Below are 288,358 nucleotides of genomic sequence, written 5' to 3' on the forward strand. Positions count from 1 at the left end.
AGCCATGCAGTCATTCCACAGCAAAATTAACCACAAGCTTGGATTTCTACTGCTGATTTTTCCATGTGCCTTAGAGCCATTAAAAGAGCCCTTAAAGATGACAAAGTGGAGAAGTTCTCCTGTGCTAGCCCCTGTGGAGCATCTGCTGGAGAATTTCCTTGAGGATTGTTTCCCCATATTAACTATGGGGAGAATTAGAATATGTTTCCTTCATGTCTTGGGCCTTCAAGCCCCCCCCCCCCCCACTTCTTCTTTTTAACTGCTAGAAGCCTCCAGAATTTTAAAGTGACAGCAAGACAAATAATTCATTATTACCTATGGGGACAAAGGAATGTTCTGAATGCCTGTACTAAGATCCAATAATCTTTTTGCTCCCAAAATAAATAGTAAATCAAGAAGTCTCTGCTTTGAATCTTGCCTTTCCCATTAAATGCTTATCTGGAGGCCTCAGACAAGCTTCCAATCAGACCTCTGAGAACAATGCTGGCCTACCTTATACGGCTGTTGTAAGCCAAAGCAATTCAAATATTCTCAGGAAAATGAGCACACAGTTCCAGAATAGGGTGCTCAGTCTCTAAAATGGCATTTCTTTCCATCCACCTCCTTTGCTCTAGCGGTGCTGCCCTGCATGTGGGGAAGGTTGCCTGGCTCAAAGGCTGGCATGCTGCACGTGCTGAAAATGAACCTTTGCCTTGGAGATGGACCGCATGCCAGACGGCTCACGATCAGCGGTGGAGAAGGCCCTCTGCGCGTGCCTAGAAGCCATCATTACACTTCATGGGAACTATTTCTCAAGGAAGGGCATAACTGGAATAAAACTTTAGCGTAACTGAAAATAGGTCCCCCAGCTAATCCCGGGCCAAGTCCAACCTTGGCGGTACCGCTGAAGAAAATCTGAAACGTGTGTAAGCGTTTCTTTCTTACCCGATTTTCTTGCTCTATTTTCCCTACGCCTTGCAGCCCGTTTCGCCGTGTTGGATGGCAGCAACCGCAAATTAAAAACACGCCTGCACGTAACTTCAGCCGTATAGACCCCTTAGAAGCCGTTTGTTCGGATCCCGCAGCAAGTGCCCGGTTTTCGGAAGGAGGTGAGCGAGAGAAACGAGAATCTCTGCAAGATGTCCAGGGCCCAGGGCAGCCAACCAACCTTGTGCAGCCTGAGTGTTTTGCTCCGGTCGGTGATGCGGTTTGGTCCAACCAGCGCGGCTGACTTCCTCTGAATCTCAACGATTACTCCACCCCACCCCCCAGCCCCGATTCAGTCTGTTTCTTTGCTTCCGTCACCAAGAAAAAAAGAGAACCGCCGTCGCTGCTATCGCAGCAGGAGCGACGAAGTACTGGGTCGCCTCCATCTGCAGCGGGGGAGAGAGCGAGCGGATGGACCCTCCAGCAGCTGGCTGACAACCTTGCTCGATTGCTACAGCTAACTTTGCAACGACGGGAGCGACTTTTTATTTTCTTAAGATCCCCGAGAAAGAGGGCAGAGGAAGGAAGAATGGACGATGGAGGAGATGAAAGGATGGCTGAGTTCCTCCCGGCGGCCACCCACTCCTTGCTCGAAGAGCCTCGAACCAAGGCCCCCAACGCCGCCGTCGCTGCTGACTCTGCCTTCTCGGATGCTTGGCGGCTGCCAGTCCCCACCCCAGCTGCACGTGGTGGCTGTGTACAGCCGGGAGCCCCGCCCAGCGGACTCCTCATTGGTTGGACTGGGCTTCTGCGAGAGGCGGAGTGTTTCCGTGCGCGCGCACGAGGGGAATCTGGTGCTTTCTGCAGCTGCGAGGGCGAAGGGCGGGAAGTGGGCTTTAGGCGGTGCCTTTGGGTGGCGGGGAGGGGTCCTTCGCCGGCAGCCTCGGCTTGAGGTCCTTGGGCGTTCATAGGCGAAAGTGGCCCTCCACCCACATCAGGTCCAGGTCACCGCTGCAAGAGCCGGGTGGCTTAATTCAGAAGAACGGTCTCGAAGTCCTGCGTTCCCAGTGCAGAGTAAAGCGCTTTGCGAGATGGGAGGTAGAGCGACATTCCCCAACCTGGTGCCCCCTCGATGCGCAGGACCACAGTTCCCATGATCACGGCCAGCGTGGAGGGGGACGATGGGGGTTGCACTCCAGCCTCTCGGCAAACAGCGGAGGAGGGGGCGTAATAAGGGAATCCCTTGAAATAGGCTCACCGGTTTAGATCAACAGGGCTTACGTGGGGCAATTTCCTGTTGGACTTTTACACGCAATTTAAAACATAGGGGTGAAAAGGCCAGGGCTGTTGCTCAGTTTGGTTTATTCTGGAAGGTGTTATATTTATTAACAAATATAAAGGGTGAGAACGAGATATACTCTGGAATGTGCTTGGTGTGGAGGCAGTAAGCCCCTAGATACTTGCAACCCTCTCAGATCTTATCAGCCCGACACCCTCCCATTTGGATCTTGGGTCTTCTGCTTCTACACAGCCTTATTTCCCTCAGCGGGGCAGAGGCTTCTCATTCAGTACTGGCAACCGATGAGAACAGCCGCCAGCTATCTCCATAACAGGCTAAATTAGGCCAGCCAGTTTGGCTGTTTTAGTGGTGTCTTCTTACAATTGCAGCAACACTATGCCACAAGAGATCTCAAGAATGCATCCAGTTCTTAGAAGATTTATATGCCACACTGTATCAAAGATGAATTTCATGTTTCTGGGCCACTTTGTACAACAGCAGTGTGCAGATACAGTAAAGTAAAAATAAAACTTTTTTTTTCAAAAGCCTGTATGGGTCACCCTTAATTGCATCCAAAATAACAAGCTGCCTCTGTCTCTTGGAATGGATTCACAGGATCACCCAGGCAACAATCCTATATGCATTTACTTTAGAGTAAAACTAAAGATCACGCTTGACTCCTGGTGACTTCCCGGGCACATCCAAGGAATTTTCTAGGCAACAGGACAGAAGTAATTTGCCAGGGCCTGCCATGGGGATTTTTTCCTTAACTTCCCAATGTATCCCTACAGTCCTGATATTTCCTGGTGGCCTCCCATCCAAATACTAACCATGTTCAACTCTGTCTAGTCAAGTATTGCTGAATACATTGGAGCTTATTCCAGATAAGATCAAATGGCAAGGGTGGTTTAGACAGGAAAGATACACGTGATACAGGGCTTTAGCTCCTGACAAAAACTGAAAGTTGCTTTGGCCATGGTTTCTCGGGTGCAGATTTTCTTTTTTCTTTTCAATGAAAATCTTAACTTCCAGTGAACTTAGAGTGCATACCCAATTCAATATTAGATCAAACACACCCAAAAGGTTTATAACTGAATGACTTTAGGCTGTTCCCTCTCTTTGGATTAATCAATCCTGTAAAATAATGGAATCTGCCTGAGCTAAACCTCTGGTGGTACTTAGGAGGGGCTCCCTAAAAGTAGATCCCATGACCTGGATCTAGCCTCCCACTGCTATCCAAATGGTAGAAAAGCCAGTCTGCAGGCAGATGAGGGTCAGGAGGACAGATTAAAGTAGGTGGATGTGAAATGACTCAGGCAAGTGGGTTGCACTGTATAAGAGCACCTCAGATAATCAAGAAGTGTCTAATTTAACCCTTGGCTTACCTACTTGATGGTATTCTTCCTTTCTCCCATAACTTTCTGCTACGGGCAGCCCAATGCTTTCCTCTAAAACACCTTTGCTACTGCCTCAAGACCTTGATCTGTGCAACAGCCAGATCATCTCCATCGTTCCTCCCTTTGCTCACTTCCCCATAAATTGGCTCTGTGGCTAGGTTTACACCGCCCTACAGTGGTTGGTCTATGGGATTTGCATGTTGTATGGATGTAGCCAGTAGAGGCTTGTAAATACACTGTGTTAAGGAAGCCACACCTTAGCAAGGTGTGAGACCTGAGCCAATCTCTCAACTGACCTTCCTATGGCTCTGCCATGTTTCTGTGCTCCAAGTGTAGCCCATTTTAGCACAAGCTTATACCTCCAGTTCTATAGATTTGGCGGTGGCTTGATTAGGGAATGCTAATATTTATTTGATTTATATGCTGCTTTTGTGTTCAAGAAGAACACACAAGATAGTTTATAATAATTTATGGTAACACAGAAAATGCAAAGGAGAAAATACAGAATAAGATGAAGGCAAGTAAATTAAAGCATGAATGATGAAATCATGGAAAGCATGGCGAAAGCAAAGTGTCGTTACAGATTTCCTAAAGGCAGAGCTATATGTCACTGTGCATGAAAAGCAATGCTTTTAGCCTTCCTATCTTTTCCACTTGTTTCAACCGGATATCAGAACAAAGGCATCAACAACTTGATTTTTGTCATGGAGAATCCCATCTTCCCTCCAACCTGGGTAGGAGTGTTATCTATGATTCACAGCAAAAAACCTAGGTGAAGCAAATTTCCAAAAATAGTTTATGAAAGCACAGTACACACAGAGAGAGGCACAGCCTCCTTTTACAGTTCTAATCACCTTGGCAACATACCCATTTTCATCTTCTAGGGAAGGTTAGACAGAAAAGGAGTTTCCCCCTTCCTATGATGAGTGGGTGATTTTCTCTATTAATAATTATTTAAGTCATGTTTATCACCAAGGTACTGCTTTGCCCAACCCAGATAGAATCAATGGAACAACTTGTCTGAAGTCAAACTTTCCCTTCAGGAATGAGAATCCTGCCAAAAAGATGTTTTGTGAAGCCATCAGGGTGCAATGAGGAGGATGAGGACAATCCAGAAGTCACAAAAGTTTTGTGCAGGAAGTCATACTTCTAAGATTGCCCTTGGTGTAACAGCATCACTTAACAACAATAATTGGGCCCAGAATTTCTATTGCTAAACAAAGTGGTTGTAAAGTGTGATGCCATGTGATTGTGCTGCTTAGCAACGGAAATTCTGGCACTTCCAGTTGCTGTTGTTAAGCAAATCACTGTGGGCTGTTAAGCAAGGACATCATGTGGTTGCCATTTGTGACCTCCTGCCAGCTTCCCCATTGACTTTGCTTGTAGGAAGCTGGCAAAGAAGGTCGCAAATGGCGATCATGTGACTGTGGGGGTGCTGTGACCTACATAAGTATGAGGACTAGTCATAACTACCACTTGTTCAGCACTGTCATGAGTTCTTAGGATGAACTTAGTTAATTAGGAAGACTTACGGGGTAACACGCCAAGGACTATCTCAACAATCAGGTTTCTGGTATGCTGGATAACACAGGGACCATGGAGGTCCTGGAGGCCACTGAGGGAAGCTGGGGGAAAATGCTCCCCAGTAGTGATTGACTGCAGACCCAGTGATCCCAAGATGAAGGCCAAAGGCCCTAATTTAAGTAACCTTGAGAGAAGGAATGATGGTTTCAAAATTAGCCCTTGTTGATTACCAATTCACAATCTCCTCCTATGTAGAGGGCACAGGGAATGGCCTTGAAGGACTAGAAGAGCTGTAGCTGTTCGAATAAAAGTAGTTTTAGACCTATATGGCATTGGTTTATTTGTCTGGCCTACCTTAAAGGGCTGACATACTATGATACAGCCTCTTGCATCACTTCAGTGCTCTTATTGGAGTAGAAGCTTCAAACTGGGGAAGCTAAGGGAACTGAGATGCCTGATCAGGCTAAGAAAGTCCCATCAATAGATTAAAGGCAAATGCTATCTTTTCTTCTTGCCTGGTATGGGGTCAGGTGGGGCTGACCTTTTGGGAGATCGTGGCTGTTTACCCATTGATCTCCAGGCATTGATGTCAATGGGGCCATCACCTAATGGTTCCCAACAGGAGCTACTGATCTTGAACAGTCTCAAAAAAGGACATGGGGAATTCCAGGGTGTTTTTGAGACATGGTGAGAACTTCAGGGTGACAGAACACCACAGGTGCAGTAGAGGAGGAGGCAGTTGTAGCCTTGGAGGCTGTGACCTTCTAGGCATGCTCCCAGGTGCCTGTACCTATGATAAGTGCTTGTGGAGGAGCTTATTAAATGCCTTCAGTTCTCAGCAGATTCCATCATGTGTCCCTCCCCAGGGCACAAAAGCCAAAGGCTACGGCCCTCCAAAGGTCCTTTCCTGTGGTCCTTTCCTGTTCCACCCAGCATCACCTGGGTGTGATGGACCACAGGGAATCCAATTGCTGCCCTGAAAGTGTCACACATTTCACAATTATATAAAGGCAGCCACACTGCCTGGCATTGTAGCTCAGAAGTGGTAAAGGTTGAGTTTTAATGGCAGCGCAAGTTATGTCAATATACTTTCCTCCCAGCGAAAAGACAGGATGAAAGCACAGTAACAGGGCTGTGAGGAGGAGCCCCAGGCATGGGCCCTTTAATCCCCTCATTTTATTTTTGGTCACCACAATGGTAAGCACTGATTCAGATTAATTCTTATTCCTCACATTTTTTATTAAAAAAATATCAGAAAATGTTAAAGAAAACACACAAGATTTCACAATTACATGAAGCTGAACATGTAGTTGGGATGAGTTGGGGATTCAAACCTTGATTGGCTTTATTTATTTAGCACCCACCACCCCACTTTTTCCCTTATGTACTTATGCCTCTTCTGACAGGACTCTTGATCTCCCAGCAGACTGATAGTCCTAACAATGAAACCTACGAAACTGATTCATGGGACTGTGAAGCTGCTGGAGGATCAGTAGGCTTGCCAGAGAAATAGAAGATCAATATACCCACATCAAATAACCCCATCCCCCACCCCCGAAGTCTGTCTGAGTGATCAGAAGAGGTGATTTGAAATAGAAATCAGAGACATGGGAACCAGAGTGCTCTCAATGATGTTGTGGCTCTGGAACTTTCTTTCCTTACTCTCTCCTGAAGTCAATTTCTCCCACATATCATCAGGCAACAAGCTCCTTCTCTTGGCTACATTTACACTGTAGAGCTGCCTTAAATATTTTTCAGAAACTTCAGCGAGAGGATGCTTCAATATCTAGAATAACTTTGTATCTTAAAAGCAAATCTGACCCAGAATTTAATTCAAATTGGAAACCATCCCTAGACTATAACTCAATACATGGATTTACACCACATCCAAAATCTGGGTTCCTCTCTATACAAAGTCTATACTTCAATTTTATAGGGTTTTAGTAGCGTGAAGTGGTTAAGGCACCAGGCTAGAAACCGGGAGACCCTGAGTTCTAGTCATGCTGTGGGCATGAAGCCAGCTGGGTGACCTTGGGCCAGTCACTCTCCCTCAGCACTAGGAAGCAGGCAATGGCAAACCACTTCTGAAATCTTGCCAAGAAAATTGCAGGGACTTGTCCAGGCAGTCGCCAGGAGTCAACACTGACTTTAAGGCATTAAAAAAAAAAAGGCGTGGACAGAATTTAGTGTAGCTCCTAAGTTCATTCTGTGACTCATATTGTGCTGACCCTGGTTCTTGATATTTATGCTCTGCTGGTGCTTAATAGCAATTCTCAGGCTTTTAAAACAATATAATACATTCAGTTATTCACAGTCAGTTAATGATTTACTGGAAAATTGTAATTTCTATGATATTTGTAAATCCCTTGTTTATTCATTTGTACCCTAGCCTTTTATCCCTTTCTTTTGCTCCTTTTCCTTTCCTGTTTTTATATTTTCTCTACAATGTCTACTATATACATATACGTGACTATTCAGACACTTCAATTAGCTTGTAATATGAAAGCAAGAGTGCTGACTGAAATATGGATTATGGTCATCTTCATTGGCTTCCAGTTCATTTCTGGTCCATATTCAAGATGCTTGTATTAAATTAAAAAATCCTTCACAGCTTGGGACTATGGTATCTGAAGAAATGCTTCTTCTTGATATGTTTGTGTTGGGCTTGGAGATTTACAGTCCAGGAATGTGCAGAATGTAAATAGGCAACTGCCACTTAGAAATAATAAAGCAAGTTAATTTGTTAAAAAAGCAGGAAGGGAGGGAGATGGGCAGTGATAAAGTTTGATAGATAAACAAACAGATAAATTTGTGGATATATGCTAGGGCATCTGCAGTAACTATCAGAGGCTAACACCTGTTGGAAATGGCATTGGCTCTAATGTTCTAGCATGTAGTGTAGAGTTTCTGGGAAGCTGAACCAAATTGGAGCCAAAGGAAGTCTGACCGTTTGTATAGACAATTTAAGGTGATCTCAGAGGCCTTCTTCTGGTTGTCTCTACTTTTGGAGGTACAGTAATGAGACCAATCCTTTTCAGTGGCAGTCTCCCAATTTTGAAATCCTCTACCCACCGAAGCGCACCTGGTGCCTTTTTATGGCACCCCTCCCCCCTTATTATTCTCCCATATTTCATTTAATTTGGGGATTTACAATATTAATATGTTAATTTTTAGGCTGCAGTGGAACTTTCAAGTGACTTCATCCCAGATGTTTTGACTTACTTACTTATTTATTTATTTATTCGTTCATTCAATTTTTATAGCCGCCCATCTCAGCAAGTGACACTGGGCAGCTTACAACGATAAAAACCATAAAACGATAAAACAATTACAATTAAAACAGTTACAACACAAAATAAATATACATGGCTGCCAAGTAAACAATGTAAGATGTTAATACAACCAAGAAACGGGACCATTACCACACTCAGGGCCCCTTTTGCTGTCTGTATGTGGTATATTTTTACCTGCTGTTCTTACTTTAATATTTTAACTGCAGGTTTGAAGGGTCACTAAGCCACCTTGGGAAAACTTTTTTTTGAAGGTCAGGATATATCCATTTTCAAAATAAACATAGAAGCAATTGTGAGCATCCCACAGACCACTGTGGGAAACAGGATGCTGAACTGGTCTGAACCACCAGGGCTCTTCTTATGCGGGTCAATAGCTACTACCCCTCTTCCTCCCCATGCATTCTTCTGTGGTCAGTGGACCATTCCCTCCATTGAAATGCTGCTGGTCCCTTTGAGGCTACCTCTCTAATGACATCATCTCTTTTGAAAGGGAAAGATCTGCCAGGAGCACATCAGCCTTACACACAAAGGAGCAGAGTGGCAGCAAGAATCATTCTGACAAACAAAGGGCTGGTTTCATCAGCCCTTAAAAGCCTCCCTCCCCTACTCGTCAGTTTAATGGAAGAAGCAGTATGTAAAAACAGATGATCTCATCTCTTGGCTGGATCATTGGGTTTCTCCATTACTTGCTTAGAGATGCCAGTGTGTGATTCCCGTATCCTCCACAAAGCTGGGCCAGAGGGTGGAATCAGGCAGTAATGGAGACCTCAAGAGCACCAGAGTGAATGCTGGCAGAAGAGAAGCAAGCATGGTTTATTGTATGGGTTTGGGTTAGGCCCCAAGTCATTCATTACAAACTGGTCTGCTTGTTGCCAAGGCCCTGCTCCAGAGACACTGGTTGTCTAGAGTGATGTTCCCCAATTTATTTATATTTACTTATGTATAGATTTATAAACCATTTCTTTTCCATGGGGCTCTAAGCAGCACAGGAAATAAATATAACAATGCAGTACAGTCATAATGCAAGATGTAAAACCACAACATGAAAGCAACTTCTCCATACTTGGTGCCAATCTCCTGGAAGACCCTGGTCTTAGGTAATCTCCAAAAGGCCATGAGAGTGGGAGCAACTCTTGCTTTGGGGGCAAACTGTGCCACTGGGAATGCCTACCATTGTGCCCCTCTTATCATATGCCACAATAGCTGGGGACCTCCAGCAGCTAGCTTCAGATTAGGCAGGCAGAATTTACCCACGATAGGCAGCCTCAAAAATATTCAGGCCCTGAGCTATATAGGGTTTTCTAGGTGATAACCAGCACCTTTAATTGCACTCAGAAACAAACTAGTAGCCAATGTAGGTCCCAGCAGTGTTATCTGGCAATATTGTGATTGCCCAATAAACACATGGGTGGCTAAATTTAGCACCAGTCGAAGTTTCTGGGTAGTTTTCAAGGACAGCCCCATATAGAATTGCAATAATCCAGACAAGATTGTGAGTGATCATCCTCAGCGTGTCCTGTTCTAGTTAAGGCTGCAGTTGGCACACCAGCTGAAGCTGGACAAAGGCCCTCTTGGCCATAGCTTTTCCCTGCTGTTCCAGCAGGGACCATGAATCCAGAAGAATACTCAGATTGCAGATCTGCTCTTTCAGGGGGTTGGGAGTTGAAGTTGATATGATCCCAGAACCAGTCAACTTGTGAAATAACAGTCACGCCATCTTGGTTGCATTGAGTCTGAACCTGTTTTTCCTCATTCAGGCACTGATGGCCTCCCAGCACCAGGTGAGGACTTCTTCCGCATCTCTCATTTGGCACAGGGTGGAGATGTATGTCTGGGTATCATCAGTATATTGATGTTACTTCACCCTGAACCAATGGATGACTTCATGTAGATATTAAACATACTGGAGTGTAAATGGGCTTAATATCTCTGTTCCTGCAACTACCACCTGGACCTGTCTGCTCAGAAAGGAGTGTGGAGCCACCACAATATGCCATCTCCCACTCCCAGCCATAGCAGACAGTCCAGAAGGATACTGTGGTCAACATTGTTGAAGGCCACTGAGAAGTCCAGGAGATAGAATAGTTATGCACCTTTAATCCAAGTCCTACCCTAAGTCATCAATGAGAATGAATCCAGCCAGTTTCTGTCCTATGTCCAGGATGGAACCATCCAGTTTCTGTCCTATGCCCAGGTCTCAATCCAAATCTTCCAGAGCCCATTGTACTTGCTGTCCTAGCACTTTCTCATCAATCTTCCCCAAGAAGAGGAGGTTGGATATAGGATGAGAGATGTGCATCACTATTGAATCCAGCGGGGAGGTCTCTTTTAAGTCCCTTGGAACCTCCTCCTCCCACAAGCAGGCATTGATTACTGCTCAGCTTCAGATCCACTTTCACCACTTTTAGCCAGGAGGGACAGGAATCAAGACCACAAGAGATGGAGCTCACATCACAAACAACTCTATTTCCTTGAGATCCACAGGCTCAAACCCCTCTCCCCCAGATAACATCACTAGACATTTCCTCTTTCACCTCATCAGATCTTGGAGTGAATAAGACCAATTTTGCCCATGAAATTACTGGCTAGAAAATCATACTCAACACTTGGTGCATCTTCTAGCCCATCCTTTCCTATTTTGAAGGCAGGTTATTTTGAATAGTTTAGTTGGTTGGCATGTTGCAGATGCAGTAATGAAGGCAAAGTAATTCCACTCCATGTCTTCCTTATTGCCACAGAAAAAGCTTGAACTGGAGCTTGTACATGTATATGGCCATACTTCTTATTTTCCAACAGTATTGCTCCAGGAATCTTTTCATCCACTTCATTTCACAGAACTCCTTGGAGAACCAAGAGACCTCTCGGGATGGCAAGAGGGCTGCTCAGGAGCATTCCTGTTGAGTGACCCAGTAAGGGTCAGTTCTCAGGCTGATGAAGGTTCAGGAGATGGTTTGGTAAATAGACACCAGCAGACTCTTCCATTATGAACAAAAATATTGGCTTCCTTGCCAGTTGCAAGTAAAACTGTTAGAACAAAATTACAAAAAGCTGCACCCTAATAGGAGAAAAGTTAGTCCTAATTGGAAATAGTTCAGTGATGGCGAACCTTTGGAGCCCGGCGTGTCAAAAGTTTGGAAAATGCCTAACTTGACTCTGCTGGCGTGTCACCTCCCCCCGCACCAAACAAAAGAGAAACAATTATTTACATATTCATGTGTTTTAAAAAAAAACAATCCAATTTTTGGCGGCCAAATGGGCAGAGATGGGGGGGGTGGGGAGAAAGGTGGGTGGGGGGAATTGCAGTGCCGCTTGTTCGTTCAGTGTCTTTGGTAACTCCAACAGAGAGAATAGTTGTTATTGGGTTTTGGTGAATGCTGGCGTGTCACCCAAAATGTCACGGCTTGTCACGTTTGACATACGTGTCGTAGGTTCGCCATCTCTGAAATAGCTTAATTGTGGACATTCTTGTAATCCTATCCTTTTCATTTCAGTAACACTTCTTAAGCAGATTCTATATGATTTGTGCTGAGAAAAGTATTACTGCCAATATTTATTTATTTCTTCAATTTATATAGCTGCCCATATTGCAGATGCGATTCTGGGTGGTTCGCAACACCTTAACAAACGATAAAAAGAACAGTATCCATGAAACATAAGGAACCTGCGATGGGTGTCAAGAATGAGCCCAAAACAATCAGCAAAACAATGACAATACACTGATGGCCTCACTCTTATCCCGAGGTTAACAAAGCAAGAAGAAAGGGCAATTCAGCAACACTGTTTGGCCTCTTCATAGGTTAGTGGTAAAGGGAAAAGTAAGTAATTCTGGGTATTGATTTTTAAGTAAGATTTCATTCCTATCACAGAAGAAAAGACAATGACATCATTTTCAGTTCAGTGATACAGGGCCTGTATTAGTCACTGGACCAAATATACCATGAATGACATGCTACTTCTTCAAGAAGACATACTACCAAAATGCAAAGAAGAACCAAAATGCTTTTTAAAAATAAATACAGTGTGAGTCTTGGGAAGCCAGAGACAACCGTATGGGAAACAAGTAAAGCTTACATGAGAGGAATTCTTATAAGTCTCACAGTGAACCAGAAGAAAGCATATAACAGACAGAAATCACCTCTGGAAGAAAATAATAAAAGGACTAGAAGAGTTTCACAAAACTAACTCAAGATGGCAAAGTGCAGAAAGAGGATGGACAAATTTCAGCATTGTAGGACCTGTTTTGTTTTTGAATTCCAACTGAAGAAAAGTACAGAATAGTGGTAGCAGAGAAGGCAATGGAGTGAGGATCTAGACTTCAGATAAAAACACCGGATGCCTTTCTATTTTAATTCCCAGAGTGAGCCAGTTTAGGGAGAAAATCTAAAATCTCAGCCTAAACTTAAAATCTGAAGTCTTAAGATTTCTGTAAATTTTGCTATCTAAGTAGTTGCCTAGGGCACTGATCCTGAAAATCCAGCAAAACCTGAAAGAGATGGCCATGGTGCAGATCTTTCCTCTACCAATTGGTTTGTCTGCCATGTGATGCATCCAGATTCATTCAGAAAAGATTAAAGATGAAATAGGGAAGATGGGAGGTTGTGGCAATGGGGGCTGCCAAGTTTATGCCAGTTTAGTTTCCTGCTGACCCAAGGATGGTTGGAGAGCACTTTAATTCAATTGAGGGGCGTTCGGTGACCAAGACCTGATAGGAACAGGAATCTGTGGAGTGGCAATGCTATAGAATAATCTTATGCTTCTTCCGTGGTTCTGGTGTATGGATAACACAACTCTCTCAAGGGTGGTGTAGTGTAATGTCATTCCATTGCTATGGACCTCTAGCAACAAACTGGATGAAAACATTTGCACTCTGGGCTGCAACATTTATTATTATTAGTAGTAGTAGTGACCATAGTAATACTACGAATAATTTTGCAGCTATCAGTTACACAGTATCTGATAGCATTTCCTTGGAAGTGTCCTTTTTGCTCAGCCTGATCCTCTTTTCTTCCAGGATCTCTCCTGGCTGTACTTTCTCAGGGAGAGACAGCCTGGCCTGGTTTTGCTGGAGTCTGTGACTGCTGGAAGAGCTTTGACACTGAGTGAACTGGCTATAAATAGAAAAAGGGGAAAAATCAATAACTCTGAAGCCAGACAGAATGCAATTTAAACCACCCTTTCATCGCCTATTGCTGGCACTCCTCTTCATCTTGGGTCTTGGCTGCTTTGCTTATATTTTGCTTGGCTTTCCATTGGCTTCTGGCTCAAGATGGCACTCTTCTTGAAAGCAGAGTATTTGCAGTCCCTGGGATGGTGTTTAAATACCAACAAGCATGATTTTCTTTTTTGAGAATGCAACAGGCCAAAGGCTCTAATTTCAGTTAGAAAAAGTTGTTCTTTTGAGAAATTCTCAGATAAGCATGTCCCCAAATAACCCCTAAAACACTGGCAGGTGAGGCGGTTCCATTTCAAAACTTTGGTATTTTTGACTTACCAGTATTTTCTCTGACAGGGAACATTCAGTTCATAGCATAAAAATGGGGATAGCGGTGGGAGGGTGGATAGTCAATCATGGGGGTCGTTGGCGGTGTGATGTGGCCTCAAGGAATTTATATCTTATATACATTTTAAATATTTTTATATTTTATATTTATATTTTTATGATGTACTTGTTTTTATGATTTTAATCTCTTTAATTTTTTATCTCTTTAATCTGTTATTTTAATTGAATTGTAAACTGCCCAGAGTCGCTTGCGAGATGGGTAGTGCAGAAATGTGAGAAATAAATAAATGAATAAAAATATTGTGTTGTGTTGTGTTATATGCAGTAAGTGTCTTGCCTGGGCTGGGTGATCATATTTTATTTATTTATTTATTTATCATATTTCTTCACTGCACATCTCATGTTGCAATGACTCTGGGTGGTTTACAAATGAATAAAAGAATAAAAGGTGCATTATAAAATATAAACACACAAAAATATAACACATAACACATAACACATAAAATCCAAGATTGTCCTAACAGCCAGGAAACAGACTAAGACAAGGAACTGGTCTCTAATATTTATTGCTAGTACTTAACAGGAATCCTAACAAACTGAAGAAGCGTGGGAAAACCCAGACATATAAACCCCAAAGGTTAAGGCGGTCCCGATCTGTGTCTCTTTGAATGGCTGACCAATTCCTCAGTGCTACGCATGCGCTTGACAGTCTGGATGGGAGTCCCCTGCTCGCCATCCTTACTCATGACAAAGATGGTCTTAATAAAATTTCCAGGGCCACATCAAGGAACCAACCACCCCCATGATTAACTATCCCCCTTCTCACCCCAAGCGAGGTGGCATTTCTGAAGGCTGGGAGAGTGGGGGCCTGCCTCACCCCTGGGGGCAAATCATTCCAAAGGGTGGGGGCCATGGCAAAGAAGGCCCTTTTTCTGGACCCTGCCAATTGACAATCTCTCATGGACAGGGTCCATAACATGCCCTCTCTGCCTAACCGGGTGGGACAGGTCGATGTAATGGGGGTGAGGCGGTCCCTCAGGGCTTTAAAGATGTTAACCAACACCTTGAATTGGACCCGGAAGCAGACTGGCACCCAATGCAGCTTGAGCAGCAAAGGTGTTATATGTGCCCTCTTTGGGGTTCCTAAAACTGGTCACGCAGCCACATTCTGAACCAGCTGTAGCTTCCAGATACTCTTCAAGGGTAGCCCCATGTAGAGCTCATTGCAGTAGTCTATGCAGGAGATGACTAGGGCATGAGTGACTGTTTGGAGGGGCATAGCTGGTGCACAACACGAAGTTGTGCAAAGGCTCCCCTGGCCATGGCTGCCACCTGCTCTTCAAGCAGGAGTCATGAGTCCAGGAGGACCCCCAGGTTCCGCACTGGATCTGTCTGGGGCAGTGCAACCCCATCCATAACCACAGATGGTAAGTTCCTAGATGCTGAGGAGCCCCCAACCCATAGCCACTCTCTTACCAGGGTTCAGCTGAAGCCTGTTGTTCCCCATCCAGGCCCTCACAGCCTTCGGGTACCGAGAGAGGGTGGCCACAGCTTCACTTAAGTCACCTGGGATGGAGTTGTATAACTGAGTATCATCAGCATATTGATGATACCTCATCCCGTGGTGATGGATGATCTCACCCAGTGGTTTCACGTAGATGTTAAAATGGAGCGGAGAGAGTACCGAACCCTGTGGTACTCCACAAAGGAGGGGCCGCAGGCTGGATCTCCTGTTCCCTATCACCATAAATTGGGACTGGCCCTGGAGGAAGGAGGTGAACCAGCGCAAGACCACGCTGCCCACACCCAACTCCCTGAGCCGACCCAAAGGGATATCATGGTCAATGGTATTGAAAGCCGCTGAGAGGTCAAGAAGAGCCAGGATGGATGCACTGCCCCCATCCTGCTCCCGCCAGAGATCATCCAAAAGTGCGACCGAAGGCGTTTCCGTCCCATATCTGGGCCTGAAACTTGACTGAAAAGGGTCCAGATAATCCATTTCATCCAGGATCCTCTGGAGCTGCAGTGACACCACTTTCTTAATCACCTTCCCTAAAATGGGGAGGTGGGAGACTGGACAAAAATTGTCCAGCACGGTGGGATCCAGTGGTTTCTTGAGTAGGGGTGCACCTGTGACTCCTTAAAGGCAGCTGGAAACACTCCCTCCCTCAAGGATGAATTCACCATCACCTGGACCCACGCATAGGTCACCTCCCAAGCTGCCTTCACCAGCCAGGAGGGACAAGGATCTAATTGACAAGTGGTGGCGTTTACAGTCTGGAGAACCCTGTCCATTTCCTTGGGCCCAACAGGATCAAACTGTTCCCAGATAACCCAGTAAGCACACTCCCCAGGCATCTCCACAGACCCTGCCACACACTTGGCATCCAACTTGGAACAGATCTGAGCACTTTTATCCTCCAGATGCCCAGAAAACTCCTCTGCGCGGCCCTGTAGATAACGCTTTTCAGAGGTCAATCCTCTGTGAAAAAGACTGTCAGGGAAAAATGGTTTTCTGTTTGAAAGACAGACCAAGTCCAGTTTAGGGCTAAAGAATCATAAACAGAAAGTGCAAGGAGGGTCTTTGCCCATCAGTATTTAGTACCTGGGGTAGCAGATCAAACAAGTTACATATTGTAAGTTGCTTGGTCCACTGTATTAAGATGCAATGCATTGCTATTGCTATTGCTATTGCTATTGCTATTGCTATTGCTATTGCTATTGCTATTGCTATTGCTATTGCTATTGCTATTGCTATTTCTTTCTACCTTCGAGTCAGTATTTTTCACTCCTGGCAACTGCCTGGGCAAATCCCTGTAGTTTTCTTGGCAAGGATTTTCAGAAGTGATTTGCCCTTGCCTGCTTCCTAGGGCTGAGACAGAGTGACTGGCCCAAGGCCACCCAGCTGGTTTTGTGCCTAAGGCAGGACTAGCACTCATGGTCTCCCAGTTTCTACCCTGATGCCTTAACTACTACACCAAACTGGCTCTAATGCCTTTTGATTTCAATTATAATAAGCATCTCTAAATTTGCACACACATGACATTTAAATCCACATTTTGTTTTGACCTCTTTTATTTGGTGATGCAAATCTTCCCTGTTTTGGGAACATGTCTACGTGTTCACCCATATTGGCTGTATTGTATTAACAGACATGGAATCTTTATAGCTATAAGAGTTTATTTCTGAAATATATTTTATGTGGGTGGCTGGCTTTGAAAAATGTTCAGATACTTTACTGAGTATGTCTTCAGTTCACCACTTTTTCCCCAGAAGTCCTAGCTGTGCAGTGCTTTTGGATTAGATCTTCAAAAGTGCTTTGAAGTGTATGGGAATGGGAATGTAACACCTGTCTGGAATGTGTTAAAGCATCCCAGGAAAAAGTGCAGATGTTTTGAAGTACCATATTGTAGAAGATGCGATGTCAGTGTTTTCATAGCCCTTTTTAGAGATCCATTCCAAGGCATTCATGGATTTTCTTGGCAACAGTTCAGAAATGGGTTGCTATTGCCTTCCTTCAGGATGTTTTTTCAATTCACAGTTTAGCCTTAGAATTCCCTGGTAATTACGATACCTGCTGATGTTTAATTTCTAGGCCGGACAAGGCCTGTTACATGTTGCCACTTAGCTGTCTCTCTAGAAGCACTTCAGGTTTTCAAATCTTTGGCCAGTGACACATTTTCTTGAAAAATGTTAACAACAGAAGTTTCTTACTACAGTAGTGACCAGAGGGCTGTGCTCATCATTTCTTGGCTGCCACTGCTCTGGGCTGGCCCATGATATTTATGCCTGAGATGCAGCAATATCTTGTTGTTTACTCTGCATGGTTAAAAGCTGGGAAGAGTTGTGGAAGGTGGATGAAAACCAAAAGGCTATCCACACAATGACCCATATTGCAGAAGAGCAGTTAAGGTGGCCTGGCCCATAGGATATGGTCAGTTACTTATGATAGCCAGTGAAGTTGGGGATAGCACAGCACTCTTCCTTGGATATGGTATCAGGGAGCCGGTTATTGCACAGATGGACAAAATCCTCCCTTTCTGTATATAGAAACTGACAGGATTGGCACTTGTCATTTATAATATGATTATTAATTTATCAGTTAAAAATGTTGAGCAATGTACCCCAATGTATGTTTGTATGTACGTATGTTTATTTATTTACTTATTCATTCTATAGATGTACCACTATACTAATATATCTGCATATCATAAAACATACCCCCCAAATAAAAACTGAAAAAGGAAGAGAGAAAGGATGTGATATATAAATATAAATAGACCTTCTACTAACATAGAGAGTAAAAATATGACCTTGATGGAAATAAGCCAGGTCCGTTCCCAGAGCGATGAGGTGAGAAACGTAACTTGAACCCCAAAAATCTGAAGGGAGGAGAAAATGGCTGAGACAGACACCTTAGTTCACAGGAGTATAAGGTGTGTGTGTGTGTGTGTGTGTGTGTGTGTAATGCCCAATCAGACTTGCAGATTCAGTTGCTATAGCTGATAAAATAAAGTATTTTTAACCGTTCTTTGGAGTTACTTTCTTGGACTGGTATTCATCATCGGGATGACAACTATTTTCTTCCTGTTCCCCAACAGAGTGTCTTGCATACCCCCTGAAGTGCACATTCTCCACTTCGGAGACCACTGGGCTTGATTGAGGAGGGCAGGCCTCAATATGGGGTTACTATTGCTCACCTCACTGTCCACCATCTAAGGCAAACATCTCACTCTGCCTAATAGGAGAGCAAGCCCTTTATGGGATCACGATCAAACAGCAGAATGGCCAGAATTAGGTGGCTGTGATGGTGGCAAAAATGCAAGTTTTCAGCACCTTTGCTCAGAAAATTTATCTTCATCATCTCCTTCTTCTTTCTTCTCCTTTTCCCTCTCTCCCCCCTCATGACCTGCAATGTTTTCTTCTCCATTCCTCCCCTGGAGGAATTTGGTGTACAGTTAGCATTCTGCCCACTTTCCTATGATCTGTGGTGACTTCAAGGAGACTTGATACCTGAGATGTTTAAAAGGCGAGCTACTTGATGTAGCCCTAATGGGTCTGATTGATTCTTAGGCTGTGGATCCCTCCCTCCCTCCCTGGCCCAATCTCCAGAAGGATGCTGAACATCAACATCATTTCTAGCTAAGTGGTATCATCTCTCAGGCGAAGCTGTTCTCTTCTCCTTTCTCCATCCTAAGAAGAAAAAGGGGAAAAAGCCTTTTTAGTGGCAAACTGGCACATATGGGAATGGAAACCATGGTAACAGGAAATGTGGGAGCTTGTTTATTGTGCAACTCTATGGCTTTTGCTCTTTCTCCTTAGATGTACAGATGATTTCGTGCTTCTTCAGATGATATATTGTGAGAATGTCCGTGTTTGAGGAAAAAGGGTTTGATATATAACCTTGGTTGCTTTCACCAGATGGAACAAAGGTTGGGCAACATGCTTTCCCATCCAGACCCGTTCCCACCTACATCTCCATCTGCTATTGAAGCTCCAGATGCCTTTGCAGCCACAATAATATTGAGAACCATTACAGGAGAGATTAGCAAGCTTTTGGCCGAGTTCACACATCACACTAAGTCATAATTTGATTTGATTTTAGCTATGATTGTTGTGTGAGACCAGTAATTGCAGTTTGTCATCCTTGTTTTATGTTTTAACAAGAGGTATGATCCCAATCTCAGAATGATGTTCAAGCCCAAGACAGATGGAAACTTGGGGGTCTTAATTGGGTCACTTTTCCATGATATCGACTGAGATTCACATGGCTAGCCAACCACTTTCACAAAAATCTGCGATCTAGGAAACCTCTGGTAGAAAGGGGCTGAAAAGGGCTTTTGGGTAACTGTCTGCAAATATGCCCCTTTGTACTTAATATATAATTAAGATGGACTTTTAGTGTAAAGGCTCACTTCTGATATTGTCCTATATACAGTAGATTGTCCCTAAGGCTGAGATTCTTAATCAAATCCTCAGCAGGGACATTTATGTCAGCTCACTACTTCTCAGCTTAACCTACCTCACAGAAATATTGGGGGGGGGGGGCTTGAGTTGCTTCCAAGGTAAGATGGAATAGTTAAAAAACTACTTCTCAGCAGGTGGTAGCATCTGGAGAACTTTGCGTGGGCTCATAAGCAGAGTTGGGCCTAGTTAATAGATGGATGGGAGACTGCCAGAGAAAACCACAGTTATAGGGCTAGACTGAAAAATGAGAGGAAAAAAAAAAGAAGACAGCAATGGCAAAGGATTTCTGTTTGCTGCCAAGAAAACTATATAGGTGTGTCTATAAAGGAGCCAAGGAGACCTTAATAAAGCAATGGATTCATTTCCATAATAAACTTTTATTAGATCTCTGTAAAGGTTTGCAGTTATTAACAGATGTGCATACCACCCTCTCCTCTGTAGACTTTAGGTATTTTATTCTATTTGTAAAAAGATGAAAAACACATAAATGTTCAGGGAGGGCTTTCAAAGAACTGAATGAATGTTGTGCTAAAGCTATCACCAACTTTCGTGGAGAGAAGTGGGAAGAACTTTATTTTATAGATTTACAAGTAGAATCTGCAACAAAATCTTGCAATCAGCTAGTTACACCCTTGTCCATTCTATTATTTCCCCCCCCTTACTTTTCTGTGTCTGTCAACAGTCAGTGGATGGCTTGATCCTGCAATGCGATGGATGTGCCAATGAGCACGAGGGAGATGTCATCAGGCGGATAGAAGAAAGGAACAAGAGCCAAGGGTAAACTTTTATCTCCAATTCAGCTGTTCTGGAACTTAAGTTGGCTGCTAGGATTGATAAAGCACCAAAGATAGTTTGGAATCCTGCTGGTGGTCTGTATATTGACCATGCTTTCACCCCAGGGTAAACAGGTTGGCTAGTTTCGCTATTGTTTCAAAAACACTTCACAATAGAGACAACAGAACAAAAGAAATACCTCAGTACACCATAGAAAATAAACCCTTTCTCCTTTGGCATATTCAGCTACAGTATTTTAAAAACTATTACCTGTCTCCCACCTTGTATTACGCACCCAATGTATTTCTGCTAACATACAAAGAGAGCTTGCAGTCTGTTGGCACTCTGCTCCTCCAATTCTCAGCACTCTGATGTAAGCAAAACCTCTTCGTGAATCTCATAGTATGAAGAGGGGACAATTCATTCTCATAACAGCTTGCTACAACCAGCCATTAAAAAAAACCCTCTGAGTTCTTTTCCTGAGCTTAGTGCTTATCCCAGTCTCTTGCCGGAACTGAATGTGGGCTAAACTTGGCCAGTTTGGAAATACCTCCTCCTCTCTTCTGGCCCAAATGGCTTGTTTGCATACCCCTGCACAATGTATTCCAGGAGTGAGCAATGTTTGAGAGGCTGGATGTCACAGCGTATCCTTCTGCCCTTCTGAGGTGCTTTAAGCCATCCAAGTGATGCCATGACATCACTGGGAGGGGCACAGATGACATTTCTCTGCCTCTGAGAGTGGATTAAGGTTAGGGAAAGGAGCATGAGGCCTCCCAGGCACTACTTCCATTCCCACACTTAGAACCATCTTAAAACCTGAAAATGGGTTGAAATTGCACTATCAAATCTCAATGACATTCTCTTGGGGGGTCTGGGGGTACATGTGGTCCATTGATTATCCACCCCTGACCTAGGATCTGACTGGGGTGCTAAGGAACATTTTAAATGTCCCTCTCAGAGATTTTCATGTGGGGCAAGGAAAATGAACACACTCTATAGGATAAACGCTTTTTCATTGCATTTTTATTATTTCTTCCTTGGCAACGACTAGGCTCCCTGCCCTACCTGAGAGAGAGAGAAAGAGAGAAAGAGGAAAAGAAGGAAGCTGGCATACTGCAAATGGACCCCAGAAGGTTTTTTTAGAAGTTAACTTCAAGGCTTTGCTTGGATATATGCACAGTTGCCCAGAAAAGGGGTAAAATAGTATAGTGCATTGGTAGTATTTTGCTATATCAATACCCTGTGACTGTTTATGTCTGCTGTGGAAGCCATGTTGTGAATGACTGAGCAATCTCACAACACCCATGTGAACAAAATATGCTCACATGCTCTCAACTTCCCAAATGTTCCTACTAGCCTCCAAACATTTGACCCTTGACCCAAACCGTTAAACTACAATGGCTGTGTTCACAGAACATGCTAAGCCAAAGCAAACAACATTTTCACTTAATGGAATGCCCTGATTCACAAAACATGCAGACATCATGTGATTGGTTTGCTTTTGGTTTCACCAGGTTTTATAAAGCATGGCTTAATACATTCTGTGAATAGAGCTGCTGTGTATCTATTATAGAATCAGAGCTGGTAGTGGCCCTTTAGGCCCCTGGCTCCTTGCTTAATGCACCAATCCAACTGTTTAGTCTACTGTGAGAGATGGTGGGGTTGACATCTACCCCTGAACTCATCCAAAAACGGGGAGGCCACTACCCCTTTGGGCAATTGGTTCCCCTATCAAAATGTTCTTACTGTAAGGAATTTTTTTTCCAACCAACATTCAGTTGGAACCTGGGATTTAAATCTTTGATTCCATGTCCTACAGATGCATTCTTTGGCTGTGTTTCTATCAGTCCCAGGTTTCAATCCCTGCCCCTTCATGATGTTCATAATTACCTGGTAATAATACATTGTTTTTTTGTTGAAGACTGAGCTAAAGTAGGGTTGGTTGAAATCACTTAGTTCCCACGTGTACAGCACAATCTTCCTGTTTACTCAGAAGTTAATCCAACTGCTTTCAATCAATGGATTTTACTTCTGGAAAATTTGTTTACATCTACATTGAAAAAGCTGAAATTGCACTGCAAATGAAATCATTCATTTGTAAGTGAATTTTGGACAGCACCCTCTAGTGATGAACCATTTTGACAATTGCTTTTAGTTTATGATCTATAGTACTTATTTACTTAGCTGTGGTTTTTTTAATTCAGTGGTTCTCAACCTTTCACATTCTCCTTCCCACCAATCATGGATCCCACCAGAAAGGAAATGTTTTTCTGATAACATGTATACATTTACAAGCATTTTCTTGCTTTAATCCTCCAGAAACAACAATAACACTGCTATAAATAATAAGGTGGTGGCACAGTAAAGCTTTAGATTTGTACACAGGAATACACAGGGGATGTTAAGTCCCACTAAACTTCGTGGGGATTACTTTTGAGAAGGCTCAGGCTAAAACCTGGCTGGTTTCTAAGGTGTTTTAAGGCTCTTTCTGAGACGTAATTTGCAGAGCAGTAACTTGATGCCCTTTTGCCTGAAGAAAACTCCTTAAACAGATAGCAGGCTGTTACTAATGTCAAGCAACAGAGATGCCGTCATATCTGTGAGTTTGAAAAAAGTGAGCTCATTCTAGATATCAGGCCATGGCTATTGCCTCTTTTCCCTTCAGTTGAACTGATTATGTGCCATCAAGTTGGTGTCAGCTCTTAGCAATCTCATAGATAGACTTCCTCAGGATGATCAGTCCCCAAACTTCTGATTCTGAAAGATTACACTGGGTTCCTATTCCCTACTGAGCTCAGTTCAGTGTGCTAGATTTATATGCCTGATGACATCTTGTCTCTAACATGCTTTGATGACATCTTTCTTTCTGTCATGTCCTCCTGGCATTGCCTTCATTTTATTCCCAGCCCATGAGCAAGACAGTCTTAAGTTATTCTTAGTTGTATCAATGTTAAAGTCATGTTTTCCCCTTATTCCAACATCATCCAAGGGCAGTCTTGGCAAATCATCAGTTTTCATTCATACCAGATCAATGACATTGTTGAAGGGAGGCTGGATTGGAAGAAGGTGGGCATGAGGAAGAAACTTCAGTAATCTGTGCTATGCTAAGTAAAAACTCTTAGGCTGTGATCTTTTGGTTAAATATTATCAGGTAGGGGTTGACCCTTAGCAATCATGCAGCTAAACCTTCTCCAGGGTGACCTATCCCCAACCTGGCCTTTTTTTTTTAATTGTATGGCATATGAAGGGACGCGGTGGTGCTGCGGGTTAAACCGCTGAGCTGCTGATCGGAAGGTCGGCGGTTCGAAACCGCGTGGCGGGGTGAGCTCCCGTTGCTAGTCCCAGCTCCTGCTCACCTAGCAGTTCGAAAACATGCAAATGTGAGTAGATTAATAGGTACCGCTTCGGCGGGAAGGTAACAGCGTTCCGTGTCGTCATGCCGGCCACATGACCCGGAAGTGTCTATGACAACGCCGGCTCTAAGGCTTAGAAACGGAGATGAGCACCGCCCCCTAGAGTTGGACACGATTGGACTTTACGTCAAGGGAAACCTTTACCTTTACCTTTATGGCATAGCAGTTTGGTGTTCATGCTGCTTTTTCTTGCTGGGAAATCCTTGTGAGGTCCAGCAGCCAGATGTGTAGACTATTTAGCCGTGACAAGTCACGTTGCCTGGGGTGCACCATGAGGAGGCTAGTCTACATTGCACTGAGTTGGGCTGAGAGCAAGTGACTGGCCCAAAGTCATCCATCCAGCCTAAGGTGGGACTAGAATTCACAGACTCCTGGTTTCTAGCCCAGAACCTTAATCACTAGACCAAACTGGCTCTCAACCTGGCCCTTCAGGTCTTCTAACAATGCCCATCACTACTGTAATTGAGTTCATACACTTTCCTGTTGATCCTCCTCTTCTTCTCTTTCCTTCTACCTTTCCCAGTATTATGGACTTCTCAAGGAGGTTGGGTCATCGTATAATTTGTCCAAAAGATGGTAATTTCAACCTGGTTGTCTTTGCCTTGAGTGAGAATTCTGGATTGATTTGTTCAATGATCCATTTCTTTGTTTTCTTGGCTATCTATGGTATTCTCAGGAGTCTTCTCCAACACTAAAGTTCAAAAGTGTCAATACGCTTTCTATCCAGCTTCTTCAAAGTCCAACTTTCACTTTCATGAAGTGTCACAGAAACACCATTGTCTGCACAATTCTGATCTTTGTAGGTATAGACATATCCCAGCATCTGAATAAATTTTCCAAGGCCTTCAAGGCTGCTCTACCAAGTGCTAGTCTGCAGCATATTTCTTGACGGCTGCTTCCTTTACTGTTGATAGTTGATTGTAAAAGGCAGAAACTACCCACCATTTCAATATCTTCATTGCCAATTCTAAGGCTGGCTGCTATACCTATTGTCATTAGTTTGGTCTTCTTTGTATTTAATCTTAGTTCCATTTTTTTCACTGTGCTCACTGACTACCATTACTAGAGCTTGCAGATCATCTGCATTTTAGGCTATTAGAGCAGGGACATTGGCATAGCACAGATTATTGAAGTTTCTTCCTCATGCCCATCTTCTTCCAATTCAGCCTCCCTTCAACAATGTCACTGATCTGATATTGGAAACTGATGGCTTGCCAAGGCAGACCTTGGCTGCCATCTCTACTTCCTGAGATGCTGCATGCAAACGCCAAAGAAGGACTGGAAATGTGTTGGAGGAGGCAAGGTGGATGGAAAGCAAAAGCAGAAAGCTGGCTCAGTGACTCCTCACAGACCCAAAACATCTGCAGGATACCAGCGGAAAGATAGTAGGCTGGTGCCGGTGAGAGGGAGGTTATCTTATTACATGCTTTCAGGAATGCAGCCAAGCAGGAAAATTTTAAGGTCCGCCTTTTGTCTTATGTATATTGTTTTGGTGTACCACCAGTGGTATGTGTATTATTAATTTGGAAACCTTTTCCTGAGGTGGTAGACTACTATACTTCAATCAATGAATGAGTGCTCACAAAAATGTCCCTCTCTATAAATTATTTGCAATCAGAAAAGGATAGCATGTTCAGAAGGCTAGGCTAGAAACTTTCTGTCTGGCTTATTGTATCACACCTTGTACAAACAGCATGCTGTAACAAGCAGGACTATTGATTCAGACGGCCCTTTGGTTGGTTCCCTTTAGAAAATTGGTAATGTTATTTGGACATAACCAACATTTTGTTGTAGAAAATGATTATTTGTACAATGTATATTCTGCCTGTCTGTCCATAGGTCACTCAAGGCGGATACCAATAAGAGAAATAAAAACATTACCACTCAAAAAAGTTAACCATTAAAGCTAATTCAAACTGAGTTGGAAGAGGAAGGTCTTGACAGATGGCTAAGTGTAACTCACTAAAGAGTGCAATCCACAGCTTGGTAACTATATATTTAACATTTTAAAAAAATCCTTTATTAGTCTCCAGGTGGGTATATCCAAACTATAAAATACTTTTCAAGTTAAGGATCATCAGCCTGAGAATTAATGTTTTTCTGCTATTTCTAGCATCACCTACTACTTTCCAGTGGTCATCTTCATGTGGGATTCAGGGCCTTGCACTTTGGTGAAAACCAGTCTCTGCTGAATTCCTGAGAGTTTACCAATTTCCAAACAGGTGACCATTTTAACTTTTTTGCAGCAACAACTGACATAGTGCACTTTAAATACTAACAAAAATTATCAGAGAAAAATGCATTACTGAGGCTGTATTCACATGTAACACTCTAGGTTGGTTTAAACAAGGTTGACTGGATAAGCATAGCTGGCTGGATTTCCCCAACATCACAGATTTAAGCCATAACATTGACTGTGTAAGCACAGTAAGCATGACACACTAAACACAAACAAGCAATGGTTTTTGGTTCAACACGTTGTGTGAAAGCAGCCAGTTTTTACAATGTTATTTGTAATGTAATGTTTTTACAATGCTATTCACAATGCTATTTCCAATGTGTACACTGCGAGAAGAACAGCGAAAAGGAAAGAAAACGTCCCGGGAAACAAAACGCCGACACCGACTTTCTCCTTTGCTTGACTGCGCAAGCATTACGCACACGAGAGCAGCGCGCCGAACGCAGCAATCCGCACAAAGGGGCAGAGCTGGCTGCAGCGCGCGCTCTCCCAGGCCTTCTTCACGTGATGGCCCACGTGGGCGCACGGCGCGCTCGGCCGCCGCTTCTCTGTTTCCGCGGGGAGGGAGGCTCGCCTTTGCGCTGCGTCCCGGGCGCTTCAGGGTGGCCGCCACTGGCCGGAAGACGGCCCTGTGCGACTACCGGGAGGGACGCCCTGGGCTGGTTCTCTCGAGCGAGTCAGAGGGTAGTCGCGGCGGGGGCGGGCGAACAAGCGGCGGGGGGGGGGGCATGCCCGAGGGTGGTCCGGGAGAAGCTGGCGACTGGGCACGAGGCGCCGAGCTGCCAGGCGACGACCGGGAGACCGACTGAGCAGGGAGCGGCTTGGCGCCTGCTCTGGGTCTCTCCCCTGCTCGTGCCCGGTGGCGGAGCGTAGGTGCGATCAGACGCTGTCATCTCCTGCAGGGGGAGGTGGTTGCAGCCAACCTCATAACGTCACGGAGGTTTCGGCTTCTGGCCGGTCCTGAATAGAGCCCCCCCCAGCTTTGGAAAGATGAGCTGTTGGGAAGGTGGTCGCTCTAGGATGCTGTCCAAATGTTGGGGGTGGCAACGCTGACCTGGACAAACTGACTGCTGTTCATTCTGGCTAGGAATTATGGTGGTTGATTTCAAAGGCAGTTTGGTCCAGTGGTTAAGGTGCTGGGCTAGAAACCAGGAGACTGAGTTCTAGTCCCACTTTAGGCATGAAAGCCGGCTGAGTGACCTTGGCCAGTCCCTCTCTCTCAGCCCAACTCACCTCACACTGTTGCTGTTGTGGGGAAAATAGGAGGAAGGAGTATTAGGTATGTTCACTGCCTTGAGTTATTTATAAAAATAATAAAGGCGGGATAGAAAATAAGTAAATAAATGTGGAGGACACCAGATTAGAGAATACCATAGGGTCTTTTACAACTAGGCATGATCTGCCCTCCCCACTTGATAATTCATTCTCAGGATTTTGTAAATAATTAAAACACAATTACTTTTGTAATATAATATCTTTATTGGTCCTGAGTATGCCTGCTAGAAGAGAAGCTTACTGTAATCTGTTGTTCATGTATTGTGTATAATGCCTACAGTACTGAGAGCCCATTTGATGTATTTACTACATGTGAAACAACCATTAAATGTTTTGTTTTTTGTCTCTCTTCCCCCCTCTCTTTTCAACTTCCTCAACTTCTTTTTGTTGGTGACCTGTCCCTTTAAAAATTAATACAGGTAGTCTTTGCTTAACAACCATTCATTTAGTGATGGTTCAGACTTACAACAGTGCTGAGAAAACTGACTTATGACCAGTCCTCACACAACCGTCGCAGCATCCCCTGGTCACGTGATCACAGTTTGGGCACTTGGGCAACTGGTTTGCATTTATGACTGTTGCAGTGTCCCATGGTCATGTGATCTCCATTTCCGACCTTCCTGGATGCTTCTGGCAAGCCAAAACAATCGCGAGCTGCATGATTCTCTTAACGGCCATATGTTTCGCTTAATGCCTGCAGTGATTCACTTAACGACTGCTGCAAACAAGGTCTTAAATCAGGTTGGATTTGCTTAATGACCGCTTCACTTAGCAACCAAAATTCTGGTCCCAATTGTCATTAAGCGAGGACCACCTGTTTTGCTATTTCTGTGTGTGGAACTAGTAGCACAGTTGCATTAGCCTTTAAGTAAATAAATAAATTACATTGTACCATCAGGCTGCAGTTCGGCCATGATGCCCTGCAAAAACCCCGATGGACTGAAAAAATAGACTAAAGCTCCATTGGTAGACTGCAGTCTGCCTTTGCCTCACTTCTGCCAAAGATCTCTGTGTGCATAAAATGTATTGCTGTACCATACACAGTTTCCCTTAAGTGTAGATTCAAAGGAACATTGGGACGCTTTCAGAGTCAGGATCTAAGTTTTGGTATTCCACAGCCACAACAGGGTTGAGAAGGCAACTACACAGTCCTTCCTCCTAGCAGGAGTTCTAATAGTGCTCCTGCTCTCCAGCGGGTTATATAAGGAGATGGAAAGCTCTGATCCTTCCTGTACAAGTGTCCTTCAATATACTGTGAATATGCAGCTCTCCCTAGATTGCTTTGACCTTGGAGTAGAAAACATGGGTCACTGGTGTTTGAGTTTCAGTTAAAGAATGAAACCAAACAGAATATGGTTAATAGCAACTTGTGAGAAGAGCTTTGTTTGTACAGGGAATAATGGAATTCCTGTAAAGGGAGAGTGTCTCCTAAATGGACTACCTGTTCCTCTCCCTTGTGCAGATCCTTTGAGGCCACCCGACATTCATGAATCCCATTAGATTGCAGGAGGCCAGCCAGGGATCTGCAAACGTCAGGATTCACTTCAAAGTCTGTAGGTTCATCATGGAAGCAGGTGAGTGAACAGTTGCTACTGCTGATTAAAGTATCTGCCTTCCTTGTTAGTAAAGCCCAGTTCCCGTGAAACAGGAGTTGCTGTATTGGGAGGAAATGCTGATCTGTGAGTCACTTGGAGTTAGGAGGCCTTACTGGATAGGCCTGGAGTCAAAGACAGCAGAAGACATTAAATTTGTGGGCCTCATGAAGTAGTGTGAATAGGTATGACTTAACTTTATTTCTTACTTAGTTTTAATCATGTCTTATACTTGAGTAGATACATGAAGACATTTCCAGTGTGTTTGCACTTATTTGTGAGAATTCTAGAAAGCGGGAGCAGGTTTACTTCTGAGGGAGGAACTGGATAAAAGTACTTGGATATTGATCCTATGGCCTCTACAACTCCCATTTTCCCTGAATCTTGGCTGTGCTGTCTGGATATGTTGTTTCACATCCCAGTAGGCCTCAAGTCCCCTATTCCTGAACTGCTTTACAATGAGAGCTCTGCAAGTAGGACAGACCTTCTTGGCAGCCTCCATTCATTTCAGGAAGGTTTGCATAGGTGAACCTCCTGATGGGCTTTGCATTGCGTTCTCTGCTTGTGGTCAGGTCATCTCTGAGTCAAGAGGCGGTGTTTTGCTTCTCTCCTTATTCTTTCATGGGGGATCTAGAAACTCCTTGCTGAATCCCTTTTCTGCTGACAGGTGTGAAGTTAGGCCTGCGCTCTGTCCCTATCGCTACAGCGTGCACCATTTATCACCGATTTTTTATGGAGGTGCCTCTGGAGCCGTATGATCCTTATTTAGTAGCTATGGCTGCACTGTACCTGGCTGGGAAGGTAGAAGAACAGCATTTGCGGACAAGGGACATCATCAATGTGAGCCACAGGTAATAAGCGTTGGGAGCAGGGTATGTAGCTATGAATGGCTGGCTGGAGGTATGAGGAGTAAGTAGCTGCTTGGAACTAGTGAAACCCAACTTCCTGCAGCTTGGCATTCCCCGTTGCAAAGGGAGCCTCCGCTACAGTAAAAGTAGTTGCTTAATCAAGGGATGTGTATAGCTAGATGGACGTGGTGCTCTCCAAATGTGATGGGACTGGAATGCCCAGAATTTGGACATACTAGTTAGGAATTCTCGCTGTGGCAGCTCCCACATACTTGGAGGGAGAGCAGATTGGAGAAGATTGACTTAGGTCATAGGTCCATTTGCTTTAAATTATAATGCACTTCATCCCTTTTGCACATGTGATTCTTTAGCTACAACTGGGCTAAGTCACCTTAATTCACAAGACTTCCTTGTAAGATTCAGGAACCCAGAAAGAACTTTGTGGATCAGAAAAAGACCTCATCCATTCTTGTATTGGTCAGCTGGATGCTCCCAGGAAGTCCATAAGTAGAACATGAAGACAACACTAGGTTTTTGGCTATGAGTGCTCCTGAGAATTGTTATTCATTGCCTCTTGAGTCTGGGAGATCTAAACTTCCAACATCATGTAAGCCAGTTGTCTTTTCTGCATCTTGTGATAGTGAATTCCATAAGCTGTTTCGGGCTGTGAGAAGACGTATGAGTGCACATTATGCTCATTGGGTAAACCAGAGTTTTAATATAGAGCTTAGTGGGATTTGGCAGAATCTCCTGGTAAACTTGCAGAGAGCTCAGATTCCTACTGGAAAAGAAGGTTAGGCTTGGACTGCCAAGTTTGTCTTCATGGAGTGTGATGCAGGCATAACTTCAGTTGAACTTTCAAATAACAGTATCCTGGAAAAAAACTGAAATTCTGCAAAGACCCTGAACCTCTCCTCCCAATTAAGTTTCCTCATCCAGGTTCTAGATGAAGAAAGAACAGAATTGGGCAAACATTCTACATCACAGGGCCAGCTTCAGACCTCTACTCAGTCATAATAATGTTGGGGAACTTTGAGCCCGTTGCTTTATCTAACAGTGTTCAGGGGAGGATAAAATGTGAGGAGAGGATTACTGTGTATGCTATATCTTTTTCCTGGAGAAGAGGTGGGATCTGAACCAAATGATTATGTTTGTAAATAGCTTCTCAGCCCTTTATGCAGCAGCTGAATAACTTTGTATTCAGCCCCCAGTGAACCCTTCCGAGTGCCTGGGGGCTGTGAGGGCCTGGATGGGGGACGACAGGTTCTGGCTGAACCCGGGGAAGATGGAGTGGCTGTGGATTAATGGCTCCTCGATTTCTGGGAAATTGTCATCTTTAGTTCTGGATGGCGTTGCACTGCCCCAGACAGACCTGGTGTGTAACTTGGGGGTCCTCCTGGACTCACGGCTCCTGCTCGAAGAGCAGGTGGCAGCCGTGGCTAGGAGGGCCTTTGTGCAACTTTGTGTTGTGCACCAGTTACGCCCCTTCCTGGAGCGAGAGGCCCTTCAAATGGTCACTCATGCCCTGGTTACCTCCCATATAGACTACTGCAATGCACTCTACATGGGGCTACCCTTGAAGAGTATCCGGAAGCTACAGCTGGTGCAAAATGCAGCTGTGCTGGTGATCTTGGGTTTCCTAAGATCAGCACACGTCACCCCTTCGCTCCGTGAGCTGCATTGGTTGCCAGTATGCTTCTGGGTCCAATTCAAGGTGTTGGTTATCACCTTTAAAGCCCCACATGGCACAGGTCCAGGTTACCTAAGGGACCGTCTTCTCCCCATCACATCAACCCGTCCCACCCGGTCGTGCAGAGAGGGCATGCTACGGACCCCGTCTGTAAGAGAATTCATTCTGATGGGGTCCAGGAGGCGGGCCTTCTCTGCAATAGCCCTTGCCCTTTGGAATATCCTTCACCCGGAAGTGAGATTAGCTCCCTCCCTCCTGGACTTTAGGAAGCAGCTAAAGACCTGGTTCTGTAATTATATCTGGGGCAGGAGAGAGAGTAGCCATTCCTGGGGATGGTTAGTTTCTTAGAAGGACCCTGCTCTGCCTGCAAATCATAAAGAATTTCCAGCCATCAAGGTTTTTATTATATTTCTTTTATTATGTATTATAGGGTTTTACAGTTTTATATTTTTATTTATGTTTTATTGTAAACTGCCCAGAGTCCCTTTTGGGAGATGGGCGGTGATAAATTTGATTAATAAATTAAATAAATAAACTGTAAGGTGGTGTGGAAAAGATGTTTCTTCCCTAGTGATTAGCAAAGCTGACCTGAAGGGAAATTCTTTCCTGGCTTTATGGCAATATTGTTCTGCTTTCTAATGATTATTTTTTACAGCAGCAACTTTAGAGCCATGATAGCCCTGAAGAATAAATACGTCTGCTCTATCAAATGAAATTTATTCTTTCTACTAAAAATGTCCTTCATAAATGAACCAACCTATCAGGAAGCCATAGAAGACTGTGAGGTCACCATTGACCTGGGATCTCAGAGGAAGGGTCAAATCAGCTTGCTTGCAAACTGTAAGAAGGAGCCAGAAACTCTTCAGCATTTTTCTTTACTCCTCTCAGGTACTTGCACCCTCGGAGTGACCCCCCGGAGCTGGACACACATTTCTGGGAGCTGAGAGACAGCATTGTCCAGTGTGAGCTGCTCGTGCTGCGGGTGCTGTGCTTCCGTGTCTCCTTCCAGCACCCCCATAAGGTCCAGGCTACATAGCATGGGACCCAGGGTGGAAGTGGGGTGCATGAGGGACATGGGAGGCAGGGGCGAAGCCCCTTCTCTGCCTTTGGGCACTGAGCAAATACTCCTTTTGCAAGAGAGGCTGATACCGAGTTCTTTCCCTCTCCTCCCCCGTGTTTTCAGTTATCCCTGACAGATATCCTCCTCTTTATGCAGTACCTTCTCCACTATTTGCTGTCCCTGAAGCACTGGATGAACCGGCACAGTTGGGAGCGGATCCCGGTGGCAGCAGCGGCTTGGGCTCTGTTGCGGGACAGTTACCACGGACCCCTGTGCCTCCAGCACCCTCCGCAGCATATTGCTGTGGCCGTCCTTTACCTTGCTCTGCAGTGTTACGGGGTGGAAGTACCTGCTGACGCTGAGGCAGAGCGGCCCTGGTGGCAGGTAAGGAAGAAGTGATGGGAAGCAAGCAGCTCAAATGCGTTATGCGTTCTTCAGCTCAAACTGGATCAGGTTTTGGAGCATGTCCACATGGGATTTCGTTTATAGGGTTGTTCGCTTATTTATTTAGCATCCTTGTTTCACAGCCTCTGCACTTTAAACTGAAATGCAGGCAGCGCAGTTTCTTAGATGTTAAGCCACTGCTATCACCTGACCTGCACCAGAAGTGGAAAACCTCCCTCTGACCTTCCAGTTGTTTCTTTAATCAGTTTATGTACAACTTCCCATATTGAGAGAACATCTTGAAGCAGCATACAGTAATATATCAAAACCAAAGCAAATATTAAACTACATAAAATCTTTATCACACATATTTTTAAATCGGATCACTCAATCAGAAAACTACTGTATGATGCTGCATGGTATCTATCAGCCCAAGCCAGCTTTATGCATTTTTTAGGAAAATCACACACGGAAGGATTCAGATTCCTCAGTCCTGGTCTATGCATTCTGGCTGAGTTCATACATCACTCTGAACCATGGGTTGTTTTAAACAGGTTAGATTGAACAAACCCTAGGTTGCACCTAACATGTATGACTGTGACGTGGTTAGGTGAGAATGGAGAGTAGACCCATCTGAGAGTTGTCCACCAGGGTTTCAGGAGCCACACATTCAAGGTCTGGGAGCAGTAGAGCTGATTTTGCATGGACTGTTCCTAGATGCCCTACTCCACAGTGGATGGCTCTGAGTGTTTTCTGAAACTGGGTTCTGGTGACAAGCTAGGGATTCTGCTGCCTTCCCAGACACCCTGCTGCCCAGCAATCTCCTTTCCTGAACTTCTAGATCTCATTGTTGATCTTCTTGTGGCTCTTAATGCAGGGGAATTTGACCTCCATGCTCTGGGGATGGGATCTGGAATAACTTGGGAGTTCATGGCCTCCATGACAATGATGTAATTAGTACTTTGTCATGCTCGGTAGCTAGTTGCCTTTAGGGACCTCAGCAAGGGAGGAGGATTGTTTAAAATGATCTATCCCTGGACACATTATTGGTCTGCTCTGTTTCCATCTCATACTTGAGAATTTTGTCAGCATTGTGTTGGGCAGTTCTGCTGCAAGTCTTGTCTGTCTTTGAAATGTGAAGATAATGAGGGCTTTGGACATGAATCCCAGCAAGACAGAATTGCTATTTGTAGATAAACATTCAGTGGCTCTGGATAGGGTTGTATTCCTTCTGAAGAAGTAGGTCTGCAACTTGGGAGTTCTCCTGGATTCATGGTTCCTCCTGGATCATCAGGAAGAGCCTGTGGCCAGGGGAGCCTTCGCCCAGCTCTGGCTGTTCTGCCAGTTAAAGCCTGGCCCTTTTTAGAGTGGGAAACATTAGCATCTGTTACTCATGCCCTCGTTATGTCAACATGGATTACTGGAACCTTCCTCTATTTGGGGCTGTCTTTGAAGACTACCTGGAAACTGCAGCTGGTACAGAATGCAGCAGCTCACATGCTGGCAAGTGAGAGGTGCTTCAGCAGAGTTGAATCCATATTGTCGATGCTGTGTTGGTTGCCAGTATGGTTTTGAGGACCTTCAAGAAGCTCACCTTAGCCTACAAAGCAACTCTGTGGCTTGGGCCCAGATCACAGGTAGAATCTGCCTGTCCTGTTTGATCAGTCTGCAGGGGATGTTCTGGTCCCTGCTGCTTGGGAGGCTGGAGAGAGAGGTTCTTGGAACTAAGCAGGGTTTCTTGGTGGTTTTCCCCCAGGTCTAGATGGGCCCCCACAATTTTAGTATTTCACAAAGCAGTGAAAATCTGGCTTTTCTGTTGAGCATTTGGGACCTGAAATGTTAGCTGATGATGCTGTTGTTATTTCTGATTATGTTTTGAAACATGGAGCTTTTAACTTTATGTGAACCAACCAGAGTTGTTGAAGTATGCAAATTATAAATTATATAAGTAAATAACCATAAGTCAATTAAGACATAACCTGTAGCTTACAGATCATAGTGGCTAGGTGTGCATATCACGCTAAGTCAAAACCAAACAGAGAGTGACTTAGCCAAAACGTACTCCTCCCTACTTCGCAGGGGGCACATTAGGATACCTATGTAGGAAGAAATTCCAGGTCTACCCTCAGTGCTCATTAGATCCATACTCACAGTTGGGCATGCTCGTAAATGAATAATAAAATTTGAGTTATGAAATGAGATGAGGTACGGCAGATCCATAGCTGGGTTACATCTTATTGTTTTTAAGTGACTAATACAGCCATAGCTCCTTTGAACTGAATTAAAACATACACGTACCCCATGGAGCAAATAATATCTACAGTATATCATACAGAGAGCAATTTCAGCTAGATAAATATCATCAGGCAGGAAAGCTAATCTTCACCCACTTCGATGGTCCTAATCCATTCATTTGCAAAAACATGGGAGAGTCAAGCACAGGTCTGCTATAATTCACTTTAGACAATTAGGCCATATCCATGCTTAGACTCAAGCTTGCCCCTATCAAAACTGTGGAATCTCACAGGTACAGAAGATGATGAATGTTAAGATGTAAACCATTGGGAATTTCTGGGGATTACGGTGATATAAAAATAAAACAAATAAAGAAAATGTACTTGCATATATACGCTTTAGCTTTGCAGAGCCACCTTCTAGTTCAGACATTGGAGTTTCTTTGCAGGATAAGGACAAAAGCCAGTACTATGGTGGTCAACAGGGAAGTTGGAAGCAGAATGCAATTTTTAGTGAAATAGGCATTAATTGAGAGAAGCATTGCTTTATGTGGAGTGTTTACACCCATTTCTTCTGTCCCTCTGCCAGCTGTGGTCAAATGGAATTTCTGAATTCTGCAAACCTCTCTTAGAGAAAGTAGGTGAATTATAAGCGCCACAACTGGCTGTATGGCACTTCCGTTTCAGGAATAATATTTTACTCACTTGCTCCTACCACTATTAGTTTTTTTTCCTGCTTTGCTAAGACTTTTTCCTCATTTTAATTTACTTTCTAGGTGTTCAGTGAAGATCTTTCCAAGCCTGTCATTGACCAGATAGTCTTGGAACTGATACGGATCTACACTTTGGATGCAGAGATCTAAGTGCGCTGTGAAGAGAAAGACTTCCAGCCCAGGGCCTCTAGTGAATTGGCGTGTTTCAAGCTGGGATAGTGGTGGAAGTATTACCTGCACTTGAAGGGACTGGCACCAGAAGTGCATCCTGTTCTTTTGAGACATCCCATTGAACAGCAGTGGAGCTGAACAAGCGAAGCGCCTTGATAGTGCTGGGAATCTCCTGATAGAATCACTTTCCAGCGTGGAGTTAATCTGGAACTAATCTTCCATCTCCCACAAAAGAAGGATGTTCTGAGTTGAAGTTTGTGGAATGATGAAATGAGTGAAAAAGATTCTTTTCTTCACCTATTTCAAGTAAAACATGTTGGCAGGATATTTAACTTGTTTCTGGAGTAGTTTCCCAAGCCTCAGTGCAATCACTGCTTTGTGCTGATCTTGTTATGAAATTAGTTGGGTGTATGGCATATCAGAACAAATAGGTAAATCTTTTGTGTGGTGCAGTGGTATCTGAAGGGCAGTCTGACTCCAATGTTGCATTTTCTTGAGTTCTAGAGTAAAAAAGGAAGCTGCATTTTTGTGTTTCTAGGTAAAATGGTACTACATGTCCAGAAGAAGTCTATACAATGATAATCTTCCTGAATTTGTGTTCCTTCTGATAATAGAAACATTTATTAAAAGAAGGAGTTAGAGTGGGGAGCTGAAGACAAGATTCTAGCTAGTCATTCTCATTTTCCTATCTAATTGTGCAGAGGAGGTATGATCAATTCCAACTCTGTCTCCCTTTTGGGTCCTCAAATTTTCTGATTTGTGTTAAAGGCCCTGCCCTTTCTGGTTATAAATTCATTCCTGTTTTTAGGTAGTGTGATTGGAATATATTTGGCCAAGATGCCTTATAAAGAATATTTATTATCTCCAGGAAGGTAAGACTTATGAAAGTCTATTAAAAGTCCTATCTCCTAATTTACAGAAAGTCTGATAATGCCATCTGGTGTTTCTGAAGTGTTGAGCAGAAATTGTCATGTCCTTTTATGCTTTTCTCTATAATGATGAGGCCTAGAAACCTTCCTCCCACTAGCTACACATGTTTTTATGGGAGCTACTCTATAGAAAATCCTACAGAATTAACATAGTGCTGTGATTGGAAGAATTACGAATATATCTCCCCAAACTTGTACTTTATTTTACTTGCATTCTTTAATCTGAAGCTGTGTTTTAGACAGATGGGAGTTCAGACAAAACTTGGAATTCTGTAGTTGTCCATCTCTGAGGGACCAAAACAGAAATATGCAAGAAAGGCTTTCAGCCCCTGGCATAAGAACAAGGGGAGATTTGGGAAGATTTTCTGCCTAAGATAATTTTGTACTTCCAGGGAAGGCCATTGCAGTCGTTTAGGGCCACAAATTGGGTACCTTTGTTCTATTAATTGAAAGCCATGCCAGAACTATCAGTACAACATCTGGGGGAATTCCACATTCATGTTTTTTAAACATATCTAAAATACAGTGTATTACTGTGCAAGTGTGTTGCACAGATAGGCAAATATCGGTTTATATGGACAGCTGATTGCATCTCTCAGTATAAATACATACTAGCTGTATGTGTACAACATGCTTGATTGAATCATGGGGGACATAGTATATCACTGTGCTTCCCAAATTGTGTGCTGTGGTGCCCTGGGGTGCCACAGCAAACTCAAAGAGGGCTGTGGGATAGTTTAAATTTTTGAGGGAAACACAGTGATATTCCACATTTGTTGGACACTGCAAACTAGTAGCTTGAGATAGTTCACGGTTTTGGCTTAGAGGCACCCTGAAAAAATTACTGAGACACTAAAGGCACCATAAAGTACAATTTTGGCCTAGGGGCATTGAGAAAGTTTGGAAACCTCTGGCATTTCGTATCAACAGGACATTTTGTTCAACTGACCCAATCATTTTAATGCCAGGGGCTTAGATTTAGCACCAGACAGGCTGGGTTTGTTTGGAGTAGAATAACTCCTGCCAGTCAGCTGTGAAGTAGCATCTTACAGAGACTCCACAAAAATGGAGTTTATTTAGAAACACTAACTCTGATTCCAGTTTTCACTTATAGTAGTATCTAGTAGCAGTAGTAGTTTTATTTGTCATGTGTGTGAATGATTTACTTGCTGCAGGTAAGGAACATGGATCTCTCATGGGGACACCAACTCCAATCATCATGAATTAAAAATATATCCTCAACCCAAGAGAAAAAAGAACAGGTCAGGAAGTAGGAGGTAGCTGGCAACCCCTCAACCTTTTTTTGAAGTACCTGGGAGGAGAGTGTAAAAAATTGCTGGTGGATTTGCTGCCGGTGCATAAAAGCGACTGGGAGAAGGGATGATGGAACTGTGTTGGGTGAATGCAGTTACTTAGTGGTAAAATTAGACCTGGTCTTGCCCTTTTACACACTTGGCCTTGGGTTTAACCAGGAACTTCCAAATAGTGTCTAAGGTCTATAATCATGAGAGGGTGAAATGTAAAACAAATCTCTCTAACTTCAGTATTCCTGGAATAGTGGACAAAATGTGAGCTAGGTTTCCCATACAATACACTACTCCCCAGGTTGTTTGTACTCCATGCTACAGAGACAAAGGGTTCAGATTCTATGCCAAGGGAAAAAAGTGCCCTTTTGAAATTGGTGTTTTATATATATATATATTTATATATTTTCCCTCTTATTTTCTCACATTTTGGCTATTATGGGAAAAGAGCAATGTCTTAAATGGAGCTCTGAACCCACCTTGTTATTTTATTCAGCCACTCTCCTTGCTTCTAAAAATTCAGCAGGCATTGCTTTTGCCGTTAAACATATCTTCTTAACCACAAGGACTGAAACTTGTGTTGTTCTAAATCAATGCTGGGATTTTCAGGAACTGAAATCCAGTGCCTATTTTCTCTATATTCTCTAAACTGCAAGCAGTTTTCTGCACCAGCCGACTGAGTTGCAGGGATTTTGGCAGAAAACTTGGTTCATGGCCTACTTTTCTAATCTTTGTACAAAGGATGTGGTAGAGTATAAAAAGAGGTGAACAGCATGGCAAAATATGGCTTCTGGAATTCTTTCCAACTACATAGGAGTACTCTTGTTTCTTCTGTGTCACTTAGTAACATGGGCCTGTGTAGTTTGTGTTTCTCCTGTCCCCACTCTCTCTGTTCATATGTGTGGATGGGGAAGCACATGCCATTCTGGGTCATGTGATTGGGGGAGCGTCGGAATTAAACTTTGCATGCACCGGCATTCTGTACTAATAAATGTATTGATTACTAGGGACAATAGTTTATCTATATTGAGAGAGAGAAGGATGCTGCAATTTTGATGTCTTTTTCTTGTCAAAAATACTTCTACATGTTCCTATGTGACGTGCCTCCTGTGGTCAGACCATGATACTTTTCCATCACTTCCCTTCTCACTCAGCTCAGCACTTTCTTCTAACTGAGGAATGGGCAGTTCAAAGCAGTTCCAGATTTGCTCTCTTAATGGAACAGAGCACATTATGGGCTCTTTCCTGCAGCTAGATTTAAGGAATTCGGGCTTTCCTGAATAAAGCATATCTTTTTTTTTTTTTAACTTGAGAGTCAGTTCAAGAATGTGTTCCTAACTTTAGAATTTCTCTGTTTATACTTTCTTTCCACTGTGTAAGCTATGCCTTTCAAGTTATTCTGGATGGCCTGTAATGAGTGATAGGACACTCAGTTTGATTGTTTTTGTTATGTTTACAGTTTTGGGGTTTTAGAATTTTACATATTTTAGTTCCTGCCATGGACACTTTATTTAAATGATTGGGTTGCTTGAAATTACTGTAAACTGCAGTGAGTCTAGCTATTGTGGCAGGAATAGAAATAAAAAAACTTTATCTGTATCCAACAGGGAGGAGAGAGAGAAGCTTAGTCAGCAAATTCTGAATCGCTGCCCAACTCCCTCTCCCATAGGGATCCATTGGTGTTTTTTTTCCCCCTGGGATGTTTTTCCCCATACCCCCCGGCCAGATTCAGTCTATTTTCAAACTCAAGTCTTTTTGCTGGCTTTCTCTGCCATGCCAGATTTGGTTCCCTTCTGTTTGATTTTCAGAGAATCTGCTGATGGACAGAGAGACATATGAACAGAGTCCTGAGGCCCTTTTCATAATTTCTCCTCTCGAGTTGGAAAGAAAAAAGGCCTTTACAGTGATAAGTTTCTACAGAAGTTTAAGAATTTAGCATTTTTATAGTGCAATCTTGTATGTGTTTATTCAGTCCAACATTCAGTGGGATGGATTTCAGAGATTTGTTTAGGATTGTACTGTTAGTTTAGAAAAAAATACTAGCAGGATTAGAAAAACTAGGGAAGGATTAAATAGAGAAAAAAGTGGGTAGTAGTTTTGAAACACTGTGAAGCTCAGCTGGATCCAGTAACACTGAATAGTGGTGGATTTAGGATAAAGAAAGCCTAAGTTATGATGTCTAATAGTTATCACACATTCCAATGGAAGACAATGCAACATTTAAAAAAGGCTGTCAATTCTTAGAAGCTAGTTGTATTAATTATTAGTAATGATAGCAAAACTTCCACAATCAGGTGTCCATTTGAGCATTATTTCTTGGGGACAGCCGATGGGCTGTCTGTCTCATGTCCTATTGTGAGATTCCCTTAATTTTTTGCCTTTGTGTTGGGAGACAGAATATTGAAGGAGACTGTTACTGAATGTGTCTCTGAAGGGGGAGGTGATGTGGATTTCAGTAATGCTGCTGGTTCTCAGGAAGGAGGGAGCACATTCCAAGGAGGAGGACAAGATAAGGGGAGACACAGTCCAAAAAGCGAATGTGGAAAAACTAAGAGGTTAGAATAGCCCCTCCCTAGAGCCTTCCCAGTTTATTTCCCCTTAGGTTAGGTAAAGTAGCTTTAGTCTGGCAAGATTCTGTCTATATGGTGTAAGCAAAGAAAGAACTCAGGTTTGGCTGGACTGGTTCTCTGAAGTTCTTGGGCTGGGCCTGACATAGACACATCTTCAGTCAGATCCTGCAAGGCAGTTCTTGGGTCCACCTCATTGTTGCCTTTCTGCCCAGTCCTCTTAACATCCTTCCATCTGTGTTTATAGAGCCACAGATCTTGTCCCTCGTGTAATTCAGTTGCTGCATGATTCTTCTCCTAACAGAGTAGCCAAATCTAATTACCACAAACCCTATTCTATTGCAAGGAAGCAGAGAATTTTGTGTTGGCAGTCTGAGTAAAGTTGGCTCAACTTGTAAAGAAAATATGCTACGAGTCAGCTACTCTTTAATTTTACCTTCTCTCTAGGACACTTTCTTACCTAGTCAGCATGCTGGCTGGGGGATTCTGGGAATGAAGTCCACCGTCTTCAAGTTGCCAAGGTTGAGAAACACTGCTCTAGGAAATGGGTAACAGTACAGTAAAGATAGATGTAGATAGATAGATATTAGTGCAATCCTAATTGGGTTGCAGCTAGTCTCCCTGGAGCCTCAGCTGTTACTTAGACATGGCCCACTGTTTCCAGTGTTTGCTTGTCTGTGCCAGTTGGCCATTCATGAACTCCAAGGCCCTTTGTTCCAGCCATTTCTAAACTGGCTGATGTTTCCCAGGCATTTGCAATATATGAGCACATGCACAAATGCAAACACATCATATACATAAACCAGTGGAAACCACCAAATAGAATGTGGTATGGAAGACAACAACTGAGCTGGGAATTTGTTTCAGATACAGGACAACCTAAATGGAACTTTTCAAGTCTTTCCATGCAAAAATCTATTGCCTCAGATTCTGTAGTGGGTGATGGAGAATCATTTTGTGGCTGCTGCTCTTCAGCATTTGGAAATCAGAAATGTTTAGTGATCTACTTTGGATTATCCAGAGATCTACCAGCAGATCCTTATCTGTCTGCTTTCTGGCTCTGAGGAGCTGTACATAAAATATGTCATGCATTGAAGGGAGGGAAGAGTGCCAAAGGGGCGTTGTAGAGAACAGGTAATCAGTTCAAGTGTGTTGTAACACCTACTAGTTCATTATACTCCAGAATTTCTGGTAGTTGATCTTCCCCAGTCCTAAATATTGATGCCAAGGACTGAGCCTGAGATTTTTGGCCTCTAAAGCTTTGCTCCACTATCAAATTACAGATACTCTGGATAAGGATTGCTACAAGGAAATAAGTATAGAATAGAGCTAAGTACAACAAAAAGGTGTTTTAAAAACTATCACTTCTTAAAAATAAGAACCTATCACTTCTTAAAAAAATGAAGTGATAGGTTTTGCTCATGTGAGGCGGTTTTACTTAAAGAGGCTCATGTACCACTGATACTCTGATGGCTTTTGTGCTAACCAAGTCAACTTTAATAAAGCCATTTAGCTGGCTACTTCCAGCTTTACGCTTGTGGATTTTTGCATGATCCCTTCCATTAGGACAAATATACAAGCACTTTTTTTTAAACTTATTTATTATTACTTTTTTTAAAAAACCCTTCATCCTCTTCCCATTAGAATATGGTTTAGAAAAGAAATGTCCCAACAAGAATGGATTCTTCTCCCCTCTTCCCCCTTGGAGTGAATGTCCTTTCCCTTCCCCAGTTGTGAACAAACTCACTTGTAAATGGCTGGCAAATTTACAGCGACAAAGTGACCTTTCCTTTGTTTGAATAATTTTTAAATATTTATAATTGTTTCTATCAATAATATCTACAATATTGAATGAAAAGAAGCCCAGGTTGAGACAAAAGTCTTCCTCGGCTCCATTCCCCTTCCCTGAAAACTAAATTATTTAAGATTTTGGATTTATTTTTTTAAAAACACTCAGATGACAAAAAAGAAAAAATTGGTTTTTGTTGTTTTGTTCTTTGAAAGAAAAAATGGCAACAAAAAGATTTACAGATGGGTTTGGCTTTGCCCTTCCGAAGGAGGGATGGCTTTTCTGACAGTGCTGCAGCTGGTATTTTCAAGCAGGCTTGCCCTAGGAAATACAAAACATGTAACATACTGAATAACGATGGATGCTCAGCTGAAATGTCATGTGTGGAGGAAAATGACACTGCCAGAGTTCTAGAGGGACTCATCTCTGCAGCCTAAGTCAAAACAGTCTTGAATAGGTATAGCACCTCCCTCCCCCCCCCCCACCTGATTTCTGCCCAATCCACTTTTAACCACTAAGTACTCCTTGGCCATCTTACTTGACTGAGAACCAGGAATAGCTTTTACCTGGCTGCTGGTGCCACCCCACATTTGAAAACTATTGGTCCTGAAGCTTTCAGAGAGATTTCCTGTTGAAAGGATTTGGATCATCATATTCATTTAAGCCCATGCCTAATTATTGTCCCTGGCTAGGGCAACATCTACCCCTTGTGCAGCATTGTATCACCCACCATGACATCACCTTTTTTTAATGTCGGTTAGATATCTTAGATTTGTACTGTTTGGGGGGAAAAGGCTGAAAATATGTTTAACCCAGTGCCCTTCTCCTTTTTTTGTGGTAAAAAGAATTTTATAGTCATATGTGACAAAATCCAGTATACTGATACTCCCTTGGAATTTTTATCAGCACATGGTATCTCATGTCCTAGTTGATGCTGTGTGATAATTTTTAGTACGTCCTTCTTAACTAACTAACTTTACTGAACCTCTTAAACATGCTGGTCTTCACTCAGCCACAAAGCTTATTGGATGGCCTTAGACAACTTGCTCATTTTCTCTCCGCCAGCACAGGATTATTGTAAAGATAGCATGGAATAATCAGAGCTCCTTGGAGGATATAAGTGAAGGGTTACGCTTAGTAGTCTACTCAGTATAGATTACAGTATCTATCACAGTAGTCTACTCAGAAGATTAGTATAACATACAAGTCAAGAATACACAGGAGCTATTTCTGTTCCCTTCGAAGTTTTCTTGAGCATTTGATACAAGAGATATAAAGTACTGTACTAATCATATGCCCTTCTCTTCCGCAAATTAGTATGGGAACTGGAAGTTTTCCGAGGCAGCTCCACATGAGGCTTGTATAGAAGGGCACACCAGAAAGTTGCCTATGGACTAGCTACATCTATCACCCATAATGGCCCTCCAAACCCTCCGTGAACGTTGACTATCCCATTTTATATTATTGGCAGGGTCTCTTTTTTTCCCTCCAAGATGCAATTGGAATTGGCTTGATTGAGAGAGTTGCTAACGTTGAGCTCGATTCCTCATGTACCATTACAAGAAGAGGAAATACTTCAGCTGGTCAAGAGTTAAGCCCAAGGCAAATCTTCTCAAGAAACTTTGGAATACGTATGGATCTTTGTTGCTTCCAGCTCAGAGTTTGCACATATTGGCTGAAGAGAAATATCCTCTCAGTCTGTGCAAAGAGGGCATTTTGAAGTCATGGTAACGTAACTAATCTCTGGAATAAGATGGAATATAAAGGTAATTTTCAAGTGGTAAGTTCAAGCTGCAGTGTGGCCGTAAGGGGCTGTGCAGTCTTGTGCAGTCACTGCGTGTATGTTTTTCTAGGTTTCCTCACAACCATGAGGGTAGAAATCTTTGTTGCAGTTGTGTTTTGAAAATTAAACGATTCTCAGAAATAGAATTTTCTGATGAATCTATCAAATAATATAGAGAGCCCTGATGAATGCTCTAATTTAGTGACCTTATGCAACAGGAAAGATGTTCTGTTCTTTCACAATGGGTCACAAAGAAGTGCGAGTTTTACCTTCTTTTTCCACCCTAAATTCTCTGTACTGTTCAGCTATTGGATATTTGGTTAAATCACTACCTATAGGAAGCATATGGATTGTGAGCACTTGCAGGGGGAGGGAGAGAAGTGCCCCACTGAAATGGGACCCTACTTTTGGTCACTTTTTCAGTAATTACCTGAAAAGGCCCAAATTTGTGTCACTGCAACCACACCCTATTTTCAGTCACACTATATCTGCACTATCCAACCCAAAAAAACATTTCCATTTCTTTTACCCAATAATTGTTCAGTCAATTCCCCTCCTAATAGAAAGGAATCTTTTTTTTTCCTGGCAAATCCTGATATAAAATACAAGCTCCAGCAAACAATGTTTTTTTTTCTTTTTTTTTAAAAAGCAAAATTGCCCCAGACTGAAATTCCACTGGGGGAGGGGGAAGAAGAAAGGAGAGTTTGATAACAGGCATGCGTTATGGTCAGAAGATCCGTAAATACATCTGTCAGTTGGTATCATATATATATATATATATGTATATTTTTTAGGATAATAGTTGTCTAGATTATTCCTCTTTCTCCTTTTTTGTTTTGTTTTGTTTTGTTTTTGTTCCTTTTTCTGGTGCAAATATAGTTTCTTTTTTTAAACATTGGGGGGAAAAAAAAGAAAAAAGAGGTCCCACAAGAATATCAAAGCAACCCCCAGTTGCAGGATCATTGTGGGTTTGGTGAGTGTGTTTGTGTCCAAAAAAAACCCCAAAGAACAGATTAGAGAAATGGGTGGTTTTCCTGTACACTCTCTGGGACTCAGCCCAAACCCCTCGAGTGATTGAAGAAAACATCTCTCCCCCTCTACAGTATGCTTTCATTGCATCAATGCAGTACGTCTTCGGTTGTCTGAGCCATCCAATGGCAGAAACCTTGTCCTTTTCCACCCCACTGAGAGAAAATACCTCCGGCATCAAGAGGTGAAGTGCCATCTCCTGTCGGCTTTCCGTCCTTCCTTAGCTAGCCTATCTCCCAGGAGGAACTGGACACCTCTGTTGTGAACAAAGTCAATTCAACTGGTTGCATGGTAGGGTTGTGTTAGAGGGAGGTTTCCATGCTGTGGAGTGGGCTAACTGGGCTGGATGAGGAGGTAGGTGTCTTGCTGACATCGGTGCTAAGGTAGATGCCGCTGTCAATGGCGTTGTTGTTCTTGTTGGGAGATGGTGGGGGACTGGCCCTGAAGTGCTGTCTTAGGGGACCCTCGCTCTCCTCCACGTCTGTATCATCAATGAGAGGAATGTTGTGGATGTAGTCGTTGATCAAGAACTCGGGCGTTGTCATGAAGTTATGGATGGAGGTCTTGGTGTCTGGCTTCTCCAGCCCTTCATAGAGTGAACTACGGAACGCTTTCACTACGCGGATCTGCAGAGAGGGCCAAAAGGAAGGAGAAGAGAGTGAATGAAAGGCTGACAGAGCTGCTGAACCCAATGCCAGGCCACATTTGTGGATCTTGCTAATTGTTCATCCTTTGCCATCTCAGCTTGGTCTAGGAGAAGGCTGGAGAGATGGGATGGGAATCATTAATCCTAAATTTAATTTTCCCCTAATTCCAGCCACTAGACATAAGGCAGTGCTGACCAAGTGTTATCGGTGGTTCTCCCCTTTTTTGCAAATAGTAAAGGGGCTCCCAGCCCTGTCAACAAACTGAGGGCAAGTTGACACCACAAATATGTATTAATCCTGCATAATTTTAACTGTCATGACTTCCCTGATACAATCCTACGGGAATGTAGTTTAGTGATGGGACTAAAAAATTTGTTAGAATTGCCTTCCTCATTTAAACTATTGCAATTCCCTAGGGATAAGGAATGACTATTAAGCCAGTATAAGTATTATGTCAGTGTGTGTGAAAAGCTTTTCACTGGGGATGGCAGCAACTGAAAGGTCCTCCTCCATGTCAGTCTTGTATGTTAGGCTACCTGAAAGCTCTATGGTTACGTACCTTCCAAGGATTATTATGAGCAGAAGCTAAAACTACTAAGACAGGCTTGTGAAACAGTGGCTGGGCCATGGGTGACACAACAGCTTTATGCTGCCATGCCAGATGTAACTGTGTTACTCTCCAGCCCTTCTGCATCCTCTCCCTATTCACGATGTTTGTCCAGTGTCCCTCTTTTTTACTGACCATAGTTGGACTGTCTTGGGGTAATCTTATTTGCTCCTGGGATAAATTGCTTAACATGTAGCTGAGGAAAGAGGAGCCTTCATTGGCAACAAGGAACGAAACAAAAAGGGATGTAGAACCATCAGTTAAATGAATGAGACATGAATGGTTAAAACATGAATAGGAAATGGGGTTGATACGTGGGCAACCAAATATGCTTAGTGCCACAATCTAGCTGTTGTAGGGAATCGTGTTTGTGTATGTGGTGGTGGTGGTAGTGGACATGAGTTTAATCTAAATAAAGCAATGGGAATGGAAAATGAAGGATTTAAAACCTCGCTCAGGAAATATCCACGTTTATTTTGGCTCTGGCAGAATGGGAAGGATGTTTCCTACTTGCTTGTGGCTTATTGTATGCTGACCTCACTTTGTCCATGCTGCTTTCTCCCTGTGACCTGCTCCTTACTTCTAAAATGGATGCCAGCATTTCAAAACATTATGGAGAAAATCTAACCATGTCACTAAGAGTTAATGCTGACTTGATGGCACATAATCAATTTCGAATTCAGCTGAGATCCTCCTATTTCCGTCACAATTGAAAATGTTATGGTATCAAAAGGGGGGATACACAGCTTCAGGGAAAATGTAAAATATTCTCTGGCTTGTTTCAGCAACAGAAATGTATCTGCTGCTTCTTTTAAGGAATCACTGTGGAAATTACACCCCCCACCTCAGTGAACTGTGCTGCCACCTTGCATCTTGATCCATTTTAAGACACTGTGGCTGTAGTGCTTTGTGAGTAAACATCTCAGGATACTTTGCGTATAGCATGGATGTCAGTGTCTTATAATTTATGGTGGATTTTGGTGTGGAAGAAGGAGGGACTTCTCTCATGCTTCTTGGATAGGAGTAGCCCATCTTGATGAATGCCCAGAAGGTTGGTGATGGAGAGGTTGGTGATGGAGAGGAGGTACATAAATGTTGATAGGGTTGCATGCTCAGGGAGAAGAAAGACTGAGGCAGTCCTAGGCAATTGCATGCATTTGACTGTCTTCTTGCCACATCATGCTTTGGGGACCCAGCATCCAGCTCCTTTATCAAAAGGATGATTTGGAGAGGATCAACCTGAGAAGGCCTAAAAGAGAAAGGCAAACCCCTCCAAAAATAGGAAAACAAATTACAAGCAAAACCAAATGAAAAACAAACAAAAACTCCCAAACCCGAGCTATTTGGAAGCATGCAGTAATGGCAGAAATGTGGGGTCAGATTCCCAAAGGCAATTTATAGGATAAATACGGAGAAGGAACATGATGTTTGGGAAATCCCTTGATTATCTTGGAGAGAGAGCTGTGTATGAATGCGTGTCTGTAAGAGTAAGAGAGAGACATGAGAGAAGACAAGGGAAAAAGTAGGACATTTAATTCTAAAATTAGTCAATTGATTGGCATGTCTATATGTATGTGTGTGGGGAAGGATTGCGGGGTGGGGGGAGGCAAATTCCTGTGCAATCCTGTAAACCAGAGAGACATTACCTTCAAGCTGGAATTCAACAGAGGCTCTGGATCTCAGAGCTAAATTTCCCTCAGCATCAGCCAAAAAATCTGAGGAAATGGGAAGATGTTCAGTTTACCTTGCACCATATTTGGAATGACCTAGTTTGGCCTTTAGAGCCAGTTTGGTGTAGTGGTTAAGGCCCTGGGCTAGAAACTGGGGGACCCTGAGTTCTAGTTCCACCTTAGGCACGAACCTTGGGCCAGTCCCTTTCTCTCAGCCCTGGGAAGCAGGCAATGGCAAACCACTCCTGAATAACCTTGCCAAGAAAACTGCAGGGACTAGTCCAGGCAGTCACCAGGAGTCAACCCTGACTTGAAGGCACCAATAAATAAATAAATAAATGGCCTTTAGCCGAAGCCTCAATTTAATCACAGAGAATTATTGATACCAAAATCATGTCAGTTGTTAATCCTAGGTGTCTTGCTAACTGCATTAACTCCTTAGTAGAGATTGCTGCCTCTGACAGTATCTGTTAAACCCTATCGGCTTTAATTCAGTTCAGTGCCTTGACCGGGTTGATTTTATGTTCCGTATTGTGAAGTTGGAAATATGGTCCCCAGTTTCCTACACAAGATATCATTAAAATAAATTAGGACACTGTGATTAGTAAGATTGTTCATTTCAACAGGACTGGTATAGGAGAACAGCCCACAGTTAATTTCTGGAAGGGGAGCCATTTTGGTTTTCTGCCTAAGTTCAGAATGGCTTGTATCAATCTTATTTGCCCTAAATAATATTGTTTTGGGTTCCTTGATATTCCTGGCTTTCAGAACCGCTGACAGTTCCATGGGTCCTACCACCACTTGGAGGATGGTGGGTAGCATTTTAGGAAGGGGATAATTTTGAGTACAAAAGAAGATAAAAAAGCTACATGTGACTTGATATGTGTAGTTTGGATCTACAACTCAGAGGGCAGAGGAGAGAGAAGCACCTGTCAGTTATTAGTGATACATTTCAGTTCTTCATTTGCAAAATGGGAATGAGAGTTGCACCCTATTTACTTTGCAGAAGGTTGCAGAGACAAATTAAATTAGAGGTATATTGATCCACCAACCTGCATCTATGCAACCTCTTGTCATACAGGCTGGCCACCATTTGGGAGTGGCTTCTGCATGCTCTTGTTGTATATACCTCACCAAACCCAATAGATGGTTGATAGGCTACCCATTTGGGCTACTGCATACATTTCAGCAGATAGGCTAGAAGTTATGCTGAACTGAAGGAAAAATGAAATCATGCCTTTTTCACCCTTAAAATGGCTGGAAACATGAAAGAACTGTTATTTGTTTTCAGGGGGAGGAAGGAGAAACCATTTAAAAAGAGCATTCCCCAAGTATCTGTTTAGGGTTTTTTTTTTTTTTTAAAGTTGTTGGCGCCATCAGACTTGACCTCTAATCAAGCCCTGGACCCTGTGGGCAAGCTGACCTCTTGGAAAGAAGCACACGGTGCTGTGCAAATGGAAGTGCATGATGGTTGGCAGCTGCTGACACATACAGCAAAAAGCCCTGAGGGAGACTTCAAGGTGCATGTGGCAAAAGCAGAGATGGGGGGAAAGGCTGCTTTCATGCTGCAAGAAAGTCGGGGCAGGAAGCCCCAGAAAGACTTCAGAAAAGCAGAACGGCACAGACACACAGTGAAAACGCCTCCAGTCACAGCCGCGGGAGAGGAAGAGAAGAGAAAGACCCATGCATTGTTGCAACAGTACAGTAAACGTTCGAGTATTGAGGCCCATCCTTGCTGTTTGGGGGAGGAGACGAGGGAAGAGGGGATAATGAGTTCATGCCGTGCCATCAGGCCCCTCTGTCCATGCCTCGCAGGCTTCCCTCCTGCCCCTGCTGTGGCCAGAAGCGAGTGGTAGGACACAAGTGAAAAGATGAGCCAGCAAGTTGAGGTGGAAAAGCACGGGGTGTTGGTGGTGGGGAACCCTTCCAGGTCTTCCGATCTTTAGACGCTCTCTACAATTGACCTTCAATTCTTCACTAATGCGTCAGGAAAGCTTAGAAAAACAAAGGGGAAGTGTTGCCTTCTCTTAAAGTTTATGTCTCCACTACAGAGGTAAACTGGTTTAATAGGCATTCCTTCCTAGGAAAACTTCAGTTTGGTGATGCCAGCTCTGCTTAATATTATTATTAATATTCCCAAGGGGAAAATAGTGTGGCCAAGAGGTCTATCTGTGTCTGCACTCCTAACTGGCTGAAATTATAGATCTGGGTTCAAACCATTATGGGACTCTTGCATCGAGTTATGGTCCTTTTCCTAACCAGGGAAAACATCTGCGTCCCACTTCTCATTAAAAGCCAAAGATCCATCTGCCACACTTTAGCTGCTAGGATCTAACATGATCCAGAAGTAGAACTGTGGGCAGATTAAAGAGCAGGATGGTTGCAAGTAGAGGTTGATTGGTTTTGAGTTCTTGAACCTAGAGTGCAATTTTTTGCCTCTCTCCAATGGCATGAATGCATGCTTCTCCTTTGCTCAGGTTAGAAAATAGGTGCCACTCCTTCTCAGGAATAAAGCAAAACCTGCCTGCATCCAGCTCTTCCTTAGAATCCCTAAACTCTGGCAAAGAATCCCTAAACGATACAGCTTGTCACTATTTTGAAGTGATAACTAGACTTTGATGACTGGACCTAGCAAATCTCCGGAATGGTGATAAGCTGAACATGCATTTTTAGGAGTAGTCACAAGGTAATTCCTCCACCACTGAGCCAAACTTTACAGGAAGTATATAGGACATAGAGTTGAGAAAACAAACACACGTCTCTTGTTTAATGTTAACGGTGCTGCACTATGTGTGTCTTTCAACACTTGAAAAATGAAATCCACACAGACTATCTATAGGTAAAACTAAGTATGGGAATCTGGCCTATTATTGCTTAGTTTCTGGTTGGGGTTTTATTACCACACTCATAACATTATCAGTGGATAATTATCAGTGGTTAATAAAATTATAAAAGATGGGGTGGGCAATCTTTCACTGACAGAGGCTATACTTCAAAAACATCAAGACAGTGAGAATAGGATTTCCAAGTGGTGGTTCATAGGTTTTTTTTTTTTTTTTGGAGGGGTGTTCTTTTTGGGGGCATATATTAAGCCAAAATAAAAACTCGAACACCGTTTTCATTGTGTTGCTAGAAACCACTAGCCAGTTATATCACAATTTCTTAGCCGTCTGCCACTGAAATTTCTGAAGCTTCTGGAACTGCAAAAAAAAGGGGGCGAGCAAGGGAGATAAATTAGATCACTCTTTTTAGTAGGTGACCCCCAAATGAATGTCTGCTATGGAAAAATGGGGCCTTGTGTAGAGAGATTTCACATATTCAAGTAAATTAGGGGTTCTGCTCTTGATGGCAAGGAATTTGGGGAAGCTCTGCCAAGGCTAGATCCTGTCAGTGCATGTAATGCCCAAAGTCCCCATGAATAAGCAAAAAGCAGCAGTGATGGGATGAAGGTAGGTGAAGAAAAAAATAAAGGAGTTGTGGGAGGAGGGGGTGTTTTGTTTTGTTTTTTTATTAAACACTAAAGGAAATTCCCAGCTGGTATAGAAGTGGTTCCATCCATGACATCTTGGAAGCTGAAAAGCAAAAAGGAAGGGGAACTTTGTAAGCGGAGGATACCTGGGACAGGGACTAAGACAGGAGATTCATTTCAGGCTCCAGAGGGAAAAGATTTTGAAAAATCTGGTTGCTGTAGGACAGCAGCTGATCTGCCAAGCCAAAGTGGTACCTGAGTTAGACAAGGCTGTGAGCCAAGTCAATAGCTCTTATGGCTGCTGTCTTTGTTTCTTTTAGTATGTATATGTCTGCAGTTTATATATTGCAACTGTGGTCTTACAGACTCTGAATGCTGCTAGAGAAATTGTGAGCTTTCCCCTAACTTTCCTATGTAGCTCCTTCAATTCACAATACCTTGATACTCCATTCAAATTAAATGAAAATGAACCATTGTTCTCTGATCACAAGCTCATAAACAAATTAGAACTCCCCCTTTTTTTCCTCCAAAACGTTGAAATAGCGGGGGGATTTATGTTTGAACTGTTCTTTGATCTCGCTGGCAGAGTAAATGCAGTGGGAGAGCTAAGTTATTCTACCTATGTACTCAAAATGTGTCATAACTCAGTTAACAAATGAAATGTCTCTAATCAAAGACATATGTATGTACAGTATGTATGTATGTATTTGGATGATTTATATGGCTGCCCCTCACACAACAGTGATTTTGTTCACTATGTCGGTGTGACTCCTGTTACAATCCATGGTCTATAGGATTCAAAAGAGGGACCCACTCCGTCTGCAATGTATAGACACATGCTGCCACTGCCCCTCAAAATAATGATTCCCTACATTCTTAGGTTCCCGGCTGATACAATTCAGGCTTGTATATTAAAATCTATAAAGGCTGTGGAAGAAACAAAGTCTAAAATATGCTAGATTCTAGTATAACTCAACCCTACCAAAAACTGTAGGGTTATCAAGAATAAGGCTATTTGCAAAATAGTACAGTACTGATTTGAGAAGCATTGCCTGGTTCTTTCGGCAATGAATATCATATCAATTCGTCTGTACTCTCCGCTGGCTCTCAAAGAACCCTCTGACTTTAAAGAGCGCATTAAATAAAATTTCAGCAGAAACTGAGGAAACATTACTTCACTGAATTATTATCAGTGTGTAAAGCACTAGGAACATATCAGGGAAAGATGCGGGGGTGGGGGGGGAAGGAAGGGAGATAGCTGGAAATTCCACTTAGACCAGATTCCACTTAGCCTGTAAGAGTTCACTTTCCCCTCAGTTTTAAAAAGGGACTGAAATATTCCCAGATCTGCTAAATGAACCTGTTTCTTTCTAGCCTGGTTTAAGTAGCATAACAGTATATGAGATAGAGATAGATGATAGATGATTGATAGATAGATAGATAGATAGATAGATAGATAGATAGATAGATAGATAGATAGATATAGTAGAGATCCAGCACCTACACTGTCACATTATGGACAGGAAATTTGTGTGTGAGACTGTTATGCTTTAGCCTCAGAGGCAAAATGAGATCTTGGGTGCCAATTAGTGTTACAAGAGAGGTGCACTGGAAAGCTCATTTTTGCTGACACTGCACTGAAATAAAGCATCATGCAGGGCCGTTAACCTCAGAGGGCTTTCTCGGGAGAATGTCTTAATAGAGGGCATTCGGATGGTGGAAGCTGCTAATCGGACTTTCTGTTTCACAGACCAAAAATGTTTCAAGTTATTCTGTGAGCCTGAAATGACAAGATTCCCCTGTGGAAATTTTAGGGAGGAGAAACCCATTTGCCATCCATAACATGGTTCCTAAAAAAAGAAATATAATCATCAGAAACAAAAAGAAAAAGAAACAAAAACAGACACAGCATTTCCAAGATGCAGAAGGTGGGAAAAGATTCCCAAGGACATTAATGGATATCAATTGTCCAAAGAGAGACAGCAGCTCGCTGGAAGGGAGGAAAAGAGTTTAATATAAAGGCAGCATTTAGAGAGAGAGACAGAGAAAAAGAAAGAGAGAGAGCTGCTAAAAGTGCAGCAAAGATGACAAGGCCATACTCGAAGGTTTACATTGTAGGTTATGCCCCCATTAAAAAGCAAGATCAGTGCATGTCATACCAAAAGGCACCATGAATCTACCACACCACACCACAATGCCGGCATGACCACCAGCATGGCTTTGATTGGTTAAAAAAAACAAAACAAAAGAAATCGTTGAAATATTCTAAACAAACCAACTTGCCAAGAATACCTGGGACCGGCAGCTGGAGAACAGGCGGCTTACCTTTGTGGATCTTTCATTGTTGTGCCAAAATAATGAGAAATAACAAGAGGATTCTTTTCAAGTAGGCAAGGAAGAGTTGGTACAGTTTCTGAGGAGGGATGGGGTGGGTGAGGGGATAGAGAAGGGAACTGAGGAGCAGGGGAACCATTTCTTTTTCACCGACACACAGAGGAACTGGTCCAGGACATCACAGGAGTGCCTTCAAGAAACATGTTCTTGTCTTTCACTTCTTAGGAGGTCCACTTTCCTGATACATCCCACCCCCAGGATTCTTCCCTGCACTTATGTCAAGATTCCAGTCTGTTCCATGGACACCTTTTAAAACACTTGGATGTCCCACCCAAGGCAGCATCTCCACCTATAGAGCAGGCATTCTCTTTCTTAGAACCATTCTCCTCCAATGTGATTTTTTTGCTCATTTGTTCAAAAACTTCCTACAGTTAACCCATTTTGTTAGTGATAGATGAATAGGATCTCCCCTGCAATTTCTTCCACCCTATCTGCAATCTAGATTACAAATTTGAACCATTTTGAATCCATTTCACTGTCATGGCACCCATCAAGGACCTTGGGACATATTCTCACCCTAAGGTTCTATTAATGGTATTTGAATTGTCATGGCTTCAGACCAGAATGCTTTTAGAGATCTGCCCTTCTTCTACTACTAACCTTCATTACTTTAGTTCACCTGGTCCATCGGAATGTGGGAGAATGCTGTATCAGTTGTCTCTAGTGAAGATGTGCCCAGAATCATAGATTTATGACAGCTCTCCTATTACCCTTTTCTCCCGAAAAACATTTGGAGCAAAATTATACAACGCCCAAGATTCTTTGGAGGCAAGCATACCTCTAAACCTATTTTTTATGGTAATTTAATGTGAGGTGTGGGCAGCAGACTATATTTGAACTCATGGAACTCCATGAGAATCTCTTTTGGAGCAACTTCTGTTTATTCTAATGTGTGTCCTGGTTCCCTCCTGATTTAATCCAGACCAGAATTGCCTTGACCTACCCCATAGTCATCAGATGATTTCAGATTGAGGTAGGAATATAAGAATCTACTCCAAATGTTTTGTGCCCTGAGCTGGAATTTGCCCTTTTGCACTCATCTGTACCTCCTTCCCCATCTCTTACATGCAACAGCAAGTGACACACACCAAACAACACAATAAACACCAATCACTGTCAAAATGCGTGGCTAGATCAAGAAATGAGGCTGGATCCCCAGCTGGTATCCTTCTCCCTTGCTCTGGCTCATCGGACCGCTTGACCCTCCCCAAGCCCAGCCCCACCTCACCAGCTGGGGATCTGACTCCAGTCCATTAAAACCAGCAGCCACGGAGAAGAAAGTGAACAAGGTGAGCAAACCAAGGAGAGAAGGGGTGCAGGTGGTTAAAGAAGGAGAGGCAAAGCGCAGAAATTGTATGGCTTTATAGAGGTTGGAAATCCGGCATGGCTGAGACCGGACAGAGTAAAAACTGAAATAAATAATATTGCAACAGTGGCTGCAGCAACGAGGGACTGAGGGATGGGGGTGGGTGGATAGAAGAGAAGGAAAGGGATATTGTAGGAGGGCAGAAATAGAATGGGGTGGGGTTTTTTTTGTCTTGTTTTGCTTTTTGTTTTAAATCACAAGCAGTAAGAGGAAATCAAGACTCACTCCCGGCACCGGCGCTGGCATTTGCGGCGGAGAGAATTACGTGAGTGGGGGTAGAAATATTGGTTACATCGTGCAGTTGACTGAGGACGGAAGAGCGGCGTCGGACAGCCCCCTGAAAGGAGCCGCTTCTCTTGAAGGTGCTAACTACCTCCATCTGCAGGAGAGAAAATGAGATAGAAAATTTGGGTGGCAGCGGACAGTGGCTGCAGTGGAACAGCCCGTGCCAGCCAAAATTGGCCATGCTGGGTATTTGGCCTCCTGCCAAAGACTGTGAAGCATTATGTGCCAGAGACCAGCTGGTGGGAGTTGGCACCACCTTGATGTTCTTTGATGGAGAAAGCAAGTTGCACCAGCAGAAGATCGAGGAAACTGGTCACACCCGAAGGCTCCATTTCTAGATCATTTACACAAGGTACAAACCCATGATACATTACCCCAGAATTGTTCAGGGAAAACCAACCACCGACTAAATACTGTAGCTGCCCACCCTCCTATTACGAGTAGAGTACAAGGCACACCTGAGCTGTCAACTTCAGTGCTGCAAGATGTGGTGAAGGCGAGGACTGCACGAAGATGAATCATAAAGACAAAGGTTCCCTCTCTGAGTATCACCAGGGCAAAAAGGACAGCCTCAGGCAAGGGGAAGGGATTAGAAACATTTCCAAAACCTCAGATTGCTGTGTTTGAATTACCTCATAATCTTGCCTATAAAAACCCATCCCTCCCTTCCCACTGGTATCCTTTTTAGCGTGACTAAGGAGTTGTGTATTGAAGAGCAGGCAGTACAGAGTAAGTAAAGGAAAATTCAAATAAAAGCAATCTTGACTCCTTATAAAAGGGACGACCAAGGAGGAGGAGAAGTTTGAGCATCAACCCGCTTGTATCTCTGAGGATCTCAATTTCTCCTATTAGTGTTATTCATTCCTGTTTTCAGATTTAACAGAAAAAATAAAAGCATACTGTTGCCGTCAAGACAAATCTGTTCCCAGGGTTTCAGCCATAACTCTGCATGGGTTCAGCAAGCATTGAGAAAGATCCAACATCCAGAAACCCTTGAATTTTACAATTTCTCCGTTCATGGTGATAGAACATTGGATGTTATTGTGTTTCATTGTTTGTCTCTCCCCAAGCATGGATTACTCGATAAAAGGCTGCACTTATAATGCACATAGCACACTAACTTTTCCTATCTGTGAAAATCCACACTTGCTGAGGCCAATACATCTTTTCACTGAAATGTGGCTGAACTTTCGCCAAGGGCTCCATCCTATACTCTATTCCAGGTACAGAAATAGATTAAACTAGCAGTTAAATTTTACTCTGAGCCTGAAAATAAAATAAATGTCTTGTACTACACTTAGGAACAGTAGCTTAGGATAAGCTGAGTAGCACATGCAGCTCTCTCTCCTAACACCCCTGCTCACTGCTCCTCCCTTTCTGCCCTCAAAGCCACCAACTCCCTCTGCCTAATCATAGGGCCAGCCTTATTTCTGAACATTGAGATCTACTTCCCATGTGTAGGAGAGGAGATTCTAATCCTTCTCTTTTGTGATGTTTCCACAGTGTTGTCAAACAGACTTTTAATTTCAAAATTACCTAAAATAAACCTGAATAAGCATATTAACTCAGAAGGCCTACTAAGTGCAGTACTTGGCAAATAGCATGAATCTTATGGGATCCATAAATTGCTACAGTGCTGGCTTTGTATAATGCACAGTTGTACGGTCACTAAGGAAATAAATAAGAGAAAAGACCAGGAAATAACAAGGTAGGATGTTGGTGGAAAAGTTCACTCTTCTGGTTCAGAATTAGGTCATACCAGTATGAACCTTGCAGGAAGAGCGAAGTATTATAAATAATCAATATGAATCATAGTTAACCAGATATAACCAAACTTTTTGCAGCTGGGCCCAGCTTTATCACAGAATCACAGAAGTGGGAGAAGTCTACCTCACTGCTCTCAGAAATCACTCTTTAATCCCAGAAATAACTCTAATGGGATTACTGCATATACTCGTGGATAAACCCATCCATATATTACCATATATACTCACAGAAAAGCTGAGAATTTTAGGTGCCAAAATACACCCCCAAAATTGGGTTCAACTTATCTGTGGATGACTTATCCGCAAGTCCATAAACTGACCCTCAAATTTTAAACCAAAATGCCAAGAAAAATGTGCTACCTGTGGATAACCCAGTTGTGAAAATTAAAACATACAAAAATTTTGAGGGTCAGCTTATCAAGCAGATGGGCTTATATGTGAGTATATACAAGATATATGGGTACTTTTAAAAAGTTGAAGAAAAACCTACTGTATATGCTTGTGGATAAGTCATCCACAGATAAATTGAACCCAATTTTTGGGGTGTATTTTGGCACCTAAAATTCCCAGCTTTTCTGTGAGTATATATGGCAATACTTCACACTAAGCCAAAATGTTTGTTTGGCTTTGGCTTAGCATGAAATATGAATGAAACTAGGCACCATGGTCAGTAAACGATGTCTTATGACTTCGCATGATAGGTGACCCAGACATCTTCCACAAGCAGAAAGCCATGTCCCATCTTTCCCTAACCCAGGATGACCCCTCTGGCTGGAAATTCTGATAAGTCCCAACTTATCTGAAGTGTGCCAGGCAGGGATGGCCGCATTACATCAAACAGTGCACAAGAGAAACCTGCCAAGATTTCAATAAAAGATTAAAAGAAAGTAAACCATCATGTATTTCTGAAACCCATCATGCATTATGTGTAGTTTAAAGAAGAAATCCCACATCCAGATCCAGCTGTAATAACTAATTCATGCAGGTATGTTGGTCATAATATATGTGATGAAGTGCGCAACTGACCTTTGGGCTTCACCATACAGTGAACCAGGTTGCATAGTATTATTGGTGATAGTCTATGTATATAAACATTGAGACAAACACGTCTTCTTATGCTACAATATCTACCGTGAAAAATGAATGGATCAATCCTTTTGGTGATGTTTCTCTCTCTTATTTATGCCTGTAGGCCTGGTTCTTGCTTCTTGGGTGATGAAAAGGGCCTACTGCATCACACTAGCTTGATTCATTCATTACTCCAAGCCATGGTTTGTTTCAGCCATAGTTAAACAAGATATAGTGACCTGATTCAAACAGTATACTAAGCCAAAACCAAGGAAACCAGATGCGGGCTTAGCATGATGCATGGTCCCAGCCACTGTATGCACAAACTGATTAAAACTGGGAACAACTAAGGAGGACACCGAATTGGTGGGCTTCCTAGTTGTCTGCAGCATTAACAGGGACAAAGGAAAATATGAGATCTCAGGATGCTAAGAAAGGGAAAGTAAAACCTTTTTGTTCTCATACATGAAACAGATTCATTGGAAAGGTGGAGTGTGTGACACAGTAAATGAAAGCAAAGTTGTACATATGTATATGTTTGTGTCCATGTAAGAGGGAAATGTGAAGGGGAAGGAGGAATTCAGGATCCACCTTTGTCAGCTTCAAACATGTCCACTGTTAGCCTCTACCTTAATTTCTAAGCATGAATTTACCTCCATCTATTGCATGTCTTCCCTCACTCCCTGCAAAAACAACAAGAAAAAGGTTTATGCATTCAGGATATTGATATATTCAGTGGGATCAGTGCATAAAATTATTCCTGGCACTTCAGACTACAAGGATGTGATATGTGTACATGTACATGTTTACATACTCCCCCCCCCCCAAACAAAAATGTAGAGTAGAAGATCAGCATGTCAGAGGGAATGGTAAAGTAAATGGCTCAGTACAAACTTATTTTTCTATGCACAGGGAAACTTTGGTGATGTTTCACATGAAAAAAAGTTCCAGTGTGAACATGTAAATTTTACTTGCAATGGGACATTATCTAGTCCATTAAAAAGCTTCTTCACATGAATTCTACTGAATTTGTAAATGGGATGTATTACATCCAGCAGCCCCAACTTCCTATTTCTAAGGGTAGCCAGGTATATCATAGAGCTGGGAAGGGGGAGAGTCCTTTCTGACTTTAGTGAACCATGCCTGATGAATTTATCATCATCATCATCATCATCATCATCATCATCATCATCATCATCCGGGATCATAGAGGTCCTCAAAAAGAGGAAAGCTCATATGATGTATTCTGTTACAAATATAATTGTGTTTGAGGAGTATTACATTCTCCTCATTTAGAAACTGCACCTTCATATAGTTCATGACTACCAATGGCATTTGGACAGTATCACAAAATCAGCATGGCCCAAAGCAAGTACAGCAGAGACTGGAATGAGCATTTCCTCTCCAATGTATGGCCTGCATCTATCCATGGTACAAACATACACTGGCAACATCTTTTTATGTGGGTGTGTCCCCAATGAAGTTGCCTTCATCCTGTTCCCAGCCCATGAGTGAAGAGTAAAAGTATATTTTAAAGTATATTTTTTACATTTATTCTGGCATAGATAGCCTCAAGGTGTGTAAAATTTATTAAGCTTTTTCACCCATTACTTTGGAGCAGTGTTTCTCAGCCTTGGCAGGGGAATTCTGGGAGTTGAAGTCCACACATCTTCAAGCTGCCAAGGTTGAGAAACACTGCTTTGGAGGAAAGTGAGGTAATGGCAGAGACTGGGAACAGAGACAAGATAGGGATTAACAAAGGGTTCAGCAAATGTCATGCCAGTATTGTCATCTGCTGACTGGTAGATGGCTGGGTAGCACACCACAATAGGGAAAGATCCATGGACTTACCAGGATGGCTCTTGCCAAGTCACTCTTTGAGCTGTATTTCCTCAATTTTGCAATAGGAAACATACAGCTTATATTAGTTTATACTAAAAGTTCTTTATGAGGCCACAAGATGGTTAAATTAAGCATATTGATCCAGCTAAATCAGTCAGTTTGGCTAGAATGGAGATATAATACAGGTACAAACCAGTTTGGAATTCTTGATCTCCTGCTGGTGCAAATGATATGAGCAGGCAGAAGCAGGAGAATTTCCAGTCTGATACCAGAAGGTTTTGGTGCAAGGCATTTTGAACTACAGGAAGCTCCCTGCTCCCCTCTCCTTTGGTTAGTCAATCTCTTAGAAGCTGTTCTCATTTTGACTCATTTGACTCAGACTGGTGTTTCACCATTGCTACAGCTTATGTTTCAAGGGGATAAAGTTGATTTAGTAGGTTGAGATGAGGGCTATGCACTTAAGCTCTTAGAATGAAAAGAACTGGGCTTAAGCTTGCATGGAACCACTACCCTCCATCCTGGAAGCCCTGGTTCTTCACCCCAAGGGGGAAGGTTGGGAGGGGACCCAGGTTCCTGGGTTCCATCATGAAAGATGGGGCATATGGGCACCCTTCCTCAGTGTAAGATGATTGAGAGCTGTTGTTGGGGAAGGGTTGGAAGACATGATTCTTGGGTGGTAGTCATTCCATTTTAACCATTCAACAGCAATTTTGATACATAACATGCTATTGGTCATTTCTCATCATGCTCCTGGCCAGGGAACTTCCTTGATCCAAGAGCATCAACTCTTAAGGCAGGAACGAGCCACTTTTTTTTTTAACATGCTAAAAGAAAAGAAGAGTTGCAACAAAGCACATGTCCCACCTCCTCTTTGAGGCAGTTGGAGGAAGTGGAAAGGGATGGGCGGGGAAAGGCTGCAACCAGAAAGCATGTCATTAGAACATAGAAGCCAGACATGGGTGTCTTTGGAATCATGCTTCTCACATGGACCACTTGTGACCACTTGGTGTACAGACTCTATAAACACCCAAGGTGGGACAGCCTGCCTTCAGATGAGTTCTCTTCTGTGACCTGCCTATCATCAGTGACCTTATCTTGTATGGTATGATTGCATTGAGATTGCCCACAAATTTATGAGTGCAACTCTTATGTATCTGATAATCCTTGTTTTAATTTTTGCTTAAAAGGAATAGACATAATGCAGATATTTATAAGCCCAGGTAAATCAAATATAGTGAAATTAATTAGAATGATCTCAGGGTGCTTCCAAACTTCAGGCTTCTAAATTTACTCAGTCATTGCTTCTCTGCTATAGATTATAACAACTAATTTTTCACATTTAGTCAGTACAATACTTCTGTGTGGAGATATTTCAGGTTTTTTTTTTCAGTCTACTAAAAATGTAATTTAACTGTGTGGGTAAGGGGCAATAGTTAAGCAATATATTTATAAATTAATTTTAACATGCTGACACAATTTTTCCAAGTTATTGTATTTTCCTGTATTTTTTTTGAAAAAGAAAAGCTGAAATGGATTTTAGCCCAAACGTAAAGGCTTACCAAAAATACTGCCAAAATTGAGCTATCTGAAAAGATAATAGTGAAGTATACTAATAAGAAAAGAGCAGCATTAACTATCCAAAACATCACTGAACTCATCAAAGCCATGCTTCTTTGAAAACAAGTGGGGGATTTTAGAGATTGTGCTATTGTTCCACTCCTTACAAAAAGAATAAAATAAAATTTCATGAATTTCCAAAAGAACATAAAAGAAGCATAAGAAAAACACATGAGACAGAAATTTGATGTTGAAGTTTTATAATTGCCCCATCTCCACCCCAGGGTAGTAAAGCTTTACGGCGTGAATTCCAAAATAAATATCAGTGGGGAAGCACCCGGACCAGGAGGATTTCCAGTGGGGTGAAAGAGTTTTATGTTTTACAGACCCGTTCCTTTCCTTTGGGTGCCAGAATATCCCCCTTTCTTCTTTCTGTCAAAATGCCATTTCTTCCTGAGTGGAATAACATGCTATCACTGCAGCAGACAAGTTACGAATGCCAGATGGAGCATGCATCTCATTCAAACTTCTTGTGGAAAGCTTGGGAACCCTGGCTTTGAGACAATTTGGAATTTGTCTTACTGATAAAACAAGGTCCACTATTATATTTAAAATATTGTATTCCATGTGGCTACCACAGAAGGACTATCACCATCATAAAAGGAAATACTGTGTGTGCAGGGAGATTTCTCCTGTTTCTCATTTGATACTTTGGCTTAGGGATGTAAAACCAAAAATTGGTTGAATGGCCAACTTTTTCACCCAGAAAGTAGTCAAGATATAGCTATAATGTTTTACCTTCCCCCATATTCTTTCATTTTCAACTGATAAACATAGATTTATCTTCCATATGCAAATGTTTCTTTCCTAAAATCCATTTCAGCCAAGGAAAGAAGGGCTTTGAAGGAGAGATCATAGCCTAACTCACTTCATGTGGTGTCTTTGTCTCACTCCAGAATTATGTCTTAGGTACTTATAGTGTAACAAACTGCAAACTGGGCTTGTTTCCAACAGTGGGTCTGCTTGTGAACTAACACACCAGCCTGCTGTTTGTGGCTTCGTGACTCTGCGTATGATCAAGGAGTAAAGTAACAGAGTGAAGATTCTGCAGGATCTTATGTGTGATGCCCCAGCTCCAGTACCTTCCAGGACATTTGGATCAAGCTCCTGAAAAACAGGTACAATGTGGCATGGCCAGCATTATATCTGGGGTGGTTTAGACAATACATGCTATACTGGTCTTACCATTATCACCTTTTTCCTTGGAAATGCACAAGCCATATGGTGGGACTTAATGATTGTGTGAGTGGTCAGAGCTGAGTCACTTTTTAGCCATAGTCATACTGGGTGCCCTCGGACAAGAGATCCTTTTTCAGCTTCTCTTCCTCATTTATCCTATGAGGAACTAGCATGATCCATTATTGTAGAAATTACTACTGCTTACTCTACTGCAATTATTGGTACTACAATAGCTACTGGTATTACTGTTACAATTGCTGTTACTCTCTTAGTTACTGATTTGCTGTCCTTTTCTTGGATCCTTTTTAAGTAGCCCAACAATAAAAATCACCATCCCATTTCTGCTTCTATAAGCTGTCCCTGTACATGCATCTAAGCATGGCATTCATTAGTTTGTTCTGTTGAAACAAGGCAGTGGGAAAATGCCTGGCATTAAAGGTCTCTCTCTCTCTCTCCCCCAGGCATGAGCATCAGGGTGAAGCCACCATGTCCTGGGAAGGGGTAGGAGATAACCAGATGAAAGATTTGTCTTCAAATCACTGCTAAAGCAAAGGAAGGATTGGGCAAGGGGGTGGGGTGGGAAGCACGGCAGGAGTCAGAGGCGAGGCGACTCCTCCTTGCTGTCTCATACCTGGGTCTGAATGCGGTTGAGGCCACGGAACCACAGGATCTGGCCGCGGCGCAGCTCCCGCTCAGCGTGGTCAATTTCCTCCTCATCTTCTGCCATTTCCTCATCCGTGATCTCATCCTTACCAGGGCCATGTCCTGCCTCCTTCAAGCATTTAAGTTGGCTGGTAGGGATGGTGGCAATGACCTGCAGCAGGGAGGAAATACCTAGGCTCCTTTCAGTCTTTTCTCTGTAGAAGATCATTGCAAAGTTTCAATATTTTTCAGAATAAAATTTAATAATGGCGATGGACCAGGAAAGGGATCATGGGGCAACCATAGACTGCTCAATGAAAACAATAGCTCAGTGGGCCACTGATGTGAAAAAGACCTATTCCATGCTAGGGGTGATTAGGAAGTACTGTAGGCTATATTACCTTACAAAAATATGCAGTTGTATTATAAAAGCACCATAATTACTTTATGTAAATCTATAGGGCAAAGGGTGAAAAAGAGCAGCAACAGGTTTATAGGTATGGAGCAACTTACCTATGGGCAAATTTGACATTTGGAACAGGAAGGAAGGAAGGAAGGTAGGTGTGGGAAGAATGAGACAGTATAGAATGTTATGCCTGGTGCAGCAAGAATGACCAAGATAAGTTTTTCTTCTCTCCTGTTTCATATTTTGTGGGGCATCACATTGAAAACAAGGCCCAGAAGGAAACATCAGTACATATGGAGAAGTAAGATAAAGCATATACCAGTGTAAATGAAAATGATTTCCTTACCTGTCCCCAGACGAGTTCCCCGAAGCCCACAAAAAGACACCACAGCCATTGCTCTGCATTCAGTGGAGAACAGCTGAATGGCTTTCCCCCAAACTGCACAATGAGGATCTGTGGGGGTGGGGGGAATAGAAGGATGGTAAGCCAATAGCCAACTTTTTAGTATTAGAAGAGGCTTGACTGAACAGGACAGAAGGGAAATCAGTATCAGGTTCAGGAAAAAAACAGATGGGAACAGATCCAGGATGGGAGGCAGGCAGGACTCCTCAGGTAAATGTGAGAATAGGGTTTGAAAACAAAGGACCAAAGGACCAAAATATTACATGTTGCAGGACAAAAGTATCAGAAGACTGAGGAGGACAACCATAAGTCTACAAAGCAAGTGAAACCTCTGAGACAGACAAGCTGTCTAAATACAAATAATCCATCCGTCCATTCGTCCATCCGTCAGCCCCATCAGGTAGACCAGACCATGAAAGGCTAAAACTATTTTAATAGAGATTGGCTACAATAACAGAATCTTGCATTCCTCTTTTCCATCTTTTTCTAACTCCATCCAGCTCTTCACAACCATTTGCTGCAAGCTTATACCTGTATGCCAAAGGTGCCCAAAACAATGGTGCAGAAGATGGGGTTGCCAAAAATGCCATCAAAGACATTGCGCTCTCCATGGATTTTGCGGGCATTGATCTCATTGAAGAGCTGCATCATGACAAAGGTGTTAAAGATGATGGTGTAATGCTCCGAGGGTGGGGAGTGCAGGGGAGCATTGCGGCCACTGTCGATGTCAAATATAACCTCTCCTGTGGGTAAGGAAAGGAGGTAAAGCAATGCATCATGGACAGAGAATACCAGATCCAACCAGCCAAATTCATCCCTCTGCTGAAGTTCCAGGTTGGTGTTGTACTGAATGGGCAAGTAAGCCCCCACTCTGGGTTGACTCTCGCTGCCTACCTATCAGCCCCTCATGACAGATGGCAAGCTGCCAGCTCAGACATCCAAATCAATGTGTTGGGATTGGAATTCTAGATCTTCTTGAGGGATGCAAGACTTCTTGTGGGAGAGATCTTTACTTCAGCATGTAACAAAGAGGGCTTCTCCCCCAACCCCTCCCTTTCCAGGGGGAAAAGCTTTGGTTCTCTTGGAAACTGCAAGCAGCACTCCAGGAGAAAAGGAGTAAGTAGATGTGTGTCAAGGTGAGTGGGAGGAAAGGAACTAAGACTTGCCTCCAGCTCTGATTAAAGTGGAATTTCCGCATAACAGTTGAATCTAAAGGAATTTGATTCAAGCCTAGTCTATTCTTTAGAGAAATAGGAAAAGAGTTAGCTAAGAACTCTACTAAGTTTAATTTTAGTGAATGTTTATCATCTCTCATATTTATTGTTTTTATACAAGCTCAGTCACTGTGGGGGGCTTTGTAACTTGGAACCCCTTTACATCCAAGTTGCCTCTAAACTAGGAACAGACCAATATCCTCTTGTGGTCTTTACCAGAACTTTCTCTTTTCCAGTAACTCTTTCAAGATGCTGACTGTGATTTTAGCAACCCTCTATTTTTATCTCCTCCATCACTAATTGTCTTACATGTGACTACTTAAAGTTGAAAAGGAATCTTTATCTCTTTCTTTTTTCCAACTAAAGGTTGATTCTATTTATAGGATGTGAAGTTGATCTGTTTCCCAAAGGAGGGGGTCGGATTACCCCATCTGCATGCCTTAGTGCTACAGGACAAATGGTGGCACTATGGAATTTACTTTTTTCCCCCTTCTCTCATTTCTTCCCTTTTAATTTGCCAAAAAAGTAGCACAAGTCATAGAGCTCTCTCTCACATCCCAGGCTTATGGATGAGGTGCCCCTGGAAGATAATTGTGGCAGCCATAACTACTGAATTGCTAAGGTGAGGCAGGAGGCAAAACTAGGGCATACAGATCCAGAAGGCTTCTGGGACAGTAGATGGACCTCCAATCTTCTGCCCTCTAGGTTCTACAATTCGCTTATAAACTCACCCACAAAGAGGAGAGTGAAGATGATAATGAGCTGGTACACAGCATGGCCCAAAATATTCTTCATCATGGTGCGGGATATGAGGGGTTTGTTGCGTCCATATGGCTTGCGCAGCAGCAGGGCCTCAGTTGGGGGTTCGGTGGCAAGTGCCAAGGAAGCAAAAGTATCCATAATGAGGTTCACCCACAGCATCTGTACTGCCTTGAGTGGAGAATCCTTTAGGAGAAATTGAGATTATGACATCTTCAGGAAGAGAAGAAGCACATACCCATCCATCTCTATGCATCTTAAGACATTACATCAATGGGCTGCTAAGAAATGGGCAGACTTTCAGTCACCACCAACAATGGATCAGTTCACAAATCCTTTTTTGTAACATAATCAGTACCAGTCAGGGCTTCTGGTATCTGGGGCACGCTAGGTGAACTTCCTCAATGTGTTGATCTGTGTACCACCACAAGGGACATCTCCAGGCAAAAGAGATGGAGGCCTTGTAGGAGAAAAGCCATGTTCCACTATGGTAATAAAAATTCAGAAGGTGTCTAGTAGCACCTTTGTCTGCTTGTTAAGCAAAAAAAAGTGCCACCAGAATACTTCTGAATTTCAGTTCAGGCCTGTGCTTCAACTAAGAGTGGAGCATATGAACAGCTGACTAGGAATCAAAAGGAGGAGGACATGGAGGAGAAGGAATCCATCAAGAATAAAAGGACAAAACAAGGCAAGTCTTGCTCTCCTGAATTTACCTGCTGAAGGACAGCTCCAAAGACTCGTCCTTGTGCTCCTTCATTATTCTTTTATTTTAAACTGGATTGAATTGGATACTCCTTTAAACAGAAGATGTCACTGAACAGAGTACTGTATCGTACAGCTTGGGGGTAATTTGTAAGGTACAATTGACAGGTAGGGAGCAAGTTAATTCTTTTATCTGTGACCTCTCCTGCCTGTTATTTCCCTCTGGAAATCTCTGCAGCCGTGTTAGAAAATCAGCAAGGAGTTAGGAACCCAGTGTCTGCCTTGAGCTGAGTCTCTCTGCTCCAAAGACTTGAGAGAGATGCTGATATCAGAGCAGAAATCATTGGGCTAGATTAGCCAAAGGTATGACCTGGTGTAAGGAGTTCAAATGCCTATCAGTTCAGTCTGTTTTTCACAGATTAATTAGGATATGATATGTAATAATCTGGACTAGAAGAGTGATTCAATGCAACAACAGTAACAAGAACAACTTTACTTCCTTATATATTTTGTTTCTTTCTTTTCTATTTTTCTTTAACCTTTTTTTCTTGCACTTTCTGCTTTTTCTTTGATTTCCTTCTTTTCCCTTTCTTTCTTTTCTTCCTTCCTTTCGTGTTAGTTTTTAATCTTCTTGTTTAAAAGCTATAATAAAAATTATTTTAAAGAAGAGAACATCTTTACTTTAATATTTGCAGCATGTTTCTGACACCAAGTAAAACAGATTCTTGCTCTTTCCCTTTTGATGGGAGAAACAGGAGGATTTGGTACAGTGCCTATCCTTGTTAGCACAATCCTTGTGCTTCTTTCCTTGGGAAGTAGAGCAGAAGTACTAAGGGTGCTTCAGAGAGTGGGGAGGGATAAGGTAACTATAGTACTTAGAGTGTGGCAGGTGATCAGGAAGAGCAGCCAACACCCACTATTAATATTGGGGGCTGCTGGGGCCAACTCTGCTCACCATAGCATAATTTTTCATCTTTTTTTAAAAAAATGCTTTACAGTCAGATTAATAGAATATGTATACGTTTACCGATGTTCATCTGATTATTTTCACACACACACACACACACACACACACACACACACACACACACACACAGTCTTTTCTGAAATGAAAAGGTGATAAATGCATTTAGTCCAGAGTCTAAAATTATGAGATTATGAGATGTACCACTAACTGGAAGGTAAGTGGGTAATTCAAGATATCTCAGGAGTGTTGAGGTTTTCCTACTAACGATTAAGACTGCTATTGTACCTAATCATTTTGGCCGGGTAAAGAGGTTGTATTTGATTGTCTCCTTTCACGTGCTTGATGCAAATCGCCTGGGGGGAGGAAACCTGCCCGGACTTGTTTCTCACTTCCTCTTTTTCTCTGTGCCGATATGTAGCCAAGCTAGGTAGCTCTCAATGAGAGCTAAGTCCTTTAAATATGTTTTGCTTTTGTTTTGCTTTTTGTAAATAAATTATTTTTATAGAAATGCCTGGTGTGTGACTTTTCTGATCTCTCCTGGGCTAAAGGCTTTCCCAGCATTCTGCAACAAGGAGGACTCTGCCTGCCTGCCTGTCTGTCTGTCTATGAGGTGGAATTTTGGGTCAGCCACATTTTCAGGACAAATCTTACACTTAATGGATGGCATCTTTCAAGAGTCATTTTCCATTCTGTTTTATACATGTCAGAATGCTAAGAAAGTTCTGAACCCAGTGCCTTCCAGATGTGCTTGACATGTGTGCTGGCTAGGGTCAGGCTTCTACTGAAACCCAAATTAATTTCCTTTCTAAGGATGATTCTCACAGTGTCTCTTCAGCAAGATGTGCTGAAAGGGAGAGGGTTACAAGAATTTCAGCAACTCAACTATTTCCCAACATCCAACCAGTGTATCTCCCAACAGATACTACGGGAGACCCAATTCAACATAGTGGTTAAGGCATCAGGCTGGAAACAGGGAGACCGGGAGTTCTAGTCCTGCCTTAGGTACGAAGCCAGCTGGGTGACCTCGGGCCAGTCGCTCTCCCTCAGCTCTAGGAAGGAGGCAAGGGCAAACCACTTCTGAAATCTTGCCAAGAAAACTGCAGGGACTTGTCCAGGAGTCAACACTGACTTGCACCAAAACAAAACAAAACAAAACAAAACAAAACAAAACAAAACAAAACAAAACAAAACAAAACAAAACAAACAAAACAAAACAGATGTAATGGTGGAGTCGTCCCTGTTTTAGTTTTTACTGAGTTTCCGTGAACCAGCAAACTGCCAGGTCTTTTCACTGATAATGAAGGAATTTGCAGATGGCTCTTTCTAAAACCTTCTTCTGAATCTTTATTTCTGGGGACTGATCATCACCTCTGAGAATTTTGGGATTTGTAATTGTATCACACCTGGAAAGAGACTTAGTCGGAAAAAGCTGACTATGACCAGCGTGGGCAATCTAGAAATCTCTGCTTTTATATCTTACTACCTGTACAGTCATGCCAACATTGGCAGGTGTCCTCCAGTTGCCCTCACCATCTGCATTCTGGAAGCTTTTTTTAAAATTTAAATTTATTAACAAGTAACAATTGACAATTGACAATACAGTGGAGCATATATAAAAGTAAAATACACATAACCTTATTTAATTAGATTATCTAGAATCCTGGAACTGGGTAGTAGACAATCATTATGCCTTTGTTTAAAGCAGTGGAATAAAAAAATAATCCTGTCTGTTATTGTAATACAGTACTGCCATGTTTTTAAAGTCAGATATTCCATTAGGGTGATTTTCCAGCATCTCTGCCACCATTTGGAGATATGCAAATCCTTTCCTGTCTTCCAGGATCTTGCTACTATCTCTTTGGCTGCAACCAGTAAGAAAACTATTAATTCATTATGTTTCAAAATGTTTTTTGGATTATCAAAAAACAGAAACAAGAAACAAAAATCTAGGAAATAGTTGCCCTAACCTGAGAGAGACTGTGCTGACTTCTTATTTTTCCAGGCTTTCTTTTCAGTTTTTCTTTAGATGTTGGCATGTTTTATTAGTATTTTTAACTAGGTTTTGTAAATTGCCCTAGAAGCTTTATTGAAGGACAATATGGAAATTTTTAAAATAAACACATGTTTCATAATTATTGTTTCTATTCATTTGTATATTTATGCAACTTTCACTGATCAGCTAAGCATCCTTTGTATAGACTGGACGACAGTCTGTATGAAAGATTTCAGAAAGTGGAATGAATACACAATAAAATAGAGTCGAACTTCACCACAACTCTGATCAAAGCTGGGAAAGATGAAGGCATTTTTCGGACCTTTTGCACCTATGCTGTAAATTTCATGGGGATTATTTGACTTTATACTGTACTGTGTTCCTCCCTCCAGTATGCAATCTGATTCTCAAGCTTTAAATGGACTGACCCCATAACACAAGTTCTGAGTAACTGGGGCTGAAGCAGTGTTTGACTGTAGCTGTAACCTAAGTTCAAAGCAAGAAATACATCTAAGTAAGAAGTAGCTAGCTTCTATGTGCCCACATGCATATGTTTTAGCTGGAAATGCTTTGCTGACCAGTTTACTCAAAACTGTCATTTGCAGAAAATAGCAGATTGTGTGGCAGTAAACCCCTCCCCCTCCCAAATGGTTTCATGTATCTATCATTGATTGTACGGATTGAACCAAGACCTGATGAGTTCCAGGGAGGATTTTAAGCTGATTTATTGGTCTGCATTGTCCTATATGGCCCCTGACATCAGGAATCTTATCATAGAGCAGTGTTTCTCAGCCTTAGCAAAAAATTTTTTTTTTTAAAAAGAACTTTATTGTCAGCCTTAGCAATTTCAAGATGGGTGGCTGGGGAATTCTGGAAGTTGATGTCCACCCATCTTAAAGATGCCAAGGTTGAGAAACACGGCCATAGATATTGAGAAGTTCACAAGAATGTGTGTCACAAAAGGCATACATGTCTCCTTCTTGGGATGGCTTTATAAGTTTCCTGCCCTCAACCAAATATGAGAAACTGAATGTACTGTAGTTTCACAATGCTTTTGCTTAGATTTCTGTTTCAGCAGAGTGGAACAGTGAGATTTGGGGGAAAAAGATACCTACTGTTCTGGATAAGAAAGCTCATTGATTGGAACACTTCAAAGGATGTCACACAGAGGAATGCCAAGACCTGTTCTCTACCATCCCAGAGGGCAGGATGCAGGTTAATGGATTTAAGTTACAGAAAGGCAGATTCCAGTTGAACAATTGAAAACACTTCCTAACAGTAAGAGAAATTCAATGGTGAAACCAGTTACCCAGGGAGGTGGTGGGATCCGCATTGAACGGTCCTCAGTCAGGAATCTTTTTGTATTCTTACATGGAGCATGGATCTGGACTGGATGGCTTAATGACTCCTTCTAAGTATATGATTCTATGGATATTTTACCATGACCTGATGAGGGTTTATCTCCTTTCTCTTAATCTCTCTCATCTTTGAATACTCATTTTCTGTTCAGTTGTCCAAGTCACACACTCACACACTTTTCCACCCAGGACTTGAGAAACAGCTTGTAGAGGTGATTCCAAAAGCCCTCTTGTGTGTTTTCCCAATATCTAGGCCGCCCTGCATCCTCCATTTACTCCTCCACCTTGCAATGCAGCCCACCTGGGTGATGCAGGCCCCAGTGAACGCTACGATGACGGCCACCACATTGACGGTGAGCTGGAACTGCAGGAATTTGGAGATGCTGTCATAAACATTGCGCCCCCACATCACTGCCTTGACGATGCTGGAGAAATTGTCATCAGTCAGGATGATGTCCGAGGCCTCTTTCGCCACATCAGTACCTGCTATGCCCTGAGGATGACACGGAAGTAGATGGTTGGTACATTTTTTTTTTGGTGATGGGCAAGAAATCTCTCTTTGTTCTCTTATGAGAACAAACACATAGACATCCATCTATGGCCCCAATAGATGTCTATTCTGATAGTAGTTGAATTGATCTAATTCACCCATTGCTTTCCTTCAATAACAGTTTGTGCACATTCTGCCTTCCATGTTATGATAGGAAGGTCAGATCATTGTGTTGGACAGCAGACCATTAATTACATATCATCCTCTTTCTTTTCTTTTGGTCATGATGTTCTTTTTCCCTACAGATTTCAGTTTATTTAATATCTTTTCAAGCTAACCCTATGCAAATTAAAACATATATGTTTGTTTAAGGGTATTATTTGCTTTACTGTTGTAGGCTGGACATTTACATAATAACAGAACAGTATACCTGAAAGCAATGTAGGTAAGACAAAAACAATAAAAGACAATCAAATTTCATAAGCCAGCATGTCTATCAAAATCTATTCTTTCCTCAAACCCAGTGCCTTCCAACAGTAATGGGGAATAAGATGGCAATGTTCCTGGAGATTTCACTAGACTGATCGTTTAATTAAAAAACTTACAATCTCTGATTGGGACCTGCCCAAGCATTGGCCAAGTAGGGGGGAAATTAGCTCGGCACACCAGGTAAGGTATAAAAGGCAATTCAATAAAACATGCACAACTGTCCAACCTCCACTGTTGAGCACATGGGTAGGCATTCCTAATAAGAGATCTTGCTAAATTTCCCCTCCAACAGTAGGACACCCCATCTTGCCAACATGAACTCCCTTTTATGAGGAGCAGGGAGAGTATGATCCAAATGTTTCAGGACCAAGGTCTCTAGAGCGGTGGTAGAAAGTTTTTGACTTGTTGCTTTGTACATCTAAATCAAGCACTCTCTGCTTAACTTTAGCCAGGGCTTTTCCAGGACTGAGATGAGTAGGGCGTGGGTTGAGAGCCCGTGGTGTAATATTTCATAGACTATATGCTACTTCCAGGGCATTTGAGGATGCAGCTGGGTTTGACTGGCTCTATAAAAGATACCTGCTAGAGATTCCCCACAAACATTCCTGGGTAATCCCTGATTCTTTTTCCCCCAGTTGTCCCCTTTTGACATTCTCTCCCTCTCTCTCTCCTCTGATCTCTCTACCAACATCCCCTCTTCCTTAGGAGAAATAAGCACCAGCACCTTATTTATTTATTGCATTCCTTTCCCTATGGTTCTCTAACACTGTGGGAGGAGAACTATGTTAGTCTACGGTAGCCAAAAATCAGGAGTTTGGTAGCACCTTTTCCGACTAACAAATTTTATTAAAAAGCATAAACTTTTGTGAACTACAGCTGACTTCATCAGATGCGTGGAATGGCTAAACTGATGTAGCATTTAAATTGGGATGAGGCTTCCCTCCCCTTCCCCTCCGCTATCTCAGTTTAAACTCTACATCAGTTTAGCCACTCCATTCCTCTGATGAAGTGAGCTGTAGCTTATGGAAGCTGATTTTTTTAAACAAAATCTGTCAGTTGGAAAAGATGCTAACAGAGTCCTCCTGATATATGTTTCTCCAGGAAGTTTCTAAATAGACCCACATATTAAACAATAAAAAGATAAAATGGCATTGTAATTCTACAAGGTTAAGAAAATGAAGAGAGACAGCAGAGGTATCTAGCCAGCCACCAGGAGAACATGGATAAGGACCTTTGATACACTCATGCATGTGCGCGCACACACCTATATATACTGTAAGTATGTGTGTATACAGTGTGTGTTTGTGTGTGTATACACACATACATACACACTGTATGTGTGTGTGTGTGTGTATATACACACCCAAATACACACACACACAGTATGTGTGTGTGTGTATACATACAGTATATGTGTGTGTGTATATGTATATATTCAGTATATATATACAAACACATATATATATATACTGTGTACGTGTGTGTGTGTGTGTATACTGTGTGTGTGTGTGTATACTGTGTGTGTGTGTGTGTATACTGTGTGTGTGTGTGCGTATATATATATCTATACTGTATATATACACACACACACACAAGGCTTGCACACAAGATGACAACATTTAACTGAAGGGACAGGAATACACCCAATCATACCAGATAGACAGAAACTACTGGAGACAGCCACTTCCTCAAATACCCAGGCCCTGTGCCATGAAGGGCTTTATAGCTGATGAGCAGCACCTTGAATTACACCTGGGAGCCAGCTGGTAACCAATGCAGCTCATGAAGCAGTGACGACACACAGGTGTAACGTGAAACACCCATTGCTACCTGCACCACTGCATTTTGGGCCAGCTGTAGCTTCTGCTTGGTCTTCAAGGAAACCCATGTAGAGTGCATTGCAATAATCCAACTGTGAGGTGACCATCTGAAGGGTCTTCTGGTCAAGGAAAAGGTGCACCTGGCACACAAAGTGGACCTGTGCAAAGGTCCTCCTGGCCACAGCAGCCTCTTGCTTTTCCAGCAGTAGCCGCAACTCCAGGAGGACCCCCCCCCCACAAGACACACAGTAGTCCTGAATGGGGAAGTACAACCCCAGCCAAGACCAAAGATGAAAACAACCCAGACCTAGGGGGCCCAAACCACTACAGCCACTCAGTCTTGTCAGGGTTGAGTCTGTTCCTCCCTACCCAGACCTGAACAGCCAGGACACTGGCAGTTTCAACTGCTCAACCCAAGTTGAGATGTACAATTGGGTATCATTGGCATAGTGATGATACTGGACCCTGAACTGACATATGACCTCACCAATGGTTTCACATGGATGTTAAACAGGAGGACCAAGAAGGTTGAGCCTTGAGGCACCCTGTAGGTTAGGGGCTGCTGGTATGACTTCCCCACCATCAACACCAATTGGAAATGACCACTGAGGAAGGAGGTGAACAACTGCAGCACAGTGCCCCCCACTCCCAACCTGGTCCAGAAGGATGCCATGGTTAACGGTATTGAAAGCTGCTAAGAGATCAGCATTCCCAGCATCTGTGAATACAGCCGTTGCTCCTCAGATTCCTGCCGTATCTATCCTTGTCCATCACAGTTTCAGTCATACTGCCTGCCCTCTTCTCTCCCCACAGTCCCCCTGCCCCGAGTTCCCCAGATCCTCTGCCCCAGGTCCATGCACTCATACCTCCCCACACCCACCAGCTCCCCTCACCCCACCCAAACCAAACAAACCAAACGTTAACACCCCCCCTCCAATGCAACCAGTCTGGTTCCTCCCATGCTTCTTGGTCCCCTACCAGCTGCTCTGCTCCTGGTGCTCTGCAGCTACAAGGTATCTGTCCTAACAGCCAGGAACCACGCTGAGACAAGGAACAGGTCTCTAGTGTTTTATTGTTGCTACATAACAGGGAATCCTAACAAACTGAAGAAGCATGGGAAAAACCCAGACATATAAACCCCAAAGGTTAAGGTGGGCCCGATCGGTGTCTCTTGGAATGGCTACCTAATTCCTCAGTGCTACGCATGCGCTTAACAGCCTGGATGGGAGCCCCCTGCTCGCCATCCTTACTCATGACATCATCTGATCCTCTAAGGGATCTTCTACAGTCCCACTATATTGTACAGCCCCACTGAATTGTGATTATAGAAGGTCTCTTTCCTTGAATAGATTTATTTTATTTAATTGTTCATGCAATATTAATTTATCAACATCATACTTTTAGATATATCAATATAATGCATAAATAGGAGCAACCTCTGCAAATATGGGAGGGAAGTACATAATCATTTTAAACACTTCTTCCTTCCTGGCAAGCTACCCTTCATCTAACATAATCACATTTTATTCTGCATCTCATACATTTTAGTTCATCTTTATTATTTTCAAGGTAAGTTAGGCCGATGTATTGTTTCAGTTTTCTCCTCTTCAATGAAATAGCGTGGGTCCAGGTTACCTGAGGAACTGCCTCACCCCTGTTACATAGACCCACTCCACTCGGTCAGGCAGAGAGGGCATGTTACGGACCCTATTCATGAGGGACTGCCAATTGGCAGGGTCCAGGAGGAGGGCCTTCTCTGCCGTGGCACCTGCTCTTTGGAATAGGCTACCCCTCTAGATAAGACAGGCCCCCACTCTCTTGGCCTTCCAGAAGGGGGTGAAGACATAGTTATGCCACCTCGCTTGGGATGGGAGGGGGGACAGCCATTCATGGGGATGGTTGGCACTATGATGGTGCCAAGGATAAGAACTTATTGCCATCTTTTATATTTTATATTCTTTGTATTTTTATATTTGTGTTTGTATTTATGGGTATTTATATTTATATTACATTGTAGTTTTTTAGCAATTTATTATTTTATTATCTGTAAGCTGCCCAGAGTCGTCGTACGCAAGATGGGTGGCAGAGAAATTTGACGAATAAATAAAATAAAATAAATACAGAGTGGTCCTAATATGAGATACAAGCTAGTTTTGAGCTTTCATCAGTTGCCAGTAAAACACTTCAGAAATGTTTTTCATAGTCCCCCACCTGAAATATTTCGGTGTCACCCTTTCTTCCTAATCAGATATGTTTTGTGTTAATGAGTTGTGAATTCAGACAATTCTGCAAGGGAAGAAAAAGCCCATTGGCATTTTAGAAAATTTCTAGTCACTAAAGGAATTAGGATTAAGTAATTTAGCACAAAAGAGTATGCAAGCTTCTGAGTTTCCCAGAACTCTTTATCAGGCCAAGTGCTATAAGAAGAAAGAGGTGGAGAAGAAGGATCTGCTTGGCAACTATGCAAATTCTCCTTCATCAGCCATCTCATGATCCCCTCGGGGCCTGATTTCCTGAGACCTATTTGTCAAACTGAAAAGGTACAGTTGTTCAGTGGACTGGAAAATACTGTTGTATCAAAATACTTCATCACCCCAAAGAAAAATCACACAGCAAACTTCAAAATATATACGTTAAAAATTGATCCTGCAGTTTGCATCTCAATCAGGCATTTTTACCAGGATTTCCCTTTCTTTGCAGTAGGCCTCTCTAGGACAAAATTTCCTTTTTATATTATTTAAGGAGGTTCTTCTAAAGCACAGAAAAATAAACTAGTCTACAGGCATTGCTGATCTTTGTCATGATATTTTCCAATGGTAGTTTAAGTGTACCGTTAAAAAACATTTTCCCCCCAATAAAAATATATATCTGCTAAAATTCCAGTCTTGACCCCTTCTACCCCTGATGACATCATCATCACTCCACTTCCATGAGAGAGAGGTGAAAAAAAATGGGGGAGAAGTGCTGTCATTATTGTATATGACAGTATATACTGTCATTACTGTCACAGGGATCAGACGTTTAGAAGATTTATAAGTCATTAGTGTTGATCCTGTCTAGGAGTGAGTTATAAGTATCTGGTAGTCCTTTATGAGCCAAAATAAGCCCTGGAATAAGTTCGTGCCTCCCAATTCCTATTTCTCACACTTCTCAGTCAGCAACTTTCTTGGAACCTTAAAACAAACAAAGAAAAAAAGTTTGTGCCTCTTTCTCGCTTTGAGATTTCAGTCAGAATTCCTAGAACTTACATGGTGGCGTCACAGTGCCAGGTCATGACATCATAAAGCCAATTCAGAGTGAGGAAGCAAGATGATTGCATGTTGACGTTTTGTTCCTGTATACAAATGAACCTTAACGAGGCAATTGTTTCAACCCAGCCCAAATTAAAACTACCATAAAGAATTGGTAGCATATACTGCAAGCTTGCAATACAGTATATGTTCAAGGTTGTGCAAGCCATGTAAAGGATCAAAAAGGCCTCAAATAACAAAGACCAGTTTGAATCTTGTTAGTTTCACTATAAATATATTCACTCAGCACGCACCAGTAAAGTGGAAAATTTGGAACTGCATAAGCTCATATTGACCATGAATATATACAGATAGACATCAACAGCTTTATAGCCAATTTATTAGGAATGTAGTTTTACGCATACTTACCTCAGACCTAACTCAATTGAAGTCAGTGGTGCTCACTTCCCATTGAATAGGTTCAATTGATAACACATTCTGACTTTTTTTTAAAAAAAGTTCTTCAGCTAGTTGAGATAAACCTCTAGCTTTTTAGTTAGATGTGTAAATAAACTTGCAAAGGAGCCAGTTTGAAGTAGAAACCCCAACCAAAAAAAGAAGCACCTAACCAGCACTTATTTTGTTTATTCTCTTCTTCCTATATGAATATCTGGCACAAAGAATAAGAAATCCTGAAATCCTTGTTATCAACTTATTTACTTGCCAGAGCAAGGAGGGAGCGACACTTACTTTTCAAATGACATTACTGCTCCTGATCTGAAAAAACAACCACGGAGCTAAGCTTTCCAACCTTTCCTCTCTCACCTTGCAGACTTGATCAGTGGCCGCTGCTTACCCAGAACCATTTTGATGGCCAGCAGGAGTGGGCTGGTGGGCGCTAATTGGGTCTGTCATCTTTAATGTTTTTTTAAAGCCCCAGCTCCAAGTGTTTGATTGACATTTAAATTAGCTAATGGTTGCCCATGGCTGAGCCCCTCAAGTTGGATTTGATCCATCTAATTCATAACTTTGGCATTGACACTGACACAGAGTAGCAGGCTAAGCTGGAACTGGCCCCTCTCTTTTCAGTTCAAGGTCGCCTGTTCACCTGCAAGGTCAAATCCTGGAAAACGCCCCCTCCCTGCAAATCTGCAGAAATTGCTTATGCAAGCAGCATTAACTGAGCGACGACTATGATGTCCCCATGGCACCTCCCTGTCCCCAAGTCCCTCGTGCAATTTGTATTCAAAGATTTTTTTTCATGAAAATGGCAATAAACAGATAAACATACATACAGTCTTTGCTTGCTTTTTAAAAAGGCAGACAGCCTGTGTCGAGCGTAAGGGAAAGGAAGGACTGATGGTGGCTGGGCCAGCCTTGCGTTAACTAGTACGTACATCTGTCATTGCAGCTGCGACGCCAGGAGGATGCTGGGCTCATCCCACAGATGAAGGACATGCTGTGAGCTCTCTTTTTATATTATGTTTCTCTTCACCCTAGTTCCCTGTGAAGTGGATGTCCCTGTGGACACAGGGGAGGGAATTCAGTTCAGCTCCTCTTACCATGGCAAAGCCCACATCGGCCTTCTTGAGCGCGGGTCCATCGTTCGTTCCATCCCCAGTGACAGCGACTACCTGGCGCTGGTCCCCAATAGTGCTGTCAATGATGCCTTGAAGGTCAAGAATGTGAGTTAGCTAGTAGCGAGTGGGCTACGATCCAAATACATCCCAGAGCTGTTCGCATCTTTATGTGGACATGCTTTCAGAGAAAGTCTGAGCTGCAGATCTGGAGTCTGATTGCAGGAAATGAATCCAAATCCCAGGAGTTCTGATTCCCACCACCCCGTTTTGACGGATGAGGAGGTGGGTGGTACCTTACCTTTCACGAGGGTGTGCTTATCAGTAGGCGACGATCGCGCTAGAACTCGCAGCTTTGGCCAGATTTTATCAAGACGTTCTTGTTCTATCTAGAAGCACAGAGAAGTCGTATGTGTAGTACAAGAGAACATAGGAAGGTGCCTTAGGTAATTTCTGCACTATCAGTGTATAGCATCTTCTGGAGCCATCCAACCATCACTGGCCAGAACAATGCAGTCGGGCTTTATACCACTTCAGTGATGGCTGGGTGATACTCTGGAGGTGCTGCAAGTCCTTAGCGTGGAAGCTGCTGAATCTGGCCATTCATCATTTCTAGCTCACTGTTCTCTCAGCTGATAGGCGCTACAAGGATAGCAACTGTAGATCTCTTATATATATTTTAGACCACAAATCCCACAAATCTTGCTACTCTCTACACCAGCCAAGGGTGAACGAAAGCGAAGTCCAAAATATCTGGAGAGCGTTGGGTTGCCTACTTCTCTGGGTTTTGGCAATAGATCTTCCCCCCACCCCCACCCCCAACCCCTCCAGGCGGAGTGAACCCAGGATTTCCTGCAGACACAGTCTGTGTTACGGCCTTTCTCCAGACAGGGCTGAGACTTACACAGTTCCCCCCAAGTTTGACATGCAGCATCATTTTTTGGTGATTGCAACATCAAATGCTTGGGTCATCAGAGGTAGAAGAGTGACATCCTTTCTCATATGCAGCTGAATGTGATAGGTAGCACAGAAGTAGCTTGGCAATCAGTAAAATGGAATAGAGTTTTCCCCCTGATATGCCAGCTTTTTGTTTGTGGGGAAGTTTTAAAAAAATGGTGAAGAATGTTCCTAATGAGTGGAGTTGATGAAAAACTGAGATTTGTTCAACTTGAAGGTCTCCTGTTTAGGGGGATCCTCTTCCTGATCCCCAGAAGAACTGTCATCTAGGCCAGCCCTGGGAGAAGGAAAGGTGCTATTTCAGAGTTCATCTCCCTGACTTTGGAATTCCAGGAGCAGCACCTGCCCCAAAGCTTAGGACCACTTCTGGGATACCTCTCCCTTCTCATTGCGGATCCGTCGGTTGAAGTCCTTTCCCTCCAGGCATAAGAAGTCCTCCCCTGGCTGGATGATGCCACATTTGGCAGCAATGGCCCGAGCTGTGTTGATGTTGTCTCCTGTCACCATACGGACAGTGATGCCAGCACGCTGGCACTTGTGGATGGCCTCTGGCACCTGGAAAGGGGACACATGGAATATCTAATTAAAGGCACTGATTGTTTATAGCCTAATATGCCTCTTGAATCTTCCACCCCAATATTGAATCTGCTATCCAGACTGGGAATTCTCAGCTTTACATTTCCAAAACATAATCAGATCTCCTTGCTGGATTCATATCCAAAGTCACCAGTTAAAAGTAGAGGCCAGAAAAGAAACTGAATCATAACCCCCAATCTTCTTCTTTGAAATAAAAGTGGCCAGCTTCAGCACATTTTTGTTTCACTCATCCAAGTTGCTAAGATATATCTACAAATATATCCTGATGTTGTATCACAGTCACAATGCTCAGCTAAAATAGATGGTTAATGTCAGGAGGACACAATCCTGCATAGGAGACATGTTATTCATCTTAGAAGCCCTTCTCCTAGTGCCAGATGTGTTGAAGTTGATGTGTTGAGTATGAAAGGTAGTCCTCGCTTAACGACCACAATTGAGACCGGAATTTTAGATGTTAAGCGAATCTGACTCAATTTTATGACCTTTTTTGCAGTGGTCATTAAGCAAATCACCATGGTCATTTAAGTGAACCACATGGTCATCAAGCAAATCATGCAGTTCCCCACTGATTTTGCTTGCCAGAAGCCGGCTGGGAAAGTCGAAAATGGCGATCATGTGACCATGGGATGCTGCGATGGTCATAAATGCAAACTGGTTGCCAAGTGCCCAAATCGTGATCACATGACCACAGGGATGCTGCAATGGTTGTAGGTGTGAGTACTGGTTCTAAGTTGGTTTTTTCAGCCCTGTCGTAAGTCTGAACTGTCACTAAATGAATGGTCATTAAGTGAGGACTATCTGTGTATATATTGAGAGAAAACTATTCATTGACTTCATTGGTATTTAATCATGTTCCCCATCCATAATGCAATGCTCTATCTTATTTTCTCACAAAATAATGAAAATACTTATTTGCACAGGATAATAATTAAAATCTATGTCTTAGTTCTTCATTCTCTGCACTAACAAATTAAAATATGTACCACAGGAATCCCAATACTTGTCATGCAAAGTATGCCTTTTTAAAAGTTGAAGGAGTTATGCTGATTTTACTAGTCCTGGAAAAAAGGGAAGAGCTTTTATTAAGCACAGAAATCCCAATGGATCTGGCCACAGGAAATATCCTTTAGCAACTTCCCCAGCTTCTCTCTGGCCTCTAAAAATGTATTAGGCTTTGCCAAACATGTATTTGTAGCCTAAGGATTAGAAACTTGATTTTCCCTTTTTGATTTTTCTTAGTTAGTTTTCTTGTTAGGAAGCTTAATTCTGGGCTCTGTTCTACACAACTCTGGCCTTATCTGTACTTCTACAGAATTGAAGCAGCTATGCATGTTTGGCAAAATTCTCTTTGGATCCAAATCCACCCCTCTACCTGTTAGGCTATGGTGGCTGCTGAAAGCCATCATTTTGTTCTTATTAGCCAACAGAACCCACACCCCTTCCCTGTTTCAGCTTTGATCAGCCATTGGGAAGAAATGGGAGACTGAAAACTAGAGTTGAATTCCCTTGACTCAAAAAAAACACCAGGATGGGACTGAGAATCCAAAGGGGAACCAAGGTAGGTTTGTTCACAGAAAAGCCACCTTTCTCCAGCCATTACCTCTGGTCGCACAGGATCCTCAATCCCCACCACAGCAATGCAGGTCAAGTCTATCACAATATCATTCTCATTCTCCCAGTCAGGCTCCTTCCCTGCTGGAAAATCACGGTAGGCTATGCAGATAGTTCGCAGCCCATCACATGCCATGGGCTCAATCACTTTCTTTACCATTTCATCACGGTCCCTGGGCCGGAAGGCACGTAGCTCTCCGTTGCTATTTAGAATGTTTGTGCACCTGAAAAAGGGATGAACACACACACACACATACACACACCAAAAGCAGTTTATACAGAATCCCTTTTATACTAGCTCAGGTACTAGTTCTGCCATGCAAGATACGCAATGACTCATTTATCCAGGTTGTTTATTACTGGAGTCTAAAAGAGAGTAACTTTTCAAAATGGGCTAGTTTTGATAAAGAAAAAAAAAGTTGTGCCTTTGAGTCATTATTGATTCTCGGAGACTGCCTGGACAAGTCCCTGCAGTTTCCTTGGCAAGATTTCAAAAGTGGTTTGCCATTGCCTGCTTCCTAGTGCTGAGGGAGAGTGACTGGCCCAGGGTCACCCAGCTGGCTTCCTGCCTAAGGCGGGACTAGAACTCCCAGTCTCCCAGTTTCTGGCTCAGTGCCTTAACCACTACACCAAACTGGCTCTTCGATAAAGAAGCCTCTGCACTATGCTGTAATTGTGCCTAAAGGTAGCTAAGTGGGGAAATGAAATCTCTGTCATGCTCCCCAATTAAATGTTTCCAGAACACCTTATCAGACTCACATCCATCTTCCAGCAACCCGTGTCAACCTGTGAGTCGCCAGCATGGAAGGGGAGTCAAGCTGGAGTGTGAATCATTTTGTTTGGGCTAGATGCTCCTTGCCCCAAGGTCATCGGGAGAGAAACTGTTCCAGCCATCTGCCAGCACTGGAAGGAGTGGCACAATGGGGGTAGTGGGGGGGAATTGAAGCCTCTGTGATTTTAAATGTAGAAATGTGTGGGAATTGGCATTCACAACTTTTTCCTTGTACTGGATGCTTCACTTCATTAAATAGATTTCTAGGCAATTGCTTATGAGTCTTGATTGAGTGAAAGCTCAAGCAATCCAGTCATCACAATCTCACGCCCAGGAATTCTGCTAATTCTGACTTTGGAGCCAAGTCAGGGCTTTTCCAATGACTGTTACCCTGAGAGTTTTAATTAACTCAACATTCCCAGTGTTAATCTCATACTGCTCTGTTGCTTTATTGTTTTAATGCAATGCTGCTTTAATAATAATAATAATAATTATTATTATTATTATTTGCACTTGTAAGAGTTGACGAGAGGGACTAAACTTATTCACAACTGTTCCTCCTTCTCCTTGTTCCCAGCCTCTAGGGATTTTTGCTGTCCTTCACATTTGGCCATTCTATTCATTGCTGATTGTCCCCATTGCAGTATGACGGTCCCTTTCACCATTTACAATGCAGAGCAGACTCACTTTTTGAGGACAATTTCAGAAGCACCTTTGCTGAAGAGGCGGTAGCCACCATCAGGCATGCAAGTGACAGTGCTCATGGATTTGCGGACAGAGTTGAAGGTGTAAACCTTGTAGAGCTTCTCCTCTGGGATGTGTTCACGGACAGGCTGGTAGTCACGTCGCAGATCAAGCACAAAGCCCAGCAGTGCACATTCTGTCTTATTGCCCACCTGGCGTGGCAGACCCCCTTCTTTTTCCGGAGGCTGAAGGAAACAGAGGGTCAGAAAGGAGAGACACCCGATTCGCTTCTTCCTCCTTCATCACTTCTCCACCAAAAGGTGTGTGCGTGAGGCTGGAGGTGGATTGGTTGAATCAAATTATTGGGTCCCAGAATTCAGGCTTGTAATAGGCTTTGAATCTAAGGCCTGTGCTACAGAAAAATTGATCTAATAGTTGTTCCTTCTGCTCAGGGAGCTCTTGGACATCTAGATCTCTCTAAAAGTTTTCAGTGTTCTCGTCCAGGATTTTTTAAGGAAAGAAAAGACAGTTAAAATGGCAATTTGGTAGCACACCAAGGTAAGTATTTAAAGCGTGATTCTGGAGAGTTACGCCTTAAGGGATTAAAAAAAAAGTCTCAGGACCCCTCCCTCTAGACCCTAGAGGTTGGGACTCAGATGTTGCTGGTTGACAATTCCAGCAGCTCTTGCCAACACAATGAGTCATGAGGGATGATGAAAGTTTTAGTTCAGCAACATCTGGAGGATCAGAGATTGTCACCCTGTCCAATCACTTTTCTCCAAATTGAGCTGACTTCTTCCACTGGAATTTGGTTGGATCAGAAGGAAATCAGGCAACAATCTCTGTAAGTCCCAGGAGTGGGAAGAGTTTAGCACCTCTCACCCTTATGCCTTCAAAAAAGAAATATTTTCCATGTGTGCTCCAAGACTGGGAAAGTCTTTCATTCAGCTGCCATTCCAAGTAGTCTATTTAACTCTGGAGTTAGTGGCCGTATATTCTCCTCTTTAAACAGAAATGCTACAGATGCTGCTGACCCTGCTCCAGTGGCCCTCACGTCTGGTCTGATCTTCAGCTGGAGCTCATTAGGGCCTCCAAAGGAAATAAAAACAATGGCTGAGTTTACTTGCCTAGGCTAAAATGGGGTTTGATGTGGTTCAGCCATTATCTTCTCCTATTTTCTGAACCAGACTGTCATGTTAAAAGGTACTATGATTTCTTTGTTGGGTTATAGCATTCTGAGTTGGGTTTTGTTATTTATTTGTTATTTTTATTTTATTTATCATATTTTTATCACTGCCCATCTCCCTCATACGGGGGACTCTGGGCCGTTATCCTGGGTTCAGGGTTTGACTCATTCATTCATTCATTCATTCATTCATTCATTCATTCATTCATTCATTCATTTATTCCATATAGCCACCCACTCAACATGTGACTCAGACTGGGCATACATAGTTAAAAACAACATATAACAATCACCTCCATATATATATTAAAACATATTGTGCTGGAGGCAATTTGAACAACCAGGAACTGTCAAAATAGGCTCACAAAACCTCCTGACCCAGTGCCTGGGGGAAAAGCCGGATCCAGTGTCTTTTGGCAGGTTTGTGACCATGTGAATCTTGGGGAAAATGCTATTCCATAGGGTAGGTGTGGCAACAGAGGAGGCATGTCTCCTGAATCCCACCAGATGCCACTGCCTGAGTGATGGGATGCCAACCCTGTTAAGTCTTACTGTATGGTAATCCAGGATAGGCAGTTCAGCTAATAATCAGGCTCTGTGCCATGAAGGGCTTTATAACTAACAACCAGACCTGAAAGTCCAGTGACAATGTTGTGTTACATGAGCATAGCAAGGTGCGCCCATAACTACTTGCATGGCTGTATTTGGATCAATGGTGAGGAGTCTTCAAGGGCAGCCCTGTGTAGTCCCCACTTGGACTAGACAAGAGGTGTCCAAGGCATGAATGACTGTAAATAGGATCTCCCAATGCAGAAATGGGGGCAATTGGCACACAATATGGATTTGTGCAAAGGCTGCCACCTGGTCTACAAGCAGGAGCTGAGAGTCTAGGAGGATCCCTGTATACCAGCTCTGTCTGGGGGAGTGCCACACCACCCAGAACTAAAGATGGAAAATCTTCAGATCCATTTTGTGTGAATTCAGCTATAAATTCCTAAATGGCCAGTTGGACTTTCTCCCTGTTCTTGAACTGCTGTAGACACATGCAGGAAACCTCCCTTTTTCTGTGAGTTCTGTCTCTCTGAGCTTCCACCTGTTTTCCTGCTTGCCATTCAAAATATTAACCAGAGATCAGCTTTCTCCAGCTGGATGTTTCCCCAGAACTTTTAGAGCGCAGCCTCCATTCTAGCCATTGGGGATTTTAGCTCTTCTTCATGTCCTGCAATTTTTTTTATTTCCTGCTAATTGTTCCCAACCCAAATGTCACTTCAAGTGAAAGTACAGAGGTAGCCTTACAGCAGCTGTTGGTTCTAGTTTTAGCCCCTCCCCATATCACCCTTATATTTTTGAACATCTTTAGCCTCCTTTTCGATTTAAAATAAATCCTAGATATTGGTATCATGGAGATAATAACACTGACTTATTTCACAGGGAGCTATGTTTCCCAAGACTGCAGCCAACATGGGTAATGGTGATGGGAGCTACGGTTTCACAGCATCCTGAGGATCACAGTTTCCCTAGTTACACAGTAGTACTGCATTCCTGGCCCAATCTAGCCTTAGGAAGAGTGTCCCCCCAGGGGGCTACTACTCACTAGTATCTTGGTGGTATAGGCACTGTTGATGGCAATGGCATGCACCAGCAGATCCAGTGTCTTGGATGTCAGGCTACTGGGATCAGGGGTCTCCTTGTAGTGAGTGTCACCCATGTAGGACTGCACAACTGTCATGCGATTGGTGGTAAGGGTCCCTGTCTTGTCAGAGCAGATGGCTGTGGCATTGCCCATTGTCTCACAGGCATCCAGGTGCCGGACCAAATTGTTGTCTTTCATCATTTTCTGTAGTCAGGAAAGGAGATTCAAATGTTTAGCTCTGTACACAGTTCTCCCCAGAGGACCGAGTGAACAAACCACCAGCCCACCCACTTGCACCCCCACAGTGTTCCCAGAATAGGCAAGGGCAAGTTTTGAGTCCTTGGCTTTTGGGAACTGGGGGATTTAAAGGACAAAATTTCAGATGCTTAATGTATCCACAGCGCCCCTTAAAAACCTTGACCCTCTCCAAATGCCAAAACATACATCTGTATTTTTGTGCAACCACCTCACACTGTGGACTCATATTCAGCTTGTAATCAACTCTTCCTCTGAGATCTTTTTCACAACCCATTCTGTATCTGTGCAACTGATTATTGCTTCATAAGTGAAGAATTTTGCATTTGCTCTGTTAGACTTCATTCTGTTATTTTCATTTCTGTAACCTATTGTAATGGTTTTGTTCTGTCTGAATTTTGTTTCTGTCTTCTAAATGTTGGGCATCCCACACACTTTTGTCTCCTCTGTACATTTGATAAGCATCCCCTTAGCCTTTTCATCCAAGTTATTAATCCAAAAGAGTACAAGACCCAGGAATGATACCTCACTCCAGTTGGATGAGAAATCATTAGAGAGCTAACCATTAGGGACAATCTACCTAATTCTCATATCCCGCCCACACTTAAAGTAGCTTGCTAATCAGTGTACCATGGATACTTCTTCAAAAGTTTGCATTCCTATTCAGGAAGTTACTGATTTAGAAAATGAATTAAGGGGTAGTCTGGTGAAAATTGTTCTTGACAAATGCGTAATGACTTCTAATGATAACTGCATAATCTTCAAGATGATTGATTATGATCTGCCTTATGATCTATTCTGCAATCTTCCCAGGCATTCATGTTAGGCTAACTTGCACCAGAGCTTCAAAAGGAGGAAGCAATCAGAAAGCAGACCACATCAGAGCATAGCCAAGGGTCCAGTCAGGTATTTTAGAGAAAACCAGTGAAGACACTGAGGGCATAATGCTCACCTTGACAGAGTAGGCTAAAGAGATAGTGACAGCCAGTGGCAAGCCTTCAGGCACAGCCACCACCAAGACGGTGACCCCGATAATGAAGAACTTGACAAAGTACTGCACATAGACAGGAGTGCACTGAGCCAGCCACGTCTTCCCATCAATAACAAATGTTTGAATGACGAAATACAGGACGAGGATGATGACTGTGATAGCTGACATCACCAGTCCTAGCAGGAGTGGAGGAAGAAAAAAGAGACAGTCAGATGTGACAGCGAGACCTGAATCTGTGAAACCACACACCCTGCAAATAAAATTGCGTCTTGAGAACATTCTGTATTAAAAGCCAGAATGTGAGAAGAAAAGTCCCCAAAGGGCTTCTTGGCAAAATGCTCAGTCAATTCCACAAATTTCCACTCCTAAAATGAGAGCCGATGGGAGCTGCTGCTCTCTAAACAGCCTTCTCCAATCTGATGGCCTCAGCATTTTATCTTCTTTCATCCTCCAGCAACGTAAGTGTCTAGAATGGGAATGATGGGGGTTGAAGTAGTCCAAACCATCTGTAGGACAATAGATTGGGGGAGGCTAGTCTAGGAAACAAAAACGGGTGGGTGGAGAAAAGACACACAATCTCACCCCCTTTGTACTATATTTGTTATCTGAACATAAGGGAGCACTGGAGATTCATGGTGACATTGTAATAATGTGTCTTTGTCCATCTCATAGAGGTGGGAAATTCAGCTTCTCAGCAGCATCTGCCCAGCATCTCAGCAAGGTTTATTCCACCAAAGGGCCAGCTTTTAGGGAGAGTGTTTTTTTCTCCATGCAACAGGGAACAGACCCATTCAAGAGTGGACAGCTTTTAAAACAGCAAGTAATGGGAATTTGAGTGCAAGGCCTTTTGGCACCAAAAGTTCCAGTTTTGTGGGCGGAAAACGGATCTACCAAACACTGTGTATCTATAGTTTCCATCTTCCTGAGTGTGAGGAGTTAGCTTTAATAAGAATGAAGGCATGCCTGGGTCTTCATGTATGCTTATGGGGATCTCAGAAGGCAGAGAGAAGGATGAATAAGGCTTCCCATGACCCTGAGTGTGGTTTCAGGGCCAGGGGTAGTTCTTTATCCCTCTAAAACTGTTAAAACTGGATTAGAACACTGTCAAAGAGTAACAATGGATAAATAATTAATATGGAATAAAAGAAAAGACAAACACTTGCTTAATTCATCTATACTGCATAACTGGCCTTTCCTTGGTCAAGCGCAGTATTCATTCATTTATTAGCAATGATGCATCCAAGCTCACTCCCCACCCCAAAGGGAAGTGTCCCCAGTTGCTACAATGCAGCCCCTCATACCTGCTTTCCCAATTTGAACAGCCAATTTGGTGAGCTTCCCCTGTAAGACAGATTTCTCTTTTTTGGGCACGCTGGCCTTCTTCTTCTCCCGTTCTTCCATCTCACCACCCTCGGCGCTTTTCAGGGGTTGCATCTCCATGGCAACTGCCCCATCCTGTTTTTTGGCTGCAGAGAAATAAGAGGAAATATGGATTCCCCCAGAATTGTTGGATCTTTTTTATAATTCTGCTATAGTTGCCCTTCTCTCTGTGTGTGTGTGTGGTTTACTTTTCTTGATCCAGTTGTTTATAAACAGCATCCTGGTACGCTACAAAAAAATAAGGCAGACATTTCCTAGTCACCTTACTGATCTCCATGAAAAACTTGTTTATTGTCTGTAACGGAGTTCACATTTTGTACTAAACCACTATGATGTTGTTTTGGGTTAGCAAGATGTGTGAAGCCAGACATTGTGGTTTATAAACTATGTTTTATGGTTTAGAGTGAAATGTGAATCCAACCAGTTGTAGCTCAGTCAACAAAGTACATTTTAAAAAATGGTGACCTAGTGTGAGGTACGAACCCAGTCTGCTATTAAAGGCTTAAAAGCAAGGCCATAAAAAGGTAGGGTTCTTTTTATAATATTGTAACTGGCACCATGATCGAAATGGGTATATTGGGTACAGCAGAATTTGCCCAATGTTAGGGCAGATCTGGTTTTTCAAAATCATTTTTTACTGCAAGTTGCCTGATTCATTCCTGGAATTTTACAAGGTGTGTGTCCAGGCAACTTCATAGATCATTATAATACTCCTGTGTTTTCCTCACCTGTATTTTTGTTCTTAATGTAACAACCTGTTTAAGGGAAATGGTGTGGTTGCAAAATATCTTTTGATTGCTAGTACTAAGAGCCACCCAGATTTATACATTACACTAAGTCATGACTTTGTTTGGTTGTGGCTTAGCATTACCTGTGAACTAGGCCACTATGGCTTACTTAACAATCAGTAATTAAAACGTTGCCCTTCTTCTCAGCTATCTCACCCCAGATCCATGCACACACCAGTTGCCTAAACCAAAGTACAATCATTCCCATGCACTTTTCTTATGGCAGTTCTTCCAATATATAGAACAGACCTGCATAACCAATTTAGCCTGTTGTAACCACAGTGACTTTTCCTAGTGAACTCTAGAAATGTAAGTTCCAGAGAGAGAAAGACTTTCAACAAACATTAGGACCCCTTAAGGAAAAGCCATTCAGCTGCCATGGATGAACAAAACTTATTTTCATGATAGGCCCAGAAAGTTTGCATCTCAGGTGGGACATACTGTTCTCTGACTCATTCAATGCATATTGAACCTAGAGAAACACAACATATCCATTCAAGAGGACACGCGTCCCTTTTAAAGCTAAATAACCAATACTTCCTGATGCTTTAACAAGAGTTTTGCTAACACTGTCTTTTGCACAAGATGCTTATTTTTCTAACAGTCACATTACATTCTGTTCTTCCTTGGAAAGAAGCTCACATGCCGGGCCTTCTGCCAAGCTTCCAGAAAGTTCAAAGTTCAATTCAAAGCCCAGCAATACAGCCATCTAGTAAAGACCTGCAGCTTCTTAGTACTCTATATCCTCATTTTCTTTTTTCTTTTTTGCTAATATTGCAGTGAATGTTGATTGATCAAAGCAACTCTGACAAAGCATTGTCTGGTAAATGGAACCGTGCTTTTTTTGGCTTAGGACTGAAGAGAAAATAGAATCTGACCAAGAACACATTTGCATGCCTCTAGTACTAGGTCCTAGTTGATCAGGCAAATACCCCTAACTGGTTTTAGGTTGGCAGAAAAACAGAGGGTTAGGTGAGGTCATTGTCTCCAATTGTACTGTGTATGATAGGTCAAGGTGGGGATGTGGTCATCCAGATGTTGAAATCCAGCCCTTATCAGCTATAGTGAGCATGGCCAGTGGTTGGAAATAATGGGATGTGCTGCGGTCTATGAATCTAACCTACGCCTAGTGCATTATCCAACATTGATTTCTGCTTAAAACCCCCCAAGAACTGCCATGTTTCTTCTTTTTTACCTCTGTTCTCTGTCTAACCAGAAACCCTATGTCTTATTTAAATCTGAAGACTGAATTGGATTAGTCATTCAAATATCAATTGCCACTGTGTATCCTAGAATCCTAGGGTTAGACTTATAAATACAACACCTCTAAAAATACAATTCAAACATCTGGGGCTAAATATATATTATTATCCTAAACACCACGCATAGTTTTGCTCTCTGGTCTATGCTTCCACCCATGCTTTGCTTTGTAGAAGGTTGGACCTCTGGTGGAGGAAGCTTCCTCACTAGCCTGCCGTATTTGGGTTGGTCCCAATACTGAACGATTGACGTATTCCTGGAAGAGCTAAGAGCTATGCTGAAGACAGATCAAAATGATGCATATTTGTTCTTCCTACAGCCACTGGAAGTTGAACTGAACTTGACAGCCCTTAAATAACTAATGGATTCTGCAGGGTTCTCTGAGCTTCCTTCTCCACGTGCAGACTTTTATGACCCGTCTTCAGGGCAATGATCTTGGAGAAGCAGAGTTTGTTGTTGAATACATAGTTGCTTGACAGGCCTTGAAACATCTGCAGACGAAAAAGCTCTAGATATCTGGGCCTCAGGTCACCAGGCCTAGACGTGCTGCTGCTGCTGTTGCTGTTTTTTAAAAAGGCCATTTTTAGAATGCATTGGGAATTATGGTATAACTGAAAAATCTCACACTGTGCTACTAAGATCTGGAGAACTCTATTTCCTTCTGATCTGGCTGGCTCCTCCAACTAAGTGCAGGCACTCAAGAGATATGTTGGGGAAACATTTACCTTTGTTTTGATTATTCTCCACTGCCCCATCCTGCTGCTTCCCTACAACAGAAGAAGGGAATGACAAACACAGGACGCTTGAGAACAGACAGCACAGCACCAGCACAGCGTGCACGCGCACACACACAAACACACACACGCCATGGAGAGCATGGATCGTGATAAAGCTGCTCCCACTATGCCCTGTAGGATGTAGTCAGTCTTCTCCAACCTGATGCCCACCAATTGTATTGGCTTGCAGCTCCCATTATCGTGAACCAACATGGTCAATGGCTGGTTGGAGATGTCAGGAATTGTAGTCCCACATATCTGGAAAACACGTGGTTGAGGGCCACTGTAACAGGTGCAGCAAAATATAGTTGGAACTAAGAGAAATGGGCCTAATTTAGTGGCTTTAGTCTACTGCTAAGTTGGATTGAATTGTATGCATTGAAAAGAGAGGGGATACTTTTAGGCTCCTGTAAAAAGAAAAGGGGTAGAATCTCGCCCCATTTCATGAACAGGATGTTCAAACAGGCTACGTAAAAACAGAGTAGGAGATCTGCAGAACTGGGAGAAACATAAATACAGCAATGGACATAGAGACTTCTCTTGGGGTTTAAAGTGGAATGTACTAAAAAGAACCACCTTTTCTATCAAAGAACTTCCTCCTTGAAGAAATTAAGCTCATCCGGGCTATCCCAGCAGGACTTTTAGAAAGCTGATAGAGATCCTCTTCATAAATCACAACTGACTGTGTGATGATTTTGGTTGATGCTGGTATTGACGAAATTCTTGTGGAGGCTCCATCTCTCTGCCTTGCTGCTCCACTCTCCTGTCTGACCTCTTCTTGCCCAGAATCAGAGAAGGACTGGGCTTCTCATCCTTAATACACTTATTGCAGTATTTTTGCATGGCTGGCTGGGAGATTCTGGGAGTTGAAGTCTACCCATCTTAAAGTTGCCAAGGTTGAGAAACCCTGATTTATTGGCTTCCTGCTCTAAGGTGATCAGATGTTCTACTTTTGAGGATACAGGTATCTATTGGAGTGGATCCTATGCTGGAAAACCTATCCAGCCTGAGTTTATTTTAACAAGATAGGCTATAAAGAAGAGTGAACAGGTTTCTTGGAGTCGTCCATCAACTGTTAGAACCTGAGATCTACTGTACACTTATTTCCCCTTCATCCAGAAGAAGTGAAGCTTTTTCTCTCTTTTTAGTGATCCATAAGCAGCACCTGTAATTTACTGTATCCCTCTGGTGATGGTTAGGATTAAGACTCAGGGAGAACTATAAAAACAAGCTGTAGAATGAGCAGGCAAGTGGGGACAACTATTAAGAGGAATAGCAGGAGCTGGGCTTAGTTCCAAATGCATTGTTATTGTTGTTATTTTTATTTAAATTTATTGGCTGCCCAACTCTAATGGAGTGGTTGTCAGTGTTGTAGCTATAACTGAAATATGTGATGCCTGATGAATGTATCTCTTTCTATATAGAGGAGCCGTCATTTAAGAATATGCAAGATTTAATAGAAATACTTAGGATGGGAGCCTCGTGTGGCGCAGGGTGGTAGGTGGCAGCATTGCAACCAAAACTCTCCCCATGACCCGAGTTCGATCCCAGCAGAAGCTGGATTCTTGGGTAGCTGGCTCAGGTCGACTCAGCCTTCCATCCTTCCGAGGTCGGTAAAATGAGTACCCAGCTTGCTCACTGGGGAAGGTGACGACTGGGGAAGGCAATGGTAAACAGTCTGCCAAGAAAACGTCGCAAAAGCAGCGTCCCCCTAGAGGGTCAGACGTGACTCGGTGCTTGCACAGGGACCTTTCACCTTTCACTTTCATGCTTAGGATGGTCCATAAATTTCCATCAGGGAGGAAGCCTTCTGCTTGTAGTTATGTTTTTAGGAGACAACAAGGAGTACTTTCTTTCAGCTTCTGCTTATCAGCTTCCTGGAATAATTTGGCTGGCCATGGTGGGGAAACAGAATGCTAGACTAGATGGGCGTTTGACCTGAACCAGCAAGGCTCTTCTTCTTCTTATGTTCTTATGGATGCTCATAACTGGCCTGTGTGGATGATTATGCATTCTTTGGGTACTCAGAGATATGGCCTTGCACACATATCCCCTATATTCTCAGTGCTGGAAATCTTTGATTTGGCCTTGAGAAGAAAGCAGTGAAAGAAGGGACCATAGCACAGAGGATGTTGGTATGTATGGAAAGGGAAGGCACAGCAGGGGCCAAAATTGGTGGGAATAAGGGAAAACAGAGAAGCAACATTAAAAAGACAACTGGTGTAATGGTAGGTGAGAAAGACCTTGAGAAACGGGGTGAAGAGATGCTGTCTAGGGAATGATCAGATAAGAGAGGAAATAGTCTGCAGCTGGATAGTGGGCAGGGTAAGAGGTGCAGAAGGGACCCTCCCTAACTTCTCAGGCTGTAAAGGAGACGGTGGGAGATTTGTACTTTCAGACTCGCAAGATTCTGTTAATGTAGCCTTACAATAAAGTAGAATTAGCTCATCTGGTTGGGTTTCCTGTCTGGTCTACCTGGGAAGACTGACAACTGGAGTGGCACCATTGTGAGCAGCAGGCCTGGCAAAGGAAAGTTGTGTTGTGGGGCACCACTGGCTTTATGCCAAGGTACCTTCCTGGCTCAGAAATGCAGGCATCTCCAAGTATTAATGGAAATATCATTCATTAATCCATTCTCCCAACAAATGGTACAGGTGCTGAAGCTCTCCATTCTGGTTCCAACCAGTGTCTGGATGAGAGACTACAAGGTAGCCTAGGAAAGCCGTTCTGAATTTATTACAGAAACAAAATAAAAAAAAAACAAGAAAAATCTGCTGAGTCCATGAAAAAGGCAAGCAGACTACAGAGCTCAGGAAACAGGAATCTGAGAAGATAAAGTAATAACTATGCAGATCCAGTGTTAACTGTCCATGAAATGATGGTATCGATCAGGTTGTTAGTGAAGTTTGGTATAGTGGTGGCTGTAAAAGTCCATTGATACGAAATCTTTTCTGGATCGCTGTAATTAAGACACGTGGATACTGAATGATGAATGAAAGACATTGTGCTGCAATGAACTGATGAAAAGTGAAGCTGGTACAGTGTAATATTGACACTAGTGAGATTGAGTTCAATAAATCCCAATGGAAATAAGCTACACACATTTTAAAAATGTGAATATCAGCAGTACAGTACAGTATTTTCAATTAAAATGCTCAGTGCAATTTCCTGCTAAATTAAACATGTTTTACCGATGTCTGAAAAAGTCTACATTGTAGTCATCTGGCCATTGCACAGAGAGAGTGTCACTCTTAGAAGGTCCAGTCACCACTTACCTTCCTTCAGCATGATAAATGCTGAGCCAGTCTTTATTTTGTTTCTCTCCAGCTCCACTTTATCTTCCCCACAGCAAATTAGATATATATATATATTTTAAAAAAATTGTGCCATTGCTATAGGATGAGATGGGAAGGTATATTGGCAAATTGATGGATACTAGTCAATATATTATCTCCAGAGGCCCTAGTGTTCTCCCTTCAAGCTGAACCGAAAAGCTACTTTTTCTCCAGAGCTCTAGCAGAGAAGAAGAAAAAAACAAACCTGCACCCATATATGTTTCTTTACAGATGGTGGAGATGCTATCAGTCATCTCCATTATTTTTGATATCTGTTTTCATCCAAAAGTTAGATCTGGAAGACAGGGGTAGTGGTGGTGGTGGACTTGTTCATTCATCTCTTAATTTATTTTTGTCTATTGGGATATGCATGGTGCATTTAAAAATAAAAAATATATATGGAGGGAAGTGGGAGGTAATGGGAAATGAAAGGAGACAAGACCATTAGTAAGGACACATGCTTAGACTGTTGAGCCAGAACCAATTGGTTAGGCTGATTGCTGGTTTCTACTTGGCTTTCTCTGATGTTGAGTTGTTGTTAATAGTTAATCTGTAGGCTATCGTGTATGGACAATGGTCACAGCCAGTGACTGAACGTATGGCCATATTTGGCCAACAACTGCTTAAAACTCTACGGTCATCTTGGTGGATGACCTTAACTAGAAGCTGAGTGGGGGACTGCCATCCTGCTAATTCTCCTGGATTTCTTAGCAACTTTTGATACCATCAACCGTGATATCTTCTGGTTTGCCTGATGGCACTGAATTTGAAGGACATTGTTTTACAGTGTCTGTGGTCCTTCTTGCCCAGCAGGTGGTCCTGGGAGATAACTGTTTGACTGAGACCTGAGTCTCATATTTTCCCCCATATTGTTCAACTACATGAAACTACATGAAACTGCTGGGGAGTTTTGAAGTGGGGTGTCATCCGTATGCTGATGACCCCAGCTCCATTTTTGCTTACAGTTATGCTGTTAGAAATAATTTCCATGCTCCATCAAAGAAAAACAGGAGTCAGTTTTCTTCTCTGCCAGGTTCATGATATCTTAGCTTCAACATCAGGCCCTCCAAAACAAACAGCCAATAATTAAGACTTTAGTCCACATATGCTAACAAGACACTGTATTTTATGTTAGTGAAATAATAGATAATCACTGTGGCACTAAACACTCATCATTGCTGATGTTGATGATGGATGATACTGCATCATTTTGGATGCAAAGGAAGTCACTTAGCACTTGAGTTAATGTATTATGCTCATTATTAATGCATTATGACAGTGGGCCAATTTGCCATTGTATTTAAATTGACTGTGATGAGCACCCAAAGGCAATCATCCATGGCATCACAGAGTAAGCCAATTAGTGACATTTCAAACCAAGGCCAGCTACCACCTTTCAGTTTGTTATGAATGTTTACCTATTACATGAACACCCCTCCTTTCTTTTAAAGTGTACATAGGATTCACAAGTGATTTCACATCCAGATCCTGACCAGAGTTATGTCTGCTAACTATAAATAACTAACTAGAGCAAAGTTACTGTAACACGCATCTTCAGACAATGACCTGGGAACAGGGCATGATAGGGAGATATACAGGTAGGAAAATGATAGAAGATTATGTCAATTCATTATGGAGAGAGATGGTTAAATAAGTATTGTGTTTTACTGGGTGAAGAAGATACTTGACAGTGGTTGGCTAACTTAGATGGTTTTTGATTGAGACATTGGCAGTGCTCCAGCCAGCAGAACTTTCAGATTGACATAAATGGATTCTTGTCAAAAAATGAAAGTGTTGTAGAAACCATCAGGGACTGTGAACAAATTAAGCTGCTATTTATTTAATGCCCCTTTGCTACAATGGATTCAGTGCTACAATCCCCTTAGCTCAATTGTTCTTTGATCAGGAATTAATTGTAGTAGATGTTTAAGGTCTAACACTAAATCAATACAGTTTTGGACATATGTAACAAGCTAACCCAGAAATAAATTGCTTATTATTCAGAAGGAATAAAAAAGGGAATTTAGGCAGAGTGGAACACTTTTTCCTTATACAAGTTTTTTTCTTTGGACATTAGCTATTTTTTTATATACTGGCTAGGAAAGGAGCTGCAGTAACTCTTCTATATTCTTAGAGAGTTAACATGGTTAATGAGTCTTGCTATATGGAAGACGCAACAATAAAGAAGCAAATGCCATTGGCTTTGAGTTGCGTTCAGTTCCTTGCTGAGGCAGATTCCAAAAATGATGAGTCATGTTTCAGTATGCTGAGTCAAACTTCAGCAGTACTGAACCAAAAGTACTGATTCAAATGTTATTACACAGTAGTGCCCTTTCAATGTTCTCCCAGCTGTGTGGGAGTCACTTTTCTGTGTTCTGCTGGGAGAACATTTTAAATAAGCTGATCACATGGGTGAATGGCTTGCATGAGCAATGCCTGTGATTGGTTGGGCTGGGTGCTTTATATGTTCTCCCAACTGCATATAGGGAGAAGAAGAGAACAAAGCAGTGGTCAGAATCCAGTGAAGGACAGCCAAGGGACTTATGAAGGCAAGTAAGGGGAAGAAAAGCTCATGTCAGCCATGGAACGAAGGAATGGTGAGAGCAGAAAAGATGAGTGGATTCCTATCACCAAATGAGAGGTGTCTGGGAAGAAATGGGACCCAGTTAGAAGAAGGAAAAATAAAGTGAGTTGTTAAAACAGCTTTAGTGAAACAGCCTTTCCCAAGCGAGTGCCCTTCAAACTACAGCTCCAAAAATGTCCAGCCAGGATACTTCTGGGAATTTAAGGATTATAGTATTTCCTAGAGACATTATGCTGGGAAAAATAAAGCTACATGGAACAGTCCCACTGAGCCAGCAGAGAAGCATCGTTTCCTGAATATTTATTCCATCTCAGTTCTTAGATAGTCTAGAATGTGAGTCTATTCTGTGCAAACATCCCCCCCAAACATCTGTCCAAAAGCTAGCAAATGATCTACCCAGCATGTGCTACCTGAAGCAGCATGGGCAGTGCTATCTGGGAATGATGGGGAGGCTGGGGAGGCAAGTAACCAGAGGGTTCAGAAGAGATCTGAGTGGCATATCAATAGTCTTGTTAAATAACAAAGGAAAGCAAGCAATGCTGAAGATGTGGGCTTGTGAATAAATGTCATGATCAGAAAGGGAACAAATTATAATAAGGTTCCGTCAACCTGAAATCATCTTCGTGCCAGTTATGCAGAGACTATAGATATCATTTGCAAATGCTGGATGTTTTTGAAGACATTTATGTGGAGCAGGTCTGAAACGCATCTTGATGCCCTAGCTTTGACCAAAAAAGCTGATATGAGCATGGATATTGGCATGCAGTACAGTGGATCCAGAGGTACACTAGGGAAGTGCTTACCTTGATCAGAGAGCAGACCTTACCTTTTTTCTCTTTCTTTTCCTCCTCTTCCCCACCAGCACCCAGCAAACTAAAGATAATTCCAGTCTGTGAGTTGATCCCAACAGCTGTGATAACCATCCGCCCAGAGCCTTCCATGACATGGGTACCTAAACCAAAAGAGAAGTCAGAAGAATACTAAATGGAAATGTCAGGAACCCAAGAGACAGATCTTCTGGACTCATTACAAGGTGGTGTATTCTGGAATGGGTACAGAGTTGTTTGACATCTAATGATTTGCAAAACATTAGCAAAGAGTTCTCATAGGGCTGTGCAGGTACTTGGGGCTTGAAGGGAAAAATATGCTTTGCAGTGCAGAGAGGGGCCTCATGTAGCCCCTGGGGCAACTCTTTAAAGCAGATGTGAATTTTCCCAGGATTGCCTGGCTGCAGCAGCATCATGGGAAAAGAGACATTTGGATGAAGGAATACTAATGGGTGCTACATGCAGGGCTAGGCCTGTGTTCAGAGTCTCACCAGAGCTAATATTTTGCAGTTGATAATTCTCGACATGTAAATGACAACAATTACATCTATAACAACAGCAAACCTGAAATCTGCTGCTGTAAGCCACTGGTCATCAGCTTGGGTTTCAAAAAAAACCATGCTTTCCCAGAAGCTTAACCTGAAGAGAACCATAAGAAAGACTAATTCCTGTCAAAGAACACTAGACCTTTCTAGGTGATCTTTGTGTGGTGTTCCCTATTTCCAATCAGTGTCAGTAACTTGTATGATTCATGCCAGTGATTCGTCCAAATCATTATGCTATCTGGCTTTGAACAGAAGACAAAACGTTAATGGGCTTTTGGCTGTTCCAAGTCTCTGGTGTGTGGGACCTTTTGTGGTTTAGAAAAAACAGCCCTTTGGATTTGTCTGGGAAAAAGATGACTTGGATTTGGAGGGTGCAAGTGCCATTGACTTCACACTAATACTATCTACCTGCACCGTTGCTTCTTTGCTTTCAATAATGCCTGCTCAACTATAAGTGGTGTTGTGTTTGTTTTTAAAAGCACTGATTTTATTATAAGTATATTTAGCTCTTAGAAGAGCCTCACAGGACCCCAGGAGCTTCTGAAGCATTTGGTACCCAGTGTGAAAAATAGAGATGAGGTGCCATACCACCAGTCCAATGTTTCAGTTAAGCTTAAGCCTCACTTCTCAATAGTGTCATTAAGCTTCAGAGTTCTCCATCCTGATCCATAGCCCACTGCTTTGTGCATTGCTCTGGTTTCCCCCAAACCAGCACTTCTTGCTGGGCAGTTGCACTTACAGTGAAGGAATAATAGAGAGTCTGATGGGAGGTAATAAAGGAAGTCATTGGTTCCCTGCCAGTGGAGACACACTCCTATCCCTCTCCCCACATCTGCCCTTGTGCACTTGGCTGCTTTTGCAGTGCTTCCGTTAAGGAAGGAATTGCATTGGGATCCATGTGCCAAGTAGGTCCCATGACAACAGTAATACCAGCCCTCCGGCAGGGATGGGTTTCAAGCAGAGCCCTGGGCTCTCAAGGGAACCCTGAAGACTGTGGGGCAACTGTGGGTGCTTCTTTGTTTTTTAGTAGGATCTCAAGCTATTAGAACTTTATGCAGTGGAACGTAGGGCGAAAGGATTCTGAACCAAGGATTTGTTTGGAGTTCCAGAATGGAATAAAGCTCTCAGTCCTTCTGTACAAACCACACACAATCCTGCTTATTTCAGTGAAGGAAAGCATGATGTTGTGGTTGCTGCTGCCGAAAAAAACCTTGACTGATCTATTTATTTTATCAAATCATTAGTTTTATCAGGCCATGCCATCTTACTGTTTTTTTTAAATTATTATTGGCTATTTTTATGGTAAACCACCAGAGACTATTGAGTCAAGCAGCTCTATCAATTTGATATCTACTCAATTGCCTGATAAAACTACTGAAAACCAAAGAAAAACAAAGCCTGTTAATACAGGACAGCCAAAGAAAACCATTCCTCATCCTAAAAGAGAATCAGGTCTTCAAGGCTCACTTAAAGCATGGCAACAAAACCATTCAGGGATAGACACCACAACAGAATGGCATCTCCATAATACCATAATCACCCAGAAATCTACCAATAGATTATGACTTCCTTTCTGCTGTTACAACATGTGAACTATCTGCATAGCTCAAATACAGCTTCCCTTGCTTTGTGCTAAGCTTATATTACCTGAAAACCTCTCATAAAGTGAATTTGCAGAAAGCAAGACACTGACCCCATGGGAAAAAAGGGTGTGTGGGGATATGGTGTCAAATTTTGTAACCTAAATGCATTGACAAATGTGCTCATAACGTTTAAGAAGGCAGAAAGGGGTTTTTGAGGGAAAATGTTCAACTAGTTTGAGTGGGAAAAACCTTGGCATGTTTCCAGACCTTTGGCATAAATTTATGCTGGCACAAATCACATTTTGGACAAAAATGATAAATTGCATCATACTACATGGGCACGAAGCAAGGGAAACCTATACACCCAGACATCCTTTACATGCCACACAGGATCCCAGGGGAGACATGCAGGAGTCCCTTACAGAAAGGAATGGATATACAGTATTTTCTTCACCTTATTTTTACATTTTTTAAAGATCTGTTCAATCATGTCCAGTTCTTGGAGACTGCCTGGACAAGTCCCTGCAGTTTTCTTGGCAAGGTTTTTCAGAAGTGGTTTGCCATTGCCTCCTTCCCAGGGCTGAGGGAGAGGGACTGGCCCAAGGTCACCCAGCTGGCTTTGTGCCTAAGGCAGGACTAGAACTCTTGGTCTCCCTGTTTCTAGTCTGATGCCTTAAGGTAAAGGTAAAGGTTTCCCTTGACGTAAAGTCCAGTCGAATCCGACTCTAGGGGGCGGTGCTCATCTCCGTTTCTAAGCCTTAGAGCTGGCGTTGTCATAGACACTTCCGGGTCATGTGGCCACCATGACGACACGGAACGCTGTTACCTTCCCGCCGAAGCGGTACCTATTGATCTACTCACATTTGCATGTTTTCGAACTGCTAGGTGAGCAGGAGCTGGGACGAGCAACGGGAGCTCACCCTGCCGCACGGTTTCGAACCGCCGACCTTCCGATCGACAGCTCAGCGGTTTAACCCGCAGCGCCACCGCGTCCCTTGATGCCTTAACCACTACACAAAACTGGCTCTCATTTTTACATATAGAGTAGTAGATTTGGCATCTATTCTAAACTACACAGTTTTATTAGAAAATAGTAATATAGTTATATTATTATGTTGCTATTTAGTTTTGACATAGTATCATAGTTAACCTTTTTAAAGAGATATGTTAATAGTAATGGTTTTTGAAGACACATATTGTGCCTTTGAATCAGTTTAATTCTTGGTGACAAGTCCCTGCAGTTTTCTTGGCAAGGTTTTTCGGAAGTGGTTTGCCATTGTCTCTTTCCTAGGGCTTTCAAAAAGTGACTGGCCCAAGATCACCCAGCTGGCTTGGTGCCTAATGTGGGACTAGAACTCCTAGTCTCTAGCCCAGTGCCTTAACTGCTACACCAAACTGGCTCAGTGATTACATCAGGCCAGAGTTCTGCATTTAGAGATGCAGCCCTTTCTTTGATGTCCCTCACCTGATAGCAACATGGGATCTTTGTCCACTGATTTGCGTACATGATCTGACTCCCCCGTCAAGGAGCTCTCATCTATCTTAAGATCATTCCCTTGGATAAGCACTCCATCTGCAGGAAGCAGGTCACCTAAGAGGGAAGAGAAACAGGTCAAAGTAATGGGCTCTATCAACAAATAATCTTGGCTTACAGTCTTATGCCACTTATCTACACTGGATGCCACCCAAAGCTACCCATTTCCCCCCTTTAATTACTAAATGAGGAACACGCATGCTTGCTATTTGATAATCAGCCATACCCTTGTCCTTAGTACTTCCAGAATTTCAGTGGGAAAAGCTTGTAAAAGATATGCATGCTTGCAATAACTGCATTTCTGGAATTAAGTGTAAGGAAGAACAACAAAATAGATGTACAGACAGCTGTGCACATGTCTGCAACTGCCATCGTATTGGGGAGTGAATGAGGGAAGGAACAGCTCATCTAAATCCTGGCAGGGACAGAATAGTGTAGGTTTCTGTGGTGTAGATCATTTGAAATGAACATAGAACAGGAATGTTCTGTGGGCAATTTGCAGCATTTCTTGAAAAACAAGAAATTAAAGAGCAATGGCATAATGAGAAACAAAGCTTTTGTCTAGACACAGTCCTAGATAATCTTAGAGATCAACCCCAAGTTTTCCTCCCTGACGTCCCATCATAAACTTTGAGACTGGGCATCTCTGCATTACGCCTGTACAAGGAGATCACACAAAGCTATAAACTCACCCCGCTCTGGGACCCCACAAAGCCCTTTGCTCAGCAAGTATCTCTGGAATTCCCAGAGAGATAACCAGATATCAGGCTTGTTTTAAGTCCAGTCCCCGAGGTATCTCTTGATACATCACGGTGCTGCTGACTTGCCTTTGCAGGGCTGTGCTAAGCTGACTGATCATCCCTCCCCTGCCTTCTCCCTTACCATATTTGATCTGGGCGATGTCTCCCACCACCAGTTCAGCCACGGGAATTTGGACCTGTTGCCCATTGCGGATGACGGTGAATTTCTGTTCTTGTTCTATGCGGCTTTGCAGACCTCGGAACTGCTTCTCCTTGCTCCAGTCGTTGAATGCCGTGACCAGCACCACGCAGATCACTGACAGTAGGATGGCAGCGCCTTCGATCCAGCCAGCTTCTGACTCACCCTCATCCTCTGCGCCCCCTGACGCATTCCCGCAGGCTGGACACAGGAAAGAGGAAAGTGTTGGGTAGGGGAAGGCTCCTATTGCTCTGACCACTCATCACTCTTCTCCTTAAAGCTGTAAGAATCTGACACAGAGAGAGGTGCCAAATGTTTCACACTGTAACTCCCATAATTCTATCAGCCACAATATCTGGGGCCGCTGGCGATTAGAGGTCCAACTGTCCAGATGGTGCCAGGGTGCCTACCTCCTTCTTACAGCCCACTCTCCTCCTCAAAGAGCTACAGGTCTGAGTACCCCAGGAGTGAGGCAACAGCTATAAAGATTGCCGAATTTGCCATTTAATTTTCCAGTATTAATATGCCCTAAGTCTCATACAACTGTCAGGATGAGGTCTCATAAATACAAGTATTATTAACTTGGTTGTTTTGCCTATTGATGCTTATAAGCCACTGCAAAATTGCATAGGACTGGATGATTTCTCCTAACGACTCCAAATGGATTTTGGCAGAAGTGGGCTGAAGTATAAACAACTCAGTAATAGGTGAGTAAACGGATGGTAACTGAATTAAACCAGCCTGAACACCCTGATCTTGCCTAGGTGAAATGGGTAAAACAAGCCTCCATTTCAGAGTGTTGTTGTGTACGTGAAAGTCACTTTTGCATAATAAAAGTATACAAACATAAATAAAAAGATGAATCAGCACAGCAGACAAAGGGATCGGTCAGTGTGAAGAAATTTGATTAAGTTGAGCAGTCCAACTTGCAGAATCAATGTCTCTTGGCTGACCCGGTTGATCTGCAAAGAAGGCAGATGGATCCACCATCTAAGGATAGAACTTTTGATGCCACATCCACACAATCAGCACAACTGTTCCCCTCCCATTGTGGAGCTTGCAAGAAATCTTGCTGCCCTCACAGTTTGTCCTTACTGTGCACCCAGAACAGCTCTGGGCTGCCCTGTGGCCCGGACAGCTTTAATGTGCAATTCTAAGGGCTGTGATGGGTGGTTTCCTACATCTCCAATTGGTATGCACAATGTTCTGATTTACCTCATACACTGCAGTGCTTTGCTTCCTTTCTTTTCTGTTATACTGTGGACCAACTGAACTTTTAAAAAGTCCTTGAAACTATGGGCTGACTTGGTTGACTGGTTGACCCATGGACCATTAGGTGGCAGCGAAGAGAGTTTTGTATCTCCTGGCTGCCATCTCCTGTGTCTGCATTTGTGCAGCCACTGGAAAGAGCTGGCACTTGAGAAAGGGAATTACCTGTGGGGATCAGTGTAGGAGCTGTAAACTACCCTAAGAACATTACATGAGGAGAAGAAGTGGGAAGCCAGAGGTTCCTGGGAGTAGTGGTTCCTGGGAATCACCAGCAGGGAGACCATAGAGTATGAAAGACATATTACACTTCCAATTTGTTAAGTCATGGATGTGATAGTCAGTTTCAGGGATTTGCACTCTCTAGGTCCATCAAAGGCCTTTCATGTTTACATATTATATCAGGGAGTGCCTCCTTTGAAGGGAGTCTGCCTGTCCTGTGGGCTCCATTCAGGAATGGATCCTTTAGGTTTCCTCCTTCAAGAGTTGAGAAGGGTGAGAGATCAGGCCTTCTCAATGGCTACCCTGTCCCTTGGGAACAGTTTCCCCACTCCCACCCCTGAGATTTGGGCAGCCCCCACTCTGGATAGTTTTAAGAAGATGACCAAAGGAGTGTTGTTCCTTTGGGCATTCAGAATCTAAGCACTGTTTGTTGTGCCATTGCCTTATCTGTTATGATGGGCCAGATTCTACTGCTGTTTTTATGGCTATTTTATGGCTTTGAGGAGGAGCTTGCTTGGTTTATTGTAGGGATCTCTCTTGTGAATTGCCCAGAGTTGTGTGACTGGAATGGAATATAGATATTCAGATCAATCAATCTCTGGCACTGGGTGGCCATGGGGCATTTCAGTGGTGGCACTTGGTTATATGTTCCCATAATGCTCCAGAGCAATGTTCTGCCAGGAATGTTCTGGGAAATGAAACTGGCAGCGACCCAATCTCTTGGAATGAGGAACTCCACCCCTCTGTGGACATCATGGCAGAGACGGCAAGGATCCAACCGCACCTTCGCTCTGTTCACCCGGTGGAGCATAAAAAGACAGTCCCAGGGAGATGATGGCAGCAATTTCAAGAATGATGAGGGTCACATCCTGAAGTGCCTCCCACACTAACTGCAGGAAGGTCTTGGGTCTCTTTGGGGGGATAAAGTTCTGTCCGTAGATCTGTCTTCTCTTTTCCAGGTCAGCTGTGTTGTCGGAGAGACCTGGGGTCAAAGAAGAGAGCGGTAGGCATGAGGCAGCACGTCTTGTTGGCCTGTTTTGTGGCAGGCCAGGAAATGTAAATGTACCAGGAGAAAAATGTGTTAGCTAGCTTTCCCAACTTGGTACCTCAGGCGCTAGACTACAGTGTCCATTGTCCCCAGCTGTAAGGTACTAGGTGGGGGAAGGCTGTTCTGTTCTCAACATTCAATCATTCTCCAGACATTCTCTTACCACCTAGGTTTATTCTTTTAACGTTTGAAGTGGAGCTATGCAGATGAAGGGGTGGGTTTATATAGATAGAGCCCTCACAAAACAACTTCAGATAACTCTAGCTCTTGCCTGGCAATTAAAATTATTGCTGGCATGTGGGTGCAGGGTCCTAACTCTCCTGATGTTCTCTTGCTAGGGGCCTGCTGGGTGGTTTGCAGTATGGAAAACAGTGGGATAAGGCTGCCTAGATCATGGCCTGGGATGAGGTGACAATGCCACAAGAACAGGAGGGTAAGCTATATTCATTTATTTATTTAGATTTATATCCTATTTATATCTCCTATTTAAATCTCCTTTTGTTCAGCAGCTCAAGGTGGCATACACCATGCTCCCTCCTGCCTTTCTCCCCCTGGCCCCCAACAGCCACCTGTGAGGTAGGTTGGGCTGAGACAGAGTGATTGGCCCAAAGTCACCCAGGAAATCCTGTGGTTGAGGATGGATTTGAACTTGGTGTGCCCTGATGCCGGTCTAACACTTTAAGCACTGTAGGAAAAAAGGAAAGTGTAGGTTTAAGTCTAAAGTAGGTGTCCTTAGTAAGTGGCTTTGCCCTCTTAAAAACTGGCAAAAGATCCTCTACGTTCTTACAGTGCTCAGTTATGACTTTGAGGACAAATCCTGCATACCTGACTAGGTTGCACTATAGGTCCTTAATGGGGGGAAAGATCCTTCCTTCTACTGCAGAGTTGTAAGGGAAGGCAATACATTTCTGCTTCCTATGGTCTCCCTCCCCCCTCCCCGCCCCCCTTAAAACCAAGTGCCTGATTCAAAGGAATAGGAGAACTAGGAGAGTTAATGTTTTTCTGGAATTTTGTCAACATTTTATCAGGGCAAAGCACGAATGAACTCTGATTTACGCAAAGATACTAAAACCCATTTATTGTGAAATAAATTTGGTCACAGTCATCACTTTCAGCATGCAACAGACACAATGTCTTAGTCCAAATGTGGAGCCTAGTACAACTTTCCTGCCCCTATCTTCTTTATCGGTTTGGCCCAGATTAGAAATTTGTTCCCATAGCAAATGCCAAGTAGTTTTACCATCAGGGTAAGGGGTGGGGGTGCTGAGGGGAGCACCCCCCCAAGGGAGTCTGGCTGATATTGTATTTGAAGAAGACAAAACAAAACAAAACACACCCCCTCGATAAAACCATTAAGTCCGGAGAATAAAGCCATGTAACTGCATCCTGGCCTATGTGGAACATCTAAGCAAAAAACGTCTCTCTTCCACCATTTGGTTGGCAGGTACTTACTATATCCCCCTCAGCCCAGTTTTCACAGTTAAATATCTCCTCTCCATTTCTCTGCTCCTTCCCAGCCAGGAGGGCTGGTAGATTGAGTGTACTGCTCTCACCATAACAAAACTATACAATGGGCCCTCCCCCTCTTCATGGGGAGAAGTCTGGAAGGGAGCTGAAAAACTTCTTAATCACAGCATGGTTGGCCTGGTCTTGTCTAGCACTGTGAAGCAGGATTTGGGGGTCCGCCTCCCTGAGTCCTCCCAGTGGAATAAGCAGGAGCAGTATAAAATGTGGCAGGGCAGGCTTGCCCCAGATCAGGGTTTATCAACCAAGGTTCTGTGGAAGCCTAGGGTTTTGCGAGAGATCACTAGGGGTTCCCTGGGAGATCAGAGTTTATTTAAAAAATTATTTCAAATTCAGGCAACTTCACATTGAAGAGGCAAGTTTCTTTCTTTATTTTTAGTTTAAGAACACTGTTAATGCATATATACAGGCCTACACAGGAAACAAATATAATAATTTTGTAACTGGTGGCCTATATTTGAGCCTGAATGTGCAGGGGTTCCCCGAGGCCTGAAAAATATTTCAAGGTTTCCTCCAGGGTCAAAAGGTTGAGAAAGGCTACCCCGGATTGAAGGGACTGGAGCGTCTGTCCACTCAGTTTCCCCCTCTGAAATGTTGGGGCATTGTTCTATCCCCAGCCTTCTCTGGAAGCAGTGAACCTCACAACAGAAGCAAATGGGTGTAGGTTGCATTTCAAAGACTTGGCGCCTGCAGAGAAGGAGGAGGACTTCACTCCAGGCTGGGATGCAGCGGCTCCTGGGAGATAAAAGGGCCAACTGGGTGGCACTGCAGTGGTCCTCTTTTCCTTTGCTCACCTTTCCTCGGCTTTTGACTCAGGAGGGAGGGCCTGGTTAAATATTAAAAATGCCAGAGAGCCAGGCAAGCAGCAAGAATGGCAGGCCGGAGGTTGCTCTCAAATGCCCTCCACAGCTGGCCCTGGGGAGCCAGAGCGGGGCCTCTGCTTTTTCAAGACAAGGAGGCCACAAACAGTCATGCTTCTCCTTTGAATTAACGGAGGCCAGGGGTACTCAGAATGCTAAGAAATATATGCTTCAGTTAAAAAACGAACTAAAATTAGGGGACTAGAATCGTGGGTGTTTTTTGGTCAGCCCAGCAAGCCCTCTGATGTCTGAAAGGAATAATAATAATTAATAACAATAACAATAATGTATTGTCATGTGTTAAAACTCTGATTTGGTTTAAACAATTATATTAAACATAAATATTAAACTGTTAAGTGTTAATTCTCTCATATATTTGATAAATAGGTTCAAGATAATTTGATTTTGGGCACTGGGTGGCAGGCAGTGCTCCCCAAATGAACTCTAATAGTAAAGTGTACAGAAACATGAGGACACAAATTTTCTTTTTTTTAAAACAACCACCAAGTTTCATCCCCTTGTGATTGTTTAAAGAAGCTTTCTGCTAAGAATATAATACATATCATTTGTAATATCCTCACCAGTTTTTATTACTTAAAGACTGTGTTTACTTAAGATTAGGCAAAGATTTATCAGTTACCCTTGCACTTGTCACTCTTGGAGAATATTAACCTTGGTAAGGTTTTTTTGTGGTTGAGCATGTCATGTGAGCCTCATTTATTTGGTCAGCTTAAAGCTCGATGAATTGTTCAAACCCTGAAAGTGGGTTAATTAATTAACCAGGTTCAGTGTGTTGCATGCCTATAGCCATAAAGGAGCCATTTCTCTCATTAGCTAGCAAAATTTCACAGGATATTATAGTCCATGGGTGCAATTTCTTTTTTGGTTCTAGGCTTACCAGTTGACCACAAAAAAATCTGGCTTGCCCCTGTGCTCTTAATATCCTGTTTAGGTGAAGCAAGTGCATGCAGAAGCTTTTTCCAACATGGCGGTGATGGTAATTATAATTTATTAAAGTTGTATGTCACTGAATTACTCCAGCTCCGACAGCTTACAAGATAAAAGACAATAAAAAGTCCATGGCAAGAGGATAAATAATACTGCTCATTAATGTCTGTGAAAGAAGCTGCTGGATTAAGACACAGAATAAAAATGGTGGCACCTTGGATGCAAGGACCCTCAAAGGAATTAAAGTGCCTCCATTTTTGGGGTCAGATATTAATAATCAGGCAAAATATGGCAGAATGTTATGTGTTATAATGGTATGTGGCAAAGACCTGAGGAGACTGGGCAAAGAGATGCTGCCAAGAGAACTGTCAGATAAGAGACAGCATAGCCCACAGCTGGATAGTGGGAAGGGCAAGAGGCTCAGAAGGGACCATCCCTAGTTTCTTGGACTGTAAAGAAGATGCGGGGGGGGGGGCGTTGGAAGAATTGTACTGTACTTTCAGACTTGCAAGATTCTGTCAATGTAGCTTTACAATAAAGTAGAATTAGCTCATCTGGTTGTGATTCCTATCTGGTTTACCTTGAGAGGCCAACATCAATCTTGCACGTCTGAAAGTACAATTCCCCTCCTCCCCCAGTCTCCTTTACAGCCCGAGAAACTAGGGAGGGTCTCTTCTGAGCCTCTCGCCCCACCCACTATCCAGCTGTGGGCTATGCTCTCTCTTATCTGACCGTTCCCTTGACAGCATCTCTTTGCCCAGTCTCCCATTACAGGTCTGGATGGGGCCCAACCTTTTTGATAGGTGGATCCATTTGTAAGAGTGTGTTCTACCAGCCACAAAACATTTATCTCCCAAAATGTAAAGTGAGGAGGTAAAAGGATTTGTCCAAAGGTAAGATGCAAAGGGATTGGAATGCCAAAATGCAGATCCATTCTTTTGATTGCTGCTTTCTGTTCTAACACACATTCCAGAGAAGGAAATGGAGGAGGTTCAGAGACACAAAAAGCCTGAGTGAAGTTGGGTCAGAACTTCTGAAGCCCAGGCACTAATAATGGCCCCAGAGACCCAACATGCTGAAAATGAATCATCTCTAGCAAAATACAGACAGACAAAACATTCGTGCCACACACACCAAACCCAGATGGAAACCAACCGCATCACACGTATCATATGCCACATTGCCTATTGCATTTTGAAACAAGATGCAAACATGGATACAGCTCAGTCAGAATTTCTCCTCTGTTTCTGGCACTCTTCCAAAGACTTCATCTCCCACTGTTACTCTTGGAGCCTGGAGACATGACAGGCAATAAAAAGGGCATGAAAGGTCAATGCTTCCCAGATGAAACATTTTTGAGAACTAGCATTATCATTAGTTAAATCAGGAAGGGCAAAGGACCTGGCAGAAGGCAAGAGGATTGTCTTCAGGCTTATGGGTTTCACCAACATCTTATTCTAAAAAACAGCATTTTCTCACATTGTATTGATCTCACCTCCTGCTCTGTGAACTATAGATTGTGTGCTCACTTGCTTGGGGGCAGGGACTGATCTATTCTTCTACTCTAAAGAGCTCATAGATCTTGGTGATGTTATAAACTAGAGTGGTCAGTTAAGCATCACCTCAGAAATGGATAAAAGAAAAAATATAATAAATCTCCAATGGGTGGAAAAGACTGTGATCAGAAGAACTGTTGCTGCTGCTTAGTTTGGGGTCCAGGTATCAATCTTGAGCATGCATTTCAAAAGCCTTCTGTGCTCACCCTTCATATAGTGCACCATCTTTTAATTGGCTGAGAATGGATAGCCCTTCCAATGAAGAAGGTCTTTGACCAGAGTAGAGATGTACAACCTCTGTTGCTGTGACAGGTGCGCCAGCTTTTGGGCAGCCTGTCAAGAGCAACAGTCCAAAAGAAATGGGGCCATTTAATTTTTTTCCAAAGCACACACACTTGCATGTGTGCATTCCATACAGGTTTAAGATGTAAGATTCTGTAGAATATTTAAATGTTCTACTATGCTTCATTCCTCCTGTTCATAGTTTTTCTATGTAATCAAATTTTCCCCTCCAGAAATCTGTGTAGAATATAGTTCTTTGAGGAGACTTTCAGCAACTGCACCCAACCCCTCACTGGACTACAACTTGTGCATCCACAAAATAGAGGAACATCCTCTGCATAATATGCCCCCAGCTTATAATAAAATTGCAATCCTAAACATGCTTAAAATGGAATGCCCACTTCAACACAATGGGACTTCCTTCTGAAAAAAACAAGCAGTATCATTATTGTTTCCTGCAAAACAATAATTACAATAACAGATCCTATTTTGTATACATTACATTGGGTTCAAAGCATTTGGTCTACATTCTCTCAAGACTGTTCCTATAGAACAGAGAATATGAGAATTTGTTCAGAAAAATGATTTCAGTCTCTTCCATGGATCAGAACAGGAGACCTAATTAGATATGGTACAGGAGGATCTGCAATAGTCTTCTGAATTTTCCTCTTCCTTGAAAAGGTAAATCTTTCCTCCCTTGGATTCTTGTCCCTCAGTCATTTTTCTGGTCAACCCTATCTTCAGATCAACAGCCTTTTCTACATAGGGAGTAAGATTGGAAAGAAACAGTGGGAGGAAAGATGATGACAGTTTTTTGGCAGGTTAATATAGTTTCAGGGCCTTTCCACCACCAAGTTCTCGTGCTCTCCACCCACCCTTGAGTCAGCAGAAAACTATACCAGCATGAATTTGGCTGTCCTCCTTGACAATCTCTATTCTACTCTCTTGTCTGTTTCAAGTCACTTCAGCAATCTGACTTCCCCAAGATAATTAATGGGTATGAAAACCTAGCTCTCTGGAGAAGTCTATAATGCTGGGAAAGATGGAAGGAAAGAGGAAAAGACAACAGCCAGCAGCAAGGTAGATGGACTAAATTACAGTGGTGATGGGTGCACTGTTAGAAGACCTGAAGGGCCAGGTTGGGGATAGATCGCCCTGGAAGTTTATCTATGTGGTTGCTAAGAGTCAACCCCTACCTGATGACACATGATCAAAAGATCAAAGCCTAACAGTATTTTTGGCCTCAAGGCTGCCCTTGGATCGTGTTGGAATAAGGGGAAAACATGACTTGAACATTGGTACAACTAACTTAAGACTGTCTTGCTCATGGGCTGGGAATAAGATGAAGGCAGTGCCAGGAGGACATGACAGAAAGAAAGATGTCATCAGGGTATGTTAGATACAAGCGGGGACATGGCCTCAGGCATGTAAATCTAGCACATTGAACTGGGCTTAATAGGGGATAGGAACCCAGTGTAATCTTTCAGAATCAGAATCCTTTTCAAAGATCCTTCTCCTAATAAAAGATCTTACAGGAAACCAGCTGAAGGGACCAGAGCATGGCCCATTATAACAAAGGTATGCCATGGTTGAGGAACTAACCAGCCAAGCTTATCGAGCCTCCTTGTAACCAGGTAACTACAAGGCTTTGGTCAGAGCAGAATTTAGCTCCAGTTTTCTCTAGAGAAATGAATGTCAGTCCAGGCAGCTTACCATGAAATGTAAAAGAAGAACAACAATTGCATCATCTCAAATTCCGTCTCCAAGCGAAAAGATACATGAGCTACCAGGGGCACCCCTAGGCTGCCTTGCCAGATACAGCCCCCAAATTCAGGTCTGAGAAAACTCAGCAGAACTGCTAATGCCTGGGAGGAGGGAATGAGCAGAAAGAAAGACAAAAAGGAGGGGAAGAGATGGAAAGGAGAAAAGGACAGGAGTGGCATGGGGTAAAGGCAGCATGGTTGCCAAGTAGTGGGGGCACAGGCACAGGAAATGTGGGTCATCCAGGAACGCTTGTGGAGCCTCTTGTCCTGGGTGCTTCAACCCTGGCAGTGCCATTGAGACCCATGGAGATAAATGTTTGCCTTGGGTTCCTCTGGAACACTCATCTAACCTCTTCTGCATCCTGGTTGTTCTTTGGTTGCTTTTTCCTCCTCTCCTGTGCCGAACCCACCAAGTGCCTTCCTTCCCTGCAGCACTTGCCCGCTGCTCTGCTCTTCCTCGCCTGGTTCCCCTCCTCCTTCTCCTCTCCGTGCAATGGGAAAAAGCCTGCAGCTCCCTGCAGCAGAGAATGAACCAGCCTCGGCTGCAGCAACCTCAAGGACAATTCAAGGAGAAACCAGCAAAGGGAGAGGTGGAGGTAGGCAAGCAGGCAGAATGCATCTGCTCTGAATCCTCTGGTGCTTTCTGGGAGCTCTGTTGCCTTCCCACACTTGGAAACCCAGATTGTTCTGCAGAGAGCAAAGCAGGGCAGAGAAGCCCTTGGTTTGTCTGTCCTTTTAGAAAGGAACAGAAACATGAGCTAAGATTGTGTCAAGATGCACACAATGGCTAGGAAGGACATTACTTCAGTCTGCCCAAACCTCAGGCCCTCAGGGTCTCTGGGACTGCAACAGCATCACTCCTAGCTCCCTCCACCCCCTCTGCACACATACAGTACCCTTGGGGGAAGAAAAACAATTATCCTCAAAATAAATGGTTGCTTGTGAACAGCTAAATGCGTGTGACTCCTATGTAGTAACTTATTATCAAGGGGGGCGGGGTACAATACTCAAGCTTATAGGCGCTGCTTCTCAGGACTCAGCCTTTCTGTTCTGAGGTTGTGCTTCAGAAGGCCTTGGCTGGGTTTAAGCCTGAGAAAGCACCACACTGAGATTGGCAAAGGAATGAACTGTGAGAAGAGACGGTCCTTCAGATGATCTGACCCCAAGGTCAAGACCATGTGGAGCTGGAAACTCCTTGGTGCTTCATGTGCTCCCAGCATCTGCTGCCTGAGGCAGTTTATTGATTGATTGATTTATTATTCAAATTTTGCTGCCGCCCATCTCTCCCAAAAGTTGCTTTGCTCTCCTTAATCACCGCAGCGTCAAAACAGCATCAGAAGCTACAGTGCTGTCTGTCCTTCTGGTGCAGGACTGCCTGCCTCTACAAGCAGCCAGTGACATCTTTGGCCCCGTATGGAGAGCTGGAATAAGAACTCAGATTGAATCAATTGTATAATCATACTTAGGAATGTAGTATTACCTACGTTTATGTTCTTTGCTGTATCTCCTATGTAGCTTCTTGGGAATAGAATTTTTATTATTTTGCCAGTCTGGGCCTGGTTATGACTAACTGATTAGAGAGTTTACACCCTGAAAGGATCAAGGGACATATGCTGCCATGCCTCCTTGCCTCTTTCGCTTGTAAACACAGGGTCAGCCTCTTAGAATATCAGGATTTGGGCTCAACTTATATATAAACCTAAAAAGGGATGTGGTGGCACTGCGGGTTAAACTGCTGAGCTGCTGAGCTTGCCGATCGGAAGGTCGGCGGTTCAAATCTGCATGACGGGGTGAGCTCCTGTTGCTAGTCTCAGCTCCTGCCAACCTAGCAGTCCGAAAACATGCAAATGTGAGTAGATTAATAAGTACTGGTTCGGCGGGCAGGTAACGGCGTTCCGTTCAGTCATGCCGGCCACATGATCACGGAGGAAGTGTCTACGGACAAACGCCGGCTCTTCGGCTTTGAAACGGAGATGAGCACCACCCCCTAGAGTCGGACACGACTGGACTTAAAGTCAAGGGAAACCTTTACCTTTACCTTTATATAAACCTACAGGATTTCCTTTCTAGGAACCTGCTTGTAATGGTTTCATATTATGAAGGGTGCCCATGTCTTTCTTTCTTGTTATCTTGTTTCCTTATCAGGTGTAAAGCCATTATTTTTGTAGTTGGGATCTTCTGTTTACAGTAGTACATGCCTGAATTGTTTCTGATGGCTGGCCAGTCCCTCCCTCTCAGCCCAACTCACCTCACAGGGTTGTTGTTGTGGGGAAAATAGGAGGAGGAAGGAGAGTTGGGTATGTTCCCCCCCTTGACTTATTTATAAAAATAATAAAGGTGGGATAAAAGAATCTAAAAAAAAATCTATGTAACCTAGTAGTTCCTGCTCTTGGCCTGTTTGGGTGCAGAAGACCAGTGGCTCAGTGCAACTAGCTTTGGAACAAATAGAAATAATTGTTTGGACCCTTGCCGGTTCTTGGTGCGTGGGGGGTGAGTTTTTCAACGCACCCTAGGCCAAGACACTAACCCTACCCCTGATTTCTCCCTTCCAGTCTTAACCAATTGTGTCCTGGTCTTCCAAAAATACAACAGCAATTGCCATTGAAAAGAAGACAGGTGGCCTTCCCCAAGCTGTCCTCCTCCCCCCCCCCCCTGGTAATCTAAACGGTGTTCAGCATTTATTTATTTGTTTATTTATTTATATTTCAAATTTCCGTCACCGCCCATCTCCCCCCAAAAGGGGACTCTTTTGGCCAACTTTATCTGGGCTTGGAACAAAGGCAGGCTCTGGCCTGGCAATTCTTGGATGGGAGACCTTGGGAGAATATTAAGGCTGCACAATACACTGGGAAGTCAAAGAAGCATCCCAGAAGAAGGCAGTGGCAAGACACTTCTATCCTGTTGTCCAGACAACTACATGGAAGCATCTATGAACTTGTCAACAGTTGAAGGAGAACAAGAGCTAACTATGAAGCCGTTTTGGATATAGACATGGGGTGGCGATTTTTTCTTCCACCCTTGAGCTGGAAGTTGGGCCATGTGATCTGTTGCTGCCATTACCAGGAGATGAAAAGTTCAAAACCCTTTTGGAAAACAACTAGAGAAAATGGAGCCAGGGAGAAAGTGCTGACCCTACCATCCTTAGGCAGGTTCTTTGATTGTCATGAATTGCATCAAGCATACCTAAAATCTATGGCTCAGAACTCCTACAATCTCTTCCCTTGTGATGCTTAGCCTTAGAAAAGCAGCGGGCAACTTTTAGGCAATAGAATTACGGTACAGGTGTGTGTTTCATACACAGCCAGATCTGCCTGTACAGCTTGATTACAACCTTGATTAGTTTTTGTGTGACTTTGTGCATTGTGGGCATCTAGCCCATTCAGTTACTTTATGGTTGCATGTATTGCATAGACACAGAAAATGAGGTAACTCGATATGCAAGTCAAGTTGTTTTATGGAGGGAATTAGATTTCCTTTTCTCGGTGTCCATGTGATGTCAAGTTTAAGAGAAGCCTTATACACTTTTTCCCACCTGCTGAAAAATGGGAGAAAATTGTGTCATCACTTCTTGGAACTTCAGGGGCCATCATAGGTTATTCACCACTGCTTGGAAATAGAATTTCCTACTCTTTTCTTGTTCCAGTCACCTGAGGAAGAATCAGTGGATGGGCACTGAAATGGATAAATGTGTTACTGGTATCAGAGCCCCACAAAATGGAATATTTAAAAGGCCCAGGGGATCCAGCAGGGCAGCCCAAAGCCCAAACCTCCATGTCAGGTTGATACTTTCCCCTGGGGATGAACTGGAATGAAGGAAATGCAGCTGTTTTATTCAAAAATCAGGGGAGAACATAAAGCACTGGGTCAAACCACCTCCAGAAGAGTTAAGCTGTCTATCTTCCATGGGTGACTAAATCAAGCCCTTCTAAATTTTGCAAGTTTTAGTCTGTATAAACTCCAGTCAAGCAGCATAATTCTTGCCATGTCAAGGGAATCAAAACCAGGAGATTTAGGTTAATATAGATTGATCCGTCTCCACTACTCGATTCATAGTAGTGTGAAATTGGATGGTCTTGGTGAATCTTTCCTTCAGCTCCTTTAGGCCCCTAAACATACTTACTAAAATTGAATGTAGAAGGGCTTTCTTATGAGCAAATATGCATAGAATTGCACTGTTAGTCATGGATACTGGCCTTTTTTTCTTTTTTTGCTTTAACAGTAGCTCATACTTTAGATGTGTATATATGTGTGTGTGTGTGTGTGTGTATACACACACACGAGGTATATGTGTGTGTGTGTGTGTACACACACACACACACACATACACATAGTATATACACACTGTGTATGCATGTGTGTGTAGTAGAAGAGAAGGTTTTTCCTGTCAGGAACATAAAAAACTTCCTGTGCTATGTCACATCTTTATATCCATCTAATCCAAGTTTGGACTACCACACCTGAGCTGCAAAAATACAGATGATCATAAGATGTTAGCAAAGAGGTTAGCAAAACCTTTAATTCTTTGCTGCCATGTAGCAGTCATCTAGATTTCTGCAGCCCAGATATAGTACCTCTGTGTTGGACCATGATGGCCAAGCAGATTATGTTCTGCAAGCAGAACGTAAAGCTGCTGGTACCCACCCACAGCACGCTGCCTGTCATGCTGGAACTCATATATAGTCAAAATGATGGATAGATACTTCTAGTCTGAAATTCCTCCCATGTGCCCTTTAAAGCTATCCAAGTTGGAGGCTAAATCTACAGCTTTTTTGGTGGGTGGATTCCACAGTGGAACCAAGTTCTGGATGCAGAAGGGCATCCTTTAGTTTACCTTGAACCTCCCACCACATAGCTTCATTGGAAAATCCTTGTACTACTACAGTTACTTTTGTGGTTGTTGTTATTATCACTCCGGCGGCGAGATGGCACGCTTCCCCAAGAGTGCTACTTGTTAATGCTCTGCAGACCAAAGTGATTTGGAATTTTTCCCAAGTAAACTGAGCATAGCAAGAGAGTAAAACTCTAGGGGGATATGGTCTAAATGAGTTGTGGCCAACTATCTGAGACATGGAGATGCACTCTGATTTTTAATGGATAGTCGAGGGCTTCAAGGGAATGGCAGTGATGCCATGACATCACTAGAGAGACTGGAACTGGGTTTTTCAGCTCCCTCTCCACCCATTTGGAGGGCTTTTAAAAAGAAGTAAGAGAAGGGCATTCTATGGGAAACTGTGCTGCTGCTGTTATCCATGGTTGCTGTCAGACAAATGTGGGGGTGGGCTTTGGAGGCTGGGAAGGAAGGGACCCAGAGGCCTGTGGATAGCCCACCCTTGATCTAAATGAAACCTACTGGAAACACTATGTGGGGTATACAGATTATTGGACTTTTTCCTTTGCTCTAACGATCTGTAGCTTTGGAAGGAAGGAAGATTGAATGGTCCTGCTCCTTCCTCTTACAAAGGCTCATAACACAGGTATCCAACTCCCTCACACATGCAGCAGTCTGGTTATTTTATTCCAGAACAGGATTGCACAAAACACTTGGCAGTTATTGACAATATGTAATCACACCCTTCACACATTTTCAGAAGCCTCAAACTGCTTCCTTTTAATCACGTTCACCCTCCCACCCCAATCTCCGGAGGCTGTTGCCAGAAATGATGACAAATAAGTGATCCAGGCAGACACGAACTTCTGCCCTGACAAAGTTCTCCCTTGACCACCTGGGAATAAACGATTTAAGTACATTTCTGTGTCAGGTGCCAGGACCTGATATTTTAAGGATGTTAAGCATCCAAACACTGAAAATATAATTAATTCTTAATCAATTAATCCTAGAGATAGAGAGAGAGATGATAGAGACAGAGCAGAGAGAGAGAGAGGGAGATGAATGATAGAGATAGTCTTATGTGCTCGAGAAAGCATCTTGCAGCTGGTGAGGTAAAAGGAAGCTTGCTTTTTTCAAGATGGCGTTTCTTATGTCTGGGTGAAATGGCCCCACTCTACCTCATGGGTCACATTAATCCAGACCACCATAGCATTCTAATTTGAGATGGTGCCTTCATTTGGAAAATCAAGTAACTCCACTTTGATGCCCCAAAATCAAAGTTTTGAGATGATCCAACTTGATGCGGCCAATTGCTACTCAAGGGAAGAGGTCTTTGTGCCTGCACTGTGCAGGCCCCAAAAATCCTTTTAGCTTCCTCTTTGGAGCTGGGTAGTCATTCCAATATAGTGTTTTGAAGGGAACACCACCTCGCCTTTGACTTGGGTTTGAAATAATGCTACAACATCAATGCAGATATATGTTCCTAAATAGATATTGCCACTAAAATCAGCAAATCTGATTAATTTATCAAGAAAGTAATGTTTTATTTCCTGGGATAAGCGTAGACTATTTAGGGACAGGCTAGATTATTAGGGCCAGTTCTTAGAGGGTTAATGGGCCAGAATATGTAGAACGTAAGGTATGTGTAGTTGACTTTGAGATGGTGGGTTACACAGAATAGGCCATGGAGCAACAGAATTAAATATAAGCAGTTTCAATGAAAGGAATGGCTACATTCTGGCAAGCTTCCATTGTGATGCTGAGACTATGTTGATACAGAGAGGCTGAAGCATCCCTGAATTATAACAGCAATGAGAACAATTTGAGATTATCTGAAGTGATGTACACAAAGAAAGGTAGAATTCAGATTTAAACATTTTACAAACAACCCTCTTTAGATGGTAAAGTTTATTACTTTGCTTTCTTTAAAATGTGGCAAGCCAACCCCATGCCAATTTTTTAATGTAGCAATGCATATTTGTCACGATAGGACATATTACTCCCTTTACTTCCAATGGCCTTATGCCACTGGTGTTCCTTAGATGATAACCGTTATGCATTACTTCACTTGTTTCCCTCTGCAGAAGGTCTTATGGGAGCTCCTACTTATCCTGCTGGCTGGCTCCCTGGCTCCTGCTCCCAAGTCCTGACCTGATGATCCCACTGATTATGAGCCTGCCCAGTCATTCGTCTGGTACCTTCTGTGGGGGAGGTCTTGAGTCTCCTGCAGAGCCCGTTGACGTCAGTGTAGGTCTCCTGGACTTTCTGGAGAGCTTCAGCCCCACGCAGCTCCATGAGAGAGCGCAGCTCTGACAGGGTGCAGCCAAAGCCCCCTGCATGGTTCATTTCTCGCCGCTGGTTTTTGGGATAGAAATCCACAGAGCTGTTGGCCATGTCTCCCATGCTGGACGTGAGCCACAGCCTGGCTGGGTACACTGGGCAGAGGTGTGGGGAATGAAGAGTAGACTTGAGCTAGGTTAGCCTGGTAGATAGAATGAAAAACCTGTGTGTGGGGGGGAATGGAGAAAGGCATACATTGGCCAGAAAGGAAAAGTCAACCCTGCAAAGAAGGTCCATCCCCACTGTTTCCTGGTTGGAGGTTCTTCTTGCTTACCTGCTCAGTCCCAGCTGTCTCCTGGATTCATTCTATAGAGCTTCAGGGGTGGGGCCACAAGGTTTTGTAGAGGCCGGCCAGCCAGGGGACCAAGCCATGGAAGAAGCAGAGAGGAAGGCCTTCTCAGAGCTTGGCACAGAGGATGTTCCTGCTGCCCAAAGGAAACCTGTTAGAAAAGCAACAGTGCAGTCATGAAAATGAATAGATTTGCTCTTGCTACTCATTCAGGCCAGCACAGCCTGAAGCTGTCAAGTCAATCAATGTCTGCAGGAACACAGAGAAATAAGCCAGGAATGTATAACTTCCATCAGCTCAAGGGCTACATGAGTCTTAAGGGCTAATTCCCCCAAGTGGGCTTGGCCAGGGCGTGTGCATGTGTGTGTGTGTGAAGAGTTTTAAGAAGTGTGATAGTTGCCTCTAAGGCTTTATGTGCCTTTTTTTCCCTAAATGTTTTTGGGGGGATCCAGAGACCTGCAAAAAGGATGTTGGTAGTCCACATGAAGCCTATGGGCCACACATTCCGCACCCCTGCATTAAGCCATAATATTTAGTTTTAGCTTAGCTTGTTGTATGAGCCCAAACATGAATGTTTGCCAATCAACATTTTATGGCTTAACTCAGTCAGTGTGCCTTAGTCAAGAACTATGATTAAAACGTAGCTTGGTATAGTGTGATGTGCCAATTGAAAATCTCTTGCTGTCTCTCCACCTTCCTTAACCTTTCCTTGTTAATCATGCTTAATTTGTGGATGTTCTTTAAAATGCCATTTTCCAAGGCAGGGCCTGCAAATCCCAAGGGCTTGAATAAATGTTGATACATTGTAAAAGGCAGCATGATGAAAACAGTAAGGGAGATATTTAACTACATGTAGGTCTGTAATCAATGGATTAAATTTAAACTGGTTTGCATATTACCCAAACCCTCCTTTGTCTTTTCAAATATATTGATGTAAGTGGGATGCAAATTTACCAGATTAATAAATCAAAGCTTCAAGCATTTAAATCAAGCAAAGAAAAGAAATTCCTTAGTATTCTCTGTAATATACCATTTAAGGGATATACGCATGAAATATGTAACACACACACACACACACACAAACTGCCCCACATCAGGGTCTTGTTAAAGAGCAAAACTGATAACAGGAATTTTCTTATTTTCAAATAAGGGAGGGGGAATAAGTGCTTATTTCTAGCTCTGACTGGCAACTGTGCATAATGTTTGGAGAAAAGGGGTATCTGCAGAGTTCAGGCCTTAATTTGAATTCATCTCCAGCTAAAGAAACAGGTCTCATGTTTGAATATGAAAGGCAAACAAAGCATAGAGGTTTCATATAAATCTGTGAGTTCTAACAGAAAAAGAAGGAAGTGGAGTCCCAATTTTTAAGGAACCTGCATGGAACTGATAAATTTATATCAGGGCTCTATAGTGCTTCAGATTCTAATTTTTAAAAAGTGCTTTGGCGCATGGAGATGTGTAAACCTTTGCATCTCCTTAAAACAGCTGTGTCTTTTCCAGGGGTTGCATGGCTGCCCTCAATTTGACTTTTGGAAACAAATTTGAAGCATTCCTCAGTCCTAATTTATACAAGTATGCCTTCTGATATGCTCATTTGACTAATCAGTGAAGTTATTCATTCATTCATACAAGTATGTCTGAATATGTTTCCCAAGTGCTGTAAGTGGGGATTAAACTTGGATCAGTACTCTATCTGGAACCAACCAAATCAGCCAATGTTGTGAAAAAAATCTTCAGATGTGGAGAGAAAGGTAGCATAGAGGGAGAGTTGGTGGGTATAATATAAGAATATAGACGCTTTAGGATATATAGTGATGGTACTGAATGATTCATGAGTAGTAAATGTAATTAATGCTAACATATCTAGATTCAATACCTAACCCTATAACTCTGGCTTCTAAATAGCTTCAAGGTCCATCAATTTCCAAGACTACAAGCAAGCCTCGACTCCATTCTGCTCTATGTTATTAATTGCTTTTATGTAATTCATTCCACCTTTAAATCCACAACATTTTGGAAGTATTATCAGAAAGAGGAAATGGAAGACTGCGTATATTTGAGCAATCAAATGTCTAGTTTCCAGTGCTGACTTCTTGTCTTCTAAAAGGGCATGTACACACCAAATGCCTAATGTAAATAAGGTAATTGCACCTCATTATCTCCTGCTTCTTCATTGATAGTGGACATTTTCTTCATGATGATTTCAAAGAGAGAAAGCTTTGGCCCAATGTGGCTGGTGCTATCCAGGAATGAAACCCCACTCCCCAAGTCCTTTATTCCTTCTTTCCTCCCACATATTATTTTTCTTTCTCCCAAATGCACCACTGCAAGAAAAGGATGGACTCTGTGCTCCATAATGCACCCCAGCATAATAGCTTGCAGGGTAGTGATTCCCAACTACTCCCTTTATGTGGATTGCTTTATGTGCATGTGACTTCTTGGTGGTGCCCATGGAACTCCAAAATTAAATATATTTTTAAATTAAAATGGTCAACATCTTGCAAGATTTCCAACTTTCAGGAGGAGATTGTGCTGCTGTCTGAAATACTGCGAAATTTTAAGTGAGGACACTAACCTCTTGCAAACATTTAAATGAAAAATGCCAATATTTTACAAGATGACAACCAAGAACACTGAAATCATTCAAAATTTGATAGCACTTGGAAAAGTGTGGTGGCACCGAAGCTCATGACCAACTGCAGTATCCTCAAGGACCACCAGTGGTCCCCCAAGCACAGGCAGGAAACGCTGACTATACAGTAAATTGGTGACAGTGCGAAGGATCTGTCCAGGGTCCTGAGAAGGACACCTCAGCCAGTTTTCTGCTTACTGTTGATTCCAAAGCATTCAGACAAGTGGCTAATGTAGTGACCATGCTCATATTTTCACCATGATTTAGTATCTGTTCTGTGATCATCATTTATGCAATGGTAGTAACATCCTTCATTTATTTATTTATCAAATTTAGCACTGCCCGTCTCCCCCCGAGGAGGGACTCTGGATGGTTTCCAATAAACACAACACATATATTACAGTCCAGTAGAGAAATCCCTGCTTAGTTCTTCCTGGAATTCCTTTTAAATATATGGTATTTTATAATTATATAAATTAATTAATCCTTATTTTAAGAGGGATGCTTTAGCAAAACTTTAGAGGATACAGGTTTATAAATGGATTCCTCTCTCACCTTGAGCTTGCTTGTGCCATCCAGTTGTCATGTCAGTGAGAAAGACTGACACCAGCCTTTCTCTTATTCGTTTATGTCCGGAAAGAGACTGATTTTGTAGTCAAACATGCAATTTATCATTTGCTTTTAGAAGTGGACCAGTCAATTAATGCTTTATCTCTTGATTCTGTTGATTGTATAAACTGGATTTCATTTGTCAATGCTAGTATTAAAAGTTTAGTGTTCTTCTGGCTCTATGGCTCTGGCTCATTGTGGCAACACAGACTTATTTTGTTTCAACAAGGAGAATTTCTGAACTCACAAACTATCAAAATGCTCCCTGTGTATTCATTATAGTTCTGCAAGGACTGATAATTAAGATGATTTTTTATAGCAGATGAGCAGTAGCAGCACTGTAATCATAAGTAGGTAATCATAAGTAGGTATAATATCCTCCAAAAGTCACAGAAAAAACCTGTTATAACTAAAATAGTAGCTGTGTTCAAATAATATGGTTACTAATGGTTTCTCACATAGTAAAGTAGTTGTCTACTTTAGGATTCACTGTGTTGTATGAATGCAGCCAAACTGTAGTTTAAAATTGCTTCGAAAAATTCGTGTCAAGTGAAATCAGGAGTTCTTCCAAAATAGATGCTTCTCTGCCAACTTACTTTTCTTATCCACTAGAATTAGCCTGGTATTCTGAATCACCATCCAGGAGCTAAAAAATGATGCGGATAATTAAGCAAGCCCAATAAGAGTTTGTACTTTGAAACCACCAATGCCTTGTATAATCACTGGCTTTAGAACTCAAGACACCCACAGAAAGTCCTAATTAGTATGATCAAATCCATGGTACCCTAACACAATCCTTTGGATCCAAACCATAAACCAGAGAAGTCCAACACATATCTTTATGGATGTGAAGATATGCTTGAAGGGATATGGACTGATGAGCTTCAGGGACCAGAAAGCAGGGTTTTAATTCCCTTCCCATGTTTTTTTTTGGCGGGGGGGGGGGCAAAAGATTATACTTGAAGAGTTTGTCTTGGAACTAGACAAAGAGACGCAAAGCCCAAATGATAAAAGACATCATGGGCAGGTGCTTAATTTCTGTAGATCCCAGAAACCAGATTTTCTCAGCACAGGACTGGAATTACCTAGAGGCAAAATTGTGGTTACCATTTAACATCCCCAGCCTAAGCCATGTTTCATTTGGATCTTTTTTTCTTTTGCTTCTCATTGGTGGGTTGCATGGGAATCTGAACCTTTAAACAAGGATTTTACAGTTGCCTGGTAACTGGATGTCACCACTTCCAGCTCAGGAGTGTGCCCTGCCGAAACTACTTTTCTGTCAGAGCCAGAATAACAGCAGTTGCTCATTGCCTTGTGCACAGATCTTTCCTAACAGTAGCAGAGTTAGGTCAAGCAATAGATAACAAGAAATGGAAGTTCTTTAAATGAAACTTCAAATAGCCATTGTCAAAGACACACAAGGTAACGAATATCTCCAAAAGTAGGATTTTTTTTTCTTTTAGTTCTCAGGCAGGGAAAACTGTGTGTGTGGGATTTTGTGTATCAGGTCCCCAAGTAACTGAACTATCTTTGAGTAGTAGTCATCTTGCCTTGGAAGAGGGGATCTATTTGTTTCAAACAGCAAAATGTCTTGGGTTGTTGGTCAAGACATCCTTTCTGCCTTTCCTGGCCTTTCCCAACCTGACACAGATGTGTTAGGATTACAATTCCCAGAATTCCCAGGAAATTTAGAGGGCCCTAGGTTAAGGCTGGATGAGCTTACCCCACAAGATGATTGTCAGATCATTTGGCAGAAATCCCACCTAACTTGCCTCGAGCAGTTTGGAAGCAGGGATACAAATATATTGATCAGAATAATGCAAATCAGTTTCTTATCCCTACCTTAGTGTGTCTGAAAAAGCTAAGCAGATTCATTCCTGAAATGAAATCCCAATGCTGAAGGCTGGAATGAGAGGTTGGAAAACCATGCCAGAGGAAAGCAATGATAAACAATCTTCCATATTGCTGCCAAGAATCTACATGGACATGTCCATGAAAGCAAAACCATTGGGAGTCAAGCCCAACTAGAAGTAAACCTTAGATGTAGCTCTTTATCCCCAAAGCATGGAAACATTCCCCCACCCCACCCCCACCCTCTGTAAATAGGAGAACTATTGGTTTCCTGTCAGGCTAGCCTGGAACTTTTGCTGAGAGTCAGCTATAAATACTTAAAAAGAAAACAAGCAGCAGTACAACTCCATGCACGCCTGTTCAGCGCAGGTCCCTCAGAGTCCCTCAGCAAGGGGAGCTTGTTCTTAAGTACTTAGGAAGCACAAAACAACTTGTCTGAAACAACAAACCACAAAATGCACATGCAGGAATTTTTTCCTGTGGACTGCTAATTTTTGCATATGTGCACATGCATACCCATACATTCACATAGACACACAGACATTCGCACACAGTCACACATATATTCACACAGACCCCCACACATACACACAAGCATGACCAACAGAGGCAATGAGAGTGAGGAGTTTTACTACCTTTTCACCGGAGCTGAAATTTCTTAGCAGGACAAGCGTAAAATCCTTCGTCCCTTTGCATCACTTTAACAAAGCCTCCGTTTAAAAGGGGCACTCCTAAATAGTTGCAAAGAATTCACATCCTCAAACTGTCACACTTTTGCTCTAGGAAATCCACAATACAAATTCACAATTTGCATAGCAGGTTGATTATTATTGTGAGGGCAAATGCCACTCGGGGATAATAGAGAGATAAGGTGGTCTGTTTGGCACAAATACTGAGAACATAAGAAACTTGCTATGCTTCAGGTCCAAGGTGAGATGACTTCAGAAAGGCTCAGATAAGTTATGAAAGATATAGGCCTCTTCTGTTTGTCGTCCAGGAACAGGCATGCAAAGAAATACTGCCATGAAACCTGGGATTTCTATCTAAGAGTCATGGCTTATCTGCTATGAATTTATCCAGTCCCCCCTTAAAGCTATTTGTCTAGCAGCAGTCAAAGACAAGTTTCTTCTCTCTGTCCTAAATCTCTTCCCCATCAATTTTGTTTCATGGGATAAGCCTGAGTTTTACTCTTAGGAGAGAATGCCCTCCAGTAAGTATAGGGATAGGAGAGGGAGGGCAGGGAAGGAGATAAGATACACTACTATTTTCCCTGACACTATGTTCTAAGGTCATTTTATACCTTAGGCGAGGCAAAAATCATTCTGTTCTCCGAGTGGCCAAATCAAGAACTAAAGTCCTTGATAAACATACATACATACATACATACAATCACATCACAGTTCTAAAGAAACATTTAAAGCCACCTTTCCCATCTCTGTTGGGATTGCAAAACCCAGAATTTCTGAGCCCCAGATTGTGATCAGATGGTTTAAAGTTTGCTTCCCACCATTCCTGCAAATAGACTCAATAATCTGTTTCGCCATAGCTGGAGCCAGAACCCATGGGCGGCAGGGGGGAGGGAATGGGAGGAGCTCTTTATTAGTGGCAAAGTATTTTACCTTTGTAAATCATTCAGGGAGGCTATTCCCCACAATGAATAAATACATGAACAGCTGTTCTTACACATATCAGTACTGTTCTTACACAGAATCTCAGTTCTTAGCCCAATCAATTGGCTATTTAGCCCCTTTCCTCATGAGAATGGCCACACAGATGCCATAGGGAGATTTCTTATACTTGATTCTGGAGACAGAAAATAATCCTTTGTTATTTTCTGATTAAGGCAGTCAGCAATGTAATGTCTCTGAAAACTAAGGTAGCAATTATTAAGAAATCTTCCCTCCATCTATTAAACAAAACCATTTAAAGCTGTTTATTTTTGCAGCAACTGTGATATCTTATGGGCATTCATTCCATAGGACATGTGTTCTTTTCGTTTTCCCACACTGGGGTTGAAAATATACATGAAATATTTTGTATATTCAGTATTGGCTATGTAAAAATAATCATAGATCATTGATAATAACTGCAATAATTATGATAATGATAATAGTAGTAGCAATAGCCCATTGAAAGGAAAGGTAGAGGCTCAGCAATGAAATGGATATACAATTTGTTGGAAAGTTCTATTCAAACAGTTTGAATATAATAGCTCTGTCCAGAATAATAAATAGGTAAGCTGATAAACTCTTATTGGGCTAACCTGCATACTCAATACACAAGTAGAATTTTGTACAACAAAATAAATCTTTGTCATATCAGTTTCCTCAGAAACAGTGTCAACAACCTTTGGTAACCCCCTGCTAGAAGGTAAAAAGTGAATTCTATGGAGGCACCTAGGAGCTCCCACCATGTGTTAATGACAAGGAAGAAGGACTCTTGCCTGATTTTTGGATGACACAAAAGATACACAAATTGCAAGCAATGATGGAGGACATAAATCTTTAAAAAAGTGATTTTGTTCTGTTAGAATATTCAACTGAAAGCAGTTAAATAAAAGAATGAACAGAAAATCAGTCATAAACTCCAAGCACTCAGAATTAATGACCATGACCTTGGCTTTGAGGTTGTTTGTGAGAACAGCAGCCATCTGATTCTGTATCTTCTCTTTGCAAAAACAGCAGAATCTTCTGGTACCTTTAGGGTTAATGTATTCGCTATTGCATAACCTATTTATGCAACAATATTAAATTTGGTAGTCTATAGGGTGACACTGGACTCCCGTGTATTTGCTGCAGTAGATCAAAACAAGGAACCTATATACAACCCAGGTGCCCTATGACTATATTACTTTAAAAAGCATAGGAGGAATACAGTATCAGATAATACTCTACTATTGACCCAGCATCACTGCACATTGATCATAGAGATGACTAGCTTAAAATACTTTCCCCCCAATGTATTTGCCATTTGCTAGCGTTGATTGGAGTGTGTGTGTGTGTGTGTGTGTGTGTGTGTGTGGAGGGAGCACTCTGACTGTCATATGATCTCCTGGTAAATATTGCATGGTGTTTTTTTTTTAAATGTAGATTTTCTTTGAGGAAAGGCTGCAGAAACTATATTTTCAAGGGAGGTAAATGTATGAGTAGGTCTTTTAACAACCCTTGAAAGAGCACTGAAAAGTCAGCCAATGTTATTATTATCATCCTCCTTAAGCAAAGGGAAGAGCAGGATACCATACTGTATTCAAGGAAAAGAGAGATTTAAACTGGGTGTTTTTCAGCCTGACTCAGGTACACTGAGTAAAGCCTTAAGTGCATTTCTGTAGAAGGTAGGATTCTGGCAGCTGCAACTTTGCTGCCCACTTTAAACATCTGTAAGTTGAAGCATGCCACTGAAATTTTGTCCACCTAATCTTAAAAGGTCTCGGAAGGAGCTCTGTTCTAGGATTAAGTGGTCAGTTCTCCAACCTGGGTTGCCAATTTTTAAATGAGCTTTTATATTTTGGGTTGCCAGCTTTTAAATGAGCTTTTAAAATCATGTGGTTAGCTTAACTAGCAATACAGCGTAGACAGAGCAGACCCCTGGAATTAAATTAAGAAGACTTGGTCCAATGTCCTGCCAAAACAGCTCTGGGCACTGTCTCTCAGTTTAGCCTTCCTTGCAGGGAAGCTGTGATGATAGCATTTGGGGGAGGAAGAGCAATTATGATTAAGAAATGCAATGATATCATTTATCATTATGAAATGAAAAAAAATCAGTAATTTTCTTATTTCTGCAAATTGTACTGCTATTCAGGACCAAAAAAAGAAAAAAAGGATAGGCTGTTTCTCTTTTGACCAGTTGGCAGTTTGGCATCCCTCTTTCTAGTCTGTTCTTCCACCAAGGAACTTGCTTGCGTGCACAGACTCTCCCTGTGCCATTGCCACCTTAGACTATCCTCGTAACAACCCTGTTGCTGTAGGTTAAGCTCAAAGTTAGAGTTACCAAGCAAATGTCAAAGGAACGGATCATGGATTTTGGACTGGTCTGTCTAGTCATTGAATCACATGTCAGAATTTATTGCTTTCATCCAGAGATTTTCATCCGGCATCCCTAGCCCACCTGACCTATTATCTTGCTGATACACCACCCCTATCCCAGTGGTGGGGAGCACCCATTGCCTTCTAAACTGTGTCTGTAATTTTTCCTCTTGCTGCTTCTCTCTCTCATCATCTTGTTACATCACTAATCTGACAGTGCTTTGGCAAACGGAGACTGACTCTGCTCATTTTCTTTCACCCTGGCAAGGTGTTTTGCTAATAATAGCACAGCTTGAGATCAAAAGCACCTTAGTCAAAAGTTGGCTTTGACGCTATGGAATGAAAGTCGGTTTTGTCCTCTTCCATCTCTGGCATCACAGCATTCTCAGCTGTAAAGGGACAGTGCCAGCCCAAGGCTACCAAAGAGGACAACAGGGGATCGCAGGAATCCACCACAGCATACCTTTTGGCCAGCTCCTTATTGCAGGCCCATTTCTGGTCTCTCAAATCCAGTCAACAAAGCCTTACTTAGAGAATAGACAGTGGTAGCCACCATCCCACCCCGCTTAATGCACAGCAGAGGCTCCATTTTTCAGCCGTTCTAACCTCTCCCTAATTTTTTCTCTCCAAGTCTTTCCAGCTACTTTTCCTTCATACAAGGGAGGGGGTTGGGGAACAGGTCAGATCCAATTTGATTAGTCATTTGGATGCAGATTTCTCAGTTGTTCTGCTTTGATTTCTGAATTTTCTGTTTGGATTTTCAAAACTGATCCCTCTTAGACTGATTTCACTCTGCTTGGGAAATGGATTCAACCAGGGAAAAAGCATTTTTGTACGTGCAGAAACGGCCATAACCAATTTGATTCAACAATTCCAGCTGAATCAACAATTTGATGTGGAGATTTGATTTGATTCAGCGATTTGATTAAATCATTATTGGATTTCTGAACAGAACAGACTGTTTGCACATGCAAGGCTGTTTGGAATTTTTAAACTAGAGGAAAATATGACACCCTTGACCTTTAACAGTACTAGTGTTGTGTCAGATCCAGAGAAGCAGGAAAGGTGTTTGTGGTGCCTTTCCTCCACCCACCCTCAATTTAAGAGACTTCTTGTCACTCCAGATTTATCTAGGCCCAATTTAAAGCAACTTTCAGAAGTCTCCCCCAATTGCGCACCATGAAAATGTTATCTGGATGGGGAAAACAAACCTTTTTTCTTAGGGCCTGCTGAAGCTCAGGGTTAAGCCTGCAGGGAAGGCAGTCGTGAATTCAGTGAATATTGTTAATTTCTCTTAGCCTTCAAGCTGGACCAAGTGACTGAAAGAGGGGGACAGAGAAAGCAATGCCAACCTCAATGGTGGTGCTATGAGACCTGTATCTGAGCCATACAAGGCTTAGCAAATTTATTTACACTTTTAAAAAACTCCAGCCTAAGAAAAAGACCTGAAGTACATGGAACATGGAGTCCTTCTGGTTGTCACTGTATCACTGGACAAACTTCTTGTGACCCTTGGAGACCAAAATAATCAGGAAAAAAATCCACCATGGCAACCAAGTGGAAACAGATTACCTGTCCCAAAGAGGAAGTTGAAAGGGGACAGGATAGCTGTCTTCAAATATCTGAAGGGCAGTCACACTGTAGAGAGTTTGGACTTATTCTCACTTGCTCCAGAGAGCAAGACTAGAACTAATGGGATGAAACTTCAAGGATGTAGATACAGATTAGACATTAGGAAGAACTTCTTCACAGTAACTGCTGTCAGTCAATGGAGTAGGAGCCAGACATCCTGAAGAGTGAGGTTGAATGGGCCTTAAGAAGCATTGCTAATAACAAGGCAGCAGGAGACGACGGCATCCCAGCTGAACTGTTCAAAATCTTGCAAGATGATGCTGTCAAGGTAATGCATGCTATATGCCAGCAAATTTGGAAAACACAAGAATGGCCATCCGACTGGAAAACATCAACTTATATCCCCATACCAAAAAAGGGAAACACTAAAGAATGTTCAAACTATCGAACAGTGGCACTCATTTCACATGCCAGTAAGGTAATGCTCAAGATCCTGCAAGGTAGACTTCAGCAATTCATGGAGCGAGAATTGCCAGATGTACAAGCTGGGTTTAGAAAAGGCAGAGGAACTAGGGACCAAATTGCCAATATCCGCTGGATAATGGAAAAAGCCAGGGAGTTTCAGAAAAACATCTATTTCTGTTTTATTGACTATTCTAAAGCCTTTGACTGTGTGGACCATAACAAATTGTGGCAAGTTCTTAGCGGTATGGGAATACCAAGTCATCTTGTATGCCTCCCAAAGAATCTGTATAACGACCAAGTAGCAACAGTAAGAACAGACCACGGAACAACGTACTGGTTTAAGATTGGGAAAGGAGTACGGCAGGGCTGTATACTCTCACCCTACCTATTCAACTTGTATGCAGAACACATCATGCGACAAGCTGGGCTTGAGGAATCCAAGGCTGGAGTTAAAATCGCTGGAAGAAACATTAACAATCTCAGATATGCAGATGATACCACTTTGATGGCTGAAAGTGAAGAGGAACAGAGGAGCCTTATGATGAAGGTGAAAGAAGAAAGTGCAAAAGCTGGCTTGAAGCTAAACCTCAAAAAAACCAAGATTATGGCAACCAGCTTGACTGATGACTGGCAAATAGAGGGAGAAAACATAGAGGCAGTGAAAGACTTTGTATTTCTAGGTGCGAAGATTACTGCAGATGCTGACTGCAGTCAGGAAATCAGAAGATGCTTAATCCTTGGGAGAAGAGCAATGACAAATCTTGATAAAATAGTTAAGAGCAGAGACCTCACACTGACAACAAAGGTCCACATAGTTAAAGCAATGGTGTTCCCCGTAGTAACATATGGCTGCGAGAGCTGGACCATAAGGAAGGCTTGGAGAAGGAAGATTGATGCTTTTGAACTGTGGTGTTGGAGGAAAATTCTGAGAGTGCCTTGGACTGCAAGAAGATCAAACCAGTCCATCCTCCAGGAAATAAAGCCAGACTGCTCATTTGAGGGAATGATATTAAAGGCAAAACTGAAATACTTTGGCCACATAATGAGAAGACAGGACACCCTGGAGAAGATGCTGATGCTAGGGAGAGTGGAAGGCAAAAGGAAGAGGGGCCGACCAAGGGCAAGGTGGATGGATGATATTCTAGAGGTGACGGACTCATCCCTTGGGGAGCTGGGGGTGTTGACGACCAACAGGAAGCTCTGGCGTGGGCTGGTCCATGAAGTCATGAAGAGTCAGAAGCGACTAAACGAATAAACAACAACAATGGAGTAGGTCACTGCATGGTTTCTTCCCCTTCACTGAAGGTTTTCAAACAGAGGCTGGGTAGTCATCTACCGAGGATGGTGTAGTGAACCTTGCAATGTGCAGAGGTTGGACTTGATGATCTCTAAGGTCCCTTCCAGCAATATTATTCTATAATTCTATGACATTTGGGCTTAGTGCATAAACCCAGCTTATGCAGAGGGAATATTTATGAAATAACACAATAACTCCCTCCTGTGCATCTGCAGCCCAGAGGGGAGCCACCAAGACCCAAGTTAGTCATTTTTATGGGAACTGGCCTAGAGGAAAGAGGAAAATGGGAGGAGGCCCCACACTAAGTCAGAGCATTGCTGCTCTGGGGGGGATTGCCTAGGTGGACCATCAGGGGATTGCCTAGGTGGACCAGCAAAGTCATCCTGCTTTGAGGTAGGATTTTTCAAATCATTTCTGGATTTGCTCAACTTCTGACTCTCAAGGCTAGAGTCCCATGAGCAGTTTATTTTATTTTTAATTCACATTTTAGTTATTTAAATTGTTTTCATCCAAATAGATGAAGACCATCTTTAAGTGTCTTCTTCATAGTGCAGGGCTGGGCCTCTAAGAGGTCAGTCTTGAGGTTGATGGCTTAACAATGTATTAATGTAACTCTGTGAACCAACCGAGGGGCCTTAAAAGCTACTGCTGGACATATTTGGCTGCCACAACCCTGTTTTCTTTTTTCTTGACTCTCCTATCCCAATCAATTCCTATTTTTATTCAAAATGCATTAGCTTAAATTAGAGAACTTCAAATTGCACTGAAGTGCATCATGTGATGATTATTAATTTTTTTCTTTTTACTTTTGGCAGACCGCATTAGTATTTCAAGTTCATCTCAGTCTAGGAGATAACACGAGTTAAAACCATGGAAACCCCTGGTGAGAAGGTGGAGGGAGCAGCCTGGCATGGTCTTCTTGAGGGCTCATGCCCACGAGCTGAATCAGCAGAGTCAGCAAGGATATCTTCTCCGGAGCTTGACCAGCTGAGCCGGGGCACCTGGGTCCTGGATGTCATTCTTCAATCCAGAAAACACAGACCAAGTCCCCTTCCATTTTTTCACAGGGAAAAATATTATTACACCCAGAAGAACAACAGGCTGGAAGAGACCATCTTTGTAGCCCTCTGCCTCTTACGCTATTTTTATTAGCAGGGAGTGTCCCACCAGCAGCCTGAAGCCATTAGAGGAATGGGACTTGATTGGCCTGCATCACTGATTTCTCTGTGTGATCAGCCAGAGCCAAATACATCTTGAAAGCATATGGACAAATACACACACACACACACACACAAGACCCTTAGCAGAAATTCCCCAAAGGCCTTCTAGCAGGAAAAGTGTGAATTGTAATAAGTGTTCTTGCCTTTCAGGGCCTTTCATTCAGAATTCCCCTCCATCTTTACATTGGCAGATATACTTACACACACACCCCGACCCAGCAGCAAATAACATGCATCTGAGGAAAGCTTATACCACAATAAGTATGTCTGCTACTGCCTTTTTTGTTTGTCTTCACTCCAATTTCTCTTTAGAGCAGGGCATACATTTTTACCATGACCTGTTCTGCTTACTCTAGCTCTCACAGTTTATAAAATGTATTTTACTCATTCCCCATTTCCCCAAGCTGGGCAGTGGTTTAGATCTTCTTCCCCTCTGAGCTGCCTCTACGGTATTTGCTTATGGGTAGGGGTGTGCGTGTGTTTTACAGACATGCACAAAATAGGAAAAGGCAATCAAGCCATTCCGCAGCTTGCAAGGAACCCTCTGGTCCTGTGTCAGATTCCCACAGAGCAGTCTTGAACTGAATCCCAAGGAATAACCTTTCACCCCACTCACCTCCCTCTTTCTGTTTGAACTGCAGACTAGTTCTGCTTCCCTTTTCCTGTTCCTGCCATATCGTTTCATTTTCCTCAACATAGCTCCTTCTCTATATGTTAGTTCAAGTTACCCATCAGCCATAACCAGCTTGGTGCATGGCTGAGGAAGATGGGTGAAATAATTCAAGGTTGGGGAACCCTGTTCTAGTGGAATGGTCAGGAACCAATTTCTGAGACTACATTTAAGACACTGGAAGGAGATTCCCAGGTATCAGGAAAATATCTCCAACACTTAGCTTCCAGTGGTGATACATGAGTAACCATCCTGTGGTAAACCAGTGTCTCTGACAATATCTTGAAGTTACCAAAGTTGCCAAAGGCTGAGATCTGTGTGAGTTTCCAACTCAGTCTGCTCTTGCCTTCTTTGTTCTCAGATCACCGACAAAGACTAATCTATTGTTGGCTTATTTTTATCTGGAACATCAACAATGCCAGAGGAGAAACTATCTTTTGAAGAATTTACATTTTTCTGTTTCTCCAGTTCATATGTGGGTTCCAGACCATATGTGGTTACCAAATCTCTAATGTGAGACTGATGGCATTTACTTCTGCAGGTTGCTGAATGCCCCTGAAAAAGGTCTTGTTCTTTTCCAAAGCATGTCAGGCCTCAATAAATGTAGGCACTTCCGGAAATGGCTTCTTCCCTGACCATTTTCTTGAGATGAAGAGAAGACAAACAATGCCAATAGGCTTTCTAAGACTAATTCAAAGATGTGTCCCAGTCAAGGAAGTTACAGCTTGAAAGATTCAAAATGCACCAATCCCCAAAGGGTCTTTCTCAGGAACAAAGGTGGTCAGGTGTCTGTATGGAGGCCTGGGGCATAAAAGATCCCCGAGTCCTCTTTGTGACAAAGAAGCATGCTCAGGGTCAGAGCCATAATGACAAGCCAGGAAGAGGCAAGGAAGAAGTAAGACAGCAAAGTCACTTACGCAACTGCTCAGCTGGAGCCTAGCCATTGCTGAAGCAACATCCCTCACATTATTCTTCATGCTGGACAGCTCCCCTGCTAATCTGAACTTCTTTCTCCTTGACCAACAGGACATTCTTGATAAAACAAGAGTTGACACTTCAGCAAGCTTGGCAGGAACAGGATGTTACTGAAATGCACTTTATTAAGGTAATCTGAACTTTTGCTGCTTATTCTTGAATATATTCAAGAGTTTAAACTTTACTAATAGTCCCCTCGTGCCTATGCTTCTGTTGGAATGTAACACAGGAGTCTTGCAAGGTTAAAATGTTCGAACAGATTTGGTTTGTGTGGGCAGTCCAGATTATCACAGTTAATAGGGTGGAGAAACATTGTCAGATGATGCTACACAGGTGCTGGTGTATTGCATTTAGCCCTGGAGTAGGTTTGCCAGTTCTCAACATATGCAGTGAGGTCAGGACTGGAAGTGAAATAGGACTGGAGTCTGAAGGATGAGGCCCCCCAGTTATTGTTGAACAATATTGTTGAACAACTCCCTTAGCACTAGCCATCTTACCTCAGGCTGCTAGGAGTTGTAATTCAGCAACATCTGGAAGGCCAAAGCTCCATCAATTCTACTGTAGTGGCATTACCCAGGGATGGAGATGGGTTTGCTTAGTGATTCTGGAGTGGAGCTTGAATGACTTGAATATGAAGTGGGCAAATATTGACAGCAAAAGCTCTCATTAAGCACAGGTATACTGAACTTTTATTCTTCCTGTTGGAGACCCTGAGAAGCAGAAAGCTATTCACTCTGAGATGTTGTTCAGAAATCTGTCAAAACTATATCTGAGATAACTTGAGTTAAAATAGAAGCTCACTCATTGTAAGATGGAATATCTATATTTAACATGCTAATTCCCTTCATTAAGGAGAAATTGATAAATTCATTGATTAGTAGAATCAACAAATGCCTTATTTTTAACCATTTTTAGCCATGCTATCGTCCCTGTAATGTTACCCAGTCTCTAAATGCTTTTCTTGGAATAACACAATTTTAACATAAGCTTTAAGAAGACAGTCCTCATGAGGATGGTACAACTTTGGTTTAAATTAAAAGGCATGAAAACGTTCAGCCCTAAAAATGCAAACTGATTACATGATACATGTAGAATATGTGGAGGAGGGATCACATCCAGGATCTGGAATTCATCTTTATGAATAACTGAAAGTATGAATTGCTTCCAGACACTCTATCTTTAGTCCCTTTTCTAATAACACGGGTATATCTGAGAGTTCCCACTGAAAGGAAATTCTGAGAGAGGGGGACGTACAGAAGCCTAATCATAGACTTCTCCAAGCAACTGCCTTCTCAGACATACTGGAATTGCCACTCCCATAATTCCCAACCAGCAGAATATTCCAACCCATTTGTAGGATTCCAGCTTGTAGAAGGATGGTTTGCAGCATTTTTGCCATACTTGTATTATTCTACACAAAGGGAGAAAAGACAGAAACAGAGAACCTATCTAGTTTTTAAAGGGCTTTCGATCTGCCAAAAAAAAGTCTTTGTCTTCGGAGCTGCCAAACATAATTCTCTGCTGCTTTTGTTAAAGTCAGAATTGCCATTCTCCCCCACCACACGCACACACATGCTCTCTCCCCTCCTTCCCTCTCTCTTCCCTTCTCCTTTACACCCCTTTTCAGCCGCACAGATGCAGACTGTGACTGGTGGCACAGGCTCTATAAACATCAGCTGCCTTGCCATCAATACTCAGGCCGGAAGGATTACAACTAGGCTCTGCATTTACCCATGGCTACATTGTGTACTTGGGAGAAGGAGAATCAGGGCAGGGTACTACCCAAAAAGGGGCCTTCTTTTCAGGGCTGGTATCCCACTTGTGGAATAGTCCCTCAGAAAAGCTTGCTTGAATCTTACCTTTCAGCACCCGGTTTAAGTCCTTTTCTATTTTTTGCAAGTTTTTAAGATACATTTTTCATCCCATTGACTATTTTAAGTTGCCCTGATGATTCAATGATTCCATTCATACAACTACATCTCTCTCTGTCTTCACATTTAATTGTTCTATTCTTTCATTGTGCTTTGTTTGGTATACCTCCTTAGATATAGAACGGTACTTAAAAAATAAAAACCTAAACCAATCACCAATCACTTCATAACTTAAGTGGTGAAGCTATATAGAAACCCATAATAGCTATCACTAAATCAGTGAACACCAGATGTCTTTGACAACAACTCCCATCATGACTGGTCAATTGCGGATGATGGGAGCTATGCAAGGTGTCCAGGCACAATGGGAGCCATAGTTCCTAGCGCAGGAGATGCTGTTACGCTAAATGGACTCCAGGAGCAGTCTGGCAAGGCCCCCTGATCATCCACCTGCCGGGCCGTCCTGCTCCACCCCACTGTGGACACTGGGAGTCCCGGCCGTAATTAGCAGCAGTCAGCAGGAAATTCCGCTCTTCCATTCTATTGCTGAGCTCAATTTCCTTGGCACTTTCCTTCTCAGAAGCTTGAAAAATAATTATGCAAAGAGGAAAAGCTTCAGAATCAAGCTGAGTCCAGAGGACTCCCAAAGGGCCTAAATTCACCCCAAGGGCACATTCTATGTGTAGTGGAGGGAAGGAGGACTCTCAAGATTGCCTTTTGGAATTAAAATGCTCTGACTGATGTGGCTCGCTAGAGTGTCATTCTGATCACAGTCTGGTAGCCTAACATTGTGCTGGGAAGCTGAGAAAGAAAGGAAGCCTAAAATGAGGCAAGGTTAGTTGCGGGGTCAAGCACGCTCTCTCTCTCTCTCTCTGTCTCTCTCTCTCCCCCCACCCCTTCTGCCTATCCATCTCATTTATCTTCCAACCTTTCTTCCAATGAAACCTGTAGGGTTCTCTTCACAACAGTCCCATGATACAGATTAGGATAGAATGAGACTGCTTGGCCCATGGCCACTCCAACAGCTTCTGAGCTGAATAAGGATCTGGTTCTACCCTAGACTAACGTGCTATATCTCAGCCAATCCAGGGCTTCTGTTGCTCAGAGATTTAGGGACATACTGTATAGTGCTGATCCAGTCTCCCCTTTCATGATCCTGCTCAGCAAGAGTGGACATATTTTAGACTGGTACAAAACAAGCTCCTGTAGCAGTTCAAATGCTGTGCTTTTCATGGGGCAGTGCAAGAAGTCATTAGGCACCTGCCAAGGTCAATATGTCTGCAAGGAACCCTAGCTGGTACCTCCTGGTCCTGCCACTCCTCCTGACCTCAGTGGCCTGTTCACCTGCCACCTCTGAGCAAGAAAGCATTGGCAAGGGTGGCAAAACAGAGCAGCAGCATCAGTCAGCTTTCTCTCTCTCTCCAACCTGCCCTCCCCCCCCCCATTTTTCTCTTGGGGAAGTTATGTGGGTGGGGCTGAAAAGAAAGGGCAAAGCCGTGGCAGCAGTGACAGTGAAAGAACGAAGGGACGTCACCCACTAAAAGCTCTCTGCCCAACAGCCTACTGGGATCTGGAACCATCTGGGCCTAAGTGATAACCATGTCAATATCTCAGGGACAGGCAATCTGTGGCACTCCAGCTATTGCTGAATTACAACTTTAGCCCACCTTCACCATTGACAAAGCCTTCTACCAATTCTAGGAATTGTACTTTGGCAGCATCTGATGTGTCACCAATTGTCTACCCCTGGGTGATTCCATAATCAAAATAGATTCCCAATCAGTTGCCCCTCTGACTCACCTTTATTAAATGTGTAGAATCTGTATATGAAATGAACATGGCAGCTCCCTTGAGCCTGGCCACTGGAAATGGGTTCCAAAGCTGTAGTAAATTTATACCAAGTCCTTCTCCCCCACAGCCAGTGCCCTTCGCTAAGGATTCCCATGCATGTCCATCAGCCACTCCCCATCTGCTGTCTTGCCTTTCTCTTAGGATTCAGGCAGGTATCTGCAAAGGGGGAGGGAGGAACCTGTGGAACACAACTCTATTTTCATGCCAAAAAGCCTCTTCCCCAAAGAAGCTACCGAGTTAGAATAAAACATTATTTCACAAACTGATGCTCTACCAATCCCTTTAACCTTGGGGGGAAGAGCAGATTAAGTAGCCTTATGCTGCCTTGTCAAATTCAAGTTGAATTTCTCAGCAGCTAATTCAGAAACAGTTAAGCATACAGTCTCCCAAACCATGTGCCTGGGATGAACATGTGTCCTCTTCTTTTAAGACAGTCCTCTGTTTGAAGGGCAGTCTAGTCCAAATCTGATTTTAAAAACAATGCCATAGGACAGCACTGGTCAATCAGCAGCTACAACCCAGACAGTAGATGGAGGTCACATGGCTACCTTCTTTCCAATATGGAAAGATGTACTGTATTCCTATTTAAATTGCAGCAATTATGTCCAAATGTGCATGTGCCCTTATGAATATCAGATGCATATTTCATGCAAATTCATGCTGTCCTTAGTTCTTTGTTTGATGAGGCAATTCCCCTCCTGCATAGATGGCCTCCCCATGGAATTGCTCATTGTCAGCTAGATAGAAAAGCAAAGCACTCCAATAAATTCTGAAGATTTTTCTGAAGGGTTTCTCTAATAATAACCTCCAGGTTATGGCTGGCCTTTTTATTGTATGCAGAGATCCAGAACAGCCAGCCCTGTAATCTTCTCAAACTTGGCATCCTCCAGATATGATGAGATTGGAATCCCCAAACTGGCCAGAGGTGGCCAAATGCCCAAGACCACATCCGGAGGACAACACAGTAGGAAAAGCTGAGCTGATACCTCAGAACCCCTAGATACTGTAGGTTCATTGGAGAGACATGCAGTAACATCTAGTCTAGCCTCATGGAGTAAATAGAACATTCACCACAGCTGAAATCTACTTTGCTGCCAATGCCATCTGTTTTAAGGATGGGCTTCTACAAGAGGGGTTCTCCCAGAAGCAATAAACAGCTGGGGGTTTCTGAAAGTGGGGCAGCTGGCAGTTTCAGGAGCCCAGGCAGTAGGACCAGAAGCCTCTGGAGGGAGGGAAGTATCAGGTTGCCAGCTCTTTCTGCAGCACTGTGAAGTCAGACTGCAGGTATGCAGAGGGGATCCACTGGGAAACAAAAACTGGAAGACTGCAGAGCTTGCTTTATCCAACCTAGCAAGGTGGCGAATTTCCGTTCGGGAAAATGGAAATTTTCCACATCTCCACAGCAGAGATGCAGGGCAGGAACCATCCCAGGTCTTCTAGTTCAGATGCCTCCCTGTCTCTCATTCTAGCCTGGGGAATGGAGCAAAAGTCATTCCCCTTTGTCCTTCTGCAGGGGTAAGCAGGCTTTCGGGCTGGCGGGTGTGTTTGCAAGCCTCGGAGCATGCCAGAGCCTCTCCCCCCAGAGAGCTGCCACAGAGGGCCTGGCCAGCTGCAAACCCCCTTGGCCCCCTCTGCATATCCAGGATGACTCCCCACCCCATCACCCCAGCTCAGCTTTGTCTTGTCTCTAGGCTGGAATCCCAACCTTTTTGCTTTTGGGAGCATATCTGTAAGACCTTGGGGGCCTCGTGGTGTTCATGGAACTAAAAATAATGCTTGAGGTTGGTGCCTTGCAGTGCATGTGCTTCCTGTGTACTATGAGGATTTAATTTTAAAAAAGTTCAAAAAGTTAAGTGGGATGAAAGGCTTTGAATTCTTTTCAGGGTAGAGAAGCTGGGTATAAATCACAACAACAAAAACCGAAATGCAAGCATTCCCATTTTTATCTGTGATTTATTATGAAACAATGTGGTAAATTCCTCCAGTGGTTGGTTGGGTGGGCTGCATACATAAATCTGTTTATCTACCTTGGTTTAGTAGAATTGTTTTTTTTTTAAAAGACTCCTTTACTTATTTACAACATGTACATATTACCTGCTGACACATAGGTCTCTGGACACTTCCCCAGTAAGAAAAGAAAAGAAAAACAGGAATATAAAACAGAATCAGAAAGAAGCTACACCTCACTTGGTTCAGGAGATGGAACACAACATACATTGTGGTTTTATTCCCCTGGTTTTAGCTCCTTCATGAGATTATTTTGAAATAATTTAGTCTGATTCACACTGGGAGCCGAGGCAGGGGTCAGAATCTCATGAAATCTCAATGTCAGGCCCCAAGTACTAAAGACACGTAGGACTAGCCATGATTTGGTTGTGCACTATTATGATATGACAGTTCAACAGTCTGGCAACGCCAAGGACTAAGTCTGGGAATGTTGTGCTTTGCTTTCATCCCAGACAGAAGTCAGGGCAAAAAAATAAAAACCACATTGCTGCACCCTGAGTCTGGTATAAACTTCCACCTGCAGTAATCATTCATAATGAAAAAGGTACTGCAGAATTGCCCATTCCCAGTGGAGAGATATTACTTGTTACAATTTTGCAGAAGTTCTGGTTTTTGCCTCTTTTTAGCCAGGAGGTTACTCTTGCTGAAACACAAGAAACAATCTCCCTGCATATAGAACTATACAAGTAGTCCTCGACTTACGATGACAACTGGGACCGGAATTTCCGTTGCTAAGCGATGTGGTTGTAAAGAGTGACCACATCGCTTAGCGATGGCAATCCCTGCAGTCCTGGTTGCCATTGTTAGCTGACTCCCACGGTTGTCAGGTGAGGCAACTGTCAGGCCCAGCCCAAGAACGACGAAGAATCAATCCAGCCAAACTTCAGTTCTTTATTTGCTCCCACCATATAGACAGAATCTTGCCAGGCTAAAGCTACTCTGCCTAACATAAGGGGAAATAACCTGGGAAGGCTCTAGGGTGGGACTATTCTGGAGCAATTAGTCTTCCCATGTTCCAGCTCCGGACTGTGTTTTCTCTTATCCTGCTCTCCTCCTTGGAATGTGCTCCCTCCTTCCTGAGAACCAACAGCATTACTGATGTCCATCACATCAACTTCCTGTGGGCTTCCCACAACCAAAGTCAGTGGGGAACCCAGCAGGAAGTTGCAAGTCCCAGGCTGGCAGGCAGGTAAGTGGCTGCTGCTGAGTGGGGGAGGGAGTGATGGGGTGTGGGTAGGGTGTGTGAGGGTGTGTGGGGGTGCGTGAGAGGCACCGTGCAAGTCGAGAAGGGCGTGCAGGGTTGTGGCCCAGGTTGGGAAGGGTGCATGGGGGTGTGCAGGAGTGCGCAAGAGATGCTGCGCAGGTTGGGGAGGGTGCGCAGAGTGCTGTGTGAATTGGGAAGGTGCACGAGTGGCTGGCACAGCATGAGTGCACCGGGGCTGGGGACAGTACGTGGGTGGGAGAGACTTATCTCAGTGACTTTAGACCTTCCCTGCCAGCTTCCCCGTTGACTTTCAGCAGGAAAGATTGCAAATGGTGATCACATAATTGCAAGGTGCTTGGCAACTGGTCATAAGTGCAAACAGGTGGCCAAGTGCCCAGATTGCAATCATGACTGCAGGGGTGCTGCAACGGCTGTAACTTCAGGGGCCAGTCATAAGTCCCTTCATTCAGCATTGTTGTAGCTTTGAAAGGTCGCTGAATGAATGGTTGTAAGTCAAGGACTACCTGTACTCTTTTCCTTACAACATAATTTTACTTCTCTCCAGCTTTAACTCAGAAAAACTGTCTATCAAATAGCAGAGCCAGAGTACATGCTTATTAAAGTTTGGCACCTAGCTTGGCAAATTCCTTACTCAGCTGTCATTTGGAGAGCTCTATTTGTTTGCAAGATATGTCAAATCACACCCTTGCATTCCACAAACCCCCAAATAACTCTGATCTCTTGGTTGCATCCCCAGATAACTCAGGCAGGATGGAATTGCCACACACATGACTCCATCCCCTAGTAGCAGCATCTGTCAGAAGGATGCATGGAAGGGGTTCATAAAAAGAAAGGGGAACCCCTCTGCATCAGATGAAAGGTCTGCAGATGTTGCTCTCAGGTTTTGGAAGGCTGGGCCAACCTGGTGGTTAGCCAAAACCAAATATGGGAACTGCTGTCCTATTCCTGCTGTGCTCTCGCTTCACCTTTCCTAGCACTTCACAGTTGCTACCAGTGAAGGACTAACAGCTCTTGCCAGAGGGGATCTGCCTGGTCTCTTGAGAAGACTTTCAAACCTCAGGTAAAAGCCAGGGCCACCAGTTGCCCCTAAAGGAAAGTAAAACATCCCCCTCCTTTCAGACGCATTTTAAGAAAGATAGCTTCCGTCTGCCACTTGGATTCCACAGTGTCATCCAACTCTAAGGTTTGGTTTTAAAACATTTTTTTTGCTGTTCCGACATTTGCAGACAGTGCTGCTACTGATTCCTCAGATGGTTCTGCTTTGCTCTGCACCACCATTCACATGCATAATTATTAGAACTGGAACAGGAGTTGAAGCTTCAGTGATGCTGCCTGTGAAATATTAATGAGATAACCTTTGTCTTCCCCTGCCCCCAGCTAGTTTCAAAAGACTACCCCAAAAAGCATTAAAAGGGGTGTGGAGTGAGGAGCAGGAGGAGAGTATTGTTTGTTACATTTCACATGGTGAATCTAGTCACTGTGATGGGCCATTGGGCCATCTAATGCCTGAGTTCACACATCATGTTCCATCATGCAGTTGCTTAACCATGATGGCTCTTTAAGCCACTACTGGCTGGATATGTACTCATGAACGATGATTTACCAGTCAACAAATGTTGGTGTTTTGGCCCTAAATCTCATGAATTTGGGGGCCAGATTTGGCTATCTCAAAAGGTTTTAGACTTTTTTTATTTTTTTACCTGCACTCGCATGCCGAGTTGCATGACAGTGGCTGAAAATGATGCCACTCCTATTGCTGTCCTGGCTGGCTAGCAAAATGTGTTGTCCTCATAGGCGGTAAGGAGAATATTATGAATGTGCTAATTGGCTGATGACTCTCCAATGAGATCTATCCACTCCCCTTTTCCCCTCCAATACAGGCATTGGGATTCTATGAATGACTGATCAAGGCTGGCCCGGTCACATTAACTTACTGCATCTGCCCCCAAGGGGTTGTGCGGGGGAAAGCAGAATGAAGTTTAGACACCATGTCTTTTTGTCAGCTTAAGCAGGAAAAACTGGTTGTTTTGAAGTATGCAAAGATTTGGCAAAGTTTAAGCCAGGCTTCTATCAAGCAAGGACTTGGGGCTTGCCAAGGCATTCTTGTGGTGATGTAAATGGAAAGTGCTGCGTGTAACCTCCTTCCAATTGTAGATGATGGGGTTATGGGCAGCTAAAGTTCAGCCTCTGGAACAGGCAAGCTGAAATTAAGGTCAGACACATGAACTAAAAACAGTGACACTCCCCCCCCCCCCAAGAGTGAGGCTCTGGGGCTGCAGTCCAAGGGCCCACTGAACTGAATGAGCAGGAGGCCTCCAACACCACCAGGCTGGCTGACCACATTTTGAAAGACACAGGGTCATACAATAAGGGAGCTTCCCATAGACTCTTCGTAGGGAGCATTCATAGGCAGAAGCTCAGATTAGATCCAAATTAGCTAAGTGCCTCACTGGATGAAGAAGAACCTGGATGGGAGCACTGAAGAGTACTAAAAGGGCTCAACAAGAGTGTCTCTATTTACACCGGGGATACACTGGAGAGTACTTCATGGAAGGATTCTGGAATCACCGCTTAATTGACTTAAGTGACCCAGGACCTTCCAGTTCCTAGTTTCCTCCATATGCATGTTTAAGCCTGCCCTGATTTTAAGTCCTGGTGCAGCTCTTCTCCAAAGCATCTTCCTTACCCTCAATGCCTGTCCCTTGTTTATTGGCAATTCTGGGTATTAAACTTAGGCTTTAATGCTCCTGCCATTTGACTCTTGTTGTGCCATGTCTGCATCTGCTTATTGATCCAGTATACTTATCAATACATTTTCTTCCTCTTGGATTGCTTTGTTCTTGCCTTGCTGGTGCATCAGACAACCAGTGAGTAGTACCAAGGACAGTGCCCAGCTGAGAACGTTCCTTTTACCAGCTCCTGCTAAAGCAGGGCTTCCATCAGCATGTTGATCTCAGTAAAGGTGGCTCTTCCTTCCATAGGAGCAGATCTATCGTGCATGTGGCAAGATTCTGTATTGTGTCGTTGCTAATCCACAATCCTTCTTAGCCACTCTCTACCCCTAGGCTGAGAAATCTGTGGCTTTCCAAATGTGTTTATTTATTTATTTATTTATCTAATTTATCCCCACCCATCTCCTCCCATCGGAGGCCTCTGGGCGGTTTACAACAAATGATTAAAACCATCAGAATAATAAAATACAATAAAAATACTACAAATAGAAATAAAAATAAAGAATAAAAATCCAGCATCCCTCACCGTAGACCATGCTGGATGGGGCTGGTAGGAGTTGGAGTCCTAGAAAGCCTGAAGTCCCCCACCCCAGCACTACCCAGTTATGTGCACCAAAATACATCCTTGCTATATTGAACCATTTATCCCCGCTGTGTCTGGCCAAGAGAAATGGAAAGGCTGGAAGAGGAGGAGTGACTTAAACCTCTCTTCTCCATATAGGTCATTATTCAGCCCTTGAGTGGTTGCAGAGCGTGCTGGGAAGGGCAACATAAACTCAAGGCCTGGCTTCTAATGGAGCCATTAGCTGTTGTTGGAGTGAGAGCAGGTCTTTGGTGCAAGGCCAGAGCAGCTTAATGGATTGGCTCTGGTATCCAGGAGAGGGTCCCTTAGAGTAAGAAGACCAGCAGGGCATCCCACCATAGAGCAGAAGGCTGAGAATAGGAACAGGGGTAGGGATTCCATGGGCTTTCGTGTTTAAGGCTACCATAGGTTCAACCATCAGATAATCCCATCCAGAGGGCAACAAAGGGTTAGCGTTTTCTGTATCTCTGCTGCCAGCTACTGGTTGTTGGGAGTTTTGCACCTCAGATATGGAAGCCTTATTCAAGCTCAGATCTATTTTCTTGCTCTAACTCATGAGGATTTATCTTAGTTTAACTGAAACTCAGTGGCCCCTCAGCTTCACTGACTTAGCTTCACCAAGACTGCTGCTTAAGCTTCAAGTATGGGTACTATTAGACAAGCTGGCAAATCATTCAGAAGATGCTTCTGCTCTCACACCCATTTCTCCCATCATTTGTGGTGGAGCTCACACTAAACCACAGATGCCTGATGCTTGAAACATCTCAAATTAGGACTTTCACTAGTTCTACTTGAACATTTATCTAAGAATGGCTCCTATACCCTGCAGACAGATGTATTGCTTTTTTATCATAATTACATACATGATCTCCCTTTTCCAGACAACATTTATTGTTTTTGCATAGTTCATCCTGGTCATGCTAGAATTCACCCATGAGATGGACAAGATGCCTCAGTTCAGCTTCACTCCTTTCTAAACTCCTTGTTGCTAGATCTCCTTATTTGCTCCTTATTAGAGGGCTACACAACATGGGGTGCTTTCCAAGAGGCAACTAACTGGGCCTGCATTGTGCTACCCTCCACATTTGTTGGGACCACAACTTCCTTTGTCCCTGACTGCTGACCAGAGATAATGGGAGATGTCATCAAACACACCTGGTGCACATCTGGCTGGGGCAGCCATATAGTGGGAGAAGTCCCTTGAGTTCCTCCTCAGAGTGTAAGTTTCTAATTGTGCAATGCTGTATGTATCTGCCCAGGATAGGATAACAATGGTTTACAACCTTCCTCTTCAAAATAAAACTATGCACTGTCCAAGAAGCCCCTGCTAATTCATTCTGAATGTGCATAATGCTGAAGAAAAGAGGTGATAGCTGCTTAGTGGTGAAGGCAGCAGTCTTCACATGCTCAGAAAGTCGTCATCATCATCATCATCATCATCATCATCACTAGAGGTATGAAGAGACCCTGGTATTGCAAAGAGATTCTGGGCTGAATGCCAGGGTTTGGTTAATGGGTGTACATTAAATGAACTGAGCCAGAATCAGCAGAGAAGGTGAAATGTATTTCAGAAGCATTTTAGAGAGACGAAATTTGCTTGAAGGCTGACTTGGCACTGGGCATGTCTCTCTCTGGATGTGGTACCATTCTCTGCCCAGGGGCAAAGCACCCTCCCCTCCTTTGATGTTCCTCAACAGACTGTTGAGTCAGTCTCTTTGGGGAAGGATACAGTCGTATCAAAAGACAGGGTGTAAAGGTCCAGAGAAGGATAGGGTCCCAGGGAAAGTGGACCCTCGTATTCTAACCAGCTGGGCAGGAGGGCATGGGCAAGGGTGCCTAAGAGAAAATCCTCATGGTTTCCTGTTGGATTGGGGGGGGGGGTTGCTCCTCCCCATCTCAAAGTCTCTTCCCAGACAATGCTGGGCTATGTTCTAATGGTCTCTGCTGGGGGTGGTTTAGGGAGGGATCAGATTGCCTTCAAGAGTTTCAGATCAGGGCCAAATCCACAATGTCTTGCATATAGCGGCAGGCCATCTGGGCACAAGCGTGACAGGTCTCTGTATGCCCATTCTGGGTCAGATCCCAGGAGGGACATGCTCCTTGCTAAGTAGGTAGGGAAATCCAAGAAAAAGACAGAAGAAGGTTGGAGACACTCTACATCCAAACCAGCCCCTGACTTTCAGGCCAGTGCTCGGAGTTGGCAGTGTCAGTGGAGCCAGATTCCTCTGAAGCCTGAGCTATTTTTACTACCTGTTGCCAAGCAATGGGTGATGGAGCCGCCTGTTTCCAGCTCTGCCACGTTCCCCAGCTTGGCACAAACCCAGCGCATGGAATGAGGTGTGCAGGGTAGAGATGAAACGGAGTTGGGGATGGGGGCACAGGCTGTTCTGGCAAATAATAGCCCCTTAAGAGATTTGAGGTTAGAAACATCACATCTACGTTGTTTAGCTCACTTTTCTTTTGAGATGGGCAGGCGCATCTATATCATGTTTCAAGGTAGAGTGCCTTTGAATGTAGAGGTTCCTCTTTTAGCTAGTCTCACTTTTCCTTCGTGATTGTGTCTGTCAAATGTTACCTTCATCTTTTATTGCCACAAAATTACTTCCTTGAAGTAATTGTCCCTCAGGCCACCCCTCCCTCTTTTGGTGGGGAGGGTCATTTTGTTTAACCTTTCTATTGGTTCGCTTGGTGACTAGGCCTTTCAGGATCTGGGGAGAAAAGGAAGAAATGCACCTCCACATTTCCTAGTTTAATAAATCTCCATCATGGTCTACTCATATATCAAGGGCCCCAACTTCAGAGTAGCCATCTTCAAATTTAGAGCCAGTTTGGTGTAGTGGTTAAGGTGGTGCAGTAGAAACTAGGAGAGGTGAGTTCTAGTCCTGCCTTAGGCATGAAAGCCAGCTGGCTGACTTTGGGCCAGTCACTCTCTCAGCCCAACCCACCTTGCAGGTACCATGACCAAACGTCCTTTATTATAAAGGACAGTCCTTTATTCTTACCTATATTTATTGTTTATTTATATACTGTATTTTTATATATTGTAATTATATTGTATGTTTATTGTTTTATTGATTATTTTATTGTAAACCGCCAGAGTCCCTCTGGTGTGAGGAGATGGGTGGTGACAAATTTGATAGATAAATAAATAAATAAATTCCAGAAAGCAGCCCTTTAGATTTATTTAATTATTTATTTTCTCAGTTGTGCTCTTGAATCTTCCTTCGTAAAGCAAAGTTATGAACGTAAACCATTTTTTAAAAAAATCCTTATGAACCTCTTTCCGATTTGCCCCTTTTTCAGGTTTGTCCTTTATTTTTTCCAAGAAAATATGGTCACTGTAGTTGTGGGGAAAGTAATAGGTGGGAGCATTATGCACGGTGCCTTCAGCTGCGTGAAATAAAAGTGGAATATAACTGGTGCCCTCCAGCCATATTGGGACCACAGCTCCCAGAATTCCTCAACCAATGTGGCTTTTGTTAAGTGCTGGGAGTGGGGGAGAGGCCTGTTTCCAAGCAACTTCTCCATGACTGGGAGATCACCAGGTTCCATTTTGATCATTACAGGAGTTACAACCTCAGTACATCCGGAGGGCACCAGACTGAGGAGGGCTGCTCCAGGTATTTAGCAATTTGCTAGCTCACATAAAATATTTTTGAACATCTCTTCAATTTTATCCCCACCAGTTTTCCACCTCCCCTCCCCAGTTTCTATACTGAATGTAGCATACAGTGTCATAGATGGTGCTATAGGTACCCACCCACTCGCATCCGGATAGGTTTACAGCAGGCTTCTGCAACCTCTTGTGGCCACCCTGGATGGGAATTCTAGGAGGCCCAAGACATCTGGAAAGCAGCATGCAAACAAAATCTCAGTAGTTAGGCAACTCTTTTTACCCTTTCTGCTGCTGAAGCACCCTTCCCAGTCTCAAGAGTTCACAGTCTCAAGAAAACCATACAACCATTTCTGGTTCCCAAGTGAAAGTGTAGGGCAGCTGGAGCAAACAAGCAAACAAGCAAATGAAAAACATTGCAGAGATCTGAAGGGAGGCTGGCTCTTTCCTTTGGCATAAAAGCTTCAGCATTAGTTCAAACAGGACCCAGAAGTGAGGGCTGGGCATCCTTCTGACCTTCTTTCCCATTCTAGCTATGTCCCTTGATGGTCTCTCACCCATGTACAAAATTTTGCTCCCTCCTCAGCCCAAAAAAAGGTTGGCTAAGTGTGGCTACCTGCCAAGATGGACCAGGCTGCATCTGTATTTCAGCGAGTGGGTGGGCATTATAATATGTCTGAAATATTCTCTTTTGGAATAGTTAACATATATGTAATAATTCAGTTTCTCATTCTGGTTTATTGTATATTCTTCTTACTTGTGCAATGAATATTTCCAGCCCTTATATATGTTTTGTCAAAAGTAAGACAAAACAAAACAAAGCAGCAGGTTGGTTTTTTGAACTGTTATGAAAACTATCAACAAAACCCACTTCACTTTTAATAAGGCATTTTGGTAAGGTTAAAAAAAAGTAGCCTAGTTTCCTAAAACTCATTCCAGCTATTCTGTGTGACTGATCTATTGATCAAGTGCTATAGAAAGAATTTTTATATGCTCTCGGAAGCTCAACGGGTCTCAGTTTATACACGGAAAGTTGAGACATCAAGCATTGTGCAATTCAATAAGAAGCCAGTGTAGATGTAATGAACCAGACTGAGATACCCATTTCCACCAGCACCAGCAAAATGCAGATTCTCAGATCTCTCTTCTTCAGTTGCACCATCTTTATAAGGAGCCTTACACATTGGCTGAAAGGGTGGTGACCTTTCAGAATGTAAAGGCAGCATGTCAGAAAGCAATCTGTCGAATAGCTTGGCTATAGGAGTTCATGATCCTCACTCTGATCTATACTTGCATATTCATTAGTAATTACTGCACTGGGAACCTGTGTGTGTCAATGGAATATTATAAATCTACTACTACAGATAGAAGTTTTACATCACCTTCACTGTGTAGTAGATCAAATAGCTTATAACTCAGATGCTCAAGCCTTTACAGATTGCAAGGTGCTGATCCAGGAACTTAAAAGGTTGTGAAAGTGGCAGAATGTCCAATGACCCTTAGCAAAATAGGAATGACAACATATTGCATGGTAGAAATTATGGGGGAGCGGGGGGATATAATATGCTGGGATCCAGTTCTAACATGTATTAACAGCTTCAATGGGATTGTTACTAATAACCATTAGGGTCTATATTTGATAGTGGTTGAACTGTTAGAGCAATCTTTAATCAGACTATATTTTGTTTTGATTTTATTTCAGTTGCTGTGTAACTGAAGGGCATTAAGGACGTACTGGGATGACCATGTATGTGGATGCTTAGTTAGAAGGGCTATGTTTTAGGAGCAGCACTGAACTGGCATACAAGCTGAGGCACTTGCCATAACTCTGTGCGTGATATCAGTTTCTGGAAATGAATCCCTTAGATTGTGTACAGGAACAGTAATAAGCTCTGAGAAAGCTTTCTCAACACTGCTGCAGGGAGGATAGGACCACAGCTGACTATGGGTTGACCACCCAATGAGGCTCACATCCAAGACGTGGGTCATCTTGTCTCCTCTGCCAGAGGTGTGTGTGACACCCAAAAGCCTTGGCTCCACCTGAGTTCCTCCAAAGTTGCCACCAGTGTATACTTTTAATAGGATCGAAGGGGGAAAAACAATATCATTCATCTCCTTCAGTGCCACCCCCAGGTGCTCACCCTGATCCTCCTCTGCCTACACCTTGAAGGGGGAAGCAGACCAGCATGCCATTCCTCCCAACCCCTTTGCTTTCTGACACCAGGATGTGGCTCAGATAGGAGACACAGTGGCCCTTTCTTCTGCTCCTGCTTTTCCAAAGCTCTGGCCATTTCCTCTGCTGAAACTGGCCAGAAAGGAGGTCAAGATTTCTGGGAGTCAAAGCCCAAGTGAGTTGTTTTTCCTGGATAAAAACTGGTGATGCACATTTAACCTGTGCTTAAAAAACAAAAAACAGATCTGTGCATCCTCCTGACCACTTTCTGATACAGTGGGCAGATATCCTCCTGCAGCTGAAGGCTGGAAGCCCGGTTAATAATGGTGATGCTGCAGGAATTCCTTGCAGCTGTCAGCTGCCTCTGGAAATCCCAGGGTGTCCTCCTTCCCTCCCTCTGAATGATGTCACTGCCCATTTTTTGACAGCGGGAGGGGCAAAAGGACTCCTTGCCCCCAGGAGGAGAGGTCCCATACTAAGCCTGACAGATTGCTTTTTCAAGGTGCCAGAGTCAACTACAGTACATACCTTCATCCACTCTGGAACTAGTTTAAATATTCAGTGCCTGAGACGTTTCTTCACTGAACCATCTTTATTTAAAAATGGATCCATCTTCAGCTGGGAGAGGATGCCCCTTCCAATCTCATCTCACTCCCAGTCCATGTGAGAAATTTTTAATGGATGCTTGAGGCAAAGAGGGCAAACGAGTCTTTTTTTTTAAGTACAGGTTGGGCATAATGCATAGGAAGACGAACATAATTCAATCATGCTGCTTCTCTGTAAGAGCAGAGAAAAGCAACTCCATCCAGCAAATTTAAAGCATGGCTCTACGCTGGTTCTCCACTCACCATTTTGGAGACATTGCCCTGAATTAATTTTAAGTAATTGATTTAGTAGTGAACATACTTATGGCAGACTAATAGTAGTTTTGGAGGGTGAGCAGGTATCAGAGGGTTGTAATGTACTGCATTATGCATGTGGGGATTTCTGGCTTTTTCTTCGTTTGTGACAGTGGTAGGGGGTGTCTTTGTTTTCATGAGCCGCGTTAAAGTCTATTTTAGGTTTACATTATTGTTTCCTTGGATTTCTGCCTCAAGAAGCGGTGGGAATGAATTCAGCAGTGGCATCACAAGGGGCTCTGCAGGCCTCCAGAATGGTGTCAAGGAGGACTTGCCTGCATGCCTGGGTCCACAGGCAGCCCACTCTTGAACAAATGGGCAAATTAACCAGGTAAATGAAGCCGTTGCTCTTCCTTCATGGCATTTAAGGAGCCAAACATCCCAAAGAGTTGTGGTTGGATCCCATAATGGCACAAAGCAAAGCAAAATAACTTTAAATGTAAGTGGGAGGAAAGGTACACTCTCTAGCTGGATTAGTTTTTCCACTAGAATCAATATGTAACATTAAGTGTCAAGGTATTATCAAAAGCATGTTTGTATCCCAAAGTCAACCCCTAGAAAAATCTGGCCTTCTCCTTGTAGTATCTTTAAAAGAAAAAAAGTGAAATTGTAAATGCTAATGTTAGAGCTCTTCCTTCTGCAACTTCCTGTTCACTGAAATTACATTCCTAAGCATATCCCTATTAGTTAGTAAGTAGAGCCACTGTATGCATACTTCCAAATAAATATTTAGGGTTGCCTTCTAACCCCTAGAGAGGGCACATACTTGAACTAAGTGGTACTTACTTCAAAGCAAATTTCATAGAAACAAATTTAATCGTGAAGGACTTGTATTAGTGTTATTTTCAAAATTTTTAGTGGCTTTTTTTAGGTTAAGGAGGAAAATAAGACTGTTACAGATTTATCTTAAAATTTTGTCTCATTTCTTTTCAACCAGAAAAGTTGTAGCATCACTATATTTTATTTATTTATTTATCTATCTATCTATTTATTTATTATATTGATTTATATAGCTGCCCATCTTGCAATTGCAACTCTATATTCATTCTGTGATCATCTATTTTGTTTTGAAAGATGCTTTCATATACTATATTCAGTGTCAGTTACTGCTTCTTCCTGTAATGCATCAATAATGCAGACATAACACAAAAAACTGCACTTGGGTTAATAACATGTTAGTATCACAGAGTACAAAGTTAGCTCAGATGAGATTTAAAAAAAAAAAAAGTATACGCCAACATGTTGCTGTTGTTATTTCATTCCAAGGATGTTAGGGAGTAATTCATTCTCACTAAAACCATGTGAAAATGTAAAGAGATGGAGCTGATGTTCCTAGCTTTACCATAGCCATCTAGCATACCTTTCTTTACCAAGAAATGATACTGCAGTTCTGAAAAATGCTTGGATTTTGTCTGTGTTAAGGAAATAACATGCCATAATTGTGGCTGACTGCCCTAGAGAATGCCTTCTGATGGCCGTGAGGTCTGGCCACAGGATGCAATGCCAAGGTTTGGATGGCAGCTTGGCGCAGAAGATGGTCTCCATTAAAGCATGATGAAGCTCAGCAAATGGGAACTTCATAATCTGCACAGACAAGTAAAGAAAAGCCCTAAAACAGCCCTCTTCCACCTGATGTCACCCAGATGTATTCAGTTACAAAACTAGAAAATCTGTGCTTGAAAGTTCTTCAGAGGACCATAGGAATTTGCCCTGTATTTGGATAAGTTCTATCTTTACTTGAGAACCTATTCTCCAGAGTTTCAAGGAAAGGTCTTTCCCTCACCTTTCTTGCTACTTAATCCTGTTTTTTTTTTAAAAAGTGGAGAAGATAGGAATTGACCTTGAGTTTTTCTGCATGCAAATTATAAGTTTATAAAATATTAAGAGTCTGGTTGGAAGAGTCTTTCAATCACTGTTACGTAGCATTTAAGTTGTTGGACAACACAAGAGCCAGGGTCAACTGCCCACTTCACTATGGTGCTCATGGGTGCTGTTTGGTCACTCATACCTCTTAACCCAACCCAACCCACCTCACAGGATTATTGTTGTGAAAATATGATGAGGGAAGACTCCCTGCATACTTCCTCAAGCTCTTGGAGGAAAGCTGAATGCAACAAATGAATAAATAAATAAATAGCCATCTCTCACACTCACATTGGCCAGATTAAGCACATCTCCAGTGTACAGTAACGTGGAAAGATAAAGAAAATTATCTTGTAGATCGTTCTTATATTTCAAAATATCTCTGGACTATGCACTAGAAGGTTTCTACAGGCATTGGAAGCAGCACGTAATTCCTAAAAAGGAGAGATGGCCCATTTGGGAGCCTTCCATTCATGGGGACAGGTTGTAAATATTGGGGCGGGGGGGAGAAGGAAGTTAATTAATGCTCAGAGGGGTGGTCACCAAAAATGTGCAAATACCTTTTATACTACTCTCCAGATAGCTAGAAGAAAACTAAATGTTATACAAATACTTTATATAATGCTATACAGGCAGAATTCTGCAATGTCTATCTAACAGTGGGTTTTTGGCATGTTAATGAAAAGTTTCCTGTTCGGTGTTCTTTTCCTGATGAGCACAAGTAGGGGCTTAATAATAGATTGTTTATTCTCCCTTGAATAATTCTCCTTAATTGCCCCCCAGTGTCCATTTCAATTTGCTAGTTTTCCCTATGACTTTTCATGGAGAAGCAACATTATCAAAAGTTAGTACTGAAACAACCACAGATGAAGGAGGAAGGGTGTAGTACCTCACAAGGAATAGCTATTGCAAGAAGTTGTTTTATTTGCATAAACTGAAAAACAGGGATCAGGCTTAAGCTACTGTGAAACATTGTTTGGCATCTTCACTGGTGCCATCAAAACAGGCTTTAGAGCAGTGTTTTTCAACCTCAGTCATTTTAAGGTGTGTGGACTTCAGCTCCCAGAATTCCCCAGTCAGCATGGCTGGCTGGGGAATTCTGGGAGTTGAAGTCAACACAACTTAAAGTTGCCAAGGTTGAGAAGCACTGCTTTAGAGGCACATGGGCATCTGCGATAGTGGCAAGGAGGAGCGAGTGACAGCAGGTGCATTATGCGAATGACATGGATTAAGTACTGTATGTTCTTTGTGTCATGATGTCATAATGTGACTGAAAAATTACATAATCTGATTCATTTGTGCGATGATGTCATGACACATGTCATTATGGCTTCTGCCAGATGTCTGTGGGGTGATATACCCCATTTTGAAATGAGTGAAATAATACCTAATGGCATTAACTTATCCAGACTGAAATAGTTCATGCAAATCCCAAACCACCCAGAATTATTGGGAGTTGAGTGGTATACACATTAATAATAATAATATAAACAACAACAACAACAACATGCATTGCTGCTTTTGATACTGGAGTTGCAATTGCCAGGGATAATTGGCCCTAGACCAGATTTCCCCAGCTTGGTGCCCCCCAGATATCTTAACTGTGCTAGCTGATGATTTTGGGAGTTGCCCTGGAGGACTCCCAGTTGGTCTATTTCAGTGTTTCTCAGCCATGGCAACTTTAAGATGGATGGACTTCCAGATGCTGGCTGGGGAATTCTGGGAGTTGAGGTCCACCCATCTTAAAGTTGCCATGGTTGAGAAACACTGGTCTATTTGGTCAGGAATCCCAAATGCTTTAAATGGTATTAACTGTAGTCAAAGTCCAGCTTGCACAACAAAGAAAACACTGCTATCATATCAAAAACAGAAACAGCAGAACAATTAACAAATGAAACTTCCGCTGCTTCCTCCTAATGTCCCTATAGCCAGCACACTCTGTCTTTACTTGCTCTGAAGCAGAATCCTGCCACATTATCCATAGCACCGCTGCTTCTGTGTGGGAATTTTCCCCAGCCCATCCTTTTAAAACCGCCTATGTGTAGAAGCACCATTTGCCCTCAGCAGCCTTGGCCCTTCTTGAAAGCAGTCAATAGTAAGAGGAGTCCTATTTTTCCTTCAGATCCTGCCATCCGCTACAGAGCACCCTTTCAAGTGGGGGAAATTGCCACCCATCTCGGGCATTTGGGTTCCTTTCGGGAGAGATGGAAAGGTTCCCAGCTCAGCCTGCAGTTGATTGGCTCCCTCTTCCTTCCTTTTCTGCATCAGGCAGGTCATGCATTTGTTTTTTAAAAATAAGTGTTTTTAAAGGCACCAAATGAGCCTTCATTTATTCATCTGTTGCCTCATGAATAAAATAAAAACATTTTTAAGACCTGTTTTTTGAAATTGTTTTTTAGGCTTGATGGCCAACTAATGAGAAGCTGCGCAAGCTGCTTCTGTCCCCCTCTTGCAGCAGAGGAAGCCCCCCTTGCCAGCAGTCCCGTGGCAGTCTTTACCCCTAAGAATGGTCCTCAGTGCTGCTGGACAGCAATGTCAAACCCTTTGACTGTTTCTGATGGAAATTGGCACTGCCTGCCTAGATCACGCAAGAGCTGTTGCTGGTTGAGAAAGCCTGGGAAAGTTGGCTGCATTAGGCCAAAGGGAGACCAACAGTAATGCCAGTATTTGCTTAGGCAAGCCCTGAGCAAGACAATCAAAAGAGGGAAGGAGCGTCATCAGGAATAGATTGTCTCCTCGGCTTCCAGAAAGTATGTCAAGTGATGAATGGCGGCAAGCCATAGATGAAAGAAAGGAAAGGAGCTTTGAGTAGGATGAACATCCAGCTACTAGGAACTACTGAGACTTAAAAGTAGAAATGCTTTAGTCTCTGCATGGTAGGTTGCTTGGGATCACAATGGAGAAGAAGCCATTGGCAGCACTGTGACCCGGTTTCAGGTACCGGCATGGTTCTACCCACAACAGTTTCAAGCTGTCTCTTGTCTTCTTCTGATCTGGTCCACCTGTTGATCCTTCTGGATCATTTCCTAGGCAACAACCAGCACATCTAGCCTCATTAGTGTCACCATCAGTCTTGCTAACCAAAGCTTCTATTTATCTGTGCTCCATTGCCTTTTGCTGCTACCAACTTCCCTTTCCTGCATTCTAGTTCTCACCCTTCTCCAAATGCATTTCTGACCTTGAATTCTGGCCCACAGAAAACTCTGCTTTGAGACTGGCTCTCTGGTTCCACTTCTGCCAAGATTCACACTTCACCTTCCTGTATCTGGGATAAGAGACTTGTGGCCTTTCAGATATTGCTGAATGATCCTTGATCATTGACCAGAGTAGTAATGCCAGTTAGAAGCTCTTGTTCAGCAGCACATGGAGTTTCCCGGTCAATTTGCTTGACTATCTATAGTCCATTGCAGATTATATGTCACAGACAGATGAATTAACCATCAAGTTGAGCTTCCTGCCCCCTGTAGATGAATCTCCATGGCTTGCAGTGTATAAAGGAGATGTAATATGCAACAGTATAGAATTCCAGTTGATGCAAGCAACTGTATGATATAATGAGGGCTAGAAGTATCTTGTGATTTCATGGACATGAGGGAAAAAAACTGAACATAAAATGTGGCTTCCTAAGGGTCCCACTTACAGTATTTTGTCTGAAAAGTATTTTCTAGCCTGTATGGAAGCAAAGGCAAGGAATGTGAGGCCAGTGTCTGATGAAATCTCAGAAGCCAGATAAATGGCTGAGTAGGGTATCAGGTGGTCCCAGAATGAACTGCCTGCGTACCTCTTTTTTTCTCCTCTCCATAGCTAAGGAAAAACAGAATGAATTATGCAAAGTAACAACAATGAATCTGCATAAGCTATATAGGTCAGAGAATTCCGCTTCTAGGAGCAGAATTCTTGAAGATTTATAGGACAAAGACCATAGACACTTTCTGCAGAAATGGCATACCCTGTCTCTGTTTCTGATCGAGGTGAACAATCTCTTCCTATACATCCAGTCAAACTGAGTATTGATCCCTCTTGCAGGGTCTTAAAACACAGGGGCCTTTCCCAACCTAATGAAAACCACAGGGGTGCAGTGGTGAAAGTAGGAGCAGGGAGACTGAGGTTCTGGCCTCCCTGCAGTCACAGAGGGTTATTGAGTGACTTTAGGTCAGACATTCTCTCTCCCCCACACGGTGTTGTGGTGGAGAAAAATAGGAAGGAGTGTTATGTATGCCTCTTTCAGGTTCTTAATGAAAAGTGGGGTATAAATCATCACCAGCACCATCATCCACTTCAATGGATATGTCAGGGTGTAAATAGGATGGTGTGTGTGTGTGTGTGCGCGCGCGCACGTGCAGTAGTGAAATAGCATCTGAAGCCAGGCCGCCATCCCAGATTTTCCAATCCCCAACTTACATTATCCTGGGGATGGCTGGCTGGAACCCTGAATATTTGGGAAGGGGTTGAGGGGAGAGAGAGAAGTAGAATGTTTTAGTGGAGGTCCCATTTACAGCTGATGGACCAGAGATCATTTTAGAGTGATTGTATTCACACACTAACACACAATATGAGGACAACATGAGACACCTAATTCACTGTTTTCTTTATACAACAAAAGTGAATGTTTGGATACACGTTCTGGAAGGATGAAGTGCTCAGCCAAGGCATGAACTTGGAGGTTAAATCCAGAACCTGCCTATGAGCCCACCCCCAAATGATAAGGCAGAGAGTGGGAGGTACATGATCCAGCCTGGCTGGATTGGGGGTGTGGGAGCTGTAGAGAAGAAAAGAGAGGATCTCAAGGGGACTCTCTGCAGTGGCTTTCCATCAGGCAGTTCCCATCACTTTTGGCTAGGATGCTGGGAACTGTGATCAAACACATCTGGAGGGCCCAAGACTGACAAGGAATCTATAAGGTCTTTCCGATCAATGCTCGCCAGTTGGGCACAGTGGCAGTTGTCCTTACACACATTCACTGCATTGCCATGGGAAGATATGCATGTTCAGAAAGGAGCACTGACATAGAAAATAGTGTGTATTCAATTATCAGAGCCACAACTGGACCAACAATATAGCCTCCTAATAGAACTGGCTAATTCTGAGTCTTGGTATGGCTTCGGTGGAAGATTAAGGTGCCCCCCCCCACCAAATGAGGCTAGAGACAACTGGGTCAAGGGTAGAGCTCAGAACTATAAATACTTAAATAAAGGCAAGGGTCTTCCTTCTGACATAACGAAATATGTAAACAGCTGGCTAAGTTCGTTAGTTGTTGGGTAGCAGACAAGACTGAAATTATTTTTGCAAGACTGTTATGCATCACTGTAGCAATTACATTTTAAGGCTTGTGGTTTGTGAAAAGTATTTACAAACAGTATGTAGGATCAGAATGGGCAACTTGCAAGTTGCATGTCATTCTGAGGTTCTGTATGGGTGCACCACTGAATTGGGTGTCCCGTCATTTTGAGGTGGGAAGCTTGCTTAAGGCAATTAAGAAAGCAAAGACCCCAGTCTAAAAAAAGTCTGCTTCCTTCTCCATGTGATCTGAATCTCTCATATCACCACCAACCCACCTCCCCAAGAAACCATGAAATGCAGCTCCCAGGTACCAAATGATGGTCCATCCCTGGGGCAGAATGTTTGTGAGTGTAGGTGAGAAAGGACACTCTAAACTCAGGTGGGTGAAGAGGAGGATTCTCAAGGAAGGGAGAGAAGGATCAGGTAGTCAGTGTGAGAGTTTGAGGGCTGAATGTGATCCACTTGGATCTGCAAAGATATTGGGGGGCACAAAAGTGTACAGAACTGGATCATGTGATCTGCAGGCAATCTAAAGCTTCCAGATTGGCCTGTCTTGACTTAAGTAGTGTAAGCCTGGCCCAGTGCCCTTGCCCTGTGTTGCCCTTAGAGAAAGATCTAAGCCCACCACTGAAATTCACAAGGAACATGGACTGTAGAATAATTCTGGCACATGGTTGCCCACAGCACTCATGGCATTCCATCTCCACTACCCATAAAGAAAGTGCTCCACAAACAAGACCTCTGAGCTTGAACTAGCCAGAGAATACTGGTACACTCCACCTTGCCACACTCCTGCACTGGAAGGTTGCAAACCTTCTGGAGAAAGGCTGTATTTGGCTCTTAAGTGCAATGCTCAAAACAGCACAGCAAGAAGTACACAAAGCCAGGACAAAAAATCCTAACGTTTGCTTGAATTCACTTCAATGGTAAATGTGATTAAAAGGAACAAATGCAATTAACATATCCTGGTATTTCTATGCAAATGCATTTGTCATTTTCTGAGTACTTAATATATTCCTCTACTTTTAGAAATTGAAATTTGACAGTAACTCTTGAAGAGCTTCTGGATAATGCCTCCAAGAATTTGGGGTGGGCGGTTGTAAGTTGTGCAGCTGCCTTACATATCACCCTCTGGACTACACAGATCATAGAAATCCCAAAGGGGTTTTCCCCACCATCAAATTAAAGGCTGTCTACCAACTCTGAATCAGCAGAACGCTGCATGGGCCAGTGCAAAATTTGCTGTCCCAACTGACAAACCCCATCCCGCCTCAATTTCCTGTCCCCAGTCACTGCCAGTCATCTAACAGGGGAAAAAGCCAAACAGATTTTACACACTTGCATGCTGCTATTGGACAGTGCTGGAATAAGGGAGAAAATACTATTTTAACAGAGGCACAGCTATGGATGGCTTAAGCCTGTCCCATGGGCTTGGGAGGTTAAGGCAAGTCAAGAGGTCATGGTAATAAAAAGAAGTGGCCAGGGTGTGTTTGTGCTGTGGTCACTTACAAATTGGGAAAAGTCCAAACAAAGGAGAGAACACCAAGAGATTTGGGTGTCAGTGGAGACAGGATGATCGAGTCATTTTTGGACAGAGGCATTGGCCTCTTCTCCCTGTTTCAGATGGCATGTCCTTATTGCAGAGAAGCATTGGAGCTGCTTGCCAGCATTGGGGTTCTGTACTCTAGGCAAAACATTTAAAGCCCCACGGACCGACTGCTTGTGCCAAATGCACAAATTCTGTTATTTTGTTTTGTTTGTTTGCTTTCAAGGGTAAGGTTCTTTGCATGATTAAATATGCTTTTTAAAGCCCGATCTCTCCTGGCCAGTTCTTTGCATGCTCATGGCAAATACAGGCAGCCTGGTGCAAATCGTGTTGCCGTCCCTCATCCCCAAAGCTGAGCAGGCCTTCAAAATATTGACAGAGAATAGCCAGCTGTGGCCTCCTCTCAGGAGGAGGGAAGGAAGGCTCTGTCCTGGTTAGCTCTGGGCCCTAGGGATCCTGAGGGGAGGAGTGGGATAGGAAGAGTGACACCAGAATGGGAATGAGTGGGAAATCATGAGTAGGTTACTTAATGCAGGGTTATATAAGGAGAGAGAGAGGGAGGGAAGGAGGGAGGGAGAAGATGTAGGTGGGTGCTGAATTTCTGCTTGTTCAACAGGAGTTTTCCATCCCCTCCTCTCCCCACCCCCAGATCAGTGGGGGAGAAAAGGATGAATGGTCTAACAGAGCTATGCAGCGTGCAGTGATGGATCAAGGAACTTTAGGCAAGGGGTGGGGGGAGCAGAATGTATAAAAATAAAATTGGCATACAGGGTTCACAACAGAAAGAGAGAGAGGGGGATAGAAGAGAACGAGAGGGAATAAGGCACGGTTTACACATTTACCAGGCTGATGAACTGGAGTCTCTAGTCCACTGGTGCTTATGCTCTAATAAAGCTTTCTGGCGCATTGATTCATTGATTTATTAAATTAATAGCCTGCCTTTTATTCTGGAGCTCAAGGTGGTATATATATCACTCTCTCCACCTGTTTTTGTTTGTTTTTGTTTTAGTCACAACCACCTTGGGAGGTAGGTTGGGTTGGGAGAGAGTGACTGGCTCCAAATCACCCGGTGAACTTCTATGGCTGGGGCAGGAGTGGGGATGCAACTGCCAACATTCCTCAGTCCCTCCCTCTTCTCCTCTCTGCCTATCTTTTCCTTCCTCTGGGGTTCCCCCACTCCGCTTCCTTTCTTGTCCTCTGCTTCTCTCGCCCAGCTCCCCAAAATGATTGCGGCAGTGCTGGTGCAATCCCTGTGCCCCAGTTAGGTGCTCATATAGTCCTGCATCTGTTCTTCCATCAGTGGCCAGCTAGCTGCTTTCAGGGAAAACAGCAGAGGCAGCAGCGCCACCAACAACCTGCCTCCCTTGTCCTCAACCCCCGCTCTCTGGAGATAGACTGTCCCTGAGCAAGGAGGTTCAGTTGATTCCATGTGCGATAGTACAGCGTTATGATCGAATAATCTTTCTCCCCGACTGGACTTAAGTCCTCTCCACCCAGGCTCGCCACGACCCGCGGGTGGCTCCCGATTCCTTTTGCCCTGAGCAAAAAACTTTCTGTGGGGTCAGCGCCACGGGGTATGTGCAGCAGAATGCCCGCGTTCCTCGAATGCCTGGGTTGAAGAGTCCCCTCCCCGCCTTCGATCAAGAAAGGGCTGATTTCCAATGTTTAAGATACCACGATGTCATCACGATCTTTCCTGCCACCCCTAGCCTGCCCCTTGCTGCCGGCCGGGCGCTGCAGTCGGGCATCTTGCGGTCCTCCGTCCCCCTCCCCAGTCCATCGCTGGTGGGTGGGTGGGTCAAGCCCAGCCCCCTCTCCGCTGAGGTCCTCTCCTGTCTTCCCTCCATCAGCCTCTTCTCCCACCCACCCCCCCGCGCCTGCTGCCTCTCAGAACCTCTCGACCAATCAGAAAAGGGGAACGGCAGCCCCGGCAGCCTGTGGATCCCGCCCCCTCCCCTGCAGTTGCCTTGAAAAAAGCCAGAGCCGGAACGCGCTTTGCTTCCCATCCCGAGCAATGCGCCAAAGCAGAGCGAGGAATAGACGCTCGCGGTTGCCCTTGGCGAGCGGGCTTGGCAGCCACGCCAGGCCGAGCGCGACGCCTCCCCTTTTCCTCGGACTCGTTCTCCACCGCTGCTCCCGGGCTTCAGAGCAGTGTGGGAGGCCAAACCCTTTCTGGCCACCCAGGGCTTCTCCGAGAGACCTCTGCGTCTCCGGAGAGCCACCCAGCTCCAGAAGGCGACGACGTCGCGATGGTGCCCCCTCGCTTTTAGATGGCCGGAGGGGGGCGGGGAGGCTAGGCAGCTCCAGGGGGCGTGATCGCTACGAAGTGGGGGGGTCCCTCAGGTGTCGAGGCAGCAGAGCTGGGCAAGAGGAAGAGACGCCGGATATAAGTCCCAAAGGGGCGGCCCGCCCCTTCTTTTCTTGTCCTGCTTTGACCCCCTCCAAGTATGTAGCTCGCTAACTGTTGAGACAGACGGCTGGACCAGAGGAACCTTTAGCTTTGATCCCGGGCCAGACACGGCATTTATGTCCTCATCCTGATGTCGTCCCCCCACCCCCCAGTACCCTTGTCTGACCTCAGTTTCCCCGGATTCCTCTGCTTTTCCTTCCCTCCAGGCCTGGCGATTCATGATCCGCTCTCTGAAGTTCAAGCGAGCTGCCTTTCGTCCATCCACCCCCACCACCGAATCTAGCCGTCCCTTTCCTCTTTCTCTGTCCCGCCAAGCCGTCAGTCCACCCAGTCCCTTAGTCTTTGGTATTCCGTCCCTCAGTCCACATCAGGGTCCATCGCCCCGAACAAGCCATTGAAAGGTACTGCCAGACTCCAGAGGATTACCGGGAGGCTCGTACTCTCGCTCGCTCTTCTATTCACACATGACATTCGTATGATCTGATTCTCCACCTCTTTTTCTAGTTACCAAGGGTGCAGGAGGTGGGGATGGCATGGCGGATGGGGAAGGCTTGATGCTGCCAAAACTGGCTACTTAACCCCCAGCCCAATTCCTGCCCCCCATTTAATGCAGGTACTCTCTGCAGTGGGTAGGTGGGCGGGAGATCCCTATTGGTTTTGAAATACGCCCCCACCCACCCACACCCCTTTACTGATCTGGTCAGGGACGTCACAGGCGCTCCCTCCTCTCTCCTTGCGCGCGTGTGCGCGCGCGCAAAGTCTCTCTCTCTTTCTCTCTCTCTCTCTCTTTCACACACACACACACACACCTCAAGAATACGTCGCTGTCACCTTGAGATGCCGGCAGGCGAGCGTGCAAGGGGCAGCGGGAGAGAAAACCAAGCCAAGTCGACATTGAGGAGGTCGGGTGCAAAAAAGGTTGCGAGGACTGGGAGGGGAATCTCAAGCGGCCAACGGACTTGCTACACTCTCATTCCATTTTGCAAATCCCCCCCCCCTTCTTGGCATACCAACAATAAATATACTTGAGCCGCTTTTGAAGCTGTACCCTTCAGGTGTTCCAAGCGCCCCTCTCCCCTCTTAATTTGAAGCTGCATCTGGGAGAGTATCTTTTTAAAAAGGTGGGAGGGGCGCCATTCGACGGCCACCAAGCTTTGCTTTCTGCAGTGACTTGTCTCCACGCCATCCCAACCGCATTCCGCTCCCCCCCCCCGCCGATTCTGCATTACCTATGACGGAGACTGCCCGGGTTCCCTTCTCTGAAGGAGGAGGGGAGTCTCCTCGAACCCCATCGGGCGCTAAGAGATTATATATTGCATACATGCATCTATCTATCAATCACACAGACTTTTCCATCCCGATCTCCCCTCCTCCCCCCGCCCCCGCCCCCGAAGGTCCTCCGCATGGTACTCACCAGGCCATGCCAGAAGCGAGAAGAAACTGAGGTGGGGAGCCGGAAGGCTGTTCGGGAATCGGCTGCGGAGAAGAGAGGTGGTAGAGTCTGGGATGGAACTAGGGGTCCCTCTCTCCCTCCCTCTCTCTCTCTCTCTCCCTCTCTCTCTCTCTCTCTCGGCCCGGATCCAGTCGAGAATTGGAGAAGCGGGGGAACTTCCTCGGCCCAATTGTCCCCCCTTCAGGAGGGGATCAGAGGGAAAGGGGGGGAGGGCGAGGGTGGGGGCTGCTAGTTGTCTACAGCCCCAGGGATGCTGCGGCTTGACATCGCAGCGCCTACATCCTGCAAGGATGGAGAGGGCTCGCGGAGCACTGGTCCAGCTGCAAATCTCAGCAGAGGGGGGAGGGGGAGGCAGGAGAAAGAGGAGGGGAACCACGGCTTGGTGGGGGGAACGGTGAAAGAAGGCGAAAGCCAATGGTAGAGATTTGAACCTCCTGCCCACCCCCCCAACCTCAACCAGGTCCATCCCTCCAACTCCTCCCCACCTCTCAAGATCAAGAGACACCTACGGATGCATAACTGGAACTTCATTGAGGGCTGCTTTCCCCTCCCTCTGGTCCATGAGATGGTACGTTCCAAGCTGCCTCTCCATCACTGATGGAGAGGATACAGGGATGGAAGGATTTCCACTACTTGTCTCTGTAGCAGTCCGGCCATAGGCACGCAGCCCTCAGTCCTCGCTCAGGCAGGCAGTTTCTGACTGATGGTGGTTATGGCAGTGCTGATGTGTGTGTATGTGTGGGGAGTGTGTGCGCGGGAGGGGTGGGTTAGGGAGAGTATCCTTTACAGAAGTAGGTGGGAGTCAGAGAAGCGGGGGGGGGGGGAGAATGGAGAAGAAAACAGATAAGTCAGATGCATTTATCTTTTTTATTTCCATTTCCACATTGCCAGTGCTAGTGAAATCGTTAGTCTGCGCTCTTTTTTTAAAAAAGCTTTATATTACTTTAAAGCATAACACATTTATGGGACCGAAGCACTTGAGGCTTAGAGGTCACTGCATCAAATGCATTAAGAAGTTCTCTGTTCTCAGGCAGGCACAGTATAAAAGAAACAGTGGGGACAAACAATCTGGGTTATTCCTCTCCCTCTTGAAGATTATTTGTTGTCTTAGTAAATCTTACAACAACTTGTAAAGATAGGCTGAAAGAATCCAAAATAGCAGGTGGAAGCTGAGAGAAGTGCTGTGAGGAGAACTTGTGGATGAGCTGAGATTTGATCCTGGCTCAGATCTTAATGATGCTTCTCTAGAAATGGAGTCCTACTACAAAGCCCTGTCACATACTGTATAGGATGATCGCTAGAACTGGAAAAATAGAGACTCTTGTTGCATTCTGAAAGCCAACCAAAACCTGTATTAACAAATCTGCAATATTCTTATTAGTCTTTAAGGCACTACAAGACTTTTTTTTTTTTTTTGCTATAAAAGACTAACACTGCCCTCCCTCTGGAAACTGGTGAAAAGGAAGGTATTTGGAAACACTTTCATTATCTAGGTAGGAGGCTAGGCTTGACTCATTCTAAGGAGGTTTTACACACTTTTCCTATAAAATCTTGCAAGATGATGCTGTCAAGGTAATGCATGCTATATGCCAGCAAATTTGGAAAACACAAGAATGGCCACCAGATTGGAAAACATCAACTTATATCCCCATACCAAAAAAGGGAAACACTAAAGAATGTTCAAACTATCGAACAGTGGCACTCATTTCACATGCCAGTAAGGTAATGCTCAAGATCCTGCAAGGTAGACTTCAGCAATTCATGGAGCGAGAATTGCCAGATGTACAAGCTGGGTTTAGAAAAGGCAGAGGAACTAGGGACCAAATTGCCAATATCCGCTGGATAATGGAAAAAGCCAGGGAGTTTCAGAAAAACATCTATTTCTGTTTTATTGACTATTCTAAAGCCTTTGACTGTGTGGACCATAACAAACTGTGGCAAGTTCTTAGTGGCATGGGGATACCAAGTCATCTTGTCTGCCTCCTGAAGAATCTGTATAACGACCAAGTAGCAACAGTAAGAACAGACCACGGAACAACGGACTGGTTTAAGATTGGGAAAGGAGTACGGCAGGGCTGTATACTCTCACCCTACCTATTCAACTTGTACGCAGAACACATCATGCGACGTGCTGGGCTTGAGGAATCTAAGGCTGGAGTTAAAATCGCTGGAAGAAACATTAACAATCTCAGATATGCAGATGACACCACTTTGATGGCTGAAAGCGAAGAGGAACTGAGGAGCCTTATGATGAAGGTGAAAGAAGAAAGTGCAAAAGCTGGTTTGCAGCTAAACCTCAAAAAAACCAAGATTATGGCAACCAGCTTGATTGATGACTGGCAAATAGAGGGAGAAAATGTAGAAGCAGTGAAAGACTTCGTATGTCTAGGTGCGAAGATTACTGCAGATGCTGACTGCAGTCAGGAAATCAGAAGACGCTTAATCCTTGGGAGAAGAGCAATGACAAATCTCGATAAAATAGTTAAGAGCAGAGACCTCACACTGACAACAAAGGTCCGCATAGTTAAAGCAATGGTGTTCCCTGTAGTAACATATGGCTGCGAGAGCTGGACCATAAGGAAGGCTTGGAGAAGGAAGATCGATGCTTTGGAACTGTGGTGTTGGAGGAAAATTCTGAGAGTGCCTTGGACTGCAAGAAGATCAAACCAGTCCATCCTCCAGGAAATCAAGCCAGACTGCTCACTTGAGGGAATGATATTAAAAGCAAAACTGAAATACTTTGGCCACATAATGAGAAGACAGGACACCCTGGAGAAGATGCTGATGCTAGGGAGAGTGGAAGGCAAAAGGAAGAGGGGCCAATCAAGGGCAAGGTGGATGGATGATATTCTAGAGGTGACGGACTCGTCCCTGGGGGAGCTGGGGGTGTTGACGACCGACAGGAAGCTCTGGCGTGGGCTGGTCCATGAAGTCACGAAGAGTCGGAAGCGACTAAACGAATAAACAACAACATAACAACCTTGTCAAGGGGAAAGCTGTTATTGGGTCAAGCCTAATGAAAGCATGAGAAGACAGAAAGCATGTTCCTGAAACTCAGTTACTTTTCCACCCTCCTTGACAATGCCTTTATTTTAATTTTATATTTTATTTACATTTTCATTGTGGCACACATTGTGACTCAGTAGAATGAAGAGAGTCAGCCATCTATTTTTGACATCCAGATGTTCATAATGAAATTGAGAGCTTTATTAATTACCTCTCATGCAGGCCAAGAATTTTGATGGATCCCATGTTACGAACCTCCAGGTGCAAGATTTAAGGTTGTGGCCTTAACTTGAAGGGCTGTAGCTGGTAGAGAGAGTGTCCCCTGCCCACTCTGTGGTGAGGAATGTTCTGTATGGTCTTGCATTTGTTGTCAAGTTCCCTTGATCTCTGATCATGCTGGACAAGATTGTGTAAAGGCTGAACTGCAAGTGAAGAAGTATTGTTCAGGCCAGACAAGCTATTATATAAGCATTAAGCAGGTGCCTTCTGTTGGCAGATTGCTAGGAAAGCCTTTGGCCCAGGAGAGATCAGAAAAGTCACACACCAGGCATTTCTATAAAAATAATTTTATTTACAGAAAGCAAAACATATTTAAAAGCTTCTGCATTTTTACAGGCTCTCAGTGAGAGCTGCTTAACTCTCTACATGCCTATACAGAAGGGAAACAGAAACGAAAACAAGTCCAGGCAAGTTCTTTCCCCCAGGTGCAAAAATTAACATCTGAAAAGGGGACAGTGGAATTCAACCTCTTCACCCGGCCAAAATGATTAGTTACCATAGTAACATTAATCTGTAGTAGAAAACATTAACACCTCCCAATCACATATCTGGGAAAAGAGTAGCCCAGAGTCTGTTGACTCTAAAGTCTGGCAGGAAAAGGCATAGGATTTAAACCCTGGGTTGGTATATACTGTAGATAGTGCTGGTGTTCTGCATGCTGTAGTGGACAGATCTTTTGTGAATATATGACTTGCAGTGAAATAGCTTATCTTGCAGCATTGAATCTGTAAAGGTTCTGACATTAGCTAGTCACTGAACACTGGGCAGAGTTTCAGGGCAATCAAGCTTTAATGCCCTGCCTGCCTTAAGTCTGACAGAGGGAGGAGAACCATACATGGAAGGTGGCAAAAGGTTGTCCAGCCAAGGACAGAAGATTACAAGAGGCAGATCTGATACACAGGTGTCACTACTTTGTCATAACTTGCTTTAGAATAAAAAGTTCTGACAGTGTATCATCTCATGATATTAAGCACAGCTTCCTTCCATGTATTCCTTTATGAGGTCTGTAGGCTGTTGATAGACCTATTGATAATGTTTTATAGGAAAGACAAGGAGAAATACTTCACAAATGGCAGTGCTTCAAAGCAGAAAGTCCCTTACACTCCCTTGCTTCCTTGAGGGATAGAAATGTAATAAGGCACCTGTCTTGAACATGTTAGGCAACAGGTAATTAAATAAAATTTATTATCATTATAATTACAATGCAGACTAACAGCTTCATTAATTGAATGTATGTAAGCTAGAATGAGAGCCAGGTTGGTGTAGTGGTTAAGCCACCAGGCTAGAAACCGGGAGACCGGGAGTTCTAGTCCTGCCTTAGGCACAAAGCCAGCTGGGTGAGCCTGGGCCAGTCACTCTCTCTCAGCCCTAGGAAGGAGGCAAGGGCAAACCACTTCTGTAACAATCTTGCCAAGAAAACTGCAGGGACTTGTCTAGGCAGTTTCTGAGAATCAGACACGATTGAACAGATTAAAAAAAAAAGCTAGAATAGGCCTGCCCTCAGAGGGAAGAGGTAACTTTGCAGAATTATTTAAAACCATCCATTTATTATATGTGTATGTATACATAGAGGTATATCCATGTATTTATTATATTTATATACATGAAATCATCTTTCAAAATGACGTTCAGGATATAATAATCCTGAGATGATATATAATTTTAAGATACACCATATTAACATGATATCACTAAACGTCCAAGGCACAGAAATAATAAACATACACTGGAATAATATGTTTTCAGAGGTTTTTGTTTGGAAATACACAGCTCTCTGTGTTTCTCTGTATTAGTCCCATAAATTCAGGTATCTACCTGCTTTCTGTTAATTCTGCATCTTCCTATAATGGGACCATGCGCAGAGCTTGAGACAGTGGCCTTAGTGTTTATTTCAAGTATCAGAAGACTTTCTTCCCTGATAAGTAGGCTCCATTAAGTATGCTCCATTGAGATCAAGGGGAGTTAGAAGGACAGAGAGCGGGCACATGTAGTATTGCACTGCTAAGAATTCCCATAAAACTCAAGAAGCAGCAGAAAGAACAGGCAGGAACCCCCTTTCCTGGGGGTTCAAATAGCCTTTAAATAGGCTTCTAGAAATGGAAGGAAACAAGAGAAGGTTGCTGTGGATTATCGGGGCAGGATAGCTGTCTCATAAAGAAGAAAACATGCTCTGATATTACCTCCATATCATTGGATTTAAGCAGCTACCCTTGCACACAACCTGTGATGGAAAAGGAGCTGGACAGCTCTGCCTGCAGGCTCTCTGTCCAAACAAGTTGGCAAAAGCTCAAGCAGGAATGCTTCCCCAAGTTCCCCAAGAGTAATGATTTATTAATTTTTTTGCCTTGCCAGGAAGGTGCTTCTAAGCAAAGCGATCAGCTAATGGGCATTGTTGGCCAGTTGGCAGGGCGAACCTCATTCCCCCCACCCCGCCCAAGAGTCCATCAGTCAGCAGCACTCATACCATCAATAAGAGAGATCCCTGGAAGGGACCCCATTGATCAAGCCAGAGCTTTCAGCAGCAGACCTGCAGATGGGTTGCCAAAGAGGAGAAAGGAAGCCCCATGTAGGCCTGTTGGTTAAAAGCTCTGCCAGCAGCAGTGGGGGTCCCCAACATGATGCTTGCCCACCAGGCTCCTTCCCACCAGACAGCACAAGAGAGTAAGAACACCCACTGGCATGTTTCAAAACAAAATGCCAGCCTCCATATTTCCCAGAATAACTAATGGCTCCACATGACCCCAGAAGTACACTTTAAAAATAAGAACACTGGCTCTCTGCAGTCCATATGGGTCTCTCTGGAAGCAGCATCCTGGGACAAACCTGGCCAGTGTGCTTTCTGAGAAATTGAGTAATTTGTGATGGACCACATCCACTATCGCAGCATGAAAAGGCAAGCTTCCAAAGCACCCTTGCGGTCAGAGCACCTGCAGCATGCTCTACCATTCCTCACATGCCCATTGGCTCAGAAAAACTGGGGAGCCCTGTTGTGATCACCAAATGCTTAAGGATAGGCCCAGGCGTTCTTTTGTCTAGAGAGGGAATAGCAAGGTTTGATGTTTTCCTGTCTTATTTCATTCCAAATGAAGACCTGTAACACTCGGATTGTGTCAGCATATGTGTTTTTCTTGGTTTAGTGGAAACCTACAGAGTAGTATAGACAGCCAGTTTGGTGTAGTGGTTAAGGCATCAGGCTAGAAACTGGCAGACCATGAGTTCTAGTCCTGCCTTAGGCACAAAGCCAGTTGGGTGACCTTGAGCCAGTCACTCTCTCTCAGCCCTAGGAAGCAGGCAAGGGCAAACCACTTCTGAAAAAAAACCTTGCCAAGAAAACTGTGGGGACTTGTCCAGGCAGCCTCTGAGAATCAGATACGATTGAACGGATTAAAAAAAGTGGTATAAAGTTCTGTCCTTGTGTCAGATTCTGCTCTTGTTTTTTCCCTTTGTCAAGCAAAAATAACATTAATAAAGTCTTGCAGCTTAACTGTATTCAACCAAGTATTTACTAAGTACGAATACAAGGAGGAGGCAACCAAGCTGCAAATTATCATATGTATTCGGAGGAAAATGAAAATGAATGAAAATGAAATGAAAAATGTGTATGAAAATATTGATCTCTCAAATGGCACTTTCTAAAGCACCTTCAGCCACCTTCTTTTTACACAGTTGAGCAGATGAGATTATTGGATTTGGGCTGGGGAGCTCTGTTATCAGATCCCCTCTTAAATGAGCCATAATCTCTTAGACTGACCTGTCTCCCCAGGTTATTGTAAGGACAGCATGGGATAAACCCATATTGAGCTCTTTAAGGGGAAGGTCAAAATAAAAAAACTGATAAATAAAAGATGATTAGTAAGTGCTTAAAATGCTGCTAAGTGTTGTTCAGAGAATGCAAAATAGGCAGGTCCCAGCCGGAATGGGAGATTATTTATTATCATACAATCATTGGAAAAGAGGAAGGGAGGCTGCAAGAGGAGGGGGGAAAATGCATTCCAGTGCACCGACATTGACATTCATATTGACCAGATGAGATGGGGCTGCTCTTCTTTTCTTGCCTTCTTTTTCTGCTAGTGGAATGGTAGCTAATAGAATCCCCTGCAAGCCTCATGTTCACATCAGCTCAGCTCCATACAGTGTCAGAAGAACTTCTAGTAATGGGGTTCTGATCCACAATGAGCATGCCACATGACAGGCCACCCAAGCTATGTGATTAATTGCAACCATTCCTTGATCAAAGTAACCATCAATTGAATGTTGCACTATTTTGTTCTGTATTGACTGTTGTGGCTTCAGTGGTGCTCATGGGATGACGCAGGTTCAGTACATAAAAGGTTTAACTACAGGATTTAATGTCTGCACCAGAAATTCTGGATTCAGTAGTGACCAGGTATGGCCTTGCAGCTTGGATGCTTGGAACCATATGGCACCACCAAGTTCAAGAAAACCAAGGAGAAAGGGACAAATTCTGAGAATGGCTTTCCAGATGAAAGGCTCCACAGAAGACTGAGTTGGCAAGAGATTTTTGCCAGCTTGAAACATTTCAAGCCCATAAGACAAAGGTCAGCACTGTCCTATGTGGCTTTCTACTGAAGCAGAAAATAATATGGGTAGCCAATAGTGGTTGTGGTATGTCACCTGAGCATCAGGAGGTGAGGAGCAACAGTACTTTGCTGGGTTCTCATTACGATAACAATGGGTTAGATGACAATGGCTTTTCCAACAGTGTCTGCATGGTGATCAACATGCATACAAATCTTGAGTTTGAGTTGGCAGCTCAGCCAAGTCAAGTGCCAGATTGTGTGCAGGTGCTCCTGAACTCTTTCTAGGACCATAAGTCTTTTTTCCTTAAGACTTTTCCCACTGTCTCAACAATCTTCATTAACTGCTGGTTGGAGTACGAAGAATTATATTTGTGATGGTGGCAAGAAACAGCAGGCCAGCAGAAGTCCTATGTGCCTATGAAAGCCAGATGACTGTCATAGTAGTCAGACAGAGTCGTCAGACAGAGGGGCAAACTTTCTCAATATTACCGTTCTGAAAACTGTTATCTACTAATAAAGCTTTGTGTCAATTAGTATCCATTCTCCCATAGAATTGTATCTTTTCTCAATTCTTTCTACTACAAGCAAAAGCCAGGCAAATGGATCATAAAGTGTTCCTATCTTTGAACGAAAGCTTTACTGGTTTACCCCAAACTCCTGGTCTGGGTATGAGGAAAACCTAATTTACATTGTCTTTTAATATTGGAAATGTAACCGTTGTTAATTATTATTTATTAAGTAGTAATGCCATAGATATCAAGCAATCTCCATACATTATTTGAAGAACTTTGCAGAAATATCTCTACTGTATATCTCTATATTTGTAACCCTCCTGTGTTTTCTCACCAGTCCTTCATGTTCTTCTTTTCATGCAATTCCACAACAGAGGAAAACTGCACAATTTATGATCAGGTTAAAATGTGGAAGCATACTTGTAAAATTGGGAGAAAATTGAATACTTCTGGAGGAATATTTATTGTTCTTAAGTTGCATTGAAGGAACATTTACTGTGTTTATACAATTAGCTATCTGTAAAATACAGTACCCATAGTTTAGCCCTCAATGGTTTTGCTTACATTTTGACTGTGTTCTTGTCAGATTTGGATAATTATTATAGTAAAAAATGGGGTAGTATGGGAATAGCAGGATGATTTATTTAAAGCAGTGTTTCTCAACCTTGGCAACTTTAAGATGTGTGGACTTCAACTCCCAGAATTGGAGAAATGGCTGAATTGAATTGAAATGGCTGGCTGGGGAATTTTGGGAGATGAAGTCCACACATCTTAAAGTCTCCAAGGTTGAGAAACACTGATTTAGAGTGTTTCAATACCACACCACCTTTCTGGAATTCATCATGGCAGTCACAATACCTCAAAAACAATAACCACATCATCAAAGATTACAATATGGCAAAATATTAGGAAGCTACATTAAAAAGATGTTGTGCCAAGATTCTGTGTTGGTTTTGGCTGGTTTGCTGGGTTCTGGTGTCAACACAGCTCTAAGTGAGGATGTTACACAATTGGGGAAAGTCACAGAGGAAGGGAAGTAACAAATGAGAAACACCAGCATTCTGGGCATATAGGTTCATCTCTTAACATTCCCAACCCAACTTTCTCACAATGTGTTGGAACATGCAACTTATTCTCAGCTATAGGCCATCCTGCTTGGGATGGTGGGGCCTTTAATCCACCATTTTGGGAGACATGAGGAAAACTGTCCCAGGACCATTAAGAAGATCCTGGGAAATGGAGGATTTCAAAAGATGTAGATATGAAAATGCAGTTTTTGATGCCTTTTGTATTACTTGCATGTGATTTCAAATGCTTTCCTTCTCTTCATCAAGAATAATATATGTCTGAACGATATGAGCAATCAATGTTTTAAATTTTTGTGTCAGTCACAGTATTCCATCCAGAGTCCCACTGTCCACAGCCTCACAGTTAGGGGAATACTCTAATCTAGAGCAGTCAGTGGGTCAGTAATTTTTTCCATGGAAGGAAAAAGCAGTTGGAAGAACATTACATGCAAAGTTATATGTGGTACAGGTGTACACTTTACTTTTCCTTGTAATGCTATTGAAGTTCTGTAAGTTGTGAACGCACACACTACTACCGATTACACTACAAATGATACTACAAGTAGTATTATTCTCTGGAGAAATGGTTTGGTTAGATTGTTGAGGTTTGCTAGGTGGGTGCATGCCGTGTACCCTGTTATGTCCTACTGATTCCAGGGTGCATTTAACAATGCCGATTCTATGTTGAGCTTGGGTGGTTTGCTGAGCTTAGGTATATGGGCACTCTGAATGGTTTTGTGTCTGGTGATGTTGAGCTTTCAGAGTACCTTTAAACACCTATTTTGCTGCTCTGCACAGACTGGTAACTGCAAATGCATTATAATAGTAGTAGTAGTAGTAGTACATATGTATGTATATAGAAGGCTGCGGTGTTATTCATGGAAGTACTAAGCAGCCACTGCCATTTCTTAAACAACACATTTACTGGGCTTGTACTTGTCAATACACAGGTAAGATTTAACAAAAATGAGTCAAAATTGTTACTTGAAGCATGTTGACTGATATGTGCTACCTAACCTGTAGAAAAAAACTAGCAAAGGGGGTAGTTTTAATTTACAAATATTTTTAAATCCCCCTTAAAAGATAGTTATATTGTTTCCCTACAGCAGTTGTTAAACTTTCTTCTTCTTCTTCTTCTTCTTCTTCTTCTTCTTCTTCTTCTTCTTCTTCTTCTTCTTCTTCTTCTTCTTCTTCTTCTTCTCCTCCTCCTCCTCCTCCTCCTCCTCCTCCTCCTCCTCCTCCTTCTCTTCTCCTTCTCCTCCTCCTCCTCCTTCTCTTCTCCTTCTCCTCCTCCTCCTCCTCCTCTTCTCCTTCTCCTCCTCCTCCTCCTCCTCTTCTCCTTCTCCTCCTCCTCCTCCTCCTCCTTCTCTTCTCCTCCTCCTCCTCCTTCTCCTTCTCCTTCTCCTTCTCCTTCTCCTTCTTCTCCTTCTCCTTCTCCTTCTCCTTCTCCTCCTCCTCCTCCTCCTCCTCCTTCTCTTCTCCTTCTCCTCCTCCTCCTCCTCCTTCTCTTCTTCTTCTTCTCCTCCTCCTCCTCCTCCTCCTCCTTCTCTTCTCCTTCTCCTCCTCCTCCTCCTCCTCCTTCTCTTCTCCTTCTCCTTCTCCTTCTCCTTCTCCTTCTCCTTCTCCTTCTCCTCCTCCTCCTCCTCCTCCTTCTCTTCTCCTTCTCCTTCTCCTTCTCCTTCTCCTTCTCCTTCTCCTTCTCCTTCTTCCTCTTCCTATTACTATTCATCCTGGACAATTTTTCTTCCTGTTGGGTGCTAGGTAGCAATCAGCATGGACTGAAACTCACCTATTCATGTGCCCTTGGGCTGAAAAAAAAGGCGCAAAGGGTTTGTTCTGAGTTCCTATTGTTTCAGGTGGCTGGAATATTTGAGCTGTTTTGAGTTTTGTTCTGGTGGGACACATCCAACTGGGAACTTTCCAACAGAATGTCTGAAATGGGCTGTTTCACTCAAAACAAACGGTTTGAATGTTTCAACAGAAAGTTCTGAGCTTGAGACAAAACATATTCCAATTCTGTACACATCTTTAAATGGAGGAGCACATGAGATTTGATCATTTACATTTAAAATGCTCCTTAAGGCTGATGGAAACATGAGAACTTGTTTCTAACTAATATTTCAAAATTTGGGATGGTGCGAAGGAGGAGGAAGAGGAGGGGAGGAGTATTTATTCTTGCTGTTTGGTTTACTTGTACAGTATGAACTAGGCAAGAAATGAGCATCAGTGCAGAATATTTAGGCTTCCAAAATGAACATATTTAGCCAAAAGTAAAAACCAGCTAATATACTGGGGCTATCTTAAACACACACAGAGAGAATTGCAGTGTATCTTTTACACATGATAGCATCTGGAGAAGAAATGGATTTCCTGTTGGTGTTAGCCAGCCTAGCAGCAATGCACAAGCCCTGGCTGTGACTAGGGGACTGACTAACACACTGTTTCTTAACCTCAGCAACTTTAAGCTGTGTGGATTTCAACTCCCAGAATTCCCCAGCCAGCCTTGCAAGGCTGGCTGGGGAATTCTGGGAGTTGAAATCCACACAGCTTAAAGTTGCTGAGGTTGAGAAACACTAGACTAACAAAATCAGTACATTGGCAAGTCAGCCAATGAAGAAATACGTAAACAAACAAACAAACCAAGTTGGTATTTTAAAAATTTGGAATGGCTGCTTCAGTTGTGCTTCCCTCATAAGCGCACCAAGGAATGAGGAGGTGACATTTAGCTTTAGTTCATCATTTCAGAGACAGCAGGATCATTACTCACAATATGCCCAGTTAAACTAACAAAGGCGGGATGTGTAGAAAAAGATTAATGTGTCAAGTTAAGCTAGAGTTAGGGTTGGGTAATGATCTGGGGTTGCTTTTTGTTTATCAGTCATAACAAGCTAGAAAAACCACTCTGCTTGTGTGCAGTGATGGAGGGGGTAGGATAAAAGCATCTTCACAAGTATGCAACACACAAGGTTTGTATGCAAGTGTGTGTATGTTCTTCTAAGTTTGCCATATTGTGGCCTTTGCTGAAGCTTTCCTCTCTCAAGGTTGTTGGGGGAAGTAATACAATCTCAGGATGAAGATCCAGAAGCAAAGAGAACAATGAATTTTCTTGGGTAGCTGTGCATGCAAAATTTAAAGAGAGACAGAGAGGGAGGGAGGGAGAACAGGCCTTGTGTAACCTTTGCCTGGGTTGAATTATACATCCAGAAATAAATTCAGAAATAATTACATCTCATCATGTAAAGGGAATTTTGTGAGCTGATAACCAATGTACCTGCCCTCTCCCATTTAATGATCGTGATGAAGTGGACTTGGGCTGGACATCTGTTCAAGTAAAGGATGCCTTCAAATAGAAAACTGTCTTCCGTAAAGTAGGACATAGTCCTAGCCTTTGCTCCCCATTCGATAATTTCAATCATATTCTTGGCCATTACTCTCTTCCAGGCCTTCTCTCTTTTGATGGAGCCAAATGATGAAATATCTATCCAGAAACATATGGGAACTGGAGACAACCCTGCCCTAAAGATCAATTTAATGATCTAAAACCTCTCTCCTTAAGATGCCTTCAGGTTCTGCCTCCTGATGCCAGTATCGCCACATTTTCGTTTCTCAAGGTCAGAACCTCAGGAAACCCAGCAAGAACCTTTAACCACATCCCAGACCTGACCAGGGAATTTCCCCAAGCCAGCTTCACTTGTATAACAGAGGCAGTCTGGCCATGGGGAAATTGGGTGAGACACCATTGGCTGCATAAGCCCTATTGAAATGAATGGGGATCCACTCAGGAAACACACAGCTGTTAACGAATACAGAAAAGACGAGTCTTTAGATTGATGGAGAACCTCATCACTTTGCAAATCAAGGCCTTGAGCTGGCCGTAATAAATAGGACTTCAGAAATGCAGGTTAAACACAGTAAGTTTAACCTTCTGAAGGCAGATACAACATTCCAAACATTGAATTTGTATAGGCAGCTCAAAGATGGATTCATTCAGAGCCTGAATAAACCTTAGTGAAAGCTTTTGATGCTCTTTTTCTGGCAAATTTATTCAGTTTCTCCTCAAGTCTTCTGTGGACCAAAATGCAGCCAAAAAAAAAAAGAGTAACAGCTGTATTTCTGAACTGTTCTCTGCTATAACTTTGGCCAGAAACTTCAATGGAGAATCACCTCCACAACCATTCCCTCACAGTGTCTATGTAGGTTCACACAACACACAAGCCATGGTTTGCTTTAGTTGGTTTATTAAATAACCCATAGTTGGGAAGGTTCACATAAACTGCTAGGCCATAAACCAACTATGATTTACAGACCACAATGGCTGCATCTATACTATGTGCTTAGCCCAAACCAAACAAACTACACTGCATAGTTTAGCGCAATATATAAATCAAGTCTCTATACCCCCACAGACTTTCCTTCACCTATTATTCCAACTGATCCCTGAAAGCTTGCAGCTACCCCTTTTCTACAGTTTCAGCCAGGACCTTCTAACCAATGATCTACCATATCTGCCACTCATGCGCCTTTAACCAGGGATGTTCATGGGGAAAGGGGGTCGAGATGGTGGCTGCAACCACATGATTGTAGCCCCTGCCACTTTTATGTCATTGCATGTAACACATGTAAAAAAGGAGGTAAGGCTAGGATCGTATGGTTGTGGTGGCCATCTTGACTTTTTTCGCCACCCTTGAGGATGTCCCTATCATTAACTATAAGCCAATGAAATCCCTTAGAACTTTTTTCTGTACTGCAGCTTTCCCCAACCTGATGCTTTCCATGTATGTTGGAATTTCAACTTCCAGGAGTCTCAGCCAGCCTTGGTATGGGGGGTTGTGTATGTATATGACTGCTAAAGCCATTGCAACTCCTTAATAACGTTAAGAGCTTTATTGACAACTGACAAGTTGCCAGTAGCAGGCCACTGTCATAAAAGAGCCTCAGTTAAGTGTAACCAAGACATTCCCAGGTAACCTTTATAGTGATCAACAAACCTATATTAGAACATGCATGATTTATATATTTTTTTCACATTTTATACAACTGCTGCCCCTTAATAGTACAATGATAATTACTTCCTTGTTAAGAATTAAGAATGCATACTGCTTGAATGTGCATTCACATGAAAAATTAGGTTCGAAGCAGGCATTTTTTTCTACCATGTATTTGTACATCCACCAAGAAGCTCCACTTAGCTGTAAATCTCTCCTAAGCATATATGTGGTAAAATAGATGTTTGTAGCTATTTCAGGTGTGAGAAAAATATGCTGTCCACCAAAAGTTTATTGCGGTCAAAAATGCATTTGCATGTAGTAATCTAAATGGCCATATCATTTACAATATTCAACAGCAGGTTATGTATGTTTTCATCTACCTTTTTGCCACTTACAAACTTTATATTTTTTGGTGGACATATAAAAAATATCCTAGGTTTACATGGACATGTAAAGAAAGTAAGGGTACAAAGCTGCTTTTGGTTTCCCTGTCTGTGCCTGACCTGCACTGTTTCTAAATCAGAAAGATGTTCTATTCACTAACCCCAATGATACTAGCTTGAAGGTGGCAATTATTGCTAATTTTAAATTGACTCTACAGAAGTCAATATTGCACAGGGCTCAAAACATGTTTTTTAAAACCCACAAATGTACTACTTCTTTTTAACAGGAGGAAGGACAAAGCTATGAAGACATTTCTTGCACCCAGACAGAAAGACAAAGGTTTAGGCATAAAACTCTCAGCTAGGCAGATTTCAGCTACAAGATTCTGCAGGAAATGGGCACCATTGTTTGTGAAAAGAGATGTTATTGTTCTAAAAAGGTCACCAAGAGAATGCAAGCAATCTGTAAGATAGAAGAACACACGGGTGAAATCAAGAATTCATACCTGGGCAACTGCCCTGATTCCTTCCCCACCCCCATTGCTGTATCCTTTCCCTTAACTAAAAGTTTTTGTATTGAATGGTTAACTATTGCCGTTGTTCCACCTGGTGACAGTTTAAAAACATGATAATGCAATTCAAGGCATTGCAGTGCTGTTCATTTAACATTAATGCAGTAGAGATGAAGTCCCAGAGATTGCCCTGTGCAATGTAATTGGCGATGCAGTGACCATGCACAGCATGGCACTATAGGATGCAGGAGGAGCAAATAGGCTGAAAAATAAAGCTTCCCTTTATTCCATCATGCATTTCTGGACTATAAAAGAGAGGGGAGGCAGGAAGTGAGCAAAAGGAGATTTTGCCTTCTCAAATTATTTCTCTGCAGCCTCAGCTTAACACTATTTGTATGCACATACAACTTTTGCCAGTTGATAAAGAGATCTTAAGAAGCCATGCAAAAAAGTTAGCAGTGATATAGGAACCTTCATTGATGAGGCCTACAGTATATGTGTGCGTGCATGCAGGTGTAAATGCATACATTTATTGGTGACTGGAAACCCCGTATGGACTTTTTGCATAAAAAAGAAAAAAATGAACTTGTGATTTATGGTTTGGTGATTAGACAGGATGGATTATAGAAAGAAGAGAGTCATGGTGTAACTTTAAAGAGGTTATTTATTTATTTCTCAAATTTATACTACTGCCCATCTCCCCCTGAAGAGGGACTCTGAGGGGTTAAAAATATAATTGTATCTATAACTGCTATGAAGGAGATCAGAAGCGACTTTTTTATATCTGTCTTTATCTTTTATCTTTTTTCTACTTTTCTTCTACCTTTTTTCTTTTTGCACTTTTAGTTTTTTCTTTTATTCCTCCCTTTCTCTTTCTTATTTTTTCATTCTACTTTAGTTTGTATTAGTTCTTACTATTGTAGTTAAAACTTTCAATAAAAATTGTGTGTGTGTGTATGTGTGTGTGTAAGTACGTTCATACATGTGTTTAATTCTGTTTCTCATAGCTTCTCATAGGCTCAGCCTTCTTGCATTCTTGCAGTGCCGGATTTAGACTTGGTGAGGCCCTAAGCTATAAAAAGCTTGGACATCTCTTGTTAAAAAGCTAGACCAGATCTCACTAAGGTGCGTACCGAAACAGGATCTTGGATTGCCACAAAAAATTGAATATACTCTGTGTGTGTGTTTGTGTGTGTGTGTGTATGCCTTTAAATATTCAATAGTACGGTATTTAAAGCGAAAAAAAACATTCAAACGAGTGCATTTACTGATTCCATATTTATCATTTGGCTGGCTTGATCTCTCTCATAGATTAGAATATAGAACACCCTGGAAACAACACTTAAATCTAATTTTTAAAATAATTTTAAGAAACATGAATGTATATACAAAATGCTGACAAAATTACTTTTATTAATATAAGTCATAATGAACGTGTTTGCAAAATCAGAAAACTGATATTCTGAAATTTTGTGAGGCCTTGCAGATTGTGAGGCCCTAAACTGTACCTTGTTTGGCTTAAGCCTAAAATCCGGCACTGCTTCTAAGAACGTCCCTTCTGATATCTACCTGGAAATGAAAATTGTTTTACCCAAGGCTTGTAGCCACAAACATTCTCTCTGCTTTTCTCAGAGGTGTCTGGAGATTTCCTACATTCCTTTCTCCCCAGCCCCTGGCTGAGACAAAAATAAACCCCCACAATTAAACATTGGTCAGGAGACCTGCGCTCTGAATTAGGGTTGCAATTGTCATAGCTCAGAGCTGGCCTGACATTTCTGGGTTCGAAGTTCCTTCTCTGGGCCGAAGATCTGCTGCTTAATGGTATCAGGGTGGATTGAGCAAAAAAGAATTATCAGTCCACAACTGTGAAATGATAAAGTCTTCCTTGGGTCAAGCTCAGTGCAAGGTTATGGAAACGGCTTGCCACTGCCTTCTTGTGGAATAGTGCTAAATCACAACCACCCAAAAAGTCAAGCCTTCTCCAGAGAGAGGAATAGAAGAGCAATATTTTGGGGCTGCTGCTTCTGGCCTCATTTTCCATGTCCTTCAGGTTCCATTTCTATGGCACCAGGCAGAGATGGGTTCTTCTCCTGATCCAGTAGGTACTATCCTCAACCTCTGTGGTTCAAATGCTCTATTTTTACCCATTCTATTTTCGCAAACTCCATTGCTATCTATTTCCTGCCCTTATCTACTATATATATATTTTTTAATCCGTTCAATCATGTCTGATTCTCGGAGACTGCCTGGACAAGTCCCTGCAGTTTTCTTGGCAAGGTTTTTCAGAAGTGGTTTGCCATTGCCTCCTTCCTAAGGCTGAGAGAAAGTGACTGGCCCAAGGTCCCCAGCTGGCTTTGTGCCTAAGGCGGGACTAGAACTCAGGGTCTCCCGGTTTCTAGCCTGGTGCCTTAACCACTACACCCAGCTGGCTCTCTATTATATAATAGGATTGTGCAAAAGCTTCACTTTGGAGATTCAATTATGTAACAATCAGACTGCATCTCTGAATTAAATTAACTTCCAAATCAGACTGACAATTTGGATCAAACAATCAAGATGCCTGACAACTTGATTCGCCTATTCAGAATGGCTTTTGAGCATGGGCAGAAATCTTTTCCTCCCCCCACCCTTTAATTCAGAAAATCAAACAGACTCAATTTCTTGAATCAGTTCAAACATTAATCAAATTAACAATTCAAATCTCAAATCAATGAATCAGATTGGAGCTGAACAGTGTACCCCAATTGGCCCATCTCCATTAACTCTGAGTCTTTTGGACAAAAGGATTCTCAGGGTTACCAATCCAAAGATATCATGCAACTATTTCATTCTTTACCTCCACAGCAGATTTTTCTAAATGTTCATCTAAGACATAAAACTAGATTGGAAAAGACAGGTGAGTTACCAGTGTAGGACAGCATTGTTGAACCTTTCTGTACATTCTCTGAATACAGCAGGGAGACCCAGCAATGAACACCTCCTCTAAATGCATCTTGATAGTCTGGGCCTCGGGGAACCATACAAGGGGCTGTACATCTAATGATATTCAAGCAATTTGAGGGGAACTTGGCCTCAGGGACCTACTCCCCACTTCACTTTTCCAGAGTAAGTGAAGGCAGAACTCAGGAGAGGTAGAGAAGAAGGGGGACAGCGTGGTGGATTTCAGCAGAGCCGCTGGTTCTCAGGAAGGAGGGAGCACATTCCAGGAAGGTGGAAGAGATAAGAGAAAACATAGTCCTAGAGGCGATTGTGGGAAAACCAAGAGGTTCAGAATAGCCCCACCCTAGAGCTCTCCCAGGTTATTTCCCCTTAGGCTAGGCAGAGTAGCTTTTGTCTGGCAAGATTCTGTCTGTACGGCGTTAGGAAATAAAGAACTGAAGTTTGGCTGGACTGGATCTTGGTCATTCTTGCCCTGGGCCTGACAGACAGTGAACTGAGAAAATCCTTCCAGATCTTCTCTGCAACCCCCCACCCTACCCCCAGCCACAAGACACTCTCTGATGTCTTCTTCTTTGACATAAGATGTGCTAGTTGGAAGATGAGGCATGCTGGGTCTCCCTTACTCCAAGAGAAAGAATCTAAAAAGGGGGTGATGTTTCTCCCATCATCTGCCCAATCTTGCTGAAATTTCCTACTTGCTGTGGTAATAGATCCAAGTTGGACAAAGGGTAGCGTGCTGTGATCTGAGCTGAAACTAGGGACTACTATATACTGTTGGATTTCTGGATGAGGCCAAGAATCCCACATTAAGTTTGCTTACATCTTAATCTTCTCAAGCACCAACCATTTCCAGATGTCAAGACACTTATATTGCATAGGATAATTTAAAAACTCCATTTTTCTTCAATGAAGATGGTAATAAAGAGCAGAATAATGGGTATTTCTCCAATCACACTGATTTAGAAGCCAAATTGCCAGTGGCTAAAGGCTTAGGTTTATAAAAGCCACACTAGAAGTTTAAATTGGTTTAATCATTTCCTTTCCCCAAGGAATCTTGGGAATTGTTTAGGTTTTGCAGCCAGCTCACCAAACTATTCCCAGGATACTTTGGCAGGAGCCATGATAGTTTAATTGGTATAAGATTGATGTACACTATATAGAGGTGCCTTCCTCTTTTTTGTTTTTTGTTTAAAAAAAGATATACAGAGGCTGATTTTGCAGGTTAAAGAAATGCAGAAACAGAATTCATTTGGTCACCCAACACATTCTATAACATATGAAGGTTGCGGTCAGAAAGTGACTTCCATACTGCAAGCTGCTAAACTCAGGGGGCACATAAGTCAATTCATGAATCCACAATATATGGGTGTGGCAGGTCAGATAGAGCTGACTGCTCATGCAAACAAACCAGGGCCCAGAATCCCTTCAATCCCCCACCCCCACCCCCCATTCTGCCCCAGACAAGCCAGCAGTAGCATCAAACCTGTCAGAACTAGAAAGCCAGTGCTTGTTTGCAGGTCATAATGAGTTGATTTCAAATGCAGGAGTAATGTAGGCTAGTAAAATGGACCATGTGGTAAGATCTTCACCTATTTCCCTTCCCTTTTCTCCGTGTACTTCCTTCCCATCCCTTGCTCTATCCTGGACACTGGTTGGCTTGTAGAAGTCAACAATCCTTGACTTTTTGCTTGCATGATCTTACCAGTGACTCCCACTTCTCCAGAATGGTCCTTGTTTCACCATCTCCTTATTCACCTCCCCCTACCCATTCCCACCCTCTTGTTTCCCCATTGGGTTTATCTTGTCCCTCTGACCACCCCTCCCTCCCTCCCTCATTTATTTTTTATTTTTATTTTTATTTTCTGTAGTTGCCAAACTGGATAGCCAGGCGGTCAGTGGCACAGCGGAAGGTAGCTGGTTGAACTTCCCAATAAGGTACAGGGTTGGCAAAAAGGCTGATTCCATGGTACGAGGCACGCTTTACCCCAAAGCCTACAGGGCAGAAATCATTAACGCCAACATGAGTAATGTTGTTGGAATGCAAGTACACCACCTGTAGAAGGAGACATAAGAATTGGTCAAAAGTGGAATGTCAGCTGGGCTTACCTTCATCAGCCCCCCAAACAACAGAGACCTTGAAAAGAATTTGTCTTGAGTACAACAGTTCAGATCTTAATACTTTTCAATGTAAACGCCAGTCTCTGTATGCCAAGGTTGGATCCAATGTTCTACTTTTTCACTCTTGGATACACTTGAAGATCCATGAATAACACCCAATGCAATCTTAGAAGCCAAAGGAATTGTGGAATAAGATTAAAATTTTGGGGAGTCAGACAGGCTACTGTTTAAAGCCTTGCCTCTCCCCATAATGAGAAGATGAGAAATACATTTTTGCAAGTGGTAAGAACTGGAAGAGGATAGGCAAGAAGGAACACATGTGTCTTTCCCTCAAATCATATTCATCTTGTTTTATTGTTGAAATTGAGATACCTTGGATCTAACAAAATGGCTGGAGATTCCCCACTGAATCCATCATTCTTGAGCAGAAAACTCTTTTGCAAACCATTTTATAAAAGACCTCAGCTCAGCTTAGACTAGCAAAGTATTTCATTTATTATCTAAAACATATTAGAGCAGCCAATGGCCATACTGGCTGGGAATGATGGGGGCTATAGTCCAAACACATCTGGAAGGCACCATGCTGGGGAAGGTTGTTTGAAACAAGTTACATTGCCAACAATGCTTTTAGGAAGCCAAAACGAAGAACAGAAAAACTAGAATCCCAGTTAAGTCAGGCGGTCCTTTTGTATACAGTTTGCAACTGAAAAGGCAATATGAGGATTGGTAAAGCAGGGCAATGTCTTGTTCAGTTTGAGTGCTCTCTGTAGGTATGTCAACACAGAGTCAAGAAGACAGAGTCCTGGATATCTTTGGGTTATGTCAACCCAATGAATTTTCCAAGCTTGCCCACTATTGAAATTGGTGGTGATTTCATGCCCTCCCTTAAATCTAGGAGATACCTGCAAAAACTTGAGATCAGGCAATCCTGGGGGGACTCTTGACAGCTTGTTGTTATCCAGATGCAACTCGCGTAGGATAGGCAAGAAAGTGAGGCTGCCATTCTCAATCATGCGGATATTGTTGTGTCCGAGGCCCAATCTGTAAGGAGAGAAAAGGGATATAAAGAAGGTGGAGATCTAGTGTGATGCTATCCTGTACGCTTTATAGTGCAGAAGAGGATCAGCCCCCACTTCCTTGCATTCACTCTGCCAGCGAGCTGGTTCACAAAAATGGATCAGTGACTGACAACTGGTTCGCTGAAGTGTTCAATGATTGTAAAAGTAGCAGTGTGAGTACTATTCTTTAGATCAGGGTTTCTCAAGCTCAGCAACTTTAAGATATGTGGACTTCAACTCCCAGAATCTGGCTGGGGAATTCTGGGAGTTGAAGTCCACACATCTTAAAGTTGCCAAGGTTGAGAAACACTGCTTTAGAAAACTGAAAATAATAAACAGGTCTAGAGCACAGTTGCTGACTGTGTCCACATGTCCTGTGCGACATGGAACTGTGATTCTGCTTAAGGAACCAAAAAAGAAAAGTGCATCTAGGAAATACGGCAAGGAATATTTAAAAATGGAATTTATTCTATTGTCCTGGAGACCCATTTGCCCCTTACTACTTAGAAATTTCTGTTGAAGGACATCTATGATCAGCAGGTTTGGGCTTAGAGCTGCTGTTCTGCCATGGGGGACATAAAATAATCCAAGTGCAACATAAATACTTAATTTTTGATATAACAGTTTAAAAAGACCTTTACAAATATGCAAGTACCAATATAATCATTATCTTATTTGCATCCAAATAACCTACCTCCAGCTTCCATCTAAATACAAAATAATATCTGAACTGCAAACATCCTGATGGAGACTAGATGGGCAGCATAAGAAAACTCCAACTCTTTGCAGTCTCTAAGGCTGTATTTTCAACCTTGGCAATATGATGTGTGGATGTCAACTCCCAGAATTCTAGAAGTTGAAGTCCACACATCTTCAAGTTGTCAAGGATAAGAAACAAAGGAGGATTGTTGGATGATCATACTGTAGATATTAGTAAAGGGATACAGAAAACTCAAAGTCAAAACCCAACGGTTGTCCTCGTTAGATTTATATCCTACCTTTCCTCCAGAAGCTCAGGTGTTATATACAGCACTCTATTTTTTTCCCCTAATAACCCTTTGGGGGAGGGAGGGCTAGGAGACAGACCCAAGGTCAGTCAAGGAGTTTCTGCAACAGAGTTAGATTTGAAGCTGGGGCTCCCCAGCCTTAGTCTTATCAGCTTCACCACTACACCACCCTGACTCCTACTTGTTTAGGGTTATGTGTGAACTCAGTCAGTTTCCACTGAGTAGAGAGTATCAAGTTTGTCAGTTTGTAGACAAGGAGCAGGTCCTATCCTTTGGTAAAGTCCACCCATTCATCTGTCTCTCTGGGCCAAGGGAAAGAACATGTCATCATCTCAGCATCCCCAAGTGCCAAGTGGAAGATAATGATGCACAGTAAAATATGAAGACCAGACATCTTTTTGACCTGGTTGCTTTTTTGCAGCTTATCCATCAAAGATGTATCAGTCTACATTACAAATTCCATATCAAAGCTCAGGCATTATATTTAAATATTATATATCAGAGGTGGTGAGGATGATGATGACGATGATGAAGAAGGATAAGAGAACAAAGACCAATCAGTCTGGGCCCAGGGCATTTGGGTACAGACATTGCAATTTCCAAATGAAGCAGAAAGTAAATGTACGATTACACTGCCATCTTCTGTCTGATTCTCTCTAGTCAACTACCTCGTTCCTTCTTGCAGCAAGCAGATGTCTCTCAGTGCACCACACCAACTGCAGCTAAGGATTGGATAAGTGGGCCAGTAAGGAAAAGGTGAGAAGGAGTTGCAGAGGGATTGGGCTGCTGTTTAGTGTGAGGTATAAAAGTCCACGTTTCTAGAGTCTGGATGGCGATGCTATCTGAAGCCTGTTTAAGCAGGAGTGAATGCAAGAGAAGCTTCCTTGTTACTGTACCACAGTGTTTTTGCTGGCTGGGGAATTCTGGGAGTTGAAGTCCACACATCTTAAAGTTGGCAAGTTTAGGGAACACTGCTGACCACCGCTTCAGAATGCACATGGGGGTTGGGAGAGTTACCTATCTGAAAGCTGTGCTCCAGAGGTATCAGTGCTCCAGGTACAACTTTGTGGATAAGGCCAGGTTTAAGATAAGTGATTCCCTTGCATGCAAAAACTGCCAAACTTCCTGGGTGTGGCTTGGACTTGTTTGAATTCCTTAATTGGTCCAAAATATTGACAAATATATAAAAATGATGTATCGTTAGTACATATCACTGGAAAAACTGTCTAGAATGTATAAAAGCACTTCAAATTTATGCTGGAAATTTAATCAGCAAAAAGGGACATTGTCTAAGTTTAATGCTGATTGGAAACCCCTTACTGACTTTTTGCGTGAAACAAAAAAATGAAATCATGATGTATAGTTTTGATTATTAAAAAAAAACAGATTATAGAAAAAAAGTAAGCAATGCTGTAACCATAGAGTAAGAGGTTAATTTACATTTATACTTATAACTGTTGTACAAGAAAATCGGAAGTAATTTCTTTATCAATTTTTCTTTTTCTCTCTCTTTTTTTGCACTTTTAGCTTTGTTCTTTTCTTCTTTTTTCTTCTCTCTTCATTCTAAATATTAGTTCTTGTTAGTTTTCATCTTTCTTTTTAAAATTTTAATAAAAGCATATGTATGTGTATGTGTGAGTATACATATCTATATGCGTAAATATTGAGAAATATTAGGAGCTGGCCACCAAGAAGGAGCATCAGGTAGGGATTGCAGTGCTGGCAAATGGAAGGCAGAGGATGTCCCTGTGTGGTTTTCTTAACTGAGACTTATCCAAGGCTGGTATTGTCCCACACAGTAAAATATATTGGCCTCAAATGGCCACTGTGTTTGATCTCGTGGGGCAATAACAACTGTGGGCAGTGTTTCAATGTGGGGAGCAACACAAAGGGAAAAATTAAATCTTTTTTCCAGCACTGTGGTCAGAATCCAAGCTGCTGAGCTGCTATTAACACTTTTTTTTAAAAAACCCAGGAAATTCTTTCCAATCCTTTCATTGCATCCAGATCACCCCAAAGCCAACCTGTAAAAGTCAAAAGTGGAGGGATTCAATCCTGAATCGAGAAACTTAATCCTTTGGGCTTTGTCTGATTTTTATACAATGGGGTGGACGGAAGGAACAGCCTCTTGGGAGGCAGGGAAAGCAAATTCTCTTTTAGAGACTTTCCTAATCAAGCTTCCATCTTCAGATCAAAATGTTTCAAGGAAAAGTGGAACACCTCTTAAAAATGTTGCAAGTGCTGACAAATATGGCTCTTTCCCCCTCTAGTGGCTGAAATATATATTGAACTTGAAAAGGCTAGGCCATATTTAGGCCTAGCTTAAATATGTGTGAAGCTTATATTGTAGTGTATGGTAACAACTCCACCTCCCTATTTTTTCCTCATCTTTCTTAGATGAAGCACTGACTTTATTTTAACTATATTACATTATTTAGGAGACATTAGTTCTCAAAATATTAAATTTGTGAGTTGGGGGGTAGGCTAGAATTCAAGAGCCCCGCTGGACAACTTAATTACTGTATTTCCAAGAGTGATTCTACCTTAGTTATTAAGTCATTCCATTTGCCAGATTAACAGAAATCTATTGAAAAGTTTAGAAAACTGGATTTTCACCAGTTGATTTTCCAGGCCACTCTTCTCTGTCTGCCTAGAAACTGTTTAATTCTGATATTATACTCCATAATAAAATATGGTAAAAAATTAATATTTTATCATATTGTGATTTGAGATGAGATTTGAGCTCAATTTACTGATCACATTCACACAACAGTCAACCTTGTTCATTGGTTATTTCAGATGTGTTTCTTTGATTAGCAATATGAAGACGACTCGGTAACTCTTAAATGGCTTAGTGATGGCTGTTTTTCAGTCAACCAGGGCAGGGGGAAAGGAAAGGAACCAGCTGGCACAATTGCAGATGGTCACGCTTAATTATACACCATATTGAGCATGTTGTGCTAGTATGTTCTGTGTCTGCCTATTTCTACCTCCTATTTCATGCTTGTGATACCTTCTGCTAGTCTGGATCATGGAAGATTACTCATGATGACCTCATACAGTTCTTCTCTAGGATGGAGGAGCAGGAAAGGTCCTGAGCAGCATCTTGACGAATCGCTGTGCATGGTTGAAAATGCTTTCACCTACACCCTGGGGCAGGGGGGTGGCATAGAAATTTCTCAGGAGCTGGTTGCTAGGGGGACCAAGCTGAGCTGGATGGATGTTTTAAACCTCCAGACTTTCAACATTTTAGCCAGTTAAAGGTTCTGAAGGGGTGCTTTTCTGGCAAAAAAGGGAAGTTGAGAGGGAGGCACTCCGGATCTCCCTGACACTGGCAGGAGAAGACATGTTGCAGGGGTCAGTTTGGAAACAGAGAGAAGTACAGTAAGTCAATGCCTAGCTCTGCCTAGCCAAGTAGGTTACTGGGGGCTCTCATCGGTTTTAAAAGAACTGCTCTCCCCTCCCCTTTCCTCTCCTTTCTTCTTTAGTACAACTTTTTAAGAAATATACCTCTTAAATGCTGAAGTAGAATTAATTGCCCAACTCTAGGGACTGCAAGTCAGGAACAAGGGAGTTATTTATTTTTATTTATTTATTTTATAAATTTATTCACCGCCCATCTCTCCCCGACGGGGGGACTCTGGGTGGCTTACAATAGTTAATGGTCTGTTTGTATCTTTTGGGCACCAGCTGGTGAAGTGCACTTTTTTGTGTGTTTTGAATACATTTGTATACACTTGAATACAATTGTATTCTCTTTGCAGTTACAATCTGCTGCTCATTGACAACTCTGCTTTGAACGCATACCTCTTGAAGGTCTAAGATCCCCAGTTTTAGCTATAATTTGCAGTAGGTTTTAATAAGGAGTGGAGGAGGATGGAAGTTGACTTTGGTCCCATATCTGGCACCTGGGTAGATTGCCTCCAGCATCTGCCTCCAGTTATACAGAAGGGTGGCATCTGGGCAGAAGCCTCCAAGATAGGGTCACTCTGTCAGCTACCAAGTTATGGGCAAGCAATGGAAGAGGTGGAGCAACTTTGCTATATATGCACAAAGGTTAGGATTCAAACTCCAATGAACATCCTTCCTTGTTCTGTCCTCTTCCTTCTAACTCTATATATGGCATTACAACTTTCGTGGGTGACATCAGGCCATCCCTGACCTTGGTGAAGACCTTGAAATTACAAGGTCAGAGGAAAGGGAAATGCAGAAGAAGGTTCAAGCCCAGAGACAAAGTTTTTTGTTACATTATGACTAGGTTCAGACATCATGCTGAGATGTGAATCACAATTGCATCCCTGGTAAAACTAAAAGTTGTATCAAAAGTTTCATGGGGATGATCAGTAAAGAAGAAAAATGTCTTCCAAAATTTTGAACTAACTCTTACTGTATATTCACTCTGAACATATTCCCTATTCTCTCAACACATTCTTGGCAATTTGATAAAACACAGAATTGCCTCCCACTACCCTTTATTCTGTGCAAACTAACTTTGAAGCAGGAAACTCTTTTGACTTCCTTGTTTAGAATGTGCACTGAGGAGCTTTGGAAGGACTTGAGGTAGGATAATTTCCTTTTTTAAATGCTCAAACTTATTTTTACTTCTAACTTTGATGATGTGAAGCCTGAAATCAACTGCCTTGTATCTCAGTAATACCCTGATCTGTGGTTCTCCAGATGTTGCAATTCATGAAAGCTGCAACTAGCATAGCCAATGGTGAGGGAAGTAGCTCTGTAACATCTAGAGATCAGTGACTTTCTGACTTTTGCCCAAAACTTCACCTGCACAATCCCGGTAAGCTCTCCAAGAATGACTGAAGAATGACTTTCCTACTCACACAAACCCTACCTGTAGACTTTGGAGTAGCGGATCAGATCCTCTAATTCAATTGCTTGGATCTTGTTGTGGTCCAGATGTAGCTCAGTTAAGGTTTCAGGCAGGTCTGGTTGGAGAGGAAGGGTAGGAAGATATTAGACTTTCTGAAATCCACAGCATTCCACAGTGCTTCAAAACAAGTAAAGCAGCAATAAAAAGACAGAAGCTGTATTTACGTAACACACTAACAATGCTTAACTGAACTCTATAGTTCCCTGGCTTAACCCAATTGCTTGAGTTCATGTGTAGCATCGAATCATAGCTAACCAAATAAGCTAGTTTTGTTGTGTGAACGTTGTCATGAATGTCTTAAACTGAAAATGGTGCTGTAAACAAAATAAAATGGGGTATAGTAGTGATTCATTCTCAAATGCTCTGAGACAACAAAATTTGTACTGGTCTACAGAAAACAAGGAGAAATCCTTCAGTTTCCACAGGAGAAGAATTCCATTTATATTACAGCACTTATGAAAAGGTTCTGCTCCCAGTGGAAATCAACAGAGCCTGGAAGAAGATGTGACTTTCTGTAAAGCTTCATCAAGAGATTGCTACTATGCCATTTGGTGGGTCACCTCTACTACTTAATGATGGCTAATCAATACCCCATAGTAAATCTGTGTATGATTTCCAGGAAATTGCAAGAAGTTTTGCCTCTCAGTTGTCTAACATTAAGCTCTCCCCATCCCATATCATCTGAAAATGGGGAGCTCAAAAAAGAATCCTTGAGGGAAAAAGAAAGATGGATTTGTGGGTGAAGAGAACAGAGTTCTGGGTGAAGTATAAAGGAAATAAAGAACTCTGTGTCTTATTTTTTAATTACGGCCTCCTGCCTGAGTCACGGTTGTGTTCCAGAATTCCGTTGGTACCTCTCAGAATTCTCTGAAAAAACGAAGTAATTTGGCACTACCTGTGAGCAAAAGCTGAGACAAGCTGTGCCCCTGAATTTTATTAAGTGGTTGGCATGGAGAAGTGATAGGTATCACCTTTCGGTACACCAGTGAGCTTTGCTTCTGAGATCCTCAGGTAGTTCAGCTTTACGCCATCAAAGGCACCAGGTTCAAATCCACTGTTCTCCAGGGGATTCCCACCCATCTCTGCAAAGAGAAATATTTAATGTAGAACAATAGTGTCCAGATTTATCAGATCCAGATTCACCCAAACCCTATTCTGCAACCTATGGCGTATCATAAATAATTTATTTATGTGCCCTTCTCCTTCTCTCTCTAAGACAGCCAGATGCAGGAAGAATGACTGCAAAGGGCTACAAACATGGTGAGGCAGATACTGTACCTGGTGATAGATAACAATCTTTAGGAGCCAGAAGTACAGTCTGTTTCTGTTTGATTTGTGGATTAGTAAGCCTCTTCTCCTCCCACCCGCTTTTAGCTCAGCTCCAAATTTCCCTTTCTTGAACCCATTTTTTCTCTTGGAAGAAGCAGCTGTCAAATTGTACTTGCTTGCCTGAAACATGCAGTTCCACCCTCAAAGCTTACGGAAAAACAATTAAATGCTCATTAAATACAGTGATGATGTTAACAGGATCTGTATATTTGACTCTACATTTTAAATCAATTTGAATCATTTGCATTTTTAAACAAGGAGCAATTTGGGCATTTTCCCCCCCAATGGTCTTGCAGTTCTATTATGGGCATTTAACCATGAGACAATGATTCTTTGACAAATGCCATTTCCCCCCTTGTCCTGCTGATATTGCCTTCATTCCAGCCCCAGCCCATGAGTGAGACAGGGCAGGCTTAAATTGTCCTTAGCAGTATTGGTTTTAAAGTAGTTTCCTTCCTTATTCTGATTCTGTCCAACTGCAGCCTCGAGATGTATATCATCTATTACACTTCACCACTCCTAACCCTGGAGTCAAAGTCAGGTGACTCGTAGAGGGAATGAGCAGAAAGGTGCCTGTTGGGTGCTCCCCCCTCTTTTCAAGTCCCCAGTCTTCTTCTTTGGCCACCATTCTGCTCTGTGCTCCCTAAAGAACAGGGCAGAGTTGTTTTAATTACTACCTCAAAGAAAACTACATAGCCATGTCCTTGTTGACCATGATTGAACTTGATCTACAGGGGACATCATAGTACTTTTGAAAGCAAATACGATGTGAGAATTATATTGGGAACTAGAGTTTCTCAGGACAGAAAATGTCATTTATGTCCAATAGTCATCTAGCTCCAAAGCTGAGAAGCACAAAGCAAAATATCTGATAAACCAAGGGGAATAAGAGAAAAAGATATGCTGGAATTAAACCACTGGGACTAGTAAGAATTGGGGTCAGTTTCATCTTTACAGAGGGCAATCAACCGTTGAAAGTGGCTTCATCCCAGTATATAAAGCTACTAAGCTGGCTGTGCGACATATGTCAAGGGTCTGGCCAGCTTCTCTTGAGTATGGGCCAGGGAGCCTGATGCTGGGGGAGGGTGTAGAGACCATAACTGTGTTGGTAATTCAGCAGATTTGTGCTATAGTGATAGACTGGCCAGCTGGTATTGTTCTGAGTCCTTTTTCTATTGTTATAGCCTTGCCTGGATTCATGCAAAGCTACAGTGGGGTTAACAGTGTTGCACTCTCAAGAAATGCTGAAAATGACTCAGTTCCCTTTGTGATTCTTATCTGGTTTTTAAAAACATGTTATTAAGCTTGAGTTACACCAAAAAGAGATATGGGAAAAGGGGTACACAAAGTAGCCTGAAAGGTGAAAGGTCCCCTGTGCAAGCACCAAGTCATGTCTGACCCTTTGGGGGGATGCCGCTTTCATGACGTTTTCTTGGCAGACTGTAGTGGGGTGGTTTGCCACTGCCTTCCCCAGTTGTCACCTTCCCCAGCAAGTTGGTGCTCATTTTACCAACCTCGGAAGGGTGGAAGGCTGTCAACCTGAGCTGGCTACCCGAGAATCCAGCTTCCGCTGGGATCGAACTCGGGTCGTGGAGAGAGTTTTCAGTTGCAATGCTGCCACCTATCACTCTGCGCCACACGAGTCTCTAATAGACCCCTGGTGTTCCTGCTGCTGTGCTGAGACTGATAGATGCTTTCCCTGCCTGTTGACAGTGTGCTGAACAGGAGGTAGCAGAACTGAAGGGCTTGATCAATCCCTTGGTCCAGCACATACTACAGATGTGTACTTAGGACAATATCATTTGGCAGTGACTTGGAGCAGGTGTAATAGGTGCAGGATGGGGAATAGCAGTGGGTGTGGGGCAAACATTTTCTGGTGATGTAATTTTCTGCCAACTTAAAGATGAACAGGTAGCACATTAACTCAGTCACAGGGAAAGGCCCTAAGAATCTTGATGGAATTTTTAAAGAGATAATGGATATTGCTGATGTTTTGCTGCTCATGATATTTTGAATGAGCCAAATTTGGGGGAGGGGGGGAGGGAACTCTACAACCTAATAGGTTTAAGTTATATTCTAGAATCTTAGAAGATGTCCAAAAGTGATCCAGGCATATGTAAGCCCTTTCAGGAGCCAGTGGAATGATTTTATGAAGGTACTTGACTTTCTAACTGAAATGAATGTTCAACTTTCAGTGGATTGTGCCTTAACATAGTTAATGAACACAGTTAAGAAGAAAACTGTGTGTAGATGCCCACAGTTCTTTTGCTCATGCTTTGTTCCTTCCACTAATGGAAGTATGTAAATAACAATGAACATTCTCAAATTTCATCTGACCCCAAAAGCTAGTTTATTCCTCCCAAATTGCTGGCTTGCAAATTTGGGGTACTTTGGGAAGGTGAAAAATGGATTCTGAGCCCTATGTTCTTGATTTTTTATTTGTTTATATGTTCACATGAACAATAGAAAAGGACCATACTAGCTCTGTGTATAAGTATGCAGTTCAGGTGCTCTTCAGTATGCAAATTTAGCCAGATAGATTACAAGTTTATAGAAAATTATCCAACTGCTCTGGAATTGAAGGTATAATGCTGATGTTGACTCTGATTTGTTGTTTGTGTTTATTCTGTTCACTCTTCTCTCTCTCTCTCTCATTCTCTCTCTGTATGTGTTTGTTTATTTATTTAACATCAATTGTATTGTGTGTTTCACTCTATGCATGCTATGTATTTATGCAGGGGGAGATGGTTATGAGAACTGATGCCAAAAAGGCAAATAAAATCAGAACATAGTCTAACTTATGGCTACTGAACAAAATGTTAATGTACTTTTGCATTTCCAAAATATTGGGTTACATTGGGAACACTGAGTTGCATTGGCCTTTTGGTCTGGTCTGGCTTGATATTAGCCACAGTGTTTTTTTCTAGGACCAATCAAAATGCCACACAATATTGGGTGCAATTTTCTGCATTCCAAAGAACCATTCATCAGGGTGTGTGTCTATGTTTCTAAAGAAAGAGACCAAATACAAAGCATGCTTTGGGGAAAGAAAAGTGGAGAAAGTGTTGGCGGAGTCCTATGCCTCACCAATGCAATTCATGTTGTGGAGCCCATTGAAGACATCCTTGGGGATCTTCTTGATTTTGTTCTCATGGATCCGGAGTTCCACCAAGGAGATGGGCAGGTTAGGAGGAATCTCCACCAAGTTGTTCTTGGAGATGTAGAGTTTCTGCAGCTTAAGCAAAGGGCTAAAAACCTTTGGATGGATCTTGGAGATCTTATTGTTCACCAGTACCAAAGCCTGCAGGTAGAGTCATAGAAAGAGATCACATGTGAGCAGCATTTAAGGATGTGCTTACATAGATATAAGATGGTGGAATCCTTTATTATCCTGGCAATTAATTTTTGCAGAAAGAGAAATTTGTGAAGGAAGTCCTGCAGAGAAATGACTAAAGAAACCAGAGTCCCACTCCCCAAGTCTATTAGCAGATGGTGCAATATAAAGAAAGATAGGAGCAATACTGTAGATGTGACAGATGCAATCTCTTGCACTTAAAATACAATTTAAAGAACTGAGTGAGACTTGCAGAAATCTCTTAGCAGAGTATCATGGTAAAGAATACAGCCAGAGGCTCAAGATTTCCAGGAAGCATAATCCCAGAGGTCCTTTGTTCTAATCTCAGGTGTTTGAGAGAAGTGGAGGTTGCAAATGGTGAAGGCCATTCATGTTTAGAAGTTCATTGTTCCAGGATCCAGCCCTGGCAGAATGAATAGGTGTTAGTGCTAAACCTGAGTGAAGCTATATTTGGAGCTGAATCAGCCAGGTTCTCCTGTCCTGCTTATATAAGGATCCATCAGGAGAAGTGGGGAGGGGCCTTTTATAGTACATACATATAGGTGGTAGAGCCCTTTAAAGTCATCTTTGCGCAGCTCTGTAATCTGGTTGTTTTGCAGATCTAGTAATGTGGTATCTGGCGAGATTTCCTTGGGCACTTGCTTGAGACCTGGAGAAAGCAGAAAGAGATGGTCAGAAAAGTTGGGACTGGGTACACAGACAGATGAAGAAATGTCCAGGGCAAAACAGCTGGCCAGGCTAAATCAGGACCAGATAGAGGAGGCTGGAATGCCAAAGAGGATGGGGCCCTGTACCTTGAATCACAGAGAACGAATTTAGCACCTGCTGAAATTAAGGCCCAGGAGCCCTGTCCTCTTTTGCATTTGGCCACTCAGCCCCACACATTAGTCACAGCCAATATTTACAAGATTATCTACCCAATCATTCCAAGCAATAAGGAAAAATATTCCAGGTCTTCTTGTTTTACCATTTGTCAGTGAGTTTAAAAAGCTTGCTTTCCTCACAAGCCCTATAAGTAAATTAGAAATACTGCAAGTATTCCACCCGCTTTCCCCCCCTCCTAACTGCTATGAAGCATAATCACTGATGGGGGGAGTAGAGCATCATGAATGGCCAAGAGAGCTGAAAAGGGCAGCATCTGTGGTCCAGCCTGCTCTATTTCTTTGCTCCCTTTGCTTGTAATTTTTTACTTTGCCACCTCACAATGTATGATATGAAGCAGCTGTCTGTGGGTTTTCCACATGCCTGTGAGCCAATGACTTGAGGCAGGCCAGCACTACGGCATCGCATTCAGAACTGGATGGTTGCAAATGTCCACAAGAAAGAGAGCACAAAGATTTATAGCTCTGTCTGTTAAAGTAGCACACACTGCCGTACAGTTAGCTCTGCGTCAATATGCAAAGAGTTTATACAATCCGCCAAGTACTGCTGCTCGGTTGTACCTGGCTGATGCTATTGTACCTAAGCCACTGAACCATAGGAAGCCTTAAGCTACCTTTGCAAGATTTGCTGTTTCCTCAGGAACGGTGGTGGCCTGGGGACTTTCAGGAGCAGTGGTCCCATGAGTTGTCTTGGGACGTTGCTTCATGTCATATTGCAGAGGAACTGCATATTTAAGGATGGTGTGTAGCTCAAGGGCAGAGGGTGAATGCCTTGCATGTAGAAGACATCATGTTCATTCCCTGCTATTTGCAGCCAAAAATGGATCACATGGAAGAAATTGATGGGGGTGGGATGGGGAGAGCTCCTGTTGAGAGTTTGGAGAGACACTGCCACCACCAGCCAGAATTGGTGCACAAAAAACAGAAATGCCACCAGCAATTTAATTTGTCCTCTTTCTGTCTATAACAGAGCAAAGGGATTTGTGTTGCTCCAGGAGCTGTTGCAGCTCAGAAAATGGGCACTGACGGAATGCCAGTTTTTGCCCCCCTTCTTGCTTGGCTGGTGAGAGCATCCATCTCATCATTCTGAGCAGGAGTGAAGACGATTGCATGGCCAGTGTTGAAATGGTTTGCAGCAGTTGGAGAGGGAAAATGAAGCCATGCAGAAGCGTCCTCTGGCATCTTCCCAACACACATTATGAACCAGAGCTCCGCATGTATATAATGAGCTATTCCATGCAAAATAATTGGCTGTTCTTCCTCCTCCTCCCCCCACCTCCCTCCCAAAAAATCCCTCCAATTTGGTCTGACAAGTCCAACTGAAGTCCCAAATGGGCCTGGATTCTGATTAATGTCTAAAACAAAAAGATGTCAGAATTCCAAGAAGTTCCTCTTCCTGCTCTGCCAGCTGATTACAGCTTCGTGGGTGGAACAATGTTGGCAGCTGAGGTTACTCGGCATTAGCTCAGTAAAACACAGGTCTGTGCCCTGGCACTGAAGTCTTATTCTGCTCTGAGTTCTGGCTCAGAATAAACCATTCTGTATAATGCCTTGCAACTACAGTCACGATAACATCACATGGATTAGCTGTGACTGGGCTCACCTCCTGCACTAATCTATTTACCCTGTTTACAGGCACACAACGCTACGTCATGCTTGGTGAACCTGATCTGGCTCACGTGTGACTAAAGTGCCAGAATCTAGCTTTATTTGAGGCTGCAAGAGTAATGAGGGACAGATTCTGCATCTACAGGTGCCTGAAGAATATTCACAGGATCGTTGCTGCTGTGTGAAAGGTATGTGGTAGTGATCTTGTGTTTTCTTTATCAACTGTGTTGGATATGCCTTGTTGGGAATGAACATTAAATTCTTAGAAAAACTGCATCTGTTGAATGTCTGCCTGTCCCATGTCCACTTCTCTGTCTCTAATTTATCCTCTAAGTCTTAACTATTCATCTACAGTGATTAAGCTGGCCTAATTCACAACACCATGAGCAACAGTGTGGACTTGTATTTTATCTTGGCCACTTCAAACAAGGCCCTTAGTGGGCTGGCCCACTGAAGAATAAATAAACTACTGTAAATGACATTTTTTAAAATTGGAAGCAAAATAGAGGTTTTTGAGAATGTGAGTTACCTGCTTTGAAGCCCTTGTGAGTTTCACAAATACAGAAATAACCTGGCAATGAAAATGTTCACTCCTAGACACCCTATCCCACTTATACAGAGGTTGGTGCCATATCAAAATTATGCATTCAGGCACAACTGCACATTACAGGCAAAATCCATTGAAAGGTTAACATTAAAATAAAGACTTTTCCTCATATATATTGTTTGAGAACATTATTTAGGTATTTTTCTTGGGTAACTCTGGCTATACCTCAACCTAGATATGAGATAAAATTGCTTCATATTCTGGTGACTTGGCCATCCCTGGTATATCTAACACACACACACACACACACACACCCCTCTGTAATTTGTGTTAGGCTATAAATGTTTTGGAATCAGTCTACCCTTTTGTACAACCTGAAGAACAGGGATAGACTGAATCCAAATTTCCTAGTAGATCTCTGGGTGAGCTGCAGTAAAGATTTCTGAGTCCTCATTGTCTGACAATAGCAGCAACAAAATCCCTAGATTGGAGTTATGAGACAGATAGAGAAGAACTGTCAGCTCCATTGAATTCTGCTCCTGAAAACAAATTCCTGGACTCCAAATTCTTTCCTTTTAAGTGCGTGTGTTTCAACCAAGGCTCTGGTTAGGTTGTTTTTTTTTTTTGGTGGTGGTGGGGGGCTTCAGTTAAAAATGAAGTTGTAAATCACATAACCCTGAAATTTGCCCATCATTGCTAAAAGAGAAACACACACACACACTCACACATGTATATACATAGATACATACACACACACTGCTCTAATCTTGGAAAGGGGTTGAAGCACTTTTTAAGTCCAGAACAATGAGATTACATTAGGAAGCAGCTCAGGCAGATGCCTCCCTGATTCGCAGGAAGTATAAGGAGTGGGAGAAGGGACAGCCCAATCAGACTTGCAAGATTCTGTTGTTATAGCCAATCCCAATAAAAATTGTTTTAGCCTTCCTGTGGAGCTGATTTAAAGGTCTGGTCTACCTAGTGATTTAAGTTTTTTACAAGTTTGATTTTACCCAATGAGGCTGACAGAGCAGTAGGCAAGAATCTTAATATACTGACCTGCCTGTTAGACTTACTTAGGGGCAAGGGCCCTACTCTATGGGGAGCCCTTTGTTTCTACATGAATTTGAAATATAGGCTGATTTAGAGAAGCCCTGCTTGAATGACTTCTCTAGTGATCTTGATGCAGATCTTGGAGAAGGGGGTAGACCTAGCCCTTTGTATAGCACTACATAGAGGTCTTGATCCATCTGCTACTGCTAGGGCAAACTGAAGATTGCTCAGGACCTCCCTAGAGCAGCTTGCCCATCAAACCTGTGTAGAAGCAAAGAGTGCCCTGATTCTCAGGGTGTTTATTTTTTCCATGGCAAGTCACCTGGAAGAGATCCTGATCAATGGCTTTTCCTTGTGATCTTGATGGTGCTGCTCCTCTCCTCATGTCATGTCAGTCCAGCAGCGCAACCCAAAATGGCCATAACTGTAATAACTGGAGAGGAGGGAGATGTGCCTGCAGCAACTGGAAAGAGCCAGTAGATGCTGGGCATCACCACAGTTGCCACTAAAATGACACCATCATACACTGAGCAAATTACTTGTGTCTGAAGAAGATGGAAAATTTGACATCCACATCAGCCTGAAAACCTGAAGTTAGGTGACCTCAGCTTGGGCTGGAGATGTGATAAGTTGTGTCCTTAAACAATGGTTAGCAAGACATCTTGAAGCTAAAGTAAGGAGAACATATGGATGTGCGATAGGTCTAATTCAGCAGGTGTGCCTGAGTGAGACTAGCAGTCTCTTTTTCACTAGTGTTTCACTGGCAGTCACTGGAATGGCGTGGCAATCCTATTTTAACCTCCTATCCTCAGGACACTGCCCGTGTCTCAATCCTAGGCTGTGATTTATGCAGCCTTATCCTGCTCCTTTCACACCTGCAAAACACCCATCCAGTTGAGAAACACAGGGGAAATTAAAGAGAGTTGGGACAAGTGCACCCCCCCAAGCTCCTTCTGTTGCCAAAGCAAGGGCTGGGTTGCCTAAGAGTCACCCGTAAGAGAAGGCTCTAATCCAGCTAAATTGAGGTGAAATAAATGGGACAAATCAATTGAGATTTTACTGAACTGCCATGTATTTCACAGAAATACCTTTGAATGTGAAATGTTGCAAGTCTGAGCAGGTGCAAAGATGTGAAGCCACAGTCTGGAGTTCAAGTGCCCCCTTCTCCCATCTGCAACTATATTAATAAATTATTCTTAGGACTTAGGTTCATGGTCATTAAAGTCTAACTCTAAGAGACAGTTCCCAGACTGATAAAGATTCTGGAAAGGTAAACAATCCGCCGCAAGGCTTCTCAGTATCAGCAGAGGCCCGAAGTCTCCGCTGTAACATATCCAGAGATATATTGGTTCTAAAATACTTCAGTTGCTGGAATTCTTGTAATCCCGTCCCTTTCATCTAAGTAAATCTTGCTAAAGAGAACTCCATGAGAATCTTGCTTGGAAAATAACAATTCTAGGCAGTTGCCGAAGAGGCTGGGCCGTAGCTGGTTAATTCTATAGCTCATTTTATTTTCAAGGCAACAAATTATTCTAAATTATCACTGCTTAGTGTTTAAAGAAATCTGCCAGCTAGATTCTGGTTTTGTTGTAGTACTTTTCCCTAGTCTGGCGGTGGTCTTATCTGTGTAGATTCACCATTTAATACAGTGTTTCTTAACCTTAGCAACTTTCAGATGTGTGGACTTCAACTCCCAGAATTGAAGTCCGCAGACCTTAAAGTTGCCAAGGTTGAGAAACACTGATTTAATATATTCTACCAGTTGGGAAGAGTTTGAAGAAAGCCCTGAGAAAGGACTTTATCTCTCTCTGTATGTACAAGCCAAAAGTTAGAGCCTTATATAGTCAGGTAAAGGAAAATTATTTATCACAAATGCTAGTAATGTTACATCTGAAATAAGTAACGAAGATGTCTTGTAGCATGCCCTACTTTGCAGACTAAGAAACACTGATTTCTAATAAAGATATTCCCTGACCACAGTTTTTAAACTTTTTCTTATAGATTAGCATGGCTTGTTTTGTGGCTGGGTTCACACAGTAAAATACACACAAACTAGCTAATAACGTTCTAGCCTGGTGTGAACCCAATCCATTGTGGTTTACAGCATTGTTTAGCACAATGGGTGAACCACATAGCCAATTTCCTCTTCTCTTCCCCAACTGCATCTAGAGTCTGTCCAACAGGTTGGTCATTCCCAGAAGCCTGTTTGACAGACACAGGTTGGGCAACGGAGAGGGAGCAAGAAAGGCAGCAGTGTGGGAACTTCTGACAAGCAACGTAGGAGGCATTGAAGTATGTTGTTCCTGTATTTGTTAAAACTTTGCCTAATGGAGAGATCTGCAGATCCCAAATGGTTGCTATCATCTATCTTTCCAGCCAGCCAGCCACTGAAAACACGTCTTTAGCAATAGCTTTTGGAACAATTGTTTTATATTTTAAAACCTTTCATTTCTTATGTTTTAATTTTCCAACAATACACAATTTACCTCTGATCATAGCACTAGGATCTCCAGAATGAATGCTAGATCACAGTCTTGCTCCACTACGGTAATCCCACCCCCCACCCCGCCCCTCAGGAAAGAGACTCACCCAAATCAGAACACTGGACCACCCTTAGGTGGCAATGACAGGCAAAGGGACAGAGGCCTGGGTAGAAAGGGATTTCTTCTTCCTCAGCCCCACTCGAAGTAGGAGAGATCCCAGAAGCCTCTTCCTCTTCCTGGACAGAGGGATCGTCCATGGAGAAGTCCCAGAAGCCTCTTTGTACAAATGGCAGTTCGCTGCTCACCAGAACCAGGAGGGGCATCAGAAGAAGCAGGTGTTCCATAGTGGGAGGTCCCAGGCTAAGATTTGGAAAAGATGGGTAGAGATCAGTGTGTGCTTGGAGCTGAGGTTCTTGAGGACCACAGAATTCGAGTTTCTTTATTATTGAGGATAGCTCTAAGAGTGATATCATTGGGCACCTACCACAGCCCATGCTCTGGTAAGGGGCCCACAGCTAGTCTTTGGATTTTCCTTCCTCCTCATTGACTCTATGAAGGTGGTCTATGTGTTTCACTGGTTGTTCTGCCACAGCTGTCACTCTTTTCTCCCTTTTGCTCCTCACTCCTGACCCCCTCCCTGAGATCTGGGGTGGCTGACCTCCCATTCCTCTCAAATTCAAATGACCATGTGGTAAATGGCAATGTCCCTTTTTTCCCCTTGTGTATGAAACTGTGATGCAACAAAGATCTTGCTGCCAGGGATATAGCTGGGACCGCCATCTTCATTTTTGTAGACTGCTCCAGTGATTGGTGGCTGAGCAGCAAGCTGTTCATTGTGCCTCAGCTGGCTTAGAAGGCAGGAAGGGGGAAGGGAAGAAAGGAAGAAAGGGAATGCAGTGTATCTGCTTTTTCTCCAGGAACTTCAAGGGGATAGCATAGTTTTTATCCTCACCTTCTGGTCCTAGGTAACTGAGAAAAAAATTGAACTCAGTCTTGTCAGGCCAACTGTGACTCTAATCTAGTAGGACTACAGTGTCCTGGCTGGACAGTCAACACTTCTGGAGAGCCCCAGGGTGAGAAAAGTTGCAAATTACTGTAACACTGGCATGGATGTGGCAATCTAGTGAATCCATAATGGAATCCAGATTTGAATCAGGCACTTCCTAGCTGAGAGTTTGTACTGTTAATTATTTCATTATGTCAGGGAGAAGAGACAAAAAAACCCAGCCCTTATAAACCAGGGGACATGGGTGATGAGTCAGTAACAGCAGAAAATGTGGGGGAGAGTGAGTATACTCACTCCGCTGTTGATTGTGCAAGAAATGTCTTCCAAAACTCAGCCCAGAATTGCTGGAGCAACTACTTGGATCCCTGCCGGCGGCCTGTCCCCCAAAGCTGGGTCAGACTTGGCAACGTCTAGCTGTGCTTCATTCAGTCCAGGGCCTGCGAACAGCTGTAACGTTGCTTCTCTGAGGGTGCCAACTCGGTGTGCCAAGAAAGAGTTGTTTGAAAGCGCTGGTGGAAGATTTCTGCTTTTTCTTGTTTGCAAAGGAAATGGGTGAAAAGGATTTTGGGGCTGGGCTTGGGAAAGCCACTGTTACTGAAGGCCTCTGTGTTTACTTGTTTGAATTACTAATCCCACCATCCCCCAGCCCAACGCAAATGTTCTCTGGCCCTCGCCCAGATCCTCCATCTCTCAGACCCAACTTTTTCTAATTAATTTGGGGTGTTCTCTCTGTGAGTGTGTGTCTCATTCTCGTTTTTGGGAGATGGGAACAAAGAGGGCCTCTTGGTTCCTGCTCTGGAATTCCTCCACACTGCTAGTTGCTTCTCTTTCCATTTGGAGCCCCTCGTTTTCTACTTCTGCTTTGCAGTTGTAGGTGCTGTCTTTTAATGAAAGGATGCCTTACTTCTGTATATATTCCTGAAGCGGTTTATGGCAGGGCAGTCTACTGGGTTAAATTTGTTCCTCTCTTTCTGTTACATGTGGTACTTTGCCATCTATGCAGCAAACTCTGCAGCAGTTTTTTAACCAGCCTCCGCTTCACTTCTCCCATGCCGAAGCAACCATTAAACAGCTTTGTCCTCTCCACAGGGGCTGCTTCATCCTTCCGATCTGACTTAACCTCACATCTGGCCTGCAACATCTCTATTATCAGCCTTGGTGGCCTTCTCAGCTATCCTGCTGGGACACTCCTTCCTAGTCAGTACAGGATACACAAGGACTATCTCAGAGCCTTTCAGTGCAGCCAGGATTATTTCTCTTTGTAATCCCCCTTGGAACACTTGCCATTAATTTTTATAGCTCTTCTAGTCTTCATGATGGAACCTACTTTACTCTGTCATATTTTCCTCTACCTTTCCTCTCCTTACGTTTAGAACCCTTCTGTAACCGCAGAGGCACCCATCCCCATCTGATGCCTTCCGGACGTCTTTAACAGTAACACACGTATTGCATCCAGTGAGCTTCAGGTGCAATTCAAGGTACTGGTGATGGACTATAAACCCCTCCATAGCACGCAGCCTGGTTACTTAAAGGGTTGACTTTCTCACATGCTTTCTGCCCCTGGCCCCAGCCGTAAGATCCAGCAGAGTAAGCTTGCTGCAGGTCCCATCCTTGAAACAATGCATCTAAGGGTGCCTTTCCTGCCATGGCACCTGTCCCCTGGAATAGCATCCCCACCCTGCAAGAAGTTTGCATTGCCTTGACCTTGTCATCCTTTAAGGGAGCCTTGAAAATCTGGTTCTTCCCCCAGGCCCTGAGATGAGACGTTGCTTTTGTTGGATGATGTGCATGATCAGGTCTTGTTCTTTTTTGACTTCTGTTATTTTTAAGTTGGTTTAAATATTGGGGGCCTGGGGGAGGTGTTATTGGTTGTGTTTACTGTTAACCATCCAGAGCTGGTTGAGTTAGGCAGCTCTAGAAATATGACCAAGCCAACAAACAAACAAATTCTCATCAAGTTCAGGAACTACAGCCAACAACACTGCTTCCTGGGATATAGCCTACAAATAGATTAGACGTCTTCATTATAACATAAAACAAAAGTGAACAAGAAGCTGTATTTTAACAGCCCAGAGCCACTGGGAGTCGGACGGTGTACAAATTGAATATAAATTTTTAAAAATGTTAAAGATCAATGACACAGGAATGTGTATACATATTTCAAAAAGGAATGAACACGCAACAGAGTGTCAAGGCTGGTCTCACTCAGAACATCAGCATTAAAGGCTCTGCATCAAACTTTTTGTGTATGTGTGTGTGTCTTTGAGTTAGTTTTGACTCCTGGCAACTGCCTAAGCAAGACCTTGCAGTTTTCTGGCAAGATTTTCAGAAGTGGTTTGCCCTTGCCTTCTTCCTAGGGCTAAGAGAGAGGGACTGGCCCAAAATCACCCAGCTGCCTTCACGGTTAGTCTCCTGGTTTCTAGCCTCATGCTTTAACCACTACTCCAAACTGGAGGACAGTAATCAATGAGCTCACAGGAAACTGTCTTAGGGCCAGTATCATTCAACATTTTTATTAATGACCTGGTTAATGGAAAGATAATCAAATGTGCAGGGAGATCTGGGCAATACTCATGAAAACAGAATGAAATTGTAATCTAATCTGGATAGATAGGAAGACTGGGCCAAGATGCCCTTCAACAGGAAGAAATATTAAGTAAAAGATTGCTTGTTTGTGTCTGGCAATAAAACAGGAACTCTTTAATTAAAGATGCCTAAAACTCTTATAGTAGAGTGTTGCCCATTTCACTAAACAAACTGCTGTTGCAACTGCATCTTATTACCAACCATCCACCCTTCCCTAAATTTTCACAAATAAAGGAAATCCAGAAAATACCAGGATGGAGTGACATAACGTTCCTTGGATATTTCACAAAAAGTGAGTGATCAAAAAAGCAATATGGAGAAAAGAGGGTGAAAGTAATGCACTTCCTGCTTATTTTTAGCTTAGCATTTTCCATCCTTCCTTTGTATTTTTTCTGATGTGTCAGGAGACTGAGCTGCCAGCTGCAAATGCCTACTGTGACTACAAGTAATTTTTGCATTGTTAGGATGGAGGAAGAGTGTAAAGCATGGATACATGAGCTGCAGCTCCCTTCCCTACCTGCCACCCCAGGGTTTTACACAGCCCATACCCTTCCATCAGCTGCCACCAGTTTTGAAGAAGCATACAAAAAACCCCAACATTTGTGATTTTAAGACTGGATAAGATAGGAAAAGATAGATGGCTATGAAAAAGTAGATGGAATTTAAAATAAATGTTTTTTATCTCATGATATGCCCACTTCTGCTTTGAGCACACTCACTATGCCTCTTGCCTGACCAATATGCCATTTTTGACAACCACATGGAGCTCTTAACCTAGAAGCCCTTAGCTTTAGTTAGGGATGAGCAACCTGCATTTTCATTCCTGCTGCAACATCACCTCACCATAATTCAGTTGCAAATCAAAAGAGTTGCATAAAGATTAGGACAGGCTTAAAAACTTAACATAGGCTTAATTTACCCTAACAGCCCTTTCTTGGAGTAACATCCAAGAAAGCCAACTTCGGAAAAGCCAAAAGTGCCAAACCCCAACCTGCCACCCATAATGATGTCATGATATACTCCTGCCCCATCCACCCCCACCTCCATGGTCCTCAGCCACTATTTTTTTATCTATAGCCCCTGTATTACTGGGGTTTTTAAATAAATATTCTTTATTAAGGGACATATTTGGCCAGTGCTAGTTATCCTATCAGTCTTGTGAAATATTGGCCAAGATCATTTATGGAAAAGTCTAGAAGTTCAATTCATATCAAATTGTGTGTACTGGTTCCAAAGTTTGTTGGTACAGACAGAATGTAGGAGCAGCTGGTGGTAGTGGGTTTATTTATGTATTAATTAATATGTTACATATTAATCAGGGATATGGGTCCCCGTGACAGTGGACACACATGCAGGGGCACTCACTATACATACAGCATGCTTTACATTGGGCTGTATATTCAAGTCAAGCAACTAGAAATGTTAGAAGGCTAATTTATCGAAAAACTAAAGAAAGGACCTAAAGGACATTAATAAATCCTCCAGTTTTGCCAGACAAAGCTTGCTGGAAATTCTGCAGTCAGATTCACATAAAGGATGACAGTGAACCAAAACAATATAAAAATGATTTACATTTAAATATGTAGTTATGCTAATTACATTATGAAAAGTACATAAATTGCATAAATGCAACATCCAGCTCCAAACCACTACTGTTAAAAAACACAACCTCCAAACAAACAAGAAAGCAACTGTGTTTGGTGTAGGGGTTCAAGGCACTAGGCTAGAAACTGGGAGATGGAGACATCTAGGCAGGAGGCCAGCTGAGTGACTCTGGGTCAGTCATTCTCTCTCAGCTCTAGGAAGAAGGCAAAGGCCAACCGCTTCCAAAAATGCTGCTACAAAATTAATTTTAAAGTGAACTAGAGTATTGATGACAAGCTGACAGTCATATTAATCCATCAGAATATGTTGTGCCATCACAATGTGCTAGACAAGAAAACACCAAGGTTTTGCTGCCCGCTGTTGGTCATCCAGGTTTTTACCCCCCAGATCTGAGAGCCTTATACATCACAGTTGTGAGAGCTAGAAGCTTCTTTTTAAAAATTAAAATGTACATTTTGCCTAATGATCCACTTAGTTACCCTCTTTACTGTTACCCTATATTACCCTGCCAAACTGCTCTTCTGAGACAGAAGAAAGGTGAGCGGCATTGCAATCAGCAGCTTCCATGGGACCCCTAGTTAGGGCAGTGAAGAGGGGTCTATCCCACCGCTGCTTGCTTCCTAAATACAGTCAAAATATTTCCTACCTTCATATGTCTCAATCCTTATGTACTGATTTGTTTGCTACAGGAGACAGCGCAAAGGATGAGATGCGGCTGATTGGCTTCTCATCCCAAATCTCAGATCGAAAAGGCACCCGCAGTCAGCCAAATGAAAGGCCAGTCCCCCAAGATTTATCTATGCTACTATTTCAGATTGCAAGCAAATCAGCATGTTTAGAACTGTTTATGTTTATAAATACTTGGGGGAAAATATGGTAGCTTGGACTGGGTTTTTGCAGCAAGCCGATGTCCTGTAATTGTATGAAGGAAAGGCTGTAATTTGGCCGTTATTTTCGCCTGCCTATAGGCCTGTGGCGGTCAGGAACAGACTGATCCCTTGCTCCCCAGAGCTGCCTTGAGGGCTACTTTGGACTGAAAAGCGAGCCATGGACAGGAAAGACAGGGAAGCGAAACTACACTGGCCTTTTCTTTTTCTCCACAGCCCGCTCCCTGCTAGTGCCCAGGTCTTTAGATGTGGTAAACTACAGTGAGCCATGACTTCCCAAAGGCAATGCCAGGAGAGCTGAGATCATTGTCACTTGCTTGTAGAGGTCCACATCCCCCTTTTTCTGTAAGGAAGTGGGACTCCTGTGAGCAGATGTCATATTGTGGTTCAGGTCCCTTTCACCAGGCAAGCAGAACAGCCTTCTCCAACCTGGGGCCTTCCACATTGGTTTGGCCATGTTTGTTGGCCATTGTGGGAGTGAAAGTCCAATGCTTCCAGAAGAAACCAAATATGGGGAAGGATAAAGTAGGAATGTTTGATTTCAAGAGCTTTCATCTTTACAGGTGCAGCTAGAGGGCATAAGATGGGGGAATCCAATGTAGTGTAGGCCAAGTTAGGGCAAAAAGAAAGAAAGAAAGAAAGAAAGAAAGAAGAAAGAAAGAAAGAAAGAAAGAAAGAAAGAAAGAAAGAAAGAAAGAAAGGAAGGAAGGAAGAAGGAAGGAAGGAAGGAAGGAAGGAAGGAAGGAAGGAAGAAGGAAGGAAAGCTCAAGCAAATGCTAAAATTGAAGCACATATTGAGGGGAGGAAGGTGGGATTTGACAAAACATCGGTTGCAACATCACAGTGCAATTTCTACTCCTTATGTACGTACATGTGATGCAAATACAAAAGGGTAGAGCTTGCGTTGTGACATCATAGTGCATTTTTCATCAGTTTGGTGTCATCATGGCTAGCAACAGACACCTCTGAGCTGAGGCAACTTTATGAGTGGCTCAAATGTGCTTTTTTAGGGACATGGGTGAACTCTAAAACCAGAATGGCTGTGTTTTCAATCAAAACTCTGCTGAGATGGGTGGGCTGCTGCTGATTTCCCCTCATTTTCCCCTCCTGAATTGCCACTGCAGCCACCCTTCACCCAAAACAATCCCCCACCCATCCACCCACACACAATATTTCCCGTGCTTTGCAGTGGCTTCCAAGCATGTTGGCCTTATCCTTGCTTGGGCAGCTTCTCAAAGCAAGGCCATGAGGTGAGAGGCCTATCCAAAGAGCTGCTGACACTTCACTCTGAGAAGCCTCAGACAGAAGCATTAAAGGTCAAGGCCATGCTGGCAGCTTTCTTTCCATTAAGCACAGTGAATCAGTTGCTCTGGACAGTAGAGCCAGAGAACAGGGGTCAGGGGTGGCTGACCTCCAACCAATGCCCTTTCTGATTGACTACTTGAAGCAGCTGCTTCATTCCATCTAAAGACAGGACCCGTCTTGCTACTGGTGCTACCAATTGAAGATGGTTTCCCCTCTCTTTTCCTCTGACCGACTCACTCTGCTAAGAAAGCAGAATGTGTGGGGGAACACATACCAAGCCCCTTAACCGCAGTACGATCTCAGAAGTAAGAGCCACACAGGCTTTCTTTCCTGAGTTTTAATGGCAAGAATTAGGGTTCAGAGTACAGAATCTTGAGATTCTGAGATAGAAACCCTTCCGCCATTCGTTGTTGGTGCATTCACTAAGGCAGGATCTCTTTGAAACTTCTGAGTCTCTTTTTCCCAAAATGTTTGCATGAGAGACTAAGACTCTGTTTATTAAATAAGCCAGTAATGGGAGGATCCCCCATTCCCCCATTTGCTCATCATCATCATCATCATCATCATCATCATTGCTTAGAGGTTTTCTTTCTCAGCCTCAGCACAAGCTCTCACAACACAGGAAAGTCCAATGACCATTCTCTGCACCTCCTTTAAATATCTGGCCACTCAGCAGAGCAATTGCACAACAGACGTCTCACTTGAAAGTAGTCCTCTGGCTGTTTTCTCAGTAACTATTCTTAGCAGAGCTCATCATAATGATAGAATGAACTGCTGGCAAAAATGTGCACTGGTCTGACTGTCTTCACCTCCTGTGCGTTTAAGGCGGCATACGGAATAAGGTGAGATAACTAGGACTGAGACGCAAGTAGACAGCATCATGGGGACAGGGGGTAAAATTGGCCATTCCAACAATGCTGCAAATAAATGAAGAAAAATTCAGAAATACTCTGTGTGCCAAGATACGCTTGAATGTATGAAGTCAAGGTATAATGAAATCAAGCAAAAAGCATGGCTGAATTAGTTTCCCTCCACCTCTACTCCATCTCTTTGACCCTTCCCAGGACTAGTGTCAGATCCCACCGATCAAAGGTTTCACAGAAACCCTTATCGGAGCATCAACCATCATTTCCTTCTCCAAGGAATGAAATCCATGTCGACAGATGGGAGGGGGTGTGAAGTTGGAGTGTGAAGTGGTTTATTATGGCTGTGGAAGACATCAAGGGCACGGGGTTGAGATATACCAGGAACACCACCTGGATGGGAGGGGGGGGTGACGTGGTTTCATGGGAAAGGGGACTGAATAAATTGCATACAATTTGAGGAAATCATATAAATATAATCATTTGCATAAGAACACCCTTATCTTTGAAACCATTCAAGACAGGCTGATAATACAGTTGAGGTGAAAATTCTTGGAGATAAATTTGATGGAAAAGGCTAGACTGGAGCAAAAGAAACTGCTCCACATCCCTGCAACTGTTTTGAGCAATAATATAACTTTTGACATATCCCATAATATGCTCAGAATGACCCTGAGCGAAGACCTAGTCTTCCTCCTTCTTCTCAGCTATCGGAGCTAAAGTTCTGAGCTAAAACTGCTCCACCGTTGAATTTCCTTCTGTCTTCTCCAGCAGCATTTTTCTTCCTTTTAGTTATTTTATGCATATCTATGAATGTTCAAATATTCAAAACATCACAGTAGACTTTAATTGCAGCCAGTGACAGGAGGTTACTAGAAGAAATGCATGCCAGATCTCAGCATTTCCTGGAAACCATGCCCTCAAAGCTTGAAGCTTTTACTTGAGTGATCATTGTACATTGTGTGATCACTCAGTATTCTTTATGCATTGCTCCAGCAGGGTCTTAGTCCTGAACCCATTGACTCAGATGGAATATCAAACACTGAGGATATCCAGCTGCAGAGGACAGTAAAACTCCTGTATATCCAAGAGTAGAGATGTTCAATAGAGGCAATATTTTTCTCACTCCATCCTTCCTAGGATCCCTGTTCTACAGTATGCTATTTTCAAAATACAGACCTGTTCTCCTTGGCAGCTGGTCCACTAAAACACCCTTCTTTACTTCCCTTTTATTTTTAAACTTGACTAGGAGAAATCAAACCAATTAATATCCTTCATTTCAGTCCAGGCTTAGCTATGATTAAAATTGTTCCAGTTTACTGTGGTAAATGCTTCAAGTCAGTAAAAGATCAGAAGCCAGAATGTTTCTGGGACAGGTTTATGACTGATTCACACATGAAAAACAGAACTGCAATCAAGCTACAAAAATATAATAACCATTGCCAATTTACACACCTCCTGCAACTTTCCATAATGTATTGTAGAAAAAGGGGTCTGATGCAACAACATTGCCCCAGAATTGCTGCGTCCTCTGATGTGTTCAATTGATACTCCAGAAATAGCTTTTTCCAACCTGGTTTCCTCCAGATATGCCACAATGCAGCTCCAGAATTCCTAGTCACATCTGGAGAGCATCAAGTTGGGGGAAGCTATTCTAGGTGATGATGCAACAATACCACATTGGTAGTTTCTTTTCATTCCCATGTTACCAGGAAGAATCAGAGGCAGCGGGTGACTGATGCACTTTTGTAGGTTGCAATTTGGGACTTGGATATGACATGTCTCGATGCTTAAGTTGCAGAAAGTGAGGTGACAGGGTCTAATTTGTTACCACAAAGGCTTGTCACTGAGGTGGTAAATCTGTATTAGAGGACTAAGTTGCACTTGACGTTAACCTCGTCACTTGAAGTTATGTTGTTACTGCTGTGTTACTGTAAATAGCAGCACATGGGAGGAGGTTGTGATCACTGATTAGGATGATGGTGCTGCTGGGAAGGGAATTCTCCCCTGCTTTGTCCTGTCAAAAAACACTCTCCTCAAGTTATTTTTAGCCCTGGGAAGCTACGCAGGGGAAAATGTCGTTGGAACATGGTGCGGAGGAACATGCCTATGAAACGTTCCAGTCTCTTTCAGCAATATATGCATCCCCACTCAGTAAAACCAAATTATGTTCTACCCCAAGATTACAGCAAGAACATAAGAATGTAGGAATAGCTCTGCTGCATCAGGCCAGATCCATCTTAGTCCAGCATTTTGTTTCTTACAGTGGCCAACCAGATGTCTTTGAGGTACTCACAAGCAGGAGATGGAGACATAATGCCTTTCCCACCACTGCTCCACAGCAAGTGATACCTGAAAGTATGCTGACCTCAATCCCACCATCCCTGAATTTATCCAATCTCCTTTTAAAGCCATCCAGGCAACTGGCCACCACTATATCTTTGTTAAAGGAATGTAGAATTGACCTTGGGCATATGGAAAGAAGGAATGGGCCATTGAGGCAGGACTTTGAGGAAAGATTACTCGGTCCTGAGAAAGAGGAAAAGGTGAGAAAGAAACTCAAAATAATCCTGCCTTGATTTTTGTTAGTATACAATGGGACAGAGATACTTGGACAGGCTTTCAAGGTTCTGTTCTTCTACCCTACTACAGTAAAGACCATTCCTGGAATTCCTGCACTATGTGATGACTGGAACACTCAAGCATTCACTCAGTCATGACTCATAAGCTTTTGCTTATAAATCTATTTAATGAGGTGAAGCGTTCAGTACAGAGGGAAAAGTTGCGAATGGAACTACATTTTAAAATCACAGTAACTTCAAATTCCCCCCCACCTGCCCTCTTAGGTATGTGCCCCCTCTTTCTCGTGCCAGCATCTGGCTGTAACGGTTCTTCCTAGATGACCTTGGTGCAAGGAGCAGCTAGCCCAAACCAGATGATTCCCACTCCATCCATGCTCCCCCTCCCTGCTGCCTGCTGGTTGACTCGCAAGTTGACACGGGTTGCTGGAAGATGGATGCGAGTCCGATAAGATGTTCTGTGAACATTTGATCGGGGAGCCTGACACTCTACCTGTTTGTTGATTTAGCCTACCCTGAAGGACTAGCAGTCTCGTAGTAATGAATTCCGCAGATTAATTATTCACAAGAGTTTCAAAAGTTTGGAGAGCAGTATGACGGAATGTTAGTACCCAATCTAAAAATCTTCGGAATCAAAATTATATTCTTAACTTGTAGACAGGGTTTGTACACTATCTTAATTATTTCCAGTATAATGTACTGTTACCAATTTGCTTCTTTTTCCCCCTTACAACTGAATGTTGAAACATGGTAGAAATAATATTTCTAGAAATAAAAGCCCAATTGTTCCTTCTTAATTTCTGGCTCAAACTCATGTCTGTGCAAACAACGGAGATTATCCAACCCCTTTTCTGGCTAAGCAAATTCAGGATTGGCCTTACCACGTAGCAGGGAGGAGAAGGGTGTTTCAAGGGGCAGGATTTGGGACAGGTCGTGGCAGGAATTGATGTTCAAACAGTGACCCAAGTCTGTTTAAAATATTGGCTGTAGCAGAGATGGGTGTCATCCTCTGCTCCTCTTTATGCCACAGAATCTCTTTAGCAAGGGACTGAATTCCCTATAGTCAGCCCTGACAGCTCACTTCAGAGCATGGTTTCATCAATCCATTTTGGGCTCTTCAGAATATGAGGCTTACACTTTATAGGGACAAAATTCTGTTGCTGAACACCCTGAGGGAAGCCACTCTTCCTTCAGTCCAGTTCAGCATCTATGGGTTCAGTTTTGATTGGTCCCTTGCGCAGTACAATGCTAGCATCGCCTCAGCCTGAAAAAATATTGTTGTATGCCTAAGCAAATTTCCTTTGAGGAAAGCTCATATCCTCCTGAGATTTCCATTACTGCCTTGAATGCCTTCCATTGTTTTAAATGGAATATTTCGTAACATTCCTTACAGTCCAAAAGGAAATGCTGACTGAAAGTGGGACATTTGGTATTTAAAACATTATTTCATTGTCCTCTAAATGGAAGGCTTCATAATGAATTTCCCCAAAATAATGAAAGTGGAGATTTGGTCTATGTATAGAATGCTGTTTTTTTCTGTTTTCAGGTATCTTATCAAGAGCTAGAAACACTACTTCTGATAAAACCAAAACAGAATCTTTAGCGATACTTTTCTTCTGGTTTATATTTCGATAAATACACTGTGTCATACAAATACATTCAATTTCATCTCCCCTTCTCCATTCGTGCCTCAAAAAATAAGGGGGGGGGATAATTTGGATTAGCACAATACATTGTTGCCAAGAAAACCATGTGGCCATATTTATACGGTAATCAGGAACAGAGCTGGACTTGAGGGAATATTTACCTGATCCCTTTTATTGAAGAAGAAAAAAAAAAAAGCAAGCGGAAAAGTAGCAGCAACTAGAGTGCAGCACTGAATCTCTGAACCAACCACTGAAAGTTGAGGACTTCCAGGTATAAGAAGATTATCAGTCAAAAAATACTGTCTGCGTTTTTAGTTTCCCTGGTAGGCACTAGGTTGCTCATTCATGTGAAAACCAAAAGGTAGACAGGCTGTGTGCTGGTTTCCCCTCTCCACCATCTTCCACTGCTCCATAGCTTCAATCACTTTTGTCCTCACAGCTTGAATTTGATAGAAGAAAGAGGCTTTCAGGGATATAAATGTAGGAAGTATAAATTGGGGGGGTGCGTTGACATGGCACATGTCTCTCTCTGGAGATGAGCTCCTGTTCTGGGGTCTTCTCACTCCCACAAGCACCAATTTGGCAAGGCACATTCAGTGTGTTTGAAGCATCTGTGGGTTCCTTCAGGTCTTGAGTCCCCCAACTTTTCAGTCAATGCTAAAAATGACTGAAACTCTGTGGCTATTTTGCATTTCCACTTGCTGTATGAAGGATTTTTAGGATACCTATTACTCTTTTGCATCTCTCCCCCATTCCCCCAGGAAACCAAGACATTTTTGTCCATGAAGGGCTGAAGGAGAGAATGCCAGCTTCCCTCACTTGCTTGCCTCTTAAAAGTAAGTCCTACACATAACTGTCCCCCTTACATTCAGTTCAGCTCTAAGAATTTGTCTGAAAAGGGCAATATGGGGGAAGTAAACTGTCCCTTTCTGAAGGGGCCCACAAAACCAGATGGAACCAGCCATAGCCAGCATGACTGGAAGACAGCAAAGTTGACCGTCATTTGAACCAGAACAGTTGGGCTTAAAGTCTTTCTCTAACTGAAGCTTATCTGTGAGGCAGAATTCATCAAAGGAAGCTTCTAGGATTCCAGTGTTTAGCACTTCTTCAGATGATTGTCCATAGTCTCAAATGCTGATGAGTAAAATTCCTCAGATTGGTATCTGACCTTACCAACCACTGCAGTCCCAAGGCCATTCCAAACCAGGGAAGGAGGTGAGATCATAATCTCACTCTGACATATGTGTCTTAATTATATCTTGAACAATTACTAATTAATAAAAAAAGGAAAAAAAAAATCTCACTCTGACAGCACAACCCTTTGCGTGTGTGGCTCTGATTTCCTAATTTCCTTTTGCTTAGGCCAAGTTTTGGGGGTGCCTTTGCAGATGTGTGAGTGCAGGCCTCTCCCCAGCTGCATTCTTCTCCACCATAGGGATTAAACAGCTTCCCCTTCTCCTTTTCCCTTGAAAACATCCAAGCTTGAGCTGAAAGCCAATATTGATTTTAATAGATACATAACATAAATTCTAGGCAATCTTCTCTTAGTATCTTACTTGGGATAGCAGAATAGCAGTTGGAGGTCTGGGCTGAGGACATTCCCTCATTAGGTGGCTTGAAATGTGACTTTTGCCAACAATTGGTCTCCAATGCAAATATAAAAGCTATGTTGGCAGGCCACATGGTTGCCAATGTTTGTTCTAAATAAATATCCCTTGCACAGAGGTAAGGCAGTGGAGCCCAACTAGAGGAATTTGGTGGGTGAAAGACACTGCCTAGCAGAATATTGAGTTTATTTAGTTAAATCAACTAGACATGCTCCTTCCCTCCCAGACATTCAAGACACTGTGCATTCCTCTCCAAACCATTATTCTTCACAAGAATCCTGTAAGATTGAATGAGATTGATTAACCATGCTGGCTGGGGAATTCTGGGAGTTGAAGTCCACACATCTTTAAGTTGCCAAGTTTGAAAAACACTATCCTAGCTGCTGCCAACTTGATACCCCCCTGGTTGGCCTTGCTGGCTGGGATTTCTGGGAACTGTAGTCCCAAACATTTGGAGAGCACCATCTTGAGAAATGCCAAAGTAGCCAAGATATCATTTGGGTGTTCGTTGTGGCTTGGCCCCTTATTCCAAGATGATAGGGCTCTTGGATATGCAAATTCTGAGCATTGGACACTATGGTAACTACTGAATGGCTTTTCCTTTTTTTTCCAGCAGAATTTAAGATACTGAATTTTATCATCTCAATGCGCTTGGTCTTTTCCTCCAGGCCCTTGTTGTAATCTCTCTCTCTTTCTCTCTCTCTGTATACGTGTTTGTGTTTGTGTGCACGTGCATACAGTGTTCACTTCTAGCAACTGCCTGGCCCAAGGTCACTGAGCTGGCTTCAGGCCCAAGGCAGGACTAGAACTCCCAGTCTCCCAGTTTCTAGCCTGATGCCTTAATCACTACACCAGCCTGGCTCTCTGTAATCTTGATGACATTCTCTAACTATACCCTTCCTGCAGCCCGTCCTCAGGGTCCATAGAAAGGAATGCAGTAAGGCAGCTCCATCCTAATTGTGGAGCATTCTGTCCCTGACACTGACAAAAGCCATGCTTTTGAACTGGTACTTGTGTGGGGTTGAGCTATTTGGTACCCTGGCTTGCTTTTAAGGGGAAGGGATCCTCACCTGAGATGAAAGATGTGAAAAGAAATTCCATGCACCTACCAGGCTACCTTTTAACTCCAGTAAGGGAAAACCTCAATCCCGCTGTTTGCAGTCATCACCTATATACCCACACAGAAATATACACAAACACCTTCCTTGCACAGGGCAAGACCCTGCTTCCATCCATTAATTATTTCCATTAATTATTAATTCCATTAGTTATTTCCTGTTGAAGCTCATTCTTTACATTTTTATTTTGAAGTGGCTACAGCCAGACAGCGCAGTCATGGGCTATAAATTGTGGTGAGCAAATGCCCGTTAGAATCTGCCTCCTCTTCAGCTGAAATAATGCATCAAAATAACATTTGGAGGGAAGGCAGTAAAAAAGAAAGCAAGATTTCTCCAAACGTTGAAAGCCATTACCTAAGAAGATTGTGAAGTGGAAGTGTATTGTCCAAAAGCATCACGAAGCTACAGAGAGAATTAAACTTGTATCTCCAAAGATTGATGGTCATTTACTAAACACATTTTTAAAAATCTAAGCTTGCATCCCAAAGGGCATTTTTTCCATTAGTGAATATGGTCTATTTCCCCCTCCCTCCTGGGCCACCAGCTTTGCAGTGCCACTGGCTCATTGGCTCTGACATGGCCTGAGCTTGCTCAAGACCATAAACTTGATTAGTTTTAATCTTAGCTTATTGTATTATAATTCAAGACACAAAAGATCCAACTATGTCATGCAAATGTAGCCTAGTAAAGGGATTACTTGAGATCTCAGGAGCTCATCTTCACCTGCCAACACATTTGGCCTAGAGAGCAGGATGACGACAAAACAGTACAGAAGGTCAGAAATACCACAAACAAGTAAAATAACAATGGATAGTTTTCCCACTAAAGCAGACACAACACTCAGTTGGCATGGAATGACCAGATTTCATGTGATGCATAACCAGTGGATCTTAGCTTTCTCCCCAGTTGTCACTGAAAGGCTAGTACCATTCTGCATGGGCTTTTTCCTGGAGGATCTCAAAGCACAATAAAGACCACAGAGAAAAGAGTCAGCAGCTTGACCGTGACGCAGAATGAAAACAGCTGACTGAGATGACAGATTTCAATAGTTCTTTTTCCATTGTTTTTACTAGGCTTGGGTAATTTACATTTATGTATTAATATGAGGTGATTCACATGCCAAAAGAACACATACGCGTACACATTCATACACACCCGGACATTATTTTGCATGAAGCGTGAACAGACGAGGGCAGGATCTGCCTTGGGACACTTTCTGTTTCGGAGGCTGATATCAGGGTGTTGGCTTTTTTTCAAATTGCAATTATTATTTGGAGGGGACATGTTAATTAGTGTTAATTAATTAATAATACATGCAGTGTATTACCCACTGCTTTTATTGCTCAGCCTGGTGCCACACACTCATCCTTAGTGCTTTAATGGATGTAGCATTTGCATGTGACCACATATTCCAAGCAGAGTGTTCATGCTTTGCAAGCCTCCAGCAGAATCCAGTGAGTTCAGCTTCTTCTGTTCTCCATCCATGCTGCATAATCAAGCTGGGGTGTGCATGTCTTTTGTACTTTTTCTTTTTTTAATGTGGCAACTATACACACGCAGACACACACGCCCTTGTACAAATGTGTAGGCTTAAAAATAAAGATGTTGTGATCATTCACAGCTGCACAATTTGTGTAGTTCCCAGAGAAAAATAGTTTTGGAGATACAAAGCAATCGCAGATTTCTGGCCTGCCTGAATTAGAAGGAACAGATAAAGCAAAATTTTGTCAAGGTCCTATGTTTTTAAATCCATTCCCACTAATAAGACTTAGTAAGTTATGTCTTGGGTAGGAATGCATGTAATTTAATTCTGTAGGAAAACCATGTTCAGCAGAAACTTGTATAAAAGCCCTGTGGGCGGGGGTAGGCAGGCGCTGGAATATAAAAGGAGAAACAGCATGTGGACAATAGGATGGGAAGCACAATGTGTGTCACATGAGTGATCTAGATATTACAATACCAGGACAATACTCTACGGTCAGATTGGTTGTGCTTAACAGCGACTCTGAGGGTCCATTCTGTTCCAAACACATTGGCCGCAACAGAATATTCCCTGTTGCTCTTGGAAGTTTCCTTCCTTTGATCTGATCCCAATATCTGTGCTCTTATGCTTTTAACAGCAGCCTGCCAGGGAGAAAACAAGCCCTGAAGCTTTCTCCTCTCCCTTAATCTCCAGGTTGGAAACAGCTTCCACTGATTTATTTATTTTTCCTTGTCAGGCAGCTGCTGATGGCACAGGAACAAAGCCAGGGAGAAAGGTGGCAACTCTATCAAGCAGAATGTCTTTAGTGGGACAGACTAAAATATGAACGATGGCTTTCCTAGAAGAGCTGCTTCCAGTAAAAGCCGCTTTCCACCCAGGCTGCAGCCAACAATTACAAGCGGCTAACATCTCCTGTGTCCCTTCCAAACCCACAGTGCAGCCCCCCCACTCCAAAGCCCACAATAGCAGCCTTTATATCCCAGGTCCCAAATGGTTGCGATTATAGGTGGAGTCACACCCAGTTTTCTGTTCCAGTTTTGGAGCTGACGCCAGGCTGGTGAAAGACTCTCTCCCTTAGCAGCTGGCTGGGCTCATGTAGTACACCCCAGGCCTGGGACAGCCCAATGGAGCTTGGGCTATGATGTGATGTGTGAACATGCTGGGGAAGGCAAGGGAAGGAAGAAGAGGGTGTGCTGCTGGGCCAGCCCATTTTTGGTCACTGTTGCAGAAAATCCAACTGGCCCCAGCCAGGCCTGGCCCCAGCCCCTCCACCTCCTAAATAATATGGAGCACAATGTGTTGGAAGGTTTCCTGCTCAAACCTCATTGAAATGAAGGGGAGCAGTGCACTGGTTTTAATTAACGCAATATTAGAAAGTGTTTGCAGATAGGCACAATTTGTATAAGATGATTGATTTCAGAGTTTGGCCAGAGTCCAAGCCTGAGCCCTTTTAAGGAAAATATAAATCGTATTTTGGAATCCAGGGTTATGCTGGCAGGTGGTGGGTGAGACATGTCTGATGGCCCTGTGATATGATTTTTATTACATTCAGTGTCAGGAGATAGGATTTTGTTACTCATCTTATTCCATGTGAGCAAGATAGGTTTTAAATCAACACAACAAATTAAGATCTAAAAAGACTGATGCTAGACTTCAGAGCAATCCCTTATGCCATCCAGCACCTTAATTATCTCAAAAACATGGGACTTAGTCCTTGGGCTGGCCTTCTTCAACCTGGTACCCTGCTAATATGTTGGATCATGGAAGGAACTGGCAATCTGATATCCCCAGATACTTTGGACCAGTGTTTCTCAACCTTGGCAATTTTAAGACATGTGGACTTCAACTTCCAGAATTCCCCAGCCAGCGTGGCTGGCTGGGGAATTCTGGGAGTTGAAGTCCACATGTCTTAAAGTTACCAAGGTTTGGAAACACTGCTTCAGACTGTAGTTCCCATGAGCCCTAACCAGCATGGTCAAGGCTGAAGTTCCACAGTCCCAAACTTATTCAGGACACCAGGTCGCCAAGTCTTAAACTGCAGCACATCCATGTCAGCCGTAAAGATGGTAGTTGTAACCCAACACACCAGAAGGTCACCCAGTTGGGGCAGGCCAACATTTTGTGAGTAGCACCACACTCTTTTTCATAATTTTCATCATCCAAAAGTCATTGTTTCTCATATGAACTCTGATCAGCATTAAATGAACAGTTTGAAGAACAGTCTTCATTTCCAAAAAAATCAGCTCTGAAATGTATTTACTGCCTTTATATACCACCTTTCTCCCAAGAAACCTCAGGAGATATCTATACTATACACATACTCACACATTTATCCCCAAAGTAGTTCTGTGAGGGATTAGGGCACCTAGTAACTTTTGTGGCTGGGGAGCATTAAAACCTGCATCCCACAGTCCTAGTTAAACAACGTAACTCCTATGCCAGTCCAGAACTGGTAGGGAGCAGTGTTGTCTGCAGGGAGACCAAGGGGGGCTGTAATGATGGAAGCAGCACTGAGGCATTGTGATGCAAGCCCCACCTCTTTTCTGCATTTATGGCCACGTTGCACTGATGCGCAAGGCTCTGATGCTGCTTTTGTCCTTCTGATGAAAACAGTGATGCCACTGTGGGTAGAGAACCTTTCTAGAGGTCTAATCTAAACAGAAGCCCTTCAGGGAGCTCCTATGGCTTAAATGCTCATGCTCATACCACTCTGGGATTAAGACAAGTTCATTTCATAATGGACAGAGCATTGGCACTTTCCTTTTTAGAAATTAACTACTGGCTGCAAGAACCATGGGCTGAAGGAACGGTATTCACATATTCCTGGATTAGTGCCAAGTATTAAAAACTGGGCATAGAACAGAATCCCCATATGTACTGCCCAGTTCATTACAGTCTTTGCAGGAGTAGTGATTACATATATTGAATAGGCCAGCCTTGCTCAACCTGGGACCCCCAAATACTGGGACTGAAAATCCCAGAATCCCCAACCATCTTGACTAACTGGCAGGGAATTCTGGAAATCACAGTCCCACTCTATCTAGTTCGGGGTTTCTCCACCAGGGTTCTGTGGCACCCTAGGTTTCCACGAGAGGTCACTAGGGGTTCCCTGGGAGATCACTATTTATTTAAAAAAATTATTTCAAATTTGGGCAACTTCACATTAAAGAGGTAAGTTTCATTCTTTATTTTTAGTTTAAGAACACTGTTAATGCCTATATACAAGCCTACACATGACACAAATGGAATAATTTTGTAATTTCTGGCCTATATTTGAGCCTGAATGTGCGGGGGTTCCCTGAGGCCTGAAAAATATTTCAAGGGTTCCTCTAGGGTCAAAAGATTGAGAAAGGCTGATCTAGGGAGCACCAGGTGGGGGAAAGCTGTTGTGGCCAGCTGCAGACCTCTAGAAAAAAGTAAGTTGGGGTGGAAGGAAGCATTGATGTTTCTACAGCTGCTGATTACTCTCAGAAGCCTTTGGCTTCTCTCCTAGAACTTCTTTAAACATGGTTTGGGAATGTGATATGACAATCTCCAGCACACTCCTCCCATAGTTCAAAATCACAGCCCTGATTAAACCATGTTTCCTCCGTTATAAGAATAAGGTGGGCTTTTCAGAAGGGGTTAAGGTCCACCCACAGTCTTTACCATACTTGCTGCCATTACTTGGCTGGATTCAGAAAATTTTAGTACTTCCAACAGCTGTCATTCTCTATGTTGATTGATTGATTGAGCCATCAAATCATTTTTTACTCCTAGTGACCACATAGATTTTTTTTCCGTGACAATCTATCCCTAACCTGGTATTTCAGGTCTTCCAATGGTGCACTCATTGCCACTGTACATTCTCTATGGCAGTGTTTCTCAACCTCAGTAGATTTACGATGTGTAGACTTCAATTCCCAGAATTCTCCAGATTGCTGGCTGGGGAACTCTGGGAGTTGAAGTCCAACTGGGAGTTGTTAAGAAACACTGCTCTATGGTTAGACACTGTATCGAAAAGGCTGTCTTGAATCCCCTCCTGGTGCAACATCCAATTAGAGAAGCATCTCTCCATTTAGTGGGAAGATATGACTTTTTGCAAGCAGGAGCCACATTTGGGTTTTGAGTGGCATCCTGGAGGCCATAGTTCAAAAAAAGTAGACAGAGCCAGGACAAAAATTAATGTGGATTTCATTTCATTTAAATCTTATTAAAATGTATTAAATATTGTTTAAAAAGTTGCTCCCTTGTGCATTTAATAATTTTCCCTTTCTGTCATATTGAAACCAGACTTGGCAGTTCTGTTTCTTGAACTGATATGACCCTAGTGGCCACTTTACACATTTATAAATGTCCCTCTCTCTTTTTCAAGTTTGCTTTTCCTTCTGATCTTCCCTTTTGTGAAGAGCCAAGCTAGATGAGAAGTCAGTTAGCTAGCAACTGTGTACTGTAAATGGTGTTTAAATATACATTCAGAGGCATCCGTGGGGGAGGGTATCAAAAAAGTTAAGATGGCAGATGCAAACATGTGATTGAAGCCCTACCCTTTTTTAAGTCACGCCCCTTTTTGATCACATGGTCACAGACTCCATTTTGACTTTTTAAAGTTCCTCCCCCACTGTTGCCCCTGCATATATTGCAAATATGGAGGCTCCCAAATGTGGCAGGATCTTTGCAATACCAGTCTGGATTTGAAGCCCACAGTTGCTATTTGCATTGGGGAAAAATCTCTCACTTGCTCCAGTGGCAGAATAAGCAGGCACAGGGTGGTAAGGGGGCTGATACAGATTGGGATCACCATAGAAGTCAAAGATCATACTAGAGGTGGCGATATGTTGAGCACCTGAGACCCCCAAAAGTTTTCTGTGGGGTTCAGATTGACCACACTAGGAATAGAGTAGGCAACTCTTCACATGCTCTCTTCCTCAGTGATATACAGCCCCCAGAAAAGGGATAAACAGTTGATCGATTGACAATTGGAAGCCTAATTGGGAAAATGAAGGGGTGTTGGTGGGGATGAATGATTTCACTCCCAGAGTGATAAAGGTTCAAGCATCCTGCAAACACCTCCTGTTCCTGTCCCACCATCACAGGTTTATGGGCCCCATTCCTGCAACTTTCTTTTTAAAAAGCTATTCATGCAATTGTTAACTGTGCAAGTAGCATAGCAGCTGGCTGGGCTCTAAGTGTTTATCTCCCCCGCCCCAACTTTTCTAACTATTGTCATTTAGCTATTAAAGCTGAAAGAAGGAAAGAAGGACTTGGTCATTTGCAAGGCTTGAGAGCTCTGCCGGTTAATTAAGACTTTTCCCCACTTTGAAGTGTGTCAGCATAATGCCCGACAACCCTAATGTCGCCCCTTGTACAATTAATCCTGGCCTCGTCTTGTCCCCAGTCCAGAACTTCAACAATCTTACGTTGTTGCTTCATCTATCAGAATGGAAGTACAGTAGTTTGGCACCCTAGAGGCAGGGGTGTTACGTAGCTGGTTTGGCTGTTAACTTTTGCAGCACCTCACCTCATCTTTTTCAGAGGGTGTAGTGGGAGGTTGGATGCTCCCCCCATTTCAAGAAGTCATCTCTTGAGTACAGTGATACTATTCGTCCTGCCTCCTGCTACTCAACTTGCCCCACCCCTTACCTGCTCAGGAACTGCTTGTTGTCTAATTTAAATAACACCCCTGAATCTGACACTGTCCCATCACAGCCTCAAGGTATGTAGGATGTATGGCCCTTCACCACCCATGATCACCAAGGCAAGGTCGCCAAGCTGCTGCAAGTGTGACCAGAGGTGGGTTTGGGGTGTGTTAGGCGGTGTAGACACCCCTCTTCCGTCTGTTCATGAGCACTCTGCACTGACTGTTTGGCTTTCTCATTCTGGATTGAGTCTAATCCTATGTATCTGTTTGGTCCTGCTCAGTTAATTTTAAAAAATGTAGACACATTGTCTGACTGGAAACCCTTTATGGACTTTTTGCTGAAAACAGAAAAAAATGAACTTGTGATTTATGGGTTTGACACTTAGAAAGGGTAGAATATGGAAAGAAGGGAGCCACAATATAACTATAGAGAGAGAGGATAAAATATAAATGCATTTATAACTGTTGTAAAGATCAGAAGCCACTTCTTTATATTCCTTTTTTCTTTCTTTCTTTCCTTTCTTTCTTTTCTATTTAATTTCTTACTTGTTTACTTATCACTTTTCTCTTTTTGCTTTAAATTTGTATTGTTTTTACTCTGTAAAAAACCTCTTCAATAAAAATTAATAATACAAAAAAATGTAGACACATTTTTATGATTGAGGGCTTCATTTCCTGTAAGTTGCTTCATTTCAGATTATCATAACTTGTGCAATGCCCAGATAGGATGTGGGAACTGGAGTAGACAGCCTAGGAAAGCCAAGGCAGAGTCTTGCAATTAAAGAACATCAGACACACCCTATTCAGGCTGAAGCCCCCTGGTGGGTGGTTGCTTGCTTGCTGGTGACTTGCAAAGCCTGAGGTCTGGAAAGAGTGTATATCGACACATCTGGACAATACTGTTCAACCTGGAGTTGTGCAGATGTAGGGTAGGGATTGGTGATGCAAACAGCCAATGTTAGGATGGCATGATTTTATACCAACTCAAGTTGGGGCAGGGAATCACGGTTTGCGTGGAGAAATGGCGTAGAAAGAGCAAACTGAGCTATTTCAGAGACTGGCCCCACGCTGGGAATGTCAAAGCAAGAGCTAATATGATTTGAACTTTCTCATCAGCCTTGAGAACTGGCAACACCAAATTCTCTTTTCTGTCTTGTTTAACTTTTAACACACTTTGACATTAATACAGAAGAAAGTTATAAGGAATGTGTTATAAGGAAATATAAATGTAGGGTGTTTCCAAACAAGGGTTTTATTTTGTATTTGCCCTATTTCTTGGAATATTACTGTACTGTGTGCGCATACACAGATGTGTGCACAGACTCCATCCTTTGCCTTTTGGAATACTGCCATGTTTTTCCATTGCTTTGTTGGCCTTTTTAATTCTGACAAAAATAATCTGCTAAGGAGAGAAAGATGGAATAGGCATATCATATTTTTGAGAGATAAGGCATAGAAATGTCCATATAGGTAGTTCTTGCTTAACGACCACAACTGGGACCGACAACTCTGTGGCTAAGTGATGTGGTCATTAAACGAGACATCATGTGACGCATGACTTGCAAGTTTACTGCTGGCTTTTCCATTGACTCTGCTTGTCAGAAGCCAGCTGTGAAGCTGGCAGATGGTGATCATGTGACCGCAGGATGCTGCAACGGCCGTAAATGCCCACTGGTTGCAAAGTGCAATCATGTGACCGTGGGGATGCTATGACAGTAAGTGTGAGGACCGGTCATAAATTTACTTTTTCAGCACCTTTGTAACTTCAAATGGTCGCTAAACAGGACAGTCATTAAGCGAGGACTACCTGCATCTGAAAGCTTCCTTCAGGAGAGTTGTAAAGGAGGGCTTGTAGTGTTACCCATCAAAAGCCAATGACTAGCTATTCCACCTTTTCCTCTTTAGCAGATCTGGGATGGGGGTGGAGCAGTGGGAAACATTGGTGTCTTCAGATAGACAATGTTGTGGAGTCAGGATAGGAGGATTATGCAAAAAGGACAACTCTGGAGCACCCCTGGACTGAATGACTTTTAATTCAACTTTCGCTAAGGCACAGACTCATTGGCTAATTGGAAGTTCTCCCTTGCTCTCTTGATCCCCCATTGCAGAGCTATTTTGCAACCCCCATTAATTTCAATGACACTTTCTCAGCAGTGTTTCGGAGTGGAATGTGCTCGCCATGATTGTTAATTAGAGCGTGGAGGGCTGGATTTCCTGCAACTAATAATCTTGGACCAGCCTCGAACATGTTCACATCTTGGCTCTGATCTTGCAGCTTCCCCCAAACATTGTGCAGCGCTCTACATGAAGCTGTCAATTACAGGCGTTCCCCGGGTGGCAGCCGCTGGGCCAGAGCCAGACGCTGCTTTTCATGAATAGAAGGGAAGGGTTTCGGTTCCTAGTCATCTGCACTCCAGCTCAGCAAACCGCTCCTCCCTTTCCAACATGAAGTACCAAAACTAGAGCTTGTCTTTCAGCCAACCCAGGCTTCAAACAATTTGGCTTCTTGTCTATACAAAATATTCATTTAGGGTCTGAACTTTATTTTTAACAGTAGTGCCAATTGGAAGACAATGGCAACATGAGCGTACCAGCAACCAGCTCGCAAAGACACCTGGATATTCCAGACTGCAGCGATTGGAAAGAAACATGTTGAAAAGGGAGGCTAAGTTGCTCAGGTTGGATATAAAGTTGCTATTAAAAAATAATTCCAGATCAGTTTTCTTGTTTCAGATCTCCTTCATGAGGCTTGCTCTGGGCCTTTCCTCACTGCTGAACTGAAACACTCTCCACCCGTTTTTGAGTCAGCAAGAAACCATACCAATTTGGTATTCCTGTTGCCAATCCCCATCCTGCCTCTGTTGGGCCTATTTCAGGATCACTGCAGCCCCCTGATTTCCCTCCCTCCAAGGGAGGGAGTGAGAAAACCTCCTACATTTTACACAGCTTGAAGCTGCCCTTGAGACAGTGTCCGAATAAGGAGGGGAGACGTGCTACTTTAACATGGGTACACCTCAGGATGAATGAACCCAATCTTATTAAAGGTTGGGAACAAAATGAGGACAAGGTTATGGAGATGCAACAAAAACAAGATACTACCAGGCATGTCTGCATCATGATTAGGTAAAATTGGGGAAAAGAATTTCATTGCTCCCCTGAGGGGAAATATTTCAAGGTGACACGGTAGGAAAAAAAAATGGAAGCACATCTCTGAATTTCAAGAGACAACTTAGTGACTTCTAGGGGGGGTGCGCGCGCACGCACATGCATGGGTGATGGGGAACAGGGACAGGTGGTAGCTTAATGGTAGTGCAATTGTTTTGCAATTTCTGGTATCTCCAATTAAAAATGCTCAAATAGGAGACCTTGTAGCAACTGCCAATTACAGTAGATAGTATTTGGCCAGATGGACTAATAATCAAAAAGATTCCTGTATTTTCAAACTGTGTTTCTTTTGCTTTCTGAGTGAAAAAAATACAGTAACTCACAGCTGACAACATTTCTTGAGTTGCTTACTTGTTTCTTGAATTATTCCTTGTTAGGGTGTGTTGTAAGTCCTCAGTCAGTTGTGTTGCTCATCAAGAAACAATGCTTGTCCACTGTTTCATGTGAATTTAGTCCCTTAGCCTAAGCTACTCACAGGTTGTTATGGAGATAGAATGAATAATGCCTCCCCCAAGCTCCCCTCAAGCCCCTTGGAGGAAAGGTGAAATATATATGTGATAACTAAATCAGCTTGTAACCTGACATATCATGGGAATGATGTACATAATTAGACAATGTTCATACCAGGTAAAGAAATTAGTCCCATTGCTGCATTTCTTGCTTTTTAATGAATTCCTCCATTCTGAAATAAATTAATAATAATAATAATAATACATTTTCTTTGTCTGTAGGATATTCTGAAATTCTAGGCATACTTAACTATACTTATATTTAACAGGGCTTTCTTTGAGTTGACAAGTCTAGATCAACAGTGTCACTATACTGTAACGGCGAGTGTACAATTAAAGCACTCAGTTTGTAGATTCAGTGTCCCTGGCCCTTTCCTCCCTTGTGACTTGTAGCATCTCACAGGGTAACCCATCATGGCTGTGCTGATACTAAAGCCTGCCTTTGTTACTGTTCTGTTGCAACCTGCAATGCTTGGATGAGGCTGGAAGTCACTTGTGGAGAAAGGCAAACTTTAATTCCGAATTAATTGTGACTTAAAGCCTTTGAACTGGGACTGTTTGGTTCCGATCTCACCTCCCTCATTCTTAGTTGTCTCGCACAACAGCAACATTTTACTTACTAATTTCTTTGTTAGATTTATATCCTGACCTTTCTTGCAGGTCAGGAGTACCTGCAGAACACTCCTGCCTCCCAGATTTACTCCCATAAAAACCACCCTGGGAACAGCCAGATTGCAGGGCTGTTTCAAAGGTGACCAGACAAAGCACACAAAGTATGAATACTGTATGTCTAAAGAGCTAGAAGAATGGGGAAGAACATAGGACTCGGATATGATGTATACAAGCCTGACAACTTGGTTTCACCCATGTGAAGCAGGAAAGATGGGGAAAGAATTCAAGTGTGGGGATCATTTAGGACTACAGCTGCCGCAGTAGGGCAGCGGATGTCATCCAGGTGTCCTGATTCCAGGCGTGACAGCAGACAGCTTGGGTCTTGGTACAACAACGAGAGAAGGGGAAGGGACGGTGGTAGCTGGAGAAACCTAATACAGGATTGTCCAACACAACTCTGGAACAAGCCAAGAAGGAATAAGAAGCCTGAGATTTGGGGGTTGGGGGTTATGCCGAGAGGTGGTGTCTGAAGGCCACGTGCCGTGGGTCAGAGGACCCCGTGTGGCTTTGGCCTCTGTGGCTGCGTGGAGCCAGCTTGAGGATTCTAATGGCAGGCAGTGGGTCATGCCTGCCAGCTCAGCAAGCAGCGGGCTGCCAAGGAAATTGCATGGCCAAGAAAGGCAGGGTTGGCGCAAGGATGCAGACTTGGCAAGCAGGCATATAGTTTTTCTCCCAGCCAGCCTTTCCTCTGCAAGCTGGCTGGATCTGCTCTCCCAAAGATGGAGGCAGCCATAAAGAGCCGAGTGCTTCCCAGATCTGTTGGCCTAAACATTTCTGCCACTCCGCTCTTCCATCCTCTGTGAAAGCCACCAACACTTCCATATCTTCCATTTTAGTTGGATGCCTCTCCTTTGGTGTTAACCTTTGATAGTTCAGTCTGTCTTAATTCTCTCTCTCACTCTCTCTGTTAACATCTATAACCATCTCCCCCATCCCCCCCCCCCGCTTGATCCGTTAAAAGGATCGAGGAGACTTTGCTTAAATTGGCAGGCATTGTGGGTTTCCTATCCCCCCGTGGGGCCTCCTTGTATAATTTCTTCCAAGGGTGGGAATAGGAAGCTCCTGGAGACGTTGCTGGATTTGCAGTCCTGGTTTGCAAACATTTATGCTGGCTATGAATTAAAAACTCTTCCAGGCTGCTCTGCTCATGTTTCGCCTCACTTTGGACAAATCCAAGACAGCAGTATGCAGTAATTCTTGGATTTAGGAAAGAAAATTAAAAATGCAAGGCTAAATTGAAAAACTACAGAGGAGAATAGAGGGCTTCTCTGTATCCCCTTAGCAAGAAATGGGTGTCTCTGGTGTTAATGGATGAGAAGAAGAGGGGGGTGAAGGCATATACTATATTATTTATTTTTTTAATTTATATTTCAAATTTACTCACTGCCCATCTCATTCAAAGAGCGACAAGGAACGATATATTTCTCTATATTCTCTCCCCAACTATGTGGAAAGGGTATGGTGCCATTCATATTAGAGAATGAAAGACTTGCAAGAATATTTCTCCAACTATCAGAAGGATGTGGTGCTGCTGAGTGGCTAGGGAAGACAAAATCAGGAGCAGCACTGAATCGCGGAACACCAGCAACACAGAAAGGTACTGTAGACAAACAAAAGTTTTCTTTTTCTGTTTGCAAACCCATTTTTTATTCAGGGAAGGTCTTCCTGCAAGATGGAGTGGGAGGCTAAATGACTTTACAAGGGGCTCAGATGTGGAAGACAGGGATTTGGAAGCCATGTCCAGAGGCAGCATAGCTCTGAATATGAGAGGCTGAAGAAAAACACTGAGGAAAGGGAGTTTCTGCCCTTCCTGTGACTTTCACAGAGACTTCTAGCAGCTCATGGGATGTTGGAGGAGATATTCTGATACTGTCTGGACCAGCAGGGCTCATTTTATGGCCATCTTGCGCAGCTGCAAATTAAGCTAGAGGGCGCTAAAGTCAATGAGCAAATCTGCTCCCCTTGGCTCTGCAGCAGTTTCGTGGGAACCCTTTGAAACTGTATTTTTCTCAATTTCACCCTTTGTTTTAATTTTAACTGACTAGTTTGCAGAGGTTGAGGAGGGGAGATTGCACGTAGCCCTGAGATGGAAAAGCACTAGAGGCGAGAGGAATAAAGGGAAGGAGTTTTCAAAACTAAATCCCTTTGGAACCACCACCACCACCCCTTTAGAAAAAGGATGGGGCAATCAGTTCATTTCTCTCTTTGGACACAAGGCGTTCCAACTTTCTCTGGCCATGGGCACCTTTGACATATTAGCTAGATAAACACAAATATAGTTCCAGCTGCAATTCCATATTTCCAGCTTTGGGGATTGTTGATGATCACCCCAGCCAGTTCACACATTTACATTGTCGCAGCAAATCTATACCTGAGGAGGAGAAAACCCATTTTCAGGGATGCCCCTGCTCCCCCAAAGGTTGGGATCTAAGACAAAAATATAGATGGACGGGCACACACTTCCACCCTGCAATGTGTGGCGTGCCTCCTCACTTCCTCAAGGCGGACAACTCCCCAGGGGACTGGAACTTGTGGCTTCAGAGCCATCCTGTCTCCCACTCCGCCACCCTAAGCGCAGGCCAAATCCAGTGCTTGAGATGAGGGTTCCATCTTCCCTCTTAGTAGGGGCCTTTGATGAGCCATCCCTCAAAAAGGTTGGGCACACCTCATAAGGGAGTGTGGATAACTTGTGGCTTTCACGATTCTAGCTGTTGAGATCAGCACAGGTTCCTTGTGTTGCACACCGATCGTTCCTTCCCAGCTACAACGTGGGGGTTCCCTGAAAGCTCTTCCAGGGAGTGAGAATGAAAAAAATCAAGCAAGTCTCACAAGGTTAGGCAGCTGCCAAGTAGATGAAAGGAAATCTGAGAACAAGGGAGCTTGAGAGCAAGCGGTTAACGGTAGGATTCGCATCGGTTTGTGGGGAGGGGGAGCAAAACTTAGGAAATGACAACTAGAGAGAACAATTCCACCACTTACGGATGCATGAACTGTATACTTGTGTGGAGAATGGGTGGGTGAGAAGTGGACATGCAGGATTCTTACATTTCATTCCCCAGAGCATAAGAGGAGCGATCTCTAATAGTTAGAGCAGGAGGGAGACAGTGATGGGGCAGTAAATGGGACAGAGGAGACTGGGGATTTTTTAAAAAGCAGGTTCTAATGGGGTTAGAGTAGCAGAGCGCTGCAGCTAAAGTTGAGGTGAGAGCGAGGGATCTAAAAATCCAAATTCCTGGGTCCGGCTGGTCCCATGGCTGAGATTCCTGTGTGGTCCACTGCATTTAATCCATTTGCTCCAAAGTCTCTCCAGGCGAGGGAATGAAAAAACTTTGGAAAATGAGTTGAGAGGGGGAAAAGGAAAAGGGAAAAAGAAAATGTACCTTCAGGTCAGAGTTTGGTCCTCGGAATCACACCTGAAGAAGACTTTTCTTCTCCACCCAAGTGCCTTCTCCTCGCGCTTCCTGGTTAAAGTCCGTCTTTTTTCTCTCCCTCTGCTTGTTTTTTGTGTGTTCTTTCCCCCCCACTGCCAGCAGACTGGAGCTGAGTGTGTCAAGCCCTTCGCAGGGCTGCAGGAGGCTGTACTGTACTAGAGGGGATGGAGAGGGGTTGACTTCCTTGTAGGCAAGCTGGTTTCAATGAGGTACAGAGCTCACACACACACACACACGCACACACGCACACACACGCACACAAATGACTTCAGGGGCTGAGCCATCATGTGGTTTCCATCAACCACCTGCCAAAAAGGGGAAAAAAATTAAAAGAGGGAGAAAAAAACCACTCAACCTCAAGGATGGAAGTTTTCAGCCACTTCGCTGCTCCAGTCCAAAATGACAGTCTCTTTTGCCTGTTCTTTTCAAAGTAGTCACAAGAGTTTGTGGGCTGGGAGGATGGTAAGGAGACAAAACTGCCCCCCCCCAAACAACCCAACACAACAAAAAAACCTCCCTGACTTGGTGGCGCCAGAAAGGATGGCTTTTGTGTTGGTTTAAGGCCATGCAAAATATTTGTCTTCCCTGACTGGGAGAGCCTGGTGTGTGATAAACATAGAAGAAAGGAAGCCCTCTTGTTGGTAAAGAAATGGTTGTGTGCTTTGAAGAAGCAATAAGTGGAAGGGGACAAATGATAAAATGGGGTGAGGGGAAGGCCTGGGATATGAAAGACTGAAAAATAAGAAATGCCGTGTAAGGGGGGAAAGAGATGGATCGTTGATTATGCAGCTCAAGGATGGATAGACTTAGGGTGGGGTACAGTATTCCATTGGAGTGTGGCTTCTAGCAGCCCAAGGTATTGGATGATGGCAGTAGTAATTAAAAATATTCAGAGGGCCACAGTTTCCCTCTCCCCAAGAGGGAGACAGAAATATAAGAGCTCTGCTGGGTTTAGCATCCATTTATCTAGCTTTCCCCAATCTGGACTTTGTATTTATGGTAGACTACAAATCCCACAATCTATAGTGTCAACACCTGGAGAATTATGGGAGTTAGGAGGGTGCCAGGTTGGGGAAGATGTTCGTCATTTCCCTTTCCGCTTCCAACAATAGGCAACCTTTTGTCATAAACGAGCAGAGGATGGAGACAGACTGCCAGACTTAGATGAACAAGGCTTCTTAGGAAATCTGCCATTTTACAGTTTCCCTTCCAAGGCTGTACGAAGTGGCTGTGCGGAAGTACCATCGCAAGTGGTTAGATCTTGAATTGGATGCTTTCCCCATTTTCTTTTTCCATCCTTAGCCTAAGGATGTGCTGTACCACCTGTGCTCTTGTATACTCTGGTTTGTTTCCGCAGGATTTACTAGCAGCGCTTCTTGCTGGATTGTATCTATGGTGAGTGAAATGGCAAAATTCACCAGTGAAGTATTGCCTGATTATTTATTTATTGGTTTGTTTATTTAATCACATTTGTGCAGCCACCCACCTTACACAGTGGCTCTGGGAGGCATACATAGTAACGATCAGAAAGGTATAAAACTGTTAAAACAACCAATTTAAATGAAAGTAAAAACAAGATGAAAACAAATAAAATGCAAAATGGCAGGAAAACATATAGAGAGGGCATTCCATTAACTGTCATATAACCCTCTAACGGGCTCCACGAGAACATGGGATCCCCAAGCTAGCTGACAAAGCCATGTTTTAAGGGCCTTCCTGAAGGACAACAGGGTTGGGGCCAACCTTACTTCAGGGGGAGTGATGTTCCTCAGGGCAGGGGCTATGGCAGGAAAGGCTTTCTTCCTAGTTCCTGCCCAGCGACATTCCCCACAACATGCCTCTCCTGCCGGACCTGATGGGACAGGTCGATGTAACCAGGGAGAGGCAGTCCCTCAAATATCCCAGTCCCATGCCATGTAGGGCTCTAAAGGTTATAACCAACACCTTGAATTGGACCCGGAAGCAACTGGCAACCAATGCAGCTCACGTAGCAGAGGGGTAACATGTGCAGATCTCGGAGCGCCCATCTGCCCATGCCACTGCATTTTGCACCAACTGAAGCTTCCAAATATTCTTCAAGGGTAGCCCCACGTAGAGCACATTACAGTAGTCCATTCGGGAGGTGACTAGGGCATGAGTGACGGAGAACAGAAAGTAATTTGCTTGACATTGGGCAAATAAGTAAAAAATCAGGCTCATGTATGTTCTTTGCCAGCCTTTCCTAACCTGGTGTCTTCTGGAAACGATGATTTCAACTCATTTCCACCCAACACAATAAACAGCTTTCTGCATGGTTTGCTTTAGAAGCAAATTAATTGTCACTGTAGACCTAAAGGAAGATGATCTAACCCAGTGTTTTTAAAACTTGGTAACTTTAAGATGCATGGACTTCAACTCCCTGAATGGGGAATTGAAGTCCATACATCTTAAAGTTGCCAAGTTTGAAAAACACTGGTCTAACCCCTTACTCCAATCAAGACTTATGATGTGAAACAGGAGTAGGGTCATGTATGGGCTCTAAAAAGTTAATGATGGAGGGAGGGCTCAGCAAACAGCCAAATCATAACATACAAGGAGAGGCAGCCTCTCTTCCCACTACTACAGACCCTGTGGTGATACAGTTTGAGTGCTGTTAAAGGAGAGCAAGTGGTCAGTCATTCTATTTATTGTGTATAGTGCAGGTGGACACTGCATTTTACCCCATGCAAGCAATGGTTTGTCTATCCGTGCTTTCCTGAATATACCATAATTGGCTGGCTTCACAGAACACCTTAAGCTGTAAACCATATTTTGTGTACCACAACGTCTGAGTTCACCCAACATGCTAAGTCAGCACTAAGCCAATCGATATTTATTGGCATGTACATCACTCTGCCTATTGACAACATTAGCCCTGAGAGAATATTCTAAAGATTTTATCCCTTAAAGATGAATTAGAACAGCTGGTTGGCTAGATCTATGCAAAGATAAATTGATAACATAGTTATTGCATAACAAAGGATCATGGATGCCAAAATCCTTCCTGCCAAACCCAATCATTTAATTTATTTTTCTTCTTGTGAGTAAGCCACCTCAGCATCAAAATAGCTGGCGCTGACCTGAAACATACAGGCCCACATTTGCACACTGATCATAAACTCTGTGTGTCTTTAATTAGGGTTCCCAGAACTGGGCTGCCAAAACACCATGATCAAAAGGGGACACCAGAACAAAATACACAAAACTCTTAACTCCATGCTGCCTCTAATCGTTGTCTAGATTGTTGTAGCCCAGATTGGATAGCCTTATTTAAATGTGTCCCCAACTACTGGAGCATATCCAGCAGTGTATATAACTTGCTGATAATAAATCAAACCAGTTTTCCCAATAAACTTGGTCTGCAGATGAACTGGATCTGAAAGGCACACTGGGAAAAGCAAAAGAATAGGAATTAGGATACCTGAAAAGGACATGCACATTTTCCAGTTTTGTTGGATAATATACATCAGAATTGTGAGTTGGACGTATCAGATCCCATGGAAGAAATTTGTTCACCGTTCATCTTAACATTTGGAATATAAAATGCTTGCTGAACCCCAAACAGATGTCATCTTGGAGGTCTGAAAACCGGACTTTTTATACAAGATTTGTTCTATGTTACAAACTCCAATTTCCAGATGTTGTCTTTTTGAAGTCTAGATAACATGGTAAAGTGCCGACTTTAGTGAAAGAACCATGCGTAATACAATGCAGGCTTACTCGTTAAGTAAATTTTCAGGTTGGAGTATTGTATGATTACCTCGTATACTTGACTCAAACTGTACTCTCCCTTCCTATTTTTATCTGGGTGGGTAAAGGCCTGACTCTCCTGAAGGAGATTTTCTTAGACTGAACATTCCCACCTTGGTCCTGTAGCAGAAGTTACATCCTGACAATTTAGTTCCTCTGGAGATAGATTACCTGTAGTTGACTTGAGAAAAGCTTGCATTTGCCTACTAAATTTGGGGAAGTTTAAGCAGGCCTTCAGGCCCGTTAACCCTTCCTGCTCACTGCTCAGCCTTACAACAGGGATTGGAACCACTTCAGTACTGTAATGATGAAACATGGTTGTTTTCATTCCACTTGTGTGATTAGCAAAATTCAGTACCTTTCATCAAGTGCTGTCAAAATCTGGGAGTCATGGGGGTCTAATGATTCAGAGAGGGGGAGGAAATTTAGTAACCAGAGTTTGTGAATTCCACTAAAGGGATCTGAGAAGGTTTCAGATGTATTGATTAGGGTATTTTAAACCATTAGCTGCCTACACTTTTTCCACTGTTAGCATCTCTGTTTCCCTTCTTTTTAAGTTAAATCTGTGTCTCCACTCAAATACACATTTCCTGGTTCTTGCCCATATATGTCTCTCTCTTCCAAGCAGGAGCGGGTCCCATCTGGATCATGACAGCAGCTACAGAAATGCACCCTGGATGGGGCATTGATGTAGGCAGAAAAATTCCTGGAGTGTTTTTGATCCCTGAAGGGGCTTTTGTGGGAGTCCCTTGGAATCTTCAATCCTGTACAGACTAACTTAGAATATCCACTCTTTCATACCTGTTTGCCACTAAACAACCCTGATAAATCTATGGCAGGTTTATAGTAGATCACCAATAGCATTTGGGTACTTTAAGGGACCCAAATGTGGCAATGGCAACCCTTTTATGGCTCTGTTACAAAATCTCTCTTTTTCTTTTCTCAGAGTTCCTCAGATATTGCATTTGAGCAAGACTCTCAGCTCACTCAAAATGTCATTAACTTTGAAATTCTTAGCAACTCTAAAGAATCCTGTGAGATGTGATGGGAGGATATCTGCTGTTGACCTGTGAGGGTGCTGAGACTCAATTCTAAGGCTGATCCTGGTGGCTAGGGACTGGGAATTTGGTTTGAGATTTCTGTTGGGCAGCCACCCTAAGTAGCCTTCACATGTGGTTTTGCTCCAAGTTGATCTCAGCAACAGCACAACATTCTTTGCATTCCAGGAGCTCATAACCATTCCCTCCTCCACCCCCATCCCCTTTTCCTTCTTGGTAATTAGCTTCAGCAGATTCCTCTGGATTTATTTATCTATTTATTTAATCCACAGATATGTGTTATATTCTAGCAGACTAACACAGACCTGCTAACAGGAAAGAGGAGCCCAGATACAACAAAAGCAGAAGGAGTTAATTCTCTGAAACCAAGCCTGGAAAATCTCATCCAGTACATAAACTAGCAATGCTTTATTATAGTTAACTAATATTTTTAAGACATCTCTACTAGCAGCATTTTTCAAATAATAATAATAGTAATAATAATAATAATAATAGTTCAGATGGATCAGACCACTGCGGCTTTCTCCAACATTGTATCTGCCAGACGTGTGGGGATTGTTGTGGGAATGTTGTGTGCTATAGTCCCAACATACCTGGAAAGCACCAGTCTGGGCAAGATAGATTTAGGACTCTTCCACATCAACATCATTTCTACTTCCCAATCCCTCACAAAGTAGTTTAAGGATGACCCATGTTTGTCTTCACTTCTGCTGGTCTTAAAATGCCAAGAATAGGCAAGGAAATCAATGAGCAATCAGGGCTAACCCTCCAACTGACCAACGGGAGAATGCAAAACATGTTAAGCAGTCAGTGTCCTGCTCCTGAGCCACTGCCAGTCCTAGAATAAGAAATAACCCTTCAGACCCCCTCTGTACAAAGGGGAATAAAATCAATGGCTGGTACTCCTTCCTTTGGGACATGTGCATTTGTATGGTAGATTGCAAAACAAGCTAAAACAACAACATCTGAGTTATTGCAATGAGGGGAAGGTTTTCACCACCATTCCTCTGTTGCATTGAAATCCCCTGTCAGCACTGAAAGTGAAATTATAGCATACTAGCAATCTTGCAACTAGGCGCTTTCGCCCATAATTCTAGTCAGGACTGTGCATTACAATTAGATTTGGGGAGGGGATACAGAAGCCCTACAGTAACTAATCTATATAGAAAGAAAGAAGCCCCGGATGGAGGATGCTGAACCATTATACTGTAGATCGTATGAAATGTAAGTCATTTCCCCACTAGCAATTTATAAAGTCTTCTACAGTCATTCAGTCATTTTTGTACCAAAATAACAGCAAGGAGAACTACCTTTATATTGCTTCAACCATGGCTAGATGAAGTTATGAAGACACTTTATGTCACTAATGGAGAAATGACCATATTGTTGTATATTTGCTAAACTTGTAGCCAGTTCATTTTTATTATAATTGTTAGTAATTCTGCTGGTACATCTGAAAGGCTGAGTAAAAACAGAGTTTATGAAGAATACTGGGGATCATCCTTAAGTGAAGCTGAGCCTGATCTGAACATAGTTTGGACAGTCTTTGCTCACAAAACTCCTGAATTTAGAGCAGGGGTGAGGTCATACATTCCCAGCAGTGCTGGAATGATTTGGTAATTCCCAGTCCTCTTTTGCATGAAGGTTCCAAACTTAGTCAGTAAACTGAACATGGATCTAAAGTTTATTTAATCTTGTGCTTAAAATTAATCATTGGACTGTCCCATAGTTATCTCACAATGATCGAGGTGTTCTCCCTTTCAAAAAAAAAGATTAATTTTCTCTAACAAAAGGCCCATATTCAATTTGTGGATTAAAGTTCATTCTGAATTTTTGCACAAATAAGAACAGGGTTGGAAATTTTAGCCAACTTCAACATGGTACATTCCCATCTCCATGACTGACTCTGGCTTCATATGAATAATTCATTGTGAATAAAGCTTCACATTCAGATGATTACCAAGGCCCATCAATATATTTTCCCCATACATAAATATGATGATTGGAATATAAAGATAGCTTCTACATGTGATTCAGCAAACCACAGTGTTTGGATCACAAATGATTTTAAGTATGTTGATGAAACTAAAGGATTAACCTTTTAAAAATCTATGTATCATTTTCAAATGCAAGAGTTAGGGGTCAGAAAAAGGTTGGAGAAACTGCAATCTTCCAGATATCACTGAACTACAATTTCCAGTATCCTACACCATTTGTCATGATGACTAAGATCTCTGGAAGTTGTAGTTCAGTAACATTTGGTGTGGCATAAGTATTCCAATACTAAATAGCAAATACCAAGTACTAAATATTATTCACTGGAGAAGGATATGATAGCATGCTTTAGTATACTGCCAAAAAAATCAAATGAACATTCCCAATCAGACATCAACATGAGCTGGAGATGATGACTGTAAGTTCATGATATCAAGGGGAGGAAGATCAGGGAAGAGTTGGACAGATCCTTGGTTTCAGAACTGATTTTGACAGACTCCAATGGAAAGTCAGTCATTTCCAGCAGACTGAAATCCTGAAAGAGGAACGCCTCCAGGAAGGCTGAAACAAGATTCTGAAGGCACAATCACAAACAATTCCTACCAGAAGGAAAAATGGAAGACACCAAAAGAGACCAGTGTGAATACACATATAGATTCTAAAATGCTGAAAGAAGGCGGCTCAGGTAGTGGTAATGGAATGAGAGGTGGATAATCAAAGAAGTATACAAGACAATCACTAGGACTTGTAGGGATTGTATCAGGCTAAAGCTCAGAATAAGATGAGGCTTGTGAAAGATGCCCAGAATATCAACAAAGGTTTTGGGGTGTATGACAGAAACAGAAGAAAAGGCAAAGAAGTTATAAGGTCTGTTGTCAGGAGAAAAGGGTAAATTAGTGATGGATGATGGTGAGAAAGAATGTTTTAATTCATATTTTATGTCTTATGTCTTCTCTCAGAAAGAAGCAAAGTCCTAGCTTGCAATTGTTGTGTCACTAATAGAAGGAAAGCACTGAAGCTCAGAATAGACAAGGAGAGGATAAAAGAACACAGAACTAATTTAAATGAATTCAAGTGTCCAAGGCCAGATGAACTACATCCTAGGGGACTGAATGAACCAAGAGATTGCAGAACAATAGCTGTCATCTTTGAGAACACCTGGAGAACTGATATGGCTAGATAAAAGAATATCCAGCTTCTAAAATGCCCAGAGGCAAAAGGAAAGTTTGATGCTTTATCTATACTACTGGTATGTGGAATTTTATTTTATTTTTTTATTTTTTTTATTTTTTTTATATCCTGCCTTTATTATTTTTATAAATAACTCAAGGTGGCGAACATACCAAATACTCCTCCTCCTCCTAAGATCAGAAGCATGAACCAAGGCAAATTTGGTATTGTTAGAGCAGAAATGTCAAGACTGAACATTGACATTCTGGAAATCAGTGAAGTGAAATGAACTTGATTTGGTCACTTCACATCATAGGAGCATCAGATCTTCTACCATGTACAAGAAAATCATAAAAGAAATGGAGTCACCATTATTATTAACAGATGCAACTAAAAAAAGTTCATGATAGAATTATGTGTTTGAATTCAAGGCAAGCCAATCAATAATATAGTGATCCACCTTGAGATTCTGTTGCTACTATCTGATGGGTAAGGGTAAAGGCAATACCTATTTTTGCTTTATTTTTTACAGCAATGCCTTTGTGTAGAATACAACAAATTATGGATAGCCCTTAAAAACATAGGTATCCAGCCACTTCATTTACTGAAGAATTTGTATGATCATCAAGAAACAATTAGAACATGGAGTAACTAAATTGGAAAGTAATAAACCAAGGTTGTTTACTGTTGCCTCATTTATGTAACTTATATGCAATTACTGGACAAGAAGAAACAGAAGTTGGAATTAAAATGAAAATCGCTGGAAGAAACGACAATAGACTGAGATATGCTGATGACACTATTTTGAACACTGGAAGTAATTGAGCAGGTTCTTTTCCCCAATTCAAGTTACTTTGATTTTTTTTAAAAAATTAACAGAACAGGTATTTAAAAACATGACCAAGAAAAAAGAAAGAAGAAAAAAAGAAAGGAACAAAGAAGTCATAAAAAAGAGATTTACAAGCTGCACAAAACTGAAGAAGAATGTTCAAAGTAACATTAGGTTAATACTAAAAATGATCTCATGTCAGTTTTAACTATTATTAAAATCAAATCAATATAATTAGCAAAGGTAGTTAATATGGTAAGAGTCATCAATCAGAAGTTTCTGTTTAAGAAAGTCTATCCTTATTATAACACATCAGACAAAATCTAATATTTTAAACTTTATGTTGAAAGAAGTCCAAACTTCATGAAGTCCATGTGCAGAACTACAGACCATCAATAGGTTGTAGGTTCAATTAAATTCCATTCCACGTCAGAGCTCTTGCTGAAGGTGAAAGAAAAGAGTGCAAAACCAGTGTACTGCTCAATATTAATATGGATAGATGATGACTGAGATAGATAGATAGATAGATAGATAGATAGATAGATAGATAGATAGATAGATAGATAGATAGATATAGACAGACAGACAGACAGACAATGTCAATAGGCAATTATAATCAAATGCAAATAGGCAGAGAAGAGTTGGAACTAGTTCAGGATTTATCCAGCTAGGCTCAAAACTTCACAGGGATGATGACTGTAGACATGAAATAAAAAGTCATCAGGTTCTTGGGAGAAAGACTATGAAAAACATAGATAAAATATTTTGTGCAGAGACATCTCACCGACAACAAAGGTAAGGCCATGATTTTTACAGTTACAATATACAGTTGTGACCAAAGGCTGACCAGAGAGAGATTAATACCCTTGAATTGGGTGCTGGAGAAGATTGTTGAAAACACCTTGGACCACAAGAAGAACAAATCATTCAGAACTAGATGAAGTAAAAGAGACTGCTTACTGGAAGCACTAATAATGAAGCTAAAGCTGCAATATCTGCAGTGATCACCTGATTACTACAAAATCTTCAGTTCGCTACAAAAATCATTTGGAAATCTACCCTAATCTTAACAGCCACAAAATGGATGATCAATTTACTGGGTATTGCTGAAACCTATCTTTGACAACATATAAAGAAAGCAGTAGGGTTCTTCTTTGTGCTTATAGGGCAGGAATGCTTCCACAGCAGAAGAAAATCAAACAACGAAAATGTGGATCTTGATTTTGGTAAGCAACATCGGAGATGAGGATTTTCTATTAAATTTCAAGAGACCGAAGAGAAAGGGCCACCATTCATTTTTATTGGACTAGACAGATTCTTTTAATATAAACTTTTGAAAGAGGCTTGAAAAACAACAACAAAAATAACTGAATATTGTCAGATGTGTTGTTTATTTTTACGAAAATAAGGTTAAGTTGCCATTCTCATCATGTCCCTATCCCAGTTGCTACCCAAAGAGTTGTTTTGGCTTGAATATGCCAAAGAGATGTTGGGATGGCTGGGCATAAGAATTCTCCTTCTTTCAGTCCTTCAGTGCCATATTCTAATTCATTTTGAAGACTTATTAAGATTTGCCACGGGTATCTATAATTAAAGGAGGAACAAGCTAGGAAGAACTAGTTGAGCGTTTCTGATTCTTACTTTCCTTCAGCCTCATTTTCCTAAATAAGGTGACCTCTTAAACATCCGCCCCCCCAAAAAGAGAAAAGCTGTCAACGAAAAAGAAGGCACAAAAAGAAACATAGCTATGTTTATTTGGAGAGCTGCAAAGGTAGAAATAATGACTACAGTGTATTTCATCATAGTGGAAAAGGCTATGATGATCCTTGATTTATACATTTCTCCAGCCTGCTGCCCAGGAACCATCCATGGACTGCTTCAGGATGTTTGACCACACTTCTTATGGTTAGGCTGACCCTATTTCCTTGAGACAAAAAAGGGACATTGGGATGGCAAAATGAGACAGGGTTAAAAACAGGACATTGGGAATGCAAAACGGGGCAGGGCTGGGCAACGGGCTGGATTGGCAGGCAGGAACTTCTCTGGTTTTCTCAGGCTGGGAATCTTTGGATTCCTTCATTTGCGAGAGGCAAAGCTGGGCTGGAGAGTCTAGTGAACGGTTGTCCCCAACAAGCCATTCCTCCTCTGGCCGTGCTTTTACATTCTTTTCTTCACACTGTTTCAAGGCTCACCCTTTGCTCACTGCCTACCAGCTGATCCTGTTTTTTTCTTTTTAGGTTTCCCGCCAGGTTGAGCTCTGCGGCTTTTCCCCCGCCATTTCTGCTGAGCTCCCCCCCACTTCCACTCAAAGTCAGACTGCCTTCTGACAGGTTCGCGGGAACTTTCAAATTTTTAAGTAAGGTTTTTAAGAAAATGGGGCAAAATGGACATTTACATTAAAATGACGGGACGGTCTGGAAATGTTAAAAAAACAGGACTGTCCCATTCAAAACGGGGCGTATGGTCAGCCTACTTATGGTTGATCCACAAACCAGCCTTGGCATCACAGCCCTTCAGCTAGAATGTAGGTACATGGCATCCTAATCCAAAAGCATGTGTTAATTAGCCTAACATCCCCACCATCTATTGCAGAGAAGTGTACCTGCATCACCTGTCCCTGCCCCACTGACAGTGGGGCTCCATGCACTCCTCTGTACTGTATAGCAATCTCCCTTGCATCAAATCTGAGATTAAAAACCACCCCTTGGGACTGGACCCTGTTCCCTACAGCACTTCAGAAGTGTGGTGCACGTTGCTATTATTAACATAGCAACCCTGATGAAAATTTTCATCTGCATTTCAGAATGCAGCCACATATAGGGATGCACAGATCAGCATGAACACACATTCACCCACATTACAGCTTCAGCAGGTTTAGCCACCTATCCCATTTATAGCTGTGTCTGGGAAAAATATTGGTAGAGACTGGAAACTATCCATGATTAGCAGGAAATTCCCATGCAGATGAATTAATATACCTTTTTCACATTTTCCAAGACTTAGTCCTAGCACTGAAACCAGATTTCAGGTGATGACCGAAGCAGTGTCTCTTCCCTGTTCTAGCAAAAGAATTAACCATTTTTCAAAGCTATTTGGCTTCCCATTCATCATTGGATGGTTACTGACTTAGATTATTTTGGCTAGTAATATCTACAGGACAGACTCCAGTGTAGCCAAAATGGGAAGAAAGAATCTGTTTTTGAAGCTGGGTAGCAGAAGGTGGTTGAGTGGGCGCTAGGAGCAGGGGATTGGGGATGGGGAAGGTGTGCTCCAAGGACCTGCTGCTTGCTTTGGGGTCTTGAAATGACCTGCTAGGCCTTGGAATGACCAGTCCATACAGGTCACACAAGCGTAGGACAGGTCCGGATACTAGCCTGGTCCTTCCATTTTCAGCAATACCAAAAAAGGGAGAGCCAGAACCAAATTAGATCAATTTTTAAGGAGGTTAACCAGGAAATGAGAAACACAAACTTTTTTGGCCAGGAAGAACAAGGAATGGAGGATTCTTCTATCTCCATAATGGGAAAGTCCTGGGGTTAGGACACTGAGATTCCACAAATCTTAAGAATAGTTTGCACAAGGAAGGTAAATGGCCCAGAAGATGGAAATTTTCAGTTACCATCAAGATCTTGGAAAGGGACAATGGCCGTAAGAGGAATTAAAGGGAGGTTGGCATCCTCGCTGCCCCCAACCAGCCTTTCCTGTAATCAGCTCCAGATGTGCCTCAAACTGCATTTACTTCTTCCCCAGGCTGGGATCTTTCCACTGTTGATTCCGAACCTCTGTACCACTGACTTAAAGTGATGGCTGATCTGGTGGGAGGGGGCGTCCTGGATACAGTGATGGGTGGCCCTTGTTTTACTTGGACAGAAAGGCAACACAGAGGAAGCTGTGAAGGATCCTGGAAAAAAAAGTAGGTTAGGGGAGAGCTAAACTGAACAGGGAGGAATTGTTTACTCCAAGCATTAGAAAATCAGCATCTTTAAATCGGATATGGTAATTTTAGCAATCAAAGTTGGATTTCAAAGCTTTGAATAGTTACTGAAGGCTTACACTGAATTTCAGCCCCTGGGGCAAAAGAGCAGCAATTGCAATCAGGTAATTTTAGACTTCAGCTTTAATAGGTTTAGGGGAAGGGCTTGTCAGATGGCAACGTGGTAAGCCTGCCCAACGTGGTTGGGGGCCTGCTTGTCCATTCTGCTAATGGAGACCTGTTTTTCTCCCCCAGAATGCCATATGGTGAAATCATGAGGTCATTATTTCCACCCCAAATGCCACAAGAGAACTGTGATAGTTGCTGCAAAGGTTAAAATCTCTGGTGAGCCAAAAAACTCTTGCCCTCAGAGGAGGCTGCCTGCTGCATCTCTGGATGATACTGCTCTGGCCTTGTTTCTTTCTACTTGGCTTCTGATGGGAATTGTTTCTTGACTTCTTTTCTTATCACTCTGCATTAGGTCCAACCATCCTCCTCAGTGCAGAGGAACCTCTTATAAGATCCTGATTGCAACAAACAGATAGAGGAGATACAACCAACGTGTACTAGCTCAGCGTAATTGGCCATCCAGCCCACTGGATAGTCAGGATTGTCCACTATCCTGACTATGAGCAGAATCTCAAGATCTGTGTGGAATGTGAGGGCGACCTTGGAGGACAGAGGGTTCCCGGGGAACGATCAGATACAAGGAAAGGAAGTCCATGAGGGGGTAAGACCCGCCCTGACCACTCAGGCAGTAAATAGGGAGGGGGGGGGAGATTTGTACTTTCAGACTTGCAAGATTCTGTTAATGTAGCCTTACAATAAAGTAGAATTAGCTCATCTCATTGTGCTTCCTGCCTGGTTTACCTGGGCGGGCTGACAAGATCCGATCAGCAGCCCTTTCCCAGTTCAATGTATTACAGTCATTGACCAATACAAGCAGAGTGCTCAGTGAAAGTTAAAATAGGTTTATAAAACAACCTAGCAGCAGTCCTTTCCTATCATCTGCTTACTTTATATATTGGACTGAACCTAGATACCAAATAGATGCTTCACCACAGTCATCCCCAATCTTGTAACCACCAGAAGTGTTGGGACAGCAACCTCCAGAATTTCCCATCAGCAACTCTTCTGGGGTTGTACCCAATGTTAAGAAAGAAAAACGCCTCCCCTAAAAGTCTGAAACATTAGTAGACAGGAAAACATTTTTTAAAAGGTTTTCTGTCCCGAGGATTCCATTTCTGCCTCTTCCTGCCCCTTCCCTCCTTGTAGCTTTGAAAATAAATCATTATATTTCTAAGACATTAAACATTAAATATTCTTAGCTAGTACAGTTATGTAAGATGGCAGTTAATTTGGATTGCAAAGTGTGTTTTTGAATATCTGGGTTGCCAAATGCATACTTTAATATTATTTTGGGAATAGATTTTACCTTTTGATGTGCAAGATGATCGGGATTTTTAAAAAATGTCCTCCCCACCCTGACTGCTGGATCACATTTACAGCATGTCATGCTAGTAAACATTATTTATAAACCTTCCATGTACTATAAGTTTAATTACATACCTTCACACACACGCACAAAGATGAGAGAGAGAGAGATTTTCCCATAGCAAGTAACAACACCTAACTAACCTTGGCTGATCTTAAGGAACCAAACACAGCTGGATTTGGTGAAGACTAAGATAGAAGACCACCAAGAAATCCATGGACTACAGCATACACTTGAAAATTGAAAGGAACAGCCTCAAAATTGGCAATGGCAAGCCACTTCCGCACTGTTGTCTAGAAAACAATATAGAGGGGTCTATATAATCATCGGGAGTAAAACTTGACTCAAGGGAGAGTTTGCCGAAGTATGTATATTTTGCACAACCTGGTATACTTGATAGCGCTTAACATCTTTTTAGAGCCGGTTAGCGGCATCAACAGCAAGCTGGAACAATGCCAAAATGACTGCAATGTTGTGTTCATGGAAATTGCATGCTTGTGTGAAGACATGAGGCAAATATGCAAGTTATGGCATTTGCCTGATGACAGCATCATGCCTGTGTCTTCGTTTGCCCGTGTGGCCAGTGAATGCACATCCTTCCTACCTTTTTAAAAAAATGCTGCTCTTAGAATTCCTATCTTTCAGGAAATAAGAGAATGTGCATTTCTGTAACTGGCCCTTTTTAGATAGCAGTTGAGAGAGCATAGCTGAGTGAATCTAGGCTGTGCCCACCTCTTCCATGTGTACACGTATTGACTGGCTTTGCTAAACCATTATTTGTTTAACCATGTCATGTTCAGGAAGCCAATATTGACTGGGATTTACACATTGCACTAAGCCTAAATTATGATCTCAAAACCACCATGCCTGGGTTCACATACAAGCCATATAAGTTATAGGGATCCCCTATAAAGCTCTATCTGGTTTGGTAGCAAAGACCCTGCTAGACCACCTACTCCAATCAGAATCAACCTGTCTGATATTCACCTCCTGGGAGAAATGGCGAGATGTCCCCTCCTTCCATGGTGCCAGGAAGAGGGAGTTTCTCCAGCATGGCCCCCATGCTTTGGAACAGCCTTCCCTTGGAGGTGAGGGTTGCCCCAATAATCCCTGCCTTCCAGAAGGAAGGAAGTTAAGACAGAGCTCTTCCAGAAGGCATTTTGCTAAGTTTAATAATGTGATGTCATTGTGCAATTCTTTTTTGTATATTGCTCCAGGTGTTTTATTACGAATAGGCTTATCTTTGCTCTTACTATTTATTGTTGTTCTGTGGACCTTTTATCATTTTACTATGGATGTTTTGTTGTTGTTTATTCGTTTAGTCGCTTCCGACTCTTCGTGACTTCATGGATCAGCCCATGCCAGAGCTTCCTGTCGGTCATTGACACCCCCAGCTCCCCCAGGGACAAGTCCGTCACCTCTAGAATATCATCCATCCATCTTGCCTTTGGTCGGCCCCTCTTCCTTTTGCCTTCCACTCTCCCTAGCATCAGCATCTTCTCCAGGGTGTCCTGTCTTCTCATTATGTGGCCAAAGTATTTCAGTTTTGCTTTTAATATCATTCCCTCAAGTGAGCAGTCTGGCTTTATTTCCTGGAGGATGGACTGGTTTGATCTTCTTGCAGTCCAAGGCTCTCTCAGAATTTTCCTCCAACACCACAGTTCAAAAGCATCGATCTTCCTTCTCTCAGCCTTCCTTATGGTCCAGCTCTCGCAGCCCTATATTACTACGGGGAACACCATTGCTTTAACTATGCGGGCCTTTGTTGTCAGTGTGATGTCTCTGCTCTTAACTATTTTATCAAGATTTGTCATTGCTCTTCTCCCAAGGATTAAGCGTCTTCTGATTTCCTGACTGCAGTCAGCATCTGCAGTAATCTTTGCACCTAGGGATACAAAGTCTTTCACTGCTTCTACATTTTCTCCCTCTATTTGCCAGTTATCAATCAAGCTGGTTGCCATAATCTTGGTTTTTTTGAGGTTTAGCTGCAAGCCAGTTTTTGCACTTTCTTCTTTCACCTTCATCATAAGGCTCCTCAGTTCCTCTTCACTTTCAGCCATCAAAGTGGTATCATCTGCATATCTGAGATTGTTAATGTTTCTTCCAGCGATTTTAACTCCAGCCTTGGATTCCTCAAGCCCAGCTTGTCGCATGATGTGTTCTGCATACAAGTTGAATAGGTAGGGTGAGAGTATACAGCCCTGCCGTACTCCTTTCCCAATCTTAAACCAGTCCGTTGTTCCATGGTCTGTTCTTACTGTTGCTACTTGGTCGTTATATGTACTGCTGAGTCTTGTGATTGCAGCAATATAAAAATAAAATGAGTAAATAAATAAACAAACAAGCAGGCTAAGCAAATCCAAACAAGCCCCTTAGCATGAAATGCAGACGTGATCAAAACCGCTGTAGCCTGGGAAAGATCTGGTAACTGCAAACCGGTAAAATATAGTTGAAAAGAAAAGGTGTGCCATGACATCACTTGGAATCATTTTCCCACTTCTGTTTTTCAATGGGGAATCCTTACAGGGAACCCAATCCTATTACACACTTCCCCCCTTCCTTCAGGAATAATATTATGTTACTTTCCACTGTCCTGAGATTCCATCATCTCATTCAGCTGCCAGGGTCTCAGTGAGGGATGGAAATAGTCCCTTGCTCATAAAACAGCAAGCAGGAGCAGTTTTTGGATCCTTCCTACCTGCCTGTGATGTTGCTAAAAGGTGAAGAGGTTCAGCTGAATTTGGTCTCTGTGAGTGCAAATCTCTGAAGCTCGGGGATGTAGGTTTACTGTTACTTTCTGTACCTACATTATTTGGGGCCTTGTTCTTGTTTCTGATTTTATAACCTCATCAGATGAGGCAGTGGCCATAGTCATGCAGAACCAGGATTCTAGTGAATTTTGGCTCAACAACTCTCTTGGTTCCTCTTGTCAGTGGGAGCAACTAGAGTAAACTGAACTGAACTGAACTGAACTAAAATAGAAAACACACTGTAATATTCAAATTAAGGATCTTATTTGTTGCTGCTACACAAGCCAGGATTTTGAAGATGAAACCTAACCCTGATTAATGATCCTGGCTTATGAAAGGAACAGGAAAGTGGAATTCCAGAGTAAATCCCTGCTGGCACCCATTCATGGCACACATGTGTCCTGGCAACTTTTTTTTTTCCTGTTCTACCCTTATGACATTGGTTTAATCTCTCTCCGAAGCTCATGAATGGCACAGCTCCTCGGCTGACCTTCTGTTTTACTAGTGTTTTTCTGCCGCCCCCCCCCCCCCCATATTCTGCCACTGTCCAAGGACAGCCTTGTGAGGTCAACCTGAGCAGGATGAATGCCTTGGGTGAATGCCCCACACTCAGCTTCCCTGCCTGATCTTGTCTATTCATTTATTCAATTTACATCCCATCTTTCATACCGGAGCTCAAGTCCATGCTTCTTCCCATTTTTCCTGACAACAATCCTGTGAGGGAGGTTGGGCTGAGAGAGAAAGTCACTGGCCAAAGTCACCTGGCTGGCATCTGTGCCTGAGCTGGGGCTAGAACCTGGGACTCCCCACTCCTAGGCCAGCACCTTAACCACCACATCACTCTGGCCTCTTCTACCCGGCCAAGCAGCTGAGGCTGATGGGGCTGGTCACAACATGTGGCACTCTCCCTCCAGGCCGTGGTGAATAAGCAATAATGGCATGCCACGCTCTCAGCCTTCTGTACAGAACCACAGGAAGGGGAGAGAGGGCAGTGCCACTCCTGCTGTAGACCAGGAGGGAGTAAGACAAGTCCTGGGAGCTCTCTGCATTTTGGCCTGTCAGGGAATATTGCTAAGCAGAGGCCCCAGGACTCTGAAAGGACCCAGCCAAGCTAAGGTCTGCCTTCCAGCCAGCTCTTCTCCCAGGCCAGCCTTGCACGCTGCAGCACTGTTTTCACAGCTGTAGTTCTCACATGCTTTGAAATGGCATTACCTCACTCACCCCCCCCCATGGCGCCCACAAGCAAGCAGCAAAGCTGCTTTGAGAGGCAACCTGAGGCCAGAAAGAGCTGGACAAGCTTGGTTCCTAAGGGCCAGCTCAGTAAATCAACAGATCGTTGCTCTCCAGGTAGACCTTGCATTTCCTTCTCTAGAAAATCTTCTGTTCCTCCTTAGCAGAACAGCTTATTCCCCCCATCCCCAACCTGCTTTCATGCATCTACCTTTGGACTGCAGCTTCCCAGCCTGCAGAACTGATGCATCTGGAAGGCAGTGGAGCAAGGAGGGCTGATTTATTGTGTAAGAAATAATAACACAACCCTTTCACAAAGGCTAGGTTGACACAATACCCTAAGCCAGTGATTCACCAACTTTGCAGAGTATCAGATGACCAGCATAATGATGCAGGAAAGTGTATTACAACCCCCACCCCACCCCAGCCAGGAATCAACTAATGATTTAATTGGTGTGAGGGCTTGGCAAGAAACAAGTGTAAAGTTTAATCTCTATATTGCAAAGTGTCTCAAACTTGTGGCACAACTACAACTGCCCAGTGTGGGCTTGTCGGGGCAAAATGAGGAGTAAAGGCTAGAGCAGATTTTCACAGGCCTCTCCCTTTGCCTGCACAAGCCTGATCAGGTTTTTCTAAATAGTTGTGACCTCTCTTTGAAGTTGCTCACAGCCTCCTCAGGGCTCCCAAGTCACAGTCCTACCCTAAGCAGTCATGCAATTGGTTTGGCTTGGGCTGGCACATTGCTTAACCTAGCCACTGTGGTTTATAAACTTTGGTTTATGGCACGGTGGGTTATATGAAGCCACATAACTGGATTTCAGCAAACTGAGGCTTTTAGTGAAATGTGTTTTGGAACATTCTTCTTTATGTCCCATCACTGTTTCTACACGACTAATCAGTCTCCTTGCATTTCCTTGCTGATTAAGCTCCTCTATCCAAGTAGGCATAGGGAGATTGATGAGCTTATGAGTTTATACATGTATAACATCATGAAATTTTTCCTCCAGAGGATGCAAAAGAGTGCACAGGTTCAGGGAACACGGGGCTCAGTAAGTGACAAGTCTAGGAGAGGCAGAGGCGCCCAGCGACGTCTTCCACACTTGATTTGGGGGTCTTGGCAGGTGGTGGCCATGTTTTGGAGCCAATCAATGTTTGAATGAACTTTGGCATCCTGCTCTCACAGCACTGTGTTTTTGGCTGGGAGTCTGGATTAATTAGAAAGTTTATATTTCCAGTTCTGCTCCCCCTCCCCACTTTTCTCCATCTCTCAAATTACCCAGAGCAGACTCAAGGCGAAGAATCCAATTTTACACAAGGTGGGTGGGAGGCTTGTGGCATACTTGCATTAAACAAGAAAAGATGGCTTTTGTAATTTTGTCTTCAGATCAGTTTTCTTTCCTTTTTAAATAAAGTGTCCTTACTTCTGTGACTAAGCTGTCTTTGTATCTGGGACAAATAACAACCCTTTGGCATCAAAGTATCGAGTTAATTTCATCACTTTCAAAAAAAAAAAGACATAATGATGTCATTCGAGTTTGCCTTGTTCTTCTTTCTCCTCCCACATAGAAGATTGTTGAGGTATCTCGGCAATACTGAATACACACTCTACCCGTACTCCCTAGTGTTCTTGCACTGGATATTGTTGGAAGTTCTGGCAAATCCAGCATGCCTCATTTGCATGTGAATTAACATGTAAATTGAGTTGTCCCAAAATGCAACTCTGAGGAAGCTGTTTGTTGCCACTCCCACTTCCTCTTTCTTTCTTCTTCTCGCCAGAAGCAAAGCACATGGATGTGTGCTGCTTTCCTCCATTCTGGGCACCATGTGGTGGGCCTGGAATTTCCCTTTCTTCCACACAGCTCTTGGCAGCTGTAGGGCTGAGAGTTTAGGGCAAAACTAAGTATTTAGAAAGAAAAGAAGAACCAAGGAACTTCATCTTTTCCACCAAGATGGATGTAACAGAAGCAACAAAGAATAAAGTCAGTAAGATTCTTTTTACTTCTTAACCTAATATGTCTGAGTGTGTGATTCTTTATGCTTGGGAAGGCTGAGTGTGTAAGATCAATAACCTGTGTTTCTCTGACATGCTCACTGAAGCTATTTTAAGATAATTCTTTGTCTGTGCCATCTTATAAGCTGTGTTAAGCTCTGTTCCATTTTTGTGGTTCTAGCAGGCCACTGAATTGGCTTCAGATACGACACTCACAGAACAAAATTCTGTGTCAAATTCAAGTGTCAGAAAGGGAACAGTTTTCAGGAAAGTTGAAATCTTGTGTTAGATATAGTCCAGATTAAATTACCCTCATCACTTCACACTCATAGGTCCATGAGAGGCAGATTGTGTGCATATTTATTCAGAAGCAAGTTTTCTCACATTTAGAGGAACTACCTATGTAGTCACCTGGAGAGCTTAATTCAAAGAAATGTCACCTTTTAAAATTCTCAGTAAGGATTGGTGATACGTGGTACCGGTTAAATTAACAGTGATTATTTAAGGACCAAGATCAAGCAACATGCTGAACTTTGGTTAACAAAACACTATGTTCACATAATAAAGTATGGCCCAACAAATCTGGGCTTCAGTCCACACTACTACCAGATGCAAGGATGTCCATAGGGAGGGCCAAAAAGGTCAAGCTGGCACCTATGACTGCATCATTAAAGCCATAATGCATGTAAAAAAGGGGGGGGGGGACTTTGATCATGCTATCACAGTAACCATTTTGGCCTTTTTTAAAAATTCTCCCTGTGGACATCCCTCACAAGGTATCAGCAAAGAGATGTAGAAAACTCTCTTTGCTGTATGGGGTGGCCTGGATTTTGGCCGCCCAGATCTGGCAGCTCTAAAATAAACCATGGTGTCATAACATGATGGCTTGATTTTCACAACATGCTAAGAATGCGGGATTCCCACGAAGTGATGAACTACAAATTACCCAATCTTGCTTTAGTCTAGCCTAGCATCTTGTGCAAACCCAGACAACGTGTAGAATAACCAGGTCAGAAGAGATATAGGTGCTTTTTAGAATAACAGCGTGCTTTCTGAACCTCAGAAGGTAAGATATCCCTTCAGCTTCATCAAATGTCATCATTCAGGTACGCAGGTAGACTGCAGTTCTGATTTTTAACCACTGAAAGAAAGACCCCAATATTTGGGGTACTTGCAATGTGTCCACCTCAGACAGATCCTATTAGTTTTCTTTAATTTTTCATGGTTGGAAGTTGATTTGGTAAATGAACAGAAGTGTGTGTGTCTATATTCACATAGAGACACACTGTAGAAACTGGAGAAATTTGCTTTCCCCCCCCCCCCCTGAAGTGGCTGCTTTGCCATTCTTACAGAGACACAGATGTATCTGAAAATGTGCAGCCAATACCTCCAGCTGTTCAGAAGGAAAGTTTTAGAACTTTGTGTAGTTATTATCCCTTCCCATCCCAAAACTCTAGTGTAGCAACCAAAAAGCCAATAACAATGTAATTGAATTATGAGATTCCAAGACAAATTACATGTTACAAACATGCATGTAACATTCCTTGGCCTTTTCAAAAACAAAATTAAATTTAACTCCCCCCATCAGCTGTAGCAGCAGCAATTAAGAGTAGAGAATTTGCAGATGGAGAAAAGTGATTCCTCTTTTGCCTGCCTGAGATTTTCCACTCAAAATATCCCTCTTCCCAAGGGGGAAAAGGACACAGATCAGCAGCTGTGTCTTTCTTGTAATTTCTGCTTCGGCCCTCTGGCAGGAAAACTAAACAGCATCCATTATTGCAAAGAAATACCTGCATGGGCAATTTAAAAAAAAAGTATCAGGTGGATTAAAAAGAATGATCCTTCTCCCCATCGACTGTTTGATTAATACTGAACCCTTTTGCCAACCCCTTTTTGCCCCACAGGTTTTCATGTGATGGTGGATCAGTCAGGACACTTACAGAACCATTCTCTTCCCATACACAAATATATACAGGCATTCCTGCATGTATTGATGTCTTTAGGCAGGGAGCCTTAATGAACTGCTTCCATCATGGCCAACTCTTAAATGGCTTGTGTTCCTAATTTACAGTAAAAGGCTTCAAACTGTAAACAGAGGAACAAGAATAATTTCTCACTTCATACTATAAACCCCCATTTTACTGTGGGGGGAAACTAACCACATCAGTTCTAAAGGCTTCTTGGAACACCCAGCTCTTGATGGAATTCCTAAACCCCATCAGGATGGGTGCTGATCTAATCTTGGGAAAAACGCTGTTCAAAAAAGGGGGAGCAGCAGCAGAGAAGGCCTGTCTTCTTGGTCCCTGATAGCATCACTCCTTTGACATAAGGACCTAAGGGAGCGCTGCCTTCCAGATCTTTTTCGATGATAGATCCTGCTAGGAGCAGGCATTCCTAAAGGGCTTAAAAGATGACAGTCAGCACCTTGAATTGTTTCTAGAAGCCATCCAGTGCTGTTCTCATAATTATGGTATCACACATTGTAATGGTATATGGGAATGACCTTAGGAGAGGGCAAAGAGACACAACCAAGGGAATGGCCCACAGCAGGAATGTGGGCGGGGCAAGAGGCTCAGAAGAGACCCTCCCTAGTTTCTTGGGCTGTAAAGGAGATGCGGGGGTGTGGGGGGGAATGTAATTTCAGAGTTGCAAGATTCTGTTAATGTAGCTTTACAATAAAATAGAATTAGCTCACCTGGTCATGTTTCCTGTCTGGTCCACCTTGTAAGGCTGACATCAATCTTGCAAGTCTGAAATCCAGTTGGTTATGGTTAAAGTAAAGAAGGCTTAGAGTGCTATGTGAACCTGAACACACACATAGTATACTGGCTGTTGTTGGCTATTGTGAGGCAGAAAGCAGCTGGGGCATGACTGCATGATTTGTGTTACCCAAAGGATGCTGGAGGAGAGGAACTGGAGTCTTCTTGCTCAAGGAGGAAGGGAAGGAGAGCTCTGGATCAGCAGTCTCTGAAAGGGAAGATTGTCATCCCCTCACTTGGAACCAGAACAGGAAGTAGAGTTTCACACACTCACTTTTGAGGGAAAAGGTTCATGAGTAACCTAATTCACTCATGAAGTAATATTCAATGTCCAGGGAGAAAGAAGGCACAGCAAAATCTGCAGATGGCATTACACAGTCCTAGTCTCTGGGTCCTCTTTGCTACAGAGCTTCACAGAGTATTTTGACTCCTCTAGGGAGTAAATAGTGATTTAAACTAAAAACCGCATTGATAGAGAATTAAAAGTAAACCTGACTAAATCAGACTAAAGGCCCATCTCCTGTTTCCCACAGTGGCCTCCTGGGAATCTCATAGGCAAAATGGAGGGGAAGAAAATTGAAAGAGATGAAGAAATTATCATCTGATGTAAAATCCTATAACACATCAATAATTTTATCATTGATAATTGTCAACATTGTAAAAAACTGGGGTGGGAATCAGAATTTCAATTATTCCTCCAGGATACAGGGGAGTTTTTGGTTTCACGAAAGGCTTGCACAAATGTTGCTACTTAACTTTCTTCAGCTTTTCCAGTATCTTAGCCTTCAGCTTCCGTGATCTCCACTTAGCTGGCTAGGGTGATAGGGGAGTTAAAATCCAGCATATTTGGAGGTTGGAGAAGATTGTAGCATCACATGTGGATTTTTGTATGTGCGTGAAAGCTCCACCTTAAGACGCAACATCTGTTTTATCCCTGACTTGTCCCAAGGAAATATTTTGGAAACTCAGATCAAATGTTATTCCTCTCAAATATTAAAATATTCTAAAATCATAGAGTTGCATAACATTCCCTCTTTCCTGATAAGGAACAGAAGCATTCCTTGGGCAATGTTGGGTAATATGCTCCTTTGGTTACAGCTGCAATGAGTTGAGGAGATTTCCACTCCCCACAACAGATCCTTGGCTTTCAAATGTGTTTCCTTTTAGATGAGTGCAACATTTCATTTGAGCTCTTGCCTTCACTGGAAAGCAGCAAGCATCAGAGGCAGAAATATCTGCCAGCAAACAATGCACTCTTGCACTGAGCTGTAATCTTTCAATTCCCAGAATTCCCCACCCAGCCTGAGCTAAACTATAATGCACATAGAGAGCAGTGTGGTGTAGTGGTTAAAGTGTTTCTCCACCACTGCTGAGTCCCAGGTTCTAGTTCAACATCAGCTATAGAAGCTCAAGGGTGACTTTGGGCCAGCCGTTCTCTCAGCACAATCTACCTCACAGGATTGTTGTGGGGGAGGGGGGAGGATGAGGGGAGGGAGCACTATACTGTATGTGCTTCCTTGGGCTCCAGGCCAAAAACAGTGAGGTATAAATCAAGTAAAATGTCAGTTTCCACAATCCCGTTGCAATCTAGCTTCATGCCCGACAACTGAACCGAGGGTGGAAGTGCACAGATAAAGAGCTGTGGCTGTGCAGATAAGGTCGAGCTTCTTCCCAAAGGATTCTGTGGGGTTGAGTTAATTGGATGCACATGATAAGACAATTGCAGGAATGGAAAAGTGGCTCCACACAATGGTCCGGGATCAGCTTCCATTCTTATCCAAGAGACAGTTTAAAGGGCTTTCTGCCCTGCAGCTCTCTTGCACAGAAACCTTGCGGAAATGAAGCTGAATTAAAAGATGCCTTTCCAGATTTCAGTCCCTTCCTCCACAATGATGGCCTGTTATCCATATTTACCACAGCCACTAGTGGTGGATTGCTCTACTTCTTTATCCCTTCAGGACTGGTTAAAAAACCTCACAAGTTTAGTACCATTTTCCCTCTGGTGTGGATCAGGAGGGGAAAGTGACAGATCTCTTGTCAATTTCACCTCATTTTGAAAAAGAGAAGAAGATAGGTGCAGCACTGTCCCATCAATGAACTTATATACACAAACACACAAACATCTACATCTATATTTCCATACCCCTAGTTTTCCATTGTTCCACCAGTAAACATGTAAACAAACAAAATGGCCATGGAGGACAGTGCCCAGAGGGAAGGAGGTGTTACTGCTACAATACACAGTTGCCAGCTGGAGCAGCTGGATTTGTGTTCAATGAAATGAAGTGCAGCAGAAGAACCAGACAGCACCATTTGAGCTATCACAAGTCACACACAACTACTTCTGATGCGTAGCAGAAAACTCTGGGCAAGATTGCCTTCCTGGTGGGCTGGGTGCAAGTATGTCCCTCCCCTCAAAAATAGTCAGTGGCCTGTCCTTGTGATGGAGCAAGAGGATCAGCCCCAAGTTCCCCTGTGGAATTCAATAGCTGCTGTTTACTTTGATGAAGACGAAAATGCTGCTGCCCCCTTGCCTGAACTTTATCTGAGAGATCCTTTGGGAAGTATTATGTGTCATTCTGCTGCAGTTCCCTGGATTCCTGTCAAATGTAAGCTTTATTTCTGGCCATCTGTCATAATGATTGACATTTGCTCATAATGTCTGTATTTACTGTTTACCTGAACCAGAGGCAGCTTAATGTCATCCTTAGCTGTTCTGGCACTTTAGCGGCAGGAGGAGGTTTTGTTTTGTTTTGTTTACTTTTATTGAGGTTTTTTTTGCTGTTTTTATTATTTTATTGTTGCTTGTGAGCCACCCATAACTCAGGGTTATGCTGCATTCAATGGACAGCTATACAAATCTTTCAAACAAACAAATAAATAAATTTTCCCTTTAAATACACAAGAAGCCATGGAAATTTGCCATAGGTATACTCTGACATGTTTCATTGACCATTCGGTCAGTCCTGCAATCAACCCAGCCTCCATTAGCCTCTTTAGATTGATGTCTTTCAAGTCCATTCTGCTATGGGCAACAGAAGAGTCTGATTCTTTCAAACTGAGTGTCCACCTGTGTCCACCAGCAATCCAAGCCAATCCCTGGCTCAGAGATCTGGATCAACCTGAAGAGCAGCTGACCACTGGCAGCAACAGGGGTGTTACATGGGGAAGGAGGAGAAAGAGAGCCAACTTTCTGTTGTTTCATGGTAAAACTTCCCCTGTGCTTGTCAGCTACAGTATTGTTTAGGCTGCTTTTGATCATGGACTTAGTGCTTTTTCTGGAATAGCACTCTTCTGGAATATCTCATGCCTAAAAGGAGTTCAACTACCAGCTGATATTAGCTCAAGTTGGGCTCCTTTTGAATATGCCCATGCAAAACACTTGCACCAAAAACAGAGCAAGTTATCACAGTTGGCTCAGCTGCCAATCTCTCAAAATTTGTCAGCTCCGTAGCCCCATCCTACGTTATGGAGAACTGTAAAGAAGGACAGATCAATTGCTGGCATTCTGCCTGCAGCAAGATAGGGATCACCAATGGGGACAGCAAATTTTATGCCAGAATAGTTTTATGCTGGCCCAAGGACTGGTGAATAGCACTTTAACTCAGCCATGAGGAAGAAACTTTAGCCTCTATTAGATAAGATATTTGTCAGAATCATTTTGACTGCAACCAATCTAGCTAAAGAGGAAAGGCCAAACAATATAACCCTCAGATTAATGACATCAGGAACAATCCGTTATCTCCTGTGCAAGTCCAACAGAAATGAAAGAGGACAATTCGCAAAATTACTTACTTGCTGTGTTCATACAGTATAGCATTCATAACTAGGTCAGATAAAGACAAAACAGAGCATTTGCACATGCTAAAGCCTGCTTAGGGTTAGCCTTGATTGGCATCTTTGTGGTTCAGCCATTCAGTTAGCTTATGGTTCTTGGACAGTTTGTGGCTTCTAACTACTGAATTTACTCAGAAAAATGGATTAATTCAGTAACTGGCTTCAATGTATTGTGTGAATACTTTTCCTATATGTATAGCTTGGGTCACCATAGATTTTAAATATTAGCCCTGAAGTCACCCACAGCTGTGATTGACAGCAGATTGACAGCATCTCAGGTAGGATGGGCATTATTGTCCAGTTCTCTTGTCTGAGCTCTTTTAAAATTAAGATAGTGAAGGTCGTGTCTGAACCCTTCTGCATTTAAAGGTTGTATTCAGTCTGAGCTGTGAGCCCTTCCTCCTTCAAGAGGGTTTGCGTAAGAGAACCAGCCAGTGAACTGTGCCCCTTGGGTCAGATAGATACAGTATGTTATTCTTACATTGTTTCCCCTCTCCATACCCCAAACCTTTATTGTCAGTCAAAACATTCATATGCACAGAAGATCCAAAGAAGGCTCTTTTCAAAAACCTGCCTAGTCCAGCATTTTGTGTTCATACAGTGGCCCTTGCAACCAGATTAATCCAGGAAATTCATGAGTAGGATGTGAAGGCTAAGACCTCATCTGTTTCATCCCCTACTACTTGGTCTTCAGAGCATACTTACTTCCATTCTTGGAGACTGTATGGAGCTGTGAAGGCTAGGACTGTGCCTCTCCTGTGTCAAGTCTCCTTTGAGAGACATCTAAGTTGATGGTTCCTTCCCTGCCTGATGGCAGCCATCTTATAGATTAAATATGTATTGAGTAAAAACAAAAAAGATATTCATTTTATCAGCTCTGTGAATCACCTTTATTTTACTTCAAGAATATAGAGAGAGGGTAAAAAAAAATATCTCTCTCCACTTTTCCACATCATGCAATAATATGTCAGTGTGAGAAAAAGTGTTTGTAGTCATCTAATGAGTCACTTCTGGGAGTGATGGAAATTGATTATCCTCCTCCTCCATCCCTTACTCACTTTCCTTAATGCAGCATGTTCTTCAAGCCGCCTATGTTGTATCCCTTCCCCATCACTAGGCCCCCAGAGGGCTCCATCAAGCCCAGCTTGCTGCTTCAATCTCCTTCTGATCTGGATCATAACAAAGGCACTTCCTGTTTTGGGAAGGTCAGGGGGCCAGCAGCAAATGTTGGCTTTGGCTGGGGCTTTGCTGCTCTCTCCAGTCCTTGTGCTGGATTGACCTGACCCTGAGCTATGTAAATTGGAACCAGCTTTGGGGGCTACGTCACAAAGCGCACACCCCTCCCACTCGCCAGCAGAACAAAGCTGAAATAGCCCGAAACATGTCCTTTGCCTGCTTCCCGAGAAGCTGAAGTGTTTCTTGCTTGGCTGTACAATGCAATGCAGATGCCTTTTACTCCTGTGGAACAAGGTTTGCTCTCCTCCCGTCTAAAGTCACCCACACATCTTGTGCTCCATATTACAGCAGTAGGTGATATTTTGATGGTGAGGGAGTACACTTAATATTTTAAGGGGTCTGAAAGTGAGTGAAGCCATATCATGGAGCAAGGTCAGGTTTGGGGATGGAAATCCTGAGCTTTGGGTTTTGTTTTGTGTTGTGTGCAATTTCACTATAGGGCTTATATTGCAACTTTTAATCTGTTTCCCATTTCAAAATGATGGGAACATTTGCTCTCAAATTTCTGCAATCTAGGTCCAAGTTGAGGAGGGGAGGGGAGGGGAGGGAGGAAGGGAGGAAGGAGCTCAAATCTAGTCAAGAGATTGGATTGTGGACCATTACAACTATATTGTTCAGCTCTAGGAATTCTGGCTGCAATGTTTCAGAGGGGAAAGACACATTTTTAGCTACAGGGGTCATTCAAAACCAATGAGGGCTATTCCTTTGTGTAAAAGAACCAGATGGTGATCTCACATATTATTCCCACTGTGGGTAAAATTGACAAATAATCAAATGATTAAGCTGAAAAAAAAACCCTTATAAAATCCTTATAAAGTGATATTATTGGATGTATTTCCTGGGAGGGATAAAAGTGGAAACTTTTAAAAATGTTTTTGAAATCTTCAACATTAAAGAATGCAAGAAAGAAGGCACAGCCAGATGTCCCTCCAGTCTATGAGTCACAGACACAGTAACACAGCCACAGTCACAGAATCAGCAACACACCAATGGCAGAACTCAGTTTTCTTTCCCAGCTGACATCGAACTTCTGTGCTTGTCAGATCTTAAGTGGGCTTCTGAAATACATGGACTTAGCACACTTTTGAAAGTTAGTAACTATCTTTATATACTGTGTGGTTTATTGAATAAGCCACAGCTGGCTGGGTTCATACAACATACCAAGCCACCAACAAGCCAACTACATTGCAGTAAATACTTTCCCTTGATTTTAAAATCAAGCCTAGATCAGTATTTACAATAAATAATAATAACAATAATAATTAATTAAATTTAGGCTGCCCAACTTCCAGCAACTATGTTTATTATGTCTGATACAGGAGCTCAGGAAAAAATTAAACATCCCATGAAAGTCACAAGGAGTCTTATGACAAGATGGCTTTTTTAAAATTATTGTGCCTTCGAGTCATTGCTGACTCCTGGCAACTGCCTGGACTAGTCCCTGCAGTTTTCTTGGCAAGGTTTTTTGGAAGTGTTTTGCCCTTGCCTGCTTCCTCGGGCTGGAGAGAGAGTGACTGGCCCAAGGTTACCCGACTGGCTTCATACCTAAGGTGGGCCCAGAACTCATGGTCTCATAATTTCTTGCCTGGTGCCTTTAATCACTACACCCATCTGGCTCTTACGATGGCATAGAACTTTGTAAAATACATAGAAAATAAACACAGGCAGTATATTTTAGCTAAACTTATATTGATGTGTTTCTTATTTTACAAACTGAAACTGCAAGAAAATTGTATATAAAGAAAATTAGCGGGAGAGTTTGCAGTTTCAGTGAAGAAATACAGAAAAAACGTAACATCAAATACATTACAGATGAACATAATGATATATGTGAACAGATTATTCAAAATGATCGATGTTTTGAGCAAAAACGCCTTGTGGGAATGCTGCTAACATGAGAAATTAAATTAAACCATTGACTTCCAAGCAGCTTTGATCTTTCAAGACAAGGTGTATCTGGACATTTGAACATACATATACATACATACATACACTCTTCTTTCACTTCCCATGTAACGTTTGATAGAATCTAATATGGTCTACTTCAGCCTTCCCCAACCAGAATTTTACATGAAGTAATTAAGTTAATATTTGCAAACTGAGACCATGACTTGTATCCTGTTACCTGTGGATGATGAAAATTTTGTCCAACAACTTTGAAAGGCATTTAGTTGCAATGGCTGGTCTATTTGAACAGCAACAACTGTACACATTATTTCAAATAAACACATTCTAGCACTAGGCCAGTAAAGCAGACATCAAGCATTTAATTATAAGGATCTTTTTGCATGGAGAAAATAAAAAAGTGATATAGTCCAGAATTCAATCACCTTGCATGTCAGGCCTTATAAGTATAGATTGCAGATTTGAGTGGATAAGGCAATAGAGCCTGGAGCTGCTGACAAAAGAGCTTGGGATGGAGTGAGAGTGGGTAGAAAACAGATATTTAATCCTTTTGTTTAATTTCAGCAGCATACAAATGACAAATCAAAACAAATTCTTAGCACCATCTTGCGCAAACTGCTGTCAGAATGTAATCAGCAAAGCAGACAGAACTCTGTGTGAGTGGTCTATATCTACCATTTCAAATAAAAGGAAGCCTTTGGCATCATGCAGAACTCTTATATCAAATATGACAGGCTGCCTTGAAAGTTCACAAAAAGTATGAAAAGAGGATTTGGGAACTGAACTTGATGAATCAGCTTGGAACTCTTTATAGCATGAAAGTCCCTTCTAATCTGTTATGGTGATTCATCAAGAACTAGCCATAAAAAACAATTCAGAGATTATATTACTCTTCTTAAAATTACATTATACTAATTGCCTCATTTAATGTCCATTAAAACCAAATGTCCGCTAAATGGCGATTTTGGGGCCCCAAAGTACATGTGTACAAAAAAGAAGAAAAAAGGGAATCTGAGTTGCAGCTGAGGAGCAAGAGGCAGTATGGGTGATCACATCTGGCAGACTGGCATGCCAAAAATGAGCCACAGCCAAGAGACCATATGGAGTGCCTAGGACCACCAGAGCCAGAATGATCACACAACTGAGCTGTTCCATGGATCGGAGGAGCTATCAAAGTCAACTAAGAGATGGCAGGGTGAGCAGCGTACTGGGCAGAACTAAGAGCAGCAACCCTCTGGATCCAGCACATTTTGAGTGTTTAATCCAAAGGTTGCTAAACCAAAGTCTGTTAAATTGATGGTTTATATGTATATTAACCTAAACTTTTTTAGACTGTGCTGGAGGGTGTTGTAATCAAATTGCCACTAGAAATGGTACTAAGTTTAGTTATACATGTTGTCTTAAAAGAAAGTGGGGAAAAAACTAAACAATCTTTGACAATTATTCCTATTGTAGGTTTATCTTCCATAAGTCGCAAGACATGTAAACAACTGCAATAACAAGAAATTAGTTAAATTTCTTCTGTTAGATTTATTCTTGTTAAACGGTGAGTACATCTTTCTTTGGATCAATGGTATTTAAAAGTGTGGCAAATTGCATTCTCTGAGAAATTAGCATTAATCAGTCTTGGTGTACCCTTCAATTATAGATTGTTTTTATTAACATTCAGTCTCCATATTTTAATTTGATTACCAAACTATTTCCCAATAGGTTACTTTTTGTCTATCCATGCATCTTATGGATCTCAAATGTTCTCTTCCTAGTGTCCTTTATATTTGTTTGTTTGTTTGTTTATTTTTCTTATTACTGATGCGTGTCTATTACATTAAAAACATTAAAAAAAAGAAAAGATCTAAGTTTTGTAGCTGGATGACAAGATGAGCTTGAGGTCATTTTGCCTGCTGCTTTGCAGAGAAATATGTCTGCCTGGATGCTTGCCTGGTCTTTTATATATATTTGTAAACAATATATTTCTTTTTAAACAAAAATTCTATTCCCAGTACTCACAAGAAAAGGCTACCCCTAACTTGGATAAAGAAATGGGATACAGGGGGTGGGAAGCATGTAAAATTGGCTATAGAGAAGAGGGGATGTGAGTAGATGCATTTTTCTTATTCTTTTAGTAGCATAAGATCCTGAACAGCAGAGGTCCCTTCTCTAGCCATCACCCACCTTCAGGGGAGGGCCCTTTTTTTCCCATAGTAAGTTTGTGGTTGCTTCAGAGCTGTTGGTCTGACTGCCCAAGTGGCTTAATAATAATCATCTTCGTTCTGTTGTGGTCGCAGTATCACACTATGATAGGCTTTGATACAGGAGAAGGCTGTTGGGGGGATGCTGCGGCGGTCTATCAAATTGTTCTCCAGGTGCACGGACACAATATTCGAATCTTCTGACACTCGTGTGTCACAGACAGAGTTCAGGGGGACATGCCTACCAAAAAGAAAGAATAATAACGCGTAAAGTGTATAAAGGACTTATTGAGAGTTTTGCAGTACTTTTTGTAACTTATCTCAGTAGTCCTTCAATGTGGAGCAAGATTAACACCCTGTTAAAAATTGGAGGACTGAATGGCTTAGCTAAGGCCACTTAATCACAAGTTAGTGAGACTGGACTGAGACTGAAATTTCCTAGCCCAAAAGTCATCTTAGAACAGGGTATAGCTGCTGGGAACCTACCCCACCATAAGGTGTTTCTTTTGAGACTTTTTCTGTATATGGATTCACTTAACCCTTCCATCTGTCCTCCATGGAACCTTCCTGGATTGGGCCAAAGTGGGATTGTTCAGCATTCTGTTCCCACAGGGACCACCCAGATACCCACAGAGAGATAAGCATGATTATACTGCAACAAAGCATTTGAGACATTCAGCATAATTTTGTCCCTTTTCCTTGGGGCCTCTTGCTAAGTAAGAAAGAATGAGCACATTTCCCACACCCAAAGTGAGCTTGCTGCAGAAATAAGCATTGGAAGAGTTTAACAAGAGCTGTTTCATTATGCCTTGCAGGCAAGATACAGGCTTGAGACTGCATGAGCCCCACTTAGGATTCTGGGGAGATTGGTGTTGCGTCAAAGAGTAACCTGTACTCTACCTGCTTACTAGATACATTCATAAATAAACCAACGTGAAGCAGAAAGGACCAGTCTCCAGCATTCTTTCCTACAGAAAAGTGACCCTGGTAAGAGTCAACATTGGGATTCCTCAGCACTTGGGAATATGGGAAGAATAAAACCCAGCTGAGAGCTGTATAGCCTCCTTCACTTTTTCATTCTCTCCCCCCATCTACTTTCTTTTGCATTCAGGGAAAGAGCTGGCCAAACCATGCTTCCAACATAGCTGATGCCTTTCCTTGTGCATGACAGGAGTATATTCAGTCTTTTGAAGGCATTTAATATTGGGATTGAGAGCCAGTTTGGTGTAGTGGTTAAGGCATCAGGCTAGAAACCGGGAGACTGGGAGTTCTAGTCCCACCTTAGGCACAAAGCCAGCTGGGGGACCTTGGGCCAGTCACTCTCTCTCAGTCCTAGCAAGGAGGCAAGGGCAAACCACCACCAAGATTCTTGTTTTACAGAAACACCTTGGCAACAGCAGTCCCAAACTGGATTCTTGACTCGCAATTACATATATGCCCAAATTACCCCCTTGTTTAAGAACCGTGTAATTACCCCCAGTTTAAGAATCACTGCTCTAGGGACCCGAACCTCCCTCAGCCAAGCAGCATGGGCATTATGATTGAAGGGAGTTTGAGACCTAAGACACTGGCTGATAAGAGTATTGGGGCATATGGTCCTGGAGCATGTGATCAAACTCAATTGCCTCTGTCAAAGAGCTCGTTCCACTGGAAGGATGGACCCACAAGGCACATGCTCTTCCTACAATATTCTGATTACCCTTCTTCAAAAGCAGCAAAGAGCAGAACAGAATCCCTTTACCGGATGCGGTTGTGGCTCAGCCGTAGAACCTGCAACCCCTTTAAGTTGATGATGCCACGGGGAATGGCCTGGAACTGATTGTTGTCCAAGAGCAGTTCAGCGAGTGAATGGTAGAGCCCTAAGAAGGAGACTGCATGGACACCATCATCCTGCAGCACATTGTGGGACAGATGTAGGAATTCCAGACCAGGCTTCATATGGGCAAAAACATAGCCAGGGATACGTTCAATGCAGTTGTGATGCAAAGTCAGCTGTTTCAAATGTCGGGGCAGAAACGAGGGCACGTGTACTAAGCGGTTGTGAGACAAATCCAGTGCCTCCAGTTTCCTGGAAGTGAAATAAACACAAATGTCCATCAGGTTTGCTGACTGTAGTTATCACTCTTTCACCATTTCTAGAGATAAAAGCCATGTCCAGATATGTGGTCACACTCTATGGGGACGGAGAAGTAGATCTCTAGATGGGCTGTGCAACTAGAAGCAAGGCTGAACTGAATCGCTTGGTGCTGTCAGATGCAGAGAACAAGGGCTTTTTAAACCTGTCATATGGACGGGGTGACTTTTTTTTCTGTTCTGTACATATGACATTTTACTCATCCTCAAAGGGGCAAAATGAAAAGAAAAGGAAAAAACCAAACTCTGCTCCTGCACCCTGGCCAAGACTTGATGCAATGGAAAGCACCCGACATTTCCTTCCACCGATCAGCGGGGGGCTCAGTTAGCTTCCCAAGCGGATTTGAAGCCACATCTGGTAATGTCATTCGAGTTTACAGAGATGCATGGCAAAAGCCCTTTTCCACAGTCATTGCAACATCACAGCCTTTCTGAATGCAGACTGCTCCATCACAATTAGAGTCTTTTTGCTACTTTAAAATAAACTACTGAGATCAGTAGAATCCCAGCCAAGGAACAGTTCTATACCCAGTCGAGACAAAGCAGGGCTGTGCTGATTTGATGTCTACAAACATTTTAGTGGTAAAAAAGTCGACGTGTTTACGTAAAAAGTCGAGCTAAGCCCTCTCTCACTTGCTTTTCTTGAATGCTCTTTACTGACTCTTTGCAGCTGATCTGCAGCTTGGTTGCAGCATGCAGTATACAGATTTCTGTACAAGTAAAGAAATAAAATATTTATTGTTTAAAAATAAGCTTTCTTCCTTTAACTGTCATGGACTGCATTGGGCTGATGATGGGACATCATAATGCAGGCAATCAAATCTGACAATGTGGTGATACTTTGCAAAAGCGAGGCAGAGTGAAACCAGGCAGAGTGAAATAACTTCAGTTATGCTTTCTGACAAGACTATGTAGTCAAATGAGCCAAGGGAAGCTGCTGGCACAAAAACTGTATCCGAGAACACACATACACACCCCCAAACACAGCCAAAACACACATATCTTGGTGATGTGCGCTACAATATAAATTGCAATTTGGTTTTGTAGAACAACATGCTTCAGTCATCTCACTTTTGGACTATTGTGATGCTTCACGTGGGATTGCCCTGAAGACCGCTCAGAAGCTGCAGCTAGTCCAGAAAACAGTGGCAAGGGTAGTTATGGGCATGCCTCAGTATGCCTATGTAACACCTTTGTCTAGGAGCTGCTCTGGCTCCTGGTAGACTTTGGGGTGCAAGTCAGCTGCTGGTCATCAACTATAAAGCCTGTCATGGCAGAAAGCCTGGTTTCTTGAGGGTCTACCTGTCTTCAATAGTTGTTGGCCGTCCTATATGACCTGGAACATTCTGCATGCTCCAGGTCCCATCAGTTAAGCAATGCCACCTGAGGGGATCCAGAAAGCAGGCCTTCTCCATTGTAGCCACCTACCCTCTGGAATAACATCCTTCCAGAGCAGTGTTTCTCAACCTTGCTGGCTAGGGAATTCTGGGAGTTGAAGTCCAGGCATCTCAAAGTTGCCAAGGTTGAAAAACAATGCTCCAGAGACTCATATGGCCCCTTCCCTAATCTTATTTAGATTAGTCCTTAAAATCTGGCTCTTTTCCCCAGCCTAGGCTATAGTGGGTGGCAGGCCCCTTTGGACTGCCTGGTTTGTAAGATGAGGGATGTGTGTGTTTGCGAGACATTCTTTTTGTATTCTGTGGAGTGTTTTATTTTAAATTTTGAATATTGTATGCTGCCCAGAGTTGTAATGGAGTTGGGCAGCTCATATATTACATTTTAAATTAAAATTAAATTAAAGCATATGAGCCACAAAAGAACGTTGCTGTGGAAGATCAGATTTAATAGAACAGAGCTACCAAGTCAAAGAAACCCACCCCATTTTACTCAGTGCAACAAGAGAAGGGCAGTAACATACCTATGTGGCAACAGAGCCCACATCTTTGACAATAGCTTAAAAGTGCAATTGTTGTTGTTGTTATATGTATTGTATTGTATTGTATTATTATTGTTTTATCTGGTGACAATTTCATTCAAATTGTCAACTCAGAAATTGCACGTTTTTTTCCTGTGATTCTCTCTTGAAAGGCCATGAGTTTAAACTGGGCACATGGCTACCATTTCAACCACCACTCCATCCTTCAGAAGCAGCCTGTAGCCGATGCACAAACATCTCCACTTTTGCTAATCTCCAAATGCTGAGAACCTTAGGAGCCAAGCCATGTTCCCTCCAGTTGACCCATAAGAGGGTACCAAGAATATCATTCAGTCAGTGTCCTATCCTGAACCGTTCCCCCATTTTCACATACATATCTTTGTGCATTTTCTGCAGAGGTGTTTGCAGAATCCAAAGCTTTTGTCAAAATGATGACAGCTGCATCACACCATCAGAACACAAGCTCTGTCACTTTTATACATGCATGCAGTGTCACATAAAGGAAAGGGGTGAAGTTTGCAAACCAATGAGGCAACACTGCTTTTGTCATTGCCCCCCCCCCTTTAACCGTCCTCCCTAAACATGCCTCTTTTGTCATGTTATTTGCAAGAAATTGAGTAATTCTTATGTGGAAAAGCTTCCTGGCTGCATCTTGCCAGTTGTTAACACAACAAGTACTTGTATTAGCTATTCTTTTCCTGGCAGAATTCCTAGGCCTTCAATAGCTGCAGAACAGGCAGAAATTTACAGGAGAAGTTACTTTTGCCTACTAGTGTGTCTACATTCAAAGAAAAAGAACATGCAGTCTTGAATTTCTTGATTAGCATTACATTTGCAAATGGGGCTGACTGGCAATCCTAGCTCAAAGGTGGTAAGCCTTAGCTCTGTCCCTAGGAATGGAAATACTGGGTTACTCACAGGAGGTCAATCCAGGCATGTGGAGCAATACGATTCTCTTCCAGCATATTGTTGCTCAGAACCAGCACAGAGAGATTCAGGGTTTTGTTGAGGACACCCTCAGTCATCTCCTCAATGCGGTTAGAATCTAGATGCAGCTCCTGTAAGGAGATGCCTATTTCTTAAGATGACTCCCAACACAACCAGCAGCATCCCAGCCACCACCTTCCCTCTGCTTCTCCTACCTGCTTCCCAATCTGCTGTGTCTCCTTAGCTGACATAGATATGTCATTTAGCTAGTATCCATAGATAGCACCTCCCCACCTTGCAAACTACCAAGCATAGAGGAAGACAAGTTAAATGAGGCTAACCATTGTGCTGTTTCTGAAGGGCGCTCAAGGTGATAGGTAGGTAGGTAGGTAGGTAGGTAGATAGATAGATAGGACTGCAGATGGCCACACCATGGGCTTTTCCTGCTTTACTCTCTTAGCATCCTCCTTCTTTAAATCAGACTTGGGCAGTTTTTCAAACAGAGGACTATAAAGTTGCCTGGCAGTTTCCCAGTAAGAAAGACAGCTATTCAGCTCTCTCTCCTCCTAGCGGCACAGCCAAGATCAGCCACCACTGATAGCCTTATTAATCACCAAATATTTTCTGAACAACCACTTCCAGCTTTTCAGAGCTGAAACGATGAACTCCTGATCTTCCAGATTCTGCTTTTAGTCTGAGCTAGGTAGTCAGTATTTTCCAAACCCAGAGTTGGCAATACATCAGTGACAACTGTTGGGCTACAACTCCCATCACCTCCAATCAGCACAATGGAGACGGCAGGCCTGCACATCTGGAAGCACACCAGCATGGGGAAGTCTGCTTCAGGAATTACATCCTAATCTAAATTAAAGGTACTCTGCTCACCTGCAGAGATGCAGGCAAACCTGATGGGATAGTTCGAAAGTGGTTCTGGTCTAGTCGCAGGTAGATAAGCCTGCGCAGGGACCTGAAAGTGGTAGGGGGAACGTTGCCATCATGCAGCTGGTTTCCTTTCAGCTCCAAGGTAAGCAGCCTGAAGAGGCCTGTGGAAGAAAGGAGCAGAGGCAATGAATGCATCTCTATGTATCTTCTCAGAACTAGGTAGAGCCACTTTTTTGAAAATGCACCGATCAGGTAGAAAATAGGTTGCAAATATCTCATGAAATGATGCTCAAGTTGACTTGGTGCTGGAAGGGCAGTGATAAACAGAATCTTATATAATATAAAATACATTTGTTGATTCCCAACCTCCACATTAAATCCAAATCACACTCCATACTCCCACAGTCTCCTGAAACCAATAGCTTAAAAGGCTACCACAAAAGGTAAGGGAGCTTAATTCAAGCATTGCACAGATGTACACCAATGATAGAGTTGGCCCAGCTATGTGGTAGCATCTAGGCAGCTTTGGCTGATTTGAAAAGCTAAGTGGAGTCAGACCAGATTAGGATACGACACAGCCAGAAAAGATCGGAGCTGTAGGTTAAATTGGGATGTCCAAAAAACATGCTGGAAGAAGGCAATGGCAAATCACTTGGGTATTGCTGCCAAGAAAATGGCTTGGATGAGCTCATGAAGTCTCCAAGACTTGTGCTTGAAGGAGACTGTGTAAAAGAATTAGCATCTTTTCTGCTTAATTTAGACAAAAAGATTAGAGGGGGGAGATGATAGCATCTGGAAATGCCCTAGAAGACATCACACTGAAGAAGGTCAAGCCTTATTCTCCATCATTCCACTGTAGGACATGGAATAATAGATTTAAGTTATAGGAAGGCAGATTTTAAGAGGAAACACAGCAATTCAGCACTGGGACAAATTACCCAGAGATAAAGTTCTCTTTCACTTGATATGTTGAAGTGGAAGCTAGAAGCCATCTATCAGTGATGTTTTAATTTTAGGTTCCTGCACTGATTTGATGGCTTGTGACTCTTCCTAGCCCTGCTCTTACGTGCATCATCTTCTATGTGACCTACAGGGATCTGGCAAAAAGATGGGGAAAACTGCTCAGCTGCTACTTAACCCACCACTGGAAAACCCTTTGGAAGAAGGTCAAAAAAAAAAAGTTAACATCCCTGCTTTTGGTAATTCTAATTTTGTAACCGAGGGCCTGGCAGTTTCAAGCAAGAAATGAAAAAAATCCAAATCACACAAATGATAATCTTGTACGTATATAAGCCCAGTGTTCATATTTCCTTCTGGAAATATGAAATAGGAACTATTAGACCATACTTCACCCTCAGAGCGAAGACAGAAACAAAGGGCCTCTGTTAAGTGCAAACATAACAGAACTTGCTTACAGTAGGTCCAATGTGCATGGCAGCTTCCTGTTTACATACTATTTATCAACTGCTAACAAGCTGCTCGGAAAGCAAGCTGCACATCCAACATGGGAGGTCATAGGAGGGGAAAAAAAGTAGAATAACAAATGCTCTCTTAATTCTGGAAACCTCTGCTTAACACTGCTTGGGTGAAAGGGTATAATGTGTCTGCTGTATTAAAAGACAGCCAGCATGATGTTGTGATTGAGGTGCTGGACTGGGGCCACAAGGACCCAGCTTCAAGTCGCTGTCTCTGAGCCCAACATACTTCCCAGATTTGTGGTGGTGAAAATAGTATTGGGGGGGCGGATCCCCGTGCACTGCACTGAATTCCTGCAGGAAAGGCAAGATGTAGAACATAATAACAAACAAATAAAATAAATGAATATGAATACAACACAAGATGTATCGTTATTCTGGCTTTCAACAAGGAAATACCTTTGCAGCACAAAGCCTTTTGTGTGCCTGTACGAGTCAGTGGCATTCTTTTCACTGCTGTTGTCTATTTGGCTGCTCAGCGGGTTCAGATATTTAGACACATGGATGCTGTTAGCAAAATGAGTTCGTGTATAATAACGGCATGTCCTATTATATAATTGTTCTACTGTCTACATCTTGGTAACACATGGGTTGTGTAATGTGTAAAACTGCAGAACAGCAATCTTCCCCAACGTTCTGCCCTCCAGATACATTGAGCTACACAACCTATCATCAAACAGTCGATGATAGGTTGACAATGATAACTGGGACCAGGAACTCTGTTGCTAAGCAACATGGTCATAAGGTGTGACATCACGTGACCACACCAACTTACAATGGCAGTTCCAGGAGTTCCAGTTGTCATCATTAGGCAAATCCCATGTGGTCATTAGGTACAATGACATGTGATCTCCATTTGCAACCTCCTGCCAGCTTCCCTGTTGGCTTTGCTTGTTGGAAGCTGGTAGTGAAGTTCGAAAATGGCGATCACATGACTGCAGGACACTGCAGTGTCATAATTGTGAGCCGGTTGCCAAGCACCCAAATCACAATCACTTGAGCGTGGGGACACTGCAACGGCCACAATTACAGGGACCAGTCGTACGTCTCCCCATTCAGCACCATCATAACTTTGAATGGTCGCTGAACAAGTGTTTGCTAAATGAGAACTACCTGTATGCATTTATTTTGTATACTACCCAAGTCCCAACAACTCTGGGCAGTTCGCAAGAAAACAGAAGAACTATAAACAAATAAAAGAAATAAAAGAAAGTAACCAGAAAGCAAAGATGGCAAAACCAGACAACAACAAAACACCTGCCCACTCCTCAGAAGGGGCTACACCCATCCTAGCCAAAGCCCTGGGTGAAGAGGCAGGTCTTCAAGGCCCTCTAAAAGGCCAGTAGGTTGGAGCCACCCAGATCTCAGGGGGAACCTCATTCCAGAGGGCAGGTGTTGTAACAGAGAAAGCACACTTCTGGGGTCCCAATAGGTGGCATTGTTCCATCGAAGGAACCCTACGAGATCAAAGCAGCCAGGCAGATACTAGGGGAGATAGGTGGTCCTATCTCACTCATTCATGTCTAATTCATTCCTAAAAGCTCTTGATATAGATTTATAAGCTCTTGATGAAATGCAGATTTTGGAACACAGGAAGGCTTTCCCCTTCGACAGTGGGTTCAGTTCTGCTAAGCCTCCTTTCCTGCCTGCCCATTCTCCCACCTACCCAATCTGCTATGCCAGCTTTTAACATTCTATGTTCTATTCTAATACAGGATTGTTGTCAGTCTCTCTGGCTGGCCCTGTTGCAGCCTGCAATATGGAGATGAGGCTATCAAGTGAGACTAAGTACTGCCCTTATTACTATCTGAGAAGACTACTGTAATGTACTCTATTTGGGGCTGCCCTTAAAAACTATTCAGAAACTACAATTAGTCCAAAATGCAGCAGCCCGTGTATTTTCTGGCTCCTGTCACTGGAAGCATATAACACCGGTTTTGCAGACCTTGAATTGGTTGCTGATTGGTTTCCAGCTGCAATTTAAGGTGCTGCTTTTAACCTATAAAAGCTTTTTATGGCTTCGCACCTAGATATCTGCAGACCACCTACTCCAACCAGCACCAGCCCACCAGTTAGATCAAGGAGAGAATGTTACTGATCCCACATTTTCAGGAGGACTGGGGGCGGGGGGAGCTTTTCCATGGCAGCGCTGACACTGTGGAACAACCTCCCTGTTAAGATCTGACCAGCCCTCTCCTTGTTGACATTTCAGAAGCTATTAAGAAAGAAAGAAAGAAAGAAAGAAAGAAAGAAAGAAAGAAAGAAAGAAAGAAAGAAAGAAAGAAAGAAAGAAAGAAAGAAAAAGAAAGAAAGAAAGCTCCTGATTTTTAGTATTCCATCTTCATTTTCTACTTTTATTGTTTTCAGTTTTCTGTTTAGATGGTGTTGTTTAGTTGTTATATTGTGGATGTTTTACTTGGTTTTTATGCTTTATACAAACCACTGAAAATCTCTGGATGGTGGTGAGGTTGCAATGTGGAAAATAAAACAATAAAATAAACTGCACCCCATCCTCAGCAGTATGGGGATAACAGCACGTGTTCCCTTGCTGGGTTGTTGTAAACAATATTTCTGGAGTTTTACTGTTCTAAAACTCCAGAAATATTGGACTTCAGATCCAATTACTCCCAACTGCATCCTCGTGCTGCCTGGGGATTGTGGGTGTTGCACTCCAGCACATTTGGAGAAAACAAATTGGGAAAGGTTGTTACAAACAGGCTTTTTTTTTAACAGGTAATTATTTCCCACTGTTTGTCTTTCGGCATATTTTAGTAATGTATTATAAGTTATGGTACGTATTATAAGTTTAGTAATGTATTATAAGTTTATTCTATTTTACAATGAGGGACCGGTGGTTTATTTTATTATTATTTATTGCTTGTATATTACCCTAAGCCTTGTGAAAGAGTGTTATAAAAATGGAATGGAATGGAATGGAATTATCTCTGCTCCTCTACCCCTTCTGTTTTTCCTTATATTTTTAAAACTCAAAACCAACAACAACCTGAGTTTGAAGCTAGATGCTATCTGGATTCACAAACGAAACTAATCCACAGTCTAGCTTTCTCAGTATGGCTTACTATGATATGTAAATCTAGCCATTATTTATGGTGTGTAAATGATGATTAATGAATTAGTGTCTTATATCACTTCAACCAATTACAGCTTTGTCAACATGGTTAAAAAGCATGGATTAGTACATAAGTGGGTACATGCTCCATGGGACCATATGTGGCCCCAGCACTCCTTTTGTAATCTCTGTGTGAGGTGGAGGAAGTGAACAATTTTAAGGGGCATAGCTTTAGCAGAATATATGAGAACACCATTGTAACCTCTATTTTTTAGTGCAGTGAATTCTTCTGGAGAAAAAGAAGCATAGATTATATCTAGGACATGGCAGAGTTACACAAATCTCTGAGAGAAGTGAATTAGTACACTACTCTCTTCTGCTAACAGAAGTTCTAGCCCCTGATTACATGCAGAGTTTGCCCATACCTGTTCTAGGTGTCACAAGACCTTTTGCTCTTTTTGCTACCCTAGGAAAAGGCATTTTGTGAAAGGGAGAAGTCCTATACCTCTGAAGTTCTGTCTCTGAAGTCCTGCTAAATTATTGTCGTTCAATTTAAGTTCATGTAACGAACTTGGCAAGGCTGGGATTGAAGTGAGCTGGTTCCCATCCAGATTCAGACGCTTCAGCTTGGTGAGGTCCTGTATAGGAAGAAAGAGGGTCAGTAACAATAGCAGAAGAGAAGAAATTAATAATCATTCAGATACTGCTGCCTTGCAGATAGGCAGGATAAGGCTTCAGTAGCAGGGGACATGCTCTGCATGTAAACATGGAGCAAGGAACCTGGGGCCTGGGGCCAGGTTACTTGTGGGTTGTATCTACCTGTCTTGTGAAATCCAGCAGGAGAGGCATGCTCCAGGCCCTGTCCTTTAGGGAGTGTCATCTGGTGGGTCCCCAGAGAAGAGCCTTTTCTGTTGTGGCACCCACCCTCGGGAACATCACTCCCCTGGAGATTAGACTTGCCCTGACCCTGCTGGCCTTTTGTAACATAACACCCTAAAAGCCTGGTTTTGTTTCTGAGTCTGGGGCCCAGAGTGTGTGGTTGACTCTGTATCTTGGTTATGTTGACTGTGTTGTTGCTTTTATCTCAGCCCCCAGATTTGTCATTTATTGTTTTTCTGTGTTGTTGTTATCTTGTTTTATTCTCTGTTAGCCACACAGAGTCTTATGTTTGAGATGGGTAAATTGAATAAATAATTGAATAAATAAGTAAATAAATCTCTGGCCTAAATGCTGCATTTCACACACCCGTCAGCCTCATTTCCTGCAGTGCTAATTTCACACAGCTTGCAGAGGTGCCATAGCAAGATGAGAAAGAGAAATATGACATGGCAGAGAATTAGAGAGAAATGGGATAGCAAAGAGAAAGACAGTCTGGCAAAATTGCCAAACTTTGTTTACCTATAGCTGTTATCTACCTATCGGCTATGGCCTCTCCTTGACTTTTCCCATAGCATTTCTTCAAATGAGAAGGGTTTCCTGTGCTTGATATCAGGGGTCCTAAATTCAATCTTCCCTGGCATTTTCCCCCTCCATTTAAAGTAGTCCTTCCTCTCCAATTACCTTGAACACTTCTGGGTGCAGGCCAGTTGAATTCAGCTTGTTCTTGCTGAGATCCAGCCATTCCAGGTTGGGTAATCCCAAGAAAACGCCAGCTGGGATATTGCTGATCTCATTCTCTAGGGGAAAAAGAGGGAAGTGTGAAAGGTTACTCTCTTCATTAGAGACTGTTTGAATTCTTGAACTACATGTTATACAGTCAGGCAGTATTTGATTCCAAAGGAGGATGACTGTGTAGGAATTGCACAGGAGAGGTTTTTTACCATCAAACTCACAAGCAGCAGCAACCCACAAGAACAACAGTCAGCTTTTTCCTACTGCTGAGTGAAGGTACGATTCACTCATCCTTGACTTTCTTGGCATTTAATATGCTGCCCCCGCTGATCTCTTTTCTGCCTTTGTCCTGATTAGGCACATGCAGTGCATGACTGGCAAAGTGATTGGTTGGTTCTTCCAACTTTGCTGCCCTCCCTCTTCACCAGGTCACCGGCCTGCAGGAAAAACATCTGCCAATTACAGCACTGCAGTGGGAACAGGATGGGCCTGACACCAACACTCTCCTGCTTGGTCTGGCCCACTCCTTAAACCCCATTCTGTCACCATACAAGTTCAATAAATTGTGAGCCCCCCCCCCAAAAAAACAATTGAGTTCCTGCCAACATTTCCTGGGGGGGAGAGTTCTTTTATTCAGGATTCCTCCCCCTTTGTTTTCTTTTTCTTTATAGTCATCTGTAGATTTCTACATATTGAGACTAACATTCAGGGGATTCCACTGGAATTTCACCATTATGCTGTTTCAGCCTGTTACATTATTCCATGATTCCAGGCCCCAATGGCATTCTGTTGTTGGTAGTTTTCCCAACATTTCATGTGACACACCATCTGCTCCTTAGGCATTCAACAGCAGAATGACAGTGGAAGAGTCAGTGTTCACATCAGAATGAAACTTCCAATAAATGCCTCTTTGATCCATTTTTCCTATTACTGGCCACCTGACGTTGACTTCAGTGTCAGAGGTAGGGAAGTGTAGGGAAGTGTAGCATTTACACACCTTGAGGCTGCTTCAAGAGACAACACTACTTTAGCCTCAGTACATGGAAGGATGACTTAAGCCTGTCTCAACTTACTTAGCATAAAACTTTTATAACTTAGCACAACCAGGCTTAAATATGTGACTTAGTCCAGCAGAGCACTTAAACTTAGAGCAAAATTGAACAATGGAAGTTGGGCACATGGATGGCTCAGAGATTCACCTGCCAGGTAGAGGGTTTTCAGAGCAGAATCAGTCAGTTTGGGCACCTGTTTCAAGTGGGCATTCCCACAAGCGATGGCATGTTCAGAAAGCAAGCAAGTGGGAGGCAGGGAGGGCATGATGGACTTGTTCCTTCCTTTGGGTTTTGCAGGCTGCTGCTTTGGTGAGCCTGTCCTTCCTTGGAAGACCTTTGGAAGAGGCAGGCTTTGTTCTCTCCAACTTTTTGACTGGGTGGTATTCTGGGAAGGACCACCAGGTATATCTCCCAGCTGAACCTGGACAACATTCTTGCTTTGGGGGCCATGCTCACTTCTGGTCAGGGCCCAGCTGACATTTCTGTGAGGAGACCTGGGCTCTTTGCTGGGCAGTGACCTGCTTGCATTCCTGTGAGAAGGGCTGTGGGCCTTGTCTTCTGCTGCCCGGCTGATACTCCTTGGCTGGGTGATGAGCCTTTTCCCTGGTGAGGCTCGACTGGCCTCCCTAAGAGACGAACTGAGTCCTTCCTGCAGAAGGGTCTGACTGACAGTTCTTAGGGAAGTCATGGAAGCCTTTCCGGCTTCAGCCTGACTGCACAGGGTAACCGGTCCTTTTGCCAGCTCTGCCTGACTCCCATTCCTCTTTTTGCCAATTTTCTGGAAGGTTTCCTGCTTTTCTCGAGGAGGCCTCACACTGACATTTGTGGAGGGTATTCCCTGCTGTTTCCCTTTTGGGGACAGGCTGGCATTCTTGTGGAGAAGCCTAACCTCTTTCTCTCGGGTTGCTTGAGTGCTGTTCCTAGTGAGAACACTGCGCTCCTTCCAGGTCACTGTGTGCTTGTCATTTTTCTGGAAAGTGCCACGGACTTTTCCTGTTGGTGGCCTACTGGTGTTTCTCGGTGGGGAGCGGTTCTCCTTTTGCAACAATACCAAGGTGGCATTTCTGTGGAGAAACCTGGGTTCACTTCCTTCCTTTGTCTGAATAATATGTTCATGGGCAGAATGAGAGGGCACCCAGCTTTCACTTCTGTGCCAAGGACCTAGAGCTCTTCCTGTTCCCATCTGAGCAACAGTCCTATATCTGATGGCATCCCCTTTTCTTGCCTTTGTCCTGTGGATGGCAACATCCCCCTGCCCTGGCGCTTTTGTGGCATGAATCAAACCTGCAGAAAAGGAAATACACATTGAAAGGCAGAGCCAGATTGCAACATTTTGCAACCAAATGTCTGGATCCCCTTCCCAGTTAAGATGGAGCCCAGCAGTTAGTGAATGACCTAACAGCTAATTAAACAGTCCTTATTCAACATGGACATGGAGTATAATTAAGAGACATTCTCCTCTATGAGCCCAGCATAGCTCTTAAAGAATTCCAATGAAACCTGTGCAGAAGAACTTTCCTTCAGCTCAGTCTTCCACCCAGCCATGCTAAACAGTCCCTGAAGTCCTATAGCTGCTTCACACACTAGTAAATTTCTGTGATCTGCAGAGATGACTTCCAGCTTGTTGTCCAAAGAATTTGGATTTAATTGGGCTATTTTAACCATTACCAAAATATATAAGCTAATTGCATTGAGTTCTACCTAAATATTATGTGTATAGCAAATATTACTGGAAGATGCAGGCTGAACCATCTATTAAACTCAAGATATGTTTGTGGGTGAATAATTTACCATGTGCACTTAGAGCAGTGTTCTCAATCTCAGCAACTTTCAAGTGTGTGGACTTCAATTCCCAGAATTCCCCAGCCAGCGTTTGCTGGGGAATTCTGGGAGTAGAAGTCCACAGATCTTAAAGTTGCTGAGGTTGAAAAACACTGACCTGGTCAAATCAAAGGGACTATGGAGGGAAAGCCAGGTTCCAATTCCCACTCAATTGAGCCAGTTACTGTTGCTCAATTTACCAACCCCAGAGATTTGATGTGGAAAAAGAATGGCAGGAGGTGGGCTTGTATGCCTCCTTAAATTCCTTGGAGAAAAATAGGTATATAAATAAATAAATAAATAAATAAATAAATAAATAAATAAATGTGGTGGCCCTTTGCCAATTTACTACCAGCTCATCTAAGGAAAGTATCTGCTGGGAGAGTGGATGTTTTTTCATAGAAACGGTACTTGCAAAATTCTCCTTATTAGAAACTCAATACTAGCAACAATCACCCATCAGATTGCTATGATTGTTCTAAGTTGTATTTATTTCTGATTCATGTACAAAGAAGCCCCTCTCATTTATTTGTTAGTTTGTTCCATTTACATAGCTGCCTACTTGCCAGGCAACTCTAGATATATGAAATCATTTCCCCTTGGTTCCAATAATTGATCCCAAAGAACCAGCAGTCTTTGATTTTGTATTCAAACATATTAATTAAAGCAGATTAGAAAGCTGGCAGCCTCTTAATCATAAGCATTAAGGGTCATTCAGAGAGTGGGTGACCACAAAACGCAACCTTTTGACATTCCAAATGGGTGAGAACTTAAGGGATCATATGTCAGAGGTTTTATGTGTGTGTTTGGGTCAGTTTTTGACTCCTGGCAACTGCCCGGACTTCCCTGCAGTTTCCTTGGCAGGATCTTTGGAAGTGGTTTGCCCTTGACTCCTTCCCAGGGCTGAGAGAGGGCAACTGGCCCAGGGTCGCCCACCTGGCTTTGTGCCTAAGGTGGGACTAGAACTCTCGGTCTCCCGGTTTCTAACCTGGTGCCTTAACCACTACACCAAACTGGCTCTCTATGTCAGTTTAGAGCTTCTTAAATGCATTGCCTTGAATAAGAAATGAACCCCCCTAAAGATAATGGGCATCATGGTCTTCAGTATTAACTAGTCAGAAATGAATCCCACTACATTCTGTTGGACTTATTCCCTAATAAGACTGTTTGCATTTTGAAATTAGTAGGTAAACCTGAAAATAGAAGTCCTGCAGGTCAACCAAGAGGCTGATCTTTCTTTTCTTTCTTAACAGCCTGTATTTCTCTCATACCTTCTGGTTCGTATCTGTTTCTTGCCAGGGTGAGGCTGCTATTGGTCTCCAGGCCAGCAGCTTCTGGTTTAGCTTGCCAGCTCTTGGTCTTTATTTTCTTAACTCCCAGCACTTTCTTCCCAAATCTGACAGACTCCTCCACCTTCTTAGCTCTGCCTGCTTTTTTCCATGTTTGGCCATCTTGACGGAGGTAAATTGGCACCTTTCTCTTTAAGGCACTGTTCTTCAGGATGGAAAACTTCCCACTTTTCAGAGGCCCCTCCTTTTCTCTGACAGGATGTTTCACTTTGGCGGCAGCAGACCGGGAGAGCTCTAGAAAAAGAAATAGGAAAAAGCCATTAAGTTTTTTTCCCTTCCTTTTAATATACTTTCCATACACAGAAAAAAAAAATCCTGTTGTTTTTATTGTGCCACGTTAAGGTGACCAAGACAGGCTTCCTCAACAAGGCCCCTCTACATGTGTTGGACTACAAGTCCCACCATCCCCAACCTGAATGGATCAGAAAAAGAATGTAACCTGATTATGCAGAGAGGAACAGATTTTTTTCCCCCCTGAATCCCCTGGTTCATTAGAAGCAGAAAGCTGATTTTACTTCTGAAAACCTGGCTGGCCTTGAAGACACCTTTTTCTTTTCTTTTTTCACTCCTATCTGGACCTACTATGGGGAAAGCAAAACTTGCTTGTCATGCTGGTAACCACCAGATGCTTCTCTGGGAGATGAGACCAGCATCTTGCCTGTAGGTTGGTGTATCTATGCTGGCTTACACATCGCATTAAGATACGATCTGGTAAAACATGATTTGTCAAATAAACCACAAGCGGTTGGAATCCAACATGTGAATCCTGTCTATATGATACTGACACTGGGTTCACTTATTCATACTAACCCATAATGGTTTAATAATGGTTTCTTTAACAAACAATTGGCTGGATTCAGTCATGTTAAGCCAAAAATAACCCAAACATGTTTTGGTTTTGCATAAGGTATGAATCAAAGAAAAGAGGAAATAAGTGTTTCAATATCATTAAAAAAGGATGCAGAAATTGGGAGACGAAGCTGGGGTTGCGCTGCTTTTCTGACTGGAGGGGAAGTTATGCTGTTTGCTGGTGGAACTTGCTATTCTTCAAACTGTATGAATGCAAAAACCCCAATCTTTCAAGAACGCCATCAGTTCCACAAGTCCCTTTTTGCATAAGGAAGCTGCCTACACAATGGTTACCCGGAGAATGTCAAGCAACCTGAGAACTTGAAGAGTCCTGAAAGGTTATCTGGAAGAACAAGATCATTGCAAAGAATATCTAGAAGAGCCTTTTCTGATCTTCAACCACCCAGATAGGATGGTGCCAGTTTGGGGGGAAGGCTGATCTAGAAGGAAGCATAGTTTGGATTCCATATCCTGTAACTTACTCCTGGACTTTTAGTGAAGCTGACAGTAGAACCAATCAACCAGACAATTGTCCTCTTCGTTGAATAGACTCAAGTGGAGGCTAGACAGCCATTTGTCTGGGAAGCTTTAAATTCAAGCTTTACCCTTTACCTTTCTTCCTTCCTTCTTTCAATTTATATAGCCGCCCATCTCAAACCAGTGACTCTTCTTACATGTTCTTCCAGATAACCTTTCAGGATTCTTCAAGTTCTCAGGTTGCTTGACATTCTCGGGGTAACCATTATGTAGGCAGCTTCCTTATGCAAAAAGGGAATTGTGGAACTGAGGGCGTTTTTGAAAGATTGGGGTTTTTGCACTCATACCATTTGAAGAATAGCAAGTTCTGAAGTGTCATGGCTTTATTTACTGAATTAGTCCTGCACATGATGGGACTGACCAGAAATAATCTGAGCCAGGCACTGATTGAATGGGGATGTATAGAAGGCCAGACATTTTTTCTAAAATAAACAAACAACAAGAACAAAATCAGATTAGCAAATCCAGAATTGTACCGTTCTTTGGTTCTGTGCTCAGCTGTTGCTCAGTGCTAATTGTTTCCCTGTAATTCACTGGATGCAAAATTAAAATAGAGGCACTCATATAGCACACAATATAGAGCTATGAACCAGCAGTGCCCTGCACACTGAACTGGCCAATATCTTTACCTATCATTTATTAACAAGTAAATTCTATTCAGCAAAAGTTCTTGCCAATCATTAAATTCTGTTTTGTGCTTTCTTTACCCAGGGCTGGGGACTTATTGATGAACAGTATGTTTCTAACACCATGAATAGCTTTCCTTAATTGCTTCAACATCGGTTTCTTTTTCCTTGTGGTTACCAATTTTCTTGCATTTCATTTTGTATAACAAAGCAGTACCTTTTTACTAAGAAAACAAATAATTAGAGAAATAAAACCTATGTGACCTGTAGAAATTAACAGTGTGATTCCATATATGTTTGCTCAGGAGTAACTGCCACAGACTTTGGTGTATTTTACTCCATAGTAAATGTATTTAAAGTTTCAGCCTAAGAAATGTGCTATTTACAGGGCAATTAACAGGCAGTTTTTCACTATTTTCCACCTGCCATTAAAGTTGGACTAGCAAACAGGAAAGTTTTAATTAAAGTCACAGGAGTTCTGTAAAGCCTCAGGCTGCAACATTTAGAGCTAATCCTACATTACAAGTGGAATCACTCTCCCATTTGATACCATATAGCTGTCTTAATTGTTAGATTTAACAGATGAGTAGGCAAGAAACAGTGTGGATTGTCAGTAGGGAAGGGTAGGAGCTGAAAGGATGGATGGAGTAGAAAACAGCAGAGCTTGCAAAGTTAGCTTTATCCAGAAATGGTGATTTGATGTGATCCATGTCATTATTTTGCAGGCCACCTATCTCACCTCCCCATTACTTTTCACACAGCCTCTTTTTTCCTGAAGCCCCTCCCTTACACACATTCTACCATCCAGCCCAACTTTTCCATGACTCACCTTCTGCCACATCCTTTCCCAGGGTTTGCTCATTCCCTGTCGGCCGCCTTTGGCTTTTCACTGGATGGGCTGACACCTTTAGAGCAGGAGAGAATGAAGAACTCAGATCCTTGATTGGGTGCTTGGGGTTGTGTCTGGCAGGGCAGCAAGTGGGAGCCCAGAGGACCAAAGCAAAGAGACCAAGGAGAAGGAACTTCATCATGCCTTGGCCCTTCTCAATGCAAGCCTGCTGTTCTCTATGTTGGGATCTCCACTCCAGGTATCATCCTGTACAGTGAGAGGTTTTATATTCTTCTTCCCCACAACTCTGATGAGGGGGAGGAAGGGGGAAGCCAAGCAAATGGAGCAAACACACTGGCTGTCCAGAGGGGGCTCTGGCATTTACCACCAGTTGGGGATCTGACCTACCTAACACAGGGGAGCTTCTCTATGAGTCTTTGGCCGGGCTCTGAGGTCTTGCACATTCATGAATGCTGCTTCTGTGAGTGCACACAGCCAGCTACTGTCCAGAAATCCATGAACTGTTTCTGTCAAGAAGGAGACTTGATACCCCTGGAGCTAAGCCAGCCTATGTCTGCACAGTGCCAAGTTTGGGACTGCTGACACCAGTATTTGCCTCACCAAGCACCACAGATTATTATTGGTCAAGGGTCATGCAGGAGGTGGAGGCATGCGTGCTCTGCCTGGTGTTGGTCATTGAACATCTAGTGGAGGTTCCCTTGAAGGAATCTCCCACCTTCACTTACTGTATAAAGGCCAACGCACCTGTATCTCCTGAAGCAAGGAGGCACCAGAACATACCTTTGCTTGGAATCTGGTATCCAAGAGGGAAAAAAGGGTGTGGCCCACATGTGGTTATTTTGGACCTACTTTCCTAGAAATATATAAGCCATCACTAAGTTCTGTTGCCCAATTTGAACAGAAGAGAGCAGAACGCATGCCAGTGTAACAGCAGCAGTATAACTACAGGTGATCCATCTCAAACCCAGTTAAGTTTCTGCTTCTGTAGCTAAGATTGCTGGATGAGAAACGATCATCAGGAGTAGTTTTGTTTTTCCTGACCTTCTAGCTAGGGCTAACCAGTAGACTGCATGGCTCTTAGTGTCTTACCACAGGAATAAACCTGCCATCATAAGAAATATATAGAAATTTTTATTGTATTTTTAATTGTAATGGTTTTATATTTTAATCTTGTTTTATTGTAAGCCGCCCAGAGTCCCCTCACTGGGGAGAGATGGGCGGTGAATAAATTTATTAAATAAATAAATAAATATGGATGGCTTCTAATTTGTGTGGTACTTCAGTCTATCATTCAGGTTTGTGCAGTGGAATCCTCTCAGATATCTCCCTAATTTTCTGTCCAATATTTTCCCATTTATATGACTGCCTGGAAGGATAAAAGAGAAAAGAAGGCAAACTGATGTAATTAGGAAGGCAATGACGTCTCAGAAACCAAGGCTGAGGTCCCCTGCATAGCACTTATAACAATTCCTTTGATGCACACTGAGCTTCCTGCCCTTCCTTATTCCTGTTGTTGTTTTAGTATTTCAGAGGATGTTAGGTCAATATTTGTCATATTTTCAGGGGAATGGTGTAATAATCCAGCTCTGGCATTAGATGAGAACTGCAAAAGGACATCCAAATGAAGCTGCACCAACCCATTGAGATATGCTTAAGTTGTCCTTAGCTACACTGGCATCAAAGTAGGTCCCCCCCCCCAACCACATTCCAACTTTGTCCAAGAGTACCCTGAAGGTATGCAAAATCAGTTAGGTTTTGTCATCTGTTATCTTGAGGGAGAGAGCCAGTCTGGTGTAGCGGTTAAGGCACTGGGCTAGAAACTGGGAGACCCTGAGTTCTAGTCCCGCCTTGGTCACAAAACCAGCTGGGGACCTTGGGCCAGTCACTCTCTCTCAGCCCTAGGAAGGAGGCAGTGGAAAACCACTTCTGAAAATCTTGCCAAGAAAACTGCAGGGACTTGTCCAGGCAGTCTCCAAGAATCGGACACAATTGAATGGATTAAAAATCTTGAGGGAAGGCAGGGGAGTGGCAATGACTTGGAAGAGAGGTAATAATAAAGGTGGTGCCTGGCATAAGATAGGATCAGCAATGGGAACAGCTATTTCATGCCAGTATAATTTTCTGCCCACTCGGGAATAGATAGACAGCACTTCAACTCAGCAAAAAGGAAAAGCCTACAGACCTGAATGCAGCTTTGATGCCTTCATATGGACTAATGCACCATCCAGCTAAATGTTAAAGTGGTTGCCTTTGCAACAAATACTTGCTCTGTTTGGTCTCATCCTAACCATGACTTCCTCATCCTTCCCTTAATAAACATGAACGTTGCATTGGGACAATTGGGTTTATGTAATATTGGGCTACCACATAGGGTTGATTTTTCCATGAAACCCAGAACCAGATTTTATAACCAATCCATTTATACCTCCAGCCCCTTTACTTGCATCCCCAAAGGGTACTAAGAAAGATGGATCAAGGAGATTTTTCAGGGACAAACTAGATATGATGGGTGTCATCTTTGTCATATAGGAAAAGCCCTGTTTCCAGTGGCTTAAGCGTGCTTACTAGAAACTAAGAGCCACATGTTGCTGCTTTTTGCATTTATTCATAAGAAAGTCAAATATAACTGGGGCACTTTTCTTCCAAATACCATGTGGCAGATCCCAGAGGAGGAAATCATTTTTGATCCATCTCATTCCGCAGAATCTATGGAAAGAGGAAAGGGGACTGGGTAGGAGGGATGCTGAGCTGGGGCTCAGCATTGCCTTTCCTTCTTGCTGTCTGTCATTTCAAGCACTTTTCTCCTACACACCGTCCTCC

The 288,358-nt window shown here is 42.9% G+C and overlaps 4 protein-coding genes across 8 annotated transcripts; 1 reads left to right on the forward strand and 3 right to left on the reverse strand.

The window, feature by feature from the left end:
* Nucleotides 1–26,818: 26,818 nt before the first annotated feature.
* Nucleotides 26,819–36,586, forward strand: CCNQ (cyclin Q). The gene is made up of 6 exons (XM_063294222.1): nucleotides 26,819–26,976; nucleotides 29,030–29,141; nucleotides 29,827–30,010; nucleotides 32,586–32,718; nucleotides 32,914–33,141; nucleotides 36,152–36,586. The coding sequence occupies exons 2-6, from the start codon at nucleotides 29,054–29,056 to the stop codon at nucleotides 36,236–36,238; spliced, it is 720 nt and encodes a 239-aa protein (XP_063150292.1). The 5' UTR covers nucleotides 26,819–26,976; nucleotides 29,030–29,053; the 3' UTR covers nucleotides 36,239–36,586.
* A 7,619-nt stretch (nucleotides 36,587–44,205) lies between these two features.
* Nucleotides 44,206–165,918, reverse strand: ATP2B3 (ATPase plasma membrane Ca2+ transporting 3). Of its 5 annotated transcripts, none has more exons than XM_063294231.1 (23): nucleotides 165,564–165,918; nucleotides 120,769–120,934; nucleotides 120,353–120,657; nucleotides 106,130–106,327; nucleotides 103,801–104,058; nucleotides 102,850–102,975; nucleotides 99,256–99,381; nucleotides 92,460–92,501; nucleotides 89,608–89,772; nucleotides 88,268–88,482; nucleotides 87,022–87,264; nucleotides 84,245–84,486; nucleotides 82,775–83,009; nucleotides 80,953–81,132; nucleotides 79,922–80,009; nucleotides 79,606–79,712; nucleotides 72,316–72,507; nucleotides 66,967–67,180; nucleotides 65,553–65,764; nucleotides 64,965–65,072; nucleotides 64,202–64,384; nucleotides 56,079–56,192; nucleotides 44,206–46,286 (listed from the first exon to the last, which is right to left on the reverse strand). In XM_063294231.1, the coding sequence occupies exons 3-23, from the start codon at nucleotides 120,555–120,557 to the stop codon at nucleotides 45,963–45,965; spliced, it is 3,777 nt and encodes a 1,258-aa protein (XP_063150301.1). In that variant the 5' UTR covers nucleotides 120,558–120,657; nucleotides 120,769–120,934; nucleotides 165,564–165,918; the 3' UTR covers nucleotides 44,206–45,962. The 5 variants fall into 5 exon arrangements, with proteins under 5 accessions (XP_063150301.1, XP_063150302.1, XP_063150298.1 ...); XM_063294228.1 differs by having other exon boundaries at nucleotides 46,124–46,286; nucleotides 56,039–56,192; nucleotides 120,353–120,636; XM_063294227.1 differs by having other exon boundaries at nucleotides 46,124–46,286; nucleotides 56,039–56,192.
* Nucleotides 165,919–180,266: 14,348 nt separating this feature from the next.
* BGN (biglycan) lies at nucleotides 180,267–234,450 on the reverse strand. Its single transcript, XM_063294259.1, has 8 exons — nucleotides 234,186–234,450; nucleotides 204,261–204,514; nucleotides 198,122–198,234; nucleotides 197,318–197,531; nucleotides 193,873–193,983; nucleotides 192,863–192,956; nucleotides 186,851–186,989; nucleotides 180,267–185,883 (listed from the first exon to the last, which is right to left on the reverse strand). The coding sequence occupies exons 2-8, from the start codon at nucleotides 204,496–204,498 to the stop codon at nucleotides 185,686–185,688; spliced, it is 1,107 nt and encodes a 368-aa protein (XP_063150329.1). The 5' UTR covers nucleotides 204,499–204,514; nucleotides 234,186–234,450; the 3' UTR covers nucleotides 180,267–185,685.
* A 31,651-nt stretch (nucleotides 234,451–266,101) lies between these two features.
* Nucleotides 266,102–280,767, reverse strand: LOC134492457 (extracellular matrix protein 2-like). Its single transcript, XM_063296629.1, has 7 exons — nucleotides 279,654–280,767; nucleotides 278,404–278,519; nucleotides 277,349–277,481; nucleotides 272,302–272,459; nucleotides 271,408–271,547; nucleotides 268,162–268,488; nucleotides 266,102–266,661 (listed from the first exon to the last, which is right to left on the reverse strand). Exons 1-7 carry the CDS (start codon nucleotides 280,687–280,689, stop codon nucleotides 266,481–266,483), a joined length of 2,091 nt encoding a protein of 696 aa, XP_063152699.1. The 5' UTR covers nucleotides 280,690–280,767; the 3' UTR covers nucleotides 266,102–266,480.
* Between the last annotated feature and the right edge of the window lie 7,591 nt (nucleotides 280,768–288,358).

This window comes from Candoia aspera, chromosome 2 (genome assembly GCF_035149785.1).
Source record: "Candoia aspera isolate rCanAsp1 chromosome 2, rCanAsp1.hap2, whole genome shotgun sequence".
Lineage (NCBI taxonomy): Eukaryota > Metazoa > Chordata > Lepidosauria > Squamata > Boidae > Candoia > Candoia aspera.

What these genes read in the sequence shown, in the direction of transcription:
- ATP2B3 (XM_063294231.1), bottom strand. Translation starts at nt 120,557, where the DNA reads ATGGGAGACATGGCCAACAGCTCTGTGGATTTCTATCCCAAAAACCAG. An exon ending in CAAGACCTCCCCCACAGAAG is followed by an intron (nt 106,328 to 120,352) that starts GTACCAGACGAA and finishes CTTTGACCCCAG; the next exon opens with GTCTCTCCGACAACACAGCT. An exon ending in ACCGGGTGAACAGAGCGAAG is followed by an intron (nt 104,059 to 106,129) that starts GTGCGGTTGGAT and finishes TCCTGTGTCCAG; the next exon opens with CCTGCGGGAATGCGTCAGGG.
- BGN (XM_063294259.1), bottom strand. Translation starts at nt 204,498, where the DNA reads ATGGAACACCTGCTTCTTCTGATGCCCCTCCTGGTTCTGGTGAGCAGC. An exon ending in GCTCACTGGTGTACCGAAAG is followed by an intron (nt 192,957 to 193,872) that starts GTGATACCTATC and finishes CTCTCCAACCAG; the next exon opens with ACCTGCCTGAAACCTTAACT. An exon ending in CTGATCTCAAGTTTTTGCAG is followed by an intron (nt 185,884 to 186,850) that starts GTATCTCCTAGA and finishes CTCCTTCTACAG; the next exon opens with GTGGTGTACTTGCATTCCAA.
- LOC134492457 (XM_063296629.1), bottom strand. Translation starts at nt 280,689, where the DNA reads ATGGGAACAGGAAGAGCTCTAGGTCCTTGGCACAGAAGTGAAAGCTGG. An exon ending in GAAAACCCTCTACCTGGCAG is followed by an intron (nt 278,520 to 279,653) that starts GTGAATCTCTGA and finishes TTTTTCCCCTAG; the next exon opens with AGAATGAGATCAGCAATATC. An exon ending in TGCACCCAGAAGTGTTCAAG is followed by an intron (nt 277,482 to 278,403) that starts GTAATTGGAGAG and finishes CTTCCTATACAG; the next exon opens with GACCTCACCAAGCTGAAGCG.
- CCNQ (XM_063294222.1), top strand. Translation starts at nt 29,054, where the DNA reads ATGAATCCCATTAGATTGCAGGAGGCCAGCCAGGGATCTGCAAACGTC. An exon ending in TAGGTTCATCATGGAAGCAG is followed by an intron (nt 29,142 to 29,826) that starts GTGAGTGAACAG and finishes TTCTGCTGACAG; the next exon opens with GTGTGAAGTTAGGCCTGCGC. An exon ending in ATCATCAATGTGAGCCACAG is followed by an intron (nt 30,011 to 32,585) that starts GTAATAAGCGTT and finishes TACTCCTCTCAG; the next exon opens with GTACTTGCACCCTCGGAGTG.